This window comes from Sarcophilus harrisii, chromosome 2 (assembly GCF_902635505.1).
Source record: "Sarcophilus harrisii chromosome 2, mSarHar1.11, whole genome shotgun sequence".
In the NCBI taxonomy this organism is placed as follows: domain Eukaryota; kingdom Metazoa; phylum Chordata; class Mammalia; order Dasyuromorphia; family Dasyuridae; genus Sarcophilus; species Sarcophilus harrisii.
The window spans coordinates 280,751,486-281,039,843 of NC_045427.1; the positions used below are offsets into that span (position 1 = coordinate 280,751,486).

The 288,358-nt window shown below is 33.9% G+C and overlaps 5 protein-coding genes across 13 annotated transcripts in view; 1 reads left to right on the forward strand and 4 right to left on the reverse strand.

Annotated features, from left to right (window-relative positions):
• FBLN5 (fibulin 5) overlaps window positions 1–73,374 on the reverse strand; it is a 125,125-nt gene extending 51,751 nt beyond the window's left edge. For 2 of the 3 annotated variants that reach the window (XM_023501264.2, XM_031952292.1), the window contains exons 1-5: window positions 72,305–72,700; window positions 70,149–70,203; window positions 68,023–68,074; window positions 65,910–66,152; window positions 10,203–10,325 (exon numbers count right to left, since the gene is read on the reverse strand). In XM_023501264.2, the coding sequence (XP_023357032.1) occupies window positions 10,203–10,325; window positions 65,910–66,152; window positions 68,023–68,074; window positions 70,149–70,203; window positions 72,305–72,360 (529 nt within the window). In that variant the 5' untranslated portion in view covers window positions 72,361–72,700. Of the gene's footprint in view, window positions 1–10,202; window positions 10,326–65,909; window positions 66,153–68,022; window positions 68,075–70,148; window positions 70,204–72,304; window positions 72,701–72,881 lie in introns of those variants that run through there. The other variant, XM_003756132.4, reaches the window with a different exon arrangement.
• A 19,954-nt stretch (window positions 73,375–93,328) lies between these two features.
• On the reverse strand, window positions 93,329–184,636 carry TRIP11 (thyroid hormone receptor interactor 11). Its single transcript, XM_012547137.3, has 21 exons — window positions 183,912–184,636; window positions 173,618–173,694; window positions 161,914–162,024; window positions 157,618–157,896; window positions 155,975–156,043; window positions 153,399–153,564; window positions 152,379–152,717; window positions 151,488–151,528; window positions 150,852–150,938; window positions 145,720–145,935; window positions 139,418–142,441; window positions 137,649–137,789; window positions 134,979–135,172; window positions 128,587–128,750; window positions 127,710–127,813; window positions 125,416–125,515; window positions 114,484–114,565; window positions 113,108–113,222; window positions 99,574–99,693; window positions 98,432–98,564; window positions 93,329–95,087 (listed from the first exon to the last, which is right to left on the reverse strand). Exons 1-21 carry the CDS (start codon window positions 184,048–184,050, stop codon window positions 94,867–94,869), a joined length of 5,922 nt encoding a protein of 1,973 aa, XP_012402591.1. The 5' UTR covers window positions 184,051–184,636; the 3' UTR covers window positions 93,329–94,866.
• A 17,189-nt stretch (window positions 184,637–201,825) lies between these two features.
• Window positions 201,826–233,906, reverse strand: ATXN3 (ataxin 3). Of its 4 annotated transcripts, none has more exons than XM_003756135.4 (11): window positions 233,770–233,906; window positions 227,663–227,827; window positions 227,359–227,403; window positions 225,803–225,888; window positions 225,245–225,311; window positions 220,860–220,947; window positions 220,011–220,143; window positions 218,416–218,591; window positions 217,020–217,131; window positions 207,834–207,910; window positions 201,826–206,764 (listed from the first exon to the last, which is right to left on the reverse strand). In XM_003756135.4, exons 1-11 carry the CDS (start codon window positions 233,791–233,793, stop codon window positions 206,670–206,672), a joined length of 1,068 nt encoding a protein of 355 aa, XP_003756183.1. In that variant the 5' UTR covers window positions 233,794–233,906; the 3' UTR covers window positions 201,826–206,669. The 4 variants fall into 4 exon arrangements, 3 of the variants coding, with proteins under 3 accessions (XP_003756183.1, XP_031808153.1, XP_012402558.1); XR_001120889.3 differs by lacking the exon at window positions 201,826–206,764 and adding an exon at window positions 208,687–208,824; XM_012547104.2 differs by lacking the exon at window positions 217,020–217,131 and having other exon boundaries at window positions 206,558–206,764.
• A 3,280-nt stretch (window positions 233,907–237,186) lies between these two features.
• On the reverse strand, window positions 237,187–243,899 carry NDUFB1 (NADH:ubiquinone oxidoreductase subunit B1). Of its 2 annotated transcripts, none has more exons than XM_031952295.1 (3): window positions 243,715–243,899; window positions 238,670–238,814; window positions 237,187–237,279 (listed from the first exon to the last, which is right to left on the reverse strand). In XM_031952295.1, exons 2-3 carry the CDS (start codon window positions 238,804–238,806, stop codon window positions 237,243–237,245), a joined length of 174 nt encoding a protein of 57 aa, XP_031808155.1. In that variant the 5' UTR covers window positions 238,807–238,814; window positions 243,715–243,899; the 3' UTR covers window positions 237,187–237,242. The 2 variants fall into 2 exon arrangements, with proteins under 2 accessions (XP_031808155.1, XP_031808157.1); XM_031952297.1 differs by having other exon boundaries at window positions 238,670–238,811; window positions 243,715–243,799.
• Window positions 243,900–244,050: 151 nt separating this feature from the next.
• Window positions 244,051–271,286, forward strand: CPSF2 (cleavage and polyadenylation specific factor 2). 3 transcript variants are annotated; one of them, XM_003756140.4, is made up of 15 exons: window positions 244,052–244,228; window positions 250,135–250,317; window positions 251,619–251,778; window positions 251,865–251,970; window positions 253,635–253,764; window positions 254,665–254,780; window positions 255,639–255,826; window positions 256,697–256,987; window positions 259,293–259,393; window positions 261,769–261,969; window positions 264,833–264,985; window positions 265,320–265,545; window positions 267,002–267,301; window positions 269,511–269,645; window positions 269,927–271,286. In XM_003756140.4, the coding sequence occupies exons 2-15, from the start codon at window positions 250,169–250,171 to the stop codon at window positions 270,017–270,019; spliced, it is 2,349 nt and encodes a 782-aa protein (XP_003756188.1). In that variant the 5' UTR covers window positions 244,052–244,228; window positions 250,135–250,168; the 3' UTR covers window positions 270,020–271,286. The 3 variants fall into 3 exon arrangements, with proteins under 3 accessions (XP_023357092.1, XP_003756188.1, XP_031808154.1); XM_031952294.1 differs by lacking the exon at window positions 244,052–244,228 and adding an exon at window positions 244,378–244,505; XM_023501324.2 differs by lacking the exon at window positions 261,769–261,969 and having other exon boundaries at window positions 244,051–244,228.
• The last annotated feature ends 17,072 nt before the right edge of the window (window positions 271,287–288,358 follow it).

The following is a 288,358-nucleotide window of genomic DNA, read 5'->3' on the forward strand; positions in this document are numbered from 1 at the left end:
CTCATGTTTCATGGTACCCTCACCCCCATTCCAGGGGCAATCAATCCAAAACTAAATGCATGGCCAAGAAAAAAAAATCAATTGAATTTGATTAAAATAGACAGTTCCTCATTCCTAGAATTTATCCCTTTCTTTATTTACACTTCTTAGAATTCCTAAGTTCCTTCAACACTAAAATACCTCTCCCACAGGAAATTTTTAGTGATCCACCCACTCCCCACTCTAGATGTTGTCTTCTTTTGAAAACTTACCTTTTATTTATTTTTTTATATTTTTTTTATATACACAAGTGTACTTATTGTTTGCCTTGAGGTCCTTGAAGACAAGGACTATTTCATTTTTCTATTTCATCCTTCCTTTCCCAGTGGGGGTTAAATCAATGCTTGCTGATTGATCTAATAAGTTACATATGCTTTGCTAGTCTTCACTGATATCCTGTTCTGAAGCCTTATTATTGCATGAAAGGGACCTGATTTTGGCTTCTCTCCCAATTTCCACCAAGCTACAAAACCCTGTAGTAAGAGCGATGAATAGATATGTTCCTGATTATCCACCTAGATAACTATTCCAAATTCATAGAATCTTTTTATCAATTCACCAAAAGATAATGACTTTTTTTTCAGAATCATCACAACTCTTAAAACTTCTCTACCAAATTAGAGAGAGATTGTGATCTCTGTAGAGAATATACCCATGGACAAAATTAGTGACCCTTGATATTGAAATATGCTTTTCTACGACTTATTTATGAGGCAATGGATAGAACCCTAAACCTGGAGTCAAGAAGACCCAAATTTAAATGCTGCCTTCTGCACTTAAGTATCTGTATAAACCTGGAAGTCACTTAAACTTTCTAAGTCTCAGTTTTCTCATCTTTAAAAATGGAAATAATAATTGCATCTATTTCACAGGTTTAGTGTCAAGGCTGAGTGAGGTAATATAGGTAAAATACCTTGCAAGTCTTAAAGTTTTTTTTTTTTTAATAGATAGCTATTCTTAGAGAAATTAGTTATAACTTCTACCCAATAATAGAATTTATTTGTATTACCTAATTTATCATATTTATTTATTTTGTTCATGATTAATTATTTATATTTATAATTTATTTTATTTTTTATTTATTGCTTATATTTATTTATTTATATTACCTAACAACACACTAAAAGCTAGTAGTGAGGGATGATTTGAGGTAATATTCTGGGGCAAAATAGGAAACAGAACTGAGCTTCAAGAAAGACCATAGATCCAAAGTGGTTAATATACATTCAGACAAAAGAGTTGACTTCCCAACTAACAACAATGCAAGATCTTAATACCAAGCAACCATTTCTTTTCAACAATTTTTTTCCCTAAGGCACCTGATTAGTACCTGGAAAAACTATAATCTTGCAGTTTAATTCAATTTAACAAGCACTTATTAGGTTCCTACTATGTACCAGGCATTGTGCCAGATGGTTAAACAATTCTGATGCCCTCGATTCAAAGAACCACATTTATTAGGTAAATAACAAAAAAATGCTGTTAGATCAGAGACCACTTATATGGTCTAACCCTTTACTTAATGGGTAAGTTATGGCCATTGGAGCAGCCAAGGAAATATATAAATGATCACAGCATTTTGTTGGCTGAATTATAAAAATGTTGCTAATTTTATTCTCCCTCAGATTTTCCCTTCTGATTCCAAAGAACTTCTTTAAATAAACATGAGTGTCTAAATATATAACATATGTGTATATGCATATGTATATATAACTGTCAAGGGAGGGGATGGTTAGTCTAAAACAGAAAAGGAATCCCTAGCCTAGTTCCAATGGACTCCTGGCCAAGGTCATTAAGGATGAATGTGTTCAACTATCAAGAACACAAGATTGGTTTAAGAGGAGTATCGGGTAACAATTCAACTGGGAGACATGTGAATCCAATCAACACCAAGATGTGAGGGCAAAGGATGGAGTCACTCCCTGAAGCAGAACAGACAATAGATAAACTGACAAACACAACTCTTCTTCCTCTCTGTACTGTGCCTAGGTAAGCATCTGTTTTTTGAGGGTACAAAAGACTTGTAAATTGGCATTCAGTCAATGGTGTATATACTTACACACTTGCTTAGACATACCAGCTAATTTTTTAGAGTAGGAATCTGAATGACTGACATTTTCATTCTTCCCCCACCCCGCAGTGATTTCTCCAGTATATTACTGTGAGGTTTTAGAAAACATGTCACAAATGCTGTTGGAATTCTGATAAACGTGACTCTTTCCCACAACGAGATGATTCAGGCCAGTTCCAAAGGTCTGTGATGAGGAGAATCATCTACACCCAGAGAGAGGACCGGAGAAACTGAGTGTGAATCACAACATAACATTTTCACTCTTTTTGTTGTTGTTTGCTTAAATTTTGTTTTCTTTCTCATTTTTTTCCCTTTTTGGTGTGATTTTTCTTGTGCAGCAAGAGAATTATAGAAATATGTATAGAAGAATTGTACATGTTTAATATGTATTAGATTACCTACCATTTAGGGGAGAGGGTGGGGCAAAGAGGGGAAAAATTTGGAACACAAGATTTTGCAAGGGTCAATGTTGAAAAATTATCCATGCATATATTTTGAAAATTAAAAGCTTTAATAAACATTTTTAATGCTGTTGGAGCCATCCCTTATTCCCACTCCTCTATAATCTCATGCATAAAACCCATCTTCTGTATAAAATTCTTATCACCATTACTCAAAGAAAAAGAAAGATTCTTTTAAAAGTGATCTTTAAATATTTGGATTGTCACAGGGTTAAACTTTACTCTGATTAATCATACTAGCAAATCTTAGTTCTGGAGCACAGTTAATAAGACACACCTTCTTCCTCTTATTAGAGAAATAGAGAATTATGGTCAGTCAGTCAGTGGGTCAATAAGCATATATTAAGTACATACTGTCAACCAGGCACTATGTTAAGCAGAAAAAAGGGAGGGGGTGAATAAAGTCCCTGCCCCAAGAAGCTTACATTCTAATTGGGTAAACAATTTGAAATAACTAAATGTATACATCAGAGATATATACAGATTAGATGGAAAACAATCTGAGAAGGGAAGGTATTAGCAACTGAACCAGTATGAGCCTTGTATTACTATACAAGTTTTGAAAAAAGATGGAAAAGTTTAGAGATAGAGGTGAGGGGATAGAGCATTTCAGATATATGGTTCAGACAACATAAAAATCCACTAATCAAACATGGAGTGTCGCATTCAAGAAATGGCCCACATACATTGTGAGACATCAAATCACAGAATCTCAAAATTACAAAAGATCTTGGACATCATTTAGACCACCCCATATCTGAACAAGAATGCCTTCTGTAATATGTCCAAAGAGGAGTTCCAAAAGGGTGAGATTAGGAGAGAGGACATTTCAGTCATGGGGAACAATCTGTGACAAGGAATGGAGATGGGATGGATTGTCACGTATGAGGAAAGAAAGAAGGAAACAAGCACTTATTAAGCATCCAGTATCTGCCAGGAACTGTGCTAAGTGTTTTATAAATATTATCTTGTTTAATCTGCACAACTCTGGAAGATAAGCATTACTATTATCCCCAATCCATAATGGGGGAACTGGGGTAGATAAAGGTTAAGTGATTTGACTAGGACTATGCTGCTATAGTAAACATTCAAACTTAGGTCTTTTTGACTCCAGATCCAGAAATTTCTTCATATGCCATTCAGTTGCCTCTGGGCAAGAAGGACCAAAAAATACAAAGCAAAACGATACATAATAATATATAATAAGACTAGAAAAGTAGATGAAGGGCTTTAAATGCCAAACAGTGGAGTTTGTCTATCATCCTAACGGGAATAGGGAATCATTAGTGCTTCTTAAGGTGAGGAATAACATGATCTAACCTGCAGTTTAAGAATATCAATTTGGTAGTTGTGTGCAGGATGGAATAGAGAGGCAAAAAGCTGGATGCAGGGAGATCAGTTAAGAAGTTATTGTAGCAGTCTATGAAAAGAGGTATAAAATATATCAAATAGTAAAGGATTCAGATATCATGGATGTTAGCAGAGTAGGATGGATGAGTTAATAACATTTGGAAATTGTGATTGGAAATAGAAGGTAAGAATGAAAAGGCAAAATTGGATATGGAAGGTAAACAAGAATTAAAGTTGAGGATGATTCCCAGCTTGTGGTGCCCTAACCCTCCCCCTTTTCATTTGTGCAATTAGACTTGGGGAAATTTAGTTTAAAAAGAACCTTAAGGTTCCAATTCCTCTTCACATACCATTATGACACAATGAAGGATTAAAAAAATATATATATCCAGAGGCCCACACTCTGACTCCATCCTTGCCCAAAACTACCCTGGGAATAGAATTATTGTCAAGGACAAAGACACCAAGTTATGTTATCTTGTCACCTGCCTCAACTCAAAAACCTAAGTTATATCCTTGTTAAAGCTTCTATCTATCCAAGAATGGTCCTCCTGCCCTGTCTTACAGGACCTGAGCCATAATCCCCAAGATATAAATGTCAAGTTAACTCCTCTCTCCCTGCTTTCTCTTTGAAGTAAAGATAACAATAGCTGCCAGATATAAACAAACTAATGGTATTCTAGGCTTCTGTATCCTGCTTTTCATTTGTAGCTAAAAGCCTATATAGCTTTTATGTAGCTATATAGCCTCAGTTCCTCTGCACCAAATGCTTTGGAAGCATATTCCCATTTGGTCAACTAGCTTATTGAACTCTCCAGATTAAAATTATTAAATCTTTACTTGCCTCAGTTTCTCTGGTATTACTGTGGGTGATGGAAGAATGATGATACTCTCAACAAGAAATAGCAAGTTAGGAGAAGAAAAGGATTTAGGTGAAAAGATAATGAAATCTAGTTTGAACACATCGAATCTGAGGTACCTATGGGACATCAGGATGGAAGTATCTAGCAAATAGTTGGAGATGCTCTCAAGATAGAAATGAAGGTAGCATACATAGATTTGGAAACTACATGAAGGTGCTAGTTGAGTTCATAGGAACTGATACAATCAATGAGAGAGAATGTAAAAAGAAAAGGGGAAAAACCAAAATAAAACTGTGAGGTATACCTATGAATAGAGAATAAAATGAAGATGATGGTACTACAAAAAAGATTAAAAAAACTATTAGACAAAATTGTCATTCTTTGCAAATAATATGATGGTATATTTAGAGAATCCTATAGAATCAACTAAAAATTAATGACTTTAATTTTTTAATTTAAAAAGTTTTTCAATTAACTTTAGAAAAGTTGCAGGACACAAAATAAATCCATATAAATCATCTGTATTTCTATAGGTTACCAACAAAGTTCAGTAGCAAGAGATACAAAGTAAAATTCCATTTAAAATAACTGTAGATAATATAAAATATTTGGGAGTCTATCTGCCAAGAACAGAATTACAAAACACTTTCGATACCAATAAAATTAGATCTGAAAGAACTGTTAGAGAGGTAGAAAGAGAACTCTGACCAAAAATTTAGGGTAGAAAAAGTATCTATGGATAATTAGCTAACAATATCAAACATTGCTGAAAGATCAAAAAGGATGAAGACCAATAAAAAGCTATTGATTGGATTTAGAAAGAGAAGGAGAAGAAAAAAGAAGAGGAAAAAAGGAGGGAAAGAAGAAGGAGGAGGAGGAGGAGGAGAGGGAGAGGGAGAGGGAGAGGGAGAGGGAGAGGGAGAGGGAGAGGGAGAGGGAGAGGGAGAGGGAGAAGAAGAAAATAATCACTGGTGATCTTGGAGAAAGATGTTTCAATCAAGTAGTGGGGTCAGCAGAGAAGAAGCAATCAGGAGAGAACCAAGTGGGTGGTGACAAAGTGGAAAGAAACGGCCTTTTTTTCTGTGAAGGAAAGAAATATGTGGTATGATAACTTGAGAGGGTAATAGAATCTAATGTTTTTTGTTTTTTGGGTTTTTTTTTAAGGAAAAGAGAAATCTGAGCATACTTGTAGGCAACAGGGAAAGAACCAAATAATAAGAAGAGAATGGAGATAGGGACTAGACTCAATTTCATTAATTAAAAGGAACTCCCATGTAAGGAAACTCTTCTACCAATGCAAGTCAGCACCTTCTCTGCAACTTATAGTCTTGGAGAATTGCCTAGAAAACTGAGAAGTTAAGTGAATGACGTATAATATAATAATACAAAGATAGACTGGAGCTGGGTTATAAAAGGCCATGCAGGTCACACAAGGCCACACAATCAATATATGTCAGAATTGGGTTTCAACCCCAACTCTTGCCTACTTGAAGGCCAGCTCTCTGATATATGCTATATCTAGTATAATTCAAATTAAAAATTAGGGAAAGAGGGGAGAATTAAATATATGAGACCCTAGAGGGGACAGAGAATATCCTCACTCTTTGCTGCCTTTCTGAACCTTTCTCTTCCTTCAAAGGTAAGTGTGAATGCCATGACATCTAAAGAATTTCCCTTTAACTTTTAAACTAAAAGCTCTTTCTCCCTTCTTGTATTTTCCTAGAAGAATTTGTCTGAATCACTTTCATGCCCATCACACACTACCTTATCTTATACTTATTCTGCCCTCTATGTCCCAATCACTACAATATAGGCGTGTATGTTATCATTTATCTTTGCATCCTCAGCATCTAGTACAGGGTCTTTCACATAATAGGCACTTAAATATTCGATTACATTTAAATGAATTAATTTTAACTGACACTTGTAAGATGGTGCCACCTGCTGGAACAAGTGTGTCATCCAGCTTAGAAAACCATAAAGGGGGCAGCACACACAACTTTTATTTGATTTTCCCCATTAAGTGCTCTGTGATCCCATGATACTGGATTCCATTGTTCCTTGCAAAGATTCGGTGGATTTGTTATTTTTTTTCCTATGACTTTCATTGTCCTATACTTGTAACATTTTCCCCTCCTTATCCATCTCTTTGCTTCCCTGACTTCCCATCCCTGCTAAAATCCTATCTTTCTACAAGTAGTTTTTCCTAATCACCCTGAATGCCAGTTAATTTCTGTTGCTATTGGTTAGTAATGGTTTCACTTTCCTTCCCCAGCTGCCAACTCGATTGTGGGTTAGTTGAGTCATCAGTTGAGCAGATAAAAGAATAGAAAGCATGGTTATCAAATATGTAAATCACATATATCAGGAAGAGACAGTTAACATTGGATGACAGAATAGAAATTTAATAAAATTAGATTTAAAAAAAATAAATGTAAATTCCTACACTTAGATTCAAAAAATCAACAGCACAAGTTTAGGACAGGAAAATTATCTCTAAAAAACAGGACATTCAAAAATGAAGTGGGAGATTTATTTGACTGCTTGCCATGGCCAAAAAAAATCTATGCAATCTTGGGCTACATTAACAACAACATCTAAAAATGTGAGAAGTCATAGTTTTGCTATATACAATCCCAGTCAAATCTTACATGGAATATTATGTTCAGTTCTGGGCACTACATCATAAAAAGAATATTGAAAAAGTGAAAGTCATCCAGTGTATGGAACTTTAAAATTATAATATTAATTCATTTAATGCAAGGGTATTTATTTAGACTATAGTAGATAAAGCATCAGGTGGGGTAGGGAAGACTGATAGCTATCCTCAATACAAGGTGTCCCAGAATTCTAAGCTTTTTATAGCTGCATTAAGACTTTTGGGACCCTCTGTATTCAGACTTGTTAGAAATTTGTTCTTCAGAGGCAGCTGGATGGCGCAGTGGATAGAGCACCAATCCTGAAGTCAGGAGGACCTGAGTTCAAATTTGGTCTCAGACACTTAACACTTCCTAGCTGTGTGACCCTGGGCAAGTCACTTAACCCCTAGGAGCCATCATTCTATCCTATACTCAGCTGTCAAATTGCACTTTCTAAGGTGCAAATCTAACACTTCTACCACCATCCACCCTCACCCCCATTCAACAAACTCTGGCAGTTCTCTATGACCTCTAGAATATTTGAAATCTTCTCTGTGACTTTGAAAGCCTTTGATAGATAATCTATCACTCTTACATCTTACTCCCATGTGTAGCCCCATCATACTGGACTTCATATTTTCTTGCAAATATTCTATGGGTCTGTTTGTTTTTCTATGACAATAAAAGTACAGAAATGATTCTAGGTGAGTCAGACAGGATCTAAGAGAGATCATGTGCCTGCCCTTCAACTCAACACTTGCATGAGAGGGAAGACTGGGAAACAGAAATGGAATTAGTCCAAGGATTAATGGGCAGGGAATCCCATTCTCAATCCAGCCTGGGCTGTATGACAGGAAAGTCCAGGCTTGGAAAGGAGGGGGAAGGGTGTGGCAAAAAGCCTGTGTTAGAAAATAGAAGAAGATAAAGATAACTCCTCAAAATGGACATTAAAAGGCCCTTCCTCTGGAATTTCATGGTCTTTTTCGTTTGTTTTTTAGGATTAATCATGACCAATGAAGAGTTCAGCTGGGTATATTAACTAAAGTCCAGGAAGACAGCCTAGAGAGATGAGTCCATACTGTAAAACTTCCTGAAGGAAAGGCATACTTGACAGCATGTATTATCCATTACTGGTTACTTAGCATAAAAATAAATTCTTCCAAAGGTGTTATAGATCATAGAGGGTGTGATCTTGGAAGAAAGCAATCACTGTAGCGGAAGATGGCAAAACCATATACAAAAAAAAAAAAAATATATATATATATATATAAAAGGACCTCATTTTTATCATTCTCTTATCCTATTTTGATTCACTTGTCATGAAAGAGACATAATTGTCAGAGTCTAGGTGAAGTAAATTATCTCTGGTACTAATCTATTCATGCTCAAAGCAGAGGCACTAAATTTTGTGATAATGGGAGGGTTTTAAAAATGCCTATTAGCTTTCATACTATCATGTACTAGCATGTATGTCCCAGTGTGGCATATATATAAATTCAAACCTGACTCAAAATGTTAGACAGTTATAGATTCTTAGAACCATGGAACTTCAGAGTATAAAAGGACCTCAGAGACCATCCATTCTAACACCTCTCTGATACATTAACCTCTCTGCAATATTCCCAACGAATGTTTATCTGACCAATATTTGAAGAACTCCAGTGAAAGAGGAAATTCATTATATTTGATATATTTTTCTTACATATCTGTTTCTCTCCAAGACCCTCTGGAGTCAAGTAGAACAAATTTAATCCCTCTTCAAAATTATATCCCTTCAGATACTTGAAGACAATTATCCTATTCCCCCAAAGTCATCTCTTCTCCAAGATTGGAATGTTTGTTTTCAACTCATTCTTGTATGAAGCAGTCTTTAGACCTGGGAAAGCTCTGTGATCCATACCTCCTGACATCTTCACTAAAACTCAGCTTTATTCATCAAGAAAACCTTGGAAAGAGAAACACCCATCCCCTTCCTTCTGTGCCTTTAGGAACTCCTTTTGGATATGTTTCACAGTTCCTCTAGGAGAGACTTTCAAACAACATAATCTTGTCTTAGAAAATTCAAATTGACAGGGTTTTTTCCAGGAAAACACAGCACAGGAATCACACCCACAGAAACTGACGTGACAGCTGGACAGCACCATGAATTCATTTCCTTGCCTAAAATACAACCCAAAGAAAGGAAAAGGGGAACAAAACCCAAAAATAATAAAAATTTTAAAACATGTTGTAAATGCCAAATGTACGACACAAACGCTCAATTGGCAGTTTTTTATGGTAATCTTTTCTCATGTATCCTTGAGAATGCACATACAGCCCAAGGCTATTTTATATTATTTTATTTTATAAGGATATGTGAACTTGAATTATCCTGCCTTCAGGATAACAACTTCAATTGCTATATCTTAATTAAACTGGCCCCAGGAGATATGTTTATCTCTGGACAGATTCCTATGCCTGATTTGCTGCATTCCAACCTTAAAGGTCTCATTCCTAATTTTAGGTATACTCCCATAATGCCAAGAAATCAGGATTAGGTTTACATTGTTCTTATTAATACAACATAGAACATGTAACCATGAGATCTTAGTCAGTGAATTGCCTTTTTATAAAGATGACGTTAATAATGATGGGAGAGGACTTTCAGGAATTGGTGAAATTAAACCATATGTCATCAGGGCATTCCCCAAAACCCTTTCTGAAGCAATATAACCCTGATTACTGTTAACACCCTAGATAAACTAGGTTGTAAAAAAGAATTTTTTTTAAAAGGCATTACCTAAGCACTGGCCCTCCAGGAGCCAGTATCCATCTGTACAAGAACAGGTGTATCCTCCTTCAGTGTTGATGCAGATCTGGGTAGGGTTGCACTGATGAGAATCTGTTGCACACTCATCAACATCTGTAACAGAAACAGATACCAAGAGAGTTTATATCTATTGTCAATAATGGAATACTCACAGGCAGCAGATTTATATGGCCATGGATGACAGATCAGAAATTCTTAGAATGTAAGAGTTATAAAACACAGAGACCATTTCAAATAATATCCTCTAAAATATATCCAACAAGTGCTCACTCAACCTTTGCTTAAAGACCTCCAATAAGGAGGAACTCGTATTTTACCTGTCAGCTAAATCTATTTTTGAACAACTTTACTTGTTAGTAATTTTTTTCTTTGCACGGGGCCAAAATTAAATTCTCTAACTTCTACCTGTTGCAATACTATCTAGCATCAAGTCTAATGCTTCTTCCTCATGAAAGTCTTTCATATAATTGAAGAGAACTATCATAACCCCTCTAAAACTTCTTTTCTCCAGGTCAAACATCAGTCACCAGAGCCTTTTAAAAGTCTTCCATGTAACGTGTTCTTCACTCCTTTGCCACCCTCATCCATCCCTTCTAGACACTCAAGCTTGTCTATATTTCCTAAGGAAATATAGACAAGCTTGCCCCACTGAGAAAGTGAATACAGCAAAAAAAAAAAAAAAAAAAAAAAAAAAAAAAAAAAAAAAAAAAAATCAAATATGGGATCAGGAAAACCTATATTTGAATTTCACTTTATTAGCTGTGTGAACAGGGACAAATAACTTCATTTTTCAAACCTCAGTTTCCTTATCTGTAAAATAAAGACTATGATATTATGTAGGGTTTTTGTGAAAGATGGAGTGAATTACAATTAATATTAAACACAAAGTTCTCTGCAAAACTTAAAGCTTGTGTAAGATGGTATTTTTTCTTGTTACCTAATAGAGGTCACATAGAAGCTATCCAATAAATGTGTTTTGAATTCAGCCAGATTCCAGCACAGATAGGTTTTTTTATGGGACTTTGATTTCAAATGAAGAGGATAGCCCCTGGATAATAAATAATAATCATAATAAATAATTTTAAAATAACTAATATTTTTAAAGTCAATTACTTTAAAATTATCTCCTTTGTGAGGATGTCTTGTCAGTTGTTTTCAGTCATGTCCAACTCTATGATCCCATTTGTGGTTTTCTTGGGAAAGATACTAGTTTGCCTTATCCTTCTCCAGCTCATTTTACAGATGAGGAAACTGAGGCAAATAAGATTAAGTGACTTGCTGAGTCACAGAACTAGTAAGTGTCTGAGGCCACATTTGAACTTCCTAAGTCCCAGCCCAGCACTCTATCCTGTATCACTGTACCACTAACTCTAACAATAAGGATTGTAGCTTTCAGACATGACATCAAAAGTCTAGCCTGATTCTCTACTTATAAATGTCCCATGTTCATGCCCATTTCTGCTTTACAGCCACAATTGGATCTGCCCATTAAGCATGTTTCCCAGGGGAGCAGACTAATAATGCTTGGCAAGCAGCCTCTTCAGCAATAATCCATAGCTCAAGTATGTGATAATAAATAATACTATCGGCCAGCACATATTTATACTATTCAGGCACAGTGAGTGATGGATGGCAATTTTATCCTGGGAAAAACATTGTCTCAGGAATGTTCTCTCTATGCCTTACCCTATAATAAATGGAGAGTGAGGGTAGACATGAGGGGGCCAAAGGAAATGGGAGGAGAGTGGCTGAAGGAGGTTCCCAGCACTCATATTTATGCAACATACCATATGCAGGGTGTGCAACATAGATATCTAGATATATTTATATTTTAATGACTATAGTTAATATTTTCTCAAGTGTTTCAGTCATGTACAACTCTTCATGACCCATTTGGAGTTTTCTTGGCAAAGATACTAGAGTGGTTTGCCATTTCCTTCTCCAGCTCATTTTGTAGTTGAGCAAACTGAGGCAAATAGGATTAAGTGACTTGCCTAGAGTCACATAGCTAGATTTAATGCAAGATTCAAACTCAGGTCTTCCTGACTTTAAATCCAGCCCTCTATCTTTACCACCTAGCTGCCATAGATCACAACCCTCTTCTACTTAGTAGTTGTCTTCACGCATTGGTGAGATAGAAAAATCGCTTGATGAATGAATGAATGAATGAATGCACAAATATGCCTTTATTAAGCCCCATGTGTCAAGAACTGTATTAAGTACTGGAGGTACAAAATATAAAATGAGATTATAGTCTAGCCCTCAAGGAACTTCTAATCTAACAGGGAAACAACTCATATGTTTTGGTTTGGGATAATAGAGATGGTAAGAAGAGTTATAAGGCAATTGATTGGCGTGTCCTTTCTAAGTAGAAATGAAACTATTAACTTGATTATAGTTTCAGAAGTAGGAAAGGAAGAAGAGTAATGTTAAAGTAGATGACAGAAGATGCTCAAAGTGGAATATAAAGCACGGTTGGGACCAGGGAGATGGATCAAGTGATGAACCCTTAGCTATGCTAGTGCTGGAGAGGCAGTTCAGAGTTTTTTATCTGTTAACATAGTCTTTGAAAAGAACATAGGTCACTTCCCATGCCATAATAAAGATTGGAAAAATATTTTAATGGTAAAATATAATAATATAGGTATTATTAGTATAATCTCTCATGTATAGTGTTAGTGTACCTGACAAATATAAGACTGGAAATTGACCCTAGAGTAAGAAAACTATGTGCTTCCAAGTGGGGCAAAAATGACTCTTCACACATTCCATGTCACAGCCAAAATTGCCTATATTGGATATATTTGACTTAAATAACACAAGGAAAAGTACATTGAACCACTCCAAGGACATTCTTTGGCAGGGCTTCCTTTTTGGTTCAGTGTCAGTAAAAGGAACCTGAGTGTCATTATTTTTCATCTGCAAATTATAGCCTTAGTGGAGAGGTGAAGAGAAGCAGGGGAAGGGGTTAAAAGGGAAGACTGTATAAAACATGTGTGTGTGGTTTTTGAATTTAATTAGAAGGTTGTAACCTCCATCTGAAAGAAAAGGATGATAAATTAATATAGCAGACACTTAATTCATTCTTGCATTTTTCAGTATTGGCCCTGATGCTTCAGTCCCTCACACTATCAATGCAATCAATTCCATCTCTACATAACTGGGAATTTTTCATCCCTTTAAGTAGCTTGGGAAAACATTCAACCACAATTTCCTCCTACACTCCCTTTTCCTAATTAAGGCTTCTGTCCATCTGTCCATGGTAGGGAAAATTGACTCCCTTGAGGAAAATAAAAAACCAGTGGTTCTCTGATTGTCCAGAATGTGGCAGCAGATCAAAGCCTGACACTGAAGTAAATGAGCATCTCTACTGGTCTAAGGTATATTTCTTCCCTGACTCTTTTTCCAAAAGTTGCTGCCTTATAATAAGACTTCCCCAAAAGATCAGCTACTATGGTTTCACAATACCCACTTTAAAAAGTAACCATTCCTTAAGCATTACTTCTTCATTCTGAAGCCTTCCCTATCTCCCATAGGATGAAGTGATCTCAGAAATTCAAGGGATTTTACAACCAGATGAAAGTAATCTGATAAAGCCAACTAATGGAACCTCTCTTTTTACAGATGTGAAAACTGAACAAGAAGACAGTTGCCTAAGATCAGAGGGTTACTCAGTGGATAAAAGCAAGGATAAAAGCACAGAATTTCCTGGCTTGCTCTCCTGTGCTCTCTCTCCTCTGAACTCCTGTGGCATTTCTGCTTTATCAATTTCTTAGTATCTATTCGTATCTATTCATAGCTTTAGTTCATTCTTGTTTTATTGAGATATGTCTTGTTCCCAAGCTCAATCCTAAGTTTTCCTAGATCAATAATGTCTTCTAGTTCTTTAGTGTTCCTAGCACAGGACCTTCTTTATATATTAAATATCGATTGATTATTATTTCTCAACAAATGATCCAATTCCCCCAATCATTTTGCTCATTCTTACTTATCAACCTTTTACCTTTGGCAAATAGAATGATATTTGCCTTTACATCAATTATGCAAATCATGATGTGATTAAAATACAAGAAATTAAAACAAATTAGTTGAGTGTAAGGGACAATTTGTTATCATAATGACCTAATGGACAGACAGAGTTGGAAAGGGACGTTGTAAGTCTTCAAGTCTCATCTGTTGGAATTGAAGTCCCCTGCTCTTTTATTCCTCTAAGAAAGGCCTTACGCATGTTCCCTACTATACAATCTTTAAAAAGGAGTTAATAAAAAAAATAATAATTTTATGTAGCACCTTAAGGTTTTCAAAGCACTCTACAAATAATTGTCTCATTTTATTTTATTTTTCCTGGGAAGGATATGCTGTTATCATCACTATTTTATATTTAAGGAAAATGAGTTTAAGTGACTTGTCCATTATTCCACAGCTGAAAATGTATTTCAATCCAGGTCTTCCTATTTCCTGGTCCAGCTCCTATCCACTGATCTACCTAATTGCCTAGCAGAATTAGTATTGCCCTTGCAGAGGGTATTCAGGAAAAGGGTTGATTCAGTTGGAGGGAGAAAAAGGAAGAAAAAACTTTGGGAGGGAGAGGATTTAAGTCTTCTGAGGGATTTCATTTGGAAATGAAAGGAGAGAGAACCAAGGAGCGAATAGGGGACTGTCTACAATCCCCCTGGCCAGCAAGAATCTGAATTTCCTCTTTTCTGCTCCTTGGCTAGCCTTGAGCTCACACTCCCTTCACCTCCTTCTCCTCAAGGAATTCATGTGTCACATGAACTCTCTAAATTCCTTCCCTTCAGCCAAAGTCATGATATCTCTACACTGGTTACCATACTGTCTCCTCTACTGTTAGTGGCCTTTTCAATCTTTTTCTCTATTAGACCATACTCTAAAATTCCTTAAAGATCTGGCTTAGACTCAGTCCTTCTAGAAACCTTTCTTTCCGTCCACTTTGATCTCTCTTATTTCTTGATCTCTTGAATAAAGGAAATATGCATTTATTAAGTGCCTACTATATGCAGTCACTAGGCTAAGCATCTTATAAATATTATCGTATTTGATCCTCACAACAACCCTAGGAGGTAATGGGGGCAACTAACACCCTCATTTTACAAGTAAAGAAACTGAAGCACACAGAAGTTAAACACAATTTGTCCAAGTTTCAGAAGCCAGTAAGTGACTGAATTTAGATTTGAATTCAGGTCTTCCCAATTTGAATTCAAGTCCAGGAGTAGCCATCTATTGGCCTTGGAACTTGTTATAGTTGCTCTAAACAATCATGAACTCCTTTTACATTTATAACTGGTCCAAGCAGATATATCTGATCTCTCCAACTTTATAAGAAGTCCTGATTGAAGGCAGACATCACATCTATTTTGTGGTATCATCTCCATGAGATCTAGGACAGTGATCTTGGTTGTGATTATAATCACATAATCATTTTTCAATCATGACCAACTCTTCATGATTTTCTTGGCAAAGATCCTGGAGTGGTTTGCCATTTTTTTTTTCTCTAGCTCACTTTACAGATGAGGAAACTATAGGAGGCAACAATGAGGCAGCAATGAGAAACAGATGAGACAAACAGGGTTAAGTGACTTGCCCAGGGTCACATAGCTAGTAAGTGTCTGAGGCCAGATTTGAACTCAGGAAGATGCATCTTCCTGATGGCAGATCTGGCACTCCCCCCACTGTAACCCTAGCTGCCTGAGTATTTGATATATACTCAGTAAGTGATTTCTGAAAAAAACGAGTGCAGATACCATAGTCACTGGAAAGGTCTATTGCCCTGCCTCCAGATATTAACACTCATATTTAAGAAAGATAGGAATCTATTCCATTTTTTTTAAAGTCTAGACTTTGCAACTGCCTTTGGAAACATGTTGTAGTGTCTCACAGGCAGGAAGTTCCAAAAGGAAGAATTTAGCCAGGGAGGCTCTCCTTCCCATGTTACCCAGACATGCCCTGACCCCAGTGACATTAGAGCTGACCCAAGAGGAGACTAGAATAGAACAAGAAGAGAAATAAGTACTTAAGAGAGGGAGGGTGCATTTGTGTGTGTGCCTTTGCATTCCTCAACCAAATATGAATGATTCTTTGGCATAATTCTCTACTAAATTCCTCTCTAATGCCTAATTGAGACATTCAGATAACTTCGGGCTCTCCAAGACTGCTAGAGGAACACAGGCGGTCTGTCTATGAACCTGAAAAGTGTGGACCTGAGGGTGGACTATTTGCCCATCATCTGATCCTTACCATCCCAAAAAAGGCTTCTCTTTTAGCCAACAAGTAGTAAAATGTTTCAGTTATGATGATTCATAAAACTATCTAATTAGACCTAAGTCAGTGATCTATATAGAATAACGGGATCCCTATGCCAATGAAATCAAGTATCCTTGCAGTGAGAGAGGCAGGGTATTACTGTTGAGTCTATATTTTGAGCCAGATGGCCTGGGTTCAAACCTCAATTATGCCATTTAATTTCTCTGGGTTTTAATTTACATTTCTATAAAATGAAGGAATTGGATCAGGCGGCTGGTAAGGTTCCCCCCAACTCTAAATGTAAGATCCTATGATTCTTCTGCATTAAATATTAATTGATAATAATGAACAATAAATCAATAAAAAGTAAGCACTTATTATATATATATATATATCAGTTATTATGTTAGACACAAGGGATATAAAGACAGAAGTAAAACAATTCCTACCCTCAAAAAGCTTACATTCTAATGGAAAGTAGTTCACATGTGTAGATATAGAAAAAGCAGATATATGGTAATCTTGACAGAGAGGGCCCAAGCAGATGGGAAGGAGGGCTGGAATTTGGAAAAGGAAAGGCCTCATGTAAAAATTGGCACTTAAGCTGAATCTTGAAGGAAGCCATGGATTCCAAGAGTGAAGGACATGAGTGGGGAATAGTATTTCAGTGCAAAGACTCAGAGATGGGAGATCAGAGCATATGGGAGGAATAGCAGGAAGGCCAGATTTGCTAGACTACATCGTCTGAAGGGGAGTAGTATGGGATGAGAATAGATAGAATGGAGCCAAATTGCAATTTTCAGTGACAAACAAAACAGTTTAAATTTGACCTCAGAGGTAATCAGGAGACAGTTGAGTTCATTGGGAGTGGGAGATGCTGATATGGTCAGACCTGTGCTTTAAGAAAATTGTTTTGGTAGCCATGTGTAGGGTGAAATTTAAAAAGGGTAGACATTAGAAAAGGGATAAATGTTTAGCATGTATGTGACATATGAAAGTGGCTGACATGTGGATTAACTGAACTTTATATTCTAACACAACATAATTCTCTACACACAGTAGATATTTAATTTTATAAAATGAATGAATTATTCACATCTCTTCTGCCCTCAATTGCATGAATAAGTAAGAAAGAGTTACTATGACCTAGATTTCATCTTTTCTCTTTTATGAGAACACAGATCAGCCAAAGAGGACTATTTTAGCTAGGTGACATAGAAATAGAAGGTCCAAAATAAAGTGAAGGGTACTATGTTTCCCAGGTCTCTCCATTATTCCTTTTTTAGACACTAACAAAATTATTTCCTTGGTAGTAAATTTTTACCCAGTGAAATAACATATTTTCCCAGCTAAGATTTTTTTTCCCCTCTCCCCTCAAACTAATTGTACTCGATAAGAAAGTAGAAAATAACAATGGCACATTCCTCAGACTCAAACCAAAGCCAGTTCCAGGCCTGCTGCAGGGCTGGACGGTGCTATTTCCCAGGGAGAGTAGCTTAGCCAAGCTTGGAAGCTATTCAGGACCTACTCCCCAAACACCTGTTTAATTAAAGATCTCAATACTGCAGAACTAGCTTAGAGAATTCCCAGTACATCTGCAATCCATGTGTCTTTCAGTCTTCAGTGCTTGTTCATGAAGCAAACGCATCTAAAAAAGCTTTTCCTAAAGCCCGTTTTGTTTTTCTACCTTTAACTGCCGCAATGCACCTTTAGCTCAGGTACCTTTAAAAGGAGACATAATCACTTTTCTGGAATGTTGTAGGAGGGTTGGAGGGTCTTTGAGGTCCATTCCAACTATGGGATTCTGTTAGTCTATGAATTTTCCCACCCTGTTCCTGACCTCCAGATTTCCAAACCATGCTATCTCATCCCAGGACTTCCCTCAGCACTTCCAGAACTCCCCAGCCTTCAGAACTTACTTCCTTTCTTCTGTTCTTCCTTCCCTCCTTCTTTCCCTTTTTTCCCTCCCTACTTCCCTCCTTTCCTTTATTCCTTACCTCCTTCCTTCTTTCTCAATCAGAGTTTTGAATATTATATATATTTATCTTTCAAACCATGTTTTTTTGCACTTTCTAATTCAATCATTATAGTAACATTATAAATAGGCAGGACATACTTTGTTATCAATGGGTTTAAGCTAGAAATGAATTAAGTTGTCAATGGATTTAAGCTAGAAAAGACTTTACAGATAATCTAGTTCAGCTATTCTTTTTACAGATGAGAAAACTGAATCTGAAATTAATTAGTGACAAAGACAAGACTAAAACCCATCAGACCTCAGACACTTAGTAGCTGACCCTAAGCAAGACATCTTGCCTGTTTGCCTCAGTTTTCCTCAGCTGTAAAATGGGGTTAATACAGTATCTACTTTCCAGGAAAGTGGTGAGTATAAAATAAGATAATATTTGTAAAATCCTGACTCCCATAGTGCCTACATTTCAACTACCACAGGGGGAATATATATAGTAAAAATTATTTTAAAATTAAGATGGTTGGATGAAAAGGAGTTAAGAGAGTTAGTTCTAAGTTTTATTCTATTGACAGTTTTTTCTAAAAGTCAGTTTGATTTACAATAATATTTTTAAGGTAAATTGAGTTTATAGGTTAATAACATTGGTCATATAATATTTAAAAGATGAAGGTCATTTATAGCATTCTGCATCATTAGACCCTTGATAATATTTTAACGACTTTTTTTTTTATTGGACCTGTGATTTCATTAGTATACAGAACTCCTGATGGAGAAATCCCCTCTATCAAAGTGGTGCTTGTTCTGCAAATGACAGTCTCAATAGGTAGCCTAGGTCACTGGGAAGTTTAAGACTTGCCCAGAGTTCCATGGCCAGTATGTGTCCATGACTGGGCTTGAACCTATAGGTCTTCCTGATTCCAAGCTTGAATCTCTAACCAATCTGTCATGCTGACTTTCTTCATCTGTTGCTTCTCTGGAAAAAGGCAATCCAAACTGTATCCTAAAGGTCCTAAGGCAATTGCTTAATTCTTTTATGGGGGAATCCCCATGCCAATCACCAGTTTCTGGCTTCCTATTACCCTTTTGGAACTAAAAAATGTGATCTCTTTCTGACACCTTCATAGTAAGATTTGGCTATATTTCAACCTGGGTTTCAGAAGTTAGCTTCTGAATTGTTAAGAGTTTCTTTCTCTGGGATCCAACTTTTCAACCAGTGAATTATTAGGCCTTCATTCCAAGAATGAAGAACTTGGTTCAAAAATTTAAGGGGGCAACTTTGTGATTTTTTTCATTCTCTTATCTATTTAATTGCTTTAATTAAGAATGTCTTGGAGTTTTGTAATCACAAAAGATAGCAGCCCACCCAACCTTGGAGAGAAGGTTGACTTAAGCAGTTCTCAAAGAGCATAAATGAGTTTATTTATTCTTTTGTCTGCTTTAATATTGTGGAAAAAGCACTAAACCACAAGTTAAGACTGAGGTAAATTAACCAGTTGTTCGGATCTCTGTTTGTTTTGAGGTAAATCCCTTTAATAAAGAATCATAGAATTTTAACTCAAAGTAGTACCTTAGAAATCAATCAACAACTATATGAGTAGAGGCAACATAGTGGTACAGTGGATAGTACATTATGTTTGGACCAGGAAGAGCTGAATTCAAATTTGGACTCAGACACTTATTAGATATATTTCTGAAATGCTTAGCACAGTGCCTGGCACATGGTAGGCACAATATAAATGCTAGCTATTATTATTTAAGGGCCCAATAAGTGCCAGACATTGTACTAATAACTGGTGATTCAAGTGCAAAAATGAGACAAGAAATTTGTCTCCAGTTCCTTAAGATCTAAAGAAACTTGTTTCAAGTTTCTTCTTGAAAGCTCGAGAGAGAGAGAGAGAGAGAGAGAGACTTTATGAACCAACTTCTTCCAGTTCTAAAGTTCCCTGGCAATTCACAGCTTTGACATGTGGAGAACCAGGTGACATGGATAGTCCAAGTAAATGAACTCTATTTGGATGGACTGATAACTTGAAGAGGCAAGAACAAATGAAGATTCTGTGGATTCATTGAAGGAAGATTCATACAATCATAATGTTGGAAAGGTCTCAGAAGTCATCTAGACTGGGAAGTGGGAGAGTCTTAATCTTTTCTGTGACAGGAACCACTTTGGTAGTCTGTGAAATCTATAGATTCCCTTGTCAGAACAATGTTTTTAAAGTCACATGATCACAAAGGAAACCAATGATAGCAATTATATTAAAATATACTTAATTTGCTATAAATGACAAGATAATGTGTCTCCAGTAAAACAGCCTTCACTCAAAAATACAGCATTGTATATCATAGAAAAGACACTGAATTTAGAACAAGTGAACAAGTTCAAATCTTAGTTCTGCCACTTCCTATCTTAGACAAGCCACTTACCTTTCCAGGCTTCATTTTCCTCATCTGCAAAATGAGGGGATTGAATTAGGTGATTCTTAAGGTCTCTTTTAACTGTCATCATAAATTTCTATGACCACCAATGATCAAAAATCTACTCCTTTCTGAGATAATATGTTTAGAAGAATTCCTTGTGTCTAATTTATCTTGGATTGCTTGCTAACATAGGGGAGGAATGAGAGGGGAGAGAGGGAGAAAAATTTGGAACACAAGGTTTGGCAAAGGTGAATGTTGAAAACTGCCTTTGCATATATTTGGAAAAATAAAATACTATTAACATATATAGGTCAAAAACTTCATATTATTTCAAGTTCAATAAATATTTGTAGTTCCTCTTATGTGTAAGACACTGTATTTTATTATATAAGTAATAGGAAGCTGCTTCTCTAGGAAAATTGTTTCACATAATGTATTACAGCAGGGAAAGCCTGGAAGTAGAGAGACCAATTAGGGGGGCTATTGCAATTGTTCAAGCAAGACTTGAAACCAGCTCTTCTTAACTCCATGGTCAGTACTTCTGTCTATGTTGCTACTCTGCCTGTCAGGAAAGAGATTAGGGTGCTGAACATTTATACATTTAGGAGACATCTGGTCCTACTTATGACCTCTTGGGCCAAATAGAACCAAACAAGTCTATGTTTTTTCTCTGTGGCAGTCCTGCAAGTACTTGAAGAGAGCTATCCAGTCCCTCTGGGTTTTCTCTTCTCCAGAGATTCCTTCAAAAGATCTTCTATAATCTGTTCCCAATCATCTCAGCATCTTGGTCTCTCTTTCTGGACATGTTCTAGCTTGTCAATATCCTTCCAAAATTGTGGCATGAAGAACTGAACATAATATTGTAGATGTGGTCTGATGAGGATGAAGTATACTAAGATTAGCAGCTCACTCACCCTGGATACTACTGCTATTAAAATCTAACCAAAGATTGCTTAGGTTTTTAGTTGTCGCATCACATCATTCTGTTACATTACTAAAAACCCTTTTTACTCCCCCCCAAATCTGCCCCACTGAGTAGCTGAGCCCATGTAGAAAGCAAGAAAAGTGAAAAAGCATTTTTTAAGTCTCTACAATATGCCAAGGCACTGTTCTAAGCAAAGCATTTATCTCAACTTAAAATTTATTTGATTAGATTCCTCTGCTTGTTCTAGCCCATTAAAGGTCGTTTTGGATCCTAACAGCAAACACATTTGCCTTGCATTCATGATTCCAACATGGCAATATTGTCCAATCAGGATGCATCTGGAAACATGCAGGACATCACCGAGCCAAATGACCAAGAGAGAAACTTTTGAAGGCACTGTCTGGGGCAAGAGTATTTTTCTAATCCAATTTAAATGGATTGTTGATTGCTGAGTCGTTTCAGTTATGTCTGCCTCTCTGTGACCCTATTTGGAGTTTTCTTGGCAAAGATTCCAGACTGGTTGGCCATTTCTTTCTCCAGCTTTACAAATGGCAAACATAGTAAGTGACTTGCCAAGGGTCACACCATTGGTAAGTGTCTGAAACCAGATTTGATATCAGGCCTTCCTGAATCCAGGTCCAGAGCTCTATCCACCATGCCATGTGGTGGCTAGCTGCCACCAAATTAACTAGCATATCTAACTGAGCATTGTGAAAAAAAAGCATGTGTATTCAAGAGTAAACATACTGTAGCAGAGTCTAAGACAAAATTACCAAAGGACAGAGTGTGAGGACTAACGTGGAATTAGATCAGTCTTTTCACTTCTCTGATTTGTTTTCTTAGGTTATAGATGAGAAGGTTGGACATCTAATATTCCTTCTAGCTAAGTATCATAAGGGCCTATAATTTTTTACTCCTCACCTTGTGTCACACTAGGACCTCTTAATTCTATTGTCATAGATCATCTGTGATGTGTTAATGAATGAATAAAGAGGAGAAGGTGTTTTCATTCCCTACTGTCCCTAGCCTTCTCCTAGAATGACAACTAGTTCTGAGTTTTAAAAAAACAAGAATTAAAAGTGAAATGCAAACAAATGAGGGAAACAGAGGAGAAGCACTAGAAAAGACTTCAGAAGAAAGTAAATGTCAGGGGAGACTTACTTTCTAAGTGCTAATGAGAAGCTAGGCTGAAATGGAATTGAAACATAGACCTTTCAGCAGGTGAGACAGAAGGCTGAAACTGGGTATCGGTTCAAGGGTCACTAGATAAAATTTATCTCCAATCCAAACAAAACTGAACTCTGTATCTTTATCTGCTCAATAATTACCAATCTACATATAAGTCCTTTCCTCTTGTGATTGGTACATGGCAGTCACTTAATAAATGTTTATGGGATTAAGTTGTTGAATCATTGCCTCATTACTTATAAATAGGGTAATTTGTTGGAGGTCTATTGTCATCTTGATGACTTAATAAGAGGAAAAGGACAGGACATGGAAGATGGGGTACAGATTATGTTCTAGGGACTGTGGGCACAGAAAACAGCCCCATCCTATGGCATAGTAGTATTGGAGACTAGGATTCTGTCATACCAATAGTTAAATGTTTCATAGATCTATGAAATTCTCATTATGCCTTTTCACCCTAGAATTTGCCCCAGCACCTAAGGCCTTCTGAACCAGCACAGGCTAACCAGCCTTCTTTCCCCTTTCAACTATGCTCCTGATTCTCTAATTCTCTTTACTTTCCTATGTCCCTGCCCTTCTCCATCTCTCTTCCCAATCTCTCATTCCCCACCAGCTTTTAATTTCCCTTTTCATGTGTAATCTTACTTTCATTGAAATATAATTTCTTGCCGGCAAGGGCCCTGTCCTTTTTGCATAGTTTTTTGTTTTGTTTTTATCTCCAGCACTTTGCACAGTAAGTACTGATTCATAGTAAGCACTTGATAAAGGTTTGTTACCTATCTGATCATCACTACTATCCAGATTATAACTTGTCCATGATTTAGTTAGCAGATGGACTTCTGTGGTCTAAAATTCCATCATTTTACCTGAAGTCATACAGTCCTATTTTGTAGATGTGGAAAAGGAGGAAATGAGATCTCTAGTATCAGGCAGGTAATAAGTATAGGCTTGGTCCTCTACTTTAGAAATACTACTATAACTGAGCTAAATATTTTTGTTTGGGGGGGGGGGGGGGGGGGGGGGAAGAGAGAGATGGGGACACAATCAGAGAAAGAGAGAACAAGAGAGAGGTAAAGACACAGACAGAGACACACAGACAGACAGACAGAGGCGGAGGCAGAGACAGAGAGAATGAGTAGAAACACAAGTAGGAAAATGTGTTCCTGTTGATAAGGTGGGAAGGGAGGCAGAACAGGGAACTCACCTGAGTGCTGCTACTAAGGGAGAAAATAATGTCTTGAGATACCACACTATTTCTTATAATTATTGAAAGGCTAGCTTCTATACTAGCAGGGGTCCTCAAACTATGGCCTGCGGGCCAGATGCAGCAGCTGAGGACGATTATCCCTCTCACCCAGGGCTATGAAGTTTCTTTATTTAAAGGCCCACAAAACAAAGTTTTTGTTTTTACTATAGTCTGGCCCTCCCACAGTGTGAGGGACAATGAACTGGCCCCCTATTTAAAAAGTTTGAGGACCGCTGCATATAGACAATAAAGCTTCTATGATAAAAACAGGTAGAGAAACAAGGGGCCTGGAAGGGAGAGCTGCATACCCTGGCAAACTGTACACCCTACATTTTAAAGGACAAAGTCCTGGTTGCCCTACCTTAGGGCTCTGAGAATGAAAGAAACGCAGTTTAAATTACAGCATACTAAGAAGAATTTGCAGATTCTTAAAGCTTATAAACCACTGAAACATTATCCTAGGAAAGTCATAGAGTTGTCTCCTGAGGATGTTTCACAGAAAGTGCTAATAGCCATCTTTAAGGATTGTTGGAGCTCAAGCCAGTGTTCAAGGACAGGAAGAGTCTAAATAATGCTGTTATGCTCCTTCCACCCCTAAAACTCCAGGGCTTGATGATTCATACACAGTATCAGTGAAATGTAGATTCAATGTTGGATCAGCGAATGAGCACACATGCCAGGAGGTTGTTCAGAACACACTGGTCTCTTGTTTCAGTAATCCCTTCTTCCATCCAACTTCCATACATAGGAACTACTAGAAGGCAGTTCACTCCAACTACTTTACTAAACCATCAGGAACTGTCATAGGCGAAGTTTGGCAATCAAAAGTCAGGAACTCCAGCTCCCCAGTAGTAATCAAAGGTTGTATTTCTTTTTAAAGGATAGTATTGGGAAATTGGGTTTGTGTGCATACAAAGTAAATTGGACTAGCTTGAGCTCTTTTAAAGTAAGATCTGAGTGAGACTTCTCTTGGCAAGATCTGTAACTTCTTTTATCTGCTCTGTGCATTCCTCTTCTTCCCACACACCATTCTGTAGCAATGTGCTTTTAAATTATTATTATTGTTTTCAAAACCCCTTGCCAAAAAACAACTGTTTCTGCATGGTCAGGTTTTTATCAGCTGTGGGACTTGGGATTCATGGGAAGGACACCCAATGGTAGTAAAAAAAAAAAAAAAAAGCCTTTGCTTTTTACAGCACACATAGATATCCAGCCAAGAAATAAAGAGGCAGGAGGTCAGCAGATAGGGAAGGGGGAAGGTAAAGTGAAAGAAAGAGGGTGGATGTGAAACTACTGCAAAAAATTCTAATTATTTAAGAAATTATTGGAGTCTCCTCATCAAAACAAGCACAAAGGATCCAGAGACTTGAGAATACTCAGTGCCATGTTTCACTTGACAATTAGGGTTCAAAGATGTATAGGGGGAAAAGAGCTCTGAATTGGGATCCTGGTTCCACTAACTTTGTTACATTGAATAATTCCCTTAACCTCTCTGAACTTCATTTTCCTGCTCTGTGAAAGGAGGACTAGTTATTTAAATCCTATCCCTTTCTAGATCTGATGAATGGAAGTGAGGGCCAATTTCCTTATAAATTCAGTAGCTCAACGCTGTAGATAAGAAACTATCAACTCGGAGGAATGTCATGTTGTTTGTTTTTAATAACCTCATCACCCCTGCTTCCCCAAACCCTCCTACCCTACATTCTTGGCTTCATACACTTGGAACTCAGGCCTGAGAATGCTCATCACCAGAGTACAAGGGCCATGCTCTGTGTGCATTTTGGATTGTTCCAAAGACCTCTGTGGGTGGTTAATCAATACATGGATACCTGGCAGCTGCTATGCTACCTAGAGAGCAGCTATATGTATGGCACCAGCTAACAACACCATAACACAATGCATCCAAAATTCCAGAAAGAAAGTCGGTGGCTTCTTATCCATCACAGTTCCTTCAACCTCTACTCAGAGCCAGTGATTGAAGAGTTTCAGGGTACTTGTTGACGAGACCCTATTAACATGCCTGTGGCTTTCTGTTTGTTTCTGGAAGGAAACACTGTCTTCTTGACTATCAGGAAGCTGGACTGGAATTTGTCCTGGCAAAGATTTCTTCCTTAGGAGAATTTAAAGTCTAGTTCCTCTATCTCCTGTGGTCTTCACAACTTTCTAGTTTATTAACCCTTTTCCTGCCCTCAAAAGGATCCCATTAAAATTTTTCCATCTTTGATAAGTGACAGAATTAGCATCAGTTTCTACAAAGGGGAAGTAAAGCCTGAAGGATTATTAGTTTCTGAAAATGGGTACTTCTAGATGGTTGGTGGAGATGTACCCATTTATGAGAAAAATACTATTTCTAGGAAATTAAACTATGCTGAAAAATATATATATATATATAGCAGGGCCTTGAAGTATATAGTCAAATAAGTTTCTGGTTTTTCTACTTACTACTTGTGAAAAGTATTGGATAAGTCATTTAACTTTTATAATTATATGGGCCCTTATTTTTAAAATAGGAGGATTGGAATAGATGATCCCCAATTCAATTAAGTTGAACATTTATTAAGCGCCTACTATGTTCCAGGTATTATGCTGGGTCTTGGAGATACAAAGACACGTCATCAAAGCAAACCTTGACTTCAAGGAGTTTGAATTTGGGTGGAGGTATAATATGTCCAAAGAACCAGAAACCATATGGAAGGGAAGGGATATTCAGCAACTGGAGAATTGGGAGATGGTGCCTTAGTTTAGTTTTTAAAGAAGTCAAAGATCTTAAGAAGCACAGATGAAAAAAGAGAATTCTAAACACAGGCACAGAGAGGGGAGATGACCTCTGTATGGGGGAGAAAAAGGAGGCCACTTTGACTAGAATATAGAATCCCAAGGGAAGTAATGTAGATAGATAGAGAGAGAGATAGAGAGATAGAGAGATAGATGATAGATAGATAGATAGATAGATGATAGATAGATGGATAGATAGATGATAGATAGAAAGAAAAATAGATAGATAGATGATAGATGATTGATAGATAGATGATAGATAGATGGGTAGATAGATAGAGAGAGAGAGATGATATAGATATACACATTAGAGGTAATAGGAAGCTACTGAAGCTTCTTGAATAGGGAAGGAAGATTATCAGATTTGTGCTTTAGTGATATCAACTTGAAATTGTGTAGAGCCATGGTGTCAAACTCAAATAGAAATAGAGGCTACTCAACCATATATTAGGATCACTTGAAGAAAACCACATATTAATATTTTCTATGTTGTATTATGTTTTAATTTATTTTGTTCGATATTTCCTAATTATATTTTAATTAGTTTGGCTTACACTAAGGAATGTTGCCATTGTAATATGTGTTTAATACTTCTGGTAAAAGGAATGACTTGAGACTGGAAGAAGAAAAACACATTTAAGAGATAATTTCAATAGTCCAAGCAAGAAGTATAGGGACCTCAACTATAGTGGTAGCTCTACTGGGCTTATATCCCAAGGAGATACTAAAGAAGGGAAAGGGACCAATATGTGCCAAAATGTTTGTGGCAGCCCTGTTTGTAGTGGCTAGAAACTGGAAAATGAATGGATGCCCATCAATTGGAGAATGGTTGGGTAAATTGTGGTATATGAATGTTATGGAATATTATTGTTCTGTAAGAAATGACCAGCAGGATGAATACAGAGAGGATTGGCGAGACTTACATGAACTGATGCTAAGTGAAATGAGCAGAACCAAGAGATCATTATATACATCAACAACGATACTGTATGAGGATGTATTCTGATGGAAGTGGATTTCTTTGACAAAGAGACCTAATTCAGTCTCAATTGATCAATGTTGGACAGAAACAGCTACACCCAAAGAAAGAACACTGGGAAATGAGTGTAAACTGTTTGCATTTTTGTTTTTCTTCTTGGGTTATTTTTACCTTCTGAATCCAATTCCCCCTGTGCAACAAGAAAACTGTTTGGTTCTGCATCTAGAATGTATCTATTGTATCTAGGATATACTATGCCATATTCAACATATATAGGACTGCTTGCCATCTAGGGGAGGGGGTGGAGGGAGAGAGGGGAAAAATCGGAACAGAAGTGAGTACAAGGGATAATGTTGTAAAAAAAATTACCCTAGAATGGGTTCTGTCAATAAAAAGTTATTATAATAAAAAAATAAATTAATTAATAATAATTAAAAAAAACTATAGTGGTAGCTATGTGAATGGAGAAAAGGGCAGATGAAAGATATCTGTGGAGGCAGAAACAGCAATTGGCAATGAATTTGGATTGGGGATGGGGAGAAAGAAGAGTTTAGGATGGTTCTAAAGGGAGTCAGGACATGGGAAATTTCAACTGTAATTCAGATGGCAAGAGTCTGTGGTTATTAGGTCATAGCATCAAATGTTCACATCATTTCCATTAATACTACCACATCTATTTTTAATATTGAGCTATCTGAGGAGTACCAAGGATTTTGGTGGCTGTATTTAGAGCCATCTTCACAAAGATTTTTACCCTGGAAAATGCCTTTAGGGATCACAAGTGAAGGAGGGATGGTCGTCTAAGAGACACTTTTTTGAATTAGGGCTGTTGAATTTACTCAACAGCAGCTGGTGTTAATAGTGAAAAGAACAGCAAATCCCTGTATCTTAAAGTTTGCTCTTCTTAATGGCTATGAAACCTAGTAGGAAACAGACTGTCCTAGAAGCACTACTACTATTCCCAGAGACTGTTTGTGGGACTGGAGATAGAAAGACTAGTACTAAGTATATAGATATAATTGTTATCTGCATAGAAATGAATCTGAATCTATGGGAACTGATGAGATCACTGGGAAAGTGTGTTGGAAGAGAAAAGACAGCTCTGGGATAGAGACTGGTGGGAGATACCCACAATCAAAAGTGTGAGACTTGATGATCATCCAGCAAAACGACTAAGAAGGAACAGGCAGACAAAGGAATATAAAGAAAAGGTAGAGGCATATAGAATTCAGGGGAAAGAGCATCCAAAAGGAGATGATCAACAATATTAAATGCCCTGGAGAGCAGTAGGATGAATATTGAGAAAATTTACAGATTTAACCAGCTTTAGTTCAGTATGATCTTTTATATTACATTGTATATACTACAATGCTGTTCATAAAATATATCAGAAGCAAAATAAATCACCTAAGAGATGAGTGACTGGAAAAGAAGGGGACCTATTTAAATACCAGACTTGAAATTAGGAGACATGGGTATAAATTATGCCTTCTTAGATGTCATCATGCGTAAATTACTTAACCTCTCAAAGTTTTAGTTTCTTTATCTATAAAATCAGGTACTTGAATTATCTATCTCACACGGTTGAGATGGAAAAAGTGATTTTTAAGGTTACTACAAATGTAAAATTATTATAAGTATCAGAATCAAAGAATACCAGAACTAGATGAAGACTTAAAAATATACCAAAGTGCTTTTCAACAGTGCAGTGATTCAAGGTAATTGCAATAGATGGAAAATGCTATGGGCACCCAGAGAGAAAAGTATGGAAACTGAAGTGGATCAAAGCATAGTATTTTCACCTTTTGTTTGTTTGTTTTCTTGTAAAATATAGCAAATATGTAAATATGTTTTAAAAGACTGCAAATATTTAACCTATATCAGATTGCTTCCTGTCATAGAGGGAGGGGAGATAAGGGACAGAAGGAGAAAATTTTGAAACACAAACTTATACAAAAATGAATGTGTCTCTAGAAGTATCCTCAAAGAAGTTCTATCTTGATAGAACTAATCAGAATTTGGATTCCCCTGGCATGGACTTAAATCACCAAAGGTTACTTCATGCCACAGTGAACCAAGGAAGAAAACAAACATTTATCAATTATCTATCGTATGGCAGTCTGTACTAGGCATTTTACAAATATTGTCCTATTTGATCCTCACAACCACCCTAGGAAGTAGCTGTTATTATTAGTACCATTTTATAATTGAAGAAATTGAGGCAGACAGAGTTCAAGTTCTAGGTCATACAGCTCAAAAGTGTTAGAGACCAAATTTGAACTCAGGTCTTCCTGAATTCAGATCCAGAATTCTATCCATTGAGCTGCCATCAGATTAGTGTTACTATGGTATAGATGAAGGAAAAATCTTCCTAGTCTGTAAAGTATCACTCATCACTGGGTACTGGAAAAGGGTGGAGAGCAGGGGCTAAATGGTTTCCCAGATGGATCTCATTTTTATTCCATAAATCCCTTTTTCTCCATTGGCCCTCTCCATGGTTCTTGGCTTTCTAAATAATCTTGTGGGAGGCTCTAGTTGGTAAGCTTGGCCACTTGCATCATAAAGACAATGCCAGATGTCTCATGGAATTACATCAGGTTGCTAACAACCTAAATTCATCCCTGATCTCTGTGCCATCCACTGACAGCCTCTTTCCTACAGGAACATCTGATGCATTCATTCCTGGATCTGGCAAAAGAAAACATCATCTACCATTTGAACTGGTGACTTGGGAGCCAGGGACTCCTCCTTCTGGCACCAAGTAAGTCAACTGACATCTATCATGCTTTACTCTGCCTAAATTTTGGCCACATGTGAGGTAACATGATGTAATGGAAAGAATATTTATTGAACTTAGTCTCAAAAAACCTGAGTTCAAGTCTAACCTCTGATATTTAGATAGGTGATTTAGGGCAAATCTCTTAACATTTTTAAAATAAAATTGAGATGATAATATTTGTATTACCTAGCTCATTACATTATTGTGAAGGAAACACATTGTAACCATAAAGCACTACATAAAGTTGAGTACCCAGAGAGTACCATTCAGAAGGGCACCACTGATTCAGGGGAAAGCCCTCATCTCTTTATTATAGTTTGGGTAGGAATGACCTTTTATTATAATCATTATTATCAGAATCAAAGAATACCAGAGTTGGATAAAGCCTTAAAAGCATGCCAGAGAAAGTTAAAACATGAGACTTTTGTCAAATTTGGCAAATTTGTCACATTTGGCAAATGTGACTTCAAACTATAGTTTATAAAACATTAGAAACAGAAATGAACTTAGAACTCTCTCTATAATAATAATAATATTCAAGTCTCTCCACTCCAATCCATACTCTAAAAAATAGCCAAAGTGATTTTCCTTAAAGCATAGTTCTGACCAAGTCACACCTTTTAACTCAATAATCTCCAATGCCAAATTATCTCCTCTATGATCAAACAAACTTTTCTCTTTGGTTTTTAAAACCTACCACAATCTGGCCCCAATCTACTCTTACAGACTCATTACACATGACTCTTTTTCCTGTATCCTATGGTCCAACCAAACTGACTGTTGCTCATACATGACACTCCATCTACGATCTCTATGCTTTAATACTAGCTGTGACCATTATTTCTGGAACATACTTTTCCTCACTTCTGCCTGATAGAATAATCCTTTAATGAGCATTTATTTTCTTCAAGGCTTAGCTCAAAGGCTGATTTCAGGAAAGCCTGGAAAGACTTACATGAACTGATGCTAAGTGAAGTGAGCAGAACCAAAAGTACATTTTATACAGTAACACCAAATTACATGATGATCAACTACAATGGACTTGGCTCTTTTCAACAATGAGGTGATGCAAGGCAATTCCAGTACATTTGGGATGGAAAATGCCATCTACAGTTAGAGAAAAAAACATGGAGACTGAATGTGAATCAAAGCATAATATTTTCTCTTTTAGTTGTTATTGTTTTTATTTGTTTGTTTGTTTTTTCTCATTTTTTTCCCTTTAGGTCTGATTTTTGTTGCAATGTAAAGTCCAAGCTAGCTCCCTCAAGAGTCAAAATCAGTCAGAGTCAGGATAAGCAAAAGTATTTGGTCTTCAGGGGGAGAAGTGAAGGAGATGGACAAAACTGCCAGGAGTTTTGCCAAGGATTCTTCCTTGATTCTAGAGTCCAGAATCTCCATGAATCTCCATACTTTTCTCCTCCTCATCTTGAGACCAAGTGAAGTTCTTTTGCTTCTCTCACTCCACCCCCTAGTCCTTACCTACAATTCTCTTAACCCCATGCATCGAGCTAGCATCAACTGTGAGAAGAGAAATTCCAAACATATGCTAATAGAATTATTGTCCAATATGTAATTAGCCTTAAGTGCTTGGCTGTCTGATTTAAGCACAACTTTTAAGAGTTTCAGCCCTTTACATTGAAATATGACAAATATGGAAATATGTTTAGAAGAATTGCATATGTATAAACTACACTGGATTGCTTGCAATCTTAGGAAGAGGGAAGATTGGGAGAGAAGAAAAATTTGAAACACAAGATTTTGCAAAAGTGAATGTTAAAAACTATCTTTGCATGTATTTGGAAAAATAAAATACTATTTTAAAAAAAGACTCAAATCAGGCACATCAGACCTTTCTTGATGCTTTCTCTCTCTAAGGTCCTCAGACTCTCAGGTCCTCCCTCCCTAAAGTACCCTGTATTTCATCTGTATCTATATATATATTTTCATATGTTGTCTCTCCTAAAGGAATGTAAAATTTCCTTGAGATCAAGAACTGTTCTGTTTTTGTCTTTGTATTCTCAGAACCTAGCATAAGGACTGGTATATTTGTTGTTGCTGTTCACTCATTTCAGTCATGTTTTTCTTAGCAAAGATACTAGTTTGCCTTTTCTTTCTCCAGCTCATGTTACAGATGAGGATACTGAGTCAAATAGAATTAAGGGACTTGCTCAGCTTCACATATCCATTAAGTGTCTGAGATCAGATTTAAACTCTGGAAGAGTAGTGTTCCTGACTCCAGGCCTGTAATTCTATCCATTGTGCCACTTAGCACTTAATAAATATATGAGGATTGACTTGTTAATGTTGATGTTGATCTTTATTCTATTAGCTCTAGCACTAATCAATTGTCTACCCTCTCACAAATTTCCTGTCTTCTCTAAGTCTCAGCTCCTCATATGTCAAATGGAAGTAATTTCAGCCCTACATTCATTTCAAAATTGTTCTAAGGACACAACTAGACAGTCATATAAACATGCCTGTGTAGAGTGGTGATATGATAAGTGTGACGTAAAATATCAATAAGCCCCCATATATGTCACATTCAGTACCATGAATTTCTCCATCAGATCAGTGTAGTAGAAACAGCGTTGCAATTGGGAGTCAAATGGCTTAGGTACAAATCCCAGTATCACAGTTTCCTTCCCCATATAAAGTGTGTGACTGTGGATGAGTTATAAGAATGAGAGCTTAAAAAAGATCTCCAAAATCAATTAGTCTAACTCCCTAAAGAGAGAAAAAAGCTGAGTCTCAAAAAGGACACTAATTTCACACATGACGGAAGTTCTGACAACCTGTAACTAGCAGAGGAAAAACAGGGATTCTCCCTGTGGCTTTCCTCCCTGTCTCTACCATCTTACAATCTGTGCCTTACTTAGTGTTCCTCCAGAAACACTTGGTCCAGGGGCCCTCAGCTGTATCCACCGATGGTCCAGTTCTTGTAGTTCCTACTTCTGGTCTTCCCCACAACCTCCACTATATCTCTGTAGGATAGAACACACCTGGAAAGGTGAAAGCCTTTCCAATTGGATTATCTTCTGTATTACATACCAAAATATACCATAGCACCAAATTAGTTTATTTTAGACTTATTTTCAGATAGTTAGAATTCTGAGTCCAAGACCAAATGTTCTTTCTGCTACATCCCCTCACTATTCTTTGACTTTTACTTAATCCTAACTAAAACCCTACCTTCTACAAGAAGTCTTCCCTATTCTCCCTTAATTCTAGTACCTTACCTCTGTTAATTATGTCCTATCTACCCTGTATGGAGCTTGCTTTGTATTTATTTGTTTGCACATTGTCTCCCCAATTAAACTGTAAACTCCTTGCTGAAAGCTGGAACTTTTTTTTTTTTTTGATATTTCCAATACTTAATATAATGTCTGTTACATAGTAAGTTCTTAATGTTTATTGATTGGTTTTTTCTCATTTGTGGAATAGTGATGATATTTCAGGACCACCCCCCCCACAGAATTACTGTGAGGATCAAAGGAAATAATATGTATAAAGTTCTTTATAAACAAGAACAAACTATACATTTCTATACTAGTAATATACTAAACAATACATTCCTATACTAATGTGATCTCTGTAATATAAAAAAAAGAGCTCATGGAAGGATACAGGGGATTATGTTGTTATGATCTCATTTGATCAGCTCTGAGATAGAATAAATTTATTCTTGCCCATGTGAATCCTCTTTTGTCCCCCAGATTCTGAGCTCATCAGTTGAGCAAGATGCTTCGTGTTCCTTCAGTCTATCTTGGCCACACAATGCCACTCTACACTTACAAGAAGACAAGTTGATTTTCTTTGTCCATAGAAATGGGAGCTAGATAGGTTTTTAAAAGTCCACCTAATCCCTCTCAAGTGATGATGTGTTGCTTCATGGGAACTTCTGGAGATGCCAATTTCATGTTTATTCCAGATGCAAAGTCCATTCTCTCCAGACCTCAGTGAACTTGGGCGGAATTTTAAGGACTTGTGAAATATGTATAGTTAATTAGTCAGCCTTGGCAGCAGCTCTTGCCGTTATTCAAAGAGGATGCAGCAAATTCTGCCAAACCTGCAAAGAGAATAGCAGTGCGATGGGCACAAGATGGAGTTAGGAGGTTTGACTTTAGCCCCGGCTCTGCCATTTATTCCCTGCAAGACTCTGTATAGGGCACCTCTCTTCTTTGGGCCTCAGTGGGCTCATCTGTAAAAATCAGGGAGTTAAATGAGATAATCCCTGAATTCCCTTCCAGAGCTATGATTCCAACTAGAATTATATTACTGGTCCCTTTACTTTGTGCTTCTACCCCCACATAGTTTTCCCAGCCAGCCTTCAAACCTACATTGTGACAGAGCTTGTTGGACCAGGGGAAGGGGAAGTGGGAGTCAGAAGAGGTCAAGCCTATGTGCTTGGTGTCCTGAGCTCCCCTCCAGCTCCGCTTGGCAGCTAGAGGAGAGAGGAGGTCACTGACATGCATTCTGGTCTTAAAGGCATTGAGGAGGAAAAGAATCCCATGAATGTGAATCCTCTGCCAGCTCTCAAGGAAAGAGTCATCCCAGCGAGGGCTAGGACAGCTCCATATGCTTGCTCTTTTGATCCCAACACATCTAGAATCTTTGGGATTGCGGAGGAGGTAACAAATTACTGGGAGATGCAGATTCTCCCATTGGTGTAAAAACCAAATCCCTTATTTCTAAGGAGTATGAGATTTATGAGAGGCAGTATCCCAAAGTAGATGGAGCTGACCTTGTACCCAGAAAGGCTATCTCAAATCCTTCTTGACACATATAGGCTAATGTGAACCTGGGCAAGTAATTTAACTCATCAATGCTCTAGGAAATTCTCTGTTTACTAAAAAGGTATCCAAAAAGGAAGCTCCTCACCAGGAGCTTCTTATTCTAATGAAATCACAGATGTAGTCCCTATTCATATAGGAAGATATAAAGCTTTAATTATAGCTAAAGATATAGATGTAGATAAAAATACAGATACAGATTAAATGTAGATACACACAGATATAGATGTAGATATAGATATACAGGTACAGAGATAAATACATATACAGACATAGATGTAAATATAGACATAAATATATAAATAAGAAACACATAGACATAAAGAAATATAGACATAGATTAGATTGAGATAAACATAGAGATAGATCACTTTTTATTTATATTTACAAATGAGTAATTTGGAATCAATTCTGATTTTGTCAATAATTTTCACCATTTATTATCTGTGTGACCGGGCAAGTTAATCTGTCTCTTTGAGGATCACTTTATAATGGTGATTTTAATACATGTTACCAATTTCACAGGATATTAAAAGGAAAGATTTTGTTGACTCTAAAGCATCATATTAATCATGAGCCATTACTATTGGGAATAATTTTAGCTTTCTTGGAGAAAATCATTGACTTTCATTCACACCTTGGCAACCAGTGACGTCTTTGGGTTCTGAGTGCGTCAAACTAAATATGCAAAGCTTTCCCTTAGTGCACTAATGGGTATGTTTTCTAAGAGGCAGCACCATCAAAGTGAAGTGTGGAAAACATCCTGCTGAGGCTTAAGGATCTTCAGGATGTCCTAAATGTCCCAGGAAGTAACAACCCCTCAAAGAGAGAAACACACAATGTCATTGTATGGCTAAGCACAGTTCTGCCTCTCTACTAACAACATAGCATTACAATGAAGTGGAGAAATGGGAATTAAGCTGGAAAAGGGAAAGAATTTTCAGTTTTCAGTTAGTAACCCAGATAATATTCTTCCTTCACTAAAAGTCTAGATTAATCAGTAAAAATAATTACTCAAATAATAGCTAAAGTTTACAAAACTTTACAAAACAAAACTTACAAAACAAAACAACAATAGGTAGTGAAAGTAATATTTTCTGTATTTTATAGATAAAAAAATTGAGGTCTGGAGAGGGGAATTGACTTCTTCAGAATAACACAACTAATAAATTGAAGAGTTGAAATCTGAAGCCAGATCTTTTCCTTTTAAAATTTTTCCATAATATTCTACTATTTCAAAAGTCTATATTTAGTCCTGTACAAGGACACAGAAGAAATATAAAGTCATGGTCCTTGCCTCAAAAAGCCTACAATCTCGTTGAGAAAACACATGAAATTAGTAAGTACCATATTTTGTTTCACAATCATACAATGTCAGAGTTATCAAGGCTCTTAGGACACAAAATAATATGGTGAAAGAAAGCCATAACTAAAATGGAACTCAGACTTTTAGCCTGTGTATGGAACACTTTAAAGTTCACAAAAAGTATACAACAACCCAGTGAGCTAGATAACAAAAGAATAATTATTTTCTTTTTACAGTTGAGGTAACTGAGACCCCCCCCAAAAAAAAGTAATTTGCCTGCAGTCACCCAGATAATTAATATCAGAGATGAAAGTAGGTATCAGCTTTATATGGGGTATCCCAAAATTCTAAGTTTCTAATAATTTAAGCAAGTTGCTTAAATTAGCAACACTTAGACTTTTGGGACATTGTATATTGAAGTAAACATAATAAAGCATTTAAAAAGAAGGAAATAAAAACCAAAGCAGTTCTGATTATGTAGTATTGCCAAGTCCAAAAAAAAAAAAAAAAGAAAATGGAAGAAATCAATGTGAGACATAAGGTTCTAGATCCCAGACTTCATACATAGAAGAGAATTTTTCATCATATTCATAAACTTGACATGATTTAGCATAGCATCCAACTGTAAACACCATGGTATTTGTTGCTTCGTCCCTTCCTGTGCACATCTGGAATATTCGGTTCTCCTATTCAGTGAAGCAGATAACTTTAGAGGCTGCAGGATTTTTCTGGCATCATTACATTCAGTTAATAACTATCATCAGTCTGCAGATCAAGAAATTGTCTCTGGGTTGACAGCGCTATTTTGACCCTTATTTACCAATCCAATGAAATATTCTAAGTATGAGAATTAATAGTGGCTGGCTTTGCAGACAGGGAGACCCAGATCTCCTCTATCCTGCCTCTAACGCAGAGACTATGTAATCCTGGGCAGCTCCTTTTATTACTCAGGGAAATTTTCTGAGACTGTAAGTTATGAAGCACTTTTTGACTTGCACAGAGAGTTCTAAGAATTGCTGATATCATAGATTGGGCCCCCCAAAAATAGTAAACTCATCCAAAGGCATATATTTTAAAGGCATACAATATTTTAAATTATTTATATATAATTTTCATTTGCAAAAGAGAAAACACAAATATAACTTAGCTTCCACTAAAATCATAAATATATATGCATATATATATACATATATCTGTACATGTGTATGTATATATATGTAATATAAGTACACATGCAAACATTTATACCCACACGTATATCTTCTTTAAGAAACACTGAAAAAATGGACTTCCAGCATGTGCTCTCTATTCTAAAATTTTGACATTCTCAAATGGTTGCACCTGGCTTGATATCCTCCTGAACTCCTGCCTTCCAGCAGCCAGACACCATAGGGTGCGTAATATATTCACCTTTGCCTGGACTGTCTGGCAAGGGAGAAGTTAGATATGACAGATCCAGTTGTTAAAAAAAAAAAAAGCATATTTCATCTATAGTTTGGCAACCCTCCTGCATTTGACACATAACTGGCTAATTTCAGAGTGGAACATAATAATAAAAAATATAAAAAATAAAAAAACCCAAGGCTGAACCAAGGAATATAAGGGAAAAGCCAAGAAAAACTTGTAGGTCATTGAGAAAACTTCCATTCCTAGGCACTAGAAAGGTTGCTAACTATATACAAAGACAAAAATGACTAAGAGCCACTTTTCTTATTCTTAGGTCTGGATCATTATCTAGCTGAAGGAAGTAGGGTGATCTTGACAATAAATGAATGAAATACTACATTGTACCGTTATGGTCTGACCCTACAGGTAAAAGGAAATCCTGACAAAAAGAGTGAAGCTTATAAGTTCTCAGCAGAAGCTAAAAGAAACCTTTCTAATGAACAGATTTTGCCATGTCATTCCCTGATTAAGAAGCCTTCAATGGCTCCCCATTACTTATAAGATTCACTAGTCTTGGCATTAAAGACCTATTGCAATCTGGTTCCAACCTAACATTTCAATCTTATTTCACTTCCATTTTATGTTCATTCTAACCAAACTGGACTACCAGTTTTTCCCCAATCTCACCTTGCCTTTGTTCAAGCTATCATTTTTTTTTATTCAAACAGGTTGTGAATCAATTTATTAATCACTATCATGAATGATTCTTTTTTTTAATTATAGCTTTTTATTTCCAAGTAATATGTATGGGTAATTTTACAGCATTGACAATTGCCAAACCTTTTGTTCCAATTTTTCCCCTCCTTCCCCTCATCCCCTCCCCCAGATGGCAGGTTGACCAATATATGTTAAATATTTTAAAGTATAAATTAAATATAATATAAGTATACATGTCCAAACAGTTATTTTTACAAGCTATCATATTAATCTAAAATACATTTCTTCATCTCTTCCATAAATTTTAATCCTTCTCTTCCTTCAGGCTATCCCTTCAATAAAATACGCTTTGATTCTACTCTCATGTCTTGGGTGAATATATACTCCTCCTCTTCATATTTCCCTAGAGCACTTTGACTATCTCTCTTTTGGCCTTGTTACATTGTGCTTTGTATAATAGGTATCTATGTCTAGGTTATATTCCTACTAATAGAGTATAAGCTTCTTGAGGGCAGGGTCTATATCACCTTTTAATCCTTATTGCCTTACAGATATCAGCTACTTCAAAAAATGTTTGCTAAATTGAACTGAATTGAGCTACCATTTATCAAGTGAGCAGACACCAACTAGAAACATAGAACAAAAGGGAACCATCTCACTTTGGACAGAGTGCATGAAAAAAGCTTAAAAAAATTTATTTGTAGGATCTATCACTGCCAAAGAGATACATTCTCTGGAGACTTGAAAGGAAATCTTATCTTTTGGAAATTTTAAAAGCATAGAATTTTAGACCTAGAAGAATCATTATTGCTTATCTAATCACAACCCATTTTTAGATGACTAAACTAAGGGCTAAAAAAGGTAAATTGTTTACCCAAAGCTACATATACAGCCAATAATATAACTCATATTAAACTCATGTCCTTATTCCAAACCCATTGCTCTTTTATCTTTATAAATCTGCCTCTCTGGATTCACTTGTAATTCCCCTATAAGTCTCTCCTCACCCTCATATACAATCAGTTATCACATCTTATAAATTCCATCTCCCAACATTTTTCATATTTTTTTTTATATCTTATAGACACCAGCCTAGTTGAGGTCCTCGTCATATCCTCCTAGGACTATTGAAATAGTTCAAAGACTATTTTCAGTTCTTCCTGTCTCTATTATTTCCCCTTTTCCAAACTTGGCTTTCAGATAGATTTTTTAAAAATCATATTATAATCCCTTTCTTCATTCAAAAACCTTCCAAGTTCCCCATGGCAGCCTCTAAGAGAAAGAACAAAATGGCTCTATTGGTTTTTAAGGCCCTTCACAATCTAGCTATCACCTAAATTTCTAGTCTCATTTCACATTACTCCTCTTCCCCAATTATCCCTTGCAGAAAAATTGGGCAATGAACTGCTTCCTGAACTCAGCCCTTCATAGGCTTCCATCCTTCTCTAGAAGGATTGTCTAATTTTCCCAGTTGCTTATCCTCTTTAATGTTCAAATTGATTAAGTCAATCAAGCATTTTGCTGCATTCCACTTAAATCAAGTGACAAGATGTTATGTACCCATCAATCAATGGTGTAAACTAAATATGAACAAGGCTTAGGTTCTTTATTGAATCAAACAATTAATTATAAGCGTTAGACTATTGTGATAAAAAATATTAGATAGATGTCCTTAAAAAACCCTTTGGAAGAATTGAGATGATGCTACACAGGAAATGTGTTTGGATTAGTTGCAAAGAATGTTTATAACTTGTATGTTTTGTGTAAGAGCCAAATCAGAACACAGACATTTGAGCATCTGGAAATTTAGCAGTACAAGTCCCCCGTCCTCCTCCCTGAGAAGGAATTACTTAATTGTAAAAGGAAAATTCTTCAATTCATCTCAGTCCCCTCCTCTTCTTCTTTACTGGAATGAGACCTTGTATACTTCAAAGGGTTTAGAGAATTCTGGACTTCCCTTTGGAGTCCTAACCCTAATCATGAAACATGTGATGGCAATATGTACCCTGAGAACTAAAATAAACTGGATGTGACACAGTAACACCAACATTATATGCTGATCAACTTTGGTAGACTTAGCTTTTCTCAGTAATACTATGATCTAAGACAATTCCAAAAGGCACACGATGGAAAATGATTGAAAATAATTCTCACGTCTTTTTTTGCTTTTTCTTTCTCATGGTCTTTCCTTTTTATTCTGAATCTTCTTTCACAATATGATTAATATGGAAATATATTTAATATGATTATACACGTATAACCTGTAAGAGATTGCTTGTCATCTTGGGGAGGGGAAGGAGAAAAAAACATCAAATTCAAAATCTTATAATAGGCAGCTAGGTGGTGCAGTGGATAGAGTACCAGCCCTGAAGTCGGGAGGACCTGAGTTCAAATCTGATCTCAGCCACTTAATACTTCCTAGCTGTGTGACCCTGGGCAAGTCACTTAACTCCAATTGCCTCAGCAAAAACAAAAAACAAACTAAAAAAACTTATAATAAGTGAATGTTAAAAACTATATATATAATTGGAAAAAATACTATTAAGTGGGGGGAATGATAATTTAAAAAATGGATATGATTAGGAAAGACAAATTCAAGACAAATTTGAATTTGTCTTACTGTAGTCAGTAAGACCTAGCCTCAGACACTTATTGGCTGTATCATCCTGGGCAAATAAATCCTAATCTTCAGTTTCCTCATCTGTAAAATTAGAAGGCTGAATGAAAGGGTCTCTAGAATCCTTTCTGGGACAGTTAGGTAGCACAGTGGATAGAATGAGTTCAGATCTGACCTCAGACCCTTACTAACTGTGTAACCCTGTTTGCCTTAGTTCCTCATCTATAAGCTGAGCTGAAGAAGAAAATAAGAAACTACTCTAGTATCTTTGCCAAGAAAACCCCAAATGGGGACACAAAAAGTCTGAAAAGACTGAACAATAACAGAATCAAATAGTTATTTCTAACTCAGAATCTATGATCCTACATACTGTACATTAATAGGATAAAGTTAAAATGCTCATAAAGAAATTATTATATTTAAAACTGCAATCTACTAATTCAGAAATGATTTTCATGTTGGTGCCAACTGGCTTCCTGTGTTATGAAAATATGGTAAATTTTATTTTTGTGAATTTATTCAGTGCTTGCTCTATCTGGTGACTGTTTGCCTCAGTTCCTCTCTGAAAATGAACTGAAGAAGAAAATGAAAAATCACTCCAGGATCTGTGCCAAGAAAACCCCAAAATGTGACCATGGAGAATTGTACATGACTGAAATGATTCAACAACAAAATGTGCAGTGCCTCCTTGCGCTTCTTAAAGTAACAATGATAGATAAAAAAATGACCGGCTGCTGGTCATGGATAAAATATACTTCACAAAAGTTTGTAGTAATGTATTACTACTTTACTAGAGTCTTGCAAACTTAACTAAAAGAGATTTTTTTTAAATTTTAAAAGAAAAAAATTCTGATCTAGTCAATAGCCAACTATGATTTTAGAAGACCAATAAGGAAGCAGACTATCAGACCTCCTGATAGAAAGGTAATGGGTTCAAGGTACAAAATAAAACACAATGTGAGACTTGATTTTATTTGATTATTCATATTTATTACAAAGGTTTGTATTTTATTTTTTTAAGGGAGTTCAAAAGGAGAGAAAATAAATGGCTATTAATTTTTTTAAGTTTTTTAAATTTTTGATTAGATAGCATTGATTAGAAAATGCAAATTAAAACAACTTGTAGTTATTACCTCACATCTATCAGATTGGTTAACATGACAGAAAGGGGAAATGACAAATATTGAAGAACACATGCAAAAATTGAAACACTAATGCATTGTGGGTGAAGTTGTATATTAATTCAATCATTCTATAGATCAATTTGGAACTATGCCCAAAGGGCTACAAAATTATACATACCTTTTGACCAAGCAATACCACTATTAAATTTGGGATTAAAGTATCCCAAAGAGATAATAAACAAAAAGAAAAAGGACTATATGTACAAAAATATTTGTAGCAGCAAAAAAATTGAAATTCAGGGGATGCCCATCAATTGGAGAATATCTGGACAAGTTTTTAGTATATGATTGCAATGGAATACTATTATATTATGAGGAATGAAAAACAGTGCTGTCTTGGGAAAGGAGAATGTAAGAGAGGGAAAAAATTCTGAATACAAAATCTTACAAAAATGAATGTTGAAAACTATCTTTACATATTTTTGAAAAAATAAAAACTATTGAGGGGAAAAAAGAAAGAAATGACAAGCAGGATGCTCTTAGAAAATCTTGGAAAGATTTACATGAACTGAGGCAAAGTGAAATGACCATAATCAGGAGAACATTTTATATAGTAATAGCAAAATTGTGTGATGATCATCTGTGAATAAGAGCTTTTTTCAGCAATATAATGATCCAAGACAATTCTGAAGAATATATGATGAGAAATGCTCTCCATCTCCATATAAAGAACTGATAGAGTCTGAAAGTGTACTGAAGTATACTTTCTCTTTATTTTTCTTGGGGTTTTTTGTCTCTTTTTTTCTTTCCCAATCTGACTTATCTGGAAATATGTTTTGCCTGACTGTATATGTATATGTATATATATATATATATATATATATATATATATGTGTGTGTGTGTGTGTGTGTGTGTGTGTGTGTGTGTGTGTATAAAATTGCTTGCCTTCTAGTGAGAAGTTCAAAAGGAGAGAAAATAAATGGCTATAATTTTTTTTTAAGTTTTCCTCAGTGAAAGGAGAGGGAAAAGGGAGAGAATTTGGAACTCAAAAAAAATTTTTGAACAAATATTAAAAATTGTTTTATATGCAATTGAGGGAAAAAATATTAACTTTTAAAAAATTAAAACTGCAGTATAAGGAATATATAGATATAAAGAGGGAAAGTATTAGAACAGGTGTCAGAAATTTTTAGTTTCAGTTCTGCCTCTGACATGATTCTAAGCCAGTCCTTTGTACTTTCTAGGCCTAAATTTCCTCTTCTGTAAAATGATGAGGTTAGTTTAGATGATCTCTAAGACCTCTTTCAGTTCTATACATTCTGTGAATATAAATAATAATAATAAGCCCCTTAAAGACTATTAAGAAGTTTGGACTCAAAGAAAAGTTGAGAAAATTTATTTTCCTCTGTTCTTTGCAGAATTGGGATGAAGAGGGGGTCAATGGGTACTGAAAATTTCTTGTACTTTCAGAACTGAGATATTGATTGGTTTTACTGAACTGTTTTTTTTTTATTACTTTTTTATTCTTTATTGCAAGAGATGGCTTATTGGAAAAGAAAGTAAGAGAAATATACTTGCAAATGAAAGTGATTTTTAAAAGGTACTAATAAAAAGCTTTAAATTTACTTTTTTACAAGATGTCAAAAGAGGTTACTGTTAATCATGTTAATGATGTCAAAATGTATTAATAAAGATGTAGCACCTCCTTCTTAGGAAACTAGATGCTCAGAACTTGAAATAATATATGACTAGGTTGGCCCTTATCATTTCTCACCTAGACTAATACCAATAGTTTCCTAATTGACTTCCTTTTCCTCAGTTCTCTCCCAATTCATCCTCCACTCAGTTGTCAATATGATCTTCCTAAGCACAAGTCTGACCATGTCAGTCTCTGTTCAATGTGCTCTTATGGCCCCCAATAGCTCTCAAATCAAATATAAACTCCTCTGACATTCAAAGAGCTTCACAATATGGCTCCAAATAACCTTTCCATCCTTATCATACATTTGTTCTTTCATGCATTATATGATCCTGCCAAGCTAGCCTTGCTAATCTTCACACATGACATTCCATCTCCCATCCCCTTACTTTGCCACAATCTGTCTTCCCCCATGCTCAGAATCATTGTCTTCTCACCTCTACCTCAAAGAATATCTAATTTCCTTCAAAGTATATTTTGAATTCCACATCCTGCATGAAATTTTTCCTGACCCCTACAACTGCAAATGTGTCCCCACCTCTACCCTACCATATTACATCATATTTATTTTGTGTCTAAATTGTATATATGTACCCCAGTTGTGGTTTTCCATCTGGTATAATGGACCACTCAAAGCCCAAAAGTTCAAATAAACTTTTATTTAAAAACACATTTGAACATCTCGCAAGCAATAGAAGCTCCCAAGGGGGTTCAAAAAAAGTTCAGAAAGATAAAAGCCACTAGCAAGGGGACTCCCAAGAACTCTGTACCAAAGTCCTAAAATCTGCTTTAATGTTCTTTTTGCCCAATGGACCACACACAGCTGGATCTCAGATCAGTCTACCCTAAATCCAACTGCCCCATGTATATACCATTGCTTCTGTATTCATAACAGTCCCAGCTAGTGTTGTAGGAGTATGTGGATGGATGGAAGCTGTAGAAGTAGATAGGTATTACATAAGTGGGTATGTGTGTGTGAATCTGAGAGAGGAGGGAGTATTAGCTCATGTCTCCCAGATTCTACCAGTATTCTGACCTACAACAATATTTGTATGTGTTACATGTTTATATCTAATATAGATAGCTATGTACATATTATATTATTATATATTATATAAATCACATACGTGTGTATATATTTTATCTCTCTTGGAATGTAATTGCGTTAAGGTCAGGAATTATTTCTTTGAATCTCAGTGCTCAGCTCAGTGCTTGAAGTATAAAAAGTATTCAATAAATGATTATCAATTGATTGGGCCATTACTGTTTCATTGACTTGCCCTGTTTCACTATATCTATTTTTCTGTCTATAGATAATCTTATATAGAATAATAGGATATAATGATGAGATTAGCCTAATAAAATTTAATTTAATTAGGGATAAATGTAACATCCTACATTTTGATTCAAAAAGTCAATTTCACAAGTACAGGAGGGGAAAACCTTGACTGAAAAACAGTTTGCACAAAAAAATCACAGTGGGGCAGAGAGGGGTTAGTGGAGTACAAGCTCAATATGAGTCAGTAGTATATCTGGTCAGTAATTAAAGTTAATGTGCTATTAGGCTGTATTCATCAGGCATAGTATCTAAACCAGGAAGATGAGCCCCACTATATTTTTCTGTGTTCAAACATATGGTCTATTTTATTCAGCTCAAACCATCACATGAATAAATCCAGAGGAGGACAACCAGGATGATGAGAGCTTTTAAGAATATGCCATATGAAAATCTGTTAAGTAATCTGGAAACGTTTAGCCTAAAGAAAAAATATTTAGGTGGAACATGATAGATGTCTTCAATTATTTGAAGAATAGTCATACAGAAAAAGGGTTAGATTTGTGCTGCTTGGATAAGAAAGGCAAAATTAGGAACAAAAAGATGGAAGTGACAAAAAGATCAGTTAAAGATTAGTATGAGGGAAATTTTCTAATAAGTAGAGTGATTTCAAAGTGGAATGGGTTGCCTTAAAAGGTAGTGAGTTTTTCATCCCAAGAAGTCTCTGAACAGAAACTGGATGGCCTCCCATTTGGGGGATGTGACAGTGGAATTTGCAGGCTAGGGATGGGTTGGCCAATGAGGCCTTGTGAAATCTCTTCTAACTTTGGGATTTTTCACTGCTTGGATTCAGCCTCTGATTAAAGAATAGTAAAGTATTTTGGTCTATGTATTTTTCTCTTTTCATTGCAGAGATTTGGTATCAGATTACATCCCACTTGAACTATCAACTTATTGCAAGTAAAGAAAAAGGATCTTCTCTAGTTTTCACTCACCACACAAAGTTACCACCTTGTATATTGTACATCATGTATGTTCTGAACTGTACAATACTCTTTCCTAATGAATGTCATGTTGAGTGAAAGAATAAACAAACATTTATTATACCTTTATTATTTTTGTGCCTGATAAGCCAAGCTATAGACTCATATTGCATTTGCAGGAATACGCTAAGTACTATTGGAAAATGGTAGGTAGTCCCTGATTTGAAAGTAACTAAAACTCTGATTGAGGAAGACAACACATCAAAGAAATTCTACTTCAGGACAGATGGGAAAGCCTGGGAGTTTTACAGGTGCCACAAAGGGGTAAATGGTAGGGCCCAGAGGTCCATAGATTACAGCAGCAGATCAGATGGTATAGAGGCAGAGGATGAAATGAATTGTGATTTTTTGGTGAATTTTTTAAGGAGTTCAGGCCACAGTAGTGTCTCTTGTAGTTTTGTTTTGTTTTGTTTCGTTTTAATTAATGAAGCCCATATACAGAACATAACACTATGTGTCTTATCATTCACAAATATTTCTGCTTTGACATAAAAACATCCCATTCTTATTTTAAAGTTATTTAGAGCAATGTATAGGATTAGGCCTTCAGCATATTGAAATATAATCACCATCCCAGGTATTATAAGAGTAAACAGAGATATAAGTGCATTACAGAATTACAAAACAATGTGCTGTGTTGGGTGATTGTTGATTGGAGAAATCAGAGAAGGTTTCATGGAGGCGTTTGAGTTGGGCTTCAAAGAATGAATAGGGATTTAACAGACATTCCAGATATTAGTAAAGTCATAAAAATCAGAAAGGCTTAAGTGTTTTGTTTTCAGAAAAGAGGGAATAGATCAGCATTTGGGATGAGATTTAACTGATTGGTAGAAAATCAAAGGTGAGAAGAAAATAAGGAAGGCATTCTAGGCTTGAAGAATTGAATGAGGAAAAACATGGAGAAAGAAAAGGGCAGGATGAAAACAAAGGATGCCTGAAGCATAGAGGAAGATAGTAAAAGATAAATTTGAAAAAGTAAAGTGACAATCGATTGTGGAAGGCCTTGAATTATAGGCAAAGGAAGTCTTCTCTGGTCATCTCAATCAAAAGTGACCTTTATTAAATTCTTATAGCACTACACAAAGGGCATTTTTTGAGTAGTATGTTGCATTTTAGCCTGTATATGTTGGCTACAGATTCGTAATACTCTGTTTTGCATCTGATATCCTGATTTCAACTCCTCAGAACAAGAGGCTCTTCCCAGATTAAGTTCATCATTTCTAAAATCGCCACCATGTTGCTTACTCAAGCCTTCATTGACACCACTTCCTTCAGTCTCTCTTCTCTTCTGATTGGAAGGCTGGAGAACAGAATATCAAATTCCTTCCTTAATAGAGGAAAGAAACTGGAAGCTTAATTTACTCCATTTAGAATGCTAATTTATGTCGATGCTGTAAAATTACCCATACATATAACTTGTAAATAAAAGTCTATAATAAAAAAAAATTCCTAAAGTGAAAAAAAAGAAGAGAAAAATGAAACAAACAAACAAAAAAAAAGAATGCTAATTTAATAAATACTATATAGATAAACAGTCCCCTGCCTTCCAGGAGCATACATTCTAATGAGGAAAGATAGTATATAAAGGAAAAGAAAAAAGGGGTAGTGGAAGAGGTACTCATGTTAAGACCTGGTAACAAAGTCTGGAAAGTGATGACTGGATGATATAAGCCTTTCTCAAAATGGAGATTCCAAGAACTCATTAATGAGAGAAGAGAGCCACAGGGTTATTGGTAAGGGCAGCTGAGTATGATGGCAACAAAGTCTAGGGAGAAGAAAGAACAGCAAGAAAACTTAGCTAGTGTGACTAAGCACTAGCTTCATCTAAGCAAGAATTCAGTTTACACCATTTATGACAAGTGATCATCTCAACTCTTAAAGACTTCCTTAAGGGCTCTACTTGTTAGGAAGTTATTTATTTACATTGATCAGAATTCTGTCTCCATGAAACTTTTATCCATCACTACTAATTCTGGCTCTGAGTAAAACATAACAAATCTAATCTAATCCTTCTTCCACATGACAACTCTTGAAACACTTGAAGACTGTTGTCTTGTCTCCATAAGTCTTCTCCATGTTAAACATCTCCAGATCCTTACAGATTTCAAATGTCATCATTGCTAGCCCTCTCACCACCTGGCTCACCCTCTTTGAGAAAAAAATGTAGGCCTTCAATGTTTATTGCCAATCATCTATATCCAAACAGACCACTATGGCAGAGAAAATGCAACCCAATGAATTCAGAAACGAAAAAGAAGGTGGGTAGAAAATGCTGCAAATATGAGTGACTGCTACATCATAGATTTAAAGCTGGAAGGGACCTTGGACATCAGAGTCCATTCCCTCATTTTTGCATAGAATAAAATTGAAACTCAAGAAAAGAGCATTATTGCCAGAATCACACATTCAGGTTCAGAACTGGAGTTGAAATCCAGCTCCTGTGACTGCAAATACAGTATGCCCTTCCCTCTATTCATAATGCTTCTCATTTTTACTTTGTTGCAGCTACTAAAAGTATTTGCCACAAGGTTATCAACTGTGCAGGCACTTTTATACATGGCAACATGTGAAACAACAAAGCAGGATGTTTTAGTGTTTTAGCAAAACCAGTGATGGTTTCTATAAGTTATAGGAATTTGGGGGGAGAAAATAGAACCAGAGAAGTTTCTGTACATAGCTGAATTAAGCTGCTAGTTGGGGACAAAGACAAATCCTTTATGTGTAGTCATGTGTCTTCCAATTTATGTGCCTTTGGGAAGAATCAGGGAAATAGTGGGTCTAAATCACCAGCATGCTGTAGAAAATCCAAACTAAGGATTCCTTTAGCTGGAACAAAAAAACAGTTGGGTGAGGAATATTGTGGTTCTATCCATTAGTGCAATTCTGCTGGGAAGAGGAGAAAGCAATCCCCCATAGATCCACTCCTATCCTTTGCAAAGGAAAGGTGTAGATACAATTGCAGCACAAGTGGTGTGGAATATGGGTAGACAAGATGGGGAGGGAGAAAGAGGGGAGATGGGAAAGGGAGAGGAAATTGGGCGGTGTCCAAGGGTTAGGTGGAAAGGAAATGAGCAAAATGGCCCTGAAACAAAACCCTTTTTACCCCATTCTAGTTGTGTCTCTCCTGTTATAGTTGAGCCCCTCTTTGAGATTCCTGACAACTATACCCTCTGAGCTCTGTCTCTGTTTCCAATCTGTGTCAGGGTTCTTGGAAAGGCAGCTCTAGAGAGATCCCTCCATTGTCAGAGGACCCGGTTTGAATCTCAGCCCAGCCTCTAATTCAGAATATAACCTTGATCAAACCACTAACTTTTGTGGGAAGGGCTTCTGTTCCCCTCATCTGTTTGAACTAGATGTTCTCTAAGTACTTTTTAGTTCTAAGATTCTGTGTGTATAACTAAAATGCTGCAAGCTCCATACCATGCTAATCGGAAATTATTTAGCAATATGTGGAGTTAAGAAAGTCCATTCTTGGGACAGATTCTCCCACTCATATGTGTCCCTCTGTTCTGTGCTTGGAGGCAAATCATCATGATTTACTAAAGGGGCTGATTAGGGACAGGTTCATACACACACACACACACACACACACACACACACATTACCCCACCTCAAAACACATGTTTGCTCTGTCTACTTGTATCGGGAACAGGGAAGAACAGAGGGAAAGAGATAGAATGAGAAAAGAAAAAGAAAGACAAAGAGAAAAGGGGGAGGGACAAGGAAAAGGAGGGAAAGAAAGAAAGAGAAGAGGGAGGAGGGAAGGGACAAGAAAAGGGACATTATTTACAGAGACAGTTCCTGTTACAAAAGATTTCTGAGTCTCAATCAGGTAAGCAATAAAGAAAGTTCTTTATATCCTATCCATTCCATAGGGAGGTGCTCTTCCAATAACTGCATATCCTTTAACTTAATTGGAAACCTCATCAAATTGATCAGGGACTGCCCTGATACATCTCTCCCTTTCCCTCTTACACATGAACAAAAAAGAGAAAGGAAATAGCACTTTGGGCTGGCCTTGGATCTTGATCTGGTGCCTGGAATGAAGTAAGGAACCAGTTCTCAAATAAAATGACAGACTCCAGGAAACAGGAATATCAAAACACACAGTGTGCTGGAGCAAGAGGAAAGGACAGCTGTGACTGCTTTGAGTAAAGGCTCTTCCCTTGGATGGGAGCCCAAGCCATTGCATTCTCGAATGATGGGATTATGGGGAGGGTTGAAATCTAAGATTCAAAACTGGAAGGGGCCTTAGGGATCACCTAGTCTCATTCCTTTCAAGGAGGATTCCTGGGTATGATTGACCCAGATAACCTTTGGATTGCCTCACAATTCTGAGGCTGGGATTCCAGGACTCCAAGACCAATATTCTTTCCACCATCCCATGATGCCTCCAGTTCCAGCTCTGCCACGAACTTGTTTTGCAGCTTTGAGCTAGTGATTTCCCCTCTGCGGGCCTCAGTTTTCTTCTCTTTTAAGTGAATTGGACCAGATGATCTCTAAGATCCTTTCCAGCTCTGCCGTTCACTAAGTCTGTCCTGCCTCTGCTTTCCTGAGCTATGTATTGGTGGCCAATCACTGTACCTTCCCCATTAAGGCACTATAGATTTATTTATCCTGAAGTTAACTAACACTTCAATTCATGGCCATAAATAGGTACAACCAAAATGTTCTCTTCAAAGCTACTTAAATTGCACAGAAAAACTTTTATGCCACCTAAGTGTAGCAAAGGTCCTGAATTTTTTTGTGTTTCAAGACTCCTTTGGATGGAGTGGTAAGATCTATGGATCTTTTGTCAGAATAATCAAGTCAAGTCAATAAATATTTAATAAATTTCTACTATATGCCAGACACTGTTCTAAGCAGAGACAAAAGAAAAATAAACACACAAAAAAAATCAGTATGATGGGGGAGAAAGCATGAACACCATCCAGAATATGAATTTGAAATAAACTAGGATGGAAGACACAAGATTTAAGAGCATTGGGAAAGGCATCTTACAAAAGTTGGGAGAATGTTTTAAGTAACTGAAGAAAATGCTAAATTTCAATTAGAATTTCAAATATTTAGAATTTCAATTGGAATTCAACTTAGAATTAAATTAATTTTATAATTTTTTATAATTTTACTGTCTTTTCCTTTGTTTTCTGTCAGCTAGCACTTCTAACAGCTATTGTACCTCACTGACAATTGTGTCACCTTGTTTTAATCTGTTTTTTCTAACATGATGTAGATAGAAAACCAGATCATCAATTTGGTTAGAGTTGTATGAAAAAGAAAAATAAATAGGTTCTGAGCAAGTTTCCCAATGAGTAAAGTTCATGAATGCATGTGAACCTATTTTTGATAACTTAAGAACCTTTTTTGTTCCCTTCCTCATTAGATAAAATGACTAGGGAACTAGGTTTTGAATAGATGAGGGGTCACTGTATGTAGGCTGAACTGAGGCAGTTCATTAAGATAAATCAAAAATCTGGTCATTATTCTACAATTCCCCAGGATCCTATATGATATATTATATTTTCATCAGTTCTAAAGGTCTACTACCTTCTGAGAGGCTGCCTTGGTTGCCATCTTGAGCCAAAATGCCAGTTTTCTTAGTAACATATAACTTTCTTGGCTCAAACATGATGTTTCTTGAGTCAGTGTCTAATCCTAATCTCCCTATATAAAGAACACAAATGACTCAGGTTTAAATTTATATGCTAAAGCACTTGAATCTGAAAAATACATAACCTTAAGCCCCCAACAGCTTGGAGCCAATGAGTCAATCCAGAACATTTGGAAAGAAAACTGTGTGGGATTTATTTAGTATGAGGGGACTGAACTTGATCATGTCTGATCAGGAGGAACTCTTGCCAAAAGAGAGTTGCAGGCTGATATTAAAAAAAAGTAATAAAAAAGTTTTCTTGAATAGTTCTCTAAAATCTAGGAGAAAAACAAGGAATGGGGAAAAGTTTCCATTTGTTCTATGAATGCTATTGCTGTGTTTTCTATCTTTAATACACAAAAGACTAAATACTACATATTTAGGGCCTATAAATACTATAAAATGAAACAATGTTAGAACAGAAATGGAACTAACAGCAAGTTTCTTGAGGGCAGAGGCTGCTTAATTTTTTCCTTTTGTTTCCCTAGCATCTAGTACAGTACCCATTACGTAACAGACACTTAAAAATGTTTGTCATATTTAATTAAATTGGATCAGAGTGAAATGAATGGAATGGAATGGAATTTCATATTTCAAAATAAAATATCACCTCTTTTCATTCCTTTATAGAGGTGGATATTTCCATGGATTATGGCTCATTGTGTTTATTGTCACATTTTTTTCCATTTATTTATTAGTTTTACTGATTTTCCTTTTAATTTTGTTAAGATTTTTTTCTTTTTTCTTTTAATTTTGTTACAATTATTAAAGAGAATGATTCTTTGGGAAGAAAATTTCTTTTAATTTTGTTACAATTATTAAAGAGAATGATTCTCTGGGAAGAAGGAAGCATACATACATACATACATACTTACACAAATATAAATATGAGAGTTCATCTACACAGAGATAATAGAGGTTATGAGAGTCTATGGGATCTTGAAGAGATGCTTGTACTTGATGTCAGAAGGATAACATGAGGATAAAGTGAGGATCTCAATTGAGAGGGTGAGGAAGGAGATGTTGTGCAAGGCTTTAGGAGAGAAAGTTTGAAAGAGCCTGTTAGAAAGTGAGGCAGGGCAAACAGTGATACCCAAAGAGGGTTTGATCTGGCTCCAAAAGGTATGTTAGAAAACATTAGAAGTTAAAAGTTAGGAGATATAAAAATAGGTTACATTCCACACTCTTGAAGAGAGTCAATTATGAAGCCTCTCTCTAACACAATCCTACTTTCCATTTTCCCTAATGTTACTTGACTTTTGTTAAGCAAGTTCCCAACCTCCTCTGAGCCAAGCATTGGCTCCTCAGGACAATTCTAACCCAGTTGCTACCCAGGCACCCACAACAACAGCAATTTAGCTACCACTGGGAAAAATTCTCCAGCCCTTCACCCTACCAGCCTGTTGCCTACTAGGTCAATTTGTGACATTAGTACTATGGGTAGACTCTATACTGGGAATAGTGACCAATAGTAAAAGATCTAAGACTCCATTTACCATTTCCAGTGTGGATAAAATGATTCAGATAGGATAAAAAGTAAAGGAGGGTGGTAATTTTTATAACATATTCTATTAAGTTATCTTTCTCCAAAACATACCCCTCTTCTGCACCATCATCCAGCTAGTCACACAGGTACATAACCTCAGGGTCATTTTTGACTGCTCATTCTCCCTGACCAAACATATCCAATCAAATGAGACAATGAAGAGGCAGCTAAGCGTTAGAGTGGTGAATCTAGTGTGAGGAAAACCAGAGTTCAAATCCTGCCTCAGATACTGACTAGTTGTGTATCCCTGGACAAGTAACTTGACTTCTATTTAATCACTTTGGGGCAAAATTCCCAATTACTTTACAGAATAGCTGGGATAATTCACAAGGGAACTTATATTTTAATAGAGGAGACAACATACAAAAAGGAATAATAGTCAAGGAGGCCCTTTAGTCAGAAAGGTAAAGGGATGGTGAGTAGGGACCTAGAAAAGTAAAATGATACATTCTATCCAGAGATAATGGTAGGGTTGAATTTATCATGGTTCATGTTTCCCAAAATGGAGGGAAGAGAAGAGAGAAAGCAAGAGGAACCTTTGTCAGGGAAGATAGAGAGGCCAAAGTATGTGTGTAAGTGTGTGTGTGTGTGTGTGTGTGTGTGTGTGTAGCTACATGTATCTCTGTGTGTCTTGTGTCTGTGTCTGTATATATGTATGTGTCTCTGTGTGTCTTGTTCCTGACTTTGTGTGTGTCTGTGTGTGTCTCTCTCTCTGTGTCTGTGTCTATGTCTGTGTATGTGTCTGTGTCTGTGTGTGTGTCTTATGTGTGTTTGTATATGTCTGTGTGTGTGTCTATTTGTTTTCTTGTGAATTAACCTAGAAAGGCTAGTAATAGAGTTGCCAACAGAAAAGACAAAGAGAGTCACTTAAGCATTTTTGAAATGCACAGAAGAGAATAGGAGAAAAACTGATGCAGAGGCTAACATTGGCAAGTAACATGTTAAATTTGCTATATCCTTAAAAACAAAAGGGTAGCTAGGTGGTACAATGGGTAGAGGGCCAAAGCAGAAGTAAGGAAGATTTATCTTTGTTAATTCAAATCTGACCTCAGACTTATATTAGATGTGTGACACTGAGCAAGTCATTTTACCCAGGTTGCCTCATTTTCATCATCTGTAAAATAAATTGGAGAAGCAAACCATTCCAGCTAGTATCTTTGCCAAGAAAACCCCAAATGGGGTCATAGAGAGTTAGGACTGAAACAACTGAATAACAACAACAAAGGCTTATATAGGCATCCCTTATTTCACATTCTCTTTTTCTTTTCTACTTTGTATAAGGAAGAGCAAACTTTAGTAACTTGCTCTTGACTCTAAGACCAAACATTATTTCATTTTTAGCTCATTCTATTTTTGTATACCTCATTACATAATTCTGGTACAGTAGCAAATGATTATAATTTATAACCAAATAATTATAATTTGGTACAGTAGCAAATTATAAATAAGCAAATATATTGTACCATAAATAATTAAATATACACATTTTGGGGAGCATGCTCAAAAATATTTTAGTGATAGGAAATAGTGATATGATCAAAAAAAAGTGTGAAAATCACAGAGATGGAGAATCAATTAGAGAGAAATAGAAAGATTGCTTTGCTTTATCAAGGACTCAACTGAGAATAGATAATATGATTTTGTAATAGACCTAGTCAGCATGGTTGTTTAACTTATTTCAGCAACACATAAGTTAAGATTGAAGCATACAAATGCAATGATCCAGTAGAAGCAACTGGTGAGAATAATCTAGGATTGAAGTTTGGCAGGGCGTGATCAGTGATAGGACAAAGCAGCAAAGGATACTAGAGTATGAATTGCCAAAAGAGCACAGCACAAGAAAAACTGTCTACAGTAGAAGTTTGTGTCCTTTATAGGTCATGGACCCTTTGGAAGTCTGGTGAAGTCCACTGACTCCTCAGAATGTTTTATAAGGCATAAAAAAGAAGAAGCATAACATTATAAAAAAACCAATTATATTGAAATATATTCATCACTTCTGTTTTGTTTCCAAACCAAGTTAAACCCAAATTAAAACCCCTTGATTTAGGGGCCTTAGGCTAGCACTTCCTCTACCCTTCTCATTTCTTTTAGAAATGTTCTATTTCTAATTTAAGCAATTTCCTTCAGAAGCCCCTAGGTAAGGGGCAGCTAGATGGTGCAGTGGATAGAGCATTAGCCCTGAAGTCAGGAGGACTTGAGTTCAAATGTGACCTCAGACACTTAACACTTCCTAGCTGTATAACTCTAGACAAGTCACTTAACCCCGATTGCCTTAGAAAAAAAAAATCTCTAGGTAAAACAAACTACCTTCAAAGGTAGATTGTTTACTGCCTGACACAAGATTCTGACTCACCATCTTTGTGGAAATGATTTGAATTTGACTTCTTAGAAAGAGGGAAACAAGAGGCCTGAAAATCTGAGCTGTGATCTTGTGACAATTCATTGACATCAGGGTTGAGCAGTGCTTTAAATCTTGAAAAACTATTGCACCTCAACCCTCTGAAGTAGGTAGTACAAGAATACTATACTGATTTTCTAGATAAAGAAACTGAAAGTTTGAGAGCTTAAGTAATTTACCCATGAAGAGATCTAATAAGGCAGGATTCAAACCCAAGACTCCTAAATTCAAGATTCTTGATTCTTTTTTTTTTTTTGAGCTAAGCTAATTGGGGTTAAGTGACTTGTCTAGGATCACACAACTAGAAAGTGTTAAGTCTCCGAGACCAGATTTGAACTCAGGTCCTCCTGATTTCAGGGCTGTACCACCTTGCTGCCTCTCAACACTTGATCCTTTGTGGCATGGACCTAATGATAAATAGAACAAATAAAGGCTAAGGTAGCTATGACCAGTTGATAATGAAGTATGAGAGAGTGGCAAATATAGTCAAATTTTTAGTAAATATTTAAGTGATAAAAGCATATTTACATTGTGTTTTCAACCTGAACCATTTTTACATTTATTATTTCATCTTAGCCTCATATCTTATGAGATAAATAAGGTGAAAATTATTTTCCCAATCTTACAGATATGGAAACTGAAGCTGAGAAAATTGAGTGGCTTTTCTAAGGCCCCATAATTAGTTAGTAGCAAAATAAGAAATGGAACTTGGATCATTCTCAACCCTCATGGGAATGAAACAATAAGTTGTGGGGGATCAAAGATCTTTGAAAAAAGTTGCATGGAGAAAATAGCAAGGAGACTTTCTGATGTTAACTAACAAAATGGAGCAGTTTCTGGAACCCTCTTTCCCAAAAAATTATTTTTTCTGTTCCTTTGTCTTCTTGTCAATAAAACATGAAATGTGGAAGAGATGTTCATTTTACTCCTATATCTAACCCTTCCACATGGGAGCTACTAAGAGATGGAAAGTATAGACATATCTAATCCCTAATAAATATCAATTGTATAGCTATTTCCTTTTTCTCTGTTCTGTTTTTGTTTATTTTCCCCCTTGCTCTTCTTAATCTCCATTTCTTACATGTTTGAGCTTTACTTCTTCTTTCTCCTGTTATATAGGCCTGGCTTTACCTTTTCTCAGTTTTTGGGAGGAACAAAGAATAAAAATAGATACCTCTTCTTCCTGACTCCCCTTCCCCCAAAAATCCCCCCAGCACTGACGCCACCATCCACAATGCCCAGAAGGATTTCTGCTAAAGGCCTGTTTGAAAACCCGTTGTAAATCAGGAAATGCTGGGGTGGAGTGAAGGGAAATTGGAAGGAGCTCAGGACTTATGAATGTATAATGTTGAACTTTTTGGAAATGGATGGGCCTAGTTCCAGTCCTAGCCAAGGTTCGTAGATTGTCTTCATTTTACAAAAGGGGTGGTAGTATTATTATGCTCCAGCATTTTCATATGTGACAGATTAATAGAGTCATAAATTGCATGACTTCATAGGGTTTGATAGATGAATAGGAGTCCCAGTCAAGTCCAACTGTTCAAGGGCATTGAGATCCTGGCAAGAGGTATGGTGGGGAAGGGGATAACAAAACACTGGAGTGGTTCCCAAGTGTATTGGGAGGGAAGCTAATAAAGGCACTTAAAAAATATTGACCATGTATGAAGGCATAAAAACTTCACAACCAAATGCAGAAAAGCACAAATATTAAATGCAGCATTTTCAGATCATGATACAATTAAAATTACATTCAATAAAGAGATGTGGAAACATAGATTAAAAATTAATTAGAAAATAAACAATTTTCTAAAGAATGAGTAAGTCAAAGAATAAATCATAGAAATAATAAATAATTTTATTAAAGGGAATGACAATAATGAGACATCACATTTATGGGATGCAGCTAAATTAGTTCTTAGGGGAAAATCAAACACTTTACATTAATAAAACACATCAATAAAATAGAGAAAGAAAAATCAATGAATTGGGTATGCTACTAAAAAAAATAAAACATAAAACTACAAATTAAAAATCCTCAATTAAATTCCAAATTGGAAATTCTGATCAAAGGAGAGATTACTAAAATTAAAAGTAAATCAATGAAAAAATAAGTTAAATTAGGAGGTAGTCTTATTTTAAAAGCTATATATATATATATATATTAGATAGATAGATAGATAGAAGAGTGACTGATTTTAAAAAGAAAGAAAACAAAATTATCAGCATAAAAGTGAAAAACTTGAATTCATCACCAATAAAGAGAAAATTGAAACAATTATTAGGTGCTAGTTTGCCTAATTGCATGCCAATAATTATAGCAATCTAAGTGACAAGAATGAATATTTACAAAAGCAGAAAATCTTTCCAAATTAACAGAAGAGGAAGCAGAATATTTGAATTAACCCTATCTTATAAAAAGAAATTGAACAAGCCATAAATGTGCTCCCTAAGGAAAAATCCCTAGTACCAGATAGATTCCCAAGTAAACTCTACCAAATATTTAAAGAGCAATTAATTCAAATATTGTACAAACTATTTGGGAAAATAAGCAAAGAAGGCATTCTACCAAATTCTTGATATCTAAACTAGGAAGAACCAAACAGAGAAAAAAAGCCATATGTATATGTATGTGTATATATATATATATATATATACCAATTTCTTTATGAATATTAATAACAAAATTTTTTAATAAAATCACTATATTACCAAGATCATACACTATGATAAGGTGGAATGTATATCAGGAATGCAAGGCTACTTCAATACTAGGAAAAAATATGAAGATAATTGACCATTTCAATAACAAAAACAACAAAAGTCATATGATTATCTCAATAGATGCAGAAAAAACTTTTGACAAAATACAACACATTTCTAGTAAAAACACTAGAAAGCATAAGAGTAAATGGAACTTTCCTTAAAATGATATGTACCAGCAGGAAGAGATAGAAAGAGTAAGTCCATCTAAAATAATTTCCAACAATACAAAATACTTGGGAGTTTGCTTGCCAAGACAAATCTAGGAACTGTATCAATACAATTACAAAACACTTTTCATACAAATTAACTCAGAACTAAACAACTAGAAAAAAATTCATTGCTCATGAGTTGGTCAAAACAATATGATCAAAATGACAGTTCTTCCTAAATTCAGTGTCATATCCATCAAACTATTTTATGGTTTTATGTTATAGAACTAGAAAAAATATAGCAAATTTTTTTTATTTTATAGAATTAGAAAAAAGTATAACAAAATTCAGCTAGAACAAAAGAACAAGAATATCAAGGGAATCAATGAGAAAAAATGTGAAGGAAGTTAGTCTACCAGGATTACAAAGTACTAATCTATTACAAAGCACTAATCATCACAACATTCTGTTACTAGCTAAAAAATAGGATGTTTGATCTGTGAGACAGATTAGGTACACAATATACAATAATAAATAATTGTAGTAATCTAGTACTTGACAAACCCAACAATCTAAACTCTGGGGACAATAACTTATTATTTTTGCTGTGGAAAATGGAAAGTAGTTTGGCAGAACTTAGGTATAGACATATCTGCACACCACAATAAGGTAAAAATGAGTATGATTTAAATATAAAGAGTGATAGAAGCAAAATGGTGAAAGATGCAATATTTTACCTGCCATAGATATAGATAAGGGAAGAATTTGGGACCAAACAAGAGATAGAGAGCATTACAGGATGTAAAATGGTTAATTATAAACAATTAAAATATTTGTGCACAAACAAAACCAATGCAGCCAAGATCAGAAGGAAAGCAGAAGACTAGGAAAATGTGTTTACAGCAAGTTTCTCCGATAAAAGCCTCATTTCTCATATAAATAATTGATTCAGATTTGTAAGAATACAAGTCATTTCCTAATTAGTAGACGGTCAAAAGATATGAATAGGCAATTTTCAAAAGAAGAAATCAAAGTTAGTATAGTCATATAAAAATGCTATAAATCACTATTGATTAATGAAATGCAAATTAAAACAATTCTGAGGTAACACCTCATTTGATCAGATTGGCTAATGTAATAGAAAAGGAAAATGACAAATGTTGGAGAGGATATAAATTAAGATGCTAATGAACTGTTGGTGGAGTTGAAAACTCTAATTTGGAGCTATTTGCAACTATACCCCAAATGACATAAAATCTTATATACCTTTTGATCTAGCAAACCCACTACTAGTCTATATCTCAAAGAGAAAAAAAAAAGGAAAAAGAAAAAAGAAAAAAAGAAAAGGATCTCTATGTACAAAACTATTTATAACAACTCTTTTTGTACTGACAAAGAACTGAATGTTGATCAATTGGGGAATGATTGAACAAGTTGTATTATGTGATTGTAATGGAATACTATTATGCTATTAAAAAATGACAAGCAGGATGCTTTCAGAAAATTCTGGGAAGACTTATACCAACTGGTACAAAATGAAGTGATCAGAACCAGGAGAAGATTGTGTACATTAACAGCAATGTTGTATGATGATCAACTGTGAATGACAACTATTCTTAGTAATACAATTCCTTAAAGACTTATGATGAAAAATGTTTTTCTTCTGCAAAGAGAGAACTTATAAAGTCTGAATGCAATCAAAGTATATTTTTTTAACTTTTTTTATTCTTCTTGTCTTTTTAAATTTTTTGGTTTAGGTTCTATTTCACATCATGGCTAATATGGAAATGACTTTTGCATGATTCCTCTGTATAATCTATATCAAGTTGTTTGCCTTCTCAAGGAGGGGGTGAGATGAGAGGTAAGGATTTTGGAATTCAACATTTTTAAAAATGAATGTTCAAAATTGTTTTACATGTAACTGGAAAATATACATATATATGCATGTGTACACACACACATATATGAAACTTTAGTTTAAATGAAAACTTATGAAGCTTCTAAAGTGCTCTCATACTCTGTAAAAGTTTGGATCCCTTCCATAAGACTGGAAATTATAAATATATCACCTAATCCTTTTATCACTTCAAACTCTTTTTAATACAGAATACAGTTGAAAGAGTCCTTAGAGATTACCTCATCCAATTTTCCTAACTTACAGATGAGTAACCTGAGAGCCAAAGAAGTTAACAGAGTTATCCAGTATTACACAGGTAGCAAAGTTAGGTTTAGAACCTAAACTTAACTTGAAATTCACCATTTTTTCCAAAGTACCATGTTGCTTCTAGACTGATTGTTAGCAGCAGTCCAGTTACCAGCATTTCTTTCTGGAATATTTGCTGTTTTTCTCTCCTTTTTTAAAAATCTTTTTTATTTTAAGTGGGCTCAATCCCATTACTGATGGACACAGGAGTTTTGACCTGTTCTATTTCAGTCTTTGGCCAGTTCACACCTTCTTGAGCAATTTCCCTTCCAGCAACTTAACATATTGACCACCACAATTGGCAGACATACAATTAGAAACCTGAGTTTAAGGGATTGGTCAACCTCTCTTCCTAGTAGTTTGGATAACAGGTATATGCCACAAGCCCAGGATGCACTTTTTTTTCTTTTTAAATTTTAATAGTATTTTAAATTTTCAACATTCATTTCTGTAAGATTTTGAGTTCCAAATATTTTTCTGCCTCCCTCACTTACCTCCCCCTTCTGGTTTCCTTATCTGTCAAATGAGAGTAATAAATTAGATGAATATATTAAGAGGTTGACAGCCTCTGAAAAGTACAATACCCAAGTTCCAACCCTTTTCCTTCTAATGTGTTGAGAAGGGGGAGTGCATACTGCTGACTTTCAAGACAGTACCTTTCTTGGCTCTCTCAATACTTTGTGTGACTTTGGACAAGGAACTTAATTTCTCTCTGTAAAATAAGGATCCTGGACTAGACAACTTCTGAAGATTTTTCTAACAACTTTTCTAACTAATCTATGATTCTATGATATCTGAAGTCCTTTCTAGAGTATACATTTTAGTTTGGCTTCTAACATTCTATATTCTAAGGTCCCTTCTAGCTCTAGCGTGCCTTGTTATAAATCCCCTTCTGGCAATAACATTCTTTGATTTCTAAAATTCTAGGATTCAATGGTTTTTCCATGAAAAACTCCTTTTTGTCTTTCCCTGCTTGGGCTTTTTACTCTTTTTTATTCCCCCTTGTGCTTTCTTGGATTGAAAAGGAGCTACCACCTACCCTTCGACTGGGGCCAATATTAATGGTGAGATTTAATCTTAAGCTACCCAATTTTTCCAGTAAATCTGAGAACCACATGTTTGTATGCTATCTGCATACATTTACATGGTAAAATATACATTTGCACATAAGATTTGTAAAGCTTCAAGTATGTAGAAAAACAAAAAACCCACACACATTATTCAATGCCACCTCTAAAATGATATTACGGGCAAACATTCAGCCTTAGAATTGAAAAAAAAACTTATAAGTAGGGGATCTAGTTTCTCTGTACCATTTCCAAAGCTTGCATACAGTTCAGAGCCACATGCAGGAAATGAATAGTAATGGGGCCCCAGAAATCATTATGGCACACACAAAAATGTATCATCTCAAGGATTATATAGTGGAAAGAGGCCTTGAATTTAGACACAGAAAAACATGGACTAAAGTCTCAGCTCTACTACTTTCTAACTGTGCAATCTTCAGTTAGCCATTTCTGCTCTCTAAACTTTGGCCTCCCAATGTCTGAAATAAGGGAGAGTGGGTTTGATGATCTTTAAGGTCCTTTCCAGTTCTAAGGTTTTTTGGTTTTGGTTTGGTTTGATTTGGTTTTGTAATGGGCTAGAGGGAGAGAAGTAGGGAAGAGGACTTCTAATATCAGCTCAGGCTTTCCCAAATGAGGCTGTGCCTCCAGATGCCCCAATATGATTATCATCTTGAGTCAAGTCAACCAGCAGTTAATAAATGCCTATTTTACACCAATAATATGCTAAGCAAGGGGCATACAAAGAAAGGGGGAGAGGAGGAAAGTCCCACTATAAACATCCTACAAACCAATGGGTGATGCAATGCAAACCAGACATGGATAGGATAAATTGGAGATAATCTGAAAGGGAAAGTTAACATTATTAATAATAGCATTATTAAGGAGGATAGGGAAAGACTCCTTGGAATAGGTGGGATTTTAGCTACAACCTAAAAAAAGACAGTTCCTGAGACCCAAGGCATCCAGGAATAAAGGGACCACAAAGAAAATCCAATTCACCAAATAAGATATAATCCTGCCCTGAATTCCTATTAAAACATGGTATCATAGCAGGAATAGACTTGATGGAAATATTTTTCATGACTGCATTTGTATAATCTATACTAAATTACTTGCTTTCTTAAGGAAGGGGGAAGGAAGACAGGGAGGGAAAGAATTTGGAACTCAAATAAAACAAATTTAACATTTTTTGTTTACATTGAGGGGGAAAAAAATCTCAATTCACCCATTGTATGATGCTAAACAAGTCTTTTCATTTCTCTGAGGTTCTGTGTCTTCATTTGTGAAAGTAGAGATAATAATAATAATAATAATAGCATTGCTTGAAAAAATACACGGGTTACATTTATTTTGGAGAATAGATGACTTGGCAAGCTATACAAATTGACTTCAAATATTTTCATGTGGTGTAAGGATTAGATTTGTTCTACTTGGTTCCAAAAGAATTAGGAAATAAATTATGGGGAAGTTACAAATATAAGGAAAAGAATTAGAGCTGCCATAAATTCAGCCTGGAATGCTTTGGAAGATAGTAGGTTATTCCTACAATGGAGATCTTCAAGTGAAGGTTGGAATGATGATCACTTGTTAGAGAGATTATAAATGGGGACTTGTATTTGGTACAGTTTAACCTAGATAACCTCTAAGATCTCTTTCAGTTCTGAAATTGTATGAGCTTTAAAGTACCCTAAGTATGACTTAATATAATAATAAATTAATAAAAATATAGATCCACACTGGCCAAATGTTGGAGAAAGAATTCACCTGTTGTATAGGCTATTTCCATTCCTACCAAATACTCCCTACCTCCCTCTCTCTCTCCCTCTCTCCTTTTCTCCCTTCCTCTCTCCCTCCCCCCTCTCTTCTTCCTTCCCTCTCCCTTTCTTCTTCTCTCCTTCCTCTCTCTCTCTCTCTCTCTCTCTCTCTCTCTCTCTCTCTCTCTCTCTCTCTCAAAAGAGGATCCTTAGAACTAATTCTAAGACTGTTACTCCAATCTAAAATCATCTCCTTGTGATGGCTCTTAAGAACTTAAGTCTTATGACCAGGGATTCTATTTTAATAATAATAACAACCTCCATTTCTAAAACATTTTAAAAGCTTATAGAACCCTTTCCCCAGAATCCTCTGTAAAAATAGTGGGTCAATACACATAGTGTCATTCTCATTTTTATATATTGAGAATTAGAGACTCAGAGACAAAGTCCTTTGTCCCAGGTCACATAATAAGTGTTAGAGATGAATTTGGAATCCAGATACCTTGACTCCAAATCCCAATGTTTTTTCCAACATTATTTATAAAAAAAAAAAAAAAAAAAAACATGTAATTTCTCTTTTGTCAAGTTGTCTACCTGAGAAGAATTTTCAAAAAAGGCTAGGCTTGCCTTCAGAGACCCTCAGTGAAACTCAGAGATTCCCACTCCTTTAATTTTATACTTCTACTTTTTCTATAGTTTTTTTTCTACTTTGTAGAAGGAAACATCTATATAGGCAAAATATTTTAAAATATAGAGGTTTAATGAATGAGGGAAAGGAGATGAGACCACATCTCACTCATTAAGTTGGATAATCCTGTGTCTTTTTAAAAAAATAGTATTTAATTTGAAAACATGAACATTGCCTAGAAAAGAGGGAGAAGAAATCCTTGCTACAGTATAGAGTAATGAACACATCAACAAAGCTTCTAAGATCCATTCCCCAAAAAACATATGTGAACACATATTTAGTGGCTCCATATTGCCTACAAAATAATATGAACACCTGGTTTTCAAGGCCCTTCATGTTCTGGCCACATCCTACCTTTTTAGCCTTCTTTCATTATTTTTCCCTTCACATATCTTATAATCAAGCCAACTTAAACTAGTTGTCATTCCCAGATACATCCTGTTCTTCCTCCCATGCCTTTACTCCCACTATTCCTCTGCCCTATTGAAGACCTTCCCATCCTAACAATATTATCTCTTCCAAGAAACCTTCTCTGAGCACTGTTAATTTGCAATTCCAGTCAAAAGTGTCCTGAATTCCCATTCTACCTCTAGTGTCGTGGTTTGTCATATCTTTGTCTTAGCTCATCCTACCACACTGTGATCACTTTGAGGGCAAAAATTGCATCTTATTCATATTTTGGTTCTCAGTACCAAGTACAGTATCTTGCTTCTTATAACTGACTACAAAAGTTTTTTGGATTTATATATTTCAATTTATTCAACAAACACTTATTAACTGTCTATTATTGAACATAATATGCATAACCACTGAACACATGGGCAAATAGGATTAAATGAATGCTCACTGGCTTATTACATTACACTTTTTTCAAAACTGAATGACCAGGAGTAAGAACCCAGATAATGTTTCTACTAAAGCAAACACAGGTAACTTCAGATCCTGATTACTTACCAACACATTGATTGCCTTCATCCATTTGGTATCCAAAACGGCAAATAACAGGTCTTGCAATAGTGGGGTAGTTTGGAGCAGGAACCGGTGCTGGGGGTGGTGGGTATGCTCCTGAGTAAGGATTTGAATAGGGCCCTCTATATACTGGGTTGGTTCGGGGAATGCATAAATATCCACCATTTTGGTTCACACACATCATGTCTCCTCGGCAGGCGTCAGGGATAGTCCTGCATTCATCAACATCTGTCAAAGTGGACAGAAAGGGCAAGAGTATGAATAGTCCCTCTGCTATATTTAGTGGAAGCCCTCCTAAGAATCGTCAGACAGGCTTTGCCTATACCTGCACCTGACTAATTTTTCAATATGGAAAGAAACTGATTTCACCTGCTTAGAAAACTCTTTTCATCAATGCAGATTGCAACTCAGCTATGAATAGGTAAATCCTAGAAAGGAGTCTGAAGAACAGCTTAGAATCACACAGCTGCTAAATTTCAAATGTGGGATTTAAATGGTTTTCCTAGCTTTAAACCCACCCCTGTAAGTCCTATACCAGGCTGCCAGCAACTAATTGACACAAGTGTAATTATTATTACAGCCCATGTGGACACAGAACTACATGATTTTCAGCATTTTTTTTTCATAGTAATACTGTGAGGTAAGCAACATATTATTATCTCATTTTACAGATGAGAAAACTGAGTTGAATAAGGGGTTCGGGTCAGAACTGAGACTTCAACTCCCAGTCACATACTCTTTCCACAGAATCAGGATGTAAAAGTGACAAAATTTCTGACTCCAAGGGCAAGGGAGGGGAGTGCTGGAAAAGGCAAGAATTGTTACTGACATAATGGCTCCTTTGATTGTGAAGCTTTTTACTTCAAAGTTTACTTCCATTAGACTAGGAAATAGGCAGGGCAGGCTTCCAAGACAGCATGTGTTCTCCCAGACCTTCTGGGCCCCCACCCAGGTCTACAGAAAGTCTTCCTAGATTCTGTGCATGAGCACAGGCAGCAAATAGACCAGTTAGGGGTGTCCCTCCCCATACCCACACACACTTCCCTCTCACCAGCCTTGGCACTGGCAGCTTGAGGGGTTAGGGTGGGGAAGAAATGCACACTTGGGTCCTGGAAGCATATGACAACCATCTGAGCAGAAGCAGAGCCAACTCACACCTCATGAAAGGGAAATTCCAGGACTCAGAGTTTACAGCTTATTCTATAGTTTGAAACCTGAAGTAATTGGTAATGGAGTTGAGATGGTCAGATGAAAAAAAATGCCAATCTTCCATTTTTAAATCATATCCAGTACACAAAAACCTATTGTGAACTTTCATTTCTCATGGCAATTATTTCTAAGTTTTTGCTGGTTTCTTGTCATTCCTCACACCATCATTGCCTTACCCCCAACCCCCCCGGGTTATCATGTGGCAAGAACAAGTTCAGAAAAAAAAAGTTTTAATTGCTTGGGATTTTTTAAAAATTTGATTGCAATACGTAAATCCTTGGGTACAAGGATGTGTAATGGTTTTTCAATCAATAATCTTAGATAGTTGTCTAAGACATCTAGAATTTCATAGATCCAGAAAGGACAGAAGCTAAACAAAGCCAGGTCTTCCAGTGCTGTCAAAACCAACTGGGGTTAGGTAAGATATTCCTGAAATCAGGAATATCTTAGTTCGAATCCAGCTTCAGATACTCAGTAGCTATGCAACTCTAGGCAAGTCATTTTGTCTCTGAAGGTATGACTCAGTTTCCTCATGTATAAAAAGAAGATGATAATAGCACATTATTATGTGCTCATAGTTGTTGGGTTGTTGGAATGAGAAAATGAAATAATATTTGTATTTTGCAAACCTTAAAGCACTAACTGCTAATTATTATGATTTTGAAGCCAATTTTGTATTCACTTTATTCCTCAACTCATAGGCAGTCAAACATAATTTGGAGGGTTAATTAGATAAGAGAAAAGGAAACATTTGATTTCCCCATGATGTTGCTTTCCTCATAGATGCTCAAAAAGTTGACTCCATGTTCACAGAACAGGGGAATGACAACATTGGGCATAGTATCTGAATTTTTCTATTAAAAGGGAAGCAACTACAGAAGATTCCTACCTAAACATTGTCCAGACGCACGGTCCAAGTCAAAACCATTCGTGCATTGCTGCTGCAAAAGAAAAGAAAGGGATGATTATTGATTTAAAAATACTCCAAGGATGAAGTTACACAGTCATGATGTTTACTTCCCCTAACAGGGCACAAGGGCTCTCTCCTTACTGGGGCACTGTCTCATAATGAAGACATTCTGGCTGCAGCTGATATTGCCCTCCTCCTAAGTAATTTACATTCTTTAGTGCTCTATATTCATTTCTAGGGACTTCTGAGTACAGAATTCTGATCTAGCTTCATAGAATTTAAAGATCATCTTGTCTGTCTTTTCTATTTTCTAAATTAACTGAAACCTATAGAGAGTCGGTGAGTTTTCCAAAATTACATAGGTATTAATAACTGAACTAAGATTGAAACCAAAGTTCCCTGACTCCAAATCTATTATTCCATCTTCCGTTTCATGGTACCTCTCTCCACTGCATTCCTAAAAGATGCTGGTTGTTAGGGCATAGTTATCAGAGGGTTATTATGGAATGATATTTCTATGTACATTTATTTATTCAATAAATATTTGCTAAATACATACTGTGATCCCTAACTTAAGGAAGATGCAAAATTTAGCTATGATATGATCTTTGCCTATATGGAACAAGAAAGAACTGGATATTTTTCTTGGAATAAATAGTTTCAATTCAAGATATTCCCTACAGACACAGACTCCTTCAGTTGTATTAAATTAACCTTCAAAACTTCTCAGTAACTTAACACTCTCTTTTTTATTTGCCCCTGTCCTTTAAAACTTACACCACTATTTCCCACTTCTTCCATGATTTTTTCCAGCAAGCAACCCTTTCTTTTTCATTTTCTATGTCTCCCTTGCTACAAGCTCCTTCCCATAAGCCTACAGACTTGCTCAAGTTCTCCCAATCCTAAAAATAAAGACTTCTATTGAGATTTCAACCCCCATTATCATGCAATCATTTTTCCTTTCCTGTTTTGGCTAAACTTCTTTAAAAAATTATCTACATCTGATTACTCCATTTCTTTGCTATCTACTCTCTTCTTATAATCTGGTTCCCATGCTCACTACACTTTCTAGAATAAAAGGAAGTCTACAAATCACAAACAATTAGAACAACATTTATGTTGAAATTATTAAATACTTTTTAAAAAGCAAATTCTACATAATAGAAACCTGTAATTTTATGCACAATCTTTTTCTTTTGTTTTATATATATATATATATAATTACTTTGTTTGATGTTTGGATTTTTTAAATTATTTTTTTAATTGAACTGATCATTGTCTCTTCTTCTTCACCCCTATCCCCAAGCATCTGATGTATTTCATGATATCTAAGTCCTTGCACTGTTCTTTATGCCCAGAATGCCCTTCTCACCCTCTTCACCACTTCAATTACTATCTGTCTCCTTCAAGTTAACTCTTTCAGGAAGTCGTCCCTCATTTGTGAATCTGTAATGATCCCACTACCTACCATCTGCATACTTCATATGATACTTTACTTCTATCTTTCTTATAGATAATATATTTTATCTTGCATTTATCTATATTTTGGTATAAATTTTGCATTTGTCACAGTTTCCCCAGTAGAATATATACTCATATCAGTAGAGACTATGTCTGATCTAAATTTTGTATCTTTCTTAGGACTGAGCATTGTGTTCTACATATACTACAAGCTTAAATGTCTATTGAATTGATGAATATGTATTTCACTACTTCAAAAATCTAACTTTCATAGATTTGGATACTTCCTCAACAGATGCATATTACAGCCCCTCAAATTTAGTAGATGATATTCAAGAGAAAATTCAAAGGGAAGATAGAACTAAACTCCCTAGACTAGTGCTGGGACTGAAAAATTCATCATCCTTTGGCCAACCTGACAATGAATCTCTCTGTACTTAACCACTCCTCAGTTCTACTATTTTGTGACCCTACATTATTATTCTAGTATTGCCACTCACTACAAAAACTAAACATTTACATCACCTTTTGGACAATTCTCTGTAAAATGATAATGGTGAACTTTATCATCTCTCAAGTATCTCCTACCTCTAATTTTATAACTAAAAACTAGTGGGAGGAGGAAGGGCAAAGTTCATTCTCACCTGTGCATATCCAGGACTTGTAAGACAAAGAGTCAGAATGGAAACAGTCAGTATCCTAAACAGGGAAGATAAACCAATATAAATATTTTATATATACAAATATCTAAGTACTAGATGAATGTGCTATAGCATAATACTTTGAGGGAAAAGGTCTAGATCTATTATTTCATTGAAATTGAGGACTTTTAGTGAAAAAAAATTCCTTCTATCAAAAATTTGCATTGAAAATTTTTCTATAATACATATCTTAGCTGTAATTAAGTGAGTTACCCTGGGTCACACAGCCACTCTATGTCTTAAAGGAAGACCTTAAACCTAAGTCTTCCTCACTATGAAACGATGTATCTAGCTACCTCACCATGCAGCTTCTTGTTCAAATAAGACATTTTAATAATCAATAATACCATTTTGTGTCTCTAGAGACTGGAGAAACAAGGACGACTGTCAGATGCAAATTACTTAATTTTTTTTACTTTCTCTGAAAGCAAATATAGAGAGTGAGGCTTGAGTTTTAAACTTTTTATTACAAATATATATATATATGGATGATGATACTTGTGAACTACCTCATAAGATGAGAAAAAATGAACTTCCAAAGAGCAAGGTGCTAGATAAATTTGATGCCAGAATATAATTTAATATAAATGTTCATCTAGCCTAAATACACATCAACCAACAACGGGAGATGAGCTAATTTTACCTAAGAATAATACTCTGTCATCTCAACTTTTACTCTTCATGGTTGATAGGGTGATTGATCAAATTTTCAATCAATTTAGATAACTCAGTCAACCAAAGGAAAGACAGAAATAAACTGCCTGGACTGATGATGTGTTTGTCTAGATTGGTTAATTCATTCATTTCTTCTTTTGAAAAACTATTATTCAATTAACAAACTCACTTTAGATGCAGATCTGACTCTACACACCCCCACCCCACACTCATTCTGTGGCCCATATGATTTTGTCTATTTATTGTGTGAGCAAGTTGAAGAACTGAAAAATAAGGTGATTTGACCATTATGCAAAGACAGCAAAGTCAGGAGTCATAATTCCTAGGTTCTACAAGATCATCCTCCCCAACTAAAGAAATACTCTGAAAATCCAATAATTTCTCAGCTCTTTAATATAGAAGGCAGCACAAGTTAGGTTCCATATTATTGGAGACTGCTCCAAATTTTTAACATTCATAGCCACATCCCAGAACTGTTTTGTTTTGTTTTGTTTTGACTTTTTTGTGTTTATTATGATGGTGGATTTTTTTAAATTAGCAATACTAAATATATATCTATTTCAAAAAAGAACAATAATAAATTTTTTTCCAGCTTATGGATTATGAATTTCAGTTTTTTTTGTTTCCTCACATGAAGTTTATTTCCAGTTAGTTATCAAACTACGTCTCATTTATATTGGAGGCTAAGTAAGCTGAGTGCCTTCAAGAGTTGGTAACAAAATCCATTTTAATATTCATTATCCTCATCTTTTGGCTAGAGGTATTCCCCAGCTACAAAGCTGCCTTTCAAACTTCAAAGCAAGTCAAGGTACCCAGACAAAAGTTCTAACCTTTGGCAGAATAATAGGCAAGTTCTGGGAGTCAAAAGAAACTTCAATCAGTAGCAAAGAGAATTTTTACTATTATGAACAATCCCCAAAATGCAATTAGCAAAATGGCACTGACTATCATAATACAAATAGCTACTACTAACCCCGTGACACCGAATTTGTATTTTATTCTGCAGAACAATCAAAAGCAAAACAATCAAAAAGAATGAGGAAAAAAAATGTGTCATCAGATGTACGACTAGAGACCAACTAGTGGTTACTCTTATTCTCACAATCCAGGGTACTTTCTAAAAAGCAGGTGAAGCATCCATTCCATGCCTGACCCCTAAAGAAAGGAAAAGGGAAGAGGGACCCACCAAATGTCATTGCTAGCTGTCAGAAGAGGTGATCCTAGGCTTACATTTTAGTTCACAGAAAAACACACACACACACACAAAACACAACACATATTGAATTCTAGTGATTTAAAGAATCCACAGACTTTTAAAAACTAGACAAAAATCACTGAGCTGTCATTCTCCTAGAGTTATCAAGTTTATAAATCACTTAATTATTTCTTAATTTTCCCTAAAGAACAACATAGAGTTTGCTTACATGTATTTTTGTCTGCAATCCCCACTTCTCATTGGCTTTATACTTCTGGGTCTCATTCCCTTTGCGAATCACACACAGACATACAGTACAATCCAGCACAAGAGTGTAAGTGTGTTCAGCCAGGTACGATCGCTTGTCCGGCAGATGATACATACAAAAGAGCAATTTTTCTGCGAAGATTGCTAATAAACTTAAACTTGATCTCCCAAATTAGTGAGTTTTTGATAAATCAACTCAGAAAGCTGCTGCCAGTCTATGAAAATGTTTTTTGCATGAAGGCACTGGCGTTGGAGCAGTAGGATTTTGCAGTCCTGGGACAGACAATGTGACTTCTAAAACTATTATACAACACCACTCCTTGTCCCTCCCCTTCTCTTTCCTCCCAGAAAAGATCTTCAAGATGGAAATTACTGAACAGCACATTTTTATAATTAGCAATCTTGTTGCATCACTAGCAAATCTCTTTTCCAGTGTCCTGACATAGATTGAACCTCAGCCATAGACATTTTCCACACAGCAGGCTATATAGCAAGTCTTTCCAATCCCTGAAGAAAGAAGTTTCGTACAGAGAACCTACCTCTTTAATCCTGGCATGTCCCAGATGTGTAGAGAGGAAAAAAAGAAGGAGGTGGGTGGGTGGAAAAAGAAAGGGGAAAAAAAAATCACAGTGCCTACAATCAAAGGAGTTTCTGAACTTCAACCTCCTCTCTGCCCTTCGATTCTTGCTTTAATGATATTCCAATACAGCAAGTAGGGAAGCGGGCAGGGTAAGGGTCTGAGCCTCCTGAGGCACTGGAGTGAGTACAGAGAAAGCACCTGGTTTTGCTTAGTCCTCTTCAGTAATTCAGCATTAAACCAATTGGAGGAGGAATGTTAAAAATGAACACTTCATTTTCTAAGTATGTTAAACAATGCAAATGGAGCCTCAGTCTGGACACAGCTGGTTCAGATTAGAGAGCTCACCAACTGGCTAGACTCCTCACAACAATCTTGGGGCGTCTGCCAGGACAAAAGTCTCAGAGCTCGCAGGGAAGCCTCTCCTCCTGGACTCCAGCAAGCAAACACACACTCTCTGCAAAGAGCATCTTTATTGGCAAGGGCTGGTTATCAAGTGCATGGAGGGGGGTGGGGCTGTGGGGATATGTTCACCCTTTAGTTTCCTTCCCAGCTAGAACATCCTAGAGCTTTGGAGAGGTCTTGGATAGTCAGGAGGTAAGAGAGAGTTATGAAGATTCAGTCCTCCACTACTTCAGGTTACTGGCATTTTGAAGAAAAGTTTTTAGCCTGTGGGTTCATAATAAATAAAACTCCAATGACCACTGCACTTGATTTATTATTAAAAATTAGCACCAGTTAAGTGAAGATTTAGAGATAAGAAGGTAGAAAGACTGAATATTTTAAAAAAGAAATGGAGTGAGGAAAACCATATGATACCAATGTCTAGTAAAATTAAAAAGACAGGGTTCTAATCTTTCCCTTCAACACTTCAACAGTAAATTTCTAACTCTGATCCTTCTACTATCCCTTTATAGGTGATCCATTATTTTGCTATTTTAAAAATAGATTATAAGTCATAGTAAATTTAAAGCTGGAAAGAAGAGATTGCCCAGTCGAACCCCCTTCTTTCATTGATGAAGAAACTTGAGGTGTCTTCCTCCTGTATAGCCAGTGACAAAAGTGAGATTCAACTGCTCAGGTTCAGTGCTTTTAAAAATTAAACTTCACTGTAATCATTACCTGATAGGGAGAGGTGAAAAAATGGAGCAAGCATGGGCATATTGGGGGTGATCTCTGTAAGGAAATTCTGCTTTCAAAATGTCTTAGAATTCAGTTAATGATATTTATCAAGCACCTACTATGTGTCAGGCACTGTGCCAAGCATTGGAAATACAAAGAAAGGCAAAAAAGAGTTTCTACTCTCAAGGGACTTACAGACTAATGGGAGTAACAACATGCAAACAACCATGTATAAATAGGATAAATGCAGGATAAATTGGAGGAACATCTTTGGAGAGAGTATTAAATGCATTATGAGGAATCAGGAAAGACTTAGAAAGTGGGATATCAGCTGGAATTTAAAGAAAGACAAGGACACCTGAAGGCACAAATGAGGAGGAGAGCATTGTAGGCATTGGACAAAGTCAGTGAAAATGTCTGGAGACAAAAGATGAAAAATCAAAGGGGCCAGCATCATCAGACTAGAAAGTTTTTAAAGGTTGGTAAAATATAAGAAGGATGGAAAAGTATGTAAGGGTGGGGAAGAGGAGTGGCTTTCAATGCCAAGTGATTTTATTTTTGATTCTGAAAATGATAGGAAGTCACTGGAATTTATTGAAAAGTAAGAAGATCAATGGTTAAATCTATGATTTAGGAAGATCATTTTTGACAGCCAAGTTGAGGATGGATTGGAATAGAGAAAGAGAGGCTTGTTACAGACAGACATCAGGTTATTATAATAGTCCAAGCATGAAATAATAAGAGAATGGGGCAAATACAAGAGATTTTGCAAAAGTAACATTTACAGGTCTTGGCCACACATTGGCAGGGGAGGAGGTAAGAAAAAGTAAATGGTTAAAGATACAGCCTGATTTGGGATCCTGGCAGGATTGTAGCACTTTCAACAGTAATAAAGAAGTTTGGAAGAGGGAGAAGGTTTGGGCAGGGAATGGGTAGAGATAATGAGTTCAGTTTGGAATGTGTTCCATTTAAGATGTCTCTAGGACATCCAATATGGGAAGTTCAATAATTAGTTAAAGATGCAAGTCTAGATGTTAGGAAAGAGTTTAGACCTAGAATCATTTGCTTAAAGATGATAATTGAATCCATAGGAATTGGTGAGATCATCAAGTGAAAGAGTATAGAGGGAGAAGAGAAAAGGAGCCAAAACGGATCCCGGTGGGACATCCCAGGTTGGCAAATATAACCTGGATGAAGATACAACAAAGAATACTGAAAAGGAATGGTCAGACAGGTAGGAGGGGAACCAGGAGAGAGTGGGTCATGGAACCCATGAAGGAGTATCAAGAGGAAGAGAGTAATAGACAATATCAAAAGCTCCAAGAGGTCAAGAAGAATGAGTCTTGAAAAAAAGCCTGAGCTTTTTTTATGCAGGGCTCATAATACTTTTGTGTATTTTAATGAAATAAGGAGAAACTAGGAATTAATATTTCTATTTTATAGAGGAAATACATCCCAAGAGTGAAATAACAGCTTTAATAGCAAACCTAGCCTACTAATCATTTCATTTAGAATCAGGTCCTTTAGAACAATAGGATCATAGACTCTTTCACTTAATCCAGCATTTAACTCATTCAAAAAATCTTCTCTGTAATAGTATTGTGGGATCATGGATTTAGAGCTGGAAGGAATCTTAAAAGTCTTATTTACTACAAACCCCACATGTCACAGGTAAGGAACTAATGCCCAGAGAATATTGTGTGCTCATGGTCACACAAGTGAAAGAACCGGAATAGTAAGATCCTTCCTCTTCTTGGATAATACCAGTGGCAGAAAACCCATTGCTTTATAAGGCACTCAATTACCTTCACAGCCCTGATGGTATTTGCCTCAGTTTCCTTCTACATCTCCCATTGAATGAGATGTAGAGACCAGTATGGCTCCAGCCATGCTTCCCTTTACTCCCAGATATCTTCTCAACAAATGCTTTGTTCTGGTCACTTCCCTTCTGCTTAATCCCTTCCTTCCAGTTCTTAAACCATAATCAAATCAACTCTGTAATTGCTCCTGGAAAGTCTGTGCCAATTATTTCCCTTAAGGCCCCATTTACCAACTCCATGCCTTTCCAAACCAAAATACTCAACCCTGGACACTACTTATCTACAGTAGGCCTTCTTAAATTTTTTCCACTGGTGATCCTTTTTTGCCCAAGAAATTTTCATGTGACATATATGGGTATATGAAAAAGGCATACAAACCAAACATTTACTGATGATATATCATAAAGAAATTTATCTTAAAACAATTCTTTGGTATACCTATAATTTTACCATTTAATGAGATGAATGTTCTTATTTGTTTTTACATAAAGAATTAAATCTTGGCAGATATTTGATACCTTTTACTGTTGCCAAATTTTTTATGACTCTCATATTCAGTTAGATGATGCTATGGGTTCTAAGAAGTCTAAGAAGCTTTGATGTACAATATATATATCTTCTTTGTGACTAAGCTCCTTGAGGGCAAGAAGTATCTAAAATTTTATATTTTTATCTCCAGTACTTGGCACAGTGTTTGTCTTAATTTATTAATTCTTTCATTCAATTGACAAACAACTCTGATTATTATTATTATTAGCAAAAACTAGCAATTAAATAGTACTTCAAGATTTTCCTCACAATCTGAGAAGTAGGCTTAAAAGATATTATACAAATGAGTAAATGAAAGATTTGAGAGACTAATTTTCCCATGTTGTCATGTCTTTTTCTTTCTAAACAAGTGATCTTCAACCAAATCATTTTCAGTGGAGCAGTAATGAACTGAACCAGCTACGCCCAGAGAAAGAACTCTGGGAGATGACTAAAAACCATTACATTGAATTCCCAATCCCTATATTTTTGCCCACCTGCATTTTTTATTTCCTTCACAGGTTAATTGTACAATATTTCAGAGTCTGATTCTTTTTGTACAGCAAAATAACGGTTTGGTCATGTATACTTATTGTGTATCTAATTTATATTTTAATATATTTAACATCTACTGGTCATCCTGCCATCTGGGGGAGGGGGTAGGGGGTAAGAGGTGAAAAATTGGAACAAGAGGTTTGGCAATTGTTAATGCTGTAATGTTACCCATACATATAACCTGTAAATAAAAGGCTATTAAATAAAAATAAAATAAAATAAACAAGTGATCTTTCTACAACACCATGAAAGTTTTCTTGAAATTTGTCAGGCAAAGATATGGAGTCAAAAAGTAGAAGGCCATTTACAAGAAACAATTTGACTAGACTGTCTCCATTTTCTTCAGCTGTCCATAATTCTAGCTGAAAATATACATCTTAAAATGTGGTTTCCTGTAATGTCTGGGCTAGCTCTCTGGAGGACCTCAGGATCAGTCAGAGTCAGGATCAGTCAAAGTCCTTGGTTTTTAGGAGGAGAAGTGAAGGAGGCAGATAAGCTGCCACGAGAGTCGTCAAAGATGGATCCTGGCATCTGGAGTCTGGAGCCTGGAACCTTCCCTCCTGAGTGTGCTGCAGCAGAGAGACTGTAACTCTCTCCCTCCCCCTCCAATCCTTGCCTTTGATTACCTCTCCATAACACATTCAGCAAGTGTCAATCATGAGGAGAGTCATCACATCACCATCTCATCTAAATATATGTATATAGAACCATTATCTCACATTGAGCAGGTACTTAGCCTTAAGTACTCTGTTGTTCTGGATTCAAGTACATCTTTTCAGAGTTACAGCCCTTTACAATTTCCAGAACTGAACACAGTCTTCTAGATGCAGTCTGATCCTATAACTTCTATCTATAAGCTTTAGTTCTATTATATGAAATCATTATAAATATATATGTACATATAAATCTGTATATAATAATTTTTGTTTATAAAGAGGAGCTAGGTGGTGTAGTGGATAAAACACTGGGGCTAGAGTCAAGAAGACCCGAGTTCAAATCCAGCATCAGACACTTACTAGCTGTGTGACCCTGGACAAGTCATTTCAACTGTCTGCCTCAATTCTTCATTTGGAAAAGAAAATGGCAAACTATTTCAATATCTTTGCCAATAAAATTCCAAATTAGGTCAGAAGAGTCAGATACAACTGCAATGACTGAAAAACTACTAAAGGAAATGTTTATAAAGTGCATTAATATTCATTCTCATTGGATCTTCATAGATGTCTTATGAGGTATATAATAAATATACAGCTCACATTTTGTTCTTAGCCACAAAATCATATGAGACTCTGTCAAATGCCTTTATTAAAATTTTTTAAAAATTTGTTTTCCCTTGACCTGAAAGCTTCTGAGAATTACTATCTCCTATTTGACAGATGAAAGAGCTGAAGCTCAGAAAGGTTAAATGATTTGCCCATAATCACACAATTGCTAAATGGCAAAATCAGAACTTGGACCAAAATCTTTTGATTTCCCTCATTCCCATCTGAGTATTCTTTCCACTAGAACATGATTCCTTGCCATAAGAGAGATCAAAACTAGATTGTGATGGAATGGGGTTAGATTTGAAGTTAGAGGATGGGGGTTCAAATCATAGCTTTACTATTTACTGTATGCCTCATTTTATGGAATGAAATCAAACTGGATTATTTCTTAGAAATGACACCTATTCCCTCCTCCAGATGAAAGTCTTCAAATATTAGAAGTTAGTCATCATGCTTCCCCTAAAGCTTTTCTTCTCTTTGTTAACCATGTTCAGTTTTTTCAATTGTTCTTAACATGACAGTTTCAAATGACCTCACCATTGTGATCACCTTCTTCTGGACAAACTCATGCTACTGAAACACTGTGTTCAGAACTTATCACAGGACTGACTTTGTGCCCTGATCAGTGCTGAACCTAGTGAGACTGAAAGTAATGAGTAATAATGCCTAAGATTTAGTTCACTTTTTTATTGCCACATTATATTCTTGGCTCACACTGAGCTTACACTAAACCAAAACACCCAGGTCTTTTCATTTGAATCGTTTTGTTAAGCAGGACTGCCCCCATCCTGTACTTGTGCACTTACTTTGTTTTAACCAAGAAGCTGAACTTTTTAACAAAAGTTAACAACAATCAATGTCGTTTTAGTTTGACAGTATTTTCTTGGATTCTGATTCTTCCATATTAGCTATTCTGTCCAACTGACCAATTTGTGTCATCCATAAATTTACTGACTGATTTCTGATTTTTCTTACAAATCTTTGACAATAGAGACCTACAGGATCATCACTACAGGCCTTCTTTTAAGTTGATAATAATCCATTATTCCACATTTTTTACCAATATCATTATTCAATCAACTATGATTCCATCTAAACATATTATCATTTTCAAAAAGGGGAGAGTGATCATCTCTTTAAATTATAGACCAGTAAATTTTGCTTCTCTTCCAAAGAGATTAGTTAGAAAGAGCACTCAAATTAAATTCAAAAGAGTTGTGGTGATCCATTCAGACTCCTAACTATGTGCTACTTTGGGCAATTTACTTTCTTTTCTTTGTTTCAGTTTTCTCATTAATAAAATGGAGTTGCACTACATAATATGTTTCCTTCCAGCTCTAAATAAAGGGCTAGTTTATGAGCCTTTGGGAAAGAAAATTGCAATCACTACAAGCCACTATGAATTCCATGCAAATAAGTTATATCAGCAACCATCAATTATGAGAAGAGTCATCATATCACCATCTCATCTAAATATATGTATTATATATGTAACCATTATCTCATATTGAGTAGGTACTTAGTCTTAAGTACCGTTCTGGATTCAAGTATACCTTTTCAGAGTTCCAACCCTCTACAGTTTCCAGAACTGATGCAGTCTTCTAGATGCAGTCTGGCCTTCCAATTTTCTTTTCTGATGAAATGACTTAGGTAGTAAGTCAAGAGTAGTAAGGAAAGAAAATGGGACAGACAAAATATACTTGAATCTCAACAAGGCATTTGACAAAAACTCACAATTAGTCTCATAAGCATATGACTGGATTATTCAAAATTGACTTCACTAACAGACTTCAAAATAGATCAGTGTCACCTGAAGAAAGATCTCTAGTAGAATAATATGAAATTCTTAGTCTGTAGCCTTGCTCAGATCAACATTGTTACTATAATATTGCTTTTCCAATTTTCTTACAGTAAGAAAGTGGGAGTAATATCTAACATGACAATTTGGATCTTAAAAGATCTTGATAGGTTTGAATGAAGGTCTACATCTAATGATATCTTCAAAATTCAACAATCAATTCAAATTGCATGAGAATAAAATGAGTAAAATATGACTAAATATCATATTGTGGTCTAGAAATACCTAGAGGGTTATAGTTGGCAGACAATACAACATGAGTAAATAAAGAGGAAACCATGTAAGCTAATGCAATCTTATATTTAAATGATTGAAGTATAGTGCCCATCTCTATTCTTTCTAATAGACTATATCTAGAGGATCATGTTAATTTCTGGAAACCACATTTTTAGAAAGACTTTTTTAGCTGGAATTAAATTCAGAGGAAGCTGTGCCATAAGGGATCAGTTGATGGAAAGGGAGATAACAATCCAGTCAAATTGTTCCTTGTATATGATTTCTTATCTCTTCCTTTTGGCTAGAATGCCCTCATTCCTAACTTCTTCCTCTAAAACCTCCCAACTCCTTTTATAAGGTTCAGCTTAAATGCTAGGACCTTCAAGAGATCTTTCCTGGTTTTTTCTATGTTAATTAATTATGTTAATTAGACTCCTCCTGAAATCATTATTTATTTGTAATAATATACCACTGGAATATGTTTTCCAGGAACAGTCTAGCTAATCAGAGAAGTATATCACTATTAAGCTGGTCACCTGGTAATGAATTTCTTTTTTTCCCCCTGAAATCCATGAAGCCAAAAAGTCATTCCACGTCACCCTCAATCCTCTATGGTCCCTTTGTTCAGCAGCAGAATACTAGGAAAAGGTGAAGAAAGTATTAAGAATTACCCACTTTGGAGACCCTTAACAAAGTAACTTATCCAATAACTAGATTTCAAATCCATTTCTCTCCTGACTTCATCTAGTGCCACTATACTATATTAAGCTGTCTTTCTAGAAGGAATTAGCTTTGTCTTGCTTAGCATCCAGAAAATAGAGTTAGCAGCAACAGAATTGGGGGAAAAAAAACAGAAAGACACATTTTCGTTGAAAGAAAAAAATTCTAACAATCAAAGCTACCCAAAAGTATCATGAGCTATTTCAAAAGGCAAGTTTTCTATCATTGGAGATGTTTAAATAAAGTCTGAATGGCTCATTGTTTTTAAAAGGACATTTCTATTCAGGCATAAACTAGACTACCATAATCACCCCAGTCCCAAGAATCTATATTCAAATACCAGTAGTATCCTTGTAGGTTGCATATTAATTTGGAAAGTCAAAAATTAACATTAGCTATACTGTATTATATTTTATTTATTTTGTTCAACATTTCCCAATTATGTTTTAATCTGGTTCAGGCCATGCTAAGGAGTTATACAGGAAGCATTGAGTTTGACATCTCTGATCCAGCCCACATTTCTCTCTTTTGCTGAAATGAAAAATGTTTTGTGTATAGGATTCAATTAGTCAAAAAGCATTTGATAAGTACTTACTCTAGGAGCACAAAAACAAAAGTTAATAATCCCATACACCAGAGGAATTTATATTCAAATAAGCGAATCTACCAGCCTAGTGTTAGGTCTGAATTCAGGAAAACCTGAATTCAAATTTGACCTCAGAATTACAAACTGTGTGACCCTAGGCAAGGATTTAACTCTGTCTCACTTTCCTCATCTCAAAAATGAGGGAGGGAAGGAAGTGGAAAACCACTTCAGTATCTTTGCCAAGAAAATCCCAAGTGGTATCACAAAGAGATGGATTTAACTAAAACAACTGAACAATAAGAATAACCAATCTAGTTATGCTATCAAAAAAGAAGTGAGGTTATCTTAAGTGTTATTTCTACATGACACCTAAGACTCTTAGAAATCATCTTCCTTTTTTAAGTATTAGTAAACCATCTATTTAGTTGTACTCTTATGATTTAATCCTATCTCAATGACCAAAAGATGGGTTTGCATCTTGAGAGGGTAAAGAATGCAATGTTAAATTGAAAAAGCTGCCAAAATATTCACATTAGTTTAGCTATTTTGGCTTTTGATGTGCAAACACTTACATTTTTTTTCTTAATTTTCCAAAAAAGATCTACAGACTTCCTGCAAAGATGGCTGCCAAATAGGAGGCAGACCACCCAGTTTCCCTTTTCCCTATTTCAGCAAAGGCCTAAAGTTCACACAGATGGAATAATGATTTTAAAAATATAATGAGAAACCACCGTGACTTATTCTGATCTAGAATGGCAAAAAAAAAAAAAAAAAAAAAAAAATCAGTGAGAAGCACCATGGGCTCTAAGAACAGGAACTCTCTAGAAAAGCAAGAGGCAGTGTGATAAGACAAGAAATATGTAGCCTACAAAGTTTGGTATCCAGAGGCAGCAAGAGAAGAAGATTATCCTAAGAAAATCCCAAATTTATTGAAAAGTCTGAAGGTGCAGATCTTGGAAGTCATAGGGAGCAGCAGCAATCAGTGACTAATGTGGTTCACAGGGCTCCAACCAACTATTGTAGTACCACAGCCCTCATACCTGGGCATTTCAGATAGAGGGGCTCTGAGCTCCCTAATGTGCTATGCTGAGAAATCAGAGTGGTCCCTGAACACGCAGATTTTGGAACCTCAAGATTCAGGAGAGTCTCATCTTGGGAGATGAAGGTCAGCACAACAAAAAAGTGACACACGGTCAGACTGGACTTAGTGCAAAGAACCAGTTCAGGAACTAAGGCAGAATTAATAAGTATATCAAAGAAAATATCAATTATTATCAAAAAATTATTACAAATCCAGGAAGGAATTTGAAGGAATTCAGAACTCTGATAAAATGTGTGATAGATTTTGACTTCAGAAGAATGCTAATGAACACTCAACATCTTGGCAGAGGAGATTAAAGGTACAGAATGAAATATAATATGCAATTTCAAATGTGTTAAATTATTGATTTGTTTTGTTTCATCATACATTTTTGTTATAAGAGAGGATTGCTGTGAAGGTAGGAGAATGGGTAAGTGGGTAGTAATAGAAATGCAAAAAGAGAATCAATAAGACAAAAAAGGGCAGAAAATAACACAAAGTAAATTTGTTCCTACTTTGTTAAATTTTACATTTACATATAAATGTAATATGTAGCATATATATATATAACTAACTTGTAATCATACATGTATATATGAAATGAATAATACATAAGAGAAATCAGTTTCTTATACAATCCACACATCATAGGAAGGATTCATTCAAGGAGACAGTGTTGATCAGATTAGTAGGAGGAAAATCAGTAAAACAATATCTCTAAAGCCAAGAGAAGAGATTTCAGGAAAATAGTGTAGACAATGCCAAAAAAATTATTCTAAGTTCAATAATAAATTCTAATAATTCTAAACTATATAATTTCTTTTTTGTGTGTATTAAAATATTTGCACTTGTTAATGATTGCTAGATTCAAAATTAAAAGGAAAAACATTTTAAAGGAAAAGAGCCTATAAAGTGACATTTGCTTGTCTGAGCCAAATGCATTTTCATAATCAGCAAATGATAAAACATAATGGGATCTGATATCCTCTACATTTTTTAGGGTATTGTAAAACAGCATAGATGTGATCCATTGTTGAATATTGCTTGAAAAAACATGCCAATTCCCTACTAATACCCTTATCCAGTATGCTCCTGATTCTTATTCATATGTCAGATGCCTTTTATAAAGATTTTGTATAGATGGGATACAAAACCAAAAAAAAATTCCATGTCTTGTAGGGATATGCATATGAATGGATCAATAAGTTGTGCTCTCTCCTTTAAAAAAAACAATATTTTAAATTTATATAATAAAACAAGCATTTCTATTACATATAACTTTTTTTGAAAAAAGATTGCACATGAAACTGCAAATCTATTATATGCAGCTTGCTATTCCTTTTAAGTATATAATAAAATTATTATGTAAATTTCTTTCCCCCCCCTTTTTTCTTTTTCCCACCCCTTTCCCCATGATGGATACTATTGGAAACAAATATGAATACATGTAAAATTATTCCATACAAATTTCTATTTATCAATTATTTCTCTGGATGGAAATAGCATCTTCATATTTCCCTTGTAGTTTGTGGCTAATTTGGGTATTTATAATAGTCAAAATTTGCTCAAAATTGTTCTTAAAACAATATTGCTGTAAATGTTATACAGTGTTCTCTTGGTTCTGCTCATTTCATTCTTCATTATTTTGTGCATATTATCCATGTTTTTCTAAGATCGCCAAGTTCATCATTTCTTAGGATGCAGTAACATTCCATCAAAATCATATACCAAAACTTGTTCAGCCATTCCCCAATTGATGAGTATCTCCTCGATTTCTAGTTCTTTGACACAACAAAGAGAATTGCTATAAATATTTTACAACTTACAGATTCTTTTGCTTTTCCCCTAATCATCTTTGGAAATAAACCTAATAATAGTATTGTGGGTCAAATGGTATATAAATAATTTAATTATTCTTCAGGAACATTCCAAATTGCTCTCCAAAATGATTAGATCAGTTCACAATTCGACCAACAATGAATGTGTCTGTGTTTTTCCACATCACCTCCATCATTTGTTGTTTTTCCTTTTAGTCATTTTAGCCAATTTAATAGGTGTAAAATGATATATCAAGATTGTTTTAATTTGTATTTTACTCATCAAAAATAATTCAGAACCATTTTATCATGTAACTATAAATTGTTTTGTTCTCTTCTTAAAATTTTTATTTTAACAAGTTGGGGAGGGTATGGACAGAAAGTAGAAAATAAGATTTCGAATAAAAGGAGAAATGAAGAAAGAACATAATCTAGAAACAGGGTTTAACCTACATAAAAGCAGTAAATGGAATGCTGACTTAAAGAGGAGACACTAGATCAGTTTGACTGGAATAGTGGTAACAAAATAAGTGAGAAAATAACATGAAATAAGGCTGGAGAGATTGCTAGAGTATGAAAGATTTTAAATACCAGGATAAGGAATTTATATTTCATACTAGAGGCCAAAAAGAGCCACTAGTGATTTCTGAACAGGGTAATAATATAGATCTGTGTTTTAGGGAAGAATTTTTTGAAAGCTGTGTGAAAGAGAAATCAGAGAGAGTGGGATGAAGGTGACCAGTCAGAGAACATTAACATTGTTCAGGTAAATGGGGATGAGGAACTGAGTTAAAGAGGTGTAAACAAAGAATGTAAGTAAAAGATGAGTCTGAGAGGTATTGTGGAGGCAGACAGTAGAATTAACAGAACAACACAGCAGCTGTGAGGTAAATCAAGAGTCAAGCATAATTCTAGAGTTGCAAAAGTGAGTGCCTAGAATAGTAGAAATTTCAAAAGCAATATAGAAATTTGAAGTAGACACAAGTTTAGGAGTGAGATGGAAAATTATTTGCTGTGTTTAGCTTGGAATGCCTATAAGTAGCAAGTAGTTGGTGATACAGAACTAAACATCAGAAGAGTATACAGGGCTGTACATAGAGATTTGAGAAAAATCTTTATGGAGATGATAACTGAATTCATAAAATCTGATTATACACTTCTTTTTTTTTCTAGTGGCCTCAAGAGAGAAAAGAATAGAGGATAAAACACTGGGAAAATTCATGATCCATCAAAGGAGACTGAATCATTCTATAAACATTTATTAAGTTCCAACTGTGCTAAGTGTTGGGGATAAAAAGAGACAAAAAATAGTTCCTATCTTCAAGGAGTTTACAATCTAGTTGAGAAAAAAAACAAAACAAATATGCAAAGAATTGTATAATGAACAAATAAGGTGACATTTGTTTGGAACTTTGGAATGGAAGGGTTGAGGGAGATGGAAATAATGAATTTATTGGTGAGGGTGAGGTGGAGAAAGGGGTCTGCATAATGACCTACAGAACTTCAGAATCACCAGAATTATCCAGCTGAGAAGATCTCATTTCATTACTCTTTTTCCTTCTGAAGGTTGTATACTAGGCAGAAAACAAAGCAGCCTGAGATAGTAGTTAAACCTTTCCTACAGAAGAAAGCAGTTCCATTTCCCAATGATTTTCCTTTTCATCCTTCAAAAGACAGGAGCAAGGGATGGAAAGCCTGAGTTCAAAGAGAAGTTTGCTCCACTTTGCACCAAAGGTTCTCCACATCTCAGTGAGAAAATTGCACTGGTTGCAGGAATTGCACTGCATTCTGTTGTCACAGGTAGAATACATCTCTTTGGGACAGATGGAAAACACCAGATTGACCCCTTGACATCTTCCCTCAGAGGACATAATGCACTGGAAGAGCAAAAAACACTATCCAAGGAGAGTTTGACGCCTCTCCTCCCCTGAGATCAGTGGCAGTAGTAAGATCTACTGTAACCTATTTAACATATATAAAACTGCTTGCCATCTAGGGGAAGGGGTGGAGGGAGAGAGGGGAAAAATTGGAACAGAAGTTGAGTGCAAGGGGTAATGTAAAAAATTATCCTGGCATGGGTTCTGTCAATAAAAAGTTATTATAATAAAAAAAATTTTTTTTAAATGTATACCTTTTAAATAAAAGAGTGAATATCTCCTTTTATAATTTACCTTTGGAAAATTATCTAAATTACTGGCATTTATTTTTGTATGGGGAATTACTATTACTTTATTTTTTTTAATTTTTGATATATTTTTCATATATCATTAACATTTTCCCCTTATCCCAACCTCTTCGCTGCCATAGAGGTATACCATAGATATTTTTAAAGATAAAAATAAAAAAAGCAAAAAAAAAAATCAGCATTATCAATCAATAAAATAAAAAGGTCTGAAACGATATATAATGAATTCTATTTGTAATATCCCAATTCTGCAAAGGAGTGTATGTGGAGGGGAGGTGTCTTCTCATTATTTCTTTTTTTGGAACCTTTGTGATTTTTCAACATTCATTTTTTTTATTAAAGCTTTTTATTTACAAAACATATGTATGGGTAATTTTTCAACATTGATCCTTGCAAAACCTTCTGTTCCAAATTTTCCCCTCCTTTAAAACCCCCACCTCTTCCCCTAGATAGCAGGTAGTCCAATATATGTTAAATATCAACATTCATTTTTGATAGTTTTGTGATTGTTATTTCCATTTACATCATTGCAGTCATTGTATATAGTTATTTTGGACTACATATTTTACTATTTATTTAATCAAATGAATCTTTCCCTGTTTCCTACAATCTATTATGCTTTACTTACAGCACTGTAAAATTTCATTAAAGTTACATACCATAAGATATGTTCATTTGAGTTGGCAGTCTATATATTTTGGATACTAAATCTTTATCAAACAAATATATTTTCCCACCCAATCTAGCGCTTCCCTTCTTATCCTACATGCATTAATCTTGTTTGCCTGGAAGCTTTTAAGTGTCATATATTTATCTTGTGTATTTAATTATTTAAGAATATATTGTCTACCCACAGCTATGAAAGACATTAAAATAATCTACTTCTCTACTAATTTTTTATGAACTGATTTTTAAAGTTAAGGTAATTAATCCATTTAGAATGAATTGTGGAATGTAGTGAAAGGTCTAAATCTAATTTCTGCCAAATTACTTTCTAATTTTCCCAGAAATTTATTTTTATTTTTTTTAAACAATAAGAAAATGTTATCTAATAAGTACTTTCCTATTTTAAGTTTTCTGGTTCTTGGAACACTGGGTTATTAAATTCTTTTAAAAATATTCTTTATCTAGTCTATTCCAATGATCTATTATTTTAAAACCATTTTAAAAAATCAAATGAGTTTGATAACTGATAGTTTATAATACTATTTGAATTCTGAAACTGCTCTCCTCCCATTCTTCATCCCTACCTTTTTCTCCCATTATTTCGCTTTATACTCTATTTTATTTCTCTAAATGCATTAATTTTATCAAGCTCTATAAAATAGCTTTTTTATGGTTTTATTGGTGTGGTATTAAAAATAAAACATTTTAAAATGTTTATTTTTAATTTATGAACTAAAACAAGCATTTCCATAACATAGAATTAAAGAAAAAAAAAAAAAAAACCACATGAAACCACAACTCCATTATGTACAATTTCTTTTAAATATTTAATAAAATTGTCATGTAAACTTCTTTTCCGATCCTTCTGAAAACTATAAAAACTGCCATTTTTAGCATATTGACACAATTCAGCAATGACCACTGAATGGTTCTCAAATTATTTAAGTTCCTTTTCATTTCCATAAAGAGTTTCACAAGTGAATATAGGCAGATGTTTTGTATACTTTGATAGGCTGAGCTCCACGTGTTTTATGCTTTTGTACTTATTTTGAATGGTATTTTCCATTCTATTACTTTCATTTTGATATTATATAAAAATGTTATTTTTGCAGCCAGAAACTTTAAAGCTAATGTCTTTACCATTCTCCTAGAATTTTTAAATAAATTATAATGTTATTGGCAAATTGGAATAGTTTTTATAACCATTTTTCCTATATATCTTTTCACCTTTAACTTCTCTGACTTATTGCTGTTATCATTTCCAAAATTACATCAAATAATAGGAAGACTGAGCATGCTTGCTAATGGATCACCACTTATATATGATATTCTCTTTTGGTTTTTGATACATTTTCTGATATTAATAAAAGCTCTCTCCGTGCCTATATTTTGTAGGATTTATAAAATGAAATGAATATTGTACTTTATCAAAGGCTTTTTCTCTATCAGTTGAGATAATCATGTTTTTATTCTTAATTAATATTTTGAATATTCAGTGATTAGTATTCACTGATCTATAGATTTTGTTTGCTATACATATCTCTGATATGGAATCAGGGCCATATGTGTCTCAAAAAAATCTGATAAAGCAATTTCTTGATTTTTGAAAATAATTTCTACATTAAATTTAGAAGTTTAAATTATCCTGTGAATCTACCAGGACCATTCTCCTTTCACAATCCTTTTATTACTCATTTTATTTCTTTTTTTTCTGAGATTGGACTAGTGAAAATCTCTATTTGGTCTTGTTACTTAGGTACTTTATATTTTTAAAAGTATTACTCATTTCTTTTGCTTTCTCAGTTTTCTCATTTGATTTTGCATAGTGAGTTCTGATAATCCTTTTTATTTCTTTGGGTTTGTTGTGATATCCCTTATTCATTTACTATCATGCTGATTTAATTTTCTGCCTTCTTGTTTTTATAACAAGTTGGCTAAAGATTTAGCAGTTTTTGTTAGTTTTTTTTTTTTAAATAAAACTAGGTTTTACTCATCATTTCTAGATTTTTAGATTTCCAGTTTAGTTCTCTACTAATTTTCAATATTTCCTATTTGGTTTTTTTTGGGGGGGGTATTATTTTTTTTAAAAACGCAGTTTGTTTTTCGTTTTGATGTACATTAATGATGCTTGTGATAGTTCTGTTATGTCCTCTTCCCTAAACTGCATATGGTTCTGAAAGGATTCCACTGTAAAGCCAAAGCCTTAGGGACATGAAAATATCTAAAATCACCCCTTGATGATTTACAAGCTCCCCAATTATGTCTTATCCATTCCATTGATTTGGAATTTTCATTGGTCATTATTCACACCCTATTCCTCACACACCCCCCAAAACCTTATTTTCATCCTCTTCAATCCACTCTCTCCAATGTCCCACTCCAAAGTCATCCACCCCTTCCTCTGTGTTCTCTGGAATGTTTACTCCAACAATTGCAAGACTGAGAAATGAAGATTTAAGATGGCTTTCATCTTAAATCTTCATTTCTCAGTCTTGCAATTTTCTGGTTCTCCTTGAGATGTGGCTCCCTTCTATGAAACAACCTCCTTGGTTCCCTTTTCTACTACTGGCTGCAATTTCATTCAACTCACTGGTTAAGGTGGGGCAATTAGAATACTTGCTCCCTCCTGCCACTTTCATTCAGTAACTTCTCTACCCTTGAGGTTCGGTACATCCCTAGCACTCAATCAAAATTCTGGCAGCTATTATCTACCAACCTCCAAAATACTCTCCTACTTTCCCCAAATGAATTTAGTATCTAGCTCACAATCTTTCTCTCCTCCCATATTCTTGCCCTTATTCTAGGAGATTTCATAATAAATATTGATATTCTCTTTAAATACCCTAAACCCCAACTCCACTCTATTTAACCTTCCAAACTACCCTTAAACTAATATGAATAGAATTTATGAATGGATCTAATGCTATCCTTTGTGTACAAAAATCAGTGGTTCCCCGTCATCCAATGAGCAAAGTTCAAACTCTACCTAGCATTCAGGGCCTTCCATGAATAAATGAATATATGAGGGGAAAATTGTATTACTTTTGAAAAATACAATTCAAAAGTTTTTTGACAGTTGATTACTGTTCCAAACACACAGGCTTTTTTCTTATTCATTTGGCAACAGTTTTAACCATCACTTCTTCAAATAAAAAGCATTTCTCTGTTTAAAAAAGAAAATGAAAATGAAAAATGGAGAGGGTTCTAATGAAACCATTCCCTCCCTCTTCTGATCAAATTCTTTTTACCCATTATAGAAGCAACCATACATATTAGAGCTTTAATCTTCTTTTACTCAACTCCACTCAATTATTCTTCCCCCTCCATACATAGCCTGAACATGCTCCAATCGGAACTCAATTGTTCTCCCTCCCAATCATTTCCTGCTGAATTCCATGCCTCTTCCATGAAGTCTTCACTGATCCCCATTCAGTAATGTTACCTTACCTCTTGGACTTTAAAATTACAATTCAGTTTGTTCTTTCTAATGCATTTATCTTAAATATTGTTTATTATAATTACATGTATAACAGTTGTCTTATGTTCTCATGTACTATAAACTACTTAAGGCCAAAGTCTACCTTTTCCTCCCAATACTTAAAAGAGGGTTCTCTGGATCCAGTAGTTAATTTACTCTTTTTTATTACTGCAAAGAGTTCACACTAACCAAAATTTTTTTTAAATAATAATAAAACAAAAATTGATTTATGACCTCAAAGAATAAAGAATCTAACTTCTGGCTTATATCAGGCAGTGGGAAAAATAATTAAAAATTCATAGTATCTGGATCCCTTCATCATCATCTCTCATACTCTTATCATCTTGATTTGTTGAAACTAAAAGCAAAAAACTTTTATACTTACATTTCCAAAGCTTACATTGTACAACATAACTAGAAATATCTGGTTTTCAACTATAAACTTGTGGAACTTGGGTGCAGTAGTTCACTCATTGCTGTTGTAAACAACATGTGTAAGTCATTTTTCTCCCTCTTAAAGAAAATGCCAGCAGCTGCTTGCTAATTTTTTTTTATTGTGTTATACATTGCCAACTTACATATATCATCTTTATTTAGAGCTTTTAAAGACTCGCAATGCTCCCAAAAAGTTCAGAAATACTGTGACTTAATAAAGCACAAAGTGATCTGAAGGCTGTGTGCTATAAATTTCAAGCTTTCCAAAAAATTATTTTTCTAAAATCTAAAAATTAAATATTCAATATTACTAGGTAAGGAAAACTTTGAAAATTTTATCTTGCAGGCAAACAAAGGTGCACAACTGTTAGAAAATTAAAAGTACTATTCCCTCCCCTTTCCCCACAGGAACATGCTTCAAAAAAGCATGTTTATATTTATGAAATCTTCTAAAATAGTTTTGGTAAGTGGAAGAAGATCTCTTAAATGAATATATGAGGGGAAAATTGTATTACTTTTGAAAAATACAATTCAAAAGTTTTTTGACAGTTCTGATTACTGTTCCCAAACACAAAGGCTTTTTTCTTACTCATTTAGCAACAGTTTTAACCATCATTTCTCCAAATAAAAGGCATTGCTCTGTTTAAAAAAGAAAATGAAAATGAAAAGTGGAGAGATTTTGCCATGGGGAAAAAACTAATTTGTTTAAATAGTTGGTTCCAATGAAACCATTCCCTCCTTCTTCCAATCAAATTCTTTTTACCCATTAAAGAAAAGCAAGAAGAAATCAAATAGTCAGATGGTACATGGTTATATTTTGTTTGTTTTTAATTGTAGTGGTTAAATTTTAAATTGTAGTGTAGTAGTTAAACAATTAGGAATGTTATGAAAAACTGTGACTTTTAAATGAGAATTCAGGCACAAAGTTTAAATATAGGAAAGCAGTGAAATCACTTTTAGGCTCAGCAATGTTTAAAGTGCTAACTTTAAAACGTATCCCTTCAGATAAAATGATGTACATTAGCATCATGCCAGACATATAGTAAGCATTTAAATATTATTTTTTATTCTTTTTATTCATTCACTCACTCATTCATTCAACATTAAATTTTTAGAAGAAAAACTCAGGTGTCAGAATAAAATGACACTGCCATTAAAGATTTCAACTGTAAACACCAACAATAGGAAGTTAGTTGTAATAATGTATATCTAAATCATACAGAGTACAATTTTAGAGACAATGTGTCATTCAAATGATAATTATGTAATATGTAAAACTATGCTTTATTATGGTAACTAAGTAGTCAGTGCATAATTACATAACTACTTTTTTATTTATTTTAAGCCACAGGAAAGAAAAAAAAAATCTAAAACAACTTGGATCCAGAGAAGGAATAACCCAAAATAATATCATTGGTCATTCTAACATCCACCATACATCTCTTTTGTAGTAGAAAATGAACTAGCATTTCTGTATACTCCACTTCTTCCTCCCCGCCCCACCCCCACCAAATAAAAATGTATGTATTGTAAATATTCTTTAAATATTTAGGAATTGTTTTTCTGTTATTCCAAAGAAATGATGCTTCAATAACAGTAGGAAACATTTTCATTGACTCAAAGTATTATCACAAGGTGTTACTCATGAAACAAAACCAAAAAGAAGAAATTCACACTACTGTGAGACTCCCCCCACACACACACACAAAAAAAAAAAAAAAAAAAAAAAAAGTTTTGCTTCTTTGGTATATATTTCAAGATATGTAATGAATTTCCAAGTGGCAAATTTCAAAATTTGTAAGAGTTCTTTTATTATTATTTATAATCTTTAAAATGTTTTCAGGCTAGAAAAGAAATACGAGTGATGAATGGAAAAGTTACTTTGAGTAATGGCTTCAATTTTCACAAAACTCATTTCAATTTCTAAAATATCCCCCAAAAAACATTTCTTAAATATCAACAAGAAAAAAACCCTGAATAAATTTTACACAAAAGAATGGAGTTATGTACGATCAATTCACTGTAAAAAGTTGAACAACTGAATCTTTTAATCTTCACTTAAATAATAAAAAAAACAAAAAATTTGTTATATTTATTGTTTTGGAAGATTCTATACAATCTTGTATTTTAAATATGTCTTATAACAGTAAAAATTTCAAGGGGAAACAATGGAATATAGCTAACAGAGTAGTGTGACAGTTCTAATATAGAACTTGAATGATAACTTCCTTTTTAACATAGACTTAATAAGGAATGAGGATAAAACTAGTTAGGTGATGAAATAAATGAAATGATATCAAGAATATGAGACAGCATTGTCCTAGGGATTCAATTTTTCAGAAGGTAAGTTCTACCTATCCACGTATAATTAAAAATCTTCCAGTCTGTCTCACAAAGTACAAAGTATACAGTTAATTATAGCAAAATTTATAAATAACCAGCTTCAGTTCTGGCATTAACCAGATCTATTTACATATTTGGATAAGTATCTTTTAACTTTTCATTTCTATACAGATGTTTACATTTTAAATCCACATGGAAATTTACAAAAATGGCAAGAAATGTGTTTTTAAATGTACATCTTCAACTTCTAATACAAATATTAACATCCTGATACAATTAATTAAATTCCAGGTTGGCATTATTTCTTTATGAAGGTTTTGTATAAAATTAAAAGAAATACACTTTCTCTAATTTCAAACTCTTGGTGCTGGTGGTCTAGATTATATCACCGTCAAAAACAACTTGACTTTCTTAGTGTGTCTCATAAAAAACCCTCAAATCAGAAAAAAAAAATGCTATCTTGAAACTAAATGTACCATTACATAATTAATTTGTATATAGTTACTTAACTACACTACTCCATCTATTTAACTACAATTATAGTACAACTAATCATGACACCAACTGCCTCATTTAAAAAATGCTAATGATCACATACCAGTAAAAACCAAATACAGAAAATTTCTGATTTGGACAGACTCTTTTAGAATTTCAATTTTAAATAATTTCTTTTTGCATATTTGATATCAGTAATAGGCTATCCTCTTAGAAATATTCTCAGAATCAAGCAGCACATTCCACTTTGGCTTGGCTTAATAAATCCGTCATAATTTATGAAAGGAAAAAAATTAGGCATGCCTAAATTAAGTGCTCCAGAACAGCTTAGAACATGCTTTGATTCTGATTTCTCCACTAAACAAAGAAGTCTAGAATTACTCCACCAAATTCCTGTACTTTGGCTTCTAATAATTTTTTTTTCCCTAAAAACAACTTGGGCCAGAGAAGGAATAACCCAAAACATTATCATTGGTCATTCTAACATCCACCATACATCTCTTTTGCGGTAGAAAATGACAGATCAAATTTCCATCAGCCAAAAATGAGCTTGTAGAGTCAACAAAGAAAAAAAAAATACTGGGCATTGGGCACTTAATTTGGGATATATGCAATTCCCAGAAGCATTCACTACTTCATAATCAAATTTAGAGAAATAAGAAAAAAATGCAAACAAGTATATGACTTTTTCCAAAAGGCCTCTTGTGGTAAGGTATTTACAAAAAGTGTTCACGGCTTCTTTAAAGTGCTATATCTTAACTCAGCTTTCAGCATCATCTATTGCTTTAAGAGATCTTTGAGCACAGCACCAGCACTGTTATCAGGTAAAACTGGCAAAGGTGTAAATGTAGGCAAAGCATCTGAAATGGGCTTCATAAGCAAATGTCCAGTTCCACTAACTCCATGCACAGCTGGGGTAATTAGAGGTACAGCTGCAGAACGTGGTGCCAAGAATGGATTTACATCTGGTCGTCTACTGCTTCCAGATCCTTTTGTATCTAAGGTATAAAAAAACCAGTTTACTTAGCATCATATTCTTAATAAAAATCATTTCATGCTAGCATATGCTTATTCTCTAAATGCAATAAATGACAAGATTTGATATTTATCAATAGTAACATAAACAAGAGTAACATATAAATTCTCAATCTACTCTTAAAAATGAAGAGTTAGACACTAAAATTTTCAAATTTAACATCTGTATGAATTTTAACGAGTGTAATATTAAACGCATTTTTAATGCTCTAAACCTTCAAAAGAATACTTGTTTCTTACTATGCAAATGGAGATGAGTAGATTTGGGATGTAACTAAAAGTTCTACAGTACATATGCAGATATTTTAAAATGAGAACTTTCAATACTGAATGAACATACCAAAGGGAAAGAGGTTTATTTATTGTGAAATTCTATAATATTAACCTCCAAGGGGAGGGAGACTACACTCAAATTCCTTATTGTGGTGAGGAAGTGAAAGATCATGCCATTAGAATTCAAGATCTAGCAAGTCTTATCAATCTGGAAAAGCTTCAAGTGATTCTACTTTAGTTAATTTACATTGAAATAGCATTTTAATTTAACACAAAACTTAGTAATGATTAAGATGTAAAAAGACTTCAATTTTTAAGTTTATCTGCCAACTTCTTACTCAAAAGATAAAATATCTGAGTTTAGATTACACTAAACAATAAAAAAAATGTATTCTTCAAAGAATCTGTGATCTCAATGCAGATATTTTGTCTAAAATGACAGATCACAATATACATATTCTCATCCTATGTAATTCTTGGTCATGTCTTCCCATAAGTTCTTCATAGAGGACCTATCCACTATGCACTAGACTTTCTTCTAGGTTCTTTAACATTTCATAATGTAAATATAATATTTATGTTATCCATCTGTTATCCTTTTTGATCATATATTTTCTAGTTAACATTTGTTATTTTTTTCTTGCAAGTCACTATTAATAAGATATTGTACTCTATTCATAACCACCACATGCATTTCCATTCCTCTATATATAATTCCTGTTATAATTATGAAAATACTTTAATGCCAAATCCTGAATGACCAAACAAATTATTCTCAATTCAAACTATAGCCATAGAGTAAATACCAAGGGTTTTCATTAGACCACCATGAAAGTTCTGAACCTTCTATATAGAAGAGATCAACATTTCTTTCCCTATAAAAGGGTTATTTTTAGTTAAGGATTACAATAATTTAAATAATTTTTTTTTCTATTACAGAGTGAAAATTCTTCCATCTTTTTCCTTGGAGTGGGATATCTGACATGCAAACTAGGAAGTATGCAAAGATCGATATAAAGGACTGAAACTCCAAAACTGCATGCTTTAATCAGACAAAGTTGCACTTATGGCTAATTACCTAATTACCTATTTGATATGAGACAATGACTCTAATAGCATATATTTGGATAAATGGCTCTTCTCACCTTTGGTGCTTGCTGAATGTTTGGTATTAAGATAATCATAGGCAAGCATTGAAGGGTGGAGGGAGAGAGGCCAGAGGTAGGCAGGACAAGGAGGAGAGAGGCTGGTGACTCTGGACTCCAAAATCCAGGATTTTGCTTGTTTGCCTCCTTTACTTCTCCCCTTAAAGACCAAAGACTTTAAATTATTCTGATGCTGGCTGACCCCTTCAGGGAGCTAGCCAATAGTTTGCAATCAGTATCCTTACAGTATTTACAAGGTAACTCACAAGTTTACAGAAGTAGTTTTTTCCCCCCTGGACAAGGAGAACAAGGATTCCAAAAACAAAAGTAGTTATCCTCAATGACACTTCTTTATTTTCAGTGGCAATCAAGGTCCACAGAACACTGGATCAAAATGGATCAAAAAGGGCACCTGAAGTATTTTATAATTCATGCCTAGATCAACTGACTTGGTCTGTTACAATCTTTGTTTATAATAAGGCTGAGATTGTGAGTTTGAATCCCAGAATGGACCTAAAAAGCTTTAGACAGAAGAAAATGCCATTTATTCTTTGACTATAATACCATGTAGTGCACTCTCATTCCTTTTGTCATATATGAAAATCATGTGACAGTGTGGTTGAATCATCGCTAATTCTTCATTATTATTAAAACATCAGGTTTCAGACAGGGTCTCTTGCCCATAGTAGGCAAATAACAAAATTTTTAAATTTAAAATATATCTTCTATTGAATATAATTTTAGATCTGGTTGGTGTGTTGGTTAGTTTTGTTAAACAATTTTTTCTTCTTTTCTTCTTTGTTATTTAAGTAGCTAAGTGACAAAGTAGATAAAGAGTTGGGCCTACAGTCAGGAAGAGCTGGCTGAGTTAAATCTGGCTTCAGATACTAGTTATGTGACTTTAGTTAAGTCACTTAACCTGTTTGTATTAGTTTCCTCAACTATAAAATGAAGATAATAACAGCACCTATCTCCCAAGATGGCTGTGAGAATTAAATGAGATAAAATGCTCAGCAGAATACAAAGTGCTTAGTACAATGTCTGAAACATAGAGAAGCTACATAAATGCTAGCATAGCTATTATTATTCTTTGTTACAAAGGGTGGCTAAGGAGGCAGCTAGATGGCAGCGTATGGATAGTGCACTGGGCCCAGAGTTAGGAAGATCTGAGTTCAAATCTGGATTCAGATATTAACTATCTATGTGACCCTAGATAGTCATTTTATCTCTGTTTGCTTTAACCACTGGAGAAGAAATGGCAAAGCTACTTCAGTGTCTTTGCCAAGAAAACTCCATATAACAGAACAGACCACAGGGTCACGAAGAGTCAGACATGATTTAACAACTGAACTATCAACTACACAGTTGAGTAGGGAGGGGAAAATGAGATATTTGAAAAGTTAAGTGATTTATAAAAATAAATCACTAAAAAATTTAAAACAAAGCACCCAGAGCATGAATTCACAAATGTAAATCAATCATTTTATCATGCAATTGCATCATTCATGGTAAAAACTTAATAAATACTTGTCCATTATGTACAAGGCAGAAAGAGAAAATCTGTTTCCTTCATAAAAGACATTCTATTTTAGTTAACGTCACTTTAAAATATACATAATAAAATGAAATATTAGCAAGGCATAATGAATAGAAAGAAAACCTCAGAGCCAAGAAAACCTGGGTTCAAGTTCCACCTGTGACACATACTAGCTGTGGAACCCTGCACAATTCATTTAATCTCTCGATGCCCCAAGCAAATTCTCTAAGACTATGTAAGTTGCAGAAAAAGGTATTGATATATATCAGTCTTCAACAGGAACTCCCATGCATACAGAATCACACACTAAATATAAAAACCAGTTTTAATATGTTTTTATCTATAAAATTACCTGATGCTGAATTAGTTAGTTTTCCCCTTTCTGGCGAATCTAAAGGTTTCAAACCATGAACAGAGAGCTTTGGTGGAGGAAGGCTTGGACAGGATTCTGTCTCCAGAAACTTGACAAAGAGTTCTGAAAAAGACTAAAATTTAAAAAAAAAGTGCTGTAAAATATTGTTTATTTTTGAACAATAATTTTAATTGAAATCTTAAGTTCTTTTTCAAGAATTAATATTTGCTTTGCAACATGGATATCATAATATAAATTTCAAGATTTAAGTAAAAATATCTTAAGGTAAAGTTGCCAACCTATATTCTGCCATTATTTTCTACCATATAGACTTAATATCTTCTAAAACTCTTTAATTCTTAACACGTACTGACACCAAAAACTATAGTAGCATTTTCCTCTCCTTAAATCCTCTTCTATTACACCAATGGAATATATGTAAAAAGAATAGGAAAACACTAAAACAAATGAGACAAATGTATAAATTAAATACTTCGAAACTACAAGGATCAGCAAAAGTACTTCCTTTATTGACATGACAACACAATTCTTCTATAATTTTGTAGACTGTCTTCAGGAACTTTTGTAGCTAAAAACAGTAATCACTGTGAAGCCAACTAAGGGTTGAGTTTCTTGGATCTTAGTGAGAATGATCCATACACAGAAGACAGAGGAAGTTTTGCTGAGTTCATTCTCCAAGTCTTTCCAGCTTGGTAAGACTTGGTAAAGCTTGGGATCCAATGCCATAAAGTGTTCAAGAACCTAGTGTTGCCTACACATCATGATGAGGCCTCCAGGAAAACTTTGGTGGAAAAAGGAAGAAAATTTGCAATGATCCTATCAGGTTAGATAAAAGTCTCATTTTAGATGAAATCCGATCAGGTTAGATGAAAGTTTCATATAACTTCCCCAAGGTCACATAACCATTAAGTAGTAATCATGGACTTAAAACACAGGCCCCTCTAATTCCATAGAATCAAAAATTTGAAAGAGACTTGAGAAGTCACCTACTCCATTATTCTTTACAATGCACAATTCTATCTTTCTAAGAGGATTTTATGACAAAGCATGACATTTGACAAATGACAAAATGACAAAGCTTTCATTTTACTATATGTAAAAAAGAATAAAGAAATTCTTACACTATTGAACATTGATTGCTGATTTGGTCTCAGAGGTGTGCTAGGTACACTTTTTGATCCTCCTCCACCAAGCCATCCTGCCATCCATCTAGTGACACCACGCTGATCTTCATTCAACAACTAGAAGATTAATCACCATAATATCAGTCCATAAAAAGTAAAAATGTTATATTTTATTTGGAATAATAGTTAATACTTCATCCCAACTTGATTTAAATTGGTAAAAGCTAAGATTATAACCAAATACAATCCAAACAACTCCTCCCCCTTCCCACAGATTCATTTTCACTTGATTTGAATTGCATCTCAAAATACTATTATTCTAAAACATGAGGGAAAGCTGTCACTTAGGGATTCCATGATGCTGCAATTCTATGGCTTCTCATTTCCATCTACACTGTTTCCCCTCACTGGTTCTTCTTCCTCCTCTTACCTTCTAAACACAAAGTCCTCAAATTTTAGACTTTGACTGCTTCGTTTTATATTCTCTCTCCTATAATTATTCACTCCTATAGCTTCAATTCAGTATTTATAAGCATTTATCAGCTTTTTAAAGATTAACTCCAAAACTGATAGCTCTTCAATGACCTAATACTATATTTTCAGTTCTCTGCTGAAAATATTCACTTACATTAAGGTTGTATTTCCTACAAAATACAAAATATAAACTCCAAAGCTGAATTCTGATTTTTCACACATCTATAAATTATTTCATGAGAAAATATTGCCTTATTTTTTTACTGAGATAGGAGTGCACAAGGTTAGAGGATTATTCTAAGCTGTCAAGATTTGTTTTTGATTTATTAATTTTGCTGATTTATTTTTCTTGTTTTCTTTCCTCATTTTCCTTTAAAAATTCTTTGTTATATGGAATAAATCTCCAGAATAGAAGATATAAAAATAAGAATTACTGATAAAAAAAAAAAATCTCACAAACCAGCACCATTATCAGCCACACATTCTTTTGAAACCTTGATTTATTTAAGATGATTCCCTTCCCCATGTCTTGAGTTCTATTTCTGCAATAACATTATAGATTTACAGTAGGAAAAAGACATTACAGGTCATCTAATTTAAGTCTTTCATTTTTCAGTTGAAAAAATAGAGACCCAGGGAAATAAAAAGATTTGTTTGCCCAGGATCATAATGGTAGTAAATGACAAAACTTATATTTGGACCTATTTCCTATAACTGTACATCCAATTTGCTTTCTACTTTGCATATCTTTTCATATCTATTGAGTCCTTCCTACTCCTAAGTAATTCGTTTAGTTTATTAATCTCTCCCCTCTACAAAAAAGTCCTTCAATTTAATTCAATTCAACAAAAACTCATCAAATGTCTTCTATAGACCATGCTATACTAGGCTCTAAGAAGCCACAATTTTACAGTATTTTAAAGTGAAAGCCCTAATCCTTTTTTTTTTTTTAAATAACTTTTTATTGATGGAGCCCATGCCTGGGTAATTTTATTTTACAACATTATCCCTTGCACTCACTTCTGTTCTGACTTTTCCACTCCCTCCCTTCACTCCCTCCCCCAGATGGCAATGCCATGTCACAGTGTATCCTAGATACAATATATCTGTGCAGAACCAAATAGTTCTCTTGTTGCACAGGAAGAATTGGATTCAGAAGGAATAAATAACCCAGGAAGAAAAACAAAAATGCAAGCAGTTTACATTCATTTCCCAGTATTCTTTCTTGGATATAGTTGCTTCTGTCCATCCTTGATCAACTGAAACTGAGTTAGATCTCTTTATCGAAGAAATCCACTTCCATCAGATTACATCCTCATACAGTATCATTGTTGAGGTGAGGTATATAATGATCTCCTGGTTCTGCCCATTTCACGTAAGTCTCGCCAATCCTCTCTGTATTCATCCTGCTGGTCATTTCTTACAGAACAAGAATATTCCATAACATTTATATACCACAATTTACTCAACCATTCTCCAATTGATGGGCATCCATTCATTTTCCAGTTTCTACCCACTACAAACAGGGCTGCCACAAACATTTTGGCACATACAAGTCCCTTTCCCTTCTTTAGTATCTCTTTGGGGGTATAAGCCCAGTAGTAGCACTGCTGGATCAAAGGGTATGTTTTGATAACTTTTTAAGCATAGTTCCAAATTGGAAAGCCCTAATCCTAAAGCATGAAGTCTAAAATGACAAAACAAACAACTACAATAAGTAACATGAGATAGATTAAAAGTAAAAAACAAAATGCCACATTAGATCTGAGGAGGGGTAGCTACTGAGGCAATCAAAAAGGAATACACTAAAGGAGTAGTACCCTAATTAGGCACTAAAAGATGAATTGAACAGGGAGAGAGTTCAGGTAGAGGCAACAGAGTGAACTAATAGTATGGAGGTAGAACAGTTTCTAGTAAGTAGTATATAAGAAAAGGAGTAAAATGAATTAAAGCTAGAAAGACTAGTGGTGCCACATTATGGATATAACTTTCATTCAGGTGGATCAATAGGGAGCCAAAGAAAATTTACAATCAAAAAAGCTGTATAGTCAGATCTCTATATAAAGATGTGTGAAACCAATAAGGCAAATAGATGAGTTGAGGGTTTTTGCTTCTTTATTTTTGGAAGGGGAAGTTGTTTTTATTCTAAAAAACCAAAAAAGCAAATTTCCATCTCAGGGCACAAAAAGATATCTATATGAAGTTGTAAATCTTTACTACCATACCACTTGCTTTTTAGAACATAATAAATTCTATACATCACTTTCAAAACTGTTTTACTTATCTGTTCCTTCTGGACTGCCTTTTGTTCTCTTCTGTATCTTTAAAAAATGTTGAAATATACTTATTTTTTATCTTTTTGCACTACTATTTTTTTTTTTACTTTGGAAAACTGGATTTGTTTGGGACTTATACTTGATAATCTCTTGAAAAATGATGTCTAGAGGCTTTTTTATTGATCATAGTTTTCAGATAGTTTAATAATTTGTAAAACTTCTTCTAAATCTATTCTCCAGATCAGTTGTTTTTCCAGTGAGATATTTCGAGATTTCTTCTATTTTTTTATTCTCATGATTTTTATTGTTTTTTGATGTCTCTTGGAAACAGCTTCCATTTGTCTGATTCTGATTCTAATTTTTAATGAATTATTTTCTTTAGTGAGCTTTTGTGCCTCCTCTTCCTAATGGTCAACTCTACTTTTAAGAGAATAATTTTCTTCAGTGAATTTTTGTACATCTTTTTATATTTGATCAATTCTACTTTTTAAGGAATTCTTCTCTTCAGTGAATTTGGTTGTTGTTGTTGCTAACCATTTAATCTATCCTCTTTTTAAAGGTTTTTTTCTTCATTGTTTTTTGTGTGTACTTCTTTTACCAAGCTGTTAACTTTTTTTCATGATTTTCTTGCATCACTCATTTCTTTTCCCAATTTTTTCTCTACCTCTCTTATTTGATTATTAAAAACCTTTCTGAGAGGTGGGAGGGAGCTGAGACCAATTCACATTTTTCTTTGAGAATTTAGATATAGTTGTTTTGACATTATTGTCTTCTAGAGTTTTCATTTTGATTTTCCCTGTCATCACAGTAACTCTTTGTGGGTCACATTCTTTGCTGTTTGCTCATTTCTCCAGCGTATTTCTTGACTTTTAATTTTATGTTAAAGTTAGAGTCTATTCCCGGAATGGGGGGGTAATGCTTTTCTAAGCTTCAGGTTTTTGGTGCTATTACTTGAAGAGCTAGTTGGGGGGACTGGGGATCTTTAAGTTTCCAAGGTGGTATGATCTAAAGAGAGAGGTATGGTCACTGCTCTCTTGTACATGCCCTGGTCTCTGAGCACCCACAAGCACTCTTTTATACCCTGGAATTGTGCCCATGGCTTCTGCTCCTGCTATTGCTACTGCTCCTCCTCACCCTAGGATTATTATCTGGAACTGATGTAATATGATTTTGTAGTCCCCTGACTTTGGGGGTCAATGCATCAGTAGTCCTAAATCTTCTAGCTTTAGAACCTGCCTCAGGAAACTCCCATAACCAATCTGATTCTGACCACTCCTTAGTCATTTAAGCTTTTGGCCTTAGTAAACTCCCACAGATCAGACTCCTGAGATAATAATGAATAAAACCACTCCTCATTTCATTGTTGACTGATAATCTTGTCAGTAATAATCTGGTCAACTGAGAACTACTCCTTCTGGAGACCATGCCTTCCTTCCTATGAACCACAGAATTAGTATATTTATGATTGAAAGCTTTATAAAAATATCTCCTTTGCTTCTATTTTTTTGTTATTCCGTACACTTTGTAATGGTGTACCATTACTTTCAACAAACTTGACAGGGAGATAGGGTCAAGCATACAAATTATTTTGGGAAATCTCACGACACTGGTCTGGGACCCCAAACTTTTGAGGTCTCCCTTTCCCAACCTCAACAGAACCACATATGGGCAATGCAAGTCTTTTCCTCAGTGCCAGCAAAGGATCTCCTGTAATCTCCTTCTGACCATTTTCTGACCCCCTTACCATGAGTTGAGAGCTTCAGAAGTTATTGCTGTAGAATCAGTCACACCCTTCTTCTACCCCCTTCATTTCCCACTATCCATTTCAAAAAATATGCTGCTTGTTTGGCAGAGCTGGCCTGCACTTTATGATGCTCCACTCTCCCCTTAGTGAGACAAACCTTTTTTGCTGACCTTTTAAACTGTGTCTCGAGATGAAAATTCTTTCACTCTGTCCTTCTGTTTGCTTTGCTGCTTCAGAATTTGTTTAGAGATATTCTTTAAAGTTATTTGGAGGGGAACTTAGGATAGATTAGTTCTGTGACATATTGGCTCCATCCCCTCCAACAACTTTTGATATTTTTTTCTCTTGTTTTTTTTTTTTGTTTGTTTGTTTGTTTTTCTCTCATCTCTCCAACTTTAATGGAGATTTTTAAATTTATCGAGCTTTCTATATTTCTAGCAGTTTAGTTCTTAAACTGGGAGTTTTATCCCCTGATGCATTTTTGGGTGGACTGATCAGCCCCAATTTAGAACAGGGCCTTCTCTATAATTTTAGGAGAGAGTGTTAGGAACCTCAGAGTTCCTAGACCCAGACTGTCTTTGCTTAAGTGTTATGGTAACATTCTTGTTATTACCCATTGTTGTTCTCTGATGCTTTCAATGTCCCCATCTTGGAGCTCCTCATGATTTTTACTCTTGTTGCTCCCACAAAAATATTGCTGGCTACACATGTATCATCTGTTTCTGTTAGGAGGCTACCTTGCACTGGCATTGCTAGTATGGTCCCCTTTTTTACTAACACTGGCTTCTGGCAGATGCATACAGTTCTAGAATGGAATTATAAGCCCTTTTACTATAGTTTCTCATTAGATTTCTTTATCATTATTCAGTCTGGTGCAAACTTTACCAGAGCCAGTATTTATGGGAGCTAGCCCAACTGCCTCTCATTCAGGTTGCAATCTTGGCTAGAAATAAAGGACAGCAGTTTGGAAGGGGGATAAAGCAAAGAGAGAATCCTTAGTAGGAAAATAATGAAATAGTCCAGGTGTATGGCAGGAACCCTAAACTTAGATTATTGAGAAAGAATAGGAAGAAAGAATAATATACCAGAAAGTGAAGAGAAAGAATCAGGATTTTGTAACTGATTGAAAAAGCAGAAGTATAAGTCAGTCTCAAACAACACTAAAGTTTCAAATGTGAAAAACTAGAAAAATGGCAGTATAGTTGACAGAAATAATTAAGTAAGGAGGAAGATCAAGGTTGATAGGAAAGATAATAAGCTTAGTTTGAAGTAAAACTGAAACATCCAAGGAGAAATTTCTTATCACCAGTCAAAGATTTGGGTCAAATGCCCAGATCAGAAGTGGAGAGAAAGCTTTTGAAGTCATCTAGATAGAAGTGGAAATTAAATTGATAAGATAAAGGGAGATTGCCAAGTGAAAAAATTCAAAAAGGAAAGAGCAAAAAGCAAACTCTGAAAATAGCCAATTTAAGGCAGTGGGAAAAGAACAGAAAGCCAACAAAACAAACATAAAAAAGTGACATTACTGGTACAAGAAGAATTTCAGATGAGTATAGTCTTTTTTGAAGTCCCAGAAAAAAAGGGTGAAGATCAGCAGGGTCAAATGCTACAAAGAGATGGCAGAAGATGAAGAATAAGGGGAAAAGCCACGGATTAGTAAGCAATTTATGACCTTTAAGAGAACAATTTTACACAAGTGGGGCCCATAAGGTTAATACTAGGAAAGGGGGTAAAGGGAGCAAGAAAAAGAAAAGCATAATCTGGGGATAATAAGATGGTAGGAAATACAGAATTAGTAATTTAATTAGTAATTAGTAATTTTAACTGTAAATGTGAATGGGATGAACTCTCCCATAAAGGGGAGGTGGATAGCAGACTGGATCAAAAGTCAGAACCCTACCAATATGTTGTTTACAGGAAACACATTTAAAGCAAGTAGATACATACAGAGTAAAGGTAAAAGGCTGGAGCAAAATCTATTATGCTTCAGGTGAAGTCAAAAAAGCTGGGGTAGCCATTCTTATCTCAGATCAAGCAAAAGCAAAAATTGATCTAATTAAAAGAGATAAGGAAGGAAACTATATCTTGCTAAAGGGTAGCACAGATAATGAAGCAATATCAATTTAAGCATATATGCACCAAGTGGTATAACATCTTAATTCTTAAGTTAAGAGAGTTGCAAGAAGAAATAGACAGCAAAACTATAATAGTGGGAGATCTAAACCTTGCACTCTCAGAATTAGATAAATCAAACCACAAAACAAATAAGAAAGAAGTTAAAGAAATAAATAGAATACTAGAAAAGTTAGATATGATAGATCTTTGGAGAAAACTGAATGGTGACAGAAAGGAGTACACTTTCTTCTCAGCAGTTCATGGAACCTATACAAAAATTGACCATATAGTAGGACATAAAGACCTCAAAATTAAATGCAGGAAGGCAGAAATAGTAAATGCTTTATTTTCATATCACAATGCAATAAAAACTACATTCAACAAAAAGTTAGGGGTAAATAGACCAAAAAGTAATTGGAAACTAAATAATCTCATCTTAAAGAATGATTGGGTGAAACAGCAAATTAAAGACACAATTAATAATTTCATTCAAGATAATGACAATGATGAGACATCATACCAAAATTTGTAGGATGCAGCCAAAATAGTAATAAGGGGAAATTTTAAATCTTTAGAGGCTTACTTGAATAAAACAGAGAAAGAGAAGATCAATGAATTGGGCTTGCAACTTAAAAAGCTAGAAGAAGACCAAATTAAAAACTCCCAATCAAATACTAAACATGAAATTCTAAAATTAAAAGGAGAGATTAATAATATTGAAAGTAAAAAACCCATTGAATTAATAAATAAAACTAAAAGTTGGTTTTATGAAAAAAACAATAAAATAGATAAACCTTTGGTAAATCTAATTTAGAAAAAGGAAAGAGGAAAATCAAATTGTTAAGTCTTAAAAATGAAAAGGGATAACTTTCCACCAACGAAGAGGAAATTAGAGCAATAATAAGGAGTTATTTGCCCAACATTGTGCCAATAAATTTGATAACCTAAGTGAAATGGATGACTACCTCCAAAAATATAGGCTTCTCAGATTAACAGAGGAGGGAGTAAATTGCTTAAATAGTCCCACTTCAGAAAAAGAAATAGAACAAGCTATTAATCAACTCCCTAAGAAAAAATCCCCAGGACCAGATGGATTTACATGTGAATTCTACCAAACATTTAAAGAACAATTAGCCCCAATGTTATATAAACTATTTGAAAAAAATAGGGAAGGAAGGAGTCCTAAAATTCCTTTTATGGCACAGACATAGTATTGATACCTAAAACAGGTAGGTTGAAAATAGAGAAAGAAAATTAAATCTCCCTAATGAATATTGATGCTAAAATCTTAAATAAGATATTAGCAAAAAGACTACAGAAAAGCATCCCCAGGGTAATATACCATGACCAAGTAGGATTTATACCAGGAATGCAGGACTGGTTTAATATTAACTATTAACTAACTAAAAACTATTAACATAACTGACTATATCAATAACCAAATTAACAAAAACCATATGATTATCTCAATAGATGCAGAAAAAGCAGTTGATAAAATCCAACATACATTCCTATTAAAAACACTTTAGAGTATAGAAATAAATGAACTTTTCCTTAAAAGTCAGTAGCAACTATTTAAAACCATTAGTAAGCATCATATGTAATGGGGACAAACTGCAACCATTCCTAATAAGATCAGGAATGAAGCAAGGTTGCCCACTATCACCGTTACTATTTAATATTGTATTAGAAATGTTAGCTTTGGCAATAAGAGTTGAGAAAGAGATTAAAGGAATTCTTATTCCTAGGCAATATTAGGCAATGAGGAAACCAAATTATCACTCTTTGCTGATGATATGATGGTATACTTAAGAGAACCCCAGAGATTCTACTAAAAAGTTAATAGAAACAATCCACACCTTTAGCAAAGTTGCAGGATACAAAATAAACCCACATAAGTCATCAGCATTCTTATATATCACTAACAAAACCCAACAGTTAGAGTTACAAAGAGAAATTCCATTGAAAGTAACTACTGATTGTATAAAATATTTAGGAATCTATCTACCAAGGGAAAATCAGAAACTTTATTTGCCAGAAAAAAATAACAACAAAGTTCATATGGAAAAACAAAAGGTCAAGAATTTCAAGGGAATTAATGAAAAAAAAAAATCAAATGAAGGTGGCTTAGCTGTACCAGATCTAAAACTATACTATAGAGCAGCAGTTACCAAAACTATTTGGTATTGGCTAAGGAATAGATTAGTTGATCAGTGGAATAGATTAGGTTCAAGGGATAAAACAGTCAACAAATATAGCAACCTAGTCTTTGACAAACCCAAAGATCCCAGCTTTTGGGATAAGAACTTACTGTTTGATAAAAATTGCTGGGAAAATTGGAAACTAATATGGCAGAAACTAGGCATTGATCCATACTTAACGCCGTACACCAAGATAAGGTCAAAATGGGTTCATGACCTAGGCATAAAGAATGAAATTATTAATAAATTAGAGGAACATAGGATAGTTTACCTCTCAGACCTGTGGAAGGGGAAGGTCTTTATGACCAAAGCAGAACTAGAGATCATTACTGATCACAAAATAGAAAATTTCGATTATACCAAACTGAAAAGTTTTTGTACAAACAAAACTAATGCAGACAAGATTAGAAGGGAAGCAATAAACTGGGAAAATATTTTTACAGTCAAAGGTTCTGATAAAGGCCTCATTTCCAAAATATATAGAGAATTAACTCTAATTTATAAAAAATCAAGCCATTCTCCAATTGAAAAATGGTCAAAGGATATGAACAGACAATTCTCAGATGAAGAAATTGAAACTATTTCTAGTCATATGAAAAGATGCTCCAAGTCATTATTAATCAGAGAAATGCAAATTAAGACAACTCTAAGATACCACTACACACCTGTCAGATTGGCTAAGATGACAGGAAAAAATAATGATGATTGTTGGAGGGGATGTGGGAAAACTGGGACATTGATTCATTGTTGGTGGAGTTGTGAACGAATCCAACCATTTTGGAGAGTAGTTTGGATCTATGCTCAAAAAGTTATCAAACTGTGCATACCCTTTGATCCAGCAGTGTTACTACTGGGATTATATCCCAAAGAGATTATAAAGAAGGGAAAGGGACCTGTATGTGCACGAATGTTTGTGGCAGCCCTTTTTGTAGTGGCTAGAAACTGGAAACTGAATGGATGTCCATCAGTTGGAGAATGGCTGAATAAATTGTGGTATATGAAAATTATGGAATATTACTGTTCTGTAAGAAATGACCAACAGGATGATTTCAGAAAGGCCTGGAGAGACTTACACGAACTGATGCTAAGTGAAATGAGCAGGACCAGGAGATCATTATATACTTCAACAACAATACTAGATGATGACCAGTCCTGATGGATCAGGCCATCCTCAGCAACGAGATCAACCAAATCATTTCTAATGGAGCAGTAATGAACTGAACTAGCTATACCCAGAAAAAGAACTCTGGGAGATGACTAAAAACCATTACATTGAATTCCCAGTCCCTATATTTATGCACACCTGCATCTTTGATTTCCTTCACAAGCTAATTGTACAATAATTCAGAGTCTGATTCTTTTTGTACAGCAAAATAATGTTTTGGTCATGTATACTTATTGTGTATCTAAGTTATATTTTAATATATTTAACATCTACTGGTCATCCTGCCATTAAGGGGAGGGGGTGAGGGGGGGTAAGAGGTGAAAAATTGGAACAAGAGGTTTGGCAATTGTTAATGCTGTAAAGTTACCCATGTATATATCCTGTAAATTAAAGGCTATTAAATTAAAAAAAAAAAAAATATATAAAGGATAAAAAAAAAAGAAAGTAACTACTGATTGTATAAAATATTTAGGAATCTATCTACCAAGGGAAAATCAGAAACTTTATTTGCCAGAAAAAAATAACAACAAAGTTCATATGGAAAAACAAAAGGTCAAGAATTTCAAGGGAATTAATGAAAAAAAAAAAATCAAATGAAGGTGGCCTAGCTGTACCAGATCTAAAATTATATTATAAAGCAGCAATTACCAAAACCATCTGGTATTGGCTAACAAATAGATTAGTTGATCAATAGAATAGGTTAGGTTCAAAGGACAAAACAGCCAATAACTTTAATAATCTAGTGTTTGAGAAATCCAAAGACCCCAATTTTTGGGATAAGAACTCATTATTTGACAAAAATTGCTGGGAAAATTGGAAATTAGTATGGCAGAAACTAGGCATTGACCCACACTTAACACTGTACACCAAGATAAGGTCAAAATGGGTTCATGACCTAGGCATAAAGAATGAGATTATAAATAAATTGGAAGAGCATAGGATAGTTTACCTCTCAGACCTGTGGAAGAATAAGGAATTTATGACCAAAGAAGAGCTAGAGATCATTATTGATTACAAAATAGAAAATTTTGATTATATCAAATTGAGAAGGTTTTGTACAAACAAAACTAATGCAGACAAGATTAGAAGGGAAACAATAAACTGGGAAAGCATTTTTACAGTCAAAAGTTCTGATAAAGGCCTCATTTCTAAAATATATAGAGAATTGACTCTAATTTATAAGAAATCAAGCCATTCTCCAATTGATAAATGGTCAAAGGATATGAACAGACAATTCTCAGATGAAGAAATTGAAACTATTTCTAGCCATATGAAAAGATGCTCCAAGTCATTATTAATCAGAGAAATGCAAATTAAGACAACTCTGAGATACCACTACACATCTGTCAGATTGACTAGAATGACAGGGAAAGATAATGTGGAATGTTGGAGGGGATGTGGGAAAACTGGAACACTGATGCATTGTTGGTGGAATTGTGAATACATCCAGCTATTCTGGAGAGCGATATGGAACTATGCTGAAAAAAGTTATCAAATTGTGCATACCTTTGTGCACAGTGCTTCTACTGGGCTTATATCCCAAAGAGATTTTAAAGAACGGAAAGGGACCTGTATGTGCAAGAATGTTTGTGGCAACCCTCTTTGTAGTGTCCAGAAACTGGAAACTGAGTGGATGCCCATCAATTGGAGAATGGCTGAACAAATTGTGGTATATGAATATTATGGAACATTAAGAAATGACCAGCAGGATGATTTCAGAAAGGTTTGAAGAGACTTACATGAACTGATGCTGAGTGAAATGAGCAGGAGCAGGAAATCATTATTACACTTCAACAACAATACTATATGATGATCAATTCTGATGGATGTGGCCTTCTTCACCAATGAGATGAACCAAATCATTTCCAATAGAGCAGTAATGAACGGAACTAGCTACACCCAGCGAAAGAACTCTGGGAGATGTCTATGAACCACTACATAGAACTCCCAATCTCTCTATTTTTGTCCGCCTGCAGTTTTTATTTCCTTCACAGGCTAACTGTACATTATTTCAAAGTCCTATTCTTTTTGTACAGCAAAATAACTGTTTGGACATGTATACATATATTGTATTTAACTTATACTTTTAAAATATTTAACATGTACTGGTTAATCTGCCATCTGGGGGAAGAGGTAAAGGGGGAAAGAGGGGAAAAGTTTTGCAATTGTCAATGCTGAAAAATTACCCATGCATATATCTTGTAAATAAAAAGCTATAATAAAAAAAGAATGTTGAAAACTATATTTACATGTATTTGGAAAAATAAAATACTATTAAAAAAAAACAATTTTAGTAGAAAAGATGCTAAAACCATTACAAAGGGTCAATGAGACAGTACTAAGTAAAGAGTAGAAGCATCAGATACAAATAACATTTTCAGTTAACAGTAAAGCAATCAAAAAAAAAAGAATAGAAAATGCAATAATTGAAAAAAATTAGGGGTTTTTGGTTGGATTTTTTAATGAGAACATTCAAAAGTTAATCACATTATTATGTAGATAGAAAGAGTCAGTGCTGTGGACACCTGAAGATCCTTAAAAGAGATTGATGGAGTAAGATACCAGAAAAGGAATTTGATAGGTTAAGGGCATAAATAAAGAAATGAGCTTTAGTAAAATGTCTAGGAATTCTTCTGTGATTTTAGGAAAGTGGGTGAAGATATTGAGAAATTTTGAGAGGTGAGTTAAAGGAATTTTTTGGAATGATTTCATTATCTCCAGAGAACTTTGAGTTAATTATTTTAAAAAGAAAAATTCAGAATATTCACTGTGTGGAAATTTTAACAAATAAGAATAGGATGATTCGGAGGGATTAGCTGATGTTAAACACAAGATTTGTAGTGTTTCACATTGCAATCCACACAATTTTTCTAATGCATACCTGATTATATCAATCCCCTACGCAGAAAGCTTTAGTGGCTTTGGTCTGTGAGACTACCTTTTATCCTCATTTCATATTATCTACCTTCATATATTCTAATGTTTAAATCAAATTATTCTCCCCCAACACAGACATATATACACATACCCTGCCATTACCCTCTCTTATTCCACTATCTTCTACACCTATACCTTGTTAATTCAAGGCTAGAATTAACTCTGCCTATCTTTCTCCATACCCCGAATTCCAGTCTTCAGTTTTAGCCTGTTTAAATCCCAATCTGATGAAGTATCTTCCAGAAAAATTTTTTGATTCCCTTCCTCTATCCTTAATGCATACTGTTTAGCTCTTCTTTTTACTTTTCATAGTCATATATTACCTAAGAGTACATATATGTGTATTTTTAGTGACTGTAAGCTCTAAAAGACACAAACTATCCTACTTCATCTTTTTATTCCCATAAAGCTTTGTTCAAAGGAAGCAATTAATGTTTGATAAATTAAATTAACTTCAGATTACATGAATCAGTTTTCTGTAGAATAGAATGATTTACTTTTACATTGATCTAAATAAAAATATTCTTCCCATTTATATTTACTAAGAAACAAAATTTTAAACTGGAATACTTTTAGTTAAAGTTATAACCTTATTTTTAGATTTGACTTTTATCATTACCTGTTCCATTTCCTCTTTTTTAATTCCCAAGATACTTCCCATTAATCTTAACACTTCATGACGTTTATTCTTTGGTGTATGGAAATGTCCAACAAAGAGATTTCTCATTAATACCCTGAAAGACAAAAAAAAAATTAATTTAGATCAACTGCTACATGAATATTCATTCCAAAGCAAATGTCATTAAATATATTCTTCCAAGCACCAAATATTCTTAAGTACTCTCCCATTTTCTTATTCTAAGAAATTCAGTTAAGGATAAAATTCAAATCTTACATCCCCCTACAGATGATAATGACAATAATAATAATACCTTATTAAATAATAACTTTGTACAGTGAAGTTTTAAAGTTAAAAGTCATCTCTAAATTAATTTTCAACATAAAGGCTAGTTTTTGCCTACTATAAGTTTTGCCTAATATAAACTTCTTTAAGTTCCTTAAGAAAAATAGGAAACTCCAGGCCCTTCAGTTATTACCTTTTTTTATTTTCACAATTATCTGTGGATAATAGTAAACACTGAATGATTCTCTCAAATTCATGTACAACAAGTAAGATTTATAATTTGCAAAAATTTTTTTTAAATAATGAAAAATCTAAGATAAGATTAATTAAATGAATCCTAAAAATAACAAAAATTATAAAAATAGCTGATTTTATATAGTGGCTTTAAGGATTGCAAAGCAATTTCCCTTTGTTATCTCATTTGATCCTCACAACACCTTTAAAAAGATGTTATCAACATCCACTTTTAGTAGACGAAGAAACTTATCTAAATTTATCTAAGTCACTATGTGAGAGACAGGATTCAAACCTGTTCCTGCTGTCTCTAAAGCCAGAACTCTTGCCAATACACCAAAGAACCACTTTGTAATCAATAATACTAGGATTTGAATTCAAATCATCTGACTTCAAGTTCAGTGTTCTTTCTACCATATCAACCTGATTATAATATTCCTGAACCAATGAGGATGCATAAGGTGAGTCCTTGTTTCAATAATATTTTAAGAAATACAAAACACCTTCCTCACAATAATCCATTCTAAGAAAGAAATGTGAAGACTAAAAGCATTATAAACAAATTTTTTCTATTTTGCTTTTAATTTTTAATTATATTTTAAAGCAATAATAATGTTTCCCCTCCAAAAAATTTTAGAGTAAAAAAAAAATTGTAAAAGAGGAAATAATTAAGTATCCATGCTATTAAATTATTATATAATATTTATACCATAAAGAAATGTTGAAACAAATTACATGAAGCAATGTTAATATTTCTCTGAATATGGCAATTTTTTTAAACTTTAAAAATCATTTGTGGGAAAAAAAAATCTCAACATAACATGAAATATAATAACAAAGAGAAAAACCTTCCTTACTTGTCTACTTTTCCTTCTGTGCTATTTATTAGGTTTACCAATTTGTTCTGTACATCATCTAACATTTCCTGACGGAGCTCACCTAAAAAATTAAAAATATAATAAGGTAAATATATCACTGTCATTTTGTAATAAACAGTACATTAAAAATAATCAAATGCAATAAGATTTATATAAGTTTTACTTTGTACTTTAACATTTACTTTATATGATTGTAAATATTCAGTCCAACTCTTGTACTTGATGAAAATTTGGAGACATTTTCAAATTTAGAGAATTTCAAATGAAATCAATAAATGTGTACAGTAGCTCCATATTATTTAACTCATGTCAACATAAAATGATTAAGACAATAAGGCATATAAAAATGGTCAATGGTACAAAAATGGTCAATAGTACATTTTAAATACATTTAATTAAGTACATTGAATGTTTTTCATCCTCTTTGGAAGTTCAACTAAGCAAAGGAGAGACTTTTCTTATTTATTTGCTTGCATTAGAAAGTCTGGCAAACACTTTTAATTTAAGCATGTTAGAAATATCAGTGGCAGTTCCAGAGCTATTTGATAAATGCTAGGAAATGGAAAGGATTATTTGTTTTCCTTTATCCCATTTTCCTGGCTGAACCTTGTTCTTAGCAGGCTGTCTGGGAAGACTGTCTAGCGGAACTAAGAACATGGCCCAGGATACAGATGGCAGGACAAGGTACCCTGGTTGAAAAGGTATAAATTGAAAGCCAGGATGTTTGCTCTAATATAATGAAATTATAATAGTTTGCAACTGAATTAAAACAGATTCAATGGCTATAAACAATTTTAATTTTTAAAAAGAAATTCTTATTACACAAGAAAAACCTACAAAATCTTGAAGAGTTAATTCTTAAAATTACTTTTTATAAACCCAACTATATACCAAGGCCAAAAAGACTTTTGTATCAAGAATCTTCATATCAAATTCCTTGTTTAAATTAGCAACTTTGTAAACTGAAAATGTAAACTGAAAAAAGTGCTTAAATAATTTAAGTTGGGATAGAAAATTATCTTTTTTCAGTATAGCAAAGGTGAATGAGACAAAAACTTGAAATGTAATATACAGATGATCTTTCAAAATAAGAAACATCCCCGTATCCCATAGAACTAAGGTGACCCACCACTTTTTCTTTATATTTTATTAATTTTCATAGAATCAAAGAATGGCAGCATTTTATGAATCCTCAGAGGTCAACTACTTCAGCCCATATAGCACAAAATCTCCACAATAATATTAAAGTGGTCATCAAGCCCTTTTTTAAGGATTCTAGAATGAAAAGGAATCTCAACTTCTTGGGGAAGTCAGTGTTTTCTATAATTCTAATTGTTAGGAAAATTTTCCTTATAACTACTGGCCTCTCTACGACACTTACTTTTTAAATTGTTTTTACATGACTGTAAACATTCACTCTTCATTATTAATGAGATTAAATTCTAGTTTGAAAGATAACAAATATGGAAGCACCAATGTCAAAACAAATGTCTATATGTGTTTATACACACACACACACACACACACATACACACACACAAAACCACATACACATTCCTACACCTTAATTTGAAAAAATTCACTCCACCAAAAGGTTTAACTACAGAAAGTCATTAATGCACAAAAGGATTTCAGTGTACATTGATGGAAGAGTGCTCATATAAGCAGAATCAAGAAATAAAATAACAAGAGCCTCTAACTGTATGATACTTTACAATTAATAAAATTATTTGACATATATATTTTTATGAAAACCTCTATCTTGAGGCTTGTTTTCTGGATGGTAAACTTCTTATCCCAGCTTATTTCATAAGAGATTTCAACAATGCTCATTTCCCTTCTGGCTTAACTTCTCTACATCCTCACTAACCACCTTACTTCTATCCTGGTATCCTTTCTGCCCTTCTTCCTTTCGGCTCCTGTCTTCCTCCATTAAAATATAAACTCCTAGGAGATACTTGTTTGCTTTTATCTGTATCTCTAGTACTTAGCACAACGCATGGCAAAGAAAGCACTTAATAAAAAGTTTCTTCTTCTGTCTTCACAACAATCCCCTGAAATAACAGCACAACAACCTTCTCAAATAGCAGACAAGTATAAATGTTCTAGGAGTACAAATGCCTTTCATCTCTCTGTTACAGAATCACAGAATACTGGAGCTAGATATTACATGTCACTAAATCACAAGGTCATAGGATCAGTTAATCAGCAAGCATTTATTAAATGCTTAATATGTTCCTAACATTGAAAAAAGTAAAAAGTTTCTATACTCAAGAAGCCAACATTCTATAGGAGTCAACTCATACGAGTTGAAGTCTAACTATTCCAACTTGCTCATTTTGTAAAGAATCAGTTTCAGACAGTTAAGTCTAAGCTCAAATAATGACTTAAGTAGCAAGCCAGATGTGAAATTAGTCTCTCTGGTTCCAAATACAGTGCTGTTGGTTTTTTTCCTGCATACAAATCAGTGGCATTCACTTTTCTACCTATTTTAAAGCCCAGTTTGTCTTTTTTTCAGCTGACTGCAGTGAACATGAACTTTTCCTCCTCTGAAGTTTATTGTACTTATCTTACCACCCACTTGACACTTCCTCACAAAATTCCTGCTCATGTTATTTAATTTTTCATGTGTATGACTTTTATCTCCAAATAAATCATATGAATACACTGAAAATGGTACAAATTTTCATAAAAAAACAAAATTTATTTAGAAAAATAAAAGACCAGGAATATAAAGAGAACTTATGTTAAGAGACTGAAATGAAAGGGGAATTAGGAAGGCATTTTCTGAACTCAACTATTATAAAACAGCAGTCATCAAAGCCATGTGTTAGTCCAAAAAATGGCTAGATCAATGGAACACACTAAAAAAAGGAAAATCAGAAACAATACCCCAGTGTTTGATAAACCAAATGGGAAAAAAAGATGCAACTGAAGGCTAAAAGTAGGTCTAGTCCTTCAAAAATCTGCTAACACAAATTAAAAAATTATTTAAAAATTTAAAACTAACTTTAGGTCCAGTTATAGGTAAAATGGAAATGCCCCTGATTTCCTATATCATTCATCTTCTAAAGCAGTTGAGCCCTCAGTCATCTATACCTTCCACTTTACCATAACTGGCTCAGAAGTCTCAGGTCTGTTTATCAAGCATGCTTTCTTCAAGAAAAGAATCAGTTAAGTACTTTACATGAAGAACTTCAAAAACCCTTCAAAATTGAATAATTTTAATAGATAAGGAATGATTCACTAATGATATAGAAACCACTACTAAATCAGCTATGTAAAGTCAACCTAGCAACAACCTGTTACAGCCAATAATCAAAATTAAAAGCTTTAAGAATAAAAATTAAAATGTAATGCACAATTAATCTATTCAAACAAGAAGCATCTTAGCAAACTTAATTGATAAGAGTAATGGCAGCCAAAAGCAATACAAGTTTAGAATATAAACTCATTATAAAATCTTAAAAAGACTAAGAGGAAATAATGAATCAAATCATAAAGCAGGGAGGTGGTACAAAGTAAAATCAGTTTAAAGAAAGTTAGCCAAGAGAGACATGTAAAGTTATCCCAAAAATATTTAAGGGAAAAATAGATAAGAATGAGAAGACAAAAGTAAAAAAGATATGCAAAGATTTTTATAACAATCTATTTTTACCGTCAAAGACAGCAGAGCCACTATAACTGGACTCTCACTCTTAATATGCTTATAAAAGAAGCAAAAAAAAAAAAAAAAAAAGTGAGACTATTAATAAGTTATTTAATAATTTAATATTAATTTATTAAATAAGAGAATAAATATAATAAATGTAGGGAAAGAAGTTGCAATGGACTAATGTATATACAGGAGATACATCCTAGAGGATATGCAGCTGTGAGAACATTAAGGAATGAATTTACAAGCTATATAAAGGATGACAATATTAAAGTTATAGAGAATTTATAATGGAACTTATATGTTTTAAAAAGGCAAATATCAATATCAAAAACTACCAAACTATATGCTTACTTTTCCATCCATATACAGTTTTCCCCCCTGAGGCAATTGGGGTTAAGTGACTTGCTCAGGTTCACACAGCTAGGGAAGTGTTAAGTATCTGCTGTCAAATTTGAACTCAGGTCCTGTTGACTTCAGGGCTGGTGCTCTATCCACTGCGCCACCTAGCTACCCCTCTCATATATAGTTTTTATGAGACTTACTTACACATACACATTGAAAACATCCTCAATGAGCAGATTAGCAGAGAAAAAAGGAATTCCTTTTTACAGTGTTTTACATTATGAACAATTCTTTGACCTGCTTATTCATATTCTTTAGATAAACATTCAGCCTTGATTTTTAACTATACATAAAGATACTAAATTTGAAACAAACACTTAGAATATTAGTAGATAGGAACAATTATTTTCTCTATATATGAATGGTATTACCACATTTTTGAGGGAAATCATCTTCTTGAAATTTACATGATTGATATAATATCTAATAAATATTTGATCCTAATAGCTTTGACCTTAGAGATGGACAAATGTTGTAAATAGGCAGTTCTCAAGGGAAGAAATCCAAGTGATACAAAAATGCTCTAAATCACTAATAAAAAGATAATAAAGATTAAAACAACTGTGAGGTACAATTTTAAACTTAGAATAGCAAAGATGACAAAAAAGAAAGACACAGCCTTTCAATTTGTTAAATTTGTCTCTACTGATTTTCATAAATTTGTGCTAAATACGAATTTAACAATTTAGGTAATATCTTCCTGAATTCTATTATATTTACCATTTCAGAGCATACTGTATTATACTAAGAAGAATATAAGCATAAATTGTGTATGGGGCGAAATCTCTCCCCCGCTCTTTAAAAGGGATTTTATAACCCCTATTTCAATTATATAATCACATACAGTAGATTACAAGTTAACAAGTATTTCAAACTGTGGAAGATTTTTTTTTTAAGTACTGTCTCAAAGCTAATTTCTGATGCAACAAATTCACGAAAAGAAAAAAAATTTTCAATTAAGAATTAAGAAATGAAAAAGGTTTACATTTGCATGAATATTTATGTGTTCATATAGTGGAAGACAATGTATAGCAGGTTTTGTCCATAAAATTTCAGAAAAAGCTGATTGTTAAGTGTCAAAGTATTAAAATCATTCAAAATATCCCATTTCTTAGAATTAAATTACACGGTTTAATAATTTGTCCAAATCACAAGTTATTCATATGTACATGTTTGCTAAATTGAGCTATTTAACAGTTTTTATATATCATTTTTTTTCTCCCTTGCTTAGCAACAGTATGTATGGTGTATATACTAAGTGCTTAATGAAAATATGCTGACTGTATAATCAAATTAATGAATAAAAACGAAAGCATAAGGAGTATGCTTACTCAAAATTTTAAAATACAATTTCAAAATTCAATAAATATCTATATATGCAAAGTATTATGCTAAACACTGGAAAACTAAAAAAGACAGTCTGCTTTCTCACATCTTATGTAATATAACAAGGACATAAAACATCAAGTTACTGATAATTACATGATTAAAAAAATGTATCTAAGTTAAAAAAAAAAAAAATTAAGTGCTATGAGTGATCTGAGAAAGAATGTGACTACCAAAAAGAAAGCTCGGTAACATCTGAATTGGGTTTTAAAGAACAGGTAGAGCGGGACAAATGTTGTCAATAGGCAGTTCTCAAGGGAAGAAATCCAAGTGATATAAAAATGCTCTAAATCACTAATTAAAAGAGAATAAAGATTAAAACAACTCTGAGATACAATTTTAAACTTAGAATGGCAAAGATGACAAAAAGAAAAGAATTTTTTAGTGGATGCAAGTGAATACCAGAAGAGTATTATACAACAGAGCTATGAATTGTTTAAACCATTATGTAATACATTTGTAATTATATCCCCCAAACTCCTTTAACTGGGCTAAACTTTAACCCAGGGATAAAAATGCTAAACAGATATTTTAAAGCAGGGGTCCTCAAACTTTTTAAATAGGGGGCCAGTTCACTGTCCCTCAGATTGTTGGAGGGCCGGACTATAGTAAAAACAAAAACTTTGTTTTGTGGGCCTTTAAATAAAGAAACTTCATAGCCCTGGATGAGGGGGTTAAATGTCCTCAGCTGCTGCATTTGGCCCGCGGACTGTAGTTTGAGGACCCCTGCTTTAAAGAAAGAAAGCCCATATGTACAAAAGTGCACATATATAGCAGAACCTTTTGTTGCAGAAGGATGAAGGAGAGAGGCACTGGCCTTGACAAAGTCAGAAAGATTTAGATTTAAATCCTGAATATGATACATAATGACCATATAACCCTGAGTCAACTTTTCAGTGCTTCAGTCAGTTTTGCAAGACTGTAAATTGGAAAAAGGACATCAACTTGCATAGGTGGAAGTATATGAATAAAGTATATATTTTCAGGTGTGGCTAAAGTATGAACTTATTTAGCTTAGGTTTTTGTTTTTATTTTGGCATGAAGAGGAAATTTTTTTTTAAATATCCATAAAATATTTAAAGGAAGTAAATAAAAGAGATCAGAAGGCAGGAGGTGGTTCAGAGACAAACGAGACAGCTTTCAAATTAATGGGTTAAATTGCATTTTTAAAAAATACAAGTTATTGGCAAAAAAGATTTATGATTTCATATACAATGTTCTTTTTCTATAAGACAATATTATTTATTGATATTTGTCTAATAACAACAACAAAAATCCTAACAATTGAAGTCACAAGATTAATACTTACAAGAGAGAAGATTAAAGACAGAACTTCAGGGAATATCTACAATAAGGAGACAGGAAAGAAGCTAAGGAATCAAAGAAGGAAACGAGGCAAAAAGAATCAGGAGTTAGCGCTGTCTCTGAAAGTTGGAAAGTGCAAGGAAGATGATGACTGAAGAAGACCACTAGATTTGACAAATTATATTTATGTAAATACATACCTTGGATATGTCAATTTTACTCATTATTAAAAGATTCAGGAAATATTTCTACTTTAAAAAGTTACCCAGAGAGTACTATATAAACTTGAAATGAATAAAATTACATTTTTACAAAGTACTCATTAAAGTTAGATGATACCTACACCATTAATTTGGTAAAGTTTTACTATAATCTGTGATAAACACAGCAAAAAAGTACAAAGTATTATAAAAACAAAAAAAAACTTTTTTAAAAATATGAATGTAATAGAGAATGAGATAGGCTGATCAAGGTTGAGATGGGATGGGGAAAGACCTTTCCACTCCACCCTCTACTCTGAGATATCACTAGATTGCCTAAGGAGGAGCCCAGTTCTGAAACTGAGCTGGTAAATTGTCTGTGATGATCAGTATTGAGATCAGCATGTTCAGCCTATATGTGAGAAGGGAAGGGAGGGAAGAAGGAAAAGGGAAAAAAAAAAAAAAAAAGAAAGAAGGGAAGGAAGAAAAGGAATGAATGGAAAGAAGAAACAGAGGGAGGGAGGGAGGAAGGGGAAAAAAGGAGGGAAGAAAGGAGTTAAGAAGTAAGGAAACTACTTTCTGTTAAAAAAAAATCTTTTATTTTGTGAGGCTATTTAGTAATTAGATATACAAATTTTAAATTGTCCAGATAAAGGAAAGAATTTTTTTAAATGTCTCAAATGAGTGGAAATGTATATAAAATAGGAAACTAATTTATTTACATACTATAAGCTAAAAATAAAAATTAACATTTTAATCACACTATTGGAATCTAAACTTTTAATTAATTGAAATAATCTGAAAATAATCTGTTAACCATTGATGGCAATTCAAAAACTATCTGGTACTATTTTTTCATTTAAATACCACTTTTGCTAAAGATAACCACAGATAAATAAAAGATTTGACCAGGGGCAGCTAGGTAGTGCAGTGAATAGAGCATCAGCCCTGAAGTCAGGAGGACCTGAGTTCAAATCTGCCCTCAGACACTTAACACTTCCTAGCTGTGTGATCCTGGACAAGTCACTTGCCCAATTGGCTCAGGAAAAGAAAAAAAGATTTGACCAATAAAGCTGGGTCTAGAAATGTATTTGGACTGTTTTCAATAGAAATGTTATTTTTTTAAATGTAAATAATGGCCTAGAAAACAGACTATTTTTTATAATGTGAAATTTCTATCAATCAGTATTATTAAAGCAGTTCTATAAACATTAGAAACTTCTTTTATGCATGCTGTTTTAACACTTAATTATGCAGAAAAAAATCTGACGATAGTCTCATTCAGCCCTGGGACCAAACCATGGATCCATTTGGTTCCAGTATATCTCTCCATTTAATAAATTATTAAATACTTTCTAATCTCTATCTTGCTCAGTTTCTCCAGCATTACATTCCCTCTAGAATAAACTAAAAACTCCTTTTTTTTAACTTAAATTTTGTAGCCTCGATACACTTCCTTCTGCATTTTGCAATCAAGCCTTCTGTTACTGGCATATTATGCTCCACCTTTAACTTTCCATACCCAATTAATTATTACAGTGAACATCCCCCGCAACTCTATCTCAAGAAGAACCTCTCTTCCTCTAACAACAAAAAAAACCTTTCCTGAAATTCCCATCTGCTAGTACCCTTCCTCCAGTGGTAAGGGCAGAACCAACTCAAAACAGCTAGTAAGAGCCAATTGTTATAAGGATGAATAAACAAATGAAGAAAGAGGTTTTAAGCACCTACTATGTGCCAGGTCTGGTGCTAAACATTGAAAATAGAAAAAGAAAAACAAGACAGTCCTTATTCTTGAGAAGTTTACAATCTAATTGGGAAAATATTTATACTACAGCAACTGGATTAATGTTACAAATCAAGCTAGACTTACTATTTACTGACAATCTACATTTTTGAAAATGATAAGAGAAAAATGTTGATAAAGCAGATTAAATTTACAAATGCCCATTGTTTCTCCCATTGTATCTGTAGTCCTAAATCTTTTAGTATTTAGTAACACAATAACTGGTACTTAATATACGATTATTGATGACAAAAATTTCTTCCCCCTGCACAGGAATTTTCTAGCCATTTATTATAAATTGATCAAGGCTTTCAAAAATGGAACAGACTGCTTTGTTAAGAGCTCACCATTACTAAAAACATTTAAACATATTAGACATGTAAAGGACACTGCAATATTGGATAGAAGTCATACTATTTGACTGCTATGGTCTTATCTAAATTAAATTTAGGATAAAATGTTAAAAATAATTAAACAACTAAAATTTTAATATTGTAGTCTTACAGAATGCTCTATTGGTAAGCTATACTGTTTCCAATTGAATTTAGCTTTTCCTGGACTTAGTACTCAACAAAAAATTATCTCATCCAAAGATGAGATAATTAAAAACTTTGAATAAAACAAACTTTTTAAGAAAGTATTTCCTTATATTGTTTAAATGTTGAAACTTTATATTAACTAATCATTCCAATCCTCAATCTACGGATGCTTATAAAGAAAAACAATCTATTAACTTTTCCGCTACAGTTTAAAGCACTATGTACATTCTTACAGCAAAAGCCATTTATCTTTTTCAAACTTGTTTCTCCTGGCAAATTTCTTTACTGTCTGGCCAAGTTTTGTGTTAAAAATAAAGTACAGTATTACAACATCCATCAACATTTAAAGTGCTTAATGATCTATGAAAGCAAAAATACAATGATTATTCTCAATCAACCAAGTTAATTGAGAAATGTATAATATCAAAAAAAGTTAATAGCTTTCATAAGTTAAATCTTTTAACAGTTATGAATAAGGCAAATTAATCACTCAGATGAATATGAGATGACACCTTTAAAGAATGGTTGTAAAATTGGCAAAAAACATATTTAAAAATTTAATGGAATAAAAGTTTTTTTTTTTTTAAAACCATTTTTCTTTCTGAGCAACACTGGCTCAAAAAGCATGCTTGTTTAAGGGTAACAGAACTTTTACGTGGTTTTTGTTAATTCTACAAAATAAGTCAAAAATTATGGAACACAAGATGAACTTTACTTTAAACTTTTTTACTTTGAACTTCTAATGAACTAGTGTTCTAGACAGTACAACATGACTGATGATAGAGAACGCTACCTACTTCCTCATAAAGAAGTGATAGATTCAGAATTTTTTTTCCAACCACATATTCCTAAAGAAATGGAATCCATTTCCCTATATCTACCAATGAGCCCAGGTACTGTTCTCTATGTAAATAAGAATATTATGAAACAGTGACTCAGAACTAAGGAATTTTTGGTGCTAAAAAATATATATTTTTTTTTGGAGAAGTCTCTCCTCTCGAGTTTTTAAAGCCTTTCTGTTTCCTAAAAGGATGCCTCAATTTTGATTATCCTGTATTTGTTCTTAGCTTATCACCTGACTAATTAATTTATGACCTGACTTTTGTTTGTAAGGTTGCTGACACAATGTGACTACCCTGAGTACCACTATTCTATTTTCTAACTCTCCAACCTTTGATCAACATTTACCTAGTGGGCATCCTACTAATCAGATATTAAGAAGTCACCTAATATATATTCATGTCTCTGATAACATATCTCTTCTGAACCACATATCTGATCTTAGGACTTCTTTGAAAAACAGCACTTTCAGGCATGATCCTGAAGTAGACCCATGAAAGTGGTCTTTATCCTCTAGTTCAACTTGTGACAAAGGGTAAAAATTTACTAGATGGTCAGGTTACAGTTACAATTGTGATCAGAAAAAAGAGTGACATTAAAAGGCGTAGAAAGGAACACAATTAAGGCCTGGTTATTAGTACTATACTTCAATGAACTGAAATAGCACAAACAGAGTCAATTGGAGTGCAAGACACACTACCATGAGACTGTGTTTTACTATTAAAGTTATTAGATGCCTGTCTATACACTTCAATTATAATACTACTCTTTTAGAATAAAGATGTATATTTATACCTTGTTTTTTAAGTTCTTCGATTTGTTCTTCCTTGAGATCCAATTGCTCTGTGAGTCTTGATGCTGAATCTAAGGCAGCATTTGCTTCTTCCAAGTTTTCCTTGTAAGTAAATAAGAAAGATCATTAAAATTTTCTATTCAAAATCAATAGCACAGAATTTAGGTCTAGGTTCCACATCATAAGAGAGGTTACTAAAACTGGAGCACATTCAATAAGAGCAATCAGGATAGTGAGGTGGGGGTGGGGGTGGGGGGTGGGGGGAGGAAACAATTTTTAAAAATAGGAAGGAACCAAGGTGCTTAGTTTGGAGAAGACACTGAGAAGTATAAAATTTAAAGCACTTAAAGAGTTATCATGTAAAAAGAGGATTAAACTTATTTTAGGCAGAAGTAAAAGAAATGAGTGAAAGTTGCAGAGAAACAGATTTTCTGCTTGATAGAAAGAATAAATTCCTCTTACATACAGGCAATCTAAAAGTGAAATGGACATTCCTACACTGATTTGAGATGATCTTTAAGATATCTTTAAGATAATGTCCAAATGTGATGAATTACAGATGGAATGAATTACAAAGATTATGGAGTCAATCGGTCTCTAAATTTTACAGATTTTTAGAACACTAAGGTGGCAATGAGGTCCAAGGCCATATACCTAGTTAGTGTTCGAGATAGCACTCAGTTTCAGGCTTCCCAACTCCTCTGTTCTTTCTACTCTACTACACTACCTCTCCTAGAAGTAGAAACTTAAAAAGTAAGAGGAGGGAAAAGTTATAGGTACTACAAAATAATGACATGCTAAAATCAAGGTCACAATCACAAAAATTACAAAAAAAACAAAGAATGCCTCAAAAAGCATAGCATTTTAGAGCTACTTTGCAGAATGATAGCTATACTCATTCAGAGTCTCAAAGAACATAATTATATCCTGGGCAGCTAGATGGCACAGTGGATAGAGCAGCCCTGGAGTCAGAACCTAAGTTTAAATTCAGTCTTAGACACTTAAGAGATAACTGGCTGTATGACCCTGGGCAAGTCATCTAACTCCAATAGCCCTTCAAAAAATATATTTATCTTTATTCAATAATTGATATTAATATTGATGACCCTGAATTATCAAAAACACATTATTAAATTATGTTTAGTGTTCTTTGCATTTTAGACATGATATAGAATAAAGAACAAGGAACTCAAAAACCTGGATTCTATTCATATACTGGGCTTGAAAAAATCATTTTCCCTTGCTGGGCCTAAGTTTACTCATCTATAATGATGATGTTGAACCAGATTCCCATCAATGCAAACATTCTATGAATGATACATGCCAAGAAAAAAGGTTAAATGTCAGTATCTAAAGGCATAATCTTCAATTATCTAGAAAATTCACCATTGTGGACTTCCCAACTATTGTGTGACTTTGGTCAAGTAACTACCTCTTTTGATTCTCAGTGCACATAGTGAAAAGAACAGTGCAATGCAAACCAGTAAAACTGAACTCCAATTTCTGGCTCTATTCTTCCCTGGTTACATGATTATGATTCATTCCCCCTCTCTGAATCTTGATCTCTTCATCTGCAAAATGAAGTGGCTAGACTAAAAGATCGCTAATGAAAGGCCTTGACAGAGATAAAACTGATCTCAGAAACAGGAACATTACAATTTATACTAATGATCCATATGAATATTGCAAATGTTATGTATTTAAAGCTTTTGTGACCACAAAAATCTTAATGTTAGATGTCCACAGAGTAAAGCTATCTATATACCAACCAAATATGCAATCCAATCACATCTTATAAAATTATCCCAAATAAAATAAAAAAGAGTAAGGGTGGGGGCAAGGTCTCTACAATCAGAGAAGTAGTAAAAATTAAATGAATATCTACATAAATAGAGACGAATGTAGATTTGTGCATCTGATTTTGTAGGTATCACTTCTATTTCCCAATTTGCTTTGTCTAGAAATACTAAGACTTATTCGATTTAATACATGTGTGTGTGTGTAATATTTATTTCTAAATATTTTTTAAATACCTAGTGTCAGACAGCTCTTATTTTTTGTCAATGAAAAACCACATAAGCTGGAGATCAAACAATTTATTCCATGCTAGAAAGTCAGGGGCAAAATTTACATCCCCAGTTTATTACAGTGTTTTCCTTTATTATACAAAAGGAGCAAGAATTCTCTATCCTGATGTGATTTCACACATACAGGTTAACTGTACAAAGAAATAAGAGCAAGAACTTTGTAAGAGATTATATTTTGCATAATTAAAAGGAAAATCCCTTCTACTCACCTGCAATGACATAACCTGCCCTTCTAGATTCTCTGCTTTTCTCCTCCATTCCGTTATTTCTTTCTTTTGCTTTTCTAGTTCAGCTGAATACATAGCTTTTTCTTCTACAAAAAAGTTTATTATGTTTTTCATTTTATTTAAATTTTTATATACATTTTAACAAGCTTTCAATAATTCAACAGAAATATCTGAAATGTTTTCTTAAAGGGAAAGTAGCTGTGCTTTACTTTAAGCATTAACTTTAGAAAAAAGAGATACTACCTTAAATAAAAGTATTATTATTACCTAAAAAGAAGTGGAGCTAGTTTTTAACTGATTTCATCAGGGTAAAATCCCTATGGTTCCTGGAGTAGTTGTTCCCCGAAAATTATCTGAAATCATATTAACTGCTCCAGTTAATATATTAAGTACATTCTAAGTACAAATTGAAAAGTTATGATAATGGCTCATCAGCTAATACAGTTTTAAGAGCAATAAATAATAGGTGCTTAAAGCTCACTGGCAGCACAAACAGCACACAGTAAAACTTCCAATACACATTTCAATATCTATTGCTAATCTTTTCCCCCTACAAGTCTTTTGCCCTCTTTTCCTTCTTTCATCCTCATACCCTACTTCTTTTGCCTTTTTTTCCCCACTGTATGGGGTAACTATTCCCTATTCTTCATTTCAAAGTAGACATTAGAAATTTATATAAGAAGTGAAACATAAAAATAAATTGTTATTTGTGTGTGGTCCTCTACAGATATTTTCTATGGGCCAGTAGACCTTAGAAGTAGAGATTAAATCTTCTACCTTAAAAAAAGAAAGGAAAAAAAAACCAATATCTTATCTCTATACCATTTTTTTTCACTAGACCAGATATAACATAACTTACCTTGCTGAAATTGTTCTAGTACCATCTGTAGATTAGTTAGTGACAATGCATACTGTTTTACTTGGTCCTGAGAAAGAGAAAGCTGAAGTACAGTTTCATCTCTCTGTCTGGAAACTACATTCAATTGCTCTTGCAAAGATTCCACCTGGAGATTGGCTTGATGACTTAAAAACAAAACAAAAAATAAAAATACTTTAAAGAGACACCTTAATAAGAATGGAACATTTACAAAATAGGCCTTTTACATGAACCATTTAAATATTAATCTTATTTGTTAAATTAAATAGAACCATCTTTATTGAGTTATTATTGACAGTGATTTTCAATAAATGGTGGTAATATTAAAAACCAAGAATTAAAAGGCAGCATTTAAAATGCAAAGTGAACCTTCAACTATAAAAATGTTTTCCCAGTTTATTGCTTCCTTTCTTATTGAAGCTTTTTATTTTCAAAACATAGGCAAGGATGATTTTTCAACACTGACCTTCGCAAAACCTTGTGTTGCAATTTTGCTCCCTTTCCTCCCACCCCACCTCCCTAGATGGCAAGTAATCCAATATATATTAAACATGGTAAAAATGTATGTAAATCGAATATAGGCATACATATTTATAAAATTATCTTGCTACACAAGAAAAATCTGATCAAAAAGGAAGAAAAATGAGAAAGAAAATAAAGTTCAAGCAAACAACAACAAAAAGAGTGAAAATGCTATGTTATGATCCACACTCAGTTCCCACAGTCCTTTCTCTGGATGTAGATGGCTCTCATCATCATATGATCATTGGAACTGGCCTGAATCATCTCATTATTGGAGAAGAGCCACATCTATCAGAACTGATCATCGTATAATCTTGCTGTTACCATGTACAATGATCTCCTGGTTCTATTCATTTCACTTAGGATCACTTCCTGTAAGTTTGTCCAGGCCTCTCTGAAAGCATTCTGCTGGTTGTTTCTTATAGAACAATAATATTATATTACATTCATATACCATAACTTACTCAGCCTTTTATAGTCCTTTGGGCATAGTTCCAAATTGTTCTCCAAAATGGTTGGATCAGTTCACAATTCCACCAACAATCCGTGTTCCAGTTTTCCCACATCCCCTCCAACATTCATCATTATCTTTTCCTGTCATCTTAGGCAATCTGAGAGGTATGTAGTGGTATCTCAAAGTTCTTAATTTGCATTTCTCTGATCAATAATTATTTAGAGCACCTTTTCAAATAACTAGAGATGGTTTCAATATCTTCATCTGAAAATTGGCTGTTCAATATCCTTTGACTATTTATCAATTGGAGAATGGCTTGAATTCTTATAAATTTGAGTCAATTTTCTATGTTTTAAAAATCAGGCCTTTATCAGAATTCTTTTTTCCCCAACTTATTTTTTCCAGAAGGACTCTATTAGAACTCAGTAAAGAAGTACATTCCAGGAATAGGAGGCAGCCAATTCAAAGACAAAGATGAGAGATGGGGTCTCTAATTTGAGAAAAATAGAGAAAAGGCCAGTTTGGCTAGACTTCAAAGTATGGAAGGAGGAATAATGCTAGAAAAATAACAGGTTGCAGTAGACTTTAAAAGCTTAAAAAGAAGAGTTTATATTTTGTCCCAGTGGAGCCTCTGAAATTGTTTCCATAGGAAAGCTGCAAGATCAGACTTAAGGATCACAAGTCAATTCAATTTGTTGTATTATAATGACAGATATATGAGACAAATGATTCACAGCCCTATAAGCAGACTAGGAAATTTAGGAGATTTCATTTCACTGGTGATAATATTCATATTATGGATTTGGAAGTAAGGGTTAGGATAAGCTATCCTTATCCAATGTGGAAAATAAAAGAAGTGCTATTTCTATCTCCACAACAACTCTCATGAAAAGCCCTTTCTCTCTTCTCTACTCAAACCTTAACTCAGGACCATCTGATGCCTAGACTGTTTCAACAATCTCCTAACTGATTTTTCTACCTCAAGTTACTACTAAATTCCAGTACACCATTCATGCTGCTACCAAAGCAATTTTCCTCATTCACAGACCTAACTTTATCACTCTGTTATTTAATAAACTCCAGAGGTTTCCTATTGCTTCTAGGAACTTAAGTTCTTTTGCTTAACTTTCTTTAAAAAACCTTTCACAACCTAGCCCCAACCCACCTTTCCAAACTCAATGAATACTGCTCCTCCTCCTATACTCTGCAATGCAGCACAACTAGCTCTTTTCTGTTCCACAATACACAATATTCCGTATTACCTCTCTGCCTTTGAACTGGCTGAAATATACTCCCCTCACCTCCATCTCATAAAATCTCTCCTCCTCTAAGATATAAACCAAATGCCACCTTCTAAGTGAAGTCCTTCCCAATCCCCCCAAACACTAGTGCCCTTCCTCTTTAACAATTTATATTTTAAAATTTCTATTATTTATATTTATTCTCTTTATTTTACTTATTCTTATTCTTGTCTCCCCATAAAAATGTAAGCTCCTTGAGTAGAGATTGTTTCATTCATTATTGGCATCCCTAGCTAGCATCTAGCAAAATGCCTGGCATATAGTAAGTGCTTAATAAATGCTTGCTGTTTAACTGAAATTGGACAAAAGATCATGAATACTTTTCCAATAAGTTTCCAATTAGCATCACTACAAGTATTTGGCACAATGAATGGGAAACAACTGAATAACATTCAACACAATGACTATAACTAAATAAAATCATGGCAGATGACTGTAGTGGAATAGTATTGTGCTCGAGGACTGATACAAAATGAAATAAGTAGAATTAGGAGAACATTTTATACAATGATTACAATAACATAAAGACAGTTTTGATAAACTTAAAAATAATAATGCACCACGTGCAAAAATGTTTGTAGAAGCTTTTTTTGTGGTGGCAAAGAACTGGAAAATGAGTAGATGCCCATCAGCGGGGAAATGACTGAATCAGTATATAAAAGTAATGGAATATTATTGTTCTATTTAAAAAATGATGAACAAGCTGATTTTTAAAAGGCCTTGAAAGATTTACACGAACTAACACTAAGCAAAACAAGTAGAATGAGGAATATATCATACATAGTAACAGCAAGATTGTGTGATGTTCAACTATGAAACATTTTGTTCTTCTTAGCAGTTCAATGATCCAAATCAATTCCAATAGACTTTAGAAAGAAAATGTCATATGCATCCCGAGAGACTAAATGTAAATCATCAAACAAGCTATGTTCACTTTTTTTCTTTTTCTTTTTTTTTCCTTTCATAGTTTTTCCCTTTTGCTCTGATTTTTCTCTCCCAACATAATTCATAAAGAAATATGTATTTTAAAAAATTAATGTACATATATAACCAGAAAAAAAGAAAACAATAAAAAGGAAAAGAAAATAATCCACTGACTGACCAAAATTCCAAAAGACCAAAGATGAAATCATCCTTCCCAAATCTTTATTAAAGATTTAAAAGGACACACACATTTTGTGGATGTTTTGTATGATTCACTTAATACAGGGCAAAAAAAGTAAAGGTAGTACATGAGAGAAGTTGTACTAGCAATATAAAAAAAAGAAAAGAAAAGAACATCAATGAGATACTTTAAATTTTATAGGAAAGACGAGGAGAAGGTTGAAAGGAAACATAAGCAAGCAGGAGAGTGTCTGGAACTAAAGTACTACATATAGTCCATATTTTTAAAAAAAAATAAATTGCATATAATGAGTGTCCTAGTTTAACATGCAATACTTTTTTCTGATCTCTGTACATAGAAATATTCATGTTTGCTGGCATTTTATTTTTCTTATTTACGTTTACTCACTTTAAGTAAAATAATCGGAAGCAATTCTAACTGAACTTTTTTTGAAAACCTAAGTGTATTTCCATTCCTTTAAGCTTTCTGTAACTACCTTCCTCAATATTGAAATAAGTTTGTGACCTCATTGATTTTAGTTACTGCTTCCAATGGTCCAGATCACAACCTGTTCCAGCCCTTCCCATTCTCTGTGACTTGCATTTCTTCTCATAAGAGATTTCAAAAAAATTCTACCCAATATACCAGAAGCCTTCACCTAGACCTTCTAACCTAACATGACACTTCTACAGTAAAGGAACAGTCCATCTATTGCCAGTTGCTTTTATAAATAACCTACCACTAATATTTCTTATTCTGAATAATAGTTTTTGTGCTATCTCATATACACATTGGCATAACTGCATGTAACTGCCATGTGCATAATTTAACATATAGTTGTACTATCCTACAACCTATTTATGTCTATCTACCACATATCTTTCTGGTATTCTTTGAAAGACTTGCAACTTTGATTTTTCACAGACCACAATGTTTTGATTCATTGTCATACTATACTACTAGGAAAAAAAAGTATTAAAAATGTAATATTGCTTCAATATCTGTAAGACAGCTTCACATTTATAAAAAGAATATAATGACTATCAGTGGATCTAATGCCCTCACTTTATAGAAAACAGACCTACAGAAGGTAAAGCAACTGGCCAAAGATAACAAAAGTATCAGTGGCAGAATCAGACTTCAAATTTTGGTCCACTGAACAGTATAGTCCTCTTTCCATAATAACATGTTGCCCTAAATATCTGAACATTAACTAATACAATTCATAAGATGGCAAACTGTATAAAACCTAGAAAAACACTTTATGATGATATAGTATTATAAAATTTATTTTTTATAAATTTCCACTAAATATTTCATGTTTATAACAGCATATTCATATTGGGAGGAAAAAAAACCCACTTATTCTACTGAACCAATATAACATTTATTTAATATTTTACTTTACAACTGAAGTCTAAAACAATTAACAAACATTTCAAAAATATTTTTCTCAATATTTGAGAGAATTTCATATATACCTGATGCTAGACTATAAAAATAACAAATATTATATAATTTGAAAATTTGATATGTTTCTCTCAATACATTTCCAGGTCCAAGGCACTTCATAATGACTAAATGAGGATATGCAAAGTTGAATAAGACATGATCTTTACCCTCAACATTACTGTCTCAAAAGCAAGAAAAATACCAAGTTATATTCCCCAATTAATGTATTTCCTATTTTCTAACAATTAACCTATAATAAAATGTTAAATTAATATTCCATTGTGAATGCATCCAACCATTGTGGAGAGCAATTTGGAACTATGCTCAAAAAGTTATCAAACTGTACATACCCTTTGATCCAGCAGTGTTACTAGTGGGCTTATATCCCAAAGAGAATCTTAAAAAAGGGAAAGGGATCTGTAGGGGCCAAAATGTTTGTGGCAACCCTTTTTGTAGTGGCTAGAAACTGGAAAATGAATGGATGCCCATCAATTGGAGAATGGCTGAATAAGTTGTGGTATATGAATATTATAAAATATTACTGTTCTGTAAGAAATGATCAGCAGGATGATTTCAGAAAGGCCTGGTAAGATTTACATGAACTGATGCTGAGTGAAATGAGCAGGACCAGGAGATTATTATATACTTCAATAACAATATTATATGATAATCAATTCTGATGGACATGGCTCTTTGCAACAATGAGATGAACCAAATCAGTTTCAATTGTTCAATAATGAAGAGAACCAGCAGCTACACCCAGTGAAAGAACTATGGGAAATGAATGTGAATCACAACACAGCATTTCCACTCCTTCTGTTTTTGTCCACTTGCATTTTTGTTTTCCTTCTCAGGTTATTTTTACCTTATTTCTAAGTCTGATTTTTCTTGTGCAGCAAAATAACTGTATGGATATGTGTGTATGTGTGTGTGTGTGTGTGTATATATATATTGTGTTTAATATATACTTTAACATATTTAACATGTATTGGTCTACCTGCCACCTAGGGGAGGGAGTAGGGGGAAGGAGGGGAAAAGTTGGAATAGGTTTTGCAAGGGTCAAAACTGAAAAATTACTCATGCATATATCTTGTAAATAAAAAGCTATAATAAAAACTAATTAATATTCCATTGAAGCACATATTCCATAATAATCATTTATCCAATACCATCTAAAACTACATGAATTGTATCAGTTATATACTTTAACATATTTAACATGTATTGGTCTACCTGCCACCTAGGGAAGGGAGTAGGGGGAAGGAGGGGAAAAGTTGGAATAGGTTTTGCAAGGGTCAAAACTGAAAAATTACTCATGCATATATCTTGTAAATAAAAAGTTATAATAAAAACTAATTAATATTCCATTGAAGCACATATTCCATAATAATCATTTATCCAATACCATCTAAAACTACATGAATTGTATCAGTTCTCTGCTTAAAATTTAAAACAAATATTTTTATTATGTCAACAAAAGTTCTGCATATATTAAAAAAGGTTGGTCTCATATTTTAATCCTAAAATTTTTAAATGTTACCTGGCATTTTCCACTGCATTAGAGGATGAAACTATCTTTTCTTCCAAAACTGTAATTTTCTTTTTTAGTTTAGCTTCTCGATCTTCTGCAGCCAAAGCTTCACGGGTATAAGAATCTTCCATTTCTAAAAGATGGTTACGCAATCTTTCTAGCTCCTGGTTTAAGCGAGATTCTTTGTCACGAAAATGTTGAACCTGAGCAGAATATATGTTTTATGTTTATGATACTTCATTTTTTTTTACTAAAATTATTTTGTTAGTAGATGTCACAACTATAAATGGTCACTTTATCAAATGATCAGGGGTATCATATTTAAGGGTATAAATTCCACAAGAGTTGCTGATCTCTATTATTGGAAGAAATCTGGAAAATAAGAATTCCCCTATCTAGACAAAAATCAGTTCTGAGACACTGAAGAAAAAAAAAAAGAGATAAGCGTAAACAATTGACTAGATACTATCCTGTAACCTCTTCTACTAGTATGCCTAGTTTTTAAGTTTATTAAGTTAGAAGGGCAAAAATGAAAGAATTCAAAAACTCTTGACTCCAGATGACATTCTATTTTACATTAATCTTTCCAATTTTTTAGGAGAGAACAAGAATATCTGTCTTTTTTCATAAAATCTTTCATTTTAAAAAACTTAAAAAAAAAAAAAAAACCTTGAAATGAAATGTATCACAACAGAATATAAAATGTTTCTAAGGCTTTGGAAAGTCCTAAACACTAGATCAATAAATCAATCACCAAACATTTATCAAGTATCTATATTGTTCCAGATTTTTAAGAGTTTTAAAACCTAAAAAAAATACTATATGAGAAGCAAGAAGGGGCCACTTGAATTGAATGAATAAGAGTGACTCATTAAAATAACACAATACAAATCACTTTGAAAGCAGCAAGACTGGGAGGTCTGTTTTTCATTCTGGATAAGAAGTGATGAAGGCCTAAATTAAAACAGTATCTGTGTCAGCAGGGATAGAAGATTTTTGTGAAGATAGAAAACAGCAAGATCTGGTGATTGATGAGATATACATGGGGTGACTCAGTAAATATATGTATATTAAGCACCTACTATGCTAAGCACTAGAGACTGCCACTGCCTTCAAAGGAGTTCATAACCTAATGATGAGTGAGAGTGAGATAAAACAACACTGAAGATTTGAAGAATGATATAAAGAGCTTTAAACAGGATTAGGGAAGTTTGGAAGAGAGGCGGTTGGATTGGAGGGAAGTGAGAGAGAGGTTAAAGAAACAAGGAGTTCTATTTTGCACATGGTTTGAGATGTTTCCAGGATATACTCTGAAATGTCCAACAGACAACTGGTCATGTGGGCATATGCTCATCTCTACATCTCCCCTCAATCTATTCCAAACCCTCTATAACTGGCTTCCAACTTCATTATTTAACTGAAACTTCTTAAAAATCATCCACAATAACTTAATTGCCAAATCTAACAGCCTTTTCACAATCGTTACCCTTCAAGACTTCTCTGAGACCTTTGATAGTTGATCACACTCTCTAGGTTTTCATGATTGCTCTCTCCTTGTTCTTTTTCTGTTACTCATCCTGTTTTCAAAAAAAAAAAAAGGCAGTGACATCACAGGTGATGTCTTGACTCATGTGTGAATTGGATTTAAATGAAGCAGAGTTGCACAGTCATCAGCCTCATACTCTCTTCCAGAGTCATTGAAGTCCACTGGCAGGACAAAACTTAAGGCAACCAACAATGGCCCACGATTCATGACCTTGGTGTTTTCAATGCTCATCTAAGCTTTAAGCACTCCACAGAACTTGCTTCAGCCACTTTTGAGGCCTCTGAAACAAACTGGTCTCAAAGGCCAATTCCTCAGCAGGAAATCTTCCCTCTAACTCACAAATACTTTTGAGATCTGTTGGTTACTCTCAATTTAGTTTAGCCTGTTTGCCAAAATGGTTTACCAGAATGTGGCCATTGCACATGCTACAGATTTTTGAAGCCATAAAAGTTGGGTGAATCTGTGTGTGTGTGAGTGTGTGTGTGTGTCTGTGTAGTTTTTATCTCCCTCATTAATATATGATGAATACACTGAAGGCAGAGACTATGCTTTTGTCTTTTTTTTTCCCCTAAGCAGGGTGCCAGGGAAGCACTTCATAAATACTTGTTCATGAACTAAAATCAAGCCTCAGAAAATAATAAGTTAGAAGAACTGGACATCAGGATGAGGGCAAATAGGTTTAGAAGGGGTGAGGAATAGGAAGAGATGTTATTATAAGTGACTGAGGTGAATGAAGAATGTCACTATTTTTGATGTACAAAGTAGAATACTTGTATATTAACAGAGAGTAAGAAAAAGTAAGGAAAGCTATATATCAAAAGTTAATTGTATTTGAAAATATTTTTCTAATTTATTAATCAAATAAGTTTATTTAATTCTTTATTATTATGGAAAGGACAGCTAAGTGTCTCAGTGTATAGAGTGTCAAGTCTGGAATCAGGAAGACACTAGCTGTGTGATAGACAAGTCACTTAACTCCATTTGTTTCAAGGTTCCTGATCTGAAAAATGAACCAGAGAAGAAAATGGCAAATCATTCCAGTATCTTTGCCAAGAAAACCTCAAATAGGATCACAAAGAGTCAGACATAACTGAAAAAAATGAACAACAAAAAATTCTTATAAAAGAACATACCTCATTCTGTAGGGAATTGCTTTCCATTTGTTTCTGCTTCAGGGCCAACATGACTTGGTCTCTCTCCTGCTGAAACTTAACTGCCTTATCCTGCATAGACTTAACTTCATTTAATAACTGATTCAACTCCCCAGTGTTACCCTTTTGGGGAAAAAAAAAAGTTTTAGGTTTTTATATAGTCTTCCTAAAAAAATCTTAATTTCTATAAAGAATTAGGCTGCATTCATTAGATGTACACATATTGAAAGTTTGTAGAATCAAATAGTAAAGAGATAGCAAGGTATTTGCTAATATGGAAACTTTAAATAAAAACATACATTTTTGGCACAGATTTAAGGAAAACAATTTGAACAAGCTAGCCACTAATAAGTCAGGGCAAGTACAGTATATTATTACCTTCAGGAAGAAAGACAGCATCTCAATTTTAGAGGAGATTCATGTTTTAGGCAATAGCCAGATTTTAGAAAAAAAAATTTTTTTTAAATATTAGGCAGTTTTTATTACTGATTTTCCTCACTATATAAATGTGTATAATATCTTCAAACATATAATATTTATTATAATAGGGTTTTATGTAAACATTTTACTTCTATAACATTTAATATCTACAATTTGACTCTAAAATCTTCAGAAATATTTTGAAACCAAGCATTTTGTTATATTTGAATGTCTTTTTTTTAGAAAAGGAAGCTCCAAATTTTCATAGATATTACAAGAAAGATAAATTAGGAAGAAGTGAAAGCTTAAAAACTTTTTTTTTCAATAAAATGATTTTGCGCAATAAAGTTTTCTCAATAAAAATAATATAAAGTACATTTTAACTATATTAGGCATTAAAAAATCCCATGTATTAACATACACACACATAACTATAGTCAATGTTAAAAAGTTACTAACTCTAATAAACCTGAGAAGAGGGTCTGTTGGGTGGTAAGAGAATTTTATTACAATAATAAATACACTACAAATGAATGCTAGTTTTAACTAGGAGTCTAATCCCATCAATGTATTATCCTTCTTGGGCAGCTATAAAGTAGCAGAAAAATTCTTACAATATTAAAGTTTCCATTCAAATGGCAGTATGAAACAAAAGATTCAATTCAATTCCTGTATTTATTAAGTAATTACTGCATACAAGGCACTGTGCTAGGCAATAAGCATATAAATGTAAAAATAAAACATTTCCTGGCCTAAAGGAACTTATATTCTACTACATTGTACCATGTACACAATTAAGGTTCTTGGGATATGTTGCTCTTTCTTGGGATATTTTGCTCTTTAAATGTTCTCTTCTTTGGATGTAACAATAAGAGCTATTAATACATGTGCATTCATCTAACACTGTGCTAGGTGCACAGGAGGTATTCAATAAACTAAACTACTGAATTGCTTCTACAACTCAAAAAAAAATCATACAAAATAATTACGGTTTCTGTCTAAAATCATATTATATAAAAAAGACAGATAATATGTGGCATTGAGATATTTTTTATGTTTGAGTAAAACAGGATAAAGACTTTTAATATGAATAATGAATAGCATTGCTATTTTATAGACAGTATATTATGAATCTAATAACAAGTTAAGATTCAAAAGATCAAACTGAATTTAGTATTAAAGAAGCAATCACTTCAAAACTGGCAATCCCTCAGCACTTGACAATTATATTTCTACATTTTCATCAAAAAAGATGATCGAGACAAAATCATGAAGAAAAAAGATTTCCCCAATCCCCAGAAACCTTCTGTATACCTACAAAAAAAATGTACCTGTTCTTTTTCTTTTAATAGTTTCTCAAAAGCAAGAGCTTTTTCCTTCATTGAATTTGATTCAAACTCTTTTTCTCTCAGCATCATAGAAACCTGCATATTGGTCTCCTGTAGAGCTCGAAATTCTGTTTCCTTTTCCCTGGACATGACTATAATTTTTTCATTTTCTTCCTTTAGTTTACAAATATCCATTTCTAAAATTAAAGTTCTCTCTTTAAGGTTTGTTACAGCCTGCTTTAAAAGTTCATTTTCATTTGTTTTGTTAGTTAGATTTTCATTTAAAGAAAGTAACTGATCACTTTTAGCTTTGATTAAGAGATCTTTTTCCTTAAGCGATTTTTGTAAAATATCTCGTTTCTCCTTAATCTGCTTAATCTCTGAGTCAATTTCTTCATGTTCCTTTCTTTCAAGCTCTGCCGTGGCAGCAACAGAATCACACAATCTATGATTATTCTCCTGAAGAGTCTTAATTGTTGCATCTTTTTCTTGTAATATTTTCCTTAGCTGGTCTAATTCTTGTTGTAGAGATTTAGAAGTCTCATTTGGTATTTCAGATTGTCTGTCTCTCATAGGTAAAACAACTGAAGATCTAATTGACAGCTGAGGTGAGACAACATCAAGTTTTCCCAGAAGAAGATCCTTGGTATTATGAAGCTGCCCTATGCTATGCTGAACTTGTGCCAACTCTTGACCAAAACATTTGAGCTTGGTTTCATTCTGTTCATAACTCTGGATTAAACCATTATAGTCTGCCTGTAACTTGGAATTATTATCACTATCAACCAAAACCTGAGCTTGAAGTTTATGAAGCTCCTCTTGAAGCTGAGCAGACTCATGTTGCATATTTTGCACTGTTGTTATTACTTGTTGCTTCCACTCTTCCATCTTCTTTACTTGCTGTTTTAATTTATCACGTTCCTGTAGAAGTTCCTCAAACTGATTACTATTAACACTCCCAACCTCATTACCATTACCAGAGTCAGATGTCTGTAAAACAGTCAGTAAAGTCTGACATTTCTGACTTAATGCATCTATTTCAATGTCTTTTTCTCTAATGATACGAGATAAGTTTTGAATGGTTTCTTTAAACATGTCCTGGCCACTACTTTCAAATCTACTATTCAATTGTTGGTTTTCATCTTGAAGTTTTAAAAGAGCTGCTTCTTTGGCAGCTACTATATCCATGATTTTATGATATTCTGTTTTCAACTGACTATTTTCCCTAGTCTTTTCATTCAAAACAGAAAATAATTGTTCTCTTTCCACAACATAAGCTTGAAGTTGCTGTTGAAGGTAAACAACATCCTGCATGTAAGATGCAGAAGAAATTCTGGCATGAAGAGCCTGTATCTCCAAATCTTTCTGTTTAATGATTTGCTTCAATTTACCAACTTCATCTTTGGACAACTGATCAATCTGCCTAGTTAAAGAAACATTCTTTTCATTTAAAAGCTTAATCTCCATCTCCCTTTCCTTTATTCCCTTTACCAATCTTTCAATTTCAGCTTTTGATAAATCATGCTTTTCATTTCCATTTTCTGCATTAAGTGTTTGAACTTTAGTCTCCTGAAAGATATCAGAGGTTTCTGTCTGGATGTCCTGTCTTTCTTCATGCAACTGAGTTTTAATTTGATTGATTGTCTTTTGTAAATTTTTTATTTCTTCATCTTTTTCTAAAAAGAGTTGTGTATGTGTAATGCTCATTTGTTCATGTTGGGATTTAAACTCATCTATTTCCTTTTTCTGTTCTTGTAAAGTCTGTAAAAGTTTCATTTCATTCTGATTTTGATCCTCAATTGTCTTTTGGCAACATTTTATTTCATCTTCAAGATTTCCCTTTATTACATTCAATTGTGTTACTTCAGTTTCAAGTTCAGTGATAATATCCAAGGTTTTAGGCTCAGCTATGGGTACAGATCTACTTTGTTGGTCCCTGAGTCTTTCAAGTTCTTCCTGCAGATGATTATTTTCTTCTTTCATAATTGCAAGATTTTTATCTTTTTCTTCTAAAGTTTGTCTGAAAATTTTGTTTTTTTCTGAAATCTGAATATGTGTATCAAGTTTCTTCTGAAGTTTTAATTCTTTGTCTTGAAGTTGTTCAATGAATATCTCTTTCTCTTTTATGAGTTCTATTAACTCCTTTTGCTCTGCTAAACTTCTTGTTAGGATTTCTTTAGTTTCTTTATGGTCACTATCCATCTGCTCAATTTTGTTTTTGAGTTTTGCAATCTCAAAATCTTTCTCTTGATTAAGTTTAATTAAACACTCATGTTCCAACTGTAAGGCAGAAGTATTCATCTTGCGTGCATTTGACAGTTCTTCAATAGTTTGCTCATATTTGTGAGCTTGCTCCAACAATCTCTTTTCAGACTGATGTAATTGTACCTCCAATTGCCCTTTCTCCATTCTTAAAGCTTCAATAATGGTATCTTTTTCTAGGGAAACCTGATTCTTAACAGTAACTGATTCCTGAAGTTGCTGTTTTACATCTTCACAAGCTAAAGCCAATTTTTCATTTTCCATTTTAACATCAAGAACAATTTTCTCTAAATTTTTATTGAGTTCTTTCATTTCTGAAAGATGTTTATTTAAGTTCCCAATTTCTGTTTCCTTTTCTTTAAGTAAGTGACACTGAAAGTTACTATTAGATTCTTGATTGAGAAGCTTAGTTAAGTCATTCCTAGTGATAAAAAGATCCTTTTCATTCTGTTTTAATTTTTCCTGAAGCTCTGAATTTTCCTTTTTAATGTTCAAAATGTATTCTTGTGATTTATCTAGCTGATCTCTTAAATCCTTAATCTTATTCTCAAGTTCTTGGTTATTTATATTTAAATCATGAAGGGCAACTTCTCCTTGGTTAAACTTTTCTTTCTGTACTTCTAGTTCTTTAGTAATTTTCATCTTTTCATTTTCAAGTTGAGAAACTCTCTTCTTTTCATCATTTACATCTTGTATTAGTTTGCTAATGGTAATATCTGCTTCATTATGTTGTTTTGATAGTTGCTCTTTCATCAAAATCATATGCTGAAAAAAATACAAATTGAAATGGTGATTTTAAAACATTTTACCCTGTATCAATTATGCAAGTTTCAAACTATTTAAAGTAACTTATATTATCAAGTTTGTTTTAGATAACTTCAAAAATTAGTATTTTCTGTTAAGGCTAAAAGATTTAAACAAAAAGAAAAGAAAGCATTTTGTTTGTTAGTTATTTGTTTATATTAATCATATAATTGTAGCTTACGAAATTAAATTTAAAAATAATAGACTATAATTAGTATCCAATGCAAAGAACATATGTATCTGTGAGTAAAGATCCTTTTTTAATAGATGTACTTTATAAGCATCAATAAAATTTGCTTTTAAATAATTTTAAAATATAAAATTTTTTAAAGATATCTGTCCTACAATTCTTTAGTCTAATGAATTTTATATAGCAGTAAAGTTGTAAAAAAGGTTCTCTTCAGTACTCTAAAACAAAATTAAGATTCCTTTATCATCATCTTTACATGAAAACAGCAAGTCATGATATAAATAAAAAGCAACCAATTTTCCTTGTTGACAAAATCCTTTTCATTAAATGCTTAGATAAAATAAAAGCAATTAATTAATTGAGAACTATAAGTTATCTCTACACTACAAGAACAGAATAGAAAACACTTAAGTGTATTTAATACAGTACCTGGCCACACAACAGGTGCTCAATAAATGCTCACTGACTAACAGTCTCTTTATTTTAATGTGGTAGTTACTTTATATTCCAGAGGTAACTTAATGTGCAATTTTAAATAAATTAATTATAAGAAGGAAAAAAAAAAAACTTCCTTGTATTACTTATCGTTCCTCTTTAGGGTTACATCTCCCAAAATCTAGCAGCCCCCAAACTGAATAATTATTTCATTAGTTTCCAACAATAGTACTCTAGCTTAACTGGAATAATTTATAAGAAATACGTTTTCATATTTGAGAGCAACTAATATATATCTGTGTAATGATTTAAGCAATCATACCATTTAGAAGGCTTCAGTATACATGAATTATTCCAACCTATTATCTAGATCATATGTTTGAAGATTAAAGGATAAAATGCTGAAGCTTAAAAGTTTTTATTTTTCTTTTTTTTTTTTTTTTTTTGGTAGGCATTTAAAGTTTTAGGAAAAGAGTATCTTCCTACCTTACTATATCTACACAATTTTACATTGAGTTTTAAATAAATTAACAGAAAGGGAAAATATGAATAAAAAAAATCTTCTTGTACTTATTTGCAATCCTTCTTCAAGGTTGCATTTCTTTTGGGAAATGTAAGAATCCCCAAAATCGTATTATGTAAAGTACACAACAAGTTAGGAATCAATCTTGTTCTGCTACTAGTATATTATTATATAAAAACTTAAAATAGTGTAGAACAGGAACAAAATCCAGAGTTTGAATCAAATACAAAGAACTAACGATATCAACATCCAACATGGTCATCATTTAATTGTCTGTCAATAGCTAAAAACAACTGAATATGATCATAAAAAACTTTGTTAACAATACAAAAATATTTTCAAATAAGTCAAATGGCCCATCAATTTACACTTGCTACAATGAAATTACATTAGGATATAAAAACATATGTTTATAAAATTACTTTTAAAATGAATTTCATTGAGTGGATGCCCATCAGTTGGGAAATGGCTAAATAAGTTATATGATGGAATATTATTGCTTTATAAGAAGTAATGAGCAGGCTTATTTCAGAAAAAGCCTAGAAAGACTTACATGAACATAGATGGTAAGTGAAGTGAACAGAACCAAGAAAACATACACAATAACACTAAGATTATGGGATGATCAACTGTGATGCACTTGGCTCTTCTTAGCAATGTGATGATTCAAAAAAATTCCTATAGGCTTGGCAGGGAGAATGCCATTCACAACCAGAGAGAGAACTCTGGAGACTGAATGTGGATTGAAGTGTAGTAATTTCACCTTTTGTTTGCTTTTTTCTTTCTGATGGTTTTTTCTTTTTGGTCTGATTTTTCTTTCACAGAATGACAAATATGGAAATATGTTTTAAAAAATTGCACATATTTAACCTATATCAGCTTGCTTGCTGTCTTGAGGAGGAGGAGGAAGGGGGAGGGAGGAAAGGGAGGGGAAAAAAATTTGCAACACAAAGTCTTGCAGAAGTGAATGTTGAAAACTATTTTTGCATGTATGTGGAAAAATAAAATACTACTGAAAATAAAATTTTAAAGCTGGATTTCAATTCAATTGAGAGAACTTACTACAATAAGATCAAGTTACTTTTATTCAATTAAAATTTACTGGGGTGTTTTGAACAGCCATCTATTTTAGAGCACATAATTCAATTCTTTTTTTGTTTTTAACTATGAGAATAAACAGCCACTAGAAAACAAATATATTCTTGGACAGTTTGTGTATAAATCAGTTTCATAGGCTGTTTTTTTAAGGCTAATTAGATGGTTCTCTATTTAAGGAACCATGAAGGTTACAGGGAAACTTCTTGTAATCATGCTTTATGTTTTATAAATTTAGAATTTTGTTTCTTGAGTTTTCTTAAAAATGGAATTTACCTTCAGTCTTTTTAAAAAAAACCTAGAAATTGGTATCATAAACTGGGTTAGTGTTAATTTCCTGAACTAAATTAAGTTGGTTATTTTTTTAAATGACATATATTTTAAAAGAAACTATTTGATGGAAAAGGAAAACTGCCTTAAAATGACAAAAAAAAATATTCTAAGCATCAAGAGTGCCCTCCAGTGGAGTTGGTGCTTTTTGAGGTATATAGTCCTTGCTCCACTGAAGAACTGAAAAAATTCTTTGATCAGTCATGAAATGATATTCTTATAAGTCACTTTCCTTACAAAATAATTAAAAAGTACATCATGATAGGCACTCACAGAAGACCAGGCCTATTTCCCTGGCAACAACTATCTAGAACTAACTGAGAAAAATTATTTGAAGTGGATGCATAATGTGCAACAAAACCCATGAAATCACAGAAATTTAAAGGTGAAAAGGTCATCAAAAAACAACTAGACATCCAAATCATGTGTTAAGAACATTTTCACATATATGTGATCTGTATGCAAGAAATAGAAAATGCAAAGTGACATCATTTTTGACAAATGATTGAAAAGCATTCACAGGGAGAATGTTTTGATCAAATGCCAATGCCAGTCAGTGTAAAAGCAGAGATTTAAAGACATTATTTTGTGTCTCTCTCTCTGACAATTCAGTGAAGTAAGAATAGACATGTAAGACATGTAAGTTCTATTTCTTTTCTATGTTACCTTAGTAGCTTCTTGATTCTGTTTGTCCAGTTCTTCTAACTCTGCTATTAATGTTTCTTTTTCAGCAATACTTTCATTAAGTTCTAGGTTCTTTGTTTCCAAATCAATTTTTAAATTACTTAATTCTAATTTCAAATTCATGTCTTCAGTAGATGTGAACTTAATAATGCTTTCAGGTTCATTTTGAAATGTTAAAAGTGTTTTTTGAAGTTCTTCCTTGAATTTGGAAGGAAAAAAAAGGAGGAAAATTAAAAAAATATTTAAATTAATCTCATATAAACAAAAATTCAGAGTACATATAGCCAAATCTTTTATTTTACAGAAATTTCAATAAGTGTAATTTTGAAGGAAATGAAGTAGAAAGTAAAAAATGAACTATACCTTAGGAATTCCAGTAAAATCACAGATTACTCACAAGAATTTATTTTAAATACTACATTGTAAATATAAACAATGATACTCAGAGGGAAAAATGCCTGGGAATAACTTATTTAGAAAAAATCTTTAAATAAAGTAAAGTTTTTTGTTTTGTTTTGTTTTTTTAAATAAATCATCAACAAAGAATTGCCTTTGTTGAGTACAAAACTGTATAGGAACTATATGTTCCCAAACACCTTTTCTCTGTATTCTCCCCTTGAATTCATCTCCCTCCTGCCTTCAAAAGTCCAAAAAGCTCTTTTCTCTCAAACCCTTCCCCTTCTACAAAATGAATAAAGCAATCATTTATACTTACTGCTTGACTGTTTAACCAAACATTTATTCACACAAATTAATTATCATAATAATACAGTTGTTTCTCAACTTCAATTGCAGAATTCTTTCTTAGAAGCTAATGGAAGCGTAAGCTTAACTTTAACAGTTAAACTTTCTCTACAATCAACACCTGGTCTCCTTCCCAGATGCCCCATAAGACTAAATGAGGAAGAAGATGATAACTGATCTGGATTTTGTGTTTTCTAAATGGGACATAAATTGAATCACTAATAGGAGTATCCACATCCACAATGTGGATTTTTGTTTTGATAGTACTCTTATTCTCAATATCCCTCAATTGATAACATATATGGAGACTTTCCTGCATTTTCTATACTAGAGATAGCAATCAATTTCATTGGAACTACTGTATTATTAATTGTACTACTGACTTAAAAAAAATGAGAAAAGCAACTATGAATTCAATAGTACTTTTTAAAACAAGGTCCACGGTCTACATATGATAAACACTATGTGTTTATATGTGAGTATATGTCTGTGCATGCATGCACCTATCTCCCTTTATTCTGTAGAACTGCTAGTCCATCAACAGATGCTAATTAAACTTATCTTCTAAAAATGAATAAATGAATAAATCACTCAATAAATATCACAACTTTCTTCAAATGGGGAACACACTTTCATACTTATAATTGAAAAATTAAAGTTTCAGTAAAATATGAAAACTATTGGTCAGAAGATTTTATAAATGGATTCTACTTAACTAGAATCATTTCTAGAAAAAAGGAAATCTCTTGTATATATTTTCTCTCCTTGTGACCATCAATTCACACAGGGACAACTATATTACCTTTATGTAACTGACTTCCAATTAGAACTACCTCATTCAGCTCTGGTGAGTTCCAGTCCTGAATCACCTATGGGACATCCATTTCAAAATGGCCAGTAGAGAGGCATGGGGGCTGAGAGAGAAATTGTGAACTATATATTGTACTCACTGAGGAAGGAAGGGAAGAGATCGGTAAGCAACAGCTATGAAGAATTTGACTACGTGATAGAATAGCATGAACCTCAAGAGAGAGAGTCTACTGAATGATGATAATAGGAGGAGAAACTCAAAGTAGAAAGACAGAATAAAGGCTATTCCAACTTCCCTACCTCAACTAGTAAGAAAAATGAATGAAGGTGCGGCCAGGAACTTTTTATCTTCAAAACATCTCTAGCATGTATCCTCTTTTCTCTGGCCTCCATGCAAGCTTAAGCCATCTCACTTCTTACCTAAATTACTACAATAATCTCCCTGAAGAGTCAGTATGCCTCATTTTCCCCTGTCCCATTCTTTGTTCCAACTAGTTGCCAAACTGACATTGTTGACTCCCATGTACAATACTAATCTCTCTCCTGAAGTTCAGTCCTATGTCAGAAACTCCAAGGGTTATTTTGTCATGAGTGTCCCTTTTAACAGTTCAAACTCAGTCCAAAACAGAACACTCTATCTTCTGTATATTTGCCTCCAAACTTTCCTATGTCTGTTGCAGGCTCCCTCATACTGTACAACCCCTGAAAATTCCAGTTACCAATGTTACTGGACCTATATACTCTCTCTCAGATATATTCCTCCTCTCCACACTCAAGGACATCATTCTAATTCAAGTTCTCATAACTTCTTGCCTGGACTACTGCAATAATCTATTAGTATCATTACCTCCAGTTTCACTCCAATAAATAAATCAGTTGCCAAAATAAGTTTCCTTTGAGAACAGATATAAGCAATAATCTTGTCTGCCACCTTCAAAAAATATTCACTTCTTTCTGTTCTCTATAAGATAAAATATAAACTTCACAGTCTAGCATTTAAAGTCCTCAACAACCTGACTCTAATTTCCCTTTCCAGCTTATTTTATATTACCCCCTTTCATTTCAGCCAAACTGAACTATTACTAGTTGTTCTCTAAACTCGGTCTTCCTTTTCCCACCTTTGCACAAGCACTCAAGCAATTCTTCCATGCATAGGATGTAATCTTTCCCTTGAGAATTTCTCTCCTTAAATTATACTGCATTCATGTATCCATCACTACTTGCGCGTCTCGCTCTGGTAAAGGGGTTGGCACTTACAACTGAAGGGCCAAATACTGATTTTAAACACCCATGACTATGTTTTGTTTCCTTACATTTTCAAAAATAACAAATATTTTTAAATGAAAAAAAAAAACCACTCATCTGGGGCTCTAAGAAATTTGGCTATGGGTCAGATTTGATTTGTTGACCACTGCAACCCACAATCCTTTAAGAAAAATGTAATCCTAATAATGTTCAGACCTGGCATATATTAGATCTAACAAATATCTCTCATACTATAAGGTACCCATTTTTCTATTCCAATTCTATTTAAAAACCATCTATTAAATCCTATATGCTAAAAAAGCACTCCCAAACCCAGCTCCTCCATCCCTATCCTTAGGTTCAACTTCAAACAACTTAATGGCCTTTGATCCATCAATTCAACACTCCCTTACTTTCTACTAACTCCACACATGACCAGACATTCCCAAGTCTTCTATTCCCTGAAAATACCAACTACTCTATCCACCATTTTCCATTTTTCCTTTTATTCACTTCACTCAATCCCCAACCTTTTTGTAAACTGTTTCCCATATTTCACTCCACCGTCATTCTACTCTCTCAAAAGTTACCAATGACCAAATCATCGAATTCAAAGGATTTTTGTGCAATCTTTATCCTTCCTTCACCTCTGAAACATTTTAAATTGTTAAAACATTGTTCTTGACAATCCTCCTAGCTTTTTAGCCTTTTTCTTTGACTTGTTTCATTGTCTCCTCTTCTTTTTCCTAAATATGGCAATTCCCCAAAGTTGTTAGAGCATCATAATTTAGAATATAAAGGGGCTTCATGGGCCATCTAGTCCAACATCATTTGACTTATGAAGAAAATAAGGTTCAGGGAGATTCAGTAACTTAGGGAAAGCAACTGTCAGAAATGCGATTTGAAATCAAGTGTTTTCAGAACCTGTCCTTTTTTATATTGCAGCACATTGTCCATGGGTAAGTTTGTCTCTGTGAAAGGTGGCACAGTATAACAAAATATATATATTCTCCAAGAGATAAGGACCAAAGGATACAAACAAACATTTTTCAAAAGAAGAATTATACATATCTAAAAACTATATGTAATAATGTTCAGAATCATTAATAATATGAAACATATAAATCAAAAAAGATGAGTTTCACCTCACACCCAGAAAATTGGCAAAGATGATGAATGATGAGAATAGTTAATGGAAGAGCAATGGTAGAAAGACAGGAGTCTATATACAAAAAAGTCCTCTAGAGGACTGATCCATGGACTACTCTCACCTCAAGCCAGAAAATCCTACTTCATTTTCAGGGAAACCTCTTATGAGAGCAAGCTTTTATCTTTTCAAATCAAGTGGGATAGTTAAAATAAAAGAAGAAAAATCAAATAAGACCAGATCAGAAAGGAGAATTAACTTTGTCATAATTGCAACATCACATGGCCTTGCCTGTCTGCTCTAGTGTCAACTATGTGCACTAGGGCTGGAGTCAGGAAAACCCAATGTCAAATCTAGCCTCAAAAACTTTCAAAAACCCTGTACAAATCACTCAACCTCTGTCCTCCCCAGTTTCCTCAATTACAAAATGGAGATAACAGCAATATTTCCCTCTAAGGGCTGTTATGAGGATCACATGAGATAATATCTGTGAAACAAATGCTCACTTCTTGATTTCCTTCTTCTGGTTCTTCTACTCTGCCTTCTCCTATGCCTCCCCTCACAAACTCCAACCATCACCTGCTTTCTTATGTCTAACTCAGACAAATTCTGAATACCAAACCATGTTTGTGCATGATGACTATGACATTTGTTCCATTTAGGTCACTTAGTGCTGAGTCTGTTCATCTATTCAATTGATAAATCTTCTTTCTGTGTTAGTATGACCTAACACTTTGAATCCTAATTTCAGTTTCATTAATACAATTCAAACTAACTATAAATCTCTTTTTCAACATAAATCCTGGCCATAATTTCTAATCTTCATCCTCTATTTCATAAGATAATAAATCTAAAATTGGAAGGAACCTCAGAAGTCTAGGTTCTCAGCCAGATGATCTGTACTATGGTCACCGATAAATTGAACAAGGGAAAATAAGGACCATATATTTTTACTTAAATTAAAAGTTAAAATAAGTTTTTATAGATTAGCCTAAGAACACAGCCACCATTACTCATTCTAAGTTTGAAATAAGAAAGAATGAATTTCAATTTGTTTTTGAGAGTGTTTTAAATTCTTATTTTTTTAAATATTTATAGCTTCTAATTTTACATAGAAAAAAATAAAAATTTAAAAGATTTTTAAATGCCATTTTCACACCATATATACCTTTTCTTGATTCAAAGATGAATTTTCTTCTTTCAGTATTTGCAGATTCTTCTTAAGTTCTAGACTGTCTTCAGGAAGAATGTTTCCCTATAAAAATATTCCACAGTAAATGACAAAGAATTTCAAGTACATTATGGAATAGTATGAACTTCAACTGCCCTATCTATTAAATCAAGAATGACTTTATTTGTACTACTTACCTCATAAGGCGATTATAAAAAAAAAAGCACTGTTAAAAAAAAAAAAACTATAGAAAATATTTAATTCTTTTCTCAAATATTCTTAATATTTCCATAAATCTCAAGCAATTTTTAAAAAGAATGTCCTTCTATATTTAATAAAAATTCAAAATATATTCCAAATCTAATAAAAACTGCCCTATCTCCATAATCCACTTTACACTTAGTTGCCATGTGTCTTAAATTAGCCTTTGCTATTATTACAACTTCCTCAGTTCTGTATTTTGAAACAAAAATTTTGTGATATTAATAGAAAGAAATGAAAGTACAAAGGATAAAAGTTTTAAGTAAATACATGTGACAATTTAGCAAAAGTTGAGATTAAAATCAATTGTGTAATTTTTCTTATAAATGTTTAAGAGCTCATAACAAAAATTCTCCTTAGAAATTAGTTTACCTGATTTAAACTACTCAGTCTCATTATTTCCTTTTGTGCATCTGTGAAAACAAAGGATTTCATGTTAAATTTGAACAAGAAAATTGAATCTCTAGTTGTAAAACTTTCATAATTAATTGGTAACCATAAATCAACACTTGCATTCTAAGGTCAAAAACATACACCCAAATAACACAAGCAGAATGATGTTTACAAATAATTAAATGTATAGCACTAATGTGCTTATCATAACCATATCCTAACATACCAAGTATTTCATAGTATAACCACATCATCATACAACATAATTCAATGGATCAGTGATTTCTAAGTTAGCCTTCCTTATAACAATGCAGATTACAATCTATCCATGCCTGTGCTATATACTCAAAACAAAAAAGCTGTCAAACAGTATATAATTATAACAATTCTATATGGATTTTTATTTTTTACTTATACTAAATACATAAGATTATAAAATTTATACACACACACGCACACACATATATCTTTATATAAAAGCAAGAGTTCTATTGTCACCTTTCTCCACTGAAGAAGGTATAAAAATTTTTCAATAATCTGTATGCCTTCCTATAACATAAGCCATACTCACATGGAAATTGGAAGGAAAGAAGAGAGAGGGGCAATTTGGATACTATTTATTCTTAGGATTTCCTTGAAAAATGCCATTCACAGTCTGATGATAAATATCAATAAATAAAATAGTTCTATTCATACTTTCTAGATAGTTTAAGGTCAGAGCATTTCAGCAGTGGCTTTTATGCCATGAATAATTAATTTTCTTATGCAAAATACTGTATAGAGAAGCAATTTATTCATATATTCAAAACTATGAAGGAACTACCATATGCTAAGATTTGTAATAATCTGAAATTCAAAAATTTCTCATACCAGACAATGCTTGTTGTAATCTCAACAGCTCCTCTTTGACAGACATATTATCTGGGAGAATTCTTTCTTCTTCAATCATAATAAAATGACTGACTTCCATTTTCAGTCTTTCACATTCTTGTATTACCTGACTTTTTTCCACATTTAAAAGTTCTTGTACTTTCTTTAAGATTTCTTTGTCATTTTCTGTTAATGACAATTTTTCATGTTTATCTTTTATTTCAACCTCAAGTTCTTGTATTTTCTTCACTGACTCAGTTTTTTCAGTTTGTAGAATCTGAATTGTTTTTTGCATTTCATGAACTTTAGAATGATCAGGGAGTTTAATCTCTGAGCCATCTAGAAAACAAAACAAAAAAAAAATTTAAACTATTAAGGACTGACAGCTCAATGATATAAATGTACTAGACAAAGCTATGAAAATTACTTCAGATGCTTGCTAGATTTAAATGAAAACTCAAATCTTTGAAAGCCTAAAATGAAAAGTTCATGCTCCATTTACTAAACAAAACTAAAGCTACCATTTGAAAATCATTGTTTCTGAAGCTAACACTTTACACCCATCAGACTGACAAAGATGATTTTTAAAAAAAAGAAAAATGACAATTTAATGAAGGAAATGGGAAAACAGTTAACTCTTAAAAGAAGCAAAGAATAATAACCATGAAACAATCTTAAAATGTATCAAAAGAAAAATTATACTTCCAAAAATTAATAGAGTTAATAGAATGAATGTAAATTAACTCTGAATTTGTTCTTTTATACTAATCATTTGTTACTACTGAATGAAATTATTACTAGAAGAAACAAAACAGGGATCACAGTTGCCTTGTCAGGAAATTCTTCATGGCTGTGATTGCCCCTAAACAAACCAATTAAATCTCAACAACTTTTGCCACATTTATTATATATAATGATCTTGTATCAGTGATTTTCAAATAATAATACATTTACTTAGACAATTTATCAATTACAATTTATCAATTACAAAGTAACTATAATAAAAGCAAAACTTAATACCTTGATGTAATAGACTTTCAAGTTCTTCAATTCTTTCTTCATATTCACCCAACTCTTCTCTATGCCTACGACTTATCTCTCCTAGTTTATGCCGATGTGCATCTTGTAAAACTGACAATTCATGTTGATGATCATCAATTTCCTGACTTAACTTCTGTTTAAGCTCCTAAAAATAAAAATAACAACAACAACAAAAAAATCCTTTTTTAAGTACAATAAATAAAAGAAATATAAGTTGGTTGCTGTTGTCAGTTTTAAATTTTTACATTAAAACATTAAAATAAACTAAATATTTTAAGGTTAAGAGAATTTTAACTCGGAACCTAAACTTGGAATAATCTAAAATAATTCTTCCTCTCCAATTAAGCCTCTAAAAATAAAATTTCTATGTCTACTCAAATTATCCATATTTAATGGAACAAGAATAAACTCAAAATCAATAGAGAATAAGTAAATCAAAAACAGCAAGTAAATTATTTAAAATCATTTTGGCCGACATTTTGTGACTTTTTTTTACAATCATTTAAATTTTTATTTTACTTGGTTGTAGGTTAATAAAACTCTCCTTGTGCATATGCCAATTAATTGCAGGTAAAAGTTACTCTAAAACCAAGTTCGTTATCAAAAGAGTTAAATATTTTTTTAATTGTTAAAAATAATCCCCAAGTGATATTCCTTCCATATCTAGATATGGAACAGACTACATAAAAACATATCTAAATTAATTATGCCCCAGTAACAAGTACTCCTACTAGAAATACAATTTTAACAGAAATTGAGTTATATATTATAGTAATATATTTACAAGCACACTATCTTATCTTGCTAGAATTTTGCAGTTTATAAAAATAATTCAACCCATAAAAACAATTCATTACACACACACACACACACACACACACACACACACAAATAGTTTTCTTCATAGAAAAAAAAACATACAAATTTGGAGGATTCTATTTCTGGGACAAAGAAACTGAATGTAAAAATTGTAACACTTGAAGTAATCAACATATCCTCACCTGAATGGCAATTAAATACTGCATTAACTTCTGTGACCTTGGAATTCTTGTTTGATAAAGATAAACCATATAAACAATCTTGGTCAAAATATATAACCTTATAAACTCTTATTATCTCTGAGTGAATGAAAACTACTTACAGTTCTTTAGTGCTTTAAGACTTAAAAATCATTTACAACAACCCTGTGATTTAGTAATAAATGTCTTATTGTCCCCATTTTAGAAATGGAACTGAAACCTATAAGTTGAAAAATAAAATTACTTATCAGTATAATACAAGTATCAAAGATAGGGCTCAAACTCAGGTCTCTCCAAAACCTTGTCCAACATTCATGACAAAGTTTAACTCACTTATGAATTACAGAGTGTTCTCAAATGAGACTGTCTCAGTTTAGAGACCAGTCAATTAAGAAGGTTATTCCTGAACTAAATATGCCAATGTCATAACTGTAGCAGTGCCTCTTCAACAAATCCATAAAAACCCCTTAAAAAAAGGCATTTTGGAAACATGGAAAACATTGTTCTGAGAATTAAGATAAAGGATGATCTCTTTGCAAAGTTGTACTCAGCAGAATTTTTGAGTTTCTCACTAAGTAAAAATTTTAACTATATTTGACTAGAATCTTAAAAAAAAAATACTTCCCTAAACTCATGTTATTAATGCTTTATGATTGTTTTATTTTTAAAATTTCAGAAAAATTTCTGAAGAACATGTTATACATATATACATTATTATGTGTGGACATGTGTGTGTGTGTGTATATATACACACACACACACACACAAACACATGTAGAGTGTACTGTGGAAATCAAAATGTATAAAGAGTTGTCTTTTTATGTACCTTAAATAGGGAGCTGAGATGGTATGAAATACAGATAGGAAATTGTTGTTGTTGCTGTTTGTCTTTCATTCTTGAAGAGGACCACCGACTTCAGGGAGGTGATGCTATGACATGCAAATGAATTGGATTTAAGTAAGAAAGGGCTGTGCAAGGTCACTTGCCTCATTTTCTCCTCCAGAGTCATCTAGGTGCAAAGGCAAGATCAGGATGACTGGAGATGGCCCTGAATGCAATGGGGAGACCTAGGTCCTTTTAAGTTAAGCTCTTTAATTGGTCTCATTTTGCCTGAGGAAATGTCCATTAATTAAGGCTAAGAAAGAAATGAACAGAAAATAGCTTCTTTTATCAAAACCAAAAAAAATTTACTTTGGGAGGGAAAGACACTCAGGGTTTCTGGACAAAACATTAACAACTGCTATTTACATTCACTCTATGCCAATCAAGGCTCAAATAATGACCAAGGTAGGGTTTGGTCTAGAATCTATTGTTGGCCAATGGATGAGAGTGGAGTGATTTGGGTTTAAGACAAAGTTCCTAAGAAAAAAATCTAGCCTGGATGCCCCAGGGAGCAGAGATGGTATAAAATACTGATAAGAAATAAATTAACATTAGTCACAAAATCACTTACTAATAATTTACATTAGAAATACAATTTTAATGGAAATTGAGTTATATATTATGATAGTCTATTTACAAGCATACTATCTTACCTTGACAGTATTCTGTAGTTTACAGACTTCACTCTGATCAGAACTATTTGTTCCTTGTGCTTTGGAAGACTGAAAAAAACATTTTTCTATTTTGATTTATACATTAGTAAAAAGTTAAAACATTATTTATTTAAAAATTTAATCCCACTAAAAGTGATTTTTCAAGAATAAGTATTAAAATATCTTAATATAAATATGATTATTCAAAATAGTAGAGAAATTGCTCTATGTCTAGACATTTCCACACCTGGCTCATGTTTCTTGGATCATAAAAATATTTTCAGGGTCTTTACAAGAGAACTTCCAAAATATTCCATAAAATTCTTCAGTAAACTTAAATAATTTAATTACATAGTTTTTCCTTCATCCAGAATGAATGCATTATGGTAGTTGTTAGAAAGAATACAAAAGAATCAGAAGACACAATACCTACGTAAGAAGTTAATAAACTTACTGAGGAAACTATTCCTATAAAGATTAAAGTAAAGAAACTATAATTGTTACTCTTTCATTGATGAGTAAGTTGTGAAACTGAAATTGTAATGTGGCAGTTTCTTTAAAAAAAAAAAAGGAATTACCAAATGTAGGCAATGTTAATATCAGTCCTAACAGTAACAGATATTAAGTTAATTTTTTTATATTAAAGATCTCTTGCTCTATGATAGTACATTCTTTGGCTCTAAGAATGAATAACGACAAACTAATTTCATTCATAATCTTCTTAAGGCATAAAATCTCATTAATCTTTCTCACCATTTAGCATTTATAGTAACTTAAAAATCTTATATATTTCTCAAAACACAGAGAAGCAATTCCTATACTTCAGTATTCTAAGGAAATAAGTTGGACAAATATTGTCTTTTTATAAGGATTCTTTTTAAAGGTCACAAGAATCTTTGGTGTCTTTTTAAAGAAAGTACAAATTTATAGGGGTCTTAACCATAAATATATATCCTTATTTTAACATAACTGGGAAAGGTTTCTTCTTAATATGACTGGACTGCAATCTCAAAAATCAAATAAATGAAAAATATTTTCAACTTAGGCACTTTGGTTTCTACAATGGTAAAATTAATTCCAGATGAGAAACAATCCAATTTTTCTGAGTCTTAATACTTCAAAAACTAAATCCTGACTTTCATATTACATTCTGTTGACCCTCATAGGCAAATAGTTTCCTTGGGGAAAAATATGGTTGGTACTGATGATCTCTGCTCTGTTATTTTAGGTTCCACCCTAACACTGTACACTAATTCAATAATAGAGCATAAAATACTGACCAGTCTCAAATCCTACAAAAATCATCATATAATTATAGATTTTTATCTTACAAATAACTACTTATATTCCTTTTTCTTTTCTTGGAAGAGGTTCCAGACTTGTGATTTCACTGGTATGAAGAATGTGTAGCAAGAAAAATTTCTTCCATTACTAAAGATCTGCAATTGCTCTACAATTTAATAGTTTTAGAGTTGCCTAGGACACTGAGAGGTTAAACAGCTTTCCCAGAGTCACACAGGCAGTACTCATCAGAGGTAGAACTTTAACACAGGTCTTCCTGATTTCCAGGATGGCTTTCTATCCATTATTCCATGTTGTCTCTCACTATTTCAATTCCTACTGATAAAAAACATGTAATTAACCTGAGCAATATGTCTCCAATGGGCAACTTCAGATTCAAGTCTTGAAACTTCATTTGACAATCTGTTTATTTCTTGCTGTGACCAAATTATATCCCCAAAGTCCATGTCATCGCCATGAAAAGCTGAAACATGATGACTAATTCCAGGAACAAAGGAAGCTGATGTAGTTGTTGAAGGTAAATTGCCAACTTCCAAATTCGCTGATTGAGCAGCTGTCTGCAACTTCTGCAACTGATCCTGTAGTGCATTCTGCCTTGCTTTTAGATGGCTGACTTCCACCTACACATTTATAATATATATTTTAGTAAAGATATTGAGGAAAACAGCATGTACCACTTTATAATAGGTTAACTATAATACGATAATACAAAGACTTAGGTCAAAAGTTTGCACAGCATATTAAGGAACCCCCAGTCACCTGAAACCTCTTAAATTTTAGGATTTCCTTCATTGGGTTCCTAAAAGCAACCCAACATGGTGTTCTAGAATTTAATTAATAACATGTCAATTTAGTTTATATAATAAAACTGCAGCAATGATTGCCATAGTTATGGATTTTCTGTATAACAAGAAAAAACAGGGTCAGAAAGATGACAGATAAAATAAGTGTGTTTCTATATACGTAAAACAAAACAACACAATCCCATTTCATTAACTGAATTATTTTAAGTAGACATTGTTTTTAAGACCTAAATTACATGGATTAAGGTATCAAGTCTTCAGTACTATAAACAATTGTTTTTTCATTTAAATATGATTGTGTTGTACACATACAGTCTCTCTCTCTCTCTCTCTCTCTCAGAGAAACTGAGTGGATGCCCATCAATTGGAGAATAGCTGAATAAATTATGGTATATGAATATTATGGAATATTATTGTTCTGTAAGAAATGACCATCAGGATGATTTCAGAGAGGCCTGGAGAGACCTGATGCTAAGTGAAATGAGCAGAAACAGGAGATCATTATACAGAGCAACAAGAAGATTACACGATATTCAATTCTGATGGACATGGCTCTCTTCAACAAGGAGATGATTCAAACCATTTCCAACTGTTTAGTGTTGAAGAGAGCCATCTACACCCCAGACTGTAGGAACTTAATGTGGTTCACAACATAGCATTTTCACTCCTTTTGTTGTTACTTGATTGCACTTTATTTTGCTTCTTCCTTTTTTTTTTTTTACTGGTTTGCTTTGATTTTTCTTGTGCAGCACAATAATTGTGTAAATATGTATGCATACATTAAATTTAACATATATTTCTACCATGGTTAACATATATTGGATTACTTGCCATCTCTAGGGGAGGGCATAGGGAAAGGAAGGAAAATTGGAACACAAAGTTTTGCAAGAGCTAATGATGAAGAATTGTCCATGTATATGTTTTAAAAAATAGAATTGTAAATGCATGGAATTTTCTATATATATTTCAACAAACATTTACTATTTGTAGCAACTTCTAATGGAAATTTAATTACCAAATGTTAACTCACATGAATTACCTCACATTTCCCGAAAATTATATAATTTATATCTTTTGAGGGCAATACAAATCCCAAGTTAAAAGCAACAAAAAATTGGCTAAGAAAAATGAAATACAATGAAAGTATTCAAAGGTTATTTTCTCTCCTAATAAGACAATGGTATACAAACATGTACACAGTACACAGAAAAGGCCTTATAGAAGTCACTTAACAGAAACACAGTAAGCTATGCAACTACAAATGTAAAAGATTTCTTTTGTCACAAAGAAACATTTATATATCCAAGGAAGAGAAAAAATATCCTGAATAAATATCCTTTTGAAGAGTTCTGTATTTATCTTAATCTGGCACAATTTAATCATAGAATGTCACTAAATGAGCTAAAAAGGAAAATCAATAAATAAAGATTATCAACTACTCCCCTATCTCAGACCTCAATATCCCACTATTCCCACAGAAAACCTAACACTATGTAATAAACAAATTATCACTAAACATATTGCAAGCTAAACAGAAGATGGCTCAATTCTCTAAATATTTACTGACAACCTATAAAAGATTGACAAAATATAAGACATAAGAAAAAAGATGGTTTCTGCCCTAATCGAGTTGACAATCAATCATTTAATAGTTTGTAAGCTCTTGATTCAAACTAACAAATTTAGTCAGCTATTAAGAAGAAAAGACCATAACAATACAAAATTATTAGTTTCTCTAGAATGAAGCCAAACATTGTTGAAAGATAAAACTACAGGGGCAGCTAGTTGGTGTGAATAAGCACCAGCCCTGAAGTCAGGAGGACATGAGTTCAAATCCAACCTCAGATACTTAACACAGTAACCCTGGGCAAGTCACTTAACCCCAACTGCCTTAGCAAAAATAAAATTTAAAAAAAAAAAAAAAAAAAGATAAAACTACAAGTACAAAATAGAAGTCATCGTGTTTGCATCCTAAACTCCGTCTCTTCTAGGCTTTTCTATTAACTGCTGAAAGCATCCTCCCAGCCACCCAGGTTTGCAAACTTAAGTATCATCCTCAACTCCTTATTCTTATATCAAATCTCTTGCCCAATCAATCCTATCATTTCTACCTCTGCAATTATTTCTCACATGTTTCTCACATACATTCCTTTCCCTCCATTTTTCTAGCTACCATTCTAGCTTAGGCACTTATTGATTGTACATTTAACTTATATCAATTAGACTGTTTGTTGCCTTGGGGAGAGGAAAGGGAGGGAGAAAAAATTTGAAATGCAGAATCTTATAAAAATAAACGTTGAAAACTATTTTTAAATGTATTTGGAAAAATAAAACACTATTGAGGGGGGGGAAAAAAAAAAAACAGTTCAGGCCCTAAATTATCTCCTCACCTAGATAGCAATGTCCTTCTAAATAGTCTTTACATCAAGAACGTACCATCTCCAATCTATCCTCCAATCAGCAGAAAAGAGTGTTTTCTAAAGCATAGTTCCTATCTTATCATTCCTCTTATTCACTGAGTTCCAGTGGTTCCCAATTATTTCCAAGAACAAATGTGTAATCCTCTCTTTGGTGTTTATAGTCCTTCACTGCTAGTCCCCACCTCTATATTTCCAGTCTTCTTGTTCTGACTTCAAATAAGCCACTGGGATTTCTGCTGAACACAACACTCCATCTCCCATCTCTTAGACCTTTGTACTAACTGCCCCACATACCTGGAATGCTCTGCCCCTTCACTTCTACCTCTAAGCTTCCTCAACTCTAAAACTCAAATCCTGACTTCTGCAATACAAGCTTCCCAACTGCTGATATTTTACTCTTTCAAACTATTTTCATCTACTTTGTATATATTTTGTATGTACTTAATTATTTACACATTTTTTTCCTCCATTAGAGTTCCTGGAGGCAAGGGACTGTTTTTTTGCCTTTTGTATTCCTGGTGCTTAGAACTGTGCTTGGTATATATTAAACACTTAATAAATGTTTTCCTGGCTTTGAAAGAAAAATCTAAAATCTAATAATTCATTTTATTTTTCTGCTCTAATATTAGAAATTGTCAAATGGATCTGAGACACCCAAAAAACTTAAGAATTACAGAATTTTGTAAAATTGAAAACTGCTTTAGAGATTATCTAATAATTCCTAATTTGAAATATGACAAAACATTCAGCAACTTCTTCCTGCAAGTCATTGGTGGTAGCTTCCAGTAAGAAAATTCCCTCTACCAATACAGATGAGAACTTGTTCTGCAGTTTATTGTATTGTATAGTTTCCTAGGGCAATGACAGATCAAGAAACTTGTGCAATATCACATACCCAGTGTGTTAAGAGGTAAGACTTTTTATCTCTCTGTCTCTGAGGCTGGCTGTCCGTATAGTGTATCACACTGCCTGATTATTTAAGTTCTAAACAAACAAAAAATTTAAATAAAATACTTTTAGTGATGTTTGTTTTAGTATGATAAATTCCTCTTTAAAAAATAGATATAGAACTACCAATACTATGACTGGAAATGAATTAATAGCAACAAAGAAATTTAAAGCAACAAAGAAATTTAAAGCATTAGCATTTAAAAGTTTTTCTAGTCCATCTATCTCATTTTACAGATGAGGAAGCTGAGGCCCAGATAAAAGCAATTAACTTGCCCACAGTCAAGTAATTTAACATTCCATAAAATAGGTCTCGCTGAATTAGTAATCATCTAAATTTTATATACATCTTCTGTGTAATTAAACATGAAATGAAACTTGCATGAAATGAAAAAAATTTAATCTATTTTAGTATGTTTCAACAAAGTAAATAATTTCAATAATATAAGCTGAAATTTCCTATTACCTCTTTCTGTTGTAGTTGATTTCGGTAATCTGAAGATTGCTGTTTTATTTGAAGCTCTGCCGCTTCATGCTTCTCTTCTAGGTCAGTACAAAGTTTCTTAAGTCTCTCATTCTATAGGGAAAGAAAACAGTATATTAAAAAATGTTTAAGATGTAATAAATATTAAGTTACCATTCGGTATTAAATTAATTTTCAAGGTAGTTATTTTTCATATAAAAGACTCAAAGTCTAGTGAAATATTATTTACCATATCAAGGTTATAAAAACAAAAACAATATAACTGGCTGAAGCAAAATTAATTCTTTAAAGATTTATTAATATAGCAACAGTAGCTTGTCTTAACACTTCTAAATAGAAGTGTTAATAAATTATGTTAGATGAATGGAATATGTTTGACTATTATGTAAATATATAAAATTATTTTTAAAAGAGCAAAAAATATAAACATTAAGTTGTAGTAGTTCCAATATTAAATTCATTTTAAACTTAATGTAATTCTTTTTGATATAAAAGTGCATAGTCAGGGTAGTAAAATTAAAATTAAAACACTGCTGCAAAAGACAGATGTAGAAGTTATTGCCATCCTTCAGTTAGTTACTAAGAGTTTTGTGCTGTCAGCACACATACACACATTTTTAAAATGGAAAGTGGATGTTCCTGATAATAATAGGGAACTTAGATAGCTAACAAAGAAAGGTATGGAGTTAACAGGTGAGGGAGGAAAATGTTTTATCTCTTGTTGCTTAAGCATTTCTAAGTACCTAGTATCTGAAAGATACTGTCTATGTACTAAGCATAGAGAGACAAAAAATAAATAATCCCTGCTCTCAAGAAGTTTGCATTCTACTGGTTATGAGATGTTATGAGCCAGAACTTGATAACTCAAGGGAGATTTTAGAATCCTAGTGTTAACCCAATGGAATAGATACAATGCTTATTGGTTCACACATTAGAGCAAATACTTACAAAGTGATAAGTCAGTGCCTTATTTAGCATAGTACTTAGCAAATTCTCTAACTCACTAAAATATTTAAGTACTCATTGGAGTTCACAAGTATGGGAGATTCACAAAGTTAACTTTGTAACTTTATGAATTCACACCTCCCTTAATCCCTCCCTCAGAGGAGGAGTCAACCTTTAAGAGATCATATATAAGAAGCTGACAGAGGCTCAGTCAGAAGTTCAGTTTTAAAGATTGAGAGGGAAAGCACTCTGGGAGGAAGCCCACAAGCCCACTCTCGGAGGTGGAGTCAGATTCATTTCCAACTTTCACCTTGGTGCTGGCTGGAGATATTTGGAAGAAGAGAAGCCAAAGCTGGCAGAGGCAAAAGATTAGCGGCAAGAGTTCTTGGAATCAAGGAAGGAGAAAATAAACGTTTGGATTTTATCAACTGCTGTATTTCAAGTGATTATTACTCTGAACCAAAACTAAGGCTGCCTCCAGAAACCTCCCCAAAAAACCTGCTCCCAGAGAACCATTATATTTTAAAGAAGAGAACACCACAATGAGACATAGGAGATACTGGAACAAACTGCCCAGCATGGCATGGCATGACTGCAGCAAAAAAGTCACTATCCTCTATGAGCAAAATAGAATTTCAGTGATTATAAAAAAAAAAAAAAAACCAATAATATGAGATGCACAACTTTGGAGCATCTCCAGCAAATGAACTATTTGTACCTGACCTGTGGTAGGGTTGGCATACTATATCTTGATGCTAACATAGTGATGTCATTTTGGTTCTCTTCAAGCACTAAGCACAACAATCAACCTTCTACTGATAGAATAAAATATGTATACTGATATGTAAATAAAAGAGAATTCAAAATTGTTCACATCACATCTACACAAAATAGGAACTATCTATTAAGAAATTTAAGAATGGAGGCCCAGAAAATTTAAACTTTTAATTAGTTTGCAAAGTAAGTTTAAGAAAGAATCAAGAAATCATTCCCTCTTAACACTTATTTTGAATCACAAAATCAAAGACCTGGATGGACACTTAGAGCCCATCAAGTCCAATGCCCTCATTTCACAGAAGAGAAAAGTAGGATTTTAAGTGCTTTACCCAAGATATCAAGAGCTGGGCTAGCTTTCAAATCTCACAACTCCAAATCCAGCACTATTTCAACTCCACCATACTACAGAAAAAATTTCAATATTTAACTCCACTTGGATTTCAACAAACAAGAAACCTCTTGCTGGCCAAATTCACTGACTTTTTCACAGTCCTTATCCTTGTTTACCTTTCTGCACCTTGCAACATTACTAAATCACCTCCTTTCATCTGGATACTAACTTGTTCCTTGTATGCCAGGACACCACTCTCTCAAAAAGCTCCAATCTGTATAAATTATTTCTCTATCCCTTTCACGCGTTTGCTGTCATTTTTCTGCCTTTTACACATGCTTGGCCCCAAGGCATAGTTGTCCAGTCTTTCCTCTCTATAAGCTTTGGGTCCAATCTTTTTGAATTTTTAACTACCTGCCGAACAACATTATCTGATGGCCTGCTAGCACTTTAACTAAGAGATCCAAAACTGAACTCATTATCTTCCCTCAATAAACTTCTCCCCTTACATTCCATATTTCTGCTAAAAGAATCGGCATGCTCCCAATCATCTAGACTCCAAATCTAAAAATTATCCTTAACAGATTTCTACCTCTCCCACAATCAAGTTTTCAATTCCATTCATTATACCTCTTGTATCAACCCCTTCTTTCTCTTTCCATAGTTCAAGCCCACCTTGCAGCTCTCTATCACCTGGGCTATACAATAATTTACTGCTGCTTTTTCTGTTTGCAATCTATCTCTTTTCCAAACTATATTCCATGCTTATTCTACTTTGAGTTACATTTATTTGAATATAAATTATATTCAACACACAACCTATAAACTTCTTAAGAAGAGCTAGGACTATGTCCTTATTCATATGTATCTAAAATATGTCTTAACCATAGTTAAGAACTTAAAAAACATTTGATGTCTGAAAAAAAATTATTAATATAGTTTTTGTCCTATTCTTTTTTGCCTCACATCACTGTATTATCTCTTCAAATGGTTTTTAAGCAAAATTACCATAACTGAAACAATAGTGAGACAGATACTACAGGAAAACAAAACTTGGTCATAAAATCTAAAATACTTTGGTTTCTCTGTTTGAGTGTCATTAGATACTAGGTCTTTAGCTTTACCTGGTATGCGGAACTTCTGGAAATATAGTGCTGGTTTCATAAAAAAATTTATATTGAAGACTCAAAGGCTTCAAGTGAATCTCTTCCTTACTTTACAACATTAGGGATCCTTAATAGGAACAGGCATACTATGGGTATTCCGATTAATGCTGCCTAATCATGACACATAAAGCACACAATATGTTAGCTAATATTAAAGAATGACTTCTTAGGAATTGATTTATGATTGTGCATAACATATCAACAAAAGAGAGAAAAGCAGATCAATGAAAACTAAATAAAACCAAGAGCGTTTTTATGAAAAAGCTCAATAAAATAGATAAATCACTGGGAAAAAAAGAAGAAAATGAAATTAGTAGTATCAAAATATAAAGGATTAATACATCACAAAGATGAAATTTAAAAAATTATTAGGAGCTTTTGGCCCAAATGCCAATAAAACTGACAACCTAGTTGAAATGGATCAATATTTACAAAAATAGAAACTGTCCAGATTAACAGAAAAAGAAATAGAACATTTAAATAATCCTATCTTAAGGACTTGGTTCTTTTCAACAATGAGGTGATTCAAGACAATTCCAATACACTTATGATGGAAAGAGCCATCCAGATCCCAAGAGAAAACTATGGAGACTGAATATGGATCAAAGCATAGTATTTTCTGTTGTTGTTATTGCTGCTTGCATTTTTTTCCTCCTTTTTGATATGATTTTTCTTGCATAGCATGACAAATATGGAAATATGCTTATTAGAATTGTATATGTTTAACCTATGGTGGATTGCTTACTGTCTAAAGAAAAAAGTAGGGAGGGAAAAAAATTTGGAACACAAGGCTTCAGAACAGTACATGTTGAAAACATGTATTTGGAAAAATTAAAAGCTATTATTAAAATACTAATTTTTGAAAGTCTATCTTGGAATAAATTGAACAAATCATTCCCTAATGAATAATTGATGAAAAAAATTTAAATAAAATATCAGCAAAGAGACTATAGTAATCTATCACAAAGGTTATATATACTATGACCTGATTGGATATATAGCAGGAGTAAAACTACAAACTGACCATATCAATAATAAAAATTACAAAAATTATATCATTATGCCAAAAAACACAGATGCAAAAATAATCTGGCAAAAATACAACACCCATTCTGATTAAAAATTAAAAGCATAGGAATAAATGAAGCTTAAAATAATAAGTAGAATCTATCTAAAACTATCAGCAAACATCTGTAATGGGGATGTTAGAAGTTTTTCCAGTAAGATCGAGGGTCCTCAAACTATGGCCCACAGGCCAGATGCAGCAGCTGATTATGATTATCCCCCTCACCCAGGGCTATGAAGTTTCTTTATTTAAAGGCCCACAAAACAAAGGTTTTGTTTTTACTATAGTCCGGCCCTCCAACAGTCTGAGGGACAGTGAACTGGCCCCCTATTTAAAAAGTTTGAGGACCCCTGAATAAGATCAAGGATGAAGTAAGGATGTCCATATTGCTACTTTTAGTCAACATTGTACTAGAGATGCTAGCTCTAGTAAAAAGACAAGAAAAAGAAACTGGAATAAAAACAGGTGACAAGGAAACAAAATTATCTTTTTTGCAAATGATATAATGCTACACCCTAGAGAATCAATTAAAAAACTAGTAAAAACATTTAATAACTTTAGCAAAGTTGCATAATATAAAATAAATCCACATAAATCCACAGCCTTTCTGTATGTTACCAACAAAACCTAGCAGGAAGAAAGAGAAATTCTATTTAGAATAACTGCAAACAACATAAAATGCTTCGGAAACTATCTGCCAAGACACACAACACAGAAATTATATGAACACAATTACAAAACACTTTTCACACAAATAAAATCTAAACAATTAGAGAAATATTCATTGCTCATGGGTAGGCTGAGCAATTTAATAAAGATCACAATACCTAAATTCATTTATTTATTCAGTGACATACCAATCAAATTGCCAAAGAATTATTTTATACAACTAGAGAAAGTAATAAAATTTATCTGGAGAAACAAAGGTAAAAAATATCAGTAGAGGGAAAAAGGGGGTCGCAGAAGAAGGAAACCCAGCAATACCAGATCTCAAAATATCTTAGAAAATACTAATCATGTGAGGGAAAACTGGGACATTGATGCATTGTTGGTGGAGTTGTGAACGAATCCAACCATTTTGGAGAGTAGTTTGGAACTATGCTCAAAAAGTTATCAAACTGTGCATACCCTTTGATCCAGCAGTGTTACTACTGGGATTATATCCCAAAGAGATTATAAAGAAGGGAAAGGGACCTGTATGTGCACGAATGTTTGTGGCAGCCCTTTTTGTAGTGGCTAAAAACTGGAAACTGAATGGATGTCCATCAGTTGGAGAATGGCTGAATAAATTGTGGTATATGAATATTATGGAATATTACTGTTCTGTAAGAAATGACCAACAGGATAATTTCAGAAAGGCCTGGAGAGACTTACACGAACTGATGCTGAGTGAAATGAGCAGGACCAGGAGATCATTATATACTTCAACAACAATACTATATGATGACCAGTTCTGATGGACCAGGCCATCCTCAGCAACGAGATCAACCAAATCATTTCTAATGGAGCAGTAATGAACTGAACTAGCTATGCCCAGAAAAAGAACTCTGGGAGATGACTAAAAACCATTACATTGAATTCCCAATCCCTATATTTATGCACACCTGCATTTTTGATTTCCTTCACAAGCTAATTGTACAATATTTCAGAGTCTGATTCTTTTTGTACAGCAAAATAACGTTTTGGTCATGTATACTTATTGTGTATCTAATTTATATTTTAATATATTTAATCTACTGGTCATCCTGCCATCTAGGGGAGGGGGTGGGGGGGGTAAGAGGTGAAAAATTGGAACAAGAGGTTTGGCAATTGTTAATGTTGTAAAGTTACCCATGCATATATCCTGTAAATAAAAGGCTATTAAATAAAAAATAAATAAATAAATAAAAATAAATAAATAAATAAATAAAAGAAAATAGTAATCATTAAAAACATACTCCATAAAAGATAAAGTGGTTAATCAATAGAGTGGTGGACCAATGGACTATATTAGGCACACAATATTCAGAACCTCTAGGGGTAGAGCCAAGATGGCAGAATGAAGCCAGAAGTTGCTCGAGCTCTTCCAGTTTCCCTTGAAAATGACATGAAAGCAAACCTCTGAACAGAGTCTGATGGAATGAAACCACTCTCCAGCTCAATTCAGATTGAAAAATCTTCAAGGTCAGTCTCAGTGGGATGAAAAGGGTATTCAGTCCAGCTCATATGGAATCTGAGAAAACCTATGAAAAGATATGCAATGTTCTCTCTAAAATGTAATGTTCTCTGTTGAGGTTTTCTTGGGGTCTCTGGGAGCAGTCTTCATTTCAGTTCAGTAATCACCACACAAGTAGCCAGGGGTTAAAGTGCAAATCCTTTATTATCTCTTTCAAAGTCTTATCTCCTTCACTTGGGATTCGGCTAGTTTTGTGGAAGCCTTCCAGAGTCTTGGTTTCAGTGGAGAAGTGAAGGAGGAGAGCCTGCCACCAAGGTGGTGTGAGATGGGATGAATCAGTCTGAGACCAAGGGTTTGTGCTCCAGCCTTCAGCCTCCAGCCTTCTGTCTGCTTGTCTCTGAATCTCCCTGACTGAGGCTTCTAACTTACATGCTGTACACTCAGTACAAACCAATCATTATATATCACTAGGAAACCGTTATTGTGTTATAGGATTAAATCAAAGCTAAACTAATTTAACCATTGTCTCCTCAATTCCATTTAGTACCTTGTTTCAAGTTCTGGCCCATAACATCTCCTTGTAGGGTTAAATCAATCATTCTGCATCATGCTAAATTAGATAACTATTGTCTATCAATTCCACTGACTTAGTACCTTGTAAGAATCCTTTGTTTCAAGTTCAGAGTTCTGGCCCATAACAAAGATCTTACTCACAGCAAATCAGCAACTGAGATTTGGTTCTGGCTCAGTCAGAGCAGAGCAGATGAGTGGAGCAGCCTTCGGTCACAGTTCAAAAGGAAAATTCTGGGAAACCAGGCTGTTTCCTGGAAAGAACAGATAAAGCTACCTCCTGGAAAGAACAGATAAAACTACCTCCTGCAAACACAAGGGGCCCCTGAGCTCAAAACCAAGGCTGAGAGCTGCCCAAAAAGCTGCTGCCTTTTTACCCTTTACCCCAGGAGCAGAGATTAACCATATAAAACTTTTTTTTTAATTTAAAAAAGAAGAAATACAAAGAGAAAAGGAAAGAAAATGATCAACAAGCAGAAAAGAACTTTTTACCACAGCAAGCTACTACAGTGAGAGGGAAGACCAAAGGACCAACTCAGCAGAGAAAAAAATGTCCACAGAGGAAATCTCAAAGAGTGTTATGAATTGGTCTCAAGCCCAAAGAGGCTTCTTGGAAGGACTCATAAAAAATTTTAAAATGCAAATAAGAAAGGTAGAAGAAAAACTGAGAAAAGAAATGAGAGGTATACAAGAGAGAGTCAACAACTTGGAAGGAAGGCAATTCCTTAAAAAAATACATTTGGACAAATGCAAAAAAATCCACTGAAGAAAACGCCACCTTCAAAAGTAGAATTACCCAAATGGAAAAAGAGATACAAAAGCTAACTGAAGAAAATCACACATTAAAAACCAAAATAAGGCAAATGAATAACTTATTCTAATGACTCTTATCAGACATCAAGAATCAGTCACACAAACTAAAAAGAATGAAAAAATGAAAGAAAATATAAAATACCTCACTGGAAAAACTGTCAATCTGAAAAACAGATCCAGAAGAGACAATTTTAAAATTACTGGTCTACCTGAAGGCCAAGACCAAAAAAAGAAGTTAGATAGCATTTTTTAAAAGATGAAGGAAAATTTCCTGATAAGCAGTCTGACAAAAACTAGGTATAGACAAATATCATATTCATAGACAAATAGACAAAATATCATATACCAAGATAAGCTAAAAATGAATATGTCACTTAGACAGAAAAGTGATATCATAAGTGAACAGGGGATCATGAAAACAATTACCTGTCAGAACTATGGAGTTGAAAGAGTTCATGACCAAACAAAAGATAGAAAAAAAATCACAATAAGTAAAAAGGATAAATTTGACTACATTATATTAAAAAGTTTTCACACAAACAAAACCAGTACAACCAAAATTAGAAGGAAAATTTAAAAAACAGGAAAAAAAAATTTTACAGAAAGTTTCTCTGATAAAATTCTCATTTCTCATAATATATATACAGGGAAGTGAGCCAAATTGATTTTTTAAAATAGCCATTTCACAACTGATGACCAAACATAAATAGGCAGTTTTCAGAAAAAAATCAAAACTATCAATAGTCATATGAAAAAATATTATAAATCATTAATTTAAAATGCAAATTAAAACAATTCTGAGGTACCATCTCATATCATGAGACTGGCTAACATAACAGAAAAGAAAAATTAAAGTACTGGAGGGGGGGTAATGGAAAAAGAAGGACAGTAATGCATTGTTGGTGGAACTGCAAAATGGTCAAACCTACTCTGAAAAATAATTTGCAACTATGCCTGAAGAGCTACAAATTGTGCATTCCCTTTGACCCAATAATACCATTATTAGGACTGTATCCCAGAAAGATCAAAGAAAAAGGAAAAAGACCTATATATACAAAAATATTTAGAGAAGCTCTTTCTGTGGAGGCAAAGAATTAGAAATTGAGAGGATGCCGATCAATTGAACAAATTATAGTATATGATTGTGATGAAATACTACTGTGCTATAAGAAATGACAAAGGAGGGCAGCTAGATGGCACAGTGGGTAGAATACTAGCCCTGAAGTCAAGCCCATCTTAGTTCAAATCTGGCCTCAGACACTTAATGTTTCCTATCTGTGTGACCTGGGAGAGAGGGCGTTAGAGAGAGAGGAAAAAAGGAAGGAAGTAGAATTAGGATATCATTGTGCACAATAACAGCAATGTTGGAATGGTAATTATCTACTTTGATCAATACAATGATCTATGACAATTAACTTACTATGGAAAATGCTATGCTATTTACTAAACAAAGAACTGATGAACTCTGAATGCACACTGAAAATTTTTTTCACTTTATTTTCTTGCTTTTCTTTTTACAACATAGCTAATATAAAACTGTTTCACATAACTTCATATGTATATTGTTTTATTTCCTGCCTTCTTAAATGGGTATGGGAGATGATGAAAGGAGGGAGGGAATTTTGAATTGAAAATAAAATTTTTTTTATAAAGGAATGCACAAATTTTTAACTGTTTACCATGGATTTCAATCTTGTTCAAATAAACTACTGATGTCCAAGCAGAACAAGGAACAATTCTTTGGCATTTTCCAAATAATCAACACTGTCTTATCTTTTACTGATAAAGAATCACAAGAACACTACATCAATTCTTCAAAAATTCAGAGCAGTGTGATTACTAAATCACCATGGAGGGCGGAAAAAATTTACCACTTTCAAAGACCTTCAAAGGGTTTTTTTTTGGTTAATGCATTCTAGAGTTTTACAATATTGTCAGGAAATATTTCCTTAACTTCAATGGATTCATGATCTTATTTATATTTAACACACCTTCACATTGTAGTACTTTTCATGGTCTTCTTAAATCCTCTCTAATGCATTTACCCAAAGTGCTGGAAATCTCAGAACAGCATCTATACGACTGCATTTTCACTATGTCCTCCTTCTATCTTTTTCCAAATATAAATGTTCTTGATCAGGTCTGTTATGCCATTTTTCTGTTATGTAAATCATTTTCAATATGCTATAGTTTACATGCATCATGTCTTCCCATTGTCCCTTTAGTCACTTGCAATTCTGATGCTTCTGAGATTATGATCTTCCAATATCTGAAGACAAAGCTTCATCAGAAGAATAAAGATGTTAAAATCACTATTAGTAACAGAGAGGTACTTGAGATAAAGGAAAGCATAACAAAGTTCCCGAATGTGATCCAGCACATTTTCTTCCTATTTAATTCTTGGTCCAAATCATTGGCAATTTGTAGTGCCTGATCAAGATAATTATAGTATTGTTGGAATGGAATGGCTTGATATTGTGACCAGCACCAACAATGTGATCACCAGCAACTTTTGTGATCAGAAAATATTAAGTCCCTCCCTCATCCTTTTCTTTTTCAGACTAGTAATCAGAGTTCTATCAGTCTTTCTTCAAAAGTTCTTTTAATTTCTATAATCACCTTGTGGCTCTCCTTTAAAACCTTTCCAAATTATCTACATTGCTTTTAATCATAGACCATAAAGCATGTACACTAACAAGTATCTGCCTAAAGCTAAGAAAATTAACTTAGAGTTCCAACATTTCCTATTCCAAGTTCACCCCCAATAATATCCTGACATTTTTTTAAGTTGAGAAAAAATTTTAAAACAACAAACAACAGAACTACATTCTCAAACTGTTAATCTGAGTTTATAACATCTTTCTATAGCTAGTAAATCAAGATGATGGTAAAAATTAAAGAGAATAGTAAACCATAAAAATATGTAAAAAGTTTTCATATATAGGAATCAAGTGAAGCCGATTTCCTATTATTCTCTATTATGTATAGCAATACAATAAGAGAGTAAGTTCAATTGGTAAGAATTATTTGGACACTGGACTGGTTTCTCAAAGGAAAAGGCTTTATTGTCATATAAAGCAGGATGCGACCAAAGAGCTTCAAGGGATAGGTTGGTCTAAAGAAGTACTCCAGGGATGGGTATTTTATAGGGAAAGGTAAGGGTTGGAGGGAGAGGGAGAGGGAAAGGAGGAGAGATGTTTAATCTTTGCTCATTAGTTCTCCCTTTCAAGGGAGAACTTTATTTCTAACCATTAATCAAATTTTGAGAAAAACAAAGAATTTATGTAGCAGTACTCAAGCATACTGACATCATATCTACTAGGACCCAAGCTCCTTGCACTTGGATATGTGGTAAACCATGTCTTGTTTACCATAACCCAAGCCTCCTATCTGTCTTAGAGGGCAACAACAACTTGTTTTTCTTCCCCTGCCTTAATTACAAAAGCCCTGCTGTGGCCCATTCCAGCAAATTCAGCAACATAGTACAGGAATGAAATATCAGAAAGCAATCTCATACCAATAATATTTATATCAAGTATTCTTAACATGTAGTCTCTGAAATTATTTTAATCAACATTTGGATAATTATTACACTACAGTTCCTTCTGAAGTCTCATATTTTATTCTATGGATTTAAAAACATTATTCTGAGAAGGGGTCTACAAGGCTCACCAGAATATCAAAGGAGTTCATTGCACATAATATATCTGATCATTTCCCATATAATTTGAGGGTAGTATTCTCAATGATCATTACTGATATTGCATTTTGCTGTCTTCAGTCAGTAATGTGAAGACTAACACTGCTCAGAAAGAGGAAATGGAGTAAACTCACATGGTTGAAAAATCTACAATTCTCCTTACCTCTGCCCTTAAGGTTATGTGAATGGCTTCAATTTCCTTCATCCTAGAACTGGATATTTGGAATTCTGCAGTAGTTTCTGGAAAAAAAAAAACACAATAGATCCTAAATCTTTTAACCACTGCTATATAAACAAATATAACTAATGCTACAGCAAACATGTAATGTTAAGAGATAGAATAAACCTAGGAGAATATCTAGTCCAACATCTTCATTTTACAGATGAAAAAGCAAAGTCCAAATATTGTACTGAGCATTGACTTGTTCAGATCTAACTAAGAGTCAGAGTTACATAATTTACAACTTGGTGGGCTTTCTACTGAATCATCCATTGCAACCTCTTACTGAGTTCAATTTTAAAATTATGAAACAATCATAAAATAAAAACCTGAATGTCAATCATAACTTTGGCACTGCCTCTATAAGATTCTCTTTCATGATATGAATTAAAGACATTCCTTTACCTATTGTACCTAATACTTGTGATAGTTTTCAAACTAAACATGGATAAGATACCTCAAGATCCTCACACTTTTGCAGATTTTCAAATAATTCTGGTAATTGAAAACACCATTAACTATAACTGATATTGCAGTCTATTGTTCAAAAGTCAATGGCAAGAATGCCAGAATTGTTTAGAGCAATGGTATCAAACTCAAATAGCCTTGCCAACCACATCCTGACTTAGAGAACAAATGAACATTATCTATATTTCTGCATTTTGTACAAAATTTTAACATATCTAGGTATTATATTTTGTTAAACATTTCCCAATTACATTTTAATGCTCTCTACACAAAAATTCTGAAGATAAAAAGAGCAACAGTTCTAAAGATGGGAAAGTTGTTAAACCAACAGATTTCAATACACAGGGAACTCAACAAATTTAATTTTTAAAGGTACATGCAAAAGACTGAAGGAAGAGGAAGTGACCAAAATAATTGTGGATACAGCCTTTTAAGAATGGTGTTGAAAGCCTAACATATTAGAATAAGATGAGACTGTCAAGGAATTCTAAGGACAAAGAAAAGGAGGACTTGTGTGGTTTTTGTTTTGTTGTGTTGCATTGTGTTTTTCTATTCTAGGGAAAAAAGACTATAAAAAAAGGAACAGGCATCTGACCTTACTGTTCCTCACAAATGACACTCCATATTCCAATTTCATACTTTTTCACTAGTTGTCCTTCATGAGTGGAATCCTCTTTTCTCATCTTGGCCTCCTGGCTTCCCTCAAGCCTAGTTAAAAATCTAACCTCCAACAAGAAACCATTTCCAATTTATCTTAAGTGACCATAATTTACAAAATGTCTTCCCTACTGGACTGAGAACTCTCTAAGTATAAGAACTATCATGCCTTTTTTGAACATGAGTGGAATATATAGTAGGCATTTAATAAATACTTGTTGACTTATTTACACGACTCAAAGAAAAAATAAGACATTGCTCAAGATGAAAAGAATGAGGATAAAAGAGAGAAAGCAAAGCTCTTGTCATTTCTGTATTCCTTTCCAAGTATAATAATTTTGGACTGCAAAGGCAAAAAAAAAAAAAAAAAAAAGGCTTTTAGATAGTTGATACCTAAGATATTTGGGAGATAGAAAGAGAATAGTACCTTGATGCATTTTTTTAGACCCAAAAGAACTATAATTCTAGGGTAAAGAAAGAACTCAAAAGATGTGATTTCAGAAATATTGTCAATACTCTTAAGATGCTAAACAATAGAAGAGATGCTGGTTTTAGAATTGGAGAAGTACAAATGACCCTCTTTAAAAAAAAAAAAAAGGAAAAGAATAGGAAGTGTCAATTATAGGATAGTGTTCTTGACTACCATTCCTACCAAAATTCTATAATGTATTTTTTCCCCTAAGCCTATTGGGGTCAAGTGACTTGCCCAGGGTGATACAGCCAGGAAGTGTTAAGTGTCTGAGGTCAAATTTGAACTCAGGTCCTCCTGACTTCAGGGTTGGTGCTTTATCCACTGCACCACCTAGTTTCCCCTATCATGTATTTTTCAAAGGATGGTTAATGAACATATGGAAAATGTCATCACAAAGAAACACCATGACTTCATCAATAATAGCTCACCTATTTGGAAACTACCTTTGATACTAATCCTGAAGCAGAGTTTCCTCAATTGCTAAATGAATATTAAGTCAAAACCTATATCAATCTAATATATCTAGGTTGCCCCACAGAAAGTTTTATTCTATTGCTTCATCAGCTCACCCCCTAAGTCTAATCAGTTAAGGACATCTTGCAAAATCCCCTGATGCTATAAAAATTCTCCTTCCATTGGAATCCTCATTTTATTTTTAACAAATAGTCCTTAAGATTCAGCCTTCTCCTCTTCTCATCTAAATCTGGTTTTCCACTGAAAACATTGCACCACTAACTAGCCTAATACTAGATATTACTTTCTTATGCATTTTATGATAATGGATAAGAAGTAGAAAGAATCCTTCTTGACTTTCAACTGTCATTTTCAGGCCTTCCCTCAACCACTTGTACTCTTAACATCTTTCTTGCTTTGAGATTTACTACATTCATATATATCCTATCCAGAACTTAGTGATTTATTAACTACTAGTCCCAAGAATAATTCTTTCTCCTTTTTAGAGAAGCATAGTACCAACTCACAATCTTTTCTTCTCAACACCAAACCCTACCTTTAACACTTGAAGAAGTCAACTTATCTATGTTATATATGTTATCTTTTCAAATACCACCACTCAAAATTGTGGCATATGAATGTTATGGAATATTATTGTTCTGTAAGAAATGACCAGCAGGATGAATACAGAGAGGACTGGCGAAACTTACATGAACTGATGCTGAGCGAAATGAGCAGAACCAGGAGATCATTATATACCTCAACAACGATACTGTATGAGGATGTATTCTGATGGAAGTGGATTTTTTCAACAAAGAGAAGATCTAACTTAGTTTCAATTGATCAAGGATGGACAGAAGCAGCTACACCCAAAGAAAGAACACTAGGAAATGAATGTAAACTGCTTGCATTTTTGTTCTTCTTCCCGGGTTACTTATACCTTCTAAATCCTATTCTCCCTGAGCAACAAGAGAACTGTTCGGTTCTGCACAAATATATTGTATCCAAGATCTACTGTAATCTATTTAACATGTATAGGACTGCTTGACATCTGGGGGAGAGGGTGGAGGGAGGGAGGGGAAAAATCGGAATAGAAGTGAGTGCAAGGGATAATGTTGTAAAAAGTTACCCTGGCATGGGTGTTCTGTCAATAAAAAGTTATTTTAAAAATAAATAAATAAATAAAAAACAAATACTATCACTCACTAGTTTATTAACCTCCTCAAAAGCTATTAAGATACACTTATACATATATATGTGTGTGTATGTGTGCCTTAACATGACCTTAATCAAGACACAGGTATGTTCATACCCTTGATATCATCATCTAAAACTGTTCTATCTCTACAATCCATAAAACTAAAATTTCCTTCTGACTATAGCTTCCTGTCCTTTTAAATCTCCCTGTCCCAAATCTCTTATTACTATGTTCACTACAGTAACTTCTAGTGGATAAAAGGAGAGGGGAGGAAAAAGGAAGACCAATCCTTAAATCCATACAATTATGATTCTCACTGACAGGCAATAGGCCACAGGTCAAGACCCATGGCTAGGTCCGGATTGACTCAGTGAATATAAAGAGCAATCATTTCTATTTGAGGATCTCTCTTCCTAGATTGATTTAAGTCATATTTGTTTTTTTATTTTTTGACTAGGTGAAAGAGAACATCTATCCTTAATCACTGAATATGACCTCAGTCAAATTATGACCTTTTAAAGACCAAGGTCTTCCTCTGCATCTAGGACCATCTCTAGTCATGCTAATCTATATCTGAACAGTGGATCCAGATCCAGATGGCTCTGGAGGAGAGAGTAAGGTGACCTTGACCAGCCCTCCCTCACTAAAATCCGATTCACTTGCATGTCATGGCCTCACCTCTCTGATGTCATGGTCCTCTTCAAGAATGAAGGATGAACACTAATTCTAGTCACTCCACCCCTTGCTTGCACTCCCAGACTTCAACTCCTACTTTGGATTCACAACAAGCCCTCCCTCAGAATGTTGACCCATTGATTAATCAGTTGGATGCTATTCTGTCCTTGAACTTTGGATCCCTTTTCCCATTGTCTTCTTGTTAATCATCCTTTTTTTCAAAATCACAACACTAAATTATTTCCACCTTTTGTTTTCTCAGCTCCTGTTCACTTACTGTTGAATGTTAATGAACACAACATAAACATGCTTTATTGGTTCCTTTATTTAATCCAATCTCAATAGTATGGCATGCCAACTCTTCTATGTTTTAATCACAATACCCCTAATGATTCTCAGAAACATTTTATTCTCTTCTTGAGCAACCCAATATCATCAAAACCTCAGAATAGAGCATCTCGCTTCATATTTCAATATCCATCAAAGCTCCCCTCTCCTATCCTATTTCAAATCATCACAGAAGCTTCCTGTTATGGGCCAAAACTCTGAACTTGAAACAAGGATTCTTACAAGGTGCTAATTCAGTGGAATTTATGAGACAATGGTTATCTAGTTTAGCATGGTGATTAATAGTTCTCTAAATTCAGTATGATTGATTTAATCCTACAACAAATAATGGTTTCCTAGTGATATAATGATTGGTTTATACTCAGTGTAGAGTATATAAACTGGGAGCCTCAGCCAGATTCAGGGAGCAGAGAAGACAAAGGACTGGAGGCTAAAGCACAAACCCTTAGACTCAAGACTCACTTCATCTCACACCACCATGGTGGCCTGTCCTCCTGCATTTTCTCCACTGAAACCAAGTCCCCTCTGAAGGCCACAAAAAAGCTAGTTGAGCACAAGTCGAAGGAAACAATAAAGACTTTTTGGACACCTGGCTATTCTTGTGGTGATTACTCTACTGAAAAGAAGGCTGCCCCAGAGACCTCCAGGAAAACCAAACTAAAAACATTTTAGCTTCTTATCCTATCCTTTGATCATCTTAGGATGCATTACCCTTCTTCTTGTCCATACCAACCCATTTGTACCCATGAGTGCATCACCTTCCATTTCCTCCTGCAATTTTCCCCTTCAATTATTCCTTTTTAACCATATTTGATTTCTGCTTTTCCTATAGCTCTTTCCTTCATGCCTTCAAAATAGTCAAAATTTCCACCATTATTTAAAAAAAAAAAAAAAGACATACTAGAACTTGCTAACTCTTCAACCTATTCACCTTCAACTCTTCTCCCCATCTCAGCCAAATTTCTAGAGTAAACTCCCAGCACTTCATGACTTTCCAAGTAATTCTCAACTTCATACAATTTTCTTTTCATTCACATCACTCAAATGAAATTGCTTTCTCCAAGGTCACCAATTACCTATTACTCAGTCTAATGGCTTTTTCTCAGTTTTTATCTTTCTTGAACTTTGTATTTGATACTATTAACCATTCCTTTCTTCTGGATATTTTCTCCTAAGTTTTCTAGACATAATTTTGTTGTAGTTCTCTTCCTACCTATTGCTGTCTCTCAGTCTCCTGTCTCCTCTGCAGTATAATCATCCATATCCTATATGAACACATAACCCATGCACTCTTTCTTTTCCCTCTCCAGATTCTCTTAATGATTTTATCACTTCCCTTAAATTCAATGATTATCAACCAAATCATTTCCAATGGAGCAGTAATGAACTGAACCAGCTACACCCAGAGAAAGAACTCTGGGTGATGACTAAAAACTATTACATTGAACTCCCAATCCCTATATTTATGCCCACCTGAATTTTTGATTTCCTTCACAAGCTAATTGTACAATATTTCAGAGTCTGATTCTTTTTGTACAGCAAAATAAAGGTTTGGGTATGTATACTTATTGTGTATCTAATTTATATTTTAATATATTTAACATCTACTGGTCATCCTGCCATCTGGGGGAGGGGGTGGGGGGGTAAGAGGTGAAAAATTGGAACAAGAGGTTTGGCAATTGTTAATGCTGTAAAGTTACCCATGCATATAACCTGTAAATAAAAGGCTATTAAATAAATAAATAAATAAAAAGAAAAAAATTAATAAAATAAAATGCAAAAAAGAAAAAAACAATTCAATGATCATAAAGGGACCTGTATGTGCCAAAATGTTTGTGGCAGCCCTGTTTGTAGTGGCTAGAAACTGGAAAATGAATGGATGCCCATCAATTGGAGAACGGTTGGGTTGGGTAAGTTGTGGTATATGAATGTTATGGAATATTATTGTTCTGTAAGAAATGACCAGCAGGATGAATATAGAGAGACTTGAACAGACTTACATGAACTGATGCTAAGTGAAATGAGCAGAACCAGAAGATCATTATATACTTCAACAATGATACTGTATGAAGATGTATTCTGATGGAAGTGGATTTCTTTGACAAAGAGACCTAACTCAGTTTCAATTGATCAATGATGAACAGAAGCAGCTACACCCAAAGAAAAAACACTGGGAAATGAATGTAAACTGTTTGCATTTTTGTTTTTCTTCCTGGGTTATTTCTACCTTCTGAATCCAATTCTCCCTATGCAACAAGAGAACTGTTCAGTTCTGCACACATATATTGTATCTAGTGATATACTGCGACATATTTAACATATATAGGACTGCTTGCCATCTAGGGGAGGGGGTAGAGGGAGAGAGGGGAAAAATCGGAATAGAAGTGAGTGCAAGGGATAATGTTGCAAAAAATTACCCAGGCATATTTCTGTCAATAAAAAATTATTATAATTTAAAAAAAATTCAATGATCATACCTATACAGATAATTTCCAAATCTATATATCCAGCCCTAATCTCATCCCTCATCTCCAGTATTTTATCTCCAACTGGATGCTACAAAGGCACCTCAAATTCAACATCTCTAAAACAGAACTCATTACTGTCCCCCCAATATGCACCTCTTAATTTCCCAATTTCTATTTAGGGTACCACCATTTAGTTGTACAACCTTGGAATTATCCTCAACACTTCATTCATTCTCATCCTATTAAATCTAATCAGCTGCAAAATCCTTTTGATTCTGCTTCAATATTTCTTACACCCATCCCCTTTTCTATACAAGTCTGATTCAGGCCCACATCACCTCTCATCTAGAATCCCAATTTATCTCCCTGTGTCTCCTTCCTATTCCAATCCATCCCATATACAGTATAGATCTAAGCATATTAGTTAACTAAGAAGCATCAGCATTTCCCCACTGCTTCTAGGATAAAATACAATTTCTTCTAGTATTAAAACCCTTCACAATATGGTTTAAATCTATTTTTACAAACTGATTACATATTAGTCCCCTACAGAATCCATCCAAAGTAGAGCTTGGCTGTTTGCTGTTCCCTCTACATGATATGCCATTTCCCATCAACATACCTTTGGACAGCCTTTATCTCATTCCTAGAATGCTCTCCCTCTTACCTCTGATTTTTATATTTCTAACTCCTTACAAAGCTCAGCTATAATGCTACTTTTTTCAAGAAAGGTCTTTTCTTATTTTCCCAGTTGTTAAATGATTTGCCCTTCCTATATTTATGCATTTATTTTGTATATCTCCTGAATTCACTTATACATGAATATAAGGGAAATAACTCTTTCTTTTGGATGTATCCCAGTACCAAGTAACATGCCTACTAAAGCCCTTTATGCACTTTAAAAAATCTAATGGATTATAGTTTACAAATCATGAGAGATCAATTGTAAGGCTTGTAAAATGGGAATGTTGAAGATACAATTTATCTAGATTTTAGAAAAACACAGTCTCTCATGTTATTCTTGTGGAAAAGATGAGAAAACGTGAATTAGTGTTTTCCTAAATTTTTTATCACATGATTCTTAAGAGAAAAAAAAATTTTAAGCATGCATTTCCAATAGTTATACAAACAAGTCTTGCTTTACATAAGTTCCCATTACTCAATTACTCTATCTCCCTTTCCCATTCTCCATGAATTTGGAAACCACTGGATTAGATAACATTATAATTAGATAGATTCAGAACTGGTTGAACAGCTGGACTCAAAAAATAATCATTATTCAGACTTGGCACAATGGACTGCCCTAAGGAATTGTGCTTAGTCCTATGCAGTTTAACAATTTTATGAATGAATTGAAATAAAGGCACAAAACATATGCTCATGATATGCACAAATGGTGAAAAAGACAAGTTAACACTGGATGACAAAGTCAAGAGCAAAAGAGCTGACAGTCTGGAGTATTAATATGACATAAGAAATTTTTTAAAAATGTAAACTCTTACACTGGGGTTCAAGAAAATCAACCCCACTAGTATGGAATGGGGAAAGAACATTTAAAAGAGTATACTGTCTTAAAAAAAGAAAGAAAAAAAAAAAGAAAAGAGAACTACATTTTAGTGGCCTGAAAGGTTAACATGGAACAACAGTGTGATAAGGCAATCAAAAGGCTAATATGATTCTGGGCTACATTAAAAGAGATATTGCTACTCTTTAAATATATGAAAGGAAACAAAGAAATTCAGAAAACATACAAGCAAGTGGAGAACATTGGTTAACTACCATGTTAATATGACTGACAGATACATACATACTTTAATTTTAAAGTCTAACTTGCATATAATAGATTTATGGTTTTATGTAGAATCTTTTTCTGGTCTACTTTGCATAAGGAAATTTTTATTTGTTATTTTCTAGATCATAATAAAGTGATACAATGTTCCTAGGAATGCAGAGGTAAATAACTCCTCCATACTCAGTTTTGGTTGGACCATATTTGGAGTACCGTATTTAGTTCTGATGATTACACTTTAAGGACATTTATAAGCTGTAGAGGAGAACAACCAGGATGATTTCTTCTTGAGGCCAAATCATTTATATGAAGACTGATTGAAGGAATATTTACTCTAAGTATGTTTATCCTAAAGAAAAAGCACTTAGAAACAATTTTAAGTTTTCAAGTGTCTAAAAGAGCTATCTTATGAAAGATTAGACTTTTTTTTTCTGTTGTTCCCAAAGAGCAGAAGTGAACAAAAATTGCAAAGAAATAAATTTAAGCTTGATTTCAGGAAAAACTTTGTGAGAAGTTGTCCAAAGTGCAGAGTTGAAAGTGTGTGTACATTACATTGAAGATCCTCTAAAGAGGGCCTGGATGACCACTTATCAGATATTTTAGAATAGAGATTATTTTAGAAGAATGGGATGGGGGGGGGGGGGGGGGGGGGGGGGGGGGGGGGGGGGGGGGGGGGGGGGGGGGGGAAGGAGAATGGGGTGGACCATGTACCATCACAATTAAGATCACAGATTTACAGCTTACAGCAGTCACAAACTGCCAAAAGAAGAGAGAAATATTAGTTTTCAATTAATTTTATGAAAGCTATTTTGATATAATGGAAAAACTACTGAACTCTGGATCTGAAGACCTGGATTTCAAAAGCACCCTTTATTAGTGTGAGGTTTTGAGCCTGTCTCATAGAGCTATTGGGAATATTACATAAGATACAAGATACATAACAATTTGTAATCATATAGTGCTATATAATTGCAAATAGTTATTATTTGCTATTGCGAAACTGGGTGAATCACTGTTCTTTACTAAAGTCTAAAAGAATAGTAATTAAAGGAAAAAGGGGTGAAATCTAAAATATTAAAGTTCCAGTGGACCAGGAACTCTTATTTTACTTTTCTAAACTTCAGTTTTTGGACTGTAAAAATGGAGAAAAAATACCTAGTGTGACTACTTCACAATGTTGTCAGAATTGAACAAGCTAATATTAGTGAAGCTGTCCATCTTCAATTGTAGAAAAAAGGCATTCCTGAATAAGAAAAAGAACTTGGAGAGTTGTTTTTCCCTGCCCGAGAAGTTGAAGACTAAATTGGGGGGGGGGGGGGGGGGGGGGGGAGAGCGGGGGGGGGGGGGGGGGAAGGGAAAACTGGTAGTGTCCTCAGCTAAGAGAAGGGACGTTAAGGAAAGGGCAGGAGAGTGGGACAGAATAAGCTCAGACATGGAAAGGAAAAAGGGGGTCTAAAGAAAAAGAAAAAAATAGTCACTGTTTCCGGTCCCGTTCGGGAGATGGGAATAAGCTGGCAGCCAGACAGTTCACTGGGGAATGTGAGTCGGAGGACCCAGGCCAGTACCACTACCAGCGTGACCTAACACGTCACGTCGCCTCTCCGTGCCTCAATGTCCCCACTGGGAAGTACGAAGGCTTGGCTGGATGCCCCTTAGGGACAAGTCCAGCTCCCAATGCTCCGCGGGAGTCTCCGGAGCCCCAGAGTTACCTTCCACCTCCTCCGTGCCCTCCAACAGCATGTCCTTGGTGAAGTTGGAGATCTGGCCCGTCAGAGAAGACAAGCTGCCGCCCACTTGTCCCAGGGACTGGCCCAGGCCAGAGCCCAGGCTGCCTAGCCACGAAGACATCGCCGCGGCGGACTTCGAAACAGCTCCCTCCTCCGCGTCCGGGTTGGAGTTTCGTTCCGTAGCCGCGATCTCAAGCCCTTATTTACATAGGTCAGGGGCCCGCAGCGATCCGCCGCCAGGTGCTCTCCGCCGGTTTCCAAGGCGACGCCGACCTCCGAGGGGAGCGACAGGCAGGCCCCTCCACAGCCCACCCCCGCCCAGACTGCTCCCGAGCCGCGAACGACGGACACTCGCCAACTCTGAGAAATTCTTCTCTGCGTGGGGACCCTCGCTCATCCCCGGGAACTCCTAATAGCCCGAGCCATACGTCTGTCCGGCTACTTCGGCCACTTTCCGCCAGCCTTGCGGACAACTCCTGCCAACTCGACGCTGGCCGCCATGACACCCGCCCAGGGGGCTGCGGCGGATCACCGAGAGGGCGCCGGGCACCGGCGGCGCAGAGCGGCTGCCAAGGCGAGGACGTGTCCGTGTCGCAAGGGACGATGGGATGCCGGAGGACCAAACGAGGGAAGGCTGGCTTCCTTCTATATTCAATCCATTGAGATCTTCGCTCCCTCTTCGTAATCCCTGAACCGTCGCCCTGGAAAGGTGAAAAGGAAGAACCAGAGTTTGGCAATGTAAGGAAGGGCTTCGAATGACGTGTCCTTTACCGCGTGCTCATTAATTATACGCTGCCTCCCCCCCACATAAGATAAAAGGAGCCATACCAAGGAGCGGCCAGCGAAGACACTGATGAGAATTTTTGATGTTATTTGTTACATTAATATATTTAGGGAAATATTACACTTCACATAGCACTTACAAAGCATTTTTTTGAAGGTGCACAAAGTTTTATCTCCATGACGATTTCACTGTCCAAGGGGGGAAACGGGATGAGAAGCGTTAAACCTTGGAAGCTAAACCTCCAGTCCCTGACTCCATCCAACAAACGTTTCATTAACTTGTAAGCAGTGTGGGAGGTACGAGGCGGGGCGTGACTGTTCCAGCCCCTAAGTTTAAGATAGGAGAGGGGGTATGAAAAATACTCCTATAATTAATAATCCTGATGGAAACATCTTTTGCGGGGAAGAGTTGGAGAGCCCCGGATGTAAACGGTGTCCCCTTTAATGTGAGGAAGATAGGTGACTGGGGTCTCAAACTTTCCCCTAGGTGGGGCACACCCTCGTGTCCATAAAGGAAACTCTCACCATGAGTGATCTCATTCCATTTTGAATTGAATTGAATAGAAAACTAGTCTTGCAAATTCATCCGGGGATCACCTCGCCCCGACACACACACACACCTTCCCCCGACTCAGGGCCAAAGATCAAAGCAGCCTCAATATATCTAGTGCAGTTTGCCCAGACATTTCGCAAAACTATCAGGCCAGGATTTTTTCCCACTAGGAAAGCTGTCTTCTTAGTGAAAACAAATCAAAATAAATCCCTTTTTGCTATAGACTTCAGGTTCATGAGTTCTTTCGCAAAAAAGACCTGTGACTCCGACCAGAGGCGATCCCTGACCCCAGTTCTCGCACTTTATCAATACCATTTGGGACATGAAAAAATAAAATCACCAAAGAGACAATGTATGTAGGAGAACTGGACCTACAGTGTGAAAAACCTGAGGGGGCACAAATCTTGAACTGGAGACTCTGAAAGGTTTGGGATCAAATCAACATAGCTCAACTACAACCTTCTGTAAGAAGCCAATCTTGCTTAATCATACTGCTTTCCTTCTCACATTCTCTCCAATTTATCCTGTATACATACATATATAGGAGATAAAGATTTTATAAATACATGTAATATGTATTTATAATGTGGTAATACATTATAATGTGTCATGATAATATCCTGAATATTGTTTTGGAAAAAGAAAAACTAAAGAATTGATCCCTAAGGTCAGCAGGCAAGGTTCTGTTAGAGATCAGTTTAGCTCCATGGTTCCGCCCTTTGGGGAGGTCATTCAGTTTGAAATCCAAATTATGTCCAACTTCTGAGACTCCCCCCCCTCTTTAAAGGTCTCCAGCAGTCTCACTTTGCCATATCTTGTCAGTAATCCCAATCATGTCCCTGAGATTAAATGTTTCCTATAAACTCTACTTATGAGTTATCCCCATGGCTGCTGCCTTCCTTTGGGTCAGACTGCCTGGACACTGCCTTGTGGTGTCTTTCTCCTTACAAGCCTGCAAGGTATCTCTGCTAACTCCACTATGTTTCTCAGTCCCAATTTTCCTTACAGCTAACTCTTAATCTGTTAAATCCCTTTCAGGATCAGTTAAGGGCATGCCTCAACCTTGTGGGGTGCTCCCTTTCTATTGGGTAATTGTGAGTTCTACTGAGGAACTTGACTTTCATATGTTTTACCACTCTATTCCACATTTACCATTCCTGGTGTTTATTCTATCCCTTCATTTTGTCTGTAACCTATTCCCCTAAATCTACCTTTCACCAAAAAGAATGGTCATTGTGAATTCTTCAAATGATCGAACCCCAACTTTTGGTGCCTGCCATCATTTGGTGACAAACCTCACATCATAGATCACATATCATATATAATTACTATATTTACCATAATATTTAGGTAATGCACCATTACATTTACTATATTCTATAATATAAACATATAAAATATATAAATATTTACTGTTGTATGTAATTTATAAGATATGTTATATGACACAGTATTACATATTTATGTAATATATATCTACAAAAAATATATTTATGTATTCACATAGATCTCAGTATACCTTTACTTGCCACAGTGGATGGTACAGAGTCCAAAGTCAAGAAGACTCATCATCTTGAATTCTGAGGTCAGACATTTGTCTGCTTCAGTTCCTTATCAGTGAAGTGAGCTGGAGAAGGAAATAGCAAACCACTACAGCATCTTTACCAAGAAAACCCATGATAGGGTCACAAAAAGCTGGATGTAACTGAAATAATTAAACAAAATAAATCTCAGATAGGCAAATAGGGAGGTAGGGAGGTAGATATAGATAAACAGATAAATAAGTTTGTACCTAGTAGGTTGCTCATTGTTTCTCCTATTAGACTTTTTGTGTTTTTTGTTTTTTGCTTTTCTCTGTATTTGGAGAACTTAGCACATAATTGGTGCTTAATAAATGCTTGCCAATTACCAATTGCCAATTGTCCATTCCTGATCTCCTGGATCTTCTTAGGTAAACGCTCCCTCCCCAACCTCCATCCTACTTTGCCATCTTTGCTGATCTTCACAGTAAACCAATCATTGGCCATACTACGGACTCTGAGAGGCAGAAGTGAAAAGGAAAAGCTTTCTAGGTTTTAGATAAAAGTGTGCTATAAAGGCAGAGAAGCAGATAAGATCATTTAGGAAACAGAAAAGCTGGTTTGACTTGAATGAAAAAGAATAAGTGGAAGAAAGTTACATGCTATATTCTTAGTAAGGAAGTGGTAGTCAAATTAAGAAGGGCTGCAAGATAGAATTTTTACTTGATCCTGTAGGCAATAGGGAGCCAGCTACTGAAGTTACTTGATCAGAAGACTGACAGTCAAATATGCTTCTGAAAGATGATTTTTCAGACAGGGGAACTCATCTAGAGGCAAGGAGTTATTGAGCCAAACTGGAGCTGCCAGAATGTAAGCCAGCAGCAGTAGCAAATAATAGTAGAGTTGTTGGACTAAGTTTCTGTCTTATAATTAGCAGCAGAATTCTGGGACATAGTGGAACTCCTAACGCAATTAGGAGTGTAAGCCAAAGATCAATAGCAGACAAAATTACAATACAGAAGTACAAATCTAGATCTTATCCTTTTTTTTTTGATGTAGTGAAGTATATAGAGTGTATAGGTTCAGAGAGGGTTAACTAGTGAACCTGAGCATTTCTGACAGGAGAATGAGGACATCATCTACATTCCTGTTAACTAATAAGACCAAGAAAAGTGAGGTTCAATGAAGAAATAGTTGTCTTTACCATTTAAGTACTTGGCTATGTAAGTCCTTCTTTACTGGGCTAAATAAATTCTTCCTATATTCAGGTTTGTTTTGTTTTTTTTTCCTTAGCCTGAGTGCTTGCATGGGAATAGAAGGGCCCTACTTTTGCAAATATCTAATTACTATATAAATCCTTATATCCATATAAGGAATTCTGGGTGGGAGCATTAGGGGGAAAAGGGGGATATTTAGTGAGAAGTCCCCAAGATTGAATCCAGAATATGTAAGAACAAAGTTTCGGGATTATACAAAAGTATTGGCTAAATTGGAACTGAGTCATTTCAATTATGTTTAACAGGTCATGAAACAAGGGATAAAGGCAATACAAAAAAGCAATTGAAAAGCTTCTGCACAGGATGATTTCAGAAAGGCCTGGAGAGACTTAAAGGAACTGATGCTAAGTAAAATGAGCAGAATCAGGAAATCATTATATACTTCAATATTAATACTATATGATGATCAATTCTGATGGATGTAGCTCTCTTCAACAATGAGATGATCCAAACCAATTCCAATTGGTCAGTAATGAAGAGAATCAGCTACACCCAGAGAGAGAACTATGGGAAATGAATGTGGACCACAACATAGCATTTCCACTCTTTTTGTTATTGTTTGCTTGCATTTTTGTTTTCCTTCTCAGGTTTTTTTTTTTTTTACCTTCTTTCTAGATCCAATTTTTCTCATGCAGCAAGATAACTGTATAAATATGTATACATATATTGTATCTAACATATACTTTTAACATATTTAACATGTATTGGACTACCTGCCATCTAGGGGAGGGGGTGGGCGGAAGGAGGGGAAAAGTTGGAACAGAAGGTTTTGCAAGGTCAATGTTAAAAAATTACCCATGCATATGTTTTGCAAATAAAATATGTATATGGTTTTTCATACTGGAATTTCCATAAGGGCCAGAAGTATTTTGTCCTTTCTTTAAGTGACTGGTATCAATCACCTAATAAATGCATGTTGACTGATTAACTGGAAAAGCTATAAAAGATATCACATCTGGAGTACTTTGTTCAGTTCTAGTTGCCACACTTTACAAAGCGTATTAACAAGAAAAGGATATTACAGAGCAACGAGGATCCTATGGAGATTGGAAACCATGCTTTATGAAGCACAGATCAAAATGTAATGGAGGTCTGATGCATCCCTAGACTACAGGAGATGGCATTTGTCCACATAGAATGCAGCTGACAGCTAGTTCCAGAAGAATTGTAATGAGGTACAAGGGAAATAATGGCATATGAATGTACATTCTGTAACAGGTTTACTATCACAAGTAGGCTATTCATGTGGTTGAGAGCCTTTTTCTATTAGTTATATAGTCAAAACTATCAGCATCTTTAAATAGGCCTATTAGTTTCTGGTCCTTTGACTTTTTGCTCATCTTTTCCTCTGTAAGTATAAGGATTAACATCTCTATCTTGGAAAGTTATGAGAGGTCAAGAGATTGAGCTGCATGAATCTGAGAATCAGAGCCCAGGCCAAATCTCGTGGTCACTCCAGCACTAATATCCTAGGGAAGAGAAAGCAACCCTGAGGAAGAATTTCGGGAATCCAGTCTGCTAGAGGACAGGGTGAGAACTTGTCCAGCAGAGATGACACTTCTGGATGTGGACTTAGTGGGGCTAATATTATATAGGAATTGAGCAATTTATAACTCAAATTTCCCCTAACTCCCAAAGACAAAGGCAGAGTAGAAAGATTAGCTCTTGAGATGCTAGGGATATTTGTTGTTCTTGCTATACCTTTAAAATAAATAACCTTTTACAAAAGGTAATTGATTTCCAGTAGTTAAATACTGCTTGAATGATAGTTACTGTTCCACTAAAAACTAAAAAATGAGAGGGGAGACATAGTGAATAGTGACCTGTAGTAGGGAAAAGGTCATTCTCAACCCTTCAAGGCACTCTGGAACTGAGAAAGTAGGGTCAGAATAAAGTTAATTACAGAAGGAATGCAGGGTGAAGACAAAGGAAAAGACTTAGGAGACACATGACAATTATCTTCAAGTATTGAGAGCCTAACATGTGAAAGAGGCATTAGATTTGACAGTTTTAGATACTCAATAGAACTCTCATGTGGAAAGGGGACATACATAAGTAGATATAATTAGGGCTTTTCACAAATGGAATGGCCTACCTCTGAAGTTATTGGGCAATACTGTGTAAGTAATTCTTGGGCAGGTTAAACTAGATAGCCTCTGAAGGATTCTGAAACTTTATTGGATAGCTGTTGTAGGGCTACAGTATAAAGACAGAAATAGAAGGGATGCTAACTACAACAAGGAAACTATAGGACTTCTTCTGAACTCCAAATCACTAAATATCACAGCTTTCAACTTTTAGAAGGAATCTCTTTAGAACAGGACTTCTTAAACTTTTTCTACTCACAACCCTTTTTCACCTGAGAATTTTTATGTAATCTCTAGTATATAGGCATATGAAATCAAATATTTATTGATAATAAATTATAATTTTGCAACCCCCACATTTATTTACAAGACTCTGTATGAGGTGGTGACACAGTTTAAGAAGCTGGGCTTTAGAGCAGGAATGGGAAAATAAGCAGTAAGAGAGAGGAGATAACTTAGTATTAAAATCACAAAGCATTTTATATAAACGTAAGGTAATTATAATAACTATTATTAGAGTTCTTATATGAGCTCAAAAAATATATAGGTGTAGTTCTATAAACATGTCGATAAACTTCAATCAGGGGATTGATTCATTCAACAAACACTTAAGATTATTTACTGTGTACTGAGTAATAGGCATAGGAGACAATACAATATGTAGATGAGACTAAGCCTCTTTCCTCATGAAACTTAATCTATAAAGGGACAGGACACTAATAAAAATAGCCATAAAAAAACATTACATGATAAATGCATTACAGAAATTTTTTTAAGTGCTATTTATTCATTCCACAAATATTTAGTAAGTTCCTACTAAGTCCCAGGCTCTATGATAGCCTGTGGGAATACAAAGATAAAAATTAAACAGTCCATGCCCTTGGGTTATTCACATTCTTCTCAGAAAATACAACATGCTTACCAAGTGGCACTGCCAGTCCATAATCTGATCCTATTCAATAGGAAAGCTCAGGTATTAAGTGAATCCCAAATTCATTCTGATAGTTATGGTACTCTACTTCCCCTGAAAAGAAGTATAGGGAAATAAAAAGTTTTATTTGATTCTCAGAAAGACTTTTTTTCTTCTCTGGCCCCATATCTCCATGGATAGCTTTCCTTACCTCTTAGCTTAGGATATGTGGTTAGTATAGCTTTACCCACTTAAATCATCTTTGAACACCAGTCTACCAGCTTAACCTTGCCTCCTCCCTTCAACTTGCTATATTTCATTGAACTCTAATCACATGTCACAATTCCAGACAAGAAAAGACAGATGTTCTACTCTATACAGTGCTTTAATCTTAACATAGAAACCATAAAAGCACTGAACAATATATGATAAAATAGCTTCCAATTGCATGTCTTCCATTTTTCCCAAAGCAAGGCAAGATTAACCATTTCTTTTCCATCTTTAATTGTGAAAGCTCCATCAGATTATTCTGTATTTTTTTCATTCTCTCCACATTGCTATTCCTGGCACATAATAAGTGATTTGATTAGTGCTTTTTGACTGGCTGACTTCTGAGATGTTGTACAATGGCAACTATAACACAAGGAGAGCTAAGAAAGACATTGTTTGGCTTATTTAGTTCCTATAAGCAGTTCTCCTATGTGTAGATAAAGGAGAGTAAGAAACAAAATAGTCCCCCAAAATGTTCAACTCATACTTTTAGCAAAATTAGTTTTTTGTTTCTTCAAATGAAAACTAAGGAACTCTTGAGTTGAACCTTGATTCCTATTTTCTTCATAAATTTGGGATTTGGGACCTGGAAAGAAATTCTCTAGGCCCCATTGATCATGTTACCCCATCTCTTTCCCACATATCTCTGACCTTAAATGCATCAGCTCAAGTTTCCTATATCTAAGAACACACTATATCTCCTCTTACAGATGGAATGCTTAGTTTTGGGGAACATATTTGACTGAAACATTTAATGTATGGTGAGAATAAGCAGGAAAGGTAGGTCAGAATTAGCCTGTGAAATACCTAAATGTCAAGCTGAGGAATTTGTGTTTTATCCTAGAGTCTAGGACTAAGGTATGCTGCAAAATGGCTGCTCTACTTTGATCTGCAAATTTTGCAAGTCAGTAACCTAGATAGTCTGGTTGGTGATAATTTCTACACAATTTAAATTCAAATTATTCTATTAAGCATATTAACTGGAGTTCAGTATCCCCAACTCCTGTCTTGTCCCCAAGTCGCAGGTCCATATTCTTTATGATTCTCTCTGGGGGCCAAGTATCACCTCACCCATTAGCATCTCCAGTGCTGGCAATTGATGCATCAATGGATTGCTTTTCTCTCTAAATCATCGTATAAAAGAACTCCCAAATGTTTTTCTTCCTGACCTAGTAGGAAGAAGAATTTGGTTCTAATTAAACCTATGTAGCATACTTTGGTCCAATTCAAGGACAAATGGGTATATGCAGTAAGCCCACAGATCCAGTAATGTCCCTTTAAAGCAGGCCCTGCTCAGGGGATATGTGAACTAGATTAGAGACTGCAGGATAATATTGCATGTCCTGGTCCCCCAAGGGACCACCTTGGTACTGGACTCTACATTTCCATAACTGTTGTTTTTCCCTCAATAGGCACTTTTTTATATATGATTCACTTTTGTTGACAGCACTCCAGAAAGTGGTAAAGTATTCTAATCAGGTCTGGTTATGCCAGATCCATTCATAACTTGGGAACCTTAGTTTCCTGGTAAAGTTATTCTCCATACAATCAGCTATACTATTATCCCCTTTCTCCTGGCTTTGTAGGGGAGGGAGAGCTTATTTGTCTTGCAACACACAAGGCACCTGTCTACCAATTGCCTCACCAAGGTATATAAGCCCAGCAATACATACCTGATTAGGACAGCATTACACAAGTTTTGGACATCTCAATGACTACCTTGATGTAAATGTTGGAAGACTCCTCTCATACCTGCTTTGGTCGGCACCTCTCTCCTGTCTGGGAGGACTGATCATTCATCTTGTTCTTGGGCCCTCAAAACCAGGGCTTTCTATTTTTCTTCCTCAGTATAAGAAGGAGAAAGGAGGCTTAGAAAGGTAAGGAAGAATTTTGAGTAGTCCCCAATTCTTATCTGGATTTAGAGGTCAATAAAATTAACACAATAATGGTCCAATTCAGCTTTGTCATTTTCTGGGACTGGAAAGGAAGTTGTTATTCTGCAAGAGGATCAAAGTCATCCTTTTCCAATAGTATTACCTCATACTTGAGAATCCTTGAATCTGTGACCCACTGCCCTATCTTTGATTTAGAACAGTCCGGATTGGATGGAGGTCTCTAACAATCAAATTTCCTCCAAGTGTCACTTTTCTACTTTCCTTTACTAGGAGGGCACTGCAATGGCCTGAATACAAGTTGGCCAGCCCCGAATCCAATATTTTGGATAGGAAGACAATAGATCTCTTTTGCTTTCCTCCTATTTGTGCCAGAACCCCTAATGATACTCCCTTATCCACATTCATAAACAAATGAAACAGTTTCTCAAAGGAAGGCAAAGCTAAGACTGGAGAGGAAGTCAATACTTCTTTCAACTTACTAAAGCCCTATTTTCAGGCTCTCACTCTGTCTGGTTCAGTTTATCTTTTAATAAGTGTTGATACATTGGTTTTGTGAGAGTAGCATACGAGTCAATCCAATTTTTACAATACCTTACTAATCCTAAGAATTTCCTAAGTTTCCATTTGAACCAGGGCAGGGGTGCTTGCAAGATCCCTGTTACCCCTCCGAGGTCTAATTTCTTCTGCCCTACACTAATAAGGTGTCTTTAATACTTAATTTCTCTCTCCACAAACTAATTTGTTTTTCAAGACCTTCAAACACTCCTGGCCCAGTAGTTCAGCAGTTTGATTGAGATTTCACTAATTGCCTCTCTTTTCCTCTCAGTAACCAGTAAATCATCTACATATTGCAGCACTTGAGTTCCCCTAGGAGACTAGAATCTTTACAATATCTTTTCGAGGATTTGGCCAAACTTGACCAGTTTGGGGAAGAATGTACCAACAATATTGTTGCTTTCTCTCTGTGTCAGGGTCTTCCCATTCAAATGCATATATGTCTCAGCTTTCTGGATCTAAAGGACAGGCCCAGAATGTATCTTTGAGGTCTATCACAGTAAACCATTTGTTTCCTTCAGTTATCTCCCCTAAAATGGTACAAGGATCGGGGACTACAGGATGTGATGACAGGAAAATTTTATTAATATCTCTCAAGTCTTGTACCAGTCTATATGTCCCATCCCCCTTTTTTGGACTACCAGAATTGTAAGAAGAAATACAGGGTTCAATAAGTCCTCCTTTTAATAGTCCCTGAAACACAGGTTGAAGTCCTTTCCTTTTTCTTAATAGGGTATTACTTTACCCTCACTATGGTGGTGGGATCCATAAGTTTTTTTTGTTTTTGTTTTTGTTTTTATAGCTTTTTATTTACAAGATACATGCATGGGTAATTTCAGCATTGACCCTTGCAAAACCTTCTGTTCCAACTTTTCCCCTCCTTTCCTCTACCCTCTCCTCCAGATGGCAGATAGACCAATACATGTAAATAAAATACTGAAGAAATAACATCTTAAATGCAGAATAAGCCAAATGGTAAAAGGCATAAAAATCTATTCAAGAGAATTCCTTAAAAAGCAGTACTGGCAACATCAAAAAAATAAATAAACAAAAATTCACTGAAGAAAAGATCTCTTTAAAAAGTAGAGTCAGTCAACTGGAAAGGGAGATACAAAAGTTCACTGAAGATAATAATTCCTTAAAAATTAGAATTGGAAAGTTATCAAACTATGCATACCCTTTGATCCAGCAAAGGGTCCCAAAGAGATCATAAAGAAGGGAAAGGGATCTGTATGTGCACGAATGTTTGTGGCAGCCCTCTTTGCAGTGGCCAGAAACTGGAAACTGAGTAGCTGCCCATCAATTGGAGAATGGCTGAATAAATTGTGGTATATGAATATTATGGAATATTATTGTTCGGTAAGAAATGACCAACAGGATGATTTCAGAAAGGCCTGGAGAGACTTACATGAAGTGATGCTGAGTGAAACGAGCAGAACCAGGAGATCATTATATACTTCAACAACAATACTGTATGATGATCAATTCTGATGGACATGGCCATCCTCAGCAATGAGATGAACCAAACAAGTTCCAATGGAGCAATAATGAACTGAACCAACTATGCCCAACGAAAGAACTCTGGGAGATGACTAAGAACCATTACATTGAATTCCCAATTCCTATATTTTTACCTGCCAGCATTTTGGATTTCCTTCAAAGGCTAATTGTACAATATTTCAGAGTCCAATTCTTTTTGTACAGCAAAATAATGGTTTAATCATGTATATTTATTGTGTATCTAATTTATACTTTAATATATTTAACATCTACTGGTCATCCTGCTATCTAGGGGAGGGAGTGGGGGGAAGGAGGGGAAAAATTGGAACAAAAGGTTTGGCAATTGTCAATGCTGTAAAATTATCCATACATATAACTTGTAAATAAAAGGCTATTTAAAAAAATAAAATAAAAATTTTTAAAATTAGAATTGGGCCAAAGGAAGTTAATGACTCCATGAAATAGCAAGAAACAATAAAACCAGATCAAAAGAATAAACAATAAGAAAAAAAAAGTGAAATCACTCACTGGAAAAACAACTCATCTGGAAAATAGACCTAGGAGAGAATTTAAAAATTATTAGACTGTCTGAAAGCATGATTAAAAAAAATCTAGAAATTATATTTCAAGAAATTATCATGGAAAACTGCCCTGACATTCTAGAAATATGTAATAAAATAGAAAGTGAAGAATTCATCTATCACCTCCTAAAAAAAAGAGCCCCAAATTAAAAATCCCAGGAATATTATAGCCAAATTCCAGAGATCCCAGGTCAAGAAAATACTGTAACCAGCCAGAAAGAAACAATTCAAATGTCATGGAGCCACAGTCAGGATAACACAAGTTAGCAGGATATATATATATATAATGTATGTATGTATGTATAATTAAAGCTTTTTATTTTCAAAACTTAGGTATGGATAATTTTTCAACATTGACCCTTGCAAAACCTTGTGTTGCAAAATTTCTCCTTCTTCTCCCCACTCCCTCCCCTAGATGGCAAATAATCCAATGTATGTTAAACATGTTTAAAAATATATTAAATCCAATATACGCATATATATTTATACAATTACCTTGCTGCACAAGAAAAATCAGATAAAAAAAAGAAAAAAATGAGAAAGAAAACAAAATGCAAGCAAATAACAAAAAGAGTAACAATGCTATGTTGTGATCTACACTCAGTTCCCACAGTCCATTCTTTGGGTGTAAATGGCTCTCTTCATCACAAGATCACTGGAACTGACCTCAATCAACTCATTGCTAAAAAGAGCCACATCCATCAAAATTGATCATCACATACTCTTGTTGTTGCCATGTACAATGATGTCCTGGCTCTGGTCATTTCACTTAGCTTCATTCAGTTCATGCAAGTCTCTCCAGGCCTCTCTGAAATCATCATGCTAATTGTTTCTTATAGAACAACTATATTCCATAAGATTCATATACCATAACTTATTCAGCCATTCTCCAACTGACGGGCAACCTCTCAGTTTCTAGTTTCTTGCCACTACAAAAAGGGCTTCCACAAACTTTTTTGCACATGTGGATCCCTGTCCCTCTTTTAAGAATTCTTTGGGATATAAACCCAATAGAAACAATGCTGGATCAAAGGGTATGTACAGTTTGATCACCTTTTGAGCATAGTTCCAAATTGCTATCGAAAATGGTTAGATCAGTTCACAACTCCACCAACAATATATTAGTGTCCAAGTTTTCCCATATCCCCTTCAATATTCATCATTATCTTTTCCTCTCAGCCAATCTGAGATGTATGTATTGGAACCTCAGAGTTGTCTTACTTTGCATTTCTCTGATCAACAGTGATTTAGAGCACCTTTTTAAATGACTAGAAATGGTTTCAATTTCATCTCAAAATCGTCTATTCATATCCTTTGACCATTTATCAATTAGAGAATGGCTTGAATTTTTATAAATTTTAGACAATTCTCTATATATTTTAGAAATGAGGCCTTTACCTTTGAATGTAAAAATGTTTTCCCAGTTTATTGCTTCCCTTCTAATCTTGTTTGCATTAGTTTTGTTTGTAAAAAAAAAAAACTTAATATAATCAAAATTATCTATTGACGTTAAATAATGAGCTCCAGTTCTTCTTTGGTCACAAATTTCTTTCTTCTCCACAGATCTGAGAGGTAAACTATCCTATGTTCTTCTAATTTGCTTATATCACTACGTCTAAATCATGGACCCATTTTGACCTTATCTTGGTATGTGCTGTTAGGTCTGGGTCTATGCCTACTTTTTGCCATACTAGTTTCCAATTTTCCCAGCAGTTTTTGCCAAATAGTGAGTTCTTATCCCAAAAGCTGGGGTTATTGAGTTTGTTTAACACTAGATTGCTATAGTCATTGACTATTTTTTCCTTTGAACTTAACCTATTCCACTGATCAATTTTCTTAGCCAGTACCAAATGGTTTTGATGACCACTGCTTTGTAATATAGTTTTAGGTCTGCTACAGCTAGGCCATTTTGATTTGCGTTTTTCACTAATTCCCTTGAAATTCTTGACCTTTTGCTCTTCCAGATGAACTTTTTTTATTTTTTCTAGGTCTATAAAACAATTTCTTGGGAGTTTGATTGGGATGGCACTGAATAAGTAGATTTAGGTAGTCATTTTTTATATTCACTCAACCTATCCATGAGCACTTGATGCTTTTCCAATTGATTAGATCTGACTTTGTGTGGAAAGTGTTTTGTAGTTGTGTTCATATAGTTCCTGACTTTGTCTTGGTAGGTAGACTCCCAAATATTTCATATTATCTACAGTTATTTTAAATGGAATTTTTCTTTGTATCTCTTGCTGCTGGACTTTATTGGTAATATATAAAAATGCTGATTTCTGTGGATTTTGCATCCTGCAACTTGGCTAAAGTTGTGAATTGTTTCTACTAGTTTTTTAGTTGATTCTCTAAGCTTTTATATCATCATATCATCTGCAAAGAGTGATAATTTGATTTCCTCATTACCTATTCTAATTCCTTTAATTTTTCTTCTCTTATTGCCAAAGCTAATGGTTCTAATACAATATTGAATAGTAATGGTGACAGTGAGCAACTTGTTTCACCCTGATCTTATTGAGAATAGTTCTAGTTTGTCCCCATTATAAATGAAGGTATCATCTATATTAAAGGATCAGAAAGCTTGGAAAATATTATTCTAGAAGGCAAAGAAGCTAGGATTGAAAGAAGAATCACCTACCCAGCAAAAATGTAATTCTTTGGAGGTAAAATGTAGATATTAAATGAAATAAAGGACTTTCAAACATCCCTGATGTAAAAATCAAAGTTGTATTTTAAAAAATGTGACTTTTAAGTGCAAGACTCAAGAGAAGCATAAAAAGATAAAAAGGAAAAAAAATCATAAGAGTTTCAATGAAGTTAGTTTACATTTCTACATGGGAAGATGACAATTGTAACTCCTAAGAACTTTCTCATTATTAGGGCAGTTAAAAGTATACATAGAAGGCACAAAAATAGAAGGAGAAAAAGAGAAGATGGGGGAGAACTAATAGAAAGAAGGCTTATTGGGGGAGGCTGTCGCTCCAAAGCAATACTTTGGAGGGAATAGGATGGAAGGAAATAACTGAATTATAAATGAAAAAAAAAAAATTACAGCAAGTTTTTCTTCTAAAATCCTCATTTCTCACATATACAGAAAATGGAGTCAAGTTTATAAAAACAAAGTCATTCCCAATTGATATGTGGTCAAAGGATATGAACAGATAATTTTCAAAGACATCAAAACTTTTCATCTATACTGGCAGGGGTCCTCAAACTACGCCCATAGGCCAGATGTGGCAGCGGAGGACGATTATCCCCCTCACCCAGGGCTATGAAGTTTCTTTATTTAAAGGCCCACAAAACAAAGTTTTTGTTTTTACTACAGTCCAGCCCTCCAATAGTCTGAGGGACAGCGAACTGGCCCCCTATTTAAAAAGTTTGAGGACCCCTGATCTATAGTCATATAAAAATGTTCTAAATCACTACTAATTAGACAAACACAAAACAACTCTGAGGTACCACCCCACACCTGTCAGATGGACTAATGTGACAAAAAAAGGAAAATAACAAAAACTGGAGGCAATGTGGGAAAAATGGAAAAACTAATGCCATCTTGGTGGAGTTATGAACTGACTGAACCATTCTGGAGAACAATTTAAACCATGCCCAAAAGGGTATGAAATTGTACATATCCACTGACTTAGCAATACCACTATTGTCTGTATTGCTAAGAGATTTTTTTAAAAAGGAAAATGACCTATGTGCACAAAAATATAGCAGCTTTTTAAAAAACATCTTTTGGTGGTGGTACTGGTGTAGATGGTAAAGAATTTTAAATTGAAGGGTCCCCCATCAATTGGGGAATGACTAACCAAATTGTGGATGTGATTAAAATGGAATACTACTATAAAATGACAAGCAATTCAAAAAAACCTGGACTTAATAGGAACAAAGTGAAACTGTACAGCAATATTGTTTGATGATCAATGTAAATGACTTAGCTATTCTTAGCAAAATAATGATATAATTCTGAAGGCATCATGATGAAAAATGCTATCCATCTCCAGAGAATGAACTGATGGAGTCTGAATGCAGATTGAAACGTACTTTTTTTTTTTTTTTTTTTTTTTGCTTTATTTTTCTTGGGTATTGGGTTTTGTTTTTCACAAGATGATTAGCATGGAAATGTTTTACATGACTATAAATATATAACTCATTGCTTGCCTTTTCAAGTAGGGGGAAGAAAAAGGAGAGATTTTAAACTCGAGATTTTAAAAAAGAAATTTAAAAATTGTTTTTATATATAATTGGAAAACAGAAAATTAAACATACAAAAAAAGGAAAGCCTTGTTATATGTGACTTGGGAAACCATATTGGCACAAATAAGGGGCCAACAAAGACCTATCTCTTCTTTACCACAGAAAGGTAGGCTATGCAATGTATACTTTGGCACAAATCATTTAATAAATTTAAGACTCAAAAACATAACTGGATTAAGGTGAATGCAGTAATTCACCTTGATTCAGGTCTCAGGTGGAATGGATTACCAGGCTCACTTTAGATGAGTCAGACAAAGTTTGTTGCTCAGGTGCTGTGAACTCTCACAAATCAAAACAGTAATCTTTTTGAATTAGTCTATTTGTGTACCTATGCCATAAGTGAGGATAGCAGCTGGGCCTATTATTAGGAAGAGGAAAAAGGACTGAATTACATTTGCAAAAAGGGTTTTCAATGACTCTAAACTTCTCACCTTCCCAGACATCTTCCTCCTTCCAAAAAGATCATCTAAAAACATTAAATTTTTTGGAGATGCTAAATAATTTTTAATTCTACTAAAATATTTATTTTATTTTTATTTAATATACATCTACAATCTCTATAGAATCAAAATGAGGGATGTAATAGATTCAGGGTGGGTTTAAGTTAGTTTTAAACTCGTGTCCTATGTAAATGTTCTATTTTCCCCATTATCTAGAAATAATCTAATCACAACACTGAATGCTATGTCAGATTGCCATATCATAATTTTGAAAAAGAAGGAAAAATAAATGTTGCTTGCGCCAGAAGTTGTCTCTATCCCTTCTTTCCAAGTTCTACACTGAAATGCAAACAAGGATTTCAATAGAAAGCATGATTAAAAAATAATAATAATAATGTTACTGTATAGAGATATTATTTCTGTTTTCCCATAATGAAAGTCTGTTTTGTCAGTTGAAATTGTACCATTCATAATGTGTATGTGAGATCTGCAGCAGTTCTTATCCTGAGATCCATGAACCTATACCTAAAAAATTTTCATTATTGTATTTATTTTGTAAGGCAACTGGGATTAAGTGACTTGCCCAAGGTCAAGTAAATGCCAAGTGTCTGAGACCAAATTTGGACTATAGGGAATGTGCTCTATCTATTGTTATCACTTAGCCGTTCCATGTATTTTCAATATAACTGATTTCTTTTGCAACGTTGTGCATTTTGAGCATTAAAAATATTATTCTGATGTGTCCATAGGCTTTACCACACTGCTACTGCACTACATGTTCTAAAGTAAATGACCAATTGTAGAAATATAATTAACCTATCAATAGCACATCTAGCACATAGTACATAACTTAAAAAAAATGCTAGCTCCCTTCCTTGCTCCCCTCCCTTTTACCCTTTAAATTCTTATACTAGAGACTGACCATTAACTTCCCCTATTTAATCGGTCTTCCTTGTTCTGACTTAGAAATGGGAGGAATTACTAAAGGAGAAACATCTCTCATTTCTACCCTTCCATTATAATGACCTTAATTTTCTTCGTAATTCATACTACTACTAAATTTTTCTTTTAACATTTTGTATCCACTTGAAGGTAATCAAGATACCATCCAGAATTTACAATTTTCTGAAACCTGTTCTATTAAATTAGTTTGTACGTTTGTCAAACATTTGTTAAACAAAAGATTTATTATTAAAAGTAAAATGTTCAAAATAACATTGACTTATGTAAACACAGATTTTTAAGCTAAAAAGATTACAGACAAATAAAAAAAGCAGAGTAATTTTTATTTAATAACTTTTGATATTTAAAATACAACTTAGTTGTTCATCCACTCAAAAAAAAGGTAGAATCCTTAATGTTCAAACAGTGCTTTAAAAGTCTGACTTTTCTAAGGACCAGACAAGAAAACCTTTGTGTGTTAATAATTTCAAATAAAATTAGATAAAGTGTACACACGAAAGGGCTGCAGAGTTGGGCCCTGAGAAAGCAGCACTGTCACAGTGCACTTCTATCATGGTCAAAACAATATGTTTTGTTTTTATGATGTTTTCCACAAATTCTTTGTATTTAAAATTTCCATTTGTACAGAATGTTAGTTACAAAAAGCTAATACCTAGTAATCCAGTGGTATAGAAATCACATTTCAAGTTTTTATATTTTCCTCTTTCAAAAAATATGACATCAGGCTATCTTACATATGTGCACATGTGTTCACACACCCACCCACATACAACCTCCCTCCCCTCCCAGAAACACACATCTTTGATCTGTGTATTATGACAGAAACATATTTGGTAAGTGTTTCTCAAAATAACATATATAACTGTTAACAAATTAAGCCTAAAAAATGTTTTCCACATACATTTTGCTAATAACTACCATAGCTTTGTCTAAAAGATCCAGGTAGTTTTAAAACCATGATATATTTCATTTCACCAATTAAGCATGACAACTTCTATGTGAGAAGATAACCTATTAACATTCAAAAGATATGAGATATTTTGGAAGAACCAGATTAAGAAATTAGAAGGGTTTTATAAAAGGAAAATTTTAAAAAGCAGATCAAGTTCTGGATTAATGATGATAAGTTCCACTTAGACCTTGCAAATGGAATGAAACAAGCTTTTTTTGTGTACAGAAACCAAAATCTGCATTTTTTTAAAACATAATATGCTAAAAGGAAAAAAGTTAAGAATGAAAAACCCTTTTCATTTTAAAAGCAAAGAAACAGTAATTATAATGAACTTAAAATTTAGCATGCCAGGAATATAGTAGTCTTACAATTTTAAGGGTGAGAATATTTAAAGAAGTTAACAAAAACAATTCCACAACACCAATTACACTATCTCAGGTTCACCCTTCCCTACCAAAATAGTTATAAGAATACTTCTACATCTCAAAGATTTAAATCATTATTAGATGAAAATTGCCTTTAAAATTTCATTTCCAATCATGATTGAAAAAACTCAATGACAAATATTTCACAATATGAATTTTCTAACAAATAAAAAAATTCATCTAATAAAACTAAAAACAAGTCAAACTAATTCTCATTTACTTTTTCCTCCTCCCATTTATTTAGATTTTTATCCTCTTGAATTGAAATGTTTATCATCTCAAAATCATGTGATTTTTTTCTAAGAAATGTAAAACAAATGTTTGGAAATGCTATTTTGAATAAAGACAAAAAGTGCATAAAAAATGGAAGTACATATATTAAAACCCAAATACAGAAATCAACCTATTTGCAACAAACTAGTAAAGTAGATCTTTCAAATGCAAAGAGAGGTCTCACCAGATTTTAAAATAATTCTTTTTAAAGTGAAAACTAATTTCAAAGTATTGTTTTTCAACCTAATGAAAGCATTAAAAAACAAAACTAAACTAACTTTATAGTTTTTTAAAGCACCAAATTAAGTTTTTATCTGCACTCTAGCAGCACCAGTCTGCCAGTACAGAAACTATAAATACATATTCGTAGTATAGAAATTGGCACGAGCATTATTTTTAAAATTGAATGTACTGACAGCAAGAGGTTAGGCTGTATTTTTTATTTTTGTTTTGGCATAAACTAGTTTTAAGAAGTTTTGTTTTACTATACTAAGGAATATATTTGATTTTATTTTCATTGATTTACTAGATTTTTAGCAATATTGTCTTAAGGAAAATCTTGATGTAGCAGTTCACTTAAAAATGAACTTCTATTAATAAAACAAAATGTTTTGAAATCAATTAAAAATACTATTTGCCTAATATTTTAAAACAAAAATTTTACTTTTGATTTTTTTATATTAAGATAGTTTGCCTCTAAATATTTCTATTTATACACAAACCTTAATATTGGTGATTATTTCATCACCCTACAACTTTAAAACTCTGATCGGTATTCCTTCCATGTAAAAATCAAGCACTTATCTGAAAATACACATTATATTGGTATTTCCAAGTTTGTCATTACTTATTACTAATGTTATGGAAACCCAACCAAAACTTTTCTGGACCTTGTTAATCCTGTTTAATACCAGTTACACATAAGAATAAATATTGTTTAAATATTAAACATTAATGTTTTTCTAATTGTTGACCCAGAATAGAAATCCTTTTTTGAACATTTACAGTAGTTTTTTTACATCAGTGCCACAAATGAAACTTTCTCAGAAAGATGGCTACAGTCAAGTTGTGGAACCTGACTTCTACACAGGATGCTTATAGAAGGTGGTAAGATTTGGTGTATCTTTATATAATTTAAAATTTTAAATAGATTCAAATGTTTTATATTGCACTGAATAAATGCCAGATTAAGAAGGTAAGCTGAGGGTCAGAGATGGTATTTCCAGTTAATTTATTTTATACAATGTATTATTATGGAGCAGCCATCTTTGAAGTTAAGGCTCCATTAAGGAATATAATCTGAATGATTAGAATTTAAACTACTAAAAGTCTATATGCCATGATAAGATGATAGTATGTTAATTTTTTTAATATAAAGTTAATATGGTATTTTCAATGTACATATAACTCAGCCTGAACTTTCTGGCCAAAGGGTCCAACCTGAGTCAACAAAAAGCATTAAGAATTAAGGCTGACATGTGTAATCTTAAAAATTGCTTCACTTGGGCACTACAAGGGTTTAAATCTTATGTTTTACTTTTCTTTTTAAGAGTTTGTACTATGTAAGAAACTATGGGAGAAAATAGTTCCAATCTCAACAGTTAACTGTTTCTATGTTAGAGAAGGGCTCAAATACATGAAGAGTTGAATGTATGTCTTCAGAGGGAAAAGGCAATGGAAAATAGACATGGTAATATTACACAAAATTGTAGTGAAATTGTGCAGACTTCCAGATTTATTCATTACTATATTCTAAAATCAAGAATTTTATTTTATAAATTAAAAATACTTAGTAGCCAAAATTTTTTCTTATTACTCTGATTCACTTTGGAAAATCTGATATGGCACAACATAAGAGATTTTAAAACAAAGTTTATACTCAAGTTAAAAATTACTTCATCAATAAAAGGCATTTCTTATGTTTTCAATTATATCTAGCAACAAATTTTACAGCAAAAAAATTTCCCTGATCAGTACAGCCATCTGGTACTGTGATAAGTTTTTAAAATGACATATTATATCTTTAATTTCCAAAGATGCGATTTGGACATTCCTATTTAATATATTAACTCTGAAAAATTTTACAAATGAAAACAAATAATGACTAATAGTAGGAGCAACATGCCTATTTTTTAAAAGGCACTGTTAATCTTAATCCAAATTATAGCATTATTCTATTCCCATAAAAAAAAAGTCATTTGGGAACCATTATAAAAAGATGTTTGACAAATCCCCCCCCCCTTTTTTTTTAACAATCTCACTTGGTATTGAATCATCCAATTATTATTATATTTATAGCTAAATAGTATGTTTCAAGTGACATGATTTTAAATATAATTTAGTAAGTAAATTATTTCCATATGTTCTAAGATTATGACATTTGTAAAAATATTTCTATTAAATGGAATATATGTCAAGCAGCATTTATCTACATTTCCATACATTTCCAATGTATGTAAAACAGAAAGCACCACTCATTAAAAACAAGTAATAAAAAAAAAACAGCTGCAGGATAATATAAACCAGGTAGCCCAGTTTAGTTCATTACACATGTATCTTGGACCTTGTTTTACAATTAACACAAGCTAACTTGCATTATTCATTTTCCTTATTTTCTTTAGCAACGGAGTAAACAACTTGACATTGAGGTGCATAATGTATGGGATGTTCTTCTAAAAGCTGCTACATTTTGACATAACAGAGAAGATATTCATAAAGCACCTGGAAAAATTGTTGTATTCTCCCCAAACTGAATAGTGTGCCTCAACACCTCATTTTTGCAGGGTTCCCTTCAAATCCAGGAATGCACCACTCATAGGACACTGATCCCTTTATGGCATATTGAAATGATGGGAAATCATTCCTATTATATGCTAATTTCAAATAAGGTGGAATGAAAACAATATAGGAGAGAAATTAAGGTTAAATAAGATGAAAAAAAAAGATAAGAGCACACAAAACATAATTGTGGCTATCATGATTTATCCCATTAAACATTATACCTGTTCTAACTATAGACAAAGGGATACTCTTTGCAGTAAGTCCTTTGGGAAACTAAGAAACAAGCAACTATGAGAAGGTAAGAGAGAAGTAAATCAGATTAATCAATGGAGTTGGAAAAAACCTGTGGCTAGATCCTATTAGTTGATAGTTGCAGACTAGCTGGTCTGCAAAAGATTCTGAAAAAATTCTTACTTTAAGAGATTTTTGCCTACCCCCCCAAAAAAAGAGAATAAATGCTATTATTTAGAAAACTATTGTCTATTTCTTTAATTGCTGAATGCCTCTTTGGCTAGAATTTGAAAGATATACTTTTTAGTTCTAAACTCGATGTATATGCTATCATTTTTATTTGTGAGCTACCTCCCCCCTACTTTTTTTTCCTGAATACTGTGCTACTCTGACATTTCTGAAATGAGCTTTATATAGGATATCTGCATAAGAAGTCAATGCTGGGGAATATGAATATTTTGATATTTTTTAAAAAGTCACTTTGCTATTTTTTTCCTTCAGTCTTCAAATTATTACTAACAGTTTCCAAAGACATATTCATAGCAGCTTGAAGCATGTCTTCTTCAGTCATATCGTTACCTATTAAGGAATCAAATATAATATTTGGTTACTTTTAGATAATCAACTAAGCAACAAACTCTCTAAAAGACATGCTCTTAAGAAATGAAATTCACATTCTGTCATATGAATTTTCTTTTCATTTACTTCCTAATATCCTATTGACAAAAAATGGGTCAGTGTTATATCCAATTAAAGTTTGTTCAATTAATAAAGGAATACTAACATATAATCCAATCTGAATTTTGAAACTGTGTATTGCTTTATAATTTTCTCAATAGTAAAATGTGATGATTCTCCTCTCAGCTACCTCTGTGGAATATTATAAAAATGTAACAAAACTTGCAATGAAATAGGATAAAATTTGCAAATATAAAAGAGAAGATAAAAGGTATAATTTTAACTTACAGGTACATCTTCAAACATTTGTACATAAATTGAGAATGCCATCTCAATATTTAGTTTGTTTTACAAAAATTTAATTTCTACTACTAGTATTAGTAATGTTTTAGATATCCCCTGCCTCTTAAAATCAGAGAATTACAAAAAGACTCCAAATTTATCCCAATCAGAAACAAAAAAAAGAATGTCAATATTTTCCGCAGGATGATAAAGCAATTTAAAAAAACAAACAAGAATCCTACTCAGGTGCTTCATTGTGTCATAGAAGTGAAGGCCATTTATACTGGTGAAGTGTAAATTTTGACAATTCTATATCAAGGTGGAAAAGTTTTTAGTAAGGGTCTGGTGACAAATGTTATTGTTAAATACCAAGACTAGTTAATTCAGGAATACTTAATCACCATGACCATTGTCACCTATAAAGAAATAAAACAAAATATATAATTGTCTCTTCTTTCAATCCTCCTCCCAAAATATGACAGAGTTCTATATCTAAGTATTAAATTTGATAATCAGATTAAAATGTAACTGAGAAATGTTTAACAAAATAACTAGAAATATAGTACAACAATGTTAATCTGTGGTTTTCCGAGTCAAAATGTAGTGATCATTTCTTTTGATACTACTGATCAACATATACACACACACTAGTCTAAAGTAATAGCTAATAATTGTGCAAAAGTATTACCTGGATCAATTTCAAGTACATCTGCACTTGTAGTTGGCTTTTCATGTAGATGTGATATCTGTTCTGTCTGTTGTTGTCTGAAACATTTAAAGACCAAATGTGAATTAAAGAAAATACATTCCAATAATGAATAATCCATGAAAGAAACAAAGAATTGTTTCAGGAGTTATAATCTTCACTGATACAAACTGGAACAGAAAGCAAAGAGCATTTTTAGTTGATTACTTGTAACTCCTAGAAATATGGATGTGCCCTCCCCATCTTTAAAACAACTGGACATGCAAAAAAACCTGGTTTCATAAAACTGATAAATTAGAAAGTACTTATGTCACCTCCCATGCCCCTTCATTCACACCAAAATAACCTTTGACTTTTACTGTGTCTGGTCCCCTGATCCATCCTTATCCTCTCAATTCTTTCTCCCCAATATTGGCTTTCCTAAATTCCATCCACAGTCTTGATCACATGGTTTGTCCCTTTAAAGGATCATTAGCTATCATTTTACATTCTCTTAGCTACCCCTCCCCACAAGTTCTTATCTATATTTGGTAAGGGACACTGAATTTGCAGCAGACAACTTCAGCAGCACTGTAGTTTGACATTTCTTTTACTCCTTATTTCCCCACAGCAATCATTCCCAACCTTTTCATCTCTTCTCTCTTCCCCCAACCCACAATGTCCTAATTTTTAAAAGCAGGAAGTTAACCTATTGTTAAAAATTTCACTGAGACTGAGGTCATGTGTCATGAATTCCCTCAGTTCTTCAAAATTTCTCATTCTTATAACTACCCTCTTTTCTTTCCTTTCCTCTACTCACAGAACTCCTACTCCTAACAGAGGCTAATTTTTCTACCTTTGTCCTTGATCTCATTCTCTCCCATTTTTTCCAGGTCTTTGCTTTGGCAGTCATAACTTCTCTCATGCATCTTCCATTTCTTCATTGCCACTGATTCCTTCCATTTGCCTACATACATGGTTCAGGTCTCTAAACCTAAAAAAAAAAAGTTTTCTCTTGACTCTTCTAGCCCCTCTAACTATCATCCCTCTCTCTCTCTCGCTCACTCTCTATCCTATCCCTGCTAAGTGTTTGGAAAAGTTACCTCAAATTCTTCACTACCAGTTTTTCCTTCAAACATTTGCTTAATAAGCCATCTGATCCCATTGTTTTACTGAAAATGTTCCCTCAAACAACACCAATGACCTATTCATTTTTTCAATCTTCATTTTCCCCAAACTTTGAGGAGCTTTTGACACTTTTGAACATCTTCTCTCCCTCAGGACCCTTTGCTATTCACAAGTAAAACTCTTCTGATTGTGTTTCTATTTACTTAACATTTTTCTGTCTCCTCATTCTCTTGACTCCTTAATTTGAATGTGCTCCAAGTTTCTGTCTTTGATTCTCTTTTCCCCCTTACTAAAAACATTCTCTTTCCTTTGACAATGTCACACAAATGACTCCTGTATTTCCGGCTCAATTCTCAATTTCTCTTGAAATTTGAGATCCAAATCTGCAGTATCATAAGACATCTCCCCTTGGTTCTTCCACTGGTACCTAAAACTGAATATGTCCATTCCTTCTAAACCTGCTCCTCTTTCTGACTTCATTGTTTCATTTGTGGTACCATCTGATCTTGATATTTATAGTCATGGATTTATATTAGACTCTTCTCTTTCCCTCAATTCTCAAACAGTTGCCAAGTTCTTTTTATTCCATTCCCATAGTACCTTTTGAATCTTACTTCCCCCCCTTTATGATGATTATTTTATTATGAATTCTATTACCCACATTCATTCTTTCCTTTCAATCTTTTCTCATCATTATCAAACTAATCTTCCTTTTGTATTTAAAGAACATCTTAGTTTGGCATTCAAGGCTTTCCACAATATGGTTCCAACCTATATTTACAGTTATTTCTTATACTACTATCTTTTTATAAATGACAAGAGTCAGGAAATCTGTATTACATATTCTCTCCCAGTCTTATTTTTGTCCTCTCTTACCTCTTCTCTTGTTCTTTGGCTCATGCCTGGGTTGGACACCCATTCCCATCTCTGTTTGTTGAAATCCTGCCCTTCAAGGCTCAACTCAGTTGCCCCTTTCTCCATGAAACCTTTTCTGATCATTCCAGCTGGAAATGATCACTTCCTCCCTGAATCTCAAAGAACATTTTCAATGTATCCAACCTATATACTGACATATCCTTACTTTTATTAAGATGATCAATCTTCTTGTTTAATCTCCCCCACTAGACTCTAAGCTCCTAAAGGACAATGACTTTTTATCATTTCATCATTATATACTTATCAACAAATAAAAGAACCTTGAAAATATTAAATTCAATAAATATTTGTTATCTTAATGAATAAGTAATTCAGGAGCATGTCAATTCAAATGACTCCCACAAACATTCATTAAGCATCTAGTAAAGACAAAAATGTAAAAGTCCTTGGCTTTAAGGATTTTACATTCTATGAGGGTATACAAGATGTATACAAGTATAAGACAAGGTAATTTTAAGAGAGACAAAGCATTAATAACTCATATGGTGATGGGAATATTAGGGAGAGCTTATCAAAGACTATGACAGGGCTGTTCTTATAGGAAACTAAAGATTCTGGCAGATAGAGATGAAAACTAGCAGTGGTGTAGTGGTTAGGGTACAAAATAGGAAGAGCTGAATTCAAATCACTTAATGACTGCATTACCAAGGGCAAATCATTCAATTTCTCTGTCCCCATCTTTCATCTATAAAATGGGAGGGGATTGGACTTGATAGCTTCCAAGGTCCCTTCTAGCTCTAACTCTATGATCCTAGGAAGAAGTAATGTGTTCCAAAGGGAAAGCTAGGATGTCAAATACAGGGACTAGTATTCATGGCCAGTTTGCTTGGAATTCCGCCCTCTCCTCCCCCACACCCCCCAGTTTAGGAGCAAAACCATACATAAAACACCACAATTATGCAGTGATAAAGAATTTAAAATGAAGAAGCAATTTTTATAATAATTTGGAGTACAAAACCATTTGGAAGACTATAGAATCATCATTTTACCTTCGTCCTGACTGACTGCCTAGAACCTAAAAAGTGTGTTAAATTAAGCAATATGAAATAATCCAAAAGGTACACTGAACCTCCTATTATAGAGCCTCCTAAACGTGTATCTGAGGAATTTGTCTTTCATGTATCTGAGGAATTTGTCTTTTACTTTAGAGACAACAGGATAAAGACAAATAAAGTTGGGCTTTTTTCCCCCAACAGTACATGACAGGTCAGACTCATACCTTAGCAAAGAATCATTCTGTCTGGTCTATTTAGAGGATAGCTTACAATGGGAAAAGACTAGAAGTAGGGATAACAATTAGGAAAGACTTGAATTAGAATGGTGGCCGTGTGAATGGAGATACAAGAACACAGAAACAAGAATTAAATATACTGTAATTGAATTGATAAGATTTGGCAACTATTTGGTTAAAAGAACAAGGAGTGAGTCAGGGAAAAGAAAGAGTCAAAAATTACCCTAAGATTATGAACCTAGGAGAATGATATTCTTGACAGAAATAAATTAGTTTGAAGCAGATCTGGGAAGGGGTTTGGGATAATCAGTTTCGTTTTAGACAAATGTGTTTAAGATGCCAATAGGACATTTAAGAGTAGATGTTTAGATGTGGCTACGTTGGAAACTAGAGTTTAGGAGAGAAATTAAGGTTGGATATCCAGATAGATGTGTGATATCTAGATGTAGAAATAACTACATCCTAAGAAACTGAAGATAGCATGAAGGGACAGGGTTTACAGGGAAGAAAGGAAAACTTAAGATAGAGTTTTATAGAGATACACAAACTTACAGTACAGGAGAAAGATCAACCAGAAAAGAAGACTGAAAAATAGCAGCAAGGCAGATAAGAATACTAATAGAAAGCAATGTCTTAGAATCAAAGGAAGAAGTGCACAGTAAACATTTTCAAAAGAGATAGTGAAGTGACTAAAAGAAAAGTTACTAGACTCAGTACTTGAAAAAAATCATTTGAAATCTTCAAGAAAAGTTTGATGAGAATAGTTAGGTTAAAAGCCAGAAATTAATGAGTTGTGAGGAAAGAAGCAATGATTCCCAATGACTCTTTTAATAATAGAAGATACACATGGGATGACAGCTTGAAGAAATAAATGGCAAGATAAAATAACGATGTTTTAAGAATTTAGACAGATTTGGTCATACTTATAGACAAAGAAGAAGCCAATAGAAAAGACTGAAAATAAGAGAGATGGAGGGCATGATTTGACTATATTAAGCCACAGACAGAAGAGGTGAGATCAAGGATAATATAGAAAGGTTAGCCTTGATAAGAAAAATCACTTCTTCCTCAGGGTCCAAAGCAGAGGAAAAAATATGTAAAAATGTAGCGGTTTTAAGATATGGATAAAGAAGGTCAAAATGGATGGCCTAAGTTTTCTCAGGAATATTGGAGATGACATCATTTATTGGGATAGGGATGTCTTTGGGAGGCTTCAAGAGAAGATTAAGAACAGTTATCTGAGGTATATGAAAGTCAATTAGAGATGAATTAAAGGGATTTAAAATATTTCAGTGCAATAGTAAGCACTTACTAATAACAGTAATAAATACTGTTATGTGGCTATTTCCAGGGGTATTCAGAAGCAGAGGTAGAAAAGGTAGATGTTTGGGGGTGATGGGGACCTGCAGTCCTGAGGAATGAGGATTGAGGATTAGCAGGGTGAGGACAGTTATTGGAAATGAAGATAAAGCATTTAAGAATGGAATTTAGCATATGATTAAGCTGGTTAATCACAGTATAAAGGATAAAGTAAGGGGAAACTGAAGCCAGACAAGGGATAATGGATTAGGAGAAATGGAAGTGATGTTATAATGAAGACAAATTGAAGACAAATAATGAATTGACAGAATAAGGGAAAGAGAGGAAGACAAAAGATTATGAGTAAAGAAGGTAATTTCAGATCATCTAATGTATAAAAGTCTGGTATATCTGTATATTTTACAAGACAGAAATTAAATAAAAAATAAAAACTTAAAAAAAACACTTCTGAATATCAACATGCATTACAACTAGAAAAAATGCACTTTTAGATATAAAATAATAGAAGCCATGGTTTTTTAAATGAAAAAAGCAGGATTTTTTTGTTTTTTTTTTTAACAAAAACAAAGTAAAAAGCTAACATAAGCTAACTGAGTGGATATTGCTTTTAATTAGAAAGATGCAAAATCTGGAAAAATAGATACTCAATTCAACTGACACAGCAAAAAATAATTTTTATGCTTCTTTAATGTTTAATCCTAGTTATTCAATTATTGCTAAACAGTCTTCAAATGGAAAGAAAATAACATGTAGCAATATAAGGAGAAATAATATTTTTTAAAGATATAGTCCAGTGAAACTGACCCTTTACTTATTAAGAGATAATTCATTGAAGAACCTTAATTACCTGGAACTTCCCCTTCACTAAATGACGAAAGCTTAATACACTAATGAGTGGTAAAAAGAGATGCTCCAAATCCATATACTAAAGCTATTAGTATAGAAGCAAAATAATAATAATAATAATGAGAAGAAAAATCTACACACTTCAAGAGTATCAATACAGTAATGACTACAATAATTCTTCAATAAGACTAAATTTAATATTCATCATATTCTATTTTAAAAGATAAGAACATTGGTAGTATATTTTAAGACTTTTTTCTAAGCATCTAACTTTTTTAAAAATTCATTGATAAAGAGGATATACTTTGTTATCTTAAAAAATTCATTTAAGTAGAACATGTCCACCCATATATGGGGTAAAAGAGGTGTTCTAACAGTTTTTTTTTTAAGTGATCAGAGAGAAGCTCTAAAAATTATCTGTGCTTGGGACAAATATATCTAAGGTCTCAGAAAAATATGCCTTATTAAGTATACAATGAAATAGTAATATTTCTATTCATATGCCCTCCTCCACAAATTACCTACCTTCAAACAATGAGCTCTTTCGATGGCTTTTGGATCTATGATTTCACTTAAAATATGATTAAATTTAAAGCATCATGTGCCTTTTTTAACATATTTTTTAAATACAAATTTAAAAGAGTTATAAAAGTGTTAGGGAGATTCTTAAAAAAAAATCTATCCTTTTCAAAGGCTTATCTTTAATGTCAGGGTGAAGGAGCAAAAAATTGTGGTTTACATATTGAGTGTTCAATAAATTATAGTGATCTTAGAATATTTGTAATCATCTAGGCAAATGATGGCTGAAACAAGACATACACAACTTCTTTTTTATTGACTAGTTATACACAAAGTGAATCAAATGGTAAAGAATATTAAATAACTATCTTTAACACTTTGTGTGTTATTTTCATAATGATTGGTTCTATTTGACTATCCTATATTTACACTCAGAAAACAGATATATGCATACAGATTTAGCTTACCTGTCACCATGTTATAATTTGACTTTTTCTTTAGATTTTGTTTGCTTCTTTATGATGTTCTAGGTTTTAGGTAATGATTATATTAAGATAATTTTGAACTTTATTCCTATTCTGTCAGAAATACAATAATAGTTTGTATTGTAATTTCTATTGTAATACAATAGAAATACAAAGTTTTAAGTTACTTAGATATTTTGAGAGATGTATTAATTTTTGAGACTTCAGTAGCATTCAATCAATTTTAACTACATTGTAAAAGATCTCATTTAAGAGTATCCAAAAAGCTAATATATTCTCTTTAAAGTATCTGATTTATAAGATGCCATTCATAGGATTTGGCTAAATATAAATTCCAATAATAAAGCTACAGATTTCTTGAGAGTACTGTATTCCTTTTTCAAGCTAAAATTTTCAAATCAGTAGTTCTGAGAGTAGATAATTGGCTATTGATAGCAAAAGGTGCAGAAATCTTTCAAAGAGAGTAATCTGCTCCTCACTTATAAAAGGAACTATCCAAATAGGGAAATGTAGTAATTAAATGTACAAATATTATTAAGTTTTTAGATTCCCAAAGCAAAGATAAATTCACTGCAGTAAATTCTTTACACTTAATTTTTTTCATAATAATTCCAAGGAAAATCAAAATTTTTATAAGAAGATATCAGAAATGTCATTTTTATAGTCTTCTAGTTGATAAATGACTAGTCAGTAGTTTTACCAAAATGATATATAATCAGCATATTCTCTCCTCAATTACTAATATTAGCACTACACAGGCCACAAATATAGTTACTTGCTCAAGGGAGCTGAACAATTAGAAAAAGTTCTTGTGGATGGATTCAAATAATTGATATCTCCTTGCATTAATCATTCTCCAGCACTGCTGAATAACTAATTTGGGATGTTAAAAGCATTTTAATATTTGGCTACTATATTTTATTCAATGGAATGCTTCTGCTTTTATAAGTTTTTAAAAGCTCATTTACTAAAAGAACAATTTTTTACACTTTAAAATGTTTCTTTTTCTCATTATACACTGACAATCTTCCCCAAACCACCAATACAAACACATCTTACTAGTCACTTAGTTTTACTTTGCCAAGAGATAATGTGAAATGAGATATGTGATGGAAAATTTAGAGATCTATGTATAGGAGTATTTATCATTGTACACAAGTAAAAAAATCAAACATCAGAGAATAATTTTTCTATCACAGGCAATTTCCCCCCAAAAATGTATCAATACTGAAAAACACAGAAGGGTCAAACATAAGAAGTGAAATAGTTGTCTGCTGTCATGCCAATGAAAATATTAATATACTGTTCACTATCTTTACGATGATAGATAGTATGTGAGTAAAATGCTATTTTTAAAAACAGTTAAAAGTTGTTAGCTTCGCATGTTTTTTTTCCAGCATTGTTTACCAAGAACTATGGAAAAAAATGGGTCAGATTCAGTCACTGAATACTGAATTAGAGACTTCTAAATGAAATCTATTAAAAACTTTATAACTTTTAAAATATGAGTCTAGAATATTTAACAAATGTACATGACAACTGGCTGTTGGAGAAAAGCAGGACAATTTTAGAGGGTAATACAAATTTTGCCCAATATACTGTAACCATTATCTGGTATATTTCAAACTTAGCAAAATAATATCTTTAAGAACAAATCTGATATAAAATAAATGATTTAAATTTAAGGAGTATGACAAAGGATCAACACCACTATTGTATCTATTGCTGACAGCTAACCTTTTTCAACATAGGGCAATAATCTTTAGCATGACATAAGGATAATTCTCTCAGAGCACTGAGGAAGGACTAATTTTTTTGAAAGTCAGAAAATTATCAAAATAAGGAATATTTTTATTTGGAATTAAGATATGTGAAATGGCAGGTCAACCTAATATAGTAATGAAACTATAAGCAAAGAAGATTACAAGAAGATGAATAGCTGAAGCAATAATTGCCTTAATACACAATAATTATATATATTAAGCTAGGAAGGACTACAGTAAATAAACTGGATTCAGAATTGAACTTTAATTATTTCCTCAATATATAATTTTCCTTTTTTTTTTTTTTCCAAATGTTCTCCTGTCTCTTACCCACAAAAATGTTATAATTCACCACTGTAATAGGCAGGATGGTGTCCATTTTTTACAGCAATTTCCTTGCTGTAAATGCTACCAATTTGTTCCTTACCATTTAAGGTAAGAATTCAGAGTTAAACAATTAAAACATGTATGTTGGTAGGCAATCAAAAAGAGGTAATCTCTAAAGAAAGGCAGGCAATATGCTTGATCTTACTATTTCATTTTCCCTTTAAATAATGTGATCTAAAAATATTTTCTTCATTCATCTCTATAATTTTATTTTGTCTTGAGGGGGGAAAAAAATTGATTTTATGAGAGGCCAATGGGAAAGCAGAATTCAAAATAGAGAAATAAGGAAATATACCCACAAAAAGCATACTTGAATATGTGTGTATGTGTATGTATGTGTGTGTGTATACACACACACATACATACACACACACACACACACATACATACACATACACATACACCTAAATTTTGAGATGACAGTCTTTATCATGCAAACTGAAGGAATTTTTAAGTGAAAATATTTTTACTTTTTGTTTGTATGTCAAAATTGAACATTTAGAAACAGGCACATTACAAAAATCACAAAACAAATTTTAAACATGCAGTTTTAATTCAGTATCAACTACTTTACTTTTCAAAGTAGGCTTCTCTTCTCTTTCGTAGTTCTTCTGAAGTAAGAGATGTTGGTGAATTTGTACCTGATGTCTGTGGAATATCTTCTGAAATATTATTTCTGGAACCACCTAAAATTTTTTTTTAAATTTACTTTTCCATTTAACAATAAAAACAAGGTTATATTTAAACTATACCAAGTTGTTTTTTTTTAAACTGTTTAATTTTTTAAAAAATCTGATACTATTGATTTTAAATCCAACTATTGTTAATAAGAACCAAACTTTTTTTTACCTCCATACACAGCTAATTGTATACATAGTATAGAAATGTTAGACTAACAACCAGAATGAGAGTAGAAGGGTCTGTAACAAAATGGTATCTGCAAATGTATATACACATGTATATGTATCTATACATATATATGACTATATGTACATTATGTGTGTGTATGCGTGCATATATGTGTATGTATATATATTTTAGCAGCTAACACTTTCTGATTCAATGTCTTTCTAGCAACTACTCAAAACAGATCTCCATAAGGTAAAATCTTAACTGCTCAAATTATTTTTTATTGCCTCTGTCTATTAAAAAAAAAAGTCAAATAAAAAGATAGTATACTTTTCATGATATAGTGCCAGATGATGGAAATAGCATTAAGCCAGTCAGGCATATGTGTTGAATTACTGTCCAAGGATTCTCTTGTGAACACAGATAAAAATTTGAAAAACAGTTCATTGAATTATTAAAGCAGATTGGTTACAAACATTGAAGTGATCAAAGTTAGCCCATACTGACCCACATTAGAGATCACATCTATTACAACAATTACATTAAACAAAGTGCTATAACCAATGAGCATAATCATTACTTACATATCTACATATCTATCAATGTGGGTTTCCTTCTACCAACTTATATTGCAACCTTTACCTGCCATAAGAGACTATGCTATATATGCTATGGCCAAAATAATTCACTAATTGATGATCTACTTTTTTATAATGTATTTCTCCCACTTTGGTTTGGCTAGTGCTTGAGTCACATTCAATGCATCATTAGTAATTAAAAGTTTTACTTTGATGCCTTAACATAGTGTAGAGGCAAGCTTGGGTTCTTGAGATTATGCTAGCAGAAAACAAGCTCTCTCCAATAAATTGGAAAGTTTTTGAGCATGAAGCCTGGCAATTTAGTCAGACAGATATAAAACTAATCTGAATACTCAAGAATAATTAAATTAGCAGTGGAAAATAATTTACACACACACACATCTATTAAGAATATATTTTCAGAAGTCAAAAATGGGAGGAAATAATGTACAATAACATCAAAATTAAACACTTTAAACCCATGCTATATTTCTTAAACAGAAAGATTTCTAAAAGAGAAACTATGTACATGAAAACTGGTACCTTGCATACTAAGTCGAATTGCTCTACGCAGATCTGCTTCTTCATCTTCCATATCAATTTCCTGTCGACTCAGTGCTAGAGCTCTTTGTAGATTTTCTTCATCTTCATCTAACATTCCAGTTCCATCATATGAATGACTTACTTCTAAAGATTGCTCTAGGTCTGTTTTCTGTGCTCTGGAAAACAGAAAAACTCAATCACCTAATTCTGAATTATGAAAAATTACTCCTCTATTTAGGTTCTGCTATGAAGAAATGTTATAAAAGACTTTTATTTAAATAAAAAACTTTAGAAATTTCTACCTAGAAAGTTCTAACTGTGCAATGAGAAACATAAATATAAATATATTTATAGAGAAATATAAACAGCTTAAAAAATTTTTGAAAAGCGGCAATATCCTTAATGAACACTGATGGAAAAAAGTATTAAAATGTTGTAAAAAGGTTACAACAAAATATAAAAATTATATACATAATCGGCTTGGACTGATAAAAGGAATGAAAAATTAACTTAATATTAAAAAAAACTATAAACAAAATGTTATAGATAAACAACAAAAATAATAAAAAACAATTATATTGAGATGCTGAAAAAATTTTTTGAGACAAAATCTAACACTCAAATTTCTATTAAAAATTAAATGGATTTTTCCCTTTATATAGGTAGTATTTATGCAAAACTAAAGCAACATTATATGTAATGGAGAAATATTACCATCTTTTCCAATCAAAAAGTAAGAATGTCTATGGTTTACCACTATTATTCAATAAAATTCTAAAAATGCTAGATACAGCAATATATAAGAAAAGGAGAAAGAAAACTATTATTTTTACCTGATGTATGACCTAGAGAACCCAAAAGAGTAAAAAATTGAAACGAATTTCAGCCAAGTTGTAGGATATAAAGTACACACATATCAGCATTTTTGCATATTGCTAACAAAACTTGGAACAAAGAAATAGAGAAATTCCATTCAAAATGACTAGAGAATATTTGGAATTCTATCTACCAAAATACATACAGGAACCATATAAATATAACTATAAAATATTTTTTATACAAATAAGATCAGACTAAATAATTATCTCCAATATGTAAGAGAAATATTGATGACTCACAGTTGTTAATATAATAAAAACAATCATGATGTCATTTTACTTATTTAATGCAGAGCAAATCAAATTATCAAAAGATTACCTTAAGAGAGAAATTCATCTGGAGAAACACAAAAAGTCAAAAATCTCAAAAGAATTAATACAAAATCAAAGTGATAATGGTGGTCTACCAGTATCAGAACTTAAACTATACTACAAAGCAGAAAACAAAATATTTGGCAACCCTAGAAACCATTTTATTTTTAACAACTGCATTTTACCAAAATATGTCATTATTATTATAGAAGTAATACATTTCTTTAAATTACTGGACATAATTTTTACAAAAATAATGCACTAGTATAATGCTACAAAAGCCTTATCTAGGGATAAGTTATAATTTTAACAGATCATAAATATCTAGACACTACAAGCCAATCTATTTAAAATCAAATATACTTAATATGAGAAAATTCTTATTTAAGTAACATACTTCTTTACCTTTGATCTTTTAATTGAGCTAATTCTTCTCCAATGAGTCTTGGTCTATGCATTTGTTTTACCCGAATCATCTGCAGGAGCTGGTCAGCTTCACAGTCTGGTAGGTCACCCTTAACAACAAAAATGGAATAACCTAAGGGAAAAAAATGTAAGAATTAATGTAGATGGCTAAATATCAAACGTATCTTAGGATAAGAATTATAACTTGGATAAGAAGTTTATTTAACAAATATAAGAATATAAAATATCATTTTTATTACCTTTTTCATAAAGAGTAACATGAATAACAGAGAAAGCTAAAGCAACTTTATTTTATCTGCAGTTCCTCTATCTTGCCCTATCTGTATTGAATCCCCAACCTGTCTGTGATCTTCCTTACTGCTGAAACATCAAGAACAGTTCTATTTATTAGGGCAAGGTTAGGAGACATAGTTAATATGAAGAAAAGCCTTTCCTGTTACTAGACCTCAGCAACAGATCCTACCCAACAAAGGATACTATCTCCCCTATTCCTTCTCTAGGAACTCCTCCCCCTCCAGCAACACCATTATCTAATCATGATATACCCCATACTGGATTCAACTTCTGCCTAAATTGAAACCATTTTAACTTCGTTCTTTTATTTCTTCAGGGAATTTCTGCGTGGATGAGGTTCTTTTGCTGGCAAATTCAGTAAACTCTTGTTGGTTCCTAAATTTGTGGTGCTGAGTTTAGGTGATGGTTTTCAGGTTTTGATTCTGGTATTATTTGCTGTGGCAATAGTTTTACCAACAAACCCCAAACAAATGAAAGTAAATCCATAAAATTTGGTAATTAGCACACTGGAAAACTCTTACTTTTTTTTCTTACCTTCCTGTTGCAACTGAGCCAAGAAAAGTGCAAGATAAGTATCTGATATTAATTCTGGACCCGTCAAGAGAGAGTTCAGGTTAAACCACTGGAGAAAAAAAAATTGTGAGAAAAATTAACATGAAATACAGGTTTAAACAATATTGTATTTGTAAAGAATACATTTGATCTAGAAATTAGGAATTTCTAAATGCCTAAAATCATTTCAAATAGAGACTTCAAAAAATCTGAGCTTTAAGGTTTACAAAATACGTTACAAAAAGTCTTGTCTTTTCCTCATTTTCAGATGAAGAAACAGACCAACAAAAATCAATCTACTTCCCAGGGTCACAAAGTTAGAGGATACAAACTTATGTCTTCCTGTTTGGATAGTGTTCCATTTACTACACTTGCCCAAAGGACAGCATAAGATTTTGTTAAATACCTAAGTTAAATCCAGACATACTATATCTAAAGTATTTTCCTGATGTAGCAATTTTAACTTGCTATGGTATGATCCCATAAAAATGTCAGAATTGCTAAAGTTCAGAATAAGCTAAAGAATTTCTTAGGAGAAAAGGTTTTTGTTTTGGCTACACTGGGAAAAATCAAAATCAGAGACAGAAGTATTCTTAAACAGCATGGGACAGATAATATTAAATGACAGTAAGAAGGCAAAAATATTCAACTCTGAGTTTTTTGTTTTGTTTTGTCAAAGAAAAGGAGGTTTGGAAGTAAAAGACAAAAGATAAACAGACAATAATGAGTTGAAAGGCAAGGAAGTAGTAAAAGAGCATCTAGCCATTTTTAATAAGCTTATGCCACCTAGTTTAGAAGAAATGCTTCCCAAGGTACTGACAGAACTAAGACCTGACAGTTTTATGACCGTGGAGCCATTTTCAGTGCTCTCTATTTACTACTTTTATGACTTTAGACAAATTACTTCTTCTAGGGGACTTAAATTTTCTCACCTGCCAAATGAAGAATGAGGCTACATTATTTCTAACACCTATTAAAAGTGAAAAAACAACAACTAGAGATGGGAAGTAACTTCCCTTGTATCAAACTACCGGTCAGAAGTCTGCCTCGGGTTTTGAGAAGGCATTTGACAAATGCTCTAATGGGATCATTGTGGAAAAGATGAAGAAATGTGTTCTAGACAATTGGTTGTATGATCAAGATACAATACGAGGGACTCCCATGAAGTGCTTCAGTCCTGTGTTGCTTAACATCAATGACTGGGATAAAAGCAGAGATGGTATGCTTATTAAATGTGTAAATGACAGCTAAGAACTAGTTAACATTCTAGAAGACAGAATCAGAATCCAAAAAGATCATAGCAATCTTTAATGCTGAATCAAAACTAAAAAAAAGAAATTTAGCAAGGTAAATGTAAAATTCTATAGGTGTGATCAAGACTTATTTTAGAAGTATAAGATGGGAGCATGATAGCTAGGTAGTAATCCATCTGAAAGATCAGGGGAATTTTGAAGAACGGGAAATTTTGAAGAACTGTAAATTCAGTATATGTCAACAGTGTGAAAAGGAGGTTAAAAAAGCTAATGTGATCTGAGGCTACATTAAGGGAAGTATAGTTTTCAGAGAGGTGAAAATCCTGGAACACTGGTGCCTGGGAGGACCACTTCTGGCATATGTTCTTTATATATATATATTATATATATATATATATATATATATATATATATAATAATATGGGCCTAGCATATAGAAAACATATTAAAGGCTTTTTGATTGAAACTTCAGAAAGGACATACATATGTACATACATACATTCATACATAAATAAACAAATAAATAAATGGGAAAGGGTCCAAAAAACAGCAACCAGGATAGTAAAGGGCCTTGATTATTCCATGATGGAATTTGGTTGGAAGACCTGCTGATGTCTCATTTGGAAAAGAGAATACCTTGGGGGGGGAAGGGGGGAAGGAAGGGGGGCTGAAGGGATCATGCTAACTCTTCAACTACATGAGGGGCTGTGTCATGGTTTAATGGGACTGGATTTGTAACAATTAGCCACTGAAAATAGAACAAAAACAATGGGCAGATATTGAAGAGAAGCAGATTAAGCTCAGAGCAAGGAAAAATTTCCTAATGATTAAAGCCATTAAAAAGTAGAATGGGCTATCTCAGAAGATAATGGGCTCCTACAGGTTTTCAAGCATGAGAAAGTTATAAGCTTTTGCCAGGGATGTATTAAAGGGAATTCTTGTTCAGGTAAAAGTTTCTTAAGACTTCTTCTAACTCATATTTTATATTTTTTGTAAAAAACAAAAACAAAAACAAAAAAAAAACCTGTCCTGAATTCACCTAAACTAAATCTTTCTACTCTAAAAGTACTTACAAACTAATACATTTTAGAATCTTACCAGGAAATTTATCACACAAAAACAATAAGCAATATTTCTTAGAGTTTCCATGTGACAAAGATCAGAATAATTCAAAGTATGAAAAAACTCAATTTTGATTTTAATTTTAATTTAACATAAATTAAACTTTATCAAACATCATAGAACAAACATGGTACAAAATTTTGTAGCAATAAAATAAGTAGGTGACAGACTAGGCTTCTTGGTTCATTGACTAGTTTATTGGGAAAAAGTCTCTATAAGAATTGTCCTAAAGCTTTTATGTAATTTTAAAGTGTTATTTTTTAAGAATTCAGAGATTTTTAAAAATGAAGACATTCATATAATTTTTGTAAAAGTCTCCATTAAAATACTATTGATAGGACTTTGATGCACAATGAAGCAGGCTTAAAACATTTTTTTATAGTCAAACATCGGTACAAATGTAATGAATTAGAGCTAAATCAGAAATTTATGTTTCCAAATATTGTTTATATCAGAGAACAATTTATAAACTCTTACTACAAAAAAAGTAGCTAATTGTTTTCATGCAATGCAAAATGATTTCATGTCTGTGACCTGGTTTGAGGTATTAAAATAGCTTATTTCCCATAAAGTATCTGTGCTAATTTATTTCCACTTTTACAGCTTATGAACTTTAAAAGCACACAGCCTCTGGCTGAAACATTACATGAAAGAATAAAGTGAAGTCATGTAAAGAATAATAAAATAAATATAATAAATAAAATAAAAAGAAAGACTTCTAAACTGACTACCAAGAGATCACATTTCTAGAATTAAATCAAAAGGGCTCTGTTAGGAGTAATTCAATTTCTTAATTGGTATTGCAAATATATTAACTTGTATTTAGTGACAAGATAAGTTACATTTTTATCAATCATTGTTATTCATTATATGATATTAACAATATCAATATACTGTTATCAGTTAAAACCCTATTTCTAAGGAGAGTCCCAACAGCAGAATAAGCAGGGACTAAATGGTCTCTTAAAAAGTTCCTTCAGCTCTAAATTTATAATTCTATGACTAGATGGCCTCTAAAATCTCTTTCAGCTTTAAATCTATAATCCTATACATCAATGAAATGAGAAGCAGCTAACTCTCCAAAATGGTTGTTGACTTTCTGCTCCTTACAATATGACTAGGCAACCAGGCTTATCTGAAATAGGTTAAGAAAAATAATCAAAAGAACAAAGAGAAGTGATATACCTAGTTTAGTGACTACCTTGTCCTTGGGCTTCATAAAAGCTTTTCATTCCTAATAAAGAACAGAAGCAATTCTCTAACATGGTTGCTAGAAGCAGGCACTAATGCACATAACTTGGTTCTGGCTTCAATTCTGCTGCTCTGTAGAACCTTTAAAACCTAGTCTTATTCTATTAGTCCAATAGAGCTCCTACATCAGCTCCATACTTGTTTCTTCCTTTTACCTTCTTCAGCCAGAAAGTTACTAAGAAGCTAAAAATTATCTGTGAACTAAAACTACTAATAAATGGACTTTCCAAGAAAAAGTAGCAAGTTTTCAATGAACTTCTTTCACAGATATTCCTAATAAAGGAATCTTAAAATAATTCTGCTCCAAAGAACGTATATAGATTGAGCAATGATAAATCTTGTGCTTTTATCCTCAATTATTTTATAAAAATACTTGAACATTTTAAAAATGTTTGCTTATCCAAAAAGGCTTAGATATTTTAGGATCAAGACTGAAATCTCAAGAAGTTAAATCAAATATTAACTTGAAAGGTCAACTGTGTATGTGTTTGTATAATATTAACTTCTCTTATGCAAGTCTACTCTACTGATTCGACCAAGATTTCATTAACCAAGTATCTAATAAAATAACTGATCACAAAATAACTGCATTCTTGATGCAACCATGTCTACATCTACTTCAAACTGATACCATGGAATACAAAAATAAACACAGTCACTAATGGGACTATTCTTTTAAATTCTAAATGGGAAGCTAAAATAAGGAATTGGGTATGGGTCAAGAGAAACAAAAGGAATCACCTGTTTTCCTAATTTTCGAACCGTAAACCAATGTTCCTTATAGTTGCATATAAATGATCTTTCATTTCTAGAAAAATAAAATACAATATATAAGTTCAAGTGACTGAGTTTATATTAATTTTAGCTTGTATACTGTGACAATTTCAAAATTACCATATTTTTTTACAACTGTGGCAATCTATTACACTGTCCAGGTTTTTGTGGTTAATAATAACTTTAAAATTTTTTACAGGTTTTAGTGGTATATATGCAGACAAGTGAGTGATGTCATGCTAATGTATGGCATCACATACCATTCAAGAATAAGCACTGTGCTGCCACAGATACTGAGATGTCATGAAGGCTCAGAGGACATATGTTCACATAAATCCCAAAAAGATGAAAAAGGAAAGGCTGAGGGAACAAAACAAGGTAACATCATAATAAAAGAGTTTAACGCATTTCTCTCTTAAAAATTAAAACACACTTTGAGAAGTTATTATTATTATTATTGTTTGTTTGTTTTGCATCTTTTGTGTGTGTAAAAATGAAAGCAGGGTGCTAAAAAGAAAGTCTTACATAGGATCGATCCCGAGCCTCTGATACTCTGGGCTGTTGAAGAGGATTAGCTCTAAACCCCAAACTTTCAAGGCATTGCTTATAACCTGTTAAAAAATAGCAACTTTTCATGAGATAAGCCATTCAACTCCAAATTTAAGCAATGCTGCCACTTTAGCCTCTATGAACAATTACACAGATTTTTCCCACAAAGCTATCATTTTTGTTTAAACTGCTATTAACTGGAAAGCTTAGAATGGTAACAGTCAAAACCCAACCTTCACAAATCTACATACAACACACAACAAACAGAGCACTGAAAAAAGAATTGGAATATCAAAACTAGCTTTCTTGCTGAAAAATTCCCATGGTACCACACAACCCCTAGATAAAACACAGCCTCAAATATTCAGATGCATATGCTATCACAGTCTTACTCTATTCTTAGAACTAGTCTACAACATAAATCTAAATTTACAAGTTTGGAATATGGCTGCTGTTGGGGCTACTTTAGAAAATTAATATGAAGTTCACTATCAGAGTTAGTGAGGATATAATTAAATGTCTCTCAAAGAAGGTTCTATTCTAGGGATATAAAAATGCAGGTCTTATGCATTTCAAACTTATGTGATCATGGGTTTATAGAAACAATCAAACCTCTTGACGCTGATTATTTAAAGCTGTTTGGAAGAAGAGGGAGTTAAATCTGAATATTCACCCTCCACCCCACCAAGCTAGTTAACAAAGTAGAAAGTGAGCCAAGCAGTGGCATAGAAAAAAAAAAGGAGGGGAGGGGGGGACACAATGTAGCAGGCAAACTTGAATTAGCATCAAGAGCAGTGCAGCACAATTAGGAACATAGGAATTGCCATACCGGATCAGACCATTGATCCATCTAGTCCCGTATCCTGCCTCCAGCAGTAGCCATTACCTACAACAGTAGCACAATTAAGCAGTGGTAGGAAATGCAATTGAATGATGAGGCCAGGGAGGTGCACAAAGAGAGAATATGAAGAAAGATAGAGGTAGATATTGACCCCTCAGAGGAACTGAGGGATATCTTTGTACGCACCACATAAAGGACCCTGTGAGAAACAAAAGAAAAAACTCATACAAAATAGACAGCATCCCACAAACACATGTACACACACCCACACACCCATACACACCTACCCATCCCAAGGACCCTGGAGAGAGCCATAAGTAAAGAAAAGCAAAAGCCACAGAGCATCACCAAGGGATCCAACTTTTACAGATTTAAAGACAAATAGTAATTATAATGCTGATTTTTGCAGTAATTGGCAAAAATTAACCCAAGAGGTAATAAGTTTGAAACATTTTGGCTTGTTAGTAGAACCGTTATTAAAAGTAAGCTGAAAATAAAATAACTACTTTTAAAAAGCATTTAAATGTGCTCAAATTCTGAAAAATGATGTGAGAATTGTGTAGTTTCCTTTAAGTACTGCTGACTAATCCTAAAGTCAATCTGATGGAAGAACTTTAGGAATATTGATATAACTATAATGATTTTAAAAGGAATGTCTTGAAAAGCAATGTACAATACTAATCATACTTACTTGAATAGAGAAGAAACCACTGTCATCCATATTTCCTGAAGGTTGCTGTTTGATTTTGATAGGTGAGAGGAAAAGAGGAGAAACTATCATTAGGATTCTTAAAAATCACCAGTTTACAAGTTCAGCTAATGGTTATAATCACATCAAATTGCTGAAATAATTAGTTCATCCTTTTAAAACATTATTCAACAAATCAATCATTAAATGTAATATTCCTTAGAAAGTGGGTAGTTTTTAAAAATTTATTCAAACTATACTTCATGGGTAAAGGGCACAAATGATCTAGAGACCTAAACATTATTACCTGTAAAAATGTTCGATAGTCTTCACTAGTGACTCCTCCCTCTGCCATTCTTATCCTCTCTTCTTCATCTAGTTGATGAGCAATAGAGGATAATTCCACAGGGCTAAAATATTCGCCTTGCAATAGATTATTCAGGCAATGTTGAGCACAGAGTGAGCCTTCTTGCTAATAATTCAAGAGAAAAGATTTAGTTATCATTTGCTAAAATTTTTGAATAGCAGTATTCTTTAAAGAGAAATTTAGCAATTTTGTCTTTGATACATTGAACCACAACCTCTTCAGCTTTGAAACAAAATAGAATAAAAATGGTTCAGATACTACACTTAAACTCACTTGGTTACATTTAGGATACAATTTAGCAGTTAACAAAGTACTGTGTAATCAACCATTCAGCTACAAGCTAAAAACAAAATTTAATGAAATAAACATTATGTACAGCACATATAATATAGGACATCTTATATTTTTCTATGAGTATTCCATTACTGACTTTACAACTATTCTATGACTATAATAGCTTTTGGTTACTTTTACTTCCAGGGCCCAGAAGAATTAATAAACAAGCAGTAATCTTATTTGAGAGATACCACACCATTAACATGGAGGTGAATTTCAGGCATCTTTATTTACAATTATTTTGTTTTGTCAAGTACAATGCCCTTTCTTGCATCCATCTCCCAACATGTTACTTTATACATCTACTACTGTTACCTGTAAAAACTAATGAAGCAGAGAAAAATTTGGTATGTTAAGTAAAGTCTTTTAGCTATGTACCTTCAAAATTCCTTTAAGAGGAGTCTCTCAACTCATAAGGAGTTAGGAAGATCTGAATTTGAAGAAAATAAGAAAGAACACTTACAGATATCAAGAATTGATAATCAACAATGTCAAAAGTTGTAGAGGGGATAAAAGATGAGGACTGAGAAAAGGCCATTAGCTGTCACAGTTAAGAGATTATTGCCTAGTTGAGAACATAATTTCAGTTGAATAATGAACAGAAGTTAGGCTGTGGAGGATTTAGAAGACAGTGAAAGTAGATGAAGTGGTGGTACCTAGTGTAAATGACTTTCTCAAGAAGCTTAGACAAGCAGGGTAAAAAGATACAGGATGATACATGGCAAGTAGGATCAAATCAAGGATTTTTTTTTAAGGATAGGAGAAATAAGAGTATGTTTGTAGATTGCAGGGAAGGAATAAAGAAAATGAAATTGAAAATTACAAAGTGGAGATGATGGAGGGGATGATCTGTTATTTAGAATCAAGAATGCATGAATGGAGAGAGAGGTTTTCTTGGCAAGGAGAAAGGTCAACTTTATAGCAAATGGTGAAGTGGAAATAGTGGGAAAAATGTCAAGATGAAGAGGAAAGAAGGAAGGATCTTTTTTCTAATGTTCTCATCATGTTGGGGGAGGAGAGAGAGGTCTGCTATCAGGCAAGTTCCTTATCAGAGAGGGTGAGAAGAGACAAATAAGTTTCAAATAACCATTTTGGTGAGAAACAAGAAATTGAAGGCACAAAGAGTTATCTTCTTGGAGTTAAGATACTTTGGAGTCTTCATAAATTTGAGGTGACTCAATCAACACTGGTTTCTTAATTTTCTCTTGTCCCATTCAGCAGCATATGCACGGGCACAGAGACACCAAGTGGTGACAGTAATTCTGGGCAGGAGTTCTGGTACAATTTGATGACTATAAGTCAAGGAAGCAAGAGATTTGAGAGTAAAATAGAGTACAGATTTCAACTGATTAACTAAAGGAGAGAGATAGAGAAGGGAGAGAATGTAGTCAGTGATGACAAGGGAAAGTACTGATGGGTAAAAGAAGGAGAAATCATAGCAAGGACTAATAATTGGATTTAAGTGTCATAAGGATTAGGGAAAGATAACATGACCTTTACCTTTACCTTAACCTTGCCATTACCCTCCCCCTCTTGTCCAAATCATGAAGCTAGCCACTGAGAAATGGATCCAGGCAGAGTATTTATAGTGGTTATAAGGAAGCTCTTTAGAGAAAGCAGGCTCAACTTTGTAGCAAGAGCTGCTACTCAAAGGCATGCTAACACTACTGAGAAATAGCTTATGAAGAAGGTGTATTAAAAAAAATTAGGAAAATAACAGGTAAGAATTAAAAAAAAAAAAAGTTTAACATAAGGGAGCACAAAATTACAAATCTCAATTCCCCTCCAATTATTCCCCCAGTTATGTTTTATTAGGGCTAAAATGCACAGCTCCATGCTTTTCTCTTTATTTACCCAGAACTCATTTGTGCCTCTGAATAAAAAGTACTAAGAACCAAATAATATAAGGAATTAAAAGGAACCTCAGCAAACACTTAATTTAATCTTTACATTACAGATGAAGAAACAAAGAGGCAAAAATGACTTAAACCTAATTCAAACTCAAGGATTATCTTTTGTGAGGAGATAGTGATTAATTGGGCTGAGGAACTGAAGGGCTTTGAGTCTGGGTTGGAAAGTCAGCTTTGGATATCAGGAGAACACATTCACACTTACTATTTAGTTGACATTAATGCTAAAAACATCAATGAAGACAAAGAAAAGAAAAAAAATGAAGGACAAAACACATAGGTATTTACATACTTCTAAAATATTCCGTATGGAGTTTTTATTTCCCAAACATATAATAGTTTGTGATAGGTAAAAGGATGCTGGGTAACAAGGACAAGATAATCTGAGATTAAGCATTTTTCTGAGATCATTTACACAAGCATAATTTTTAATGACATTTTATACAGGCATTATTAGTCCCAGTTTCTCACATCTTCAATCTCTCTGTCTTCCCCATCTTCAAAATACTTTTATTTGATTACTCCATCCCTATTAGATATCCCCTTTGAGATTAAACTTGAGAAGGCCTTCTACACTGGACACATTAACTTCCTTTATTCTTATTCTCTTAACACTCTATATAATCTGGCTTCCAATGTCATTATTCAATCAAAACTTTTCTCTGAATGATTCCTAAACTAACAAATTTAATGACCTTTTCTTATTCCTCATGCTTCCTGATTTCTCTGTAGCCTCTGATACCACTGATCACTCTCTTCTTGATGCTCTCTTCTCTCTCAAATCTACTACCTTTCTCCTGACTTTGAATTTTACATCTTTTATTGAATAGTCTCAAACTGGAAGTCCTTTAGACAGCCAGGATCAAAATCTAAGTGTCTTCTTCAAATCTTCCCATTACTCTTCATATCCAATCTGTTATCATTCATGTCAATTTTCTTTCATGTCTCTCACAAATGTTCCCTTCTTTCCTCTGACAAAGCCAACATACTGGTACAGGCCCTTATCACCTGATACCTGAACTCAGCTTCTGATTCTGACAATACTAGTGACTCTGCAGAAGGTCCTTAATATCTCAGTGCCCCCATCAATGTTCTAAGACCAAAAACTGCACACTAGGTGATCATATTCATTGGTAGTTTTCTACACTAATGAAATTAAAAGTTTTAACCTCTCAAAATATAATTAGGTAAATTCATGAAGTAGCATGTAAAAGATTATTTAAAGGATTCTAAAATAACATCCCCAGAAACACATAGGACTTTAAAGACATGTATTACAGTTGTGTTTGAAACAATCCCTGGGAGCTACATAATAACAAATTAGCATTATCTATATTTATATAATCGTTTTATTTATTGTCAAAATTTCTCAGTTAGATTTAATCTGGTTCTACTACACTCCAACTGAATTTGAGGCATCTGATGTATTGTATAGAAGCAACTGCCACTGAAATCCTATTACCAATGAATGTCTCATAATGTGGAAGTAACCTTATATTCACCAAGGCTATACCAGTGAAATGGAAGCTCTGGCTAGGAAGAATCTTTAACGGTAAATTTGCCTAACATGTTAATTTACAAATAAGGAAACTGAGGCCCAAAGAGGTTATATGGCTTTTTCAGGGTCATAACAGTAGTTAGTGGCAGAAGCAAGATTCAAATGCAGGTCCTCTGGCACCAAATTCAGTTCTTTTTATTGTGCCAACAAAATGACAAAGATTCTGAGTAGAAGAAATAGACTGTCTACTGAACATAGAAATAAATGCTTAGTTGGGGAATCTCATCTGAGATTCCTGAATTTTGGTGAACTTTGGGCAAATAGGCTCCCAATGTGTAAAACAGTCACAAACTGCATCATGGAAGGAGAATATACAATTATAGAATATCTTTTAAATTTTGAAATATAGGTAAGTAAAACCTCACTATATGTCTGTCTGCCAGACAACTAAATTTCCTTCTCAAGTAAAATAATCAATAATCCCAATCAAGGAATATCTATACCACTAACATCACCATCAAACAACAAAAAACCCTATTATCTTCTTAAAATTTTTCTGAAAATTCTTCCAGCAATTAAAATTTTCTATTTTTAAAAAAGAGGTACTTCTGATTTATTATAACAAATTCACTATAATACTGCTATGGTGGATTTTTATTTGGGTTGCTGTGAGTAAGCTGTTTAAATGAAGTACTAACCTTCATCTTAAAAGTACCAAAAAAAACCCTTCATTTAAGTCATCAAAATAAAGTTGATGATATTTAATGGACAACATGAAAGACTCCATTCTTCCAAACCAATCTTGACAATTTTCCTTTCTATACATGATGACATTTGCTATAAAACAAGAAAACAAAACTTGCCAAAGCTGTTCGTGGAAGGTTTCACCCACACCCAATGGGCCTGATAATTACAAAGAGAGAAGACAAGTTTCTCCACATACCACAATCTTTTAATTGCCCTTATTTTCAAGTGGCCATTTATGAATCAAAGGAAGAAACAATCAGAAACAAACACATGTACAAAGGTCCTGTGCAACTAATTAAGGATTTGAGATGTCCCAGTCCAATCCCATATCACTTAAAGAGTGGCATTTATCTGATGAGAACTGAAATTGAACTTAACTTCTAAAAAGATGAGTCCATGTGTGGTCCACCCCCACACCAAAACCTAATGTGGGCTGATCATTTTAATGGAGAGAAAAGAGTTCCAGTTTGGGGGCTTTTAATGACATACAATAATACAAACATTGACTTAATATCTACTCTGCACAGGACAAAGTCCTTTTTTTTTTTTTTAAATGAGGTTTTTTCTCTTAAAAGGTTTACAATACAAAATAGGAAGATTTAGAAGACACCAATGTAAAAATTTCACAATAAATACCTCAAAGAAGTAAAATATAAAGTACTACGTGAGGTCTGAGAGGAAGGTCAGGGGAAGGAGAGGAACCGGAGAAGGTGGCATTTGAATTGGGTCTTACCGCGCCAATTAGGTTTTCAAAAACGCTTTCCTCAAAAACAAGGCTTCAAGGTAAGGAGGGCAAGTCCCCAAAGAAACTACAGTTGGAGTGGGGCGTGACTAGCTTGGGAAGGACCACAATAGCTAATGCTTTCCAGATCCTGTACTTCAATCAAAAAGTCCTGATTTGATGTCCAGTAGTCCTGCTCGCTCTGCCACTTCAAAGATGGGTAGGTCTTCAAGTGTTGAACTAATTGAAGTCATTTCAGTGCAGAAAGGAAGAGCTTTCTGGACTAGGCTTCTTAACTTATCTATCCATCTTACAAGGTGTGTATGTATGGGGCGGAGGGAGGGAGGGAAGAACAGAGAAGTTGGGGTCTCCTATCCTGACAGCGGCAGACTCCGGAGCTTGGGGAGGGGAGGAAAAGTGGAATTGTATGTAATAAAGATTACAATAATAATAAACAATAGCTAGCAAGGGAAGGGGAGACCCAATGCACCCTCTCAGGTTCAGGGCCCAAGGCAAGCACGACCACGATCCCATCCATCCCTTTCTCTCCTCTCCTCGGGGCTTCCGACCCCCGCCCCACTGGTTCCTCCCGGGCTCCTCGGAGGCCTGCAGCCGGCGGCCAGTGAGGAGGATCCTGGGCTGGGAAATGGATGGGTGCCCTAGGAAGGAAGCAGCTGCCTAAGCGGGGTGTCCCTTTCCCAGGCTAGTAGGCCCCGGCGGAAGGGTGGAGTAGGCAAGAGAAGCCGCCTCGGCTTCCTTGGAGAAGCCTGGACACCCTTCTCATCCCGCACCAGCCAAAGGGCTAAGAGCGCCCCACCGATCCTCGGACACTTACTTTCTCGTGGAAGATGGACTCCATGTTTATTTGTCTGGAGCCAACCGCCCCGCGTCGAACCACCCCCCTCCAGCCCCTCCCCCCGCCCCCCGCCCCAGCTCTGTCCCCATCCCCACCCCCACGCTCAAGTCCAACCCGCTCCGCCAAACCCCGCCCACACGAGCTCGCTGATGACCAATCAAATGCAGGGGACAGGAGTCATGTGAGAAGCAGACAGGGGGAGGCGGGGGGAGGATGGAAAGGAGGGAGCGGGTCTGCTGAGAGCCCTTCCTGAGGCGTAATCTCCCACGTGACTGTCACGGAGCTGCTCTTCTCCGCCCTCACGGCACTTCCGGTCCCCAACAGATCAATTTCCTGCCGCTTGTGGTATCTTCTGGGTCAGGTTTGGCTGTGGGCTCCCCTCTATTGTTTAACTGAACTAGGTCCAGGCGGGCCAGGTGGGTCCTTCACCTTTCAGGATCTTAGGGTTGAGTGCCTACAGGGGAGGGGCCGTAGAAATCCTTTGGTCCTCGTTTTTCAGAGAAGGAGCCTGAGGCTCGAATCGAGGGATTCCGAAGACTTTTTTTCCTGCCACCTTCACTGTGGGAGCCTGTGAAAGATGAGGCTCTTTTGCAGGAGGTAGAAAGTGTGACAAAGGGAAAAGATCTGAATTTGGGGTCAGAAGACTAAAACTTGAGCCCAGAACTCAGACGACGTAATGATAAATTCATGCTTTTGTTGGTAAGGAACTAAATAAAGCTAGGTGGTTATTAGATTGCATAAGTAGATGATACATTGATTCATGTATGTATCTATGTACTTATTATACATACGTGTGTATATATATATGTGCACATTTCACGCATATACACTACTTCCTGTAAATTTTAAGATTGCGCAGTTTCAGTAGCCTAACACAACATAAACTAGAAGAAATACAGAAGCAGTTTAGCATAGGCTAAAATAGAAACAAGCAGTTTCATTGTTTTGACCCAGTGTATATGTATTTTAAACTAATTAGTCCTCCAAATCCATTGCAGTAAACATGTATTAAGCAGTTACTTCATTCCTGTTTTAGAGGAATTTGTATTCTACTGCAAATATAGAAGAAGGTAAACCTTTAAGAGTATATACTGAGTCAGGCCCTGTACTTGGGATTTTCCAAATAGTATCTCATTTGATCCCCACAACACCACTAGGAGATGGGTGCTATTATCTTTTTTTCAGTTGCAGTAACTTTGCCCAAGGTCACACAACTAACTACTACGTGTATTAGGCTAAATTTGAATTCAGCTTTTCCAGATTTCAACTCTATCCATTAAGCCACTTATTTTAAGATTTATAAAATACCTTGTATTATGTCATATCGTTTGATCTTCACTACAATTGTGGTAGGCATTATAATTTGCCTCCTAAGCTATTTGCAGTGGGGAAACAGACTTAGAAAAGCATATGCCTATATTCACCGGTTTGAGGTAGGATTTGAAATCAGGTCTTTCTGACTTCAAATCCAGTACTCTGTTTCATCACCTATTTGCCACTGTAGATATATGTTCTTTATGCAGAATATGTAAGCAGGTGGTAAATTGAGAAGGAAGAGAACATTCGCTACCGAAAAATTTAGATGTTTTCAAAAAAAAAAAAAAAAAAAAGACACCTTGAAAGAAGATTAAGGATTCAAAGAAATAAGTCAGCAGGGAGTTCTGTTTGAATGCTTGTGATATTAAGTGGAATGTTTAGTTAGGGAACATCAAGTAGTCCATTTGGGCTAGAGTGAAGAAGTAATATAAAACAAGGCTGGAAAGTTACCAAATCTTATTTCTGTTGCAACACCTCTTTGATAGGTCTTTTCATCCACATAGCAACTATCCTGTTAGACTTGTAGCTTGAATGGATCAAGTCCCAAATTTCTCCTCATTTCAATCCATTTTCCACAAAGCATAGATCTGACCATGTCTCTACATGATAAAAACTAAATTACTTTTATGATCAAATAGAAACCCCTGTTTAATATTTAAATATCACTAGAACCTGACCTTTTCCTACCTTTTCCCATGACTGTTTCCATGCTTTTGTATGAAATGCTCTCCCTCCTCAAATATTATCTTTTATTATTATATATTATATACTATTATCCTTTGGGAGTCTCTGGCTTCTTTCAAGTCCTTTCCTGGTGCCCCTTCATCCAGGGTTACTTTGTATCTGATATTTACTAGTATGTTCTGGTCATTTTCTCTTAGAATTGAAACTCCTTGGAGGCAATGACTTTGTTTTGTCTTTGTATCCCTAGTTCATTAGTATAGTGATATACTATATTAGTATAGTTCATAGGAGACACTTAATATGTTTGTTGATTGAAGTTGGAATTAGATTGTGGAATGCGCTAAATGCCAGGCTGAGAAATATGTTTTTCACTGGACACAACAATGTGCTACTGGGAGTTTATGAGTAGCAAGTGGTTAGACTTAGGCAGCAAGTTCTTCTGTTGAGTTCAGAAATGAGAAATCTAATTTTTCAGCTAATCAGCAAGGCATCCTAGGGGCCTGAGTTCAAATCCAGACTGTCACTATCCCTTGTAACCTTGGTCAAGAAATTTTACTTCTCTACCCCATAATTTCCTGAAGGGATTGCATCAAATAATGAAGTTCACTTCTAGCTCTAGGTCTATGATCCTATGAACTATCTCACTTTTAGAGATGTTAACGAGTAACAAAATATCCCTAAATGAAGCCAGATAAGCATTTACTGAAATGTGCCTGTTCTGTGCTTCTGTATTCACCCAATTCATTCAAAAATGTCTATTCAATTAAAAATCTGACAATTTAAGAGGGGGAGGGCAAGACAGATACATTAAAAGTTAAAGACCTAACTTCTTCCATGAAACTTTTCTATTACTATTAATAACTAGTATTTCTGTAGTGCTTTATATCCCAGCTTCTTAAGTTATGGTTTGTAACCCCACTTGGAGTCTCATAAAAGACTGGGAGTCATTAAATAATGACTTAGTATTGGCAAATGTTTGGTTTGTGTATCTAATTTTATATATCTATAAATTCTGGGTCATGTAAAAATTTTTCAGGTAAAAAGAAGCTGCAAGTGGAAAAAGTTTAGTAACCCTTGCTTTATATATTTGAAATGGCTTTACACACATATTTGATATTTATGACCACCTTAATAAGTGCTGTTATGCTATTAATATCAGGTGGAAGAGCCTTATTAGATGTCTGGGACATGATATGTTTGGAGTGTTTCATAGAAATTTGTGAACAGCATTTAATTGTTTTCAAAACGGCAAGTCAAGACCTGTGTCCTTTGGAGATACTCCACACAAAAAAATCTGAACAAATTTTTCCAGGAGCTTGTTATTTTCTTAGTTTGAAAGAGCTCATCATAATTAGGGCAAACACAATTTCCTAAGTAAAAACAAAGCAATTTTCATTGTTTTCATAAATTATTTTATTCAACACAAACATTTCTCAATTCAGCCAAAGTTTTTATTTCCAGGTAGAATCTTCATCAGGTTTCAGTTCCCTGTGTAGAAGGAAAAAGAGATAAAGGACAAACATTTAAGAAACAATTTTTGTGAGCAGGAAAAAGGAGAGAAGGTTAACTTACTATTTTATTTTGTTAATATGACATTTTTATGAGGCACTAGTGTAATAGAAAGAGAAATTGATTTGTAGTTAGAAGACCTGGTTCAATTCCTAACTCTCCTGTTTCATTGACTTTATGTGAGTCTTGGCAAGTCCCTTAACTTCTGTGTAACTCAAATTCTTGTTGTAAAATGAGAAGACTGAATCAGATGACCTCTAAGGCTCCTATAGTGCAAACTGTGACATTATAACTTTACAACATATTCAAAAATGGTAATCCTTGCTTTTATGATACAAAACTAACAGCATATCAGTCAACATAAATGATATACAATCTACCTGAAAGTATCAGGGAAAAGGGGGGAAAATCTAGTTAAATTAGACTTTTGTCTTTATTTTCTTGTGCCTCAGTCCTGTACCAAAGAAGCCCACTTCTTGGGGATTAATCCTATCAAGCTTACTTCTTATAATGCCAGATCATACTATTTCTTTTATCCTACAGAGACTTAATAAGTAAAATACTATATATTCAAATGTATACATTTCCTCTTCTTTCATGATTTTATTCATTTATCTCAAATCCTCAGCCTTTTCCTTAGACTAAAATATTTCAATTCCTTTTTACTCTAACTTTATATAGAACATCACCTTGATCTTTTTGGGTATGCTTCTCTGGCACTTTTCTAGCTAAATTATATATTTCTTGAGGTACATAAAAAATAGACAATCCTTGACTTAAGAATATTTAACTTGTAAAACAGCTGTAAAATGTTTAACCATGTGCACTTTTCTGGAACCTTCTCCTGCTAATAACTTACCAGAGGAACTCCCCTATTCGAACTGCAATTATCCATCAGTTTATACTTCTTCCTGAGTTATCCATTCCCCCCTCCCCCCAAATTTTGCAGCTGATGTGCCTTCTTCCAATTTTTTTCCAGCCACAGCAGCTCACATTGTCTCCTAATTTATTTGGGGTTGTGAGATGTATTACTGGAAGAATTACCCACACTGATAAAGTCTTAGTCTCTCAAGTATGGACAAAATCAATTTTTTTAAGATGGTTTAAAAAAAAAATCCAAACAGGTGTTCCCAGTTCCAAATAACATAATAATAATAAACAAACTTGTGACATACAAGAATTATTGTCTTTATCCAATTGATATACCTTATGAAGTTTATTGTGAGAACATTTTTCTTTTGATGGTAGCATTTGAATGAGATTCCAAAGTGAATGCAATAGCTTTTATTTTAAACTTACTGCAGAAAATTGCTGGCTGAGTACTATAGTTAGTTAATAAAAGGTCTAGAAAATAAATATGTAAACTAACCTTTTAAATAACAAGCTCTTATTCCGGAAAGTAGTTAATTTTTCATCACTCCTCTTCTCTAAGTAATAACCAATGACAAATCCCATTGGTACCAGGATATGAACCCAGTGCTCACGAAGAGTCTGAATCAAATTCATTATGACTGCTTTAAGAAAAAAAAAAAAGAAAGAAACAAAAGAAAAAGGCATCATAAGATAGACTTTTGCTTTTGAGAACTCTTTAAAAAATCTCATCTAAAAGAGGAAGAAAGTATTTAGTGGAAAAGAAGGGATTGATATGAATATTAAAGTTTCCTTCAAACTACTAATTTGCTTAAATTCTTTGGGCCTCATTAATTGATTCATTCAACATTTAATGATGAATCAGAAACCATTTTATTAAATGCATATTATGTTCCAGGCAACGTCCTAGACAATGCTGATAAGAATATAACACATGAAAAGTTCCTAATCACAAAGATTTTAGGTTTTTTTTTTTTCAGCAATGTTTTAATTATTTTGTGATAGATGTTTTCCTTATTGTATATATTATTATATATATTGTTACATAATAGTCATCGAGTATATTGTTCTCCTGGCTCTGCTTAATTGATTGTTCATGCCAGTCTTTTATGCTTCTTTGTATTAAAAATACTTGTTCTTTTTTAGGCACAGTAGTATTCCCTGATATTCATAAACCACAATTTGTTTAGCTGCTCTCCAATCAATAAATATCCACTCTGTTACTTATATTTTGGTGTATAAGAAACCTTTCTTTTTTATCTGCTGTGTCTTTAATGGTTTATGTCTAAAGTAAAATCTCTGAATCAAAGAATATAGACATATGTATATTTTATTTGCATAACTCTACATTGTTTTCCAGAATGATTATACCCATTTTTAGTTTGTTCCACCAACAAAGCAGTTGTGAACCTCTCTGGGAATTGGTTTCTTGAGTTTTGTTTACAGCTTCATTCAGGAGTTAAAATAAAAGAGCTTTATGATAATTCTTTCTCTCTTTCTCTATGTTCAAAATGGAAGTCATTACTGACAAATTAATCCACCTTATAAAATTCATTTAGAATTATTTATTTTAGGTTTTATAAGTTTTTGGGTTTTTTTTGCTCCAAGGTCAAAAGCACTACTTATAATTTCTACTGAAACAAACACATCCTGGCAAATCTATCAAATATTATTACTGACTACTAAAAAAAAAGTAACAAAAAAACTTGTTACCGAAAGATCACAATAGTTGAATTTAGGTATCTTAGAAAACGTGTTTTTCAATAATTACAAGTTAATACAAAAATCTCTTCACCACATTAGATCCTAAATTTAGATTTCATTGTAATGCACTTTGGGAGGAACAGCAAAGTCCCTCTTTTGCAGCTCTCTCATTTTACATGGGAGAATATTAAGATTCAGTGACCTGCTCCAGGGGACACATATGTTGACAGAGATAGGATATTCAGCTCCCAGAATCTTCCCATTCTACCTTGATTAGCAGAACTATCAGAAAACATCAATTTCCCCTAAATGAACAAATAGTTGAAAAACTATTTTTTTTTTTAAGGAAGAAACTAAATTATGCGTAATTATATACAGTGACCAAGAAGGAATATACAGAAGGTGAAGTGTAATAACGAAAAAAGTAATAGATTTGAAGTCAGAAAACCAGAGTGGGAATCCTACCTGCTGCATACATCCATCTGGGTCTCAATTTCTACTTCTATAAAATGGAGGGTTTAGTCAGACTAATGGATTTCTGAGGTTCTTTCCAATTCTAAACTCTTATAATTCAATAAACTAATTATATGACCTGAGTAAGTGATTTAAACTATGAGGCCATTTTCCACTACTGTAAAATGAAGCTGCTAGGCAAAGATCATCTATAATAGGTGAGAAACTTTGCTGCAAAGGGCCATTTAGATATTTATAACATTATTCACAAGTCACAGAAAATTATCAACTTAAAGAATTCAAAATCAGTGGGAAGTTGTCATACTTAAGTTTCAGCTCATCATAGCCTGCAGTTGCCTAGCAAATTATTTCAAAAGCTTTATACAGCTTATAGGCCTGATATTCCCCATCCCTGATCTATAAGGAAGGGCCTTTCTATATCTAAATCTTATAATATTTTGGATAATTCATTTTTAAAAAAGTCTAAGATGAATGAATTCTACAAACAATTACAGAGTAACTGCTATGTGAAGAATACCCAGCATGTTCTGAGTGGAATACAAAGGATTAAGAGACCAGTCCTTGCCTTCAGGAAGCTTGAGATCCATTTGGGGATATGATATAAACATGCACAAATTAACACAATTTAGAGAGACTATCAAAGAAAAGAGTGAGTGATTGGTTTCAACTCATTTGGAAGGATAATCTTTTTCACTGTCCACTGTTTTAATAAGAATGCCTATGATTTGTTCTAAACAATTGGCTGTATTTTTCTTTTTAAATTTCGAGAATTGTAATTTCCACCCTTAATTCTTCCTTTAATTCTTTTTTATTAAGCTTTTATATCATTTGGGAGTCAGAAAGACACAGGTTCAAGTCCTGACTTTTCACACACTAGCGTGATCCTAGGCAAGTCATTTAACTTCACAGTGACCTCAAGAAACACTATAAGAGAATTTTTTATTAGTAATTCTATTAAAAAAGAAGGAAAATACCCAAAACCCATCATGCATGCAGGAAGCTTTTTGACTGTGAGCCAGACATATAAAAACGGACAAGTAAATTTAATCCATGGTGTGATATGGTGGCTCAAATTCTTTTGATGCTTTCTGGATTTCCTCAAATATAAAATGAGGATAAAAATATTTTTTTAAATTTTTTTTTTTTTTTGGCAAGGCTCAAATGAGATAATGCATGCAAAGCACTTTATAAACACTCAATGGGTGAATCCCAAAAATCAGCTCTGAAAGTTTGTAGTACAGAAGATATGATCATCTTCGGGTTAAGAGGGGGAATAAATGGTTCAATTTGAAGTTCCAAGCTAGAGTCAAGGAACTATAACTACACAGAATAGCTTAGGAAATTTAAGTATCATTTACTTCAATTACAATTAAAAGTAGTTTTCTTTTGTTTATAGTTTTTAATTATCTTTGGTATAATTTTTCTGCATCTGTATCTTTTTCCTTCATAAACAACCTCAGAAAATTTACTTTTAGTGTCTGGACCAGTTTGACAAAGGATAAAAGGGAAAAAGGGATTCCAAAGGAAAAATTTAGCATTAGTAACAATGATAAAGGTAAGGAAGAAAGGTGATCCTCCAACTAATATGTTAAAAAAAAAAAAAAAAAAAGGCTGCAAGGAAGAATTCATTTACAAGGAAGCCTTAAATCCAGTTCAATTCATTATTTATTAAACGCCTACATGCAAAGGCACTTGTGTTATGTGTTGAGATATAGATAGTTAATTAGGAAGCTAGCACTAATTAATATGAACAAATGAAGTCACAGCACTGGCCTTGAAGAAGTCAGGACTTGAATTCAAACCTTACCTCAGGCACTTGACACTAGCTGTCACTAGGGCAAGTCACTGACCAGCAAGTAATTTAAGTAGACACACTAATTCACATGAAAATATATGAGACTAGGACTTTAGAGAAAGATTGGGAGTGAAGATCGAAATTTGGTATTCATTTTAATAGTTGTTAATAAAATATGGGAGTTCCTGAGATCATTAAGAGACACAGAATGGAGAGAAAAGTTAAGGGCCAAGGGAATATTTTTGAGGGAAATATATACTTAAGGGTCAGGAAAAAGAAAAGGAACCAATTCTCTTCCCCTTAACCCCCCCCCCCCCCCCCCAAATGATAACTTTCAGAATGGAAAGAAGAGGCATTTTAAATGTCAACAAGGTTATCAAGGAATGCTTCATACTTCCATATGCTATGGAGAAGTTAAGAAAGATGAAGAGGGGGAAAAAGTCATTATATTTAACAATAAAATCATTAGTGTTCTTAAGAGAGTGGTACTTCACTATAGCAACAGAGTAAGGTTTTAAACTAATGTATGGTGAAGCAATAAAATTCTAATTATTCTTTTTAAAGATCGGGCAGAAAGGGAAAAGGAAGATGATAGCTTAAAAGGGTCAAGGGGAAGAATATGGAGTAAGTACTACTTCAGATATTTGATCCTCACAATAAGCCTGATATATATATATATATACATACATACTGTTTTTATCCCCATTTTACAGTTAAAGAGACAGAGGAAAACAGGTTGTTTTCAGGAAACAGTCAGATAATTATGTTTAGTTTAGACATAGTAAATCTATAGCCAGATTGGAAGTCAGGAAGACTTGGATTCAAATCTGTCAACACAGGCAAATCATTTCACTTCAAACTGACCCAAGCAACTTTTCAACACTTTAAAATGCTGAAAATTTACTAAGCTGCATTGCTGGGAATTTAATCACTTTGAAAGTTGTCTGTACTAAGAACATCAAAAGTCCAATCTCCATTCTAAGTGTTATATTAATGTTAGCTATTAATGAGAAAACATTGGTTAAAATGCCAATCAATATCTTTCACTTAGCAAATGATAATACAATTAACGAAACTGAATTCAGTTTTGTGGCTGCACCAAAATCTGGGATTTTGAGAATTTAAGGAGAAAGCATTACCCATTCTAAATACTATAACACAGCAACTTTTACTCCCAGTATACCAATTTTTTAAGAACTTAGCACAGTGCATAGCATGTAGTAAGCACTAATACATTTTTACTAATGAGATTTAGTCTCTCTGCTGTCATTTTACAAAGCATCAAAAGCACGTCACTAAGCACAGGCCGGAAGACAGCTTTGGAAGGAGACAGCTTCGGTCCACAAGGAGGTCACAGTAGTCCCTAAATGCCACTAGATTTCTCGCCTGAGAAGAAACTTCCGTCTCTACTCCCCAGGGATGTAGGGAGCACCCCCGCGGGCCGGGACACAAACGTCCTCGGCCCTCCTGGAGACCCCAACCCAACCCCTCACTCCTTCTCTGGTGGGGGAGTGTGAGCCTGCACCTGGAGCCTCCCCGACTTCAGTTCCCCTCTCGAATCAATAACTTACCGGCAGGCCGAGAAGCCGAGGGTTGAGAGATCAGCCAAGGGCAGAGAAACACCCTCTAAGGACGCCGGCTGAGGTCTACGACGCCGTCACATCCTGCAGGACGCCACCATTCCGTACGCTGGGAGAAGAGCTAGGGATGTTGGAAAGGCACCCCTTCACTCCTTTTCTTGTTTGTCCTTGACCTCCTGATATAGTTTAAATTCTGAAACTCGGGCACCAGTGTAGCTTGTGCGGAACTTCCCCAGACTGGGTCGATTCACTCTTCCTGCACCGCACTGTGCCTCTTTCCCCCCCTTGAAAGAAGTGGTAGCTCCCAGTTCTCTCCGCCCCTCTTTCGCCCCGCCCCCCAACATGGCGGCTGCCAGTCAGCGCTTGCTGTTGGCGGGCAGTTGTGGCTGCTCCGGTTGCTGAAGGAGCTGCTGCTTTTTTCATCCGGGCCCGGACCTAACGAGGACTTGGAAAGGGAGGGAGGCAGGAAGGAAAGGCTAAGGAGTGCTGAGAGAGGGCCAAAGAGGTAAGTGATGGTGCAAAGAGGAGAGAAGAAAAATTGACCGGGAGAGTTGAGCTCCTGGGCCTCTGGGAGGACAGGCTCGCCTCGGCACTCGCAGGCAGGCGCCCCAGGCGTTTTCTTCTTCCTGATGCCCCCCGCGGCGACCGGCCTCGTGGTTCCTGGCTCCGAGGTTACTGAGCTCATCCCTACCCCAGCGATCCTGAACTGCCTCCTCGCATCCTCCCTCCGGGTTGGGAGAGTCTGCCTAGACACCTTTTAGCACTACCCGCCCCTCCCCCCGGTAAGAGGAAAGCCTCTTTGGGACCAAATTTGGCTTGTGTTTCTGCTTGGCCGCCACTTCTGGCCAGTAGGGACTGTCCGTGCCGCTTTCCTCTTTAGGGTCTCCAGGCTGACTCCCTCCCTCTGGCGCCCGGCGCCCACTAGGTGGTGTTTGCTTGCTTCGCTGCATCTGTCCATTGTCACAGCCTTTTATTAGCATGTTGACTGCCTCTGTTGGCGTTACCTTGTTAACGTCGTTTTGACTTTAGGAGCGCATTTTTGAGGCTCCGCACCCCTTGCGGTGATGTAGACTGTAGCAAGTTAATCCGGGAGCTAGAGAAAGTTGAGTCTCCCGCGTCCCGTGGACCTTCGTTGCTCTCCCGCGCGTTGGGTTAACTTCTTGCCTGGCTTCGAGCCCAACTTACAATAGGCTTTTAATAAATGCATATTTTAGATGGATAATTTTCCTGTTTTTGTTATCCTTCTTGCATATGACTAACTCCCTGACAGCACATTATACACCTGCTGCCTGTAATGTTTTCCTCCCCGTCCCCTCAGATTTCACACTGATCAGCGGTTGTTAATCCGGGGTCCTCAGAACAGTCAGGGGATAGATTTCGGGAAGTCTTTGAACTCAAATGGGGAAGAAATGGGAAGAAAACGACATCTTTATTTCACTGACCTTGAAATTTAGCATTTTCTCCACTTATTAAAAGATATTTGTAGGCTTATGCCAAAGGGTCTATCTCACAAATTAGATTAAAAATCCCTGTCATAAATAAACATAGGTAACCACCTCCTTTTTTACCTGTTAGATCTTAGAATTTATTATTTCTGCTCGCTCCCTCTTAATTCTCCCCTTGTTATTGTCTCCAGCAACAGACACTTATTGATTTACACAAATGGGCAAAATATTAGTGTGGAGGGTGAAATAAAAATATTCATCCTTAAGGTTCTTTCAAGAATACATGCTCTTTACTCACAGTAAGGGTGTGTGAGCGGATAGAGCAAGTGTTGTTCCCATTTTATAGATAAGGAAACATGCTCAGAGAGGGTAAGTGACTTTTGGGTGGCTGCATATCTAGTAACAGCTGAGACTTTCTGTAATCCAATTTTTCTGATTCCATGTGTATTTTTGGTGGTTTATTTTTCCTATTACATCACAGTGATTTTCATGCACCGGGATCTTGTTCAGCTGAGGTTTAAGTGCTTAGTAATTTAAGGCAGGATAGACACTCATTAGCTGTGTGACCCTGGGTAAGTCACATAACACTGCCTCAGTTCCTCATCTATAAAATGAGGTGAAGAAAGAAATGGCAAACCACTTCAGGATTTTAAGTGGAATGTAGCCTTGTGTCTAGGGCAGTGATAGGAACTGATTCTGGAGTCAGAAGGTGGATTGATGATTTTTTAAAAAATAAATTTGTATTGATATTTTTTGTTTTTTACACAGTCAAAATTTCTCCCTGTATTGCCCCTCTCATTTTCTATTAGCTGTCTCCTGTAACAAATAATTTTTTTTTTTAAGGAAACAGAGGAAGAGGAACAAAATTAGCAAAAAGCAATCAAGATATCAAAAAAAGGCTGAAAATATATGGAGTGTTTCACATCTGTTCATTTTCCTTTTCTGCTATAGAGTTGGAGGGGGGAAGGGAGATAATTTCTCATATCTCCTTTTTAGGAAATATATTTTTTTTAGTTTTATAATGCTCAGTTTCAGTTATTTTGTGAAGGGAGTTCTTTCCGTTTACACTCTTGTAGCCATTATGTATATTGTTATTTTGACTGCTTACTTTGGTGTGCCTCAGTTAATGTATTTCCATGCTTCTCTGCATATTTGTCAGTTCTTTCCACAGTAATATTCTATTATATTCACATACTATAATTTATTTAACCATTTCCCAAATAATGGGCATCTCCTGTGTTTCTAGTTATATTCTACCACAAAAATATTGCTATGAATTTTGGTATGTACAGAATCTTGCTTTTTATTATTAGCCTCACTGGTGGAATCTCTGGCTCAGACGTCATGGACATTTTAATCTCTTCATTTGTATAATTCCAAATTGCTTTCCAGAATAGTTGTACTGATTCACAGTTCTGTGAAACTGTGTACTAGTATACCTATTTTCCAATAAGTCATCCAACATAAACCATTCTTATTTCTTATTATCTTTGCCTATTTGCAAGGTGACAGAACATTGTTTTGAATTGCATTTCTTTTATTAATGATCTGGTTCATTCTTTTTTGTGTTTGTTATTAGTGTGTAATTCTTTTGGGAACTATTTTTATCCTTTGATCATATATATTGGAAAATGACATTTGGCACATGGGAATAGTTTTATCTCTTTTCTTTTTGATTTTAATTTCTTTCTCTTGTCTTATTGTTATTTCTAGCTTAGAAGTAAAATTTACATACTCATAGCATCACATCAAATAATAGTAGGAAGTGTAGGCATCTTACCTGTAACAAATTTATGAGTATATAAAATGTTTTGCATGATTTCACATGTATAATTGATATCATTTTACTTGCCTTCTAAGAGGGTGGGAGAGAATTTGGAACAAAATTTAAAAAGAAAAGAATGGTAAAAATAAAGAACACTTAATAGAAAAAATTAAACATGTAATCTAAAAATGAATTTAGATACTAAAGCATTTGAAGCATGAGTTTAATATTGATAATAATTTGTTTATGATTTAGCATAATATTATTTCCTTATTTATCTCTTTATTTTGTGAATTTTTGTTTTTCCTTTACCTAAGGCACAGTAAATTTTGTCCCAATCCTTCCCAATCTTTATTGTGTATATTACTCTGTTTTTCAGGTGTGTTTGTTTTAAACAATTGTGGGAGTTTGTTTCTTATCCAATATGTTAACTCTTTCATTTAGTTAGATTGGTTTTTAATATCTTAAGTTTTAAAGTTATGAGAGGTTTATATTTTTCTCCTTTAATTTCTAATATTGTTTTTCTTAATGAACATTTTAAAATAACCTCTTTCTCTTTAAGTACTTAAAAGTACTTTTTCTTTCTCTTCAGTTATTTTTGCTTAATCTTTTTTTTTTTAATTTTCTGTTTATTAAAAAAAAGAAAGCAGAAGAGAAAGAAAACAAAAAGCAGAACATTCCCCAGCAGATCATCAGGGAGGATTCAAAATTTATAACAATGAATTACATGTTTGAGAAACTATATATATATATATATATATAATAGTAGAAGAAATTATATTCACGAGTATCCATCTTTTCTTTGCTTCCTTGTAGATTGTTCTTTTGTTCTCTTGTTTGCACACTTTTTTTTTTACTTTTTTCTTTTTTCCCCCCTTGCATCCCTCCTCCATCTCTCTCAAAGCGAGCTAAAGTACAGATATATTTGTATATAGATATAAACACACACATAATATATACATTCAAACCCACCCACATACATATATCTATATGCATACAAATTTAGAGCATATGCATACATATCCTCAAGATTTAACCATATGTAAACATGCATCTAAAATTATTAGTATGGCTGATGTATGATGTAGATTTCTATCCTGATTGAATCTTTAAGTTTGACTTTGTCTAAGATCAATGATTACTAACCATACTTTTATTTTTCCTAATAAATTCTATTCCTGATTCTTGTAGTGTTTGTGTATTTCTCTTCTTTCCAATCCCTGCTAACTTTTCACTTTAATTCTGTTCTTTAACTTGCCATGCTATTACTTAACCTCTCCTAACCTGTGGTTCCCTCCCTCCCCACTATCCATCCCCCCCTTATTTCTTTATAGATTTTGGAAAGTTGTATACCTTTAATGGTATATATGTGCTTAATCTTCTTTAAAGTAGTTCCCACAAGTTTCTTCCTCTTACCCTCATTAGCGTTCCATTAGTATCATCCTCCTTGTTACCATTTTAACCTTAGTTTAAGGTTTATCTTAATTCCTTTTTCTTCATTTTAAAAAAAATCTGGTGTTTCAATTCGTTCCCTCTTTTTTCCTTCTTCCCTTCTTCAATTTTTGATTTGTTTACTTTTTTCCAAAAAGGATTTTTTCCCTCACATTCTCTTTATTCTCTTTTCCTTCTCTTTAAGACTTTGATTCATGGTCCTTATATTTTTTTTATTTTGTCTTCTTTGTAGGCTTAAAGCTTCAAAATTAACTTTTGAGTTTTTATCTTAACAATTTCTATGCTGTAGCGTTGTGTCGATTGTAAACCTCTTCCCTTCCTTTTTTCTAATATGCCTGACTTAGAAGTATCACTTTCTGCAGGAGTAGGAAGAAATTGAAGTTCTTTATTCATTTTGTCTCTACTTATGTGTGTCTGTTTTATTTCTCCCCTCCAAAAAATTGTAAACATTTTCTAATTTTAATTTTGTACATCTCTGATATTATTTAACCCAAAAGTAGTAGGCATTTGGTGGTAGTTGAATTTAATCATTTGCAATATACTGTTAGGAACCATTTTATGACCCTTTTTGTTGATGACTTGCTGATTGCAAAACATTGAAAAGCCTCTTATATAAAATTTCTCAATTATTCAGTAGGGTTTGGGCTGACTATTAGTAGGAAAAACTAAGAAAATAAAGAATTCTAATTTCCAAAGTAAGATAGGCAGGTGAATTGACATTAATACTCATTTATCAAAGGGTTTGCATCTATGGCCTGGAAATTATTTTGACTTTAATTTTCTGTGTACATAAGTTCTAATATACTATAAGTTTCTTGAGGGCAGGAACTAGTTTGGTTTTCTTTGTAAACCAGAACCCTAATAGAACATGATAGTTTATAAATGCAATTTAAGTATATCTAACAAATTATCAGAATGATCTTATCCTTTAATGTAGTCACTTTGGAAATTATCCACTCATTATAGAAACTCTGCTCAGCAACTTCCGGAATTATTTGAGCCAGATTATAAGCAAATCAGCCCTACTACTTAACCACTTATTTTTCAGGAATGAGTGTTTAAAAATAGTATTTTCCAGCTTAAACTTATTTATCTTAGACTTCAAATAACTTTTAGTTATTTCAAAATATTAGTACCAAACTTTACAATGATTGAGGATATTTAAAAGGATTGACTGTGATTTATGGTAAGTCACTTTAACTCTCTGCGTTTAGTTTCCTCATCTCTAAATAAAGGAGTTGGAAAATAGTCTCTTCTTCCAGCTTTGATTCAGTGGTTCTGAAAGGAATTCTAAAAAAGGAAATCTAAAAATGTTTTGAGTAATGGCAGTCACAATCATTGGACTCATTGTTAAATCATAATTTATCACTTTGTAATTATATCTTTTGTGAGGGAAATAATAGCCAGTTTATTTTTTGTCTAAATGAGAGAAAAATGGCTTAAAAAGATAAAATACTGGTTAAATTGGAAATGTTTTGTAAAATTATTGGGAAAGGCCAAGGTTTTAGCCAAAAAAAAACAAAACCCAAAATCTTCTTTTCACAAAAACTTTTGAGAAGACAACTGTGTATTTATTGGTGATATGATGATAATGATGATGATGAAGATAATTGGCAGTTGTGCTTTTGCACAGCAATTTTAATATGCGATCTCAAATGTTGCCATTAATTTGCATGTATTTACCAGTTTGATAAAGACTTCAGTTTCATTGTCAGATAAATTTCTAATGGTATTTTCTTTCTTTTGAAGGAACTTTTCTGTTTGCTGACCTTGGGATGCAAAAATGACATCTATTATCAAACTAACTACCCTCTCAGGGGTGCAAGAAGAGTCTGCACTTTGTTATCTACTTCAGGTTGATGAGTTTCGATTTTTATTGGACTGTGGCTGGGATGAACACTTTTCAATGGATATCATAGATTCTCTTAGAAAGTAAGTAATTGCTAGTCTATACTTTAGTATTTTTTTTTTTTTTTTGTTATATGTTAGCACTTTTTTTTGTATAATTCAAAAATGTTTAATGTTCTTTCTGATTGTACTCATGATAAAGGGTAAATTAGATATTTAAAATTTAGGCCTTAGAGTGTTAAGTACTTTCGTTTTTCTACCTTTAGGAGAAACAAATCATAAGAAAGAAGTTCACGTCAGAGATTTAGTGAGAAATCAAAAACTTGAGTATTCTAGGGTCAGGATACATCCAGCATAATATCCTATGCTGGATTTTGTTGTTCACTTGTGTTTGACTCTGCTACCTCTTTGGGATTTTCTAGGGAAAGATACTGGAATGGTTTGTAATTTCTCCAGCAACTGCAATATTCTAAGATGAAAACTGGTGTTTAAAGTGATAACTAAGATATTTCAGGATTCTAATCTATCAAAGAAAGACAAAATTCTTTTCGCTATTTATTAACACAGTAATACGTGGGGTTTTTGTTGTTGTTGTTGTTTTTTAATGATGTTTGACAAGTAGAAGTTGGGGGAGGAAGGGAGTCTTTTCTGATTTGACTTAATCAGCCAAAATAACCCTTCTTCCAAACATCCCTGTTAATTTGAGATTTTACCATAACTGGGTTTTGTCAGTCACCATCCAGAATACTGAATTAAAATCCATAGCAAAGCTGTAGATAGAAATAGCATTAACCCTTGAGTACCTGCCAAAGTTCCAACTTGAAAATGTGAATCTTAAACAGTAATACATAGCTCAATCACAATTAAATTCACTGTCCAGATATCCCCTTTTTAAAATCATTGTTTTTGAGCATTGTATTTTAGGTTATGTTTATAGGCACAGGCTATTCCATTACCATTGGTAAAGGAAAACAAGATAGCATTATGATTGACATCCATGATCCAATTTTTCCTTTTAATTATAACCTATCACAAAATGGGATTTGGGGGATTGCTAATAGTCATTAGAATTGATTCCTTTTTTTTTTTTTAGTACTTTCATCTTATTTCTTCTTGGGAATAAAATAATTATTACTTAGATTTTTAAGATCCTTTCCACTTTATAGAGACCCTTTCTTCACAACACTTCTATAAGATATCTAGGGCAAGTATTCATTTTACTAGCTACAAAGCTGAGACTAAATGACTTCCTCATGGTACTACTCAGTTAGTAAGTGACAAAACTTGTATTTGATCCCAAATTTCCTTACTACAGATTTATTCTTTTTATTACACTATACTACCCCTAATAGATGCCAGAAACTAATCATTTTGTATTCTTTTAGACATGTTCACCAGGTAGATGCAGTACTGCTCTCTCATCCTGATCCTCTCCATCTTGGTGCACTCCCATATGCTGTTGGAAAATTGGGTTTGAATTGTGCTATCTATGCAACCATTCCTGTTTATAAAATGGGACAGATGTTCATGTATGATCTTTATCAGGTAAATTTTGTTTTATATTTTCAAATTTTTAGCCCTGACAATTTTTTTAAATTAACATTTTGTTTCTTTGTGGGTTGCTCTTTTAGTCTCGTCACAATACAGAAGATTTCACACTCTTTACATTGGATGATGTGGATGCAGCTTTTGATAAAATACAGCAACTCAAGTTCTCTCAAATTGTGAATTTGAAAGGTAACAACTGTTGGAATTAAGGGGAAAATCCAGCTTTTGCAATAAAACTTTCTCAGTACACTAAAATTTGTTACCTCTGGGAGTTAGAGAAAGTTTATCCAAACAATAGACTGTCCCAAACTAATACCAACAAAGATGATCACGTCAGACCTTATGATGGAGTTTTTTTTAAGTTTGTATTTGCTTAATGAAGTCAAGTAGTCATAACCGGAGTCTGTTGTATACCGAACAATGGCATGAGGCACTGGAGGGGATATGGAGTATAAGGGTCTGAGAGGAGATAATAAGGATTTTTAATACTTTTAGTTTTCATATCACAGTAATTTCTTATTGTCTCTCCAGATTTATCCCTCTCTCATGACAAAGGAAAAGACTAAACCAAAAATCTGATGCTGAGAATGTATCTAACAATGTTTATACAGCAGTATGTTTGTCCTGGTAAACCTTTCCCTTTAAGCTGTGAGGGAAAACTTGTGTTTTATTATCTGCCCTCTAGGACCTTGGTTCGTTTTTCAGTTGCTGAACACAACTTTCTTTTAGTGATCTTTTTTCATTTACATTGCAATTGTCATAGTGTAGATGTCCTTTTTGGATCTCCTTATTTTGCTATATCAGATTGTATAAATCTTTTGAAGTTTCTCTGAATTTCCCATATTCATCCTTTCATAGTAAATTATGATTTTCTATTCATATATTTTGGGTGTTTTTTGCATGTATGTTTTGAATTTACAAAATATAAGATATTGTTCTAACCCTAATTTCAGCTAAATTGCTTTACACTTTTCCCAGCAGTTCATGACAAACAGGTATATATATTCTGGAGTTTATCAGACACTGGACTAGTTTTCTAAACTGCTTTTGATTTACTTTTTAAAAATAACTATTAAATTGTCTTTATGGTTACTGCTTTATAACAGTTTGAAGTCTGGTAATGTTATACCTTTTCACTCATACTTTTTCTCCTTTTTCTCTTGACAGTCTTGTTCTTTTGTTACTTTAAATAAATGGTGTTATTTTATCTCGTTCTAAAAAGTATCCCCTCTGTAATTTGGTGTAGCTCTAAATCTTCATATTAGTTTAGTTAATATTGTCTTTTTTTTAATATTCATATTATTCAGCCACAGATCTTACTTTATTTCTTTAGAGAATATTTTGTAGTTGCACCCAAGTAAGTCTCCTATGTCTGGTTAGTTAAACTTCAAGATATTTATTCATTTTGTAGTTTTTTTGAATCATGTTCCTCATTTTCATTAGTGTTAAAGAAATTCATATTACTTATTTTGAGAGGCATTGTTTCTGGTTTTTTCTTTTGCTTCTCTTATTTACTGCTGTTCCTGTTTTCCTTTAGCAAATGATTGTGAATTTTTAGCTAGAGAAGAACAGTACCGATGTCAGGGAATTCTTTCAGTGATAATCAGAAGAAATTGGTCCCTTAGGACAGGGGGTTGTTGCTAGTGGTCTGTTTTTCATCTGAGGAAAATTTCTCCTTGTTTTGGAACCCAGTTTCAACCTTAAATAGTCACTATGTGGGGAATTTAGAAAAAGATTGTAATCTGTACTGGCAGATCCCTGAGTCACCTACTCAATAATCCCATATTCCCAAATGTGTTGTCAACAAAGTCTGAGTGTTATCCTTTTTTTCCTTTTTTTTTTTTTTGATATAGGCAAAGGGCATGGTTTGTCCATCACACCTCTACCAGCTGGTCACATGATAGGAGGAACAATATGGAAAATAGTCAAAGATGGAGAAGAAGAAATCGTTTATGCTGTTGACTTCAACCACAAGAGGGAGATGTATGTATATCAGAACAAGAAGTTATAGAAATGCAATTAGATGTGCTTTCTAATTTCATTTTCATGTAGGTAGAATTAGTTAAAGGTGCTTATTTAAACTAGATTCAGTTCTTTTGCCTAACTCTCTGATATTAGATTAATTCTTAAGCATCAGATGTCAAGAATCTTAACTACAGAAGGGCTTTTCTTATATTCAGAATGATTCTTATACTAGTTGATTTTTTTTTTTCTCCCATACTCTTAACTTTCCAGAAATAAACATTTGAACTTTTGGTTGGGAGAAAGAGGGGAAGGGGCTCTGAAAATTGACATGGCTATTTTCAGTGTGTCACATGCTCTCTATATCAGAATTGTCAAACTAAAGTAAAAATGGCTACTAAACAGTACCTTAGGACCCTTGAAGGCCACATATTGACATAGAAAACAACATTTTACTACTATCTGGGTTCTATTATATTTTTATTTATTGTTAAATATTTTCTAATTATATTTTAATGTCATTTGAGCTGCACTTTAGGGTTAAGAACTTGTGTTTGACACCTCTATTCCATATAATAGATGTTCCTAGAAGTATGGCATATATGTTGAATTTTTACCAGTGGGTGATTTTTAATGCTTGCTACTTAAAGGAGCCTTGTGGTTCTATTTTGTTGTATAAAATGTTACCTTCCATCTTAGCTGTTTTGTAAATGTTGATTTTCAAAATCAGATTTTCTTAAGTAGAATGCATATATAACACTACATTTATATCATCATTATAAAAGTATTTTAGTTTTAATTTGTTAAAAATTAATATTTTTCTGTGAGCATAAAAGTTGTAACTTTTATATTGGTTTGCATTTTTTTTTTGCATTCAGATCTCTTATATACTTATATTGAGAATTAAACTTTTATTTACAGTCACTTAAATGGATGTTCTCTGGAAATGTTAAGCAGACCTTCATTGCTTATCACAGATTCCTTTAATGCTACTTATGTGCAGCCCAGACGAAAACAAAGGGATGAACAGCTACTCAGTATGTATTTTGTTATACTTAAATCAGAAATAGAAGAAAATGTATTATAGAATAACTTTTCGTTAAATACTATTCCATGTACCTGCCATTTTTCATGGTGACAATTGAATAGACCACTTTAAAGGAAATAAGGTTTATGTGGGTTCTTCTTTTCTAGTGCTCTGTTATAAATCTTTGTAAGCATGATAACATTTAGCACAATAGTGCATTATAATTGATGGCTGATTCTACAGTCTTTGGATTATCCTCAGAAAATTTTTCATTTCAGGTTGGCTTTTCACCTATTACCTTGCACATTTCTAATTCTCTTATTAGTGTATTATAATGCTCAGAGAATTTTGACATTTTTCTAAATTATATTTTCTAGGACCATCTGCTAAACACACATACAATACCCCATATACATATCAGATATATATTTAAATTCTTTTATTGTACTATAATTTTGTTACATCAGATATTGTTTAAATGGGTTATCAGATCACACTGCAAGCCTCCTTGGTGTATAGATTTTTTTTCTGTTATTTTATTGCATACGACATTTCAAAGACCAACATATTTTTTACTGTACTCCATGTTGTTCGTATCTATTGATGCAAACAATTCAGTAATTTACTCATTCCATCTTGGGTTTAAAGAACCAAAGGCCAATATTTCATGATGTATTTATCTTAACCTCAATTTGACACTCAATTACCATGCCCTAGGGCCCTCAATTGCAATCAGAAAGAAAATGTTTGTTCTATACTTTCATATTTGCATACTGTAAACATGAGGATAAAAGGAAAGACAAAATTATATTTTCTTAATCCTGGGTCAAAGTATTATTATAAAAATGTTGTGTTCATATTTTTCTAGCAAATGTCTTGGAAACACTTCGAGGTGATGGGAATGTGTTAATAGCTGTAGACACAGCAGGCAGAGTTTTGGAACTTGCCCAACTTCTTGATCAGATTTGGAGAACTAAAGATGCGGGACTGGGTGTATACTCATTAGCACTTCTGAATAATGTCAGCTACAATGTAGTGGAGTTTTCTAAATCCCAGGTTTGTTTTATGTGATTATATGTAATATGTAATAAATGACAGTGAAGGTTTGAGATAGCAATTCAAGCTTGTGGAGATCTTTTGTTTTTGCTTTTTAATCAATTTGTAGTAGTATATATAAAAATGTTCTTGATTCAGATGTTGCTTTTAACTTGTTAGTTGTTTTTGTTTATGTTTATTTGTATGTTCATTGATTAATGAGATTTCCTTATTTTTTGAATGCTAAGAATCGAAGTTGTTTTCTTTTGGGAAAAGGAGATCACTTATGAAGTTTTAGACCACAGGAAGACATATATTTAGGGTTTATACTTTGCTTTCCTCTGTATATTTCTGGGAGATATTAAACAGTAAATTTATCACAATGAGGGTTAAAAGAACTAAAAACATCCAAATGAATTATATGAAAAATATGCTTAATAGCATCTGAAAATGCTGATTACTTCTGTGATAAAGTGTGTTGTGGTTGAAAGACCTAACATGAAATGAAACCTAGGTTCTGGAATTGGTTCTTATCTTTATGATATGACTTTGGCCAACTCAGGTTCTCTGGCCTCAGTTTCCTCATATGTAAGAGGAAGAGAGTTGGACTAGACTTATAAAATACTTTTTCAATATAATTAATTAAATTTGGCTTTAAATTTCTTCATCACAAAGACAAAAAAAAAAGAACATTTTATTTTTTCATAGTAAAATATTTAAGTTAATGGCATATTTGTAATTTTTTACATTGAAGGTATCTTTGGAGATTTTGGAGTAAAATATATATATATTTTTAATTGGAAATAGTTTGTGAACACTTAGTTTATACCAAAGCTAGATGGTATAGTTACTAACAGTTTCTGAATGGCTTACCTTTTCTTTTCCAATTAGGTAGAATGGATGAGTGATAAATTAATGAGATGTTTTGAAGACAAAAGAAATAATCCATTTCAATTTCGCCATCTTTCTTTATGTCATGGTCTTTCTGATCTGGCTCGTGTGCCTAGCCCCAAAGTTGTCCTTGCCAGCCAACCTGATTTGGAATGTGGATTTTCAAGAGATCTCTTTATTCAGTGGTGCCAGGACTCTAAAAATTCAATCATCTTAACTTATAGAACAACACCTGGAACATTAGCACGTTTCCTAATAGATAACCCTTCTGAGAAAATCACAGAAATAGAGGTAAGAGCTGTATCTATAGAATAAGTAAGAGTATAAGTTTTATCTAAAAACTTTTGAAATATGTCATATGTATGGATTACAGACAAATGTTATTTTAAAAAGAATTATTGACATTTAAGTATAATTTCAATATTTGTTGCTAAATATTTTAATTAAAAAAGCAAACAGAACAAAATTTATATATAAACTAATATCCATGTATGAAGTGTTATAGTTCAACTATATTATTGTGAAATAGAACTTATAATTTCCACTTCTAAGATAGTCTCATTTTTTTAACATCTTCACACATACAGAACAATCTTTATATTTATAATAATGACTGGAGAACCTTTAGAATCCAAAGTACCCTTCAAATCAACACATTAAAGTTATGTATAGTGTAGTTTTAATGTTTAGGATATTTTAATTGTATTCCAATTCTTTTATAATTAATTCATTTATGGCATATGGTTACAATAATGGTTACTGCACAAAAGGTTTCTCAGCTAACATTGTTTTATAGTAATTTGACTAATGCATTTTTAGCCAAACCTTACTATAAAGTTACAAAGTACTATTATGATATTGTTGAGTTGATTACATGAGTTCATATTGGATGGTTACTTTCTAAAAGGAAAGATTTTGTTAACGAATATATTGATATTTTGTTTTTATATTTGTTATTTTCCCCCTCTCCTATTCCCTAGAGGGCTATTCATTATATCAAAAAAAATTTTTTTTAGGAAAATGGGCGGGGGGGGAGGGAATCAACAAAACTGATCAGTATTCTATAAAATCCAAAATTATATGTAGTGTTTGATATTTCTAAATTCCCTTTCTTCAAGGAAGGAGCTATATTCTTTGGGCCACTTTCTGTGAATTGTGTTTTTTTGTTTTGTTTTGTTTTTACAGTGTCACAAGTCATTTTTCAAATTTTTTTTCCATTTACATTGTTATAATCTTTATGAATATTGTTTTCCTGTCTCTATTTGATTCATTATGTTCATGTAAGTCTTCTATGTTAATGGTTTATTATTTCTTAAGGCATAGTAAGATATCATTATGTTCACACACCATAGTTTGTTTGACTGTTCCCCAATACATACTTATTTCCAGTTCTTTGCTATTACAAAAAGTGCTCAACTCAGTTCCAGGTTGTTCCCCTGCTGGAGGTATTTGCCATCTGTAACATTTTACTTAATATTATCTTCAGTTTCCTAGAAACATGACATCAGGGTTTTTGTCTATAGCAACCAGAATATTTCATCAATTAGACTGCTTCATTCTTTGATTTTGTCGGATAAGGGAGTTTAATATATTTACTATTTCATTACAGAGCATTGCAGTGTACGAGGTATTGGAGTGAAATAAGTTTCATATAGCATATTTAGAAACTGCGAAAGACACCCTTTGAGGTTATAGTGAAAATTTGTGAAAATTGTTTACAATACAATAAAAAAAAAAGGGAATTATTGCCTAAATAAAATATTATGAAAGGAATGCCTTTTTAGGGAAAGACAGTAAGGTATAATTTTTAAAATTACTGCTATTAGAAATTGGGAGTATTGGGGTTTGGGGACTACTATTAGTTAGTTTTCTGGACTCATTTACCTAATTTTTCTACCTAAATTTTCTAACGGCTTCATGATTTTTATGCCCCTTCTAAATCTCATCTAGGAATATCTTAAGCATATTTAAGTATTAAATTATCTGAATTACAAGATTATTTTAAGAAAACATAATTAAATATCTAATCTGTGAGTGGTCATTAAAATAAGGCATCAGAAATTTAAAGTGAATTTTAAGATTCTAAAAGTTAGGTAGCATGATACAATGCTGGATTTAGAATCAGGCACCCCTGATTCTAGTGTCCCTTAGAATTCTTCATAGCTGTGTAATTATGGGCAAGTCATTTAACTTCTCTGGTCTTATTTTGCTTATCTGTATTATAGGGATCATAATACCTACAGTACCTACTATATATGATTATGAGGATGAAGTGAAGTTTGTCAAGTGATGTACATGTATTAAAAGATTAGGTAAACATCAGCCTTTATTTTGTTAAACCACAAATGGTTATATTAGTTGTAGAAGAAAATTGATAACCTGTGATTTTTATACAGTTTAGTTAGGTTAAAATTTCTTTGGTGCCATGATAATACAGTTTTTGCTATTAATGTAAACAACACCAGAATCTTAAATGTAATGAACTATTGAATAATTTTGGAGAAAAAAAATTTAAAGATCACTCTTCTTCCACTCTCTCATCTCTCTCAAAATTGATAATAATTCTTTGATATTTTCTTCAATCATTCTGTTATAGTTGAGAAAACGTGTGAAACTTGAAGGAAAGGAACTTGAAGAGTATCTAGAGAAAGAGAAACTGAAGAAGGAAGCTGCGAAAAAGCTAGAACAGTCAAAGGAGTAAGTTACTTAAAAATTTTTAAACTTTTCAGTTATTACTTAACATCTTTGATATATAAATCACCTTCATTTTCAAACATACACTCAGAAAATGATTCCCTTTAATAGCATACTCCAAACTTTTTCTGATCATGCACCCTAATATGTGTATATTTATTTTTAAAAATATTACTACAGTAATAAACATGTATACTATAAACCTGACACAAAAATAGAAATTATAAAAGGATAAGATAAAGATGGATTCTTCAGTTAGTAGGGTATTACTGAAAGTTGAGTTAGTATAGTCACGTGATCAATCTGTGGTTGGGGAAAAATCACTTGGTGACTGGGTGAATGATAATTTGGTGAAGAGAGAGATATGTGACAGGTAGAGCAATTAGTAGACTATTTTATTAGTCTAGGTGGATTTTGATAAGAGTCTGAAATAAGGTAGTGTCTATATAAGTGGAAAGAAGAAAATAGATGTGAGAGATGTTGTTTATGGAAGCAGAAACAACCAAACTCAGTAACTATTGGGATAGGTGGATATATTCAGAGTAAAAAAAGGTGGTCATTTTTATTATGTTGGCACAGTTAGTGTTGTTGTTTGGCCCTTCATTCTTGAAGTCAACTGTTTCATCAGGGAGGTGCTGCTGTTTCATACTAGTGAATTGGATTTGAAGGAGGGAGGGCTGTACGTAATAACCGAACTCACTTTCTCCTCCAGTACCTCTGGGTTCGATGACCAGATATAGATCAGGATGACAGGAAACAGCCCTGGATGCCTGAGAAACCTTGGCCTTTTTAAGCTCAAGTCTTTAACAGGTCTCAGTTTGACTCAGGCATTTTCTAATGTTGAAGCATCTTTATGTTTTGGGTATAAATCCAACTTGATTATTGTGAATAACTATTTCAATATATAGTATTATTTAGTATATTCAATATTGTAGTATTTTTGCCAGGATGATATGTCACTTTTAATATTGGTTCTTAAAAATCTTACTATAGGTCACATTAGACAAAGATCTTACATCAGAGAAGTACTAAATTAAGGCTTAAATTTTTCTCTTGACTTTGTTATTGGTATCTTAGAAGGAAGATTTATCTTTTACACAGTTGAAGCTTATACAGTTGAGCCAGCAGTGCTATTTCTATGATCTCATTACCTGATTAATCAATGAATATTCCTTCAGTTCTTTAAGTTTTTTATTTCTTTAAGGAGTTTGTTTTATCTGTGATTCTGCAAGTATTCAATTAAACTTTGGTAAATTGACTGCCAGATATTTTATAGGGCACTGACTTCCCTTCTGGCTTTTGGTACAGTTCTGTAGAAAATGCTATTTATTTTTGTGTTTCTTTTACAACCTGCAACTTTTTTGAAGCTGTTAATTTTCTGGTCCATTTTATCCTATCTATCTATGCTGGTTCTCTAGCATTTTAAGAAAACCATCATATTATAAGTAAATAGGGATAGTTTTATCTTCTTTTTACCATTCTTAATTTCTTTTATATTCTTCTTTTTGCCAGCCTTATTACTATCACTGGTATTTCTAGAATAATACCACCTGGATTGAACCTGTGATATCACTGCTTATTTTTGTATTATGGGAATCAAACCTAAGTAACTCCTAGAGTAGAAAACTCCTATGCATACAGGTTGGCACCATCTGTAGCCTTTAGGATTTTGGAGAATGGCCAGGAGCCTTGAGAAATTAAGTGTTTACGCAAGCCAATATGTATAGAGAATTGGGACCATTTAAATAACAGAAGGGAGAGAAAAGGTGTCCTTGATTTACTCCAATATTAATTGGGAAAAACTCCTAGTTTTGTCCCATTTCATTTATTTCCAACATCTAGTTTTATTTAAGACTCTTTTCATTGTATTTTAAAAGATTGCTCTATATTTGTGTTTTGCAAAGTTTTTAGCATAAATGAGTATTGCATTTTGTCAAAGGATTTTTCTGTATTTTTGGCATGTAGTTTTGGATGTTTTTGTTTTTAATTTGATTAATTAAATTATTTTCTAATATTGAAGCATCTTTACATAATCACTTCAATATATATGAATGTAGTATTTTTGCCAGGATGATATGTCACTTTCAATACTGGTTCTTAAAAATCTTACCGTAGGTCACATTGGACAAAGATCTTACTTCAAAGAAGTACTGAATTAAGGCTTAAATTTTTCTCTTGACTTTATTATTGATATCTTAGAAGGAAGATTTATCTTTTACATAGTTGAAGCTTATACAATTGAATCAGCAATGGTATTTCTATGATTTCATTACCTGACCACCAATGTGTTAATTATTATATTTTTGACCAAAAAAATTAGAATTTGAAAGCAATTGTATTGTTAAAACCTTATAGTCTATTTTTCAATATCATCTCAGGGCAGATATAGATTCTAGTGATGAGAGTGATGTTGAAGAGGATATTGACCAACCATCAGCACACAAAACCAAGCATGATTTGATGATGAAAGGTGAAGGTAGCCGAAAAGGAAGTTTCTTCAAACAGGCTAAAAAGTCTTATCCTATGTTTCCTGCCCCAGAAGAAAGAATTAAATGGGATGAGTATGGAGAGATAATCAAGTATGTGATTGAAACAAACTTTTCTTTTACTTAGCAATGAAAGTATTAAGTATACTGGACTGTAAGTCTGAAAGAATGATCTGAATCTAATGAAGTTTATTTCTTATTTTCTGTTTAATGTATTAATTTTTGAGATCTTAGTCTTTAGATCTAGAAGTCCCCTAAGTTTGATCCCCTGGTACAAATTGAGAGAGCTAAATATAAAAGAGGTTAAATGATCTGTCCAGCATTACAGAGATTCTAGTTACACCAAAGTGCCTCTGAAGTAGAAGTTTTGGAAAGAGTTCAAAGAAAATAATTAAAACTCTGAAAATAGAACATATTAAAAAATATTTAGAAAAAAAGCGATAGGTGTTGGAGTGTGTTAAATTGCATATAAAAAATGATGTTCAGTTTCCAAAAACACTGAAGATAGGATATGGAAATTATGATCATTATTAGAGGAAGATAAACTTAGCTCAGGAAGAACTAACTCCCTATAGGGAAAATTGTTAAACATGAATTGTGACTGAAGATCATAATTTAGAATTATGAATGACCTTAAAGATCATCTCATTCATCTCCTTGCCCCACCCTCTTCTGCACACTCCTTTCATAGATGAATAAAGTAAGGAACAAAAAAGTTAAGTTACTTGCTGAAAAGTACATAAGGACAAAGCCAGTCAAGTGTTGTGAATATGCATTCAGGATTCTTATGCTATGCAGTGCTAATTTTTCTTTCTTCTTATACTTTATATTTAAACTTGATAATTAGTCTTTAAATATAAGATGTTATAAAGTCCTTAAGTTCAAAGACTATCTGTTAGGAGGATAAGACCAACACATAGCAGAAAGTGTCTGCTCAGGCCAATCCTCTTGATTTTTTAGATGAACAAATGGAGGCCTCGGGAGGTTAGGTGACTTGCCTACAGTACTAGGTCCATAGTACTAACTTTGAATAGTAGTTCAGAGAAGGGAGAAATTGAAATGTGTTGGAAGGCCAGATAGAATCTAGATAGCCAGAATGCCTTTTGGATAATGGTGAGAACATCTACGGATAGAGTCACAGAAATAGGGACTACACATTGTGTATAAGAAAATACTAGTCTGACTGGGAATAAGTTTTTGAGGACTAAATGGAAACTGAGTTGAATAGGTTGCATAGGGTCAGATGTTAAAAGCCTTTTAAAGCTTAGACTTAATATAATAGAGAACTCTTGATCATTATGAAGTTACATAATGGAAATAACAGTAAGAAATTTGGGTTAAGTGGAGAAGCTAGGGCTTCTAGACATTTCTAGACATGCTGGAAATCTGTGAAAAATAATTGGGTTTCTGAGATAATTAATACCTGGACTAAAGTATTGGATAATGGTGAGAACACCTGGATAGAGTCACAGAAGTGGGGACTACACATTGTATGTAAGAAAATACTAGTCTGACTGTGGATAAGTTTTTGAGGACTAAATGGAATTTGAGTTGAATAGGGTGCACAATGAAATGGAGATGATTTTAAAACATTTGGAAGGAAGAAACTATAGAATTTTGTGGCAAATTTGATATAGAGAATGAAGCACAGGTAAGTGTCAAGATGATTCTAAAGTTTTTATCCCAGGTTACAGTGCGCTTCAACTAAGATTGGAATATATGAGAAGAGAAATGAGAGATCAGAATTGGCAACTGCTTGGTGAGTCATCAGGAGAGAAGTAGGGAAGGAAGTCAGAAAAAGTAAATAGATTTTTCTAAGGATATGAGTATTGAGAAAAACTGAGGGTAGGAGCAACATTTTGTGGGGAGGCATGCTTAATTTTAGGATTAAAAAGACAGGAGAAGGAAAAAGAAGGGTCATGTTAAAGGGGAAGCAAGGAAGTACAAAAAACTAGGGGAGTTTCAAAAGGCTTAAGAGACATTGTGTAGAGCAGTAGAGAACAGCCTGCAAAGTCACTGTTTGACAAAATTTAAATCTTGCAAATAACTTGGAGAATACACTTTAATAAAAGAGAGTATAAGTAGAGTCAGTAAGATAGAAAATGTTTTGAAGGCTTAGTAGCAAAATTAAGGAGATAAGTTAGATGACAGCTAAAAAAAAGGGTTTACAGCGAAGGTATAAAACTAAAGATTTTTTTTTTTTAATGTGTTCTTTGTTTTATTTTGTGGGAACAGAATTCCTGGAAAAGGTAAAAAAAAAAAAAAATTAGTCTAGAACATAGGCAGAAGGGGTTAACTTTAGACAAGAAAAAATTTTCCTGAGCTGGAAGGAAAAGAGGAGACAACTACAGAGACAGTAATAGATAACATGACGGAAGATGAAAGTTGGAATCCTCATATCTTCTGGACTCAGACTTCTCTACAAAGGATAAAACAAAATCATGTGCTCAAAGTTGGGGAGAAGGAAGAGGTGATAACCTGGAGGCAAAAAAGAACTTTGCACGTCTCTAGTCCAACATCCTTACTGTGCAGGATTGCCCATGGTCATACTGGTAGTTATTGGCAGAGCTGCAGCCCAAACTGAGGTCTCCTAACTAAGCCAATATCTTTTACATAAATTTGAACCTGTTTTCTGAATCTAAATCCAGTTCTCTTTCCATACCTCACTCTACTTGTGCTAGATGACCTTGCATTGAAGGCAGAGGTGAAGTCAGACATGGTGATTTTAGATAGGTTGAAGGAAAATATGCCATGAGTACTTTCTGAGTTGTCATAAGTATTTTAAAACTCAAAAATGATAATAGTAAAAAAAACTGCAAAAACTTGCATTGTTTTTGAACTACACTCATATTTAGATTAAGGTACTTGAACAAATGTTACTATGGTGCCACTAGATAGCAATGGAATATTATCTTGCACATTATTGAACTGTTAATAGTGAGATGTTATTATTTAGACCAGAAGATTTCTTAGTGCCTGAGCTTCAAGCCACTGAAGAAGAAAAAAGCAAATTAGAATCTGGCTTGACAAATGGAGATGAACCTATGGATCAGGATTTATCAGATGTTCCTACCAAGTGCATTTCTGCAACAGAATCAATTGAAATCAAGTAAGTACCTCAGTTGTGTTTAAGAAAGCTGAAGTGGGGGAAATGATGGATATAAAAGAGAAATCAAGAAAGTTTAGAAGTCAAGTAGAAAACATACAATAACTTTAAAGAATTGTATTCTATTATTAACAGTGCATATGACCTAATTTATATCTTGCATTGTCTCCTTTCTTCTATCACAACAATAGATGCTTTTTTTGTTTTTTAAATTGGAATGAATGCTGTGTTCTGTTTGTAAATTGACGGTTTTTGAGAAATACCATGAACCTGGCTTAGGTCAAGTAAAAATTAGTTTGAGGAAGATAAGCATTTATTATTCTGCACTTTGTTACAGAGCCAGAGTTACTTACATAGACTATGAAGGACGTTCAGATGGTGATTCCATTAAAAAAATAATTAATCAAATGAAACCACGGCAGTTGATTATTGTCCATGGACCACCAGAAGCCAGTCAAGATCTAGCAGAATGTTGCCGAGCTTTTGGTGGAAAAGATATTAAAGTCTATATGCCAAAGCTACATGAAACAGTAGATGCCACCAGTGAAACTCATATCTATCAGGTAATTATACACTAGAATTTGAGCTATAGAGATGTAATACTTTTTTTGATAGGGAGAAAAGGAACCATTATCTTGATCTGAATAAAATAGTATAGATTCTCATCACAGGAGAATTCGACAATAATCTGTCTGTATCAATCCAGATTTTAAAAAATTACTCATATCTTGTTTTTACATCAGTTTCATTTTTGACTATATCCTGCTTTCTCCTCCCCTACACAGGGATTCATTCTTTATAACAAAGAATAAAAAAAGAAAAAAAGAAAAAAGTATTTCCCGAGTTTTCCTCATTTCCACATCCTTGGCTCCCCTTCAAGTCAAATTTTTTAAAAATTTAAGCCTGTGAATTTTTATATTTGTATAATTGGCCTGTGTGGAGAGAGGTTTTTAGGTAGAGATTTAGGAGCATATTTACAATAATTTTATATATATATATATATATATATATATATATATATATATCATTATATAATAGCATATTTAAATTATTTTCTCTTTAATTCTCTTCTCTTACCTGTCTACTTTTAACAAAATTCTCCAACTTTTTTCTTTCATAATTTAAGGAATATATATGTCTATGCAATTTTTTTCCTTCCTCCTGTTCTCTAAATGAGAAGAAAGTGCTAGTGTTTAACAGACATTATTTGTCAAAATGAACAAGGAACAAGGACACGAATGGACATACTGCATCCTAGGTTCAGAATTTCAAAGAAAACAAAATGTAATACTTACTTGATCTAACTGCAAGGTTTATTAAATATACAAACCACACATTCCTACAAAAGGATCTAAGAAAATATTCATATCTGTTTGTCTGTCATTTAGTGGGACTCTGTCATTTTTGATTGAAGAAAGAAAAACAGTACAAGTAACTACTCCTTGAAAGTCATACCATTTCTAGGCAAATAGCTAGACTGCTAGCTGCATACTGAGTAGACAAAAAGTTTTTTGTATCCTCCAGTCCAGGAGAAGAAAAGCCTTGCCCCTGACACCAATCATGATTAGCTTAGCGCTAGACAAAGGGATTTGGAGACTTTCTTTGGGGTAAGAGGCTGCATTGATGGATATTCATTAATTATTCTACCTTGTTCTAGAAATTCTCTAGGAAATGATCTAATTGTACCAAATCATTGTTATTATATAATACTAATACTTCAGTAGATCTACCTCTTAAAGGTGGCAGTTATCAGTCTGCCGTAGTAATAGTTACCACTCATACTGTTATTCAATGAGTTCCTACATTTAATCTTATCGTCTTGAGGTCTAAAGGTAGTTATGTATTTCTTTATTAATCAGATTTTCACAAGTATTCATAAGTATTATGTTTATAAAAATTGAATATTCTACAAAATGCTGTTTACTGTGCTAATATTATCATGTTCATTGTTTTTTTCTTTTTTTCTTTTCCAACATCCATTTTTTTTTTCAAAATCTTCTGTATATGATACATACTTAGGTGAGATTAAAAGATTCACTTGTCAGCTCTCTTCAGTTTTGTAAAGCAAAAGATGCTGAACTAGCTTGGATAGATGGTGTCTTAGACATGCGAGTTTCGAAAGTAGACACAGGCGTTATTTTAGAAGAAGGAGAACTGAAGGATGATGGAGAAGACTCAGAGATGCAAGTGGATGCTCCTTCAGATGCTAGTGTCATAGCACAACAAAAAGCTATGAAGAGTCTCTTTGGGGATGATGACAAAGAAACAGGTGAAGAGAGTGAAATTATTCCCACTTTGGAACCTTTGCCTCCTCATGAGGTAAAAAAAAAAGTTTATACTGTTTCTCTTCTTAATGAGTTCTTTCATAAAGTTATAGCGATGGTTCTAATAATGTTTATATAATTTTGTTTCAAGTGTATAAACTAGTAAATATGTTGCTCAAGAATGTTCCTGTTAAGTTTTGTTTGTAAGCTGAATCATTTTTTAAAAATCTGATCATTTTAAATGTACCAGGACAATTCTGTCTTTGATTTATATTTTCCTCCATAGTCTCACAACAGCACATATAGCAGAGTTCTAGAAAGCCTTTAAGTGCGCAGGGGAGAGTCATATGAAGTTCAGCTTATTGAAATTCAGAGAAACTCATCACTCAGTTTAGAAATCAGGTGATGAATGTTTTTGGTGAAGCAACACATAACACTGTTTAGACTTAGCGGGAGAATCTATGCTGATGGAATGGTTGCTTGTGAAGCTAAGTCATCAATATTTTAAAAAACTCTAGTCAATAAATTTTTTGTAAGGTGAAATCATCTAATCTTTGTGTTTTTAAATTGGAGTTTTATGGTACTGGTTTGCTTAGGGTTTGTTGAAAATGGAGGCTCCCCAACATATACAAATTGACAGGAAAATTTTTAGTCATTTGTAAATTGAATTTGGCATCTGAATTTGCTGATACTTCCTCTGATATATTACCTTTGAATTTTACATGGTCTGAAATGGTAATAACCAAGAAAGATTAGCACATATTTATTCCCATTGAGTAAAGAAGCATAGAGTTGAGAGACCTGGTTCTTATTCTTCCTTTAACACATATTACATGGGAGTCCATAGATAAATTGTCGATTTACCTCTCTGAGCTTTTTCTGTTGTTACCTCAGTTGTAGAACAGGAATAATATCCAATGTTTACTTTGCAATTTGTTTTGGGGATAACATGAGAATGTGTTTAAAATGCTCTGCAAACTTCAAAGCTCCAGTAAATGTCAGTTCTTTAATCATTCAACAAAACTTTAAATACCTCCTGTGTTCTAAGCATAGTCCCAGGCATTCAAAGAGTTGCAAAGTTCAGATAGGACATTATCCAGGCAGTCCAAAATGAAGAAAGATACAAATATAAAAATAATATGTGATATTATAAGTGCTTTAGATCATTATCCATGGAAAGTCTAAATGGGAAAGTCATTATTAACTAGAATAGGGATTCTTAACTTGAGGTATGTGAACTTTAAAAATATATTTTGAAAACTATTTCAATAAACATCATTTCCTTGGTAATTTAGTGTATTTTATGCATTTAAAAATATTTTGTGAAGGGATCCATGCACACAAAAAAATATTAAGAAGCCCTAGACTCGAGAAATCAGAGAAAGCTTCCCAGGTATGAGTTGGGTATTAAAGAATGAGTTGGCTGTACTCTTCTTAACTTCCACTTAATTGCCTTGTAAGTTGTTCTTGGCAATACTTTGTGAACATCTGTATGACTTAACCATGGGACATTTTTAGTCCAGTGGATGCATCATGATTAGATTATAGTATGTACCTCAAGTGTTCTTCTTTTGGAATTAATTGGGAGGAAAAACTGGAAAACCTCTTCCCCCTTTTACTTCTTTTAGGGTAATTTCATGCCCTACCCCACCTCCATCTCTCACCTCTCAACAACACTCATAGGGGAGTAGCTACAGATTGTATCATCCTGATTCTGATAACCAAGGCATCCATACACTGATCATCAAGGGCACATTCCTTTGAAAAGTGCCAGAGGACTATTAGCTTCATAGTGGAGATGGGGAATGAGTTTGGAGAAGGGAAGCACAAATATTCTTTGAGGCAGTAAAAGTGCTGGGAGCTTGAGGAGCTTTGAATTCTTATTCTACCTTTGATACTGATAATGCTGATTTATCTTAAAAGTGAGTGAAGTTGCTAAACATAATAGAACCCTGGCAGCTGTATTAGCAATGAAACATAATAAATAAGGTTTATTGTAAAGTCATTAAAAATGTGAAGTTCTTTGTTATATAAAAAAAAAATAAAATTCAGAATAACATGGGGAAACATGGTTTATTTTCTTGAAATCATCTCTCAAATAGAGATTTATAGAAAATAAATTAATATTAATAGATTATTAATAGATTCTATTATTAATAGAATATTTAATTAATGAATTAGGATTAATAGAAAATATTTGGAATTGTATATCTGGTATTTTGATTTTGATTTGCTTTTATTCTTCCTTGTTTGATCTTTTTAAGGTTCCTGGACACCAGTCAGTGTTTATGAATGAGCCAAGATTGTCGGATTTTAAACAAGTGCTGTTGCGAGAGGGAATCCAGGCTGAGTTTGTAGGAGGTGTACTTGTTTGCAACAATCTAGTAGCTGTCCGTAGAGTGAGTGTTTCTTGAAAATTTTGGAGGGGATAATTGAACAAAGATTTTAGAATCGTCTCAAACACACGCACGTGCTCATTCTCTCTCGTGTGCTTTCTCTTAACATTTTAATTCAGCAAATATTAAAGAAATGTCCACTTTGTGCTTGTATATAGCTTAGATTTCAGAAACATTATCAGGAAATGTGAAATTCAAAAGTAACTTTGATGTAAATTAAATTGAAGGTTTGGATTTTTTTTAATGTTTTATAAAACTAACTCCTTTTTTCCCTTCTTTCTTAGACTGAAACTGGACGCATTGGACTTGAAGGCTGCCTTTGTCAAGATTTTTATAGGATAAGAGACCTTTTATATGAACAATATGCTATTGTGTAGAGGACCTGTTATTCAGATGAATCTCTTTCCCCTTTCTAAGAAAAAAACAAGGAAGGGCACTTACTTTATTTTGTTGTTTTCCTTTGTTGTTCTGTAATTTATATAGAGAGAACTAGTCAGGAAGATAACATTTTAAGCCTAAGAAATTGTACTCAAGAAGTGAATAATGAAGACCATTTTGCTTAGTAAATCTTGAACATTCCTCCTTTTTGAATTTCAAATTGATAAATACCATAACTGTTATAATAATGGGCCCAGTAATTGACATTATTGGTTTTCTTTATAGATGAGCCCTATTTAAAAATAGGTATTTTTTTATTTTAACAGTAAAACTAGAGAAACAAGTTCTTGGACTCAGAGGGTATAAGTATGTTCATAAAAACCATTTTTTACTGAGTTAGTGCAAAATCAGCTTGGTTTTTATTTTATTTTTAGGAATGGGAAAAATGGGAAATTTTGAAATTAGGAAAGAACTGCTACTCAAAATGAAAAGCAATTGTTTTGATAAAATGGACTTTTGTAAATTGTCTGTTTAAATAAACAGCAGAAAATATTGTTGTACATACACTAGAACTCTTCCTCTGAACTCATTTTCACATCATACTTGCTCAATGCCTATGTTTCAAAGTGTCAAATTATTTTTATTGAGACAAATAACAGTTTTTATCTTTTCCTGTTTCAATGTTTTGGGTTTTTTTAAGTCAAATATAGTTTTGTCATTTGAATACAAGTAGCTCAAAAGAGTTATTTGTTGTGTGGTGAAATTCTGATTTTAATTTTATATGAAAGAGACAACCATTGAACATTTTTTTTTTAAACAAAATAATACTATGGTTAAAAAAAAAGTGTTTTTATTTCTTAAGCCTGCATACTTCCAAAACCCCCTAAGCAGCATGTAGATGACATGTGTCAGCATTAAAAATGCTACACAGGAGGCTAAGTAGTTTGTCTTTTTTGTGTTTTATAACTTTTTTGTGTTAGCCGCAAGATAACCAAAAAGGAAATGCACTGTACTTAGTTTATATTGAATTCAAATCATCTCATTAAGGAAAAAACATGTAATCCAGTGAGTTTTCCTAAGAAGTGACATAATTGTGACAGACTTTGGCATTTATTTCATAAGTTTGAGATCTAAATCCTATTCCTTACACTTAGCACTTTAGGTTGATGGGTTTCTTTTAAAATAAAACTTATCAATTTCCTTTTCAAGTATTTATAGAGCTACTCTGAAGATTCTTACTGCTAATGTAAAAGTGACCATGGTACTTAAAAAGCAGACAAATTGTATTACTAGTGTTAATGTGGAGAAGCACATAAATGAACACTGTTAGTCATTTAAACAAAAATCTTTCCTGAGATTTTATTATATGGAATAATATTGGAATTATTTGTCTGGTTAAGGCAGCTGATAATTTCATCTTCCATTATAATACTGAAAACTTGTTTCTTGCCTAATTTTATTTTTACGTCACACATTCCATGAGTACACATTTCATTTAAAATGCTGCTAGAAGCTAGTATGGAAACATATCATTGAAGGATTAGTATTTTTTACCTGTGTTTGGCTGGTAAAGTTAATAAAATTTCTAAAAAGGTTTCATTTGCATTTCCATGGAGCTTTATTCTTAATTATTACCCAAATAAATTGTGGCTGTAAAACATATACACATCTAGACTTGTGTATTTCGTCTAGACTTACATATTTGGTCTAGACCTGTGATTTCATTTGATCTATAGAACTCCCTATGTGAAAACTTTCACCACCAAACTCTATCACTTGTGGTCTTCACTGTTGACTAGGACACTCAAAGTAACTTGACTGCGGTCACACAATTAGTATGTATCAGAGTCAGAAATTAAACTCAGATTTTCCTAATTCTATAGCCAACTCTACTCCCTTTGGTGTGTTATCTTTAAAATCAAAAATAAAAATAATTTTGAGATAGCTCACATTGTATTTAGTATACTCCAGGGGAACTGTCAAAATTATTGTGCTATATACACAATTCCTGTGTTGTATTCATTGTACTTTTGGAAGAGGTGGACCAAGATGGTTTTATTTTGTTGGACAGAGGTGGAGATTGTAGTATTTGTTGTAAAGGATTTTCACTTTTATTGAACACATTATAAAGAAAACTTCTGTATAATAAAATTATTTCCATGTCATAGTGGATGGCCTATAATAACCAGCTTTTTTTATGAATCCAATTCTAGGATTTAGAGCTACAAGGATGACCTTAGGGATCATCTAATTCAACTCCCTCATTTTATTTTACTTTTTTCCTTTTAAATGTATTTTCATATTTGCCATGTTGTGCAAGAAAAATCATACCACAAAGGAAAAAATCATGAGAAAGAAAAAGCAAAACAAAAAAAAAAGGTGAAATCCTCCAACTGATAAATGGTCAAAGGATTTGAATAGACAATTTTCAGGTGAAAAAATTAAAGCCATTTCTAGTCATTAAAAAAATACTCTAAATCACTATTGATTAAAGAAACATAAATTAAGACAACTCTGAGGTACCATCTCATACCTCTCAGATTGGATGACAGGAAAAGATAATAAATGTTGGGGGGGAATGGAAAACTGGGACATTTAATACAACGTTGCTGGAGTTGTAAATGATCCAACCATTCTGCAGGGCAATTTAGAACTGTGCCCACAGGTCTATTAAATTGTGTATACCCTTTTTTCCAGCAGTGTCTCTACTGGCCCTATCCCAAAAAAATCACAAAAAAGGGAAAAGAACCCAAGTATGCAGAAATGTTTATGGCAGTCCTTTTTGTATGGCAAGAAACTGGAAAAAATAGATGCCCAACAGTTGGAAAATGGTTGAATAAGTCATGTATATGAATGTTATGGAATATTATTATTATTCTATAAGAAACAATCAGCAAGATGATTTCAGAGAGACCTGGAGAGACTTAGATGAACTGATGCTAAGTGAAGGGAACACAGAACCAAGGGAACATGGTACACAGCAACAGCAAAGTCCTGTGATGATTAATTCTGATGGACAGGGCTCTTTTCAGCAATGAGGTGATTCAGGTCCATTCCAGGAGACTTGTGATAGAAAAAGCAAGCCATAAGCCTCCAGAGAGAGGACTATGGGGACCAAATGTGAATTACAACTAGTATTTTCACTTTTTGTTTTTGTTTGCTTGTTTGTATCATTTTCCCCCTTTTTGATCTGATTTTTCTTGTGCAGCATGTTAAATGTGGAAATGTTTAGAGGAATTAGATGTGTTTAACCTGTATTGCATTACTTGCTGTCTAGGGAAGGGAGGGAGAAAATTTTGGAACACAAAGTTTTGCAAGAGTAAATGCTGAAAATTGTCTTTGCATGTGTTTTGAAAAATAAAAAGCTAAAAAAGGGTGGAAATAGTATGCTTTGATATTTAGTCTTCAGAGTTCTCTCTCTGGATGCAGATGGCATTTTCCCTTCCAAGTCTGTTGGAATTGTCTTAGATTACTGCATTGCTGAGAAGAGCTAAGTCTATCATAGATCATCACCTAATTTTGTTATGTATTGTACATTGTTCTTTTAGTTCTGCTAACTTCACTCAGCATTAGTCAGCCTTTCCAGGCTTTTCTGAAATCAGTCTGCTCATCATTTCTTATAGAATAATGATATTACATTCATGTACCATAACTTATTCAGCCAGTCCTCAGTTAATGGGTTTTCCCTGTTATGATCTCTTGAGATACAAATGCAGTAGTGAATTGGAACAAAGGGTATGTACAGTTTTATAGTCCTTTGGACATAGTTACAGTTGTTCTCTAGAATGGTTGGATCATTTTACAACTCCACCAATATTTTCACAACCCCTCTCCAATAGATATCTTTTCCTGTCATTTTACATAATCTGATAGGTGCAAAGTAATACCTTAGTGTTAAGTCCTGGCTAGCTCCCTGGAGGCCTCGGGATCAGCCAGAGTCAGGATAAGTAAAAGTCCTTGGTCTTTAGGGTCAGAGGCAGGCAAACTGCCAGGAGGTTAGCCAAAGATCTCTTCTCGATTCTCGAGTCCAGAATCTCCACCTTTCTTGTCCTGCAGCCAAGTGAATTCTGGCCTCTGTCACCCACCCTCTAATCCTTACCTGCAATTATCTTAATCCCAAACATTGAGCCAGCACCAAACTGTGAGAAGAGCTATTTTTCCAGACATATGCTAATAAAGTCATTGTCTTATATTGAATAGGTAATTAGCCTATTAAGTGCTTGGTTGTCTGATTCTAGCACATCTTTTTCAAAAGAGTTTCAGCTCTTTACACTTCAGAGTTGTCTTAATTTGCAGTTCTCTAATTAATAGTGATTTAGAGCATTTTTTTCACAGATTGTAAATGGCCTTAATCTCTTGTGAAAATTGTTCATATCTTTTGACCATTTATCAATTAGCAAATGATTTCTATTCTTATAAATTTGACTCAGCTCTTTATGTATTTTAGAAATGAGACCTTTATCAGAAACAAAAATTGTTTCCTGCTTTCTGCTTCCCTTCTAATAAACCTCATTTTAGAAATGAGGAGCCAGAGGCTCAGAAAGAGCAAGTGATTTGCTCAATATTACCAGAAGTAGCAATCAGGATTTGAATCTTTGATTCCAAAACCTCTTTTTCCTTGTAGTTACTTCACAAGATAAAAAATATACGGAAAAGGAATTTTAGAAATAATCTAGCCTAATTCATTTTTAAAATGAAGATACTGAGGCTCAGAAAATTTAATTTGCCAATCAAGAATTTATCAAATGTGTGATTACACACACATATATAGTTGTTATTTGGGAGTGAGAGTACAAGTAGTTGGATAAGTTAGGAAAGATTCAGATTATAAAATGTATGCAAGGAAGGTGTATGGTCTGGGCATGTCAAGCACAGAAAAAGGAGTTTGACTAGAATATGGAAGTGCAGGAGTAGAAATAGTACCCACGGAAGTCAGGATATGTTATAGCCTCATTGTATATATCTTTAAAAGTGAAAGATTATTCTCTTTTAACCTAAAGACAATAAGAAGCCCTTGGAGTTGATTGAGTTGATCATTAGATCTATACTTGAAAATTACTTTGGCCACAATGCCAAGTCAACAAGCATTTATTAAGCATCTACTATGTATTAAGGCACTGTGCTAGGTACCAAATATACAGAAGTCAAAAGAACCTCAACTCTCAAAGAAAACAAGCTAGATCATCCCTAAAACAGTAATTTTTACATCCTGGGAACAGAGCTTAAATGTAAAAGAAAGAAAAAAGGCCAAAAAAAAAAAAAAAAAAAGAATCTGACTATAAAAAAGTTACTATGGTGACAGCAAAGCCAAGACACATTAGAAGAGAACAACAGTGTCAGAACATCTGCGGGTAAAACTCCCCCCAAAAAGTGCAAGCTCAGAAAGAAAGAAATGGAAGGGCTCAAAAAAGAAGCTCAAAAAGATCCTAAAAGAGGGAGGCAGCTAGGTGGTGAAGTGGATAGAGCACCTGCCCTAAAAGTCAGGAGGACCTGAGTTCAAATCTGACCTCAGACACTTAACGCTTCCTGGCTGTGTGACCCTGGGCAAGTCATTTAACCCCAATCAGCCAAAAAAAAAAAAAAAAAAAGATTATAAAAGGAAATGAATGATGTAAGACAATCGTAAAAAATAGTCAACTGCTTGGAAAACTGCTTTAAAAGGAGAGTTGGCAAAATGGAAAAATATATCCACTGAAGAAAAGAACTTAAAGAGTACAATTGGTTAAGTGGAAAAGAAAGTACAAAAGCTAATTGAGGAAAACAATACCTTAAAATTTAGAATTGGGCATGCTAAAACTGCTGACACTGAGACATCAAGAATAAATCAAAACAAATTCAAAAGAATGAAAAAAAAAAAAAAAAGGAAGAAAATGCAAAATACCTCGAGAAAAACGGCCTTGAATGTAGATTCAGGAGAGATGATATCAGAATCATTGGACTACTTGAAAGCTATAATCAAAAGGATATGGCCAGCATGTTTCAAGCAATTATCGAGGAAAACTGTCCTCATATTTTGGATCCAGAGAGTAAAATAGTCATTGACAGAATCCAGAATCATCTCAGGAAAGAAATCCCAAAATGAAAATGCCAAGGAACATGACAGTCAAATTTCACAACTATCAGGTCAAGGAAAAAATACAAGTAGCCAAAAAAGAAACAATGCAATATTGGAGTCATAGGATCACACAGGACTTGGCAGCTACAGCATTAAAAGACCAAGGTCATGGAACATGATATTCCAGAAGGCAAAGGAAGTAGGACTATAACCTGGCAAAATCTGAAGGAGGAGTGGGCATAGAGAATGTCATTCAATGAAATAGAAGAATTCAGGCTTTCATAAGAAGACCAAATTAAACAAAAACCTGACTTCCAATATCAAGACCTAAGAGAAGCGTAAATAGTTTAAAAAAAAAAAAAAAGAAAACAAGGAATTCAATAGAACTAAACTGTTTATATGGGAAGAAGATACTTGTATCATTTATAGTATAGCTAGAAGAAATATTTATAGACAGAAGATATAGATATAAGGTAACTGAGGGAATGACATAAAAATAAGAGGTTAGAAAGAGCAGTATACAGTGCAGAAGGAAGGGAGAGGTAGAAAGGGGTAAATTATTTCACATAAAGAAGCACAAAAGATCTATTACAGTGAACGGGAAGATGAGAGGGTGAGTAGTGAGCATCTCTTGAATCTTATTCTCTTTAGTATCGGCTCAAAGAGGGAATAGTAAATACAATTGAATATAGGAAGGAGATTAAGAGGAAGGGATGGAGACTGACATAAAGGAGGGAAGATCAGGAGAGGTGGTAGACAGAAGCAAAACACTAGTGAAAAGACAGGAGGAAGAATAGGATGGAGAGAAATAAACACTAATTATAACTGAATGGTAATAGGACAATGAAGCAATATCAATTCTTAACATATATGCTAAATAGTATAGTATCCAAATTCTTTTTTTTTTTGAATTATAACTTTATTGACAAAACATGCATGGATAATTTTTCAACATTGACCCTTGCAAAAACTTGTTCCAACTTTTCCTCTCCTTCTGTCCATCCCCTCCCCTAAATGGCAAGTAGTCCCATACATGCTAAATATGTTAAAATATATGTTAAATACAATATAGGTATACATATTTATACAGTTGCTTTGCTACACAAGAAAAATCAGATTTAGAAAGAAGGTAAAAATAATCTGGGAAGAAAAACAAAAAAAGGTAAGCAAATAGTAACAGAGAGTATAAATGCTATGTTGTGGTCCACACTCATTTCCCAGTGTTCTTTCACTGGGTGTAGCTAATTCTATCCATCATTGACCAATTGGAACTGAATTGGATCTTCTCATTGCCAAAGATAAGAATATATCCTCATATGGTATTGTTGTTGAAGTATATAATGATCTCCTGGTTCTGCTCATTTGACTTAGCATCAGTTCTTGTAAGTCTCTCCAGGCCTTTGTATTCATCCTGCTGGTCATTTCTTACAGAACAATAATGTTCCATAACATTCATATACCACAATTCATTCAGCCATTCTCCAATTGATGGGCATTCACTCAGTTTCCAGTTTCTGGCCACTACGAAGAGGGCTGCTGCAAACATTTTGGCACATACAGGTCCCTTTCCTTCCTTTAAGATCTCTTTGGGATATAAGCCCAGTAGTAACACTGCTGGGTCAAAGGGTAGGCAAAGTTTGATAACTTTTTGAGCATAGTTCCAAATTGCTCTCCAGAATGGTTGGATCTGTTAACAATCTCACTTTTTAGTGTCCCAGCCTTCCCACATCCCCTCTAACATTGATCATTATCTTTTCCTGTCATCTTAGCCAATCTGACAGGTGTAAAGTGGTTTCTCAGAGTTGTCTTAATTTGCATTTCTCTGTTCAATACTGATTTGGAACATCTTTTCATATGGGTAGAAATAGTTTCAATTTTATCATCTGAAAATTTTTCATATCCTTTGACCATTTATCAATTGGAGAATGGCTTGATTTCCCTTCTAATATTGTCTGCATTAGTTTTATTTGTACCAAAGCTTTTTAACTTGATATAATCAAAATTTTCTATTTTGTGATCGATAATTATCTCTAGTTCTTCTTTGGTCACAAATTCCTAACTCCTTCACAGGTCTGAGAAATAAATTATCCTATGTTCTCCTAATTTATTTATAATCTCATTCTTTAGATCATGATCTAGATCATAAACCCATTTTCATCTTATCTTGGTGTATGGTGTTAAGTGTGGATCAATGCCTATTTTCTGCCAAACTAATTTCCAATTTTCCCAGAAGTTTTTTATCAAATAGTATATTCTTATTCCAAAAGTTTTCAGGTTTGTCAAACACTAAATTGCTGTAGTTATTGACTATTTTGTTCTGTGAGATTAAGCTATTCCACTGATCAACTAGTCTATTTCTTAGCTGATATCAAATGGTTTTGATGACTACTGCTTTATAATATAGTTTTAGATGTGGTACAGCTAGGCCATCTTCATTTGATTTTTTTTTTTTTTCATTAGTTCCCTTGAAATTCTTGACCTTTTGTTCTTCCAGATTAATTTTGTTATTATTTTTTTCTAGGTCATTAAAATAGTTTCTTGGGAGTCTGATTGGTATAGCACTAAATAAATAGATTAGTTTAGGGAGTATTGTCATCTTTATTATATTCACTCAACCTATCCAAGAGCACTTAATATTTTTCCAATTGTTTAGATCTGACTTCCTGACTTTCCCTTGGCAGATAGATTCCCAAATATTTTATACTATTGACAGTTATTTTAAATGGAATTTCTCTTTGTATCCTTTGCTGTTGGATGTTATTAGTGATGTATAAAAATTCTGATGATTTATGTGGGTTTATTTTGTATCCTGCAACTTTGCTAAAGATGTGGATTATGTCTAATAGCTTTTTAGTGGAATCTCTGGGGTTTTCTAAGTATACCATCATAATCATCTGCAAAGAATGATAATTTGGTTTCCTTATTACCTACTCTAATTCCTTTAATCTCTTTTTCATTTCTTATTGCCAAAGCTAGCATTTCTAACACAACATTGAATAATAATGGTGATAGTGGGCAACTTTGTTACACTCCTGATTTTAATGGGAATGGTTCCAGTTTATCCCTATTACATATGATGCTTACTGATGGTTTTAAATAGATGTTACTGGCTATTTTAAGTCCATTTGTTCCTATACTATAATGTTTTTAATAGAAATGGGTGTTAGATTTTATCAAATGCTTTTTCTGCATCTATTGAGATGATCATATGGTTTTTGTTAATTTGGTTATTGATATATGTTATATTATTGGTATATTATGTTAATAGTTTTCCTAATATTGAACCAGCCCTGCATTCCTAGTATAAATCCTATTTGTTCATGATATATTATCCTGGGGATGATTTTCTGTAATCTTTTTGCTAATATTTTATTTAAGATTTTTGCATCAATGTTCATTAGGGAGATTGGTCTATAATTTTCTTTTTCTGTTTTCTTCCTAACTGGTTTAGGTATCAGTACCATGTCTGTGTCATAAAAGGAATTTGGTAGGACTCCTTCATTCCCTATTTTTTCAAATAGTTTATATAGCATTGAAGTTAATTGATCTTTAAATGTTTGGTAGAATTTACATGTAAATCCATCTAGTCCTGGGTATTTTTTCTTAGGGAGTTGATTAATAGCTTATTCTATTTCTTTTTCTAAAATGAGATTATTTAACCAATTTACTTCTTCCTCTGTTAATCTGGGGTTCCAATATTTTTGAAGGTATTCATTTCATTTAAGTTATCAAATTTATTGCCATACAGTTGGGCAAAATAACTCCTAATTATTGCTCTAATTTCCTCTTCATTAGTGACAAGTTCTCCCTTTTCATTTTTAAGACTAACAATTTGATTTTCCTCTTCCTTTTTCTAATCAAGCTTACCAAGGGTTTATCTATTTTGTTGGTTGTTTCATAGAACCAACTCTTAGTTTTATTTATTAATTCAATAATTTTTTTTTACTTTCAATTTGATTAATCTCTCCTTTTATTTTTAGAATTTCAAGTTCAGTGTTTGATTAGGAGTTTTTAATTTGGTCTTTTTCTAGCTTTTTTAGTTGCAAGCTTAATTCATTGATTTTCTCTTTCTCTACTTTATGCAAAAAGGCCTCTAGGGATATACAATTTCCCTTTATTACAGCTTTGGATGCATCCCACAGATTTTGGTATGTTGTCTCATTATTGTCATTCCCTTTGGTAAAATTATTAATTGCGTCTATGATTTGCTGTTTCATCCATTCATTCTTTAGGATGAGATTATTTAGTTTCCAGTTACTTTTTAGTCTATTTTCTCCTGGCTTAAAGAAGTTAAGTGAGTTACAGGAAGAAAAAGCAAAATCATGCTAGTAGGGGATCTCAACTGTTCCCTTCTAGAACTTTGTAAATCCAGTCAAAAAAGAAACTAAGGAGGTATATAGAATATTAAGAAAGTTAGATATGACAGACTCTTGGAGAAAACTGAATGAGAAGAGAAAGGAATATATCTTTTTTTCAGCAGCACATGCCACCTACACAAAAATAGACCTTGTATAATCCTCAAAATCACATGTGAATGAGGGAGGGAAGGAAGAAAAAGAAAGAAAATACATAGTTAAGAGATGACATGTGTGAAGAATAGCTTGGAGACAAATAACACTGCATAGTAAATATGTGGTAGAGAAAAGATGTAAGGAGATTTGATGATGTGAAGCTTTAAAAGCCAAACAAGAGTTTATATTTGTTCTTAGAGGTAATGGGGATCTTCTGGAAGTTATTGAATGATGATGGTGATATGGTCAGACTTGTGTTTTAAAGTTCCCTTTGTTAGTTAGATTGAAGGATGATCAAAGAACAAATCATAAGAACAATAATCATATGAAAGGAAATTATGCTGAAACAACAAAATTTCTGAGATATAGCTAAAGCAGTTATAACATACATTATTAACAAATAGAAAACAAGATGATTAATGAACTGTGAATTTTTAAAAACTAGGAAGTCAACAAATATGAATTATGCACAAAAGAAGATACTCAAACGATGAGGAATCAATAAATTGCAAACAAAAATATGAGAAAAGAAGTTGGTTCTTTGAAAAGATTAATAAAGTTGATAAACTTACCTAATCTAGTTTAAGAGAAGAAAATAAAATCAACAAGACAGTAAATGAACAAAGTGAAATCACAACAAAACCAGAAAAATGAATAATTAGAATATATTACATACAGTTATATGCCAACAAAACTGAACACAAAAGAAATACTTTGAGAAATAAATTATCTAATTTATCAGGAGAACAGATGAACATCCACACAATCTCAGAGGGAAAAATAGGTTTAATTGTAAAGGAACTACCAAAGCCAAATCTCTTAGAGATCTTGTAGTAAATCTAATGCAGTACATATATTTTATGAATAAACGCTCAGGTTCCAAAACCCAAAATGATTTGTCTACACAGCATTTTAGCAGTAGAGTAGAAACTGAAACTTAGGATTTCTGACTAGTTCACTATTTCTTTCCAATAAGCCATATTAAGGTATGGTAGCTTTCCTTAGCTGCCTCAAATGACAATCCTTTTTAAAGTGGTTTCCAACTTTCTTACCCAACTGAAACTGCCACACCTTCCCCCAAATTACTATTGTCACAATTTAGTAAAGTGATGGAGAAAATGTCAATAATCCAGATCAATTTTTTGTGAGGCAATGAGGGTTAAGTGACTTTCCCAGAATCACATAACTAATAAATATATCTGAGGTTGAATTTGAACTCAAGTCCTGCTCTATCCACAATGCCACCTAGCTTCCCTTTCAGGTATTTCATAATAGTTTACTGCTATTTTTTTTTCTCAATCTTCATCTTCTTTGGCCTATTTTGACACTGTTATTTACCACTCACTTCTCTGGGCTTTTGTAGCACTGCTCCTTTCTGGTCCTCCAATCTGATTATCCCACTATAACTATGATTCCAGTTAGTGATAAGAAAGACAGAACTAGTACCTGGACCTCTTGACTCCCAGTCAGTTCCTTTACTATCTCAATTCCGTGACTATTCTGTGTAAGTTAGCATTCTGCCCAAAAGAAAATATGTTTTGTTTAAGTCATTTGCTTTTTAAATTAAATACAGGAATGAGAACTTTGTCACAAGTTAAATAATAATATTTTAAATTCAATATTATGCCCTATAATATGGGGGAAAGGGAGAACAGAATGAAATGAAGGAAAAAGAGTGGATAGAAGGACCCTTCAAGATAAAAGAAATATATGTTTATTAAGTGTCTACTGTGTGTGTGTGTGTGTGTGTGTGTGTGTGTGTGACAAATGGCTTAGTAGTTTTTTGTTTGGGCAATTTGTAATTTAATAGTTTTATTACTTTTAATCAGTGACATGTTAAAATGTTTCTTGGTAGACTAACCTTTTTCTTATCTTTTTAACCTTAATGATTTAAATTCTTAAATCTTTGGAGTATTCTTAGTGAAATGAGTGAATCAATCCAAATTATCATCTTTAGGATAGGTCCTAATGGTCTTAATGCTAAATCAAATGTTTCTTCTGGCAAGTCTAAGGTAGAAGGAGCCCTGAGTTTGTAATCAGATGATTAGCACTGAAATTCCAGCTGTGCTACTATTTGTGTGATCTTGGTTGGGTAAGACACTTAAAATTACTTGGCTCCATTTTCCTCATCTATAAAATGAAGGATTTGGACTAAGTGCTCTCTAAAGTTTCTTCCAGCTCTAAATCCAATGAATTGATTGATCTAGTTGTAGTGAATAAACCTTTAGTAAAAAATAAACAAACATGATTTTGAAGAATTGTGTCCAAGTACTGGCTGAATTCCTACTTTTCACTTTGGTTCTACCTACCAACAGAAATCATCTGTCAATTATTCTTACTTGTCTCTCATTTTAACCTGAAAAAAAAATTCAGCAAAATGACACCTTCCCCAAAGGGTTTAAAAAATAAAATCATCTGGAATTTACTATCAAACTTTTTGTCACTTTCTAATTTTCTAGATAAAGGGCTGCCCCGTAGGTCTATACTAATTCTTACAAACTGAGAATGTCATTTAAAATTTTTTGAAGTTTTTTTTTATTTTCAAAATACATGCAAAGATAGTTTTTCAATATTCACCCTTGCAAAACCTTCTGTTCCAAATTTTTCTCCCAGCTTTTCCCTCCACCCTCCTCCCCTAGACATCAAGGTTAAGCATGTGCAAATCTTCTATATATGTTTCCACATTTATCATGCTGCCCAAGAAAAGCCAAATCAAAAAGGAAAAAAAAATGAGAAAGTGAAAAAAAGGAAGCAAACAACAAAAAAGGTGAAAACATTATGTTGTGATCCACATTCAGTCCCCACAGTTCTCGTTTTGGATGCAGATGATTCTCTCCATCACAAGTCTATTGAAATTGGTTTGAATCAGCTCATTGTTGAAAAGAGCCAAGTCCATCAGAATTGATCATTGTATGATCTTGCTTGTTACCATGTACAATGATCTGTTTCTATTCAATCCACTTAGTATCAGTTCATGTAAGTCTCTCCAGGCTTTTCTGAAATCATCCTGCTGATCATTTCTTATAGAACAATAATATTCCATAACATTCATATACCATAATTTATTCAGCCATCCCCCAACTGATGGACATCCACTCAATTTCCAGTTCCTTACCACTACAAAAAGGGCTGCCACAGACATTTTTGCACGTGGGTTCTTTTCCCTGTTTTATCATTTCTTTGAGATGCAGGCCCAGTAGAGACACTGCTGAATCAAAGGGTATGCACAGTTTGATAGTCGTTTGGGCATAGTTCCAAATTGCCCTCCAGGATGGTTGGATCAATTCACAACAATACCCACAATGTATTAATGACTCAGTTTTCCCACATCCCCTTCCACATTTATCATTATTTTTTCCTGTCATCTTAACCAGTCTGAAAGAGGTGTAGTAGTAATTCAGAGTTGTCTTAATTTGCATCTCTCTAATCAATAGTGATTTACAACATTTTTTCAGAGGACTAGAAATGACTTCAATTTCTTCATCTGAAAATTGTCTATTCATATCCTTTGACTATTTATCAATTGAAGAATGACTTGTATTTTTATAAATTTGAGTCAATTCTCTATATATTTTAGAAAAGATGTCTTTATCAGAACCCTTAGCTGTAAAAATCCCCCCCTCCCCCCCCCCCCCCCCCTGTTCTGCTTCCCTTCTAATCTTGGCCACATTGGGTTTGGAGTATAAAACCTTTTTAAATTTATTATAATCAAAATTATCAATTTTGCTTCATAATGTTCTCTAGTTCTTTGGCCATAAATTCATTCCTTCTCCCCATATCTGAGAGGTAGACTACCCCTTGGAGATTGTCATTTTTAGTAATAATATCCAAAAACTAGCATTAAAACTTTGGAGAAATTCATAACCCTGTTGTTATTTTAGTTTGGAACTTTCATCCTTCTTTGAAAAAAACTGAAAGCCTCAATGAACACATAAGAACGAGATACATATTTCACAGAAACATAATCTTAATGAGTTGCCATGAGTTTGTTTTTTTTTTTTTTTAATATTGAAGGAAGGATGTGAGTGAGCACAAGGCCTGACCCGTAACAGGTGTAAATAAATGTTTATTGATTAAGAAGATGTATTTACTATTAGTTTTAGAGAATTAGTGAATTATCAAATCAACTTTTAATATTATAAACAATTTCTTTTTTTAGAGAATAGGGATACAAAGTAGACTTGTGATTTTATTGGTATGGAGTTAAGAAATTTCTACAAATGAAGGTTAGCACCTTCTATGTACCTTACTTTCCTAAGAATCAACACTGAGACTTGCCCAGAGTCACACATTCAATATGTGTCAGATCAAGGTGGGGCTTGAATCTGTGAAAGGAATACTGTTTTGATTCAAAAAAAGTATTAATTCTAATACAATGATTTAAAGCTATTCCATTAATGAGCTTCATCTTATATTGTTAAGTACAAAAGTTTCCTGGGTCTAGGGTCAAGGAGGAAGGGACCTCAAGGGGAACACAGAATATTCTTGCCAACAAGTTCCACAGCTTGAGTCAAGACTGCCTTTTTACTCCTTCCATCTTCTCTCTTCAATTAGGAGACTACTTTCTTTCTCTTTTGATTGCTTCCTGAAAAAGAGATAATCTTAGGGGTTGCTAGGTGATCCAATGGGTAGAACGCCTGCCCTGGAGTCAAGAGGGCCTGAATTCAAATCTAGACCTCAGATAGTTGTTGAACTATGTGACCCTGCATCCTGATTGCCTCCAAAAGAAGTAATTCTTCTTTAAAGCATGTTTAAATAATTTACTTTCTTTTTTTGTTGTTGTTGTTTTTTGTTTTTGTTTTTTATTTAATAGCCTTTTATTTACAGGTTATGTGTATGGGTAACTTTACAGCATTAACAATTGCCAAACCTCTTGTTCCAATTTTTTACCTCTTACCCCCCACCCTCTCCCCCAGATGGCAGGATGACCAGTAGATGTTAAATATATTAAAATATAAATTAGATACACAATAAGTATACATGACCAAACTGTTATTTTGCTGTACAAAAAGAATCAGACTCTGAAATATTGTACAATTAGCTTGTGAAGGAAATCAAAAATGCAGGTGGGCATAAATATAGGGATTGGGAATTCAATGTAATGGTTTTTAGTCATCTCCCAGAGTTCTTTCTCTGGGCGTAGCTGGTTCAGTTCATTACTGCTCCATTGGAAATGATTTGGTTGATCTCGTTGCTGAGGATGGCCAGGTCCATCAGAACTGGTCATCATATAGTATTGTTGTTGAAGTATATAATGATCTCCTGGTCCTGCTCATTTCACTCAGCATCAGTTCGTGCAAGTCTCTCCAGGCCTTTCTGAAATCATCCTGTTGGTCATTTCTTACAGAACAATAATATTCCATAATTAAATAATTTACTTTCATGAAAAAAGAAAAAGATAGTTTACAAATTACAGATGTCCTTCTCACTTGCCAACTGTAGGGAATTAAATTTTAATAATTTTTTTTCAATTGCATTTCTCTTCCTTGATGACAAGCTTCCTCCCCCTTCTGTAAAAAATATCAAAGCTGTTTTTTTTTAAAAGGCATCATTATAGTAGGTTCTCTCTTAACCCTTTTTATAGATTTTAAGACTGGTCTGATTTGCAAAATCTAACCAGAAGTATCGGCTATATGTGGAGAAGAAGTATCCTTACCTCTTGCCTTCCTGGATTTAAACGAACAAAAAGTCCCCGTTTAATTCTGTTTGAGGCATATTCTTGCTATGCCATTCATGGGGCAATTGTCTTATTTATCTAAAACTCTAAATGGACACCTGTTTTGTTAACCCAGATTATGAGAGTACAGCTACTCTCATGAGCATGATATTCCAGACCATTTTTATTATACCTTCGTATATGTCCTGTTCCTACTTTTGTTGCTTAGGTATCTCTGACTCTTTGTGACCACATTTGGGGTTTTCTTGGCAAAGATACTGAAGTAGTTTGCTATTTCCTTCTCATTTTACAGATGGAGAAACTGAGACAAATGAGGTTAAGTGATTTGCCCAGAGTCACACAGCTAGTTACTATCTGAGCCCAGATCTGAATTCAGAAAAAGGAGTCTTCCTAACTTCAGGAGGGACATTCTATCTACTGCCTCACCTAGCTTCACCTCCTCCTTCTGATTCTATCCTTATTCATGATCTATTCCTGCAAAGCTTATGAACACTGGAAGCTTATCCCTCTACTTAGCTGCATCCTCTGCATCACTATTAGCTGCTATATGTAGCTCATGTTCTCTACCCCCTTGCAAGAGAGCAGCTGAAAAAGGTGGTCAAGGTGTACTTCTAAGCTACTGGGAACAGAGGTGAACTGGAGTAATTGCCATCATGGATTTGGCTTACCGACCAGGAGATCCTAGTGCTGCAGACCACAAACACTTGTGTTTATATTTTAGAGACTGTAGAACAAATCCCCAAGACTCATGGTGGAGAAGTCCATGGGGCAGAATTGAGACTTTAGATTTATATGGTCCAGTTTCACTTTGGAGTTTATACAAGTCTTATTGGTTCATACCCCTGCTAATACTCTTCACCATCGTGGAAGAGCCACAAATCCAATAGCAAAGTATGTAATGATGACATAAAAACAATATAAGTGAGAGAATTAAAGAGGTAATAAATCATTCTCAGCTTATTTTCTCTTGAACATAAATGAATGCAATCTTTTTAATCTTCCAAGACAGCAGAAGAAAGGAAACCTCTCCGTCAGAAAAACTTAGTTCAGGGTGGAACATCTATCCCTGATTGTGAATGAAGAAGGAAAGGAGAAGAATACGCATTTAGATAGCACCAGGTGTTTTACAATCATTACATCATTTGAGTCTCACAACAACCCCGAGATGTAGATACTGTTATTTTCAACCTAGAGTCAAGGAAATTGAGGCAGAAAATCAGATGACTTGCCCAGGGTCACACAGCTAATAAGTGTTTGAGGTCAAATTTGAACTTAGGTATTTAGGTTCAATACTCTACCCACTACCTCCTTAGCATTCTCTCTGTCCAATATGATGATATGAAGACCGTTGGAACTGGATTTGTAAGGTCATAGCTATAGAACTGGAAGACATCCCAGATGCAATGTAGTTTATCTCTATCAATTTAAGAGTGAAGAAACAGAAACCCCCAAAAGATTAAGTGACTACCTAGATCACAAAGTGACATAATTTAAACTGGTGTCTTCTAAATTATTAGTCCAGTATTCTTTTCACCATGACAATATGCCTTTCTAATTCCTCTTGGATCTAGCTCCTGGCTCCAACTTCCTCAGTATGGAGTTGATCTCCCAGGTTTCAATTGCAGGACTGTATGTTTATACACACCAATTTTTTGTTGTTGTTGTTGTTCACAGAACTGAATCTAACTCTGTTTGAAACCCCTTGCCTCTGTCTCTCATCTCTGGCAATCTATGTCACACACACACACACACACACACACACACACACACACACATTTTTAATCTGATTTTTGCGTTGTGCTTTTCTGTTTTTTTTTTAATATTTTATTGACACTTTTTGTCTTCCTCCTCTTCTTCCTCCTCCTCCTCTTCTTCCTCCTCCTCCTCTTCTTCCTTTTCCTCCTCTTTTTCCTCCTCCACTTTTCCTCTTCCTCCTCTTCCTCCTCCTTTTCTTTCTCCTCTTCTTCCTCCTCTTCCCCCTTCTCTTTTTCTTCCTCCTCTACTTTTCCTATTCCTCCTCCTCCTCCTCCTCCCCCCTTCTCTTCTTCTTCCTCCTCCTTTTCCCCTTCTTCCTCCTCCTCTTCTTCCCCATCTT

Coding starts and splice junctions, on each gene's coding strand:
- TRIP11 (XM_012547137.3), bottom strand. CDS start 184,050: ATGTCTTCGTGGCTAGGCAGCCTGGGCTCTGGCCTGGGCCAGTCCCTG. Junction 157,897..161,913: donor ATCAACTACAACAGAAAGAG/GTAATAGGAAAT, acceptor ATAAATGTGTAG/GTGGAAGTCAGCCATCTAAA. Junction 127,814..128,586: donor ACTAGAACAATTTCAGCAAG/GTAAGTTATGTT, acceptor ACTTTTTTGTAG/AAGAAAAAGCTATGTATTCA.
- ATXN3 (XM_003756135.4), bottom strand. CDS start 233,793: ATGGAGTCCATCTTCCACGAGAAA. Junction 227,404..227,662: donor ACTATCGAACATTTTTACAG/GTAATAATGTTT, acceptor AAAATCAAACAG/CAACCTTCAGGAAATATGGA. Junction 225,312..225,802: donor AGGCTCGGGATCGATCCTAT/GTAAGACTTTCT, acceptor TTATTTTTCTAG/AAATGAAAGATCATTTATAT.
- NDUFB1 (XM_031952295.1), bottom strand. CDS start 238,806: ATGAATTTGATTCAGACTCTTCGTGAGCACTGGGTTCATATCCTGGTA. Junction 237,280..238,669: donor AAGAGCTTGTTATTTAAAAG/GTTAGTTTACAT, acceptor CCTTCTACACAG/GGAACTGAAACCTGATGAAG.
- CPSF2 (XM_003756140.4), top strand. CDS start 250,169: ATGACATCTATTATCAAACTAACTACCCTCTCAGGGGTGCAAGAAGAG. Junction 254,781..255,638: donor AAGGGATGAACAGCTACTCA/GTATGTATTTTG, acceptor ATATTTTTCTAG/CAAATGTCTTGGAAACACTT. Junction 264,986..265,319: donor ACAGAATCAATTGAAATCAA/GTAAGTACCTCA, acceptor ACTTTGTTACAG/AGCCAGAGTTACTTACATAG.